At 46.0% G+C, this 287573-nt stretch overlaps 5 protein-coding genes across 15 annotated transcripts; 2 read left to right on the top strand and 3 right to left on the bottom strand.

Moving 5' to 3' along the window:
• Positions 1–619: 619 nt before the first annotated feature.
• On the bottom strand, positions 620–12917 carry LOC123378392 (gamma-crystallin B-like). Its single transcript, XM_045032102.1, has 3 exons — positions 12781–12917; positions 2909–3148; positions 620–982 (listed from the first exon to the last, which is right to left on the bottom strand). Exons 1-3 carry the CDS (start codon positions 12784–12786, stop codon positions 707–709), a joined length of 522 nt encoding a protein of 173 aa, XP_044888037.1. The 5' UTR covers positions 12787–12917; the 3' UTR covers positions 620–706.
• A 3118-nt stretch (positions 12918–16035) lies between these two features.
• Positions 16036–56795, bottom strand: LOC123378389 (gamma-crystallin C-like). Of its 6 annotated transcripts, XM_045032093.1 has the most exons (11): positions 56752–56795; positions 54866–55062; positions 53380–53489; positions 46180–46261; positions 42186–42268; positions 41958–42045; positions 41126–41203; positions 30889–30976; positions 30114–30229; positions 17119–17358; positions 16036–16311 (listed from the first exon to the last, which is right to left on the bottom strand). In XM_045032093.1, exons 3-11 carry the CDS (start codon positions 53418–53420, stop codon positions 16036–16038), a joined length of 1092 nt encoding a protein of 363 aa, XP_044888028.1. In that variant the 5' UTR covers positions 53421–53489; positions 54866–55062; positions 56752–56795. The 6 variants fall into 6 exon arrangements, with proteins under 6 accessions (XP_044888028.1, XP_044888030.1, XP_044888029.1 ...); XM_045032095.1 differs by lacking the exon at positions 41126–41203; XM_045032094.1 differs by lacking the exon at positions 56752–56795 and having other exon boundaries at positions 54866–55137.
• Positions 56796–59284: 2489 nt separating this feature from the next.
• On the top strand, positions 59285–76785 carry LOC123378388 (shugoshin 2-like). Its single transcript, XM_045032092.1, has 10 exons — positions 59285–59383; positions 62579–62673; positions 63309–63462; positions 64174–64349; positions 65538–65615; positions 67191–67300; positions 68183–68442; positions 69922–71910; positions 74682–74808; positions 76418–76785. Exons 3-10 carry the CDS (start codon positions 63321–63323, stop codon positions 76554–76556), a joined length of 3021 nt encoding a protein of 1006 aa, XP_044888027.1. The 5' UTR covers positions 59285–59383; positions 62579–62673; positions 63309–63320; the 3' UTR covers positions 76557–76785.
• Positions 76786–87197: 10412 nt separating this feature from the next.
• IDH1 (isocitrate dehydrogenase (NADP(+)) 1) lies at positions 87198–114212 on the bottom strand. 2 transcript variants are annotated; one of them, XM_045033118.1, is made up of 9 exons: positions 114087–114212; positions 104398–104525; positions 102174–102465; positions 99747–99852; positions 96652–96829; positions 96084–96235; positions 91951–92091; positions 90788–90950; positions 87198–88151 (listed from the first exon to the last, which is right to left on the bottom strand). In XM_045033118.1, the coding sequence occupies exons 2-9, from the start codon at positions 104517–104519 to the stop codon at positions 88058–88060; spliced, it is 1248 nt and encodes a 415-aa protein (XP_044889053.1). In that variant the 5' UTR covers positions 104520–104525; positions 114087–114212; the 3' UTR covers positions 87198–88057. The 2 variants fall into 2 exon arrangements, with proteins under 2 accessions (XP_044889053.1, XP_044889054.1); XM_045033119.1 differs by lacking the exon at positions 114087–114212 and adding an exon at positions 107956–108079.
• PIKFYVE (phosphoinositide kinase, FYVE-type zinc finger containing) lies at positions 112381–209841 on the top strand. 5 transcript variants are annotated; one of them, XM_045033113.1, is made up of 42 exons: positions 112381–112476; positions 116265–116446; positions 118112–118282; positions 124060–124178; positions 127061–127232; positions 128115–128322; positions 130894–130983; positions 140499–140637; positions 143764–143921; positions 145054–145165; positions 147059–147206; positions 147693–147860; positions 154719–154781; positions 157680–157809; positions 160288–160468; positions 162016–162090; positions 163246–163353; positions 167745–167885; positions 168263–168389; positions 170069–171255; positions 172660–172760; positions 176000–176071; positions 179306–179477; positions 180854–181032; positions 181617–181730; positions 185990–186098; positions 186211–186365; positions 187429–187519; positions 188876–188936; positions 191253–191408; positions 192660–192780; positions 193282–193377; positions 193807–193890; positions 195303–195394; positions 196311–196475; positions 197630–197689; positions 198208–198384; positions 198940–199043; positions 199339–199467; positions 200876–201137; positions 204765–204839; positions 205750–209841. In XM_045033113.1, the coding sequence occupies exons 2-42, from the start codon at positions 116275–116277 to the stop codon at positions 205863–205865; spliced, it is 6360 nt and encodes a 2119-aa protein (XP_044889048.1). In that variant the 5' UTR covers positions 112381–112476; positions 116265–116274; the 3' UTR covers positions 205866–209841. The 5 variants fall into 5 exon arrangements, with proteins under 5 accessions (XP_044889048.1, XP_044889047.1, XP_044889050.1 ...); XM_045033112.1 differs by having other exon boundaries at positions 112435–112543; XM_045033115.1 differs by lacking the exons at positions 198940–199043; positions 199339–199467; positions 200876–201137; positions 204765–204839; positions 205750–209841 and having other exon boundaries at positions 112435–112543; positions 195303–195399; positions 198208–198343.
• The last annotated feature ends 77732 nt before the right edge of the window (positions 209842–287573 follow it).

Consider the following 287573-nt stretch of genomic DNA (forward strand, 5'->3'; position numbering starts at 1 on the left):
GGAGATGGGGCCCTGGATCCAGGCCTGTGGTGCCTATGGCTAGTTAATCCTGCTCTGCCCTGGATCGGTGCCTAGGTAACTCTGGCCGAGGCATAGTCCCTGGCTCGGGAGAGAGTGTGACAGGCGCTGCCTCTCGGTTGGGAGGGGGATGTGGCTGATTCCTGCCATCACCTGGGTGCCCAGCTCTGCCTGCTCCATGCCTGGTGGCTGAGGGGGCTCTGGCTGCTGCTCCCTGGTGATGCTCCCAGTGCCATCTGGCGAGAAGTGAGGGCGGGAGATCAGCCCAGAGCCACTCTAGTCCTAGCTCCAAATCTCTGGCCAAGGGTGGGCTGGAGGATTATTATCTAAAGTACAAATCTGCAGTTATCGTCCTCTCTATGGGCCAAGTCCTGGATGTTTCGGTTTCTTGCTCAGCCTCCTGCACTGCATTCTCGGTAAGGTGCCCCTGTACTCCCTTGTGCGTCTGCCTAGGCCGGAGCCCTGTGTTTGGCGTTGGGCACTTTGTGTTGGAAGTAGCTATGCAATGCTGGGGGAGGGCAGGGAAAGATGAGGGGCAGCTTTTGGTTCAGAAGATGATACCGTAGCCCAAGAACACAGGACAAGCCTCAACATTCCCCTTAGTACACTTACAACAGCACGCTGAGAGCACAATGGTTGCTAAAGCATTTTATTCATTGAGACCCTTCCAGGCAAAAGGCGTCTTGATTCAGTAGAGATCAGTGGCACGTCTCAAAGAGCCGACTCTGCCACTCATAGCGCCCCACTCGCTGAATCTCCTGTACTCCCCTGGCCTCAGCAGGTACTGGTGGCCTCTGTAATTCGGCAATTCGTAAAAGATCCAGTGCCCCTCCAGCACAGAACAAGAGAGCATCTCAGGGGAACGTAGCTGGTCCATGACTTGCGGAGAGTCCTCGGTTAACTCTACCATGTTGCCTCTGTGATCCTCCTTCTCATAGATCTTTATCCTGTAGGTGCCCCTGTGCTGTGACAGAAAATGAGACAGGGTAATAGAGTGACCTCAGCAGGCTGGCTGCCTGTGATCCTGGGCCCTGAGTCAGCCCTGTGCATTGCTCCAGTGGTGCAAAAGATGCTTACAGCTGCCTCTGCTCCCCACAGGAGGAGAATCCTTGAATGCTGCAAAGGCAGCACATCCACCCATTTGAGTCGGAGCTATACCAGCCGTGACTCCCACCCTTGGTGCAGGGAGCATGTCTGGGGTGGGGAAGAGGGAGCCCAACCAGACACAAGAGGGGACAGGGCTGCAGTGTACAACGCTGGCCAGTCCTCAGCCAGCACAGTGCTCCCATTGGCCTGGGGTTCTCAATCTTTCTTCTTCTGAGGCCCTGTGACGGGCCGTGCATGCCCTGCACTGGTACTGCAAGGGTGAACTCTACCCTTTGGGCCGAGGAGGCCATGCACCCTCGGCCCTGCTGGGCATGCTCCAGCTGGAGACCAGGTATAAAAGGGAGCAGCCCAGCTCATTCGGGGCTGACTGCCGAGGAGGGAGGACACCCGCTGCAGTCTCACGTCCGGCAAGTGCTAAGGCCCCAGAAGGCAGAAGCCGGAGACGCCGAGACCCAGGCAAATGCCCAAGGTCCTGAAGACGCCCAAGGAGCAATGGAGCTGCTGAGAGATGCACAGACTGAGGAGCCTACGGACTTCGGAGATTCCAGGATGACTCCACCAGGGACAGGGTAGAAAGTAGTTCACGGGGACTAGGCATTGTACTGACTGGTGTCAGTGTGTTTTGGGTGGATTCCCCGCTGACTCAGTGGCCAGCACACTTGCCACTTTTAGGGCTCTGAGCTGGGACCTGGTGGAGCAGGGAGGGCACGGACTCAGTCTCCTGAGCGGCCGCCAGACCAAACAGCCCTACTGAAGACGGCCATTTTACTGACTCTGGCTATTGGGCCATACAGCCCTGCTGAACAGGGCAGCCCTGCTGACTCAGGCCACAAGGACCCCCAGCCCTGAGAGAGGGAAGCCATATTGACTTTTATCCATAGGCCAAGCTATCCCAAGCCAAGGGATGATCGTATAGATTAAGCTGCAGGGCTATAATTACTCTCACCCCATCCCAGGAAGGGACGGGGTGTGCTTGCCCCACAAGAGGCCCCCCTAACATGCTGTGTAAACTCCACGGCCCCCTGTGCCACAATGACTGTTTTTCTGCGTATAAAAACCAGGGCTGGCATTAGAGGGGAGCAAGCAGGGCAAGTATCCGGGGCCCCAGACCACAGGGGCCCTGCAAAACTAAGTTGCTCTGGCTTCAGCTTCAGGCACAGGTGGTGGGGCCTGGACCGGCAGGGCTTTCGCTTTCTGCCCTGGGCCCCAGTGAGTCTAATGCTGGCCCTGCTTGGAGGACTCCCTGAAAGTTGCTCAGACGTCTAGTTGAGAACTGCTGCCATAGGCTACGCTACGTTCTGCTGGGGGGCGTTTCAGGCTTCAGAAGCCCCAGAATCAAGGAAGCAGAAAAGTGACTTTGTTCTAAAGAGTCAAAGGAAATATTGTGCCCCGTTCTCCCCTCATGTTGGTGTAACTCTCTGGGCCTCAGGGAGTTACTCCTTATTTTACACCAGTGTGAGGGGAGTGAGCCCAGTGTATCTCCAAATCCCCAGAAGTTACGGAAACATTTTCTCTTCTTAAATCAGAGTATGTTCTTGGTCACTGTCCATAGTCCTAACCACAGGACAGCTGCACCCATGCCCAGAACAGGCAGTAGTGGTTGAAACTTTCTTATCCTATCCCTGTAAAGTCCCCCCAGCTATCCTGGAGGGACGATGACTAGGAGGAAGAAAACAGTTCTTGTTTTCAGTCCTCAGTAGCTCAGCTGAAAATGATCAGGCAAGTGCCTTATGACGGTGGCTTGGGCAACGATGCCATTTTTTAAAAGCAAAATCAAACTCACAGGTGGGATCATCCGGCAGGACTTAATGGAGGTGCTGAAACCCTCAGACTGCATGTCAGGATAATCCCCCCGTTTCAGAAAGAACTGCTGTCCCTGGAAGTTGGGACGTTCATAGAGCATGAAGCAGCCACTTTCCACGCGGGCGGAGTTACAGCGGCTGAGCTGACTTTGAAAATCCGGCCGGTCACTGCTGCACTCAACGGAGCGGCCCTGGAAGTTTCTGTCCTCAAAAAGGGTGATCTAGTGCGAGAAACAAACAGCAGAGTTTTCAGTAACATCCTATACAGTGTTACTGCGTCCTGGCATTCCAATTTCTCTCCATCCAGCACGCTAAGCCTGAAGTGTCTGGGCCTTACATTTTACTGACTCTGGTGATAAATTGATATAGTCCTGTGACTTCAGTGGAATTGATCCTCATTTACCCAAGTGTAAGCGAAAGCAGAATTGGGCTCTGAGAGATTAATATACAGGGATTAATAGAGGCCATAGGTCCCCTGGCTCTGCATTCTTGATTCTCCTCTTCTACTGGTATAGGCCAAGAGTAACTCTTTTGACATCAACAGACTAACTCTGTTGTAAATTAGAGGAGAATCAGGTCCCTGGCTTCAGACTGACATACCAGACAATCCAGTCCAGACGGGTTTCTCTTACCTTTCCCATTGTAGCTGGATTCAGGCTGCAAGCCATAGCACTCCGGCTGGGCAACTGCCTTTTTATACCTCACAACGCGTGCACACGTTAACAAAAGTCTTTTCTCTGTTCATAGAGCCAGCTCATGACTCTGGGGGATCATTCAACTCTTTGTACTAGTGTCCATAGGTTTTGTGTAGTGGGGAACTGGTTTTATTCCTATTGTTACTAGTGACCAATTCCAGGTCCTAGATCTGTCAGCTCAGCCATTTTTACATTGAAGACAACGCAGTTCAGGAAAAGGGAGAAACTTCTGGCCGAGTGACAGAGGGGACTGGATGTTGATGCCATCACAATCCTTTTCTATAGAGTCTTTGCAGTTGCATTTTTACTAGTGAATGCAGAAGTGGTACAATAAAGACAGAAGAGGGTTCAAATGCCAAAATACAAAGTAGGGAGATAAAACAGAAATGTGTATGTCAAAAAAAATGTCAGAAGGGCTTAGGCACTCATCACGCATGTTTTACCCATTCAGTAGCTCTGGGTTCAGCAGGAGTCTGGAACGTGCTCCTGAGAGACCAGCATGAGATAAGCAGCTATTCAGTAGGTGAGCAGCATCCATCTCCACCCGCAGCCACACAGGGCTGTTCTGAGTCCTCACATGTGGTCATTGTATGGTACCAATGTATATTTCTCTCTCCACTATCTTTTTCTGTTTTTTCCCCCCACTCTGTTTAATCCATCTTTCTATCTCCATGCTGGGAATTTCCTCCCTATGCCTGTAGAATGTACTGGGCAGCTACTCTCTACCCCTGGATTATATAACTTTGGCTGCTTAGATATTCAAAAGCTCTTTACTGCACAGGAAAATTTTCAATGTCTCATTTATTCACTAAGCGACTTTATATTTTAACAATGATGGCTCTGAGAACTAAATGTGTGTCCTGAAATATAAAGGGTTTCAGTGACCCTATTTAAAGCAAAAATATATTCAGTGCTTAAAGAGAATGCTGCTGGTGCCATGCTCCCGGAGACACGTCTGACAAACTTGAAGTTTGTAAATTGAATAGAGATGGGGGTGGGGCCTCTCAGTTTCTAGTTGCTTTAAATTCTTAAGTGAGGGGTATTACTTTACTAATACCTCCCAAGACTAAGAAGTATACAGAGGGGTCAAGTGGAGCCAACCCTAAGCACAGACCGTACTGCTTTACCTTTAGAAAAGGCTTGCAGGGAGCCTGATCCTGGATGATGACTTTAGATCCCACTTGGTGCTCAGTCAGGTCTCCTTTGGTATCAAACCATGCCCTGGTCTTTTACACTTTCCTGTCCTTTCTTGCCACCACCACCACACTCCTCTGTAGCTGGAGAATCTCTATCTGCAAGTCCTGTTCCCAGGCTTCTGACAGGGCTTCTGTAGCCAGATAAACTGGAACCAGGTTAATTATATCCTTCCACACTTTCACTGGTCTTCCCATCAGGCCTCATTGGGGTAAAAGTAGGGTTGCCAGGAGTGTGGTTTTTGACAGGAATATCTGGTCGAAAAGGGACTCTGGCAGCTCCAGTGAGCACCACTGACTGGCCCGGTAAAAGTCTGGTCGGTGGCACAACAGGGCTAAGAGAGGCTCTCTGCCTGCCCTGGTTCTGTGCTCTCCCGGAAGCGGCCGGCATATCCCTGCGGACTCTAGGCACAGGTGCAATCAGGGAAGCTCCACACAGGAACCACAGCCAATGCGAACTGTGGAGGTGGCACCTGCGGGCACAGGTAGCGTGTACTGTGCAGAGCCACTTGGCTGCACCTCTGCCTAGGGGCTGGACGTGCCGGTCACTTCAGGGAGCAGCGCAGAGCCAGGGAGGCAGGAAGCCTGCCTTAGCCCCGCTGCACCGCTGACCGGGAGCCATCTGACGTAAGCACCACCTGACAAAGCCGGTACCCTGAACCCTCTCCTGCATGCCAACCCCATGCCCCAGGTTGGAACTCCCTCCCAGCCCCTGCACCCCTGCCCCAGGTCAGAACCCGCTCCCACAGCCCAGCCCTGAGCCCCCTCCTGCACCCAAACTCCCTCCCGCACCCCAACCTCCTGCCCCAGCCCCGACCACCCTCCCAGAGACCACACCCCCTCCCATACCCCAACCCCCTGCCCCAGCCCTGAGCCCGTTCTCGCAATCCAAACCCCTTCACCCCAGCCCGGAGCTTCCTCCTTCACCCCAAACCCTTCATCCCCAGACCCACCCCAGAGCCTGCACCCCCAACCGGAGCCTTCACCCCCTTCTGCACCCCAACCCCCTGCCCCAGCCCGGAGCCCCCTCCCTCACCCTGAACCCCTCATTTCTGGCCCTACCTTGGAGCCCAAACCCACAGCTGGAGCCTTCACCCTCTCTGACACTCCAGCCCCCTGCCCCAGCCCAGTGAAAGTGAATGAGGGTAGGGGAGAGTGAGCAACTGAAGGAGGGGGGCTGGAATGAGTGGGGGTGGGGCCTCAGAGAAGCAGTGGAGCATGGGCGTGGCCTCAGGGTGGGGGATGGGGCAAGGGTGTTGGGTTCTATGCAATTAGAAATTTGGCAACCCTAAGTAAAAGCCTGTGGATTTGCATCCCTAGCTCTCATGCTAGTGCCATCGGTAACACTTCATCCCAATTGCTGCCTTTTGTAGTGCCACTTTTTTTTTTTCTTTCTAAACTTGGATTTGATGGTCCTGATTATTCAGTCAATCTGTCCTGCTGCTGCCTGGGTGACAGGGAAAGGGAACCTTTTGTTCTTCTTCGAGTGATTGCTCATATCCATTCCATGTAGGTGTGTGCACGCCGCGTGCACGTTCGTCGGAAGACTTTTACCCTAGCAACTCAGTGGGTCGGTTGGGTGCCACCATGGTGCCGGATATATACACCAGCCGATCCACCCACTCCTCAGTTCCTTCTTACCGCCCGCGTCGGTCGTTGGAACAGTGGAGCGTGGCTTAGCTGTTCCACTTCCCTAGCTACTCGTAGTTTCTCTCGTTAAGTATCGTATATAGTTCAGATTTTTATAGTTGTAGTTAACCTTATTTGTTTTTAGTATAGTATAGTGTATTTATTTCACAGGGGTTCAGGGTTTATCCCCTTCCCCTCACCCGGTGCCGGGTCCGATGCCCGGTCCACAGGGTTTTATAACGCTCGGCCGGCCACAAGCCGATGCCGACAAGAGATCCTCTCCTAAGTGCCTCGAGGAATCTCACCTCACAGATAAGTGCCGCATTTGTGAGGCCTTTAATCCGAGAACAAAGGGGAGCGGGACTTTCGTCTCAACAGCTCCTGAGGGAGGCAGCTTTTGCTCCTCCGCTCTCGGCACCGAGCGCTGGTTAGTCTTCAAGAAGCGCTCCCTTGGCACCGGATCGCCAGTACCGCCAAGGCCTCCCGGCACCACCCGTCGTTGGCACTGTCGTCCGCTCAGCACGCATCTCTCTCCTGCAGGATGAAGAGGCTCAGGACTCCTGCTGCGTCCGAGCCGCCTGCTCCACAGCCCGAGCGCTATGTTAAGTCGGATCGCCCGGCACCGATGTCTGCCGCGGCGCCGACAATATCCACACCGCTAACTCTGGCCATGCAAGAGCTGTCGAGTCCGGTGCTGGAAGGCTCCCCGGTACGAACTGTGGTCGAGCCTGTTATTAAGCTGCGTTGGAGCCGCCTGCTCCGCAGCCGAGCGCTCTACTAAGTCGCACTGCCCGGCACCTATACCTGCTGCGGCACCGACAGTATCGGCACCGTCCACTCCGGCCATGCAAGAGCCGTCGAGTCCGGTACCAACACGCTCCCCGGTACGAGCCGCGGTTGAGCTCGCTCTTCAGCTGCGTCAGAGACGCCTGCTCCGCAGCCGAGCGCTATACTAAGTCGGTCTGCCCGGTTCTGATACCTGCCGCGGCACCGTCAATATCGGCACCATTGACTCCGGCCACGCAAGAGCCGTTGAGTCCAGCGCCTGAACGCTCCCCGGTGCGAGCCGTGGTTGAGCTCACTATTCCCTCCACGCCGGAAACATTTCCACAGCGAGGGAGTTGATGGCAATGACAGAGCCTGCGCTGCTTCAACCCCCGGCACTGCCGGTGCGGGTTATATTGTCTATCGGCGAGCCTGTCTTGCTCAGGCCACCCTGCATCGGCACCACAGAGCAGCACCGTTCACGATCGCGGTCCCGCAGATGTTCTTGGTCCTGTTGCCAAGCCAGGTGCCGGCACCGCTCACGGTCCTGGCACCGTTCCCCATATCGGTACCAGTCATACCCGCGGCACCGATCAGCGTCCCGTTCCCCGACCTGGTACACTCGGTGCCGATCCAGCTCCTGGCACCGCTCCAGGCACTGGACTCCCGTAGCCACTCCAGGCGTCGAGCCTCGACATCTCGGTCAGCCTCCCGGCACCGCTCCGGTTGCAGGTCCCATTCTCGCTCCCGGTACCGGTAGGCCTCACGGTACCGATCCCCGGTGCCGCGTCGAGCGCCATGAGCTGGAGAGGGAGACTCTGCCCAGGGCGTTAACTTCTCCATGGCCATCCATTCGGATGTGCACACCAGAGTCTTCCGGGTGCCCCAGGCCAGGACCCTGACCCCCATCAGTGGCTGCCCTGTACATCTTGGGCGTGCCATCAGGCCAAAGGCCTACCTGTGATCCCATCGCGCTCTGTTCCGTCAGAGCACTGGGTGCCAGAGGCGACAGTTAGCGTCCCCCTCCGACCGGTACGGAGGAAGTCCGGTTCTGCCACCGGATTCCCACATTCCACCGGATCAGGAGGTCGTCCAGGAGCGTGAGCCCACGCAGGACCCACTGGTCCCCGGCCTTTCTTCTTCCTCCTCCCCAGATGAGGCGGTGGCAAAAACATCCGCCTCGGGCCCTCCTCCAATCGACTTGAGGGCCCATCAGGACTTCCTGAGTCAGGTGGCACTCAATATGAACCTCCAAGTGGAGGAAGTCTCGGAGATAGAGGATCCGGTAATAGACATTCTGTTGGCTGACGCCCCCACTAGAGTGGCCCCTTCCATTCATTCAGATGATCCAGGCCAATGCTGATACCATTTGACAGTCTCCAGCCTCTATCCTGCCCACAGCCAGGGGAGTCGAACGCAAGTACATGGTACCCTCTAGGGGGTACGAGTACCTATATGTACATCCTCCCCCTTGCTCCCTTGTCGTCCAGTCCGTCAATGAGAGGGAACGCCATGGCCAGCAGGCACCAGCCCCTAGATCCAAGGAGGCTAGGCGAATGGTCTTACTGGGCCGTAAGATGTACTCGGCGGGGGCCCTGCAACTTCGCGTAGGGCCGAAAGTGGCGAGAGCTTCCCTCCAGACCTTGTTGGATGTAGCGGACTCCACAGCCACGACTCTGGCCTTGGGGGGTGCTACGAGGCGCATTTTATGGCTCCAGTTATTGAGCCTTTCCTCGCAGCTTCTGCACACTATACAGGACTCGTCCTTCAATGACAAAGGCCTGTTCTCAAAACTGACCCTAGGCTGCAAGGCCCAAAGGACAGCGAGGTCACTACGCACTCCCTCTTGGCATGTACATGCCGATGACTCACTGCTGACCTTTCCGCCAGCCTCACCGCCTTTACCCTGCGCCTAGACAACGACAGGGCTTTGCCAGCAGGCGACGCTGAGGCAGTCATGGGCGTTGGTCGGGACCCCTTTGGGACCCCTCTCACGAGCAATTCCTCTTGCAAGAGGTGCGGGCGCTCCTCACCATCGGAGCTATAGAGGAGGTTCCAAGGACGAAACGGACAAAAGGTTCTAGCCCCACTAGTTCCTGATCCCCAAGGTGAAGGGAGGTCTCAGACCTATCCTAGACCTGCGGGAGCTCAACAAGTTATGATATACCTGGAGTTCCGCATGGTATCCATGGGGACCGTCATCCCATCCTTGGATCCCGGAGACTGGTATGCCGCCCTCGATATGAAGGGCAGGTATTTTCACGTTGCCATTTATCCTCCGCACAGAAGGTACCTCCGGTTTGTAGCCAACCGTCATTTTCAGTTTACGGTCCTCCCGATCGGCCTCTATACAGCCCCCTGTGTATTCACAGTGTCTGGCTGTAGTCGCCGCCCTCTCCGCCGCTGTCGGATACATGTTCTCCGTATCTGGATGATTGGCTCATTCCAGGGGCCACTGGGGCCCAAGTTACCACTCGTGTGGGCGTCGATGAGGTCCTATTCCTGCGTTTAGGCCTGATGATCCATATAGCGAAATCCTCCCTGATTCCCACTCAGGGAATAGACTTAACTGAGGCCGCCCTGGACTTCAGTATCGCACAGCCTGCTTACCTACGCCTTGATTTCACGCGATGGTAACCATTGTACAAGGTCTATGGACCTTCCCGGCAACTTTGGGTTGAACTTGCCTAGGTTTTCTGGGCCACATGGCTGTCTGCACGTGCATAACCGAACATGCCAGGCTTCGCCTCCGTACACTTTAATCGTGACTCACCTCAGTGTACCACCCGGCCAGAGACAGCATGGTCATGGTCGCCTCGATCCCCCCGAGCATCCTAGGCTCCCTCAACTGGGGGTCGACGCCCTCCCTGATGTGTGTAGGGGTGCTGTTCCATCCACCTCACCCTCGGTGTCCCTCATGATGGACGCCCCCATCTCTTCGCTGGGGTGCTCACTTGGGTCAGTTTCCCACTCCAGACCTTTGGTTGGCTCAACAGCTGCCCTTGCACATCGATGTCCGGGAGTTGGGAGCAGTCTGCCTTGTGTACCAGGTGCTTCAGCAGCACCTACAAGGCTATTGTGTCTCGGTGTTCACAGACAACACAACGGACACTCGTTGCATAAACAAACACGGAGGAGCACGGTCCTCCTCTCTTTGCAGGGAGCGATCCAGCTCCGGGACTCCTGCACAGCTCAATCGCCGGACCTGGTAGCGTTCTTTCTCCTAGGGGTCCAGAACACTCTGGCGGATCGCCTCAGCAGATCCTTCCTGTCTCTCAAGTGGTTGATTCCTCCGGATGTTATCCATTACGTTTCAGGAACTTCGCTCTTGCGAGAACAGAACAAGAGAGAAGTTCTGCTCATGCCAAGGCCTCTCCCCGGGCTTGATCTTGGCTGTTTTTCTGATGCCGTGGATGAGCCGTCTGCCGTCCGCTTTCTCACCGCTCCCGCTGGTTCGCAAGGTCCTGCTAACATTCCGCAGGGACAGAGTGCATCTGATCATGATCGCTTCAGCGTGGCCCAGGCAGCACTGGTACACCATGTTGCTAGACCGGTCGGTAGCCAACCGATTCCCCTGCCTCTTTGCCCAGACCTCATAACGCTGGATCATGGCAAACTTTACCACCTAGACCTGCAATCCCTGCACATCTCCGCATGCCTGCTGTGGGCCTAAACCGATCCGAGTTACGTTGTTCTGCCTCGGTTCTACAGGATTCTCCTGGGTGGTAGGGAGCCTTCCACTCGGTTAACGTATCTGCCCAACTGGCAGTCTTTCTCTTGCTGCTATGAAACACAAGGTTTCCCCCACAGAGGTTCCGATCCATTTCCTCTTGGATTGCCTATGATCTTTAAACAGCAGCGCCTGGCGCAGTTCATCATTAAGGGTGCACTTGGCAGCCGTCTCTCCCTCCCTCCCAAGGGAGAGTGGCCGCTTCATATTCTCACACTCTGTGGTTTCTAGGTTCCTCAAGGGCTTGGGGCATTTATGCCCCCAGGTTCGCCGCCCCACCAACTCCTGGGTCTTCAACCTGGTTATAAGCAGACTTATGCCTGCTCCATTCGAACCACTGACAACATGCTCGCTGAGATACCTGTCCTGAGGGACAGTTTTTTCCTTGTAACCTTTGCTTCGGCTGGTCAAGTCTCCGAGCTTCGGGCTCTCACAGTGGACCCACGGTGCACTATGTTGCGTAAGGACAAGGGGCGGTTGTGACCACGTCCGGCCTTCCTCCCTAAGGTGCTGTTGACCTTTCATATCATCCGGGATATCTTCCTTCCGGTCTTCTCTCCGAAGCCCCATTCATCACGACGGGAGCGCATTTGCCCTCCCTAGACGTCCGTAGGGCGCTCGCTTTTTATGTCGAGCGGACAAGCTTTTTTGTACGCCCCCAACTCTTCGTTGTATTGGCAGACCGGATGAAGGGCCTACCTGTCTCCTCCCAGAGCTTTCCATCTTGGGTGATGTCATGCATTTGCACCTCCTGTGACTTGGCCATGTTCCCTCGAGCCACCTTACTGCTCGTTTCACCAGGGCTCAGGCTTCTTCTGCTCCCTTTCCGACTCTCATACCCTTCCAGGGGCTATGTCGTGCTACTACCTGGTCCTCTATCCGGACCTTTGCCTCTTTGGTCTAACTGTCCAGAGATGATGCAGCCTTTGGCTCAGCAGTTTGCATTCTGCAATATCTCACTCCGACCCCACCGCCTACGTAAGGCTTGGGAATCACCTACATGGAATGGATATGAGCAATCACTCGAAGAAGAAAAGACGGTTACTCACTGTTGTAACTGTTGTTCTTCGAGATGTGTTGCTCATATCCATTCCAAACCCACCCTCCTTCCCCACTGTCGGAGTAGCCGGCAAGAAGGAACTGAGGAGTGGGTGGGTCGGCTGGTGTATATATCCGGCGCCATGGTGGCGCCACTCCAGGGGGCGCCCAGCCGACCCACTGAGTTGTTAGGGTAAAAGTCTTCCGACGATCGTGAACGCGGCACGCACACACCTACATGGAATGGATATGAGCAACACATCTCGAAGAACAACAGTTACAACGGTGAGTAACCCTCTTATCTACGTCCAGCCAGTGGACACTTCTTTGACAACTGACCCCACAAATCTGATCCCTTTGTCTGAGTCAATAACCTTAGCGTCCCCTGCCCCCCGCCCCCCATCGGCAGAACACATTGCCCGCCAATTGTTTCGCTCTCATTAGGGCAGTCACATATCTGAGAAAGCATTGAGAACAACTAGCACATACTTGTTACCCTTGGTGCTAAGGGCAGCTCCCCAGTACAGTAGATTTGCTCTCCTTTCCATGAACCTCTGGGGACCCATCTCAGAAGAGCTTTTTTACTTTCTTTGATAGCTGGATTGTGCCTGGCACAGATAAGGAGCAGCTACAGATCCCTTTCCCATTGTTGACAACCTGTCTTTGGCCTCTGCCTGTTTGGGGTGGGCCCATGCACCCATTATAGCAGATTTGCTTGCATATTTTGTGGTGCAACCCATAGTAAACCACTCTTTGATTTTACCACAGAGGAGTTCTCGCTTTATTTCTAAGTTTTGACCTACCTTCATGTTTTGGCTGGAGGCTTGTTCCAAAGGGGTTCTAACTTCACATCCTGTTGTTGAATGCTTTGCAGCCGCTCCACTTTTTGCCTGACTGCAATTGTTGCTGGCCTCAAGTGAAATCTGTTACAGGGATAGCTTTCCAAATGGTAACCCATGGCCAGGGTGGGCCTGTGTCTGCTGCATTATTGATTGCTAGGATAAATGTCTGGTGTTTGTTTGTTTTTTCCTGTTAACTAGGGACACTTTTTTGTGTGTGTGCCTTCATTTTAACCCTGTCCACTTTGTTAAACTGTTTGGCAAGATTATTTAGCATTTTCCACATAGTACTGAATTTGATTTCCCCATTATTGGTAACCTGATATTTGTTCTGTGCCCATTATGCCAGCATTTGCACACCTCCTCTGAATACATAATTCAAGTCCAGAACAATGGTAAGCTTAGAGTGAGTGAGATTCTTTTTATCAGTACACTGATAACTTCTGCTAATTTTGCATACACAGCTGAGTTACTTTTCTGGTTGTACTATAAAGTGTTTGATCATTTTGTTTTTTACTTTGATTGCTGCTAGCCTTTTCTGGTTTGTGTATATGGTGGCTACTGTTTTCTGTATACTTAATACTTTTTAGAAAGTATTCGCAGGCATGCATTTTTTTAAAGATTGGACGCCAGGTGCTAGAGGGACTGTTTTTACATTTAGGCAGAATTTCTGTGTGTCTGAGTTTCCCTACCAGCCAGTGGCATGTGGCATAGGCTTGTGGGAGACACCAACCGGACAGCCGGTCTGGAGAGACTTTGATACCCTGGAAGTGGGGACTATATGGTGACCTAGCCAAAGGGCCAAGCATGAAGGGGGAGCACCCTGAGTCATCAAGGCAGAAAGAAGGGTAAATGATGGAAGGGAGTGCCAGACCGGGTGAGTGCTGATCCCCAGATCAGCCACAAAGAGGTACCCCCAGTGCTGAGTGAACCCCATGACAGGCTGTTTAACACAAGCTCCAACACAGCACAGCACTTAAGCACGTATGTAATTTTGTTAATGGGACTCTTCTGGCGCTTCAGGTAAGCACAGGCTTAAGTGTTTTACTGGATCAGGGCCTCACGCTGTCCCCCAGAGGCCATGCCGATTGCTTCCAGAATGCTAGCAGGTTTTGGGCAGTCTGTCTAGAAATTTCTATTGAAATAGGGCAGGTCTACACTAAAAATTCTGCACAGTTCAGCTGTGCCTCTGTAGGGTTGTAATACAAGAGCTCCTACACCAACAGTAAAGTGTTCTCCCATCGGTGTAGTTACTCCACCTCCCTAAGAGGCAGTAGCTATGTCAAGAGGAGAAGCTCTCCTGCCAACATAACACTGTGTGCATGAGGGGTTAGGTGGGTATAATTGTGTTGCTCAGCAGTGAGGATTTTTCACACAAGTGCATGGGGCTGTTCAATCCTCTCAGAGCTATTGTTCCAGGCTGGCTGCAGACTTGGGCAGACATCTCTGCACTGGTTTCACCTGGGTCATATTTTCAGCTTTGCTTTACACGCCCCTGGACAGAAACCTCAGCTTTCGTTACACACTGGAAGTGCCAGTATAATCAGATAATTCCAGGAATGAGGGCCCTCGACCCAGGCCTGTAGTGCCTATGGCTAGTTAATTCAGCACTGCCCTGGATTGGTGCTCAGGTAACTGGCTGGAGACTTGGCCCCTGGCACATGGGAGGTCTGTGGGTGGCAGGTCAGGGTGACCAGATTTTATAGGGACCCGATTTTATAGGGACAGTCCCGATATTTGGGGCTTTTTCCTATACAGGCTCCTATTACCACCCCCCGTCCCGATTTTTCACACTTTCTATCTGGTCACCCTACTGGCAGGCACTGTCCCTCAGCTGAGAGAGAGATGTGGCTGATTCCTGCCATCACCTGGGTGCCCAGCTCTGTGGCTGGCGGGGCTCTGGTTGCTGCTCGCTGGTGATGCTCCCAGGGCCTTCTGGCCAGGGAGTGAAGGCTGGAGCTCAGCCCAGTGCCTTTCTAGTCCTAGCTCCAAAGCTCTTGCCAGAGGTGGGCTGGAGGATTATGATCTAAATTACGTATCTGTGGTTGTCGTCCTCTCTATGGGCCGAGTCCTGGATGTTTCAGTTTCTTGCTCGGCCCTCTGCACTGCATTCTGGGTGAGGCCTGCACAGCCCTGGAGGTGCTTCCGTACTGCCTAGGCCTGAGCTCTGTTTGGCGTTGGGCACTTTGTGCTGGAAGTAGCTATGCAATGCTGGTGGAGGGCAGGGAAAGATGAGGGGCAGCTTTTGGTTCAGAAGATGATGCTGTAACCCCTTTGGGGTTTAGAAAGCATGGCCCCTTTAAATCTTTTTCTGAGAGGGAGAGTGAGAAAAAAGGAGGGAAACTCCAGGGGGCTCTCTGGAGCTGGGAGGGATTGAGAGGCAGCAGCCCGCAGGCCCTGGCAAAGAAAGCAGCAGAGAACCTGCCAGAAGCCTGGGAAGGACAGGGCGGCCGATCGGGGACAGCCCAGGACAGGAGCCAGGAGGAGCACCGTGCCAGGGAGGAATCGCCCGAGAAGGACAGGCCAGAGCTGGACCCAGTATCACAGCTGCCCAGAGCTGCGTGGGGCTGTGAGTACTGGGGCTTGTGACTCTGCACTGGGAACAAGGAGGGAGGCTGCTAGCTAGTTAAGTGGGGAGGTGGTCACTCTGTGTGGCTTTGCAGAGAGCAGCAGAAGAGGGCACCAGAGGGGTTTGTTGGGAAAAGTTCACTGGCGCCGAAGACGACCAGGAACATCCAAGACTCACCACTGGACTGGAACTTTGCTCAGGCCTCCTGAACTCTGTGTGCAGACACGTTGCTCCGTGTCTGCCCTTCCAGACTGTGCTACCACTGGGCCCCTGGGGCCTTGGCTTGGATGCAGCCCTGTTTTACCTCCTCTATATTGTTTTTCTCCTCTCATCTCTCTGTAAATAAATACCTCCCTTTGTTATATCCATTGTACTTTTCCTGTGGGTGGGTGTGTTCACTCTGGGGGCTTTGGAACAGGTGCCCCTGGGATGGAGGGGATTTCTCCTGCTGCATTCCTACGCGCGCTGTCTCTTGGCCAGAGCTGCCTGCAGAGCAGACTCCATCTAGGCCACGAGGGCGCTAAAGTTACAATACCGTAGCCCAAGAACACAGGACAAGCCTTAGTACACTTACAACAGTACGCTGAGAGCACAATGGTTGCTAAAGCATTTTATTCATTGAGACCCTTCCAGGCAAAAGGCATTTTGATTCAGTAAAGATCAGTGGCACGTCGCAAAGAGCCAACTCTGCCACTCATAGCGCCCCATTCGCTGAATCTCCGGTACTGCCCTGGCCTCAGCAGGTATTGGCGGCCTCTGTAATTCGGCAATTCGTAAAGGATCCAGTACCCCTCCAGCACAGAACAAGAGAGCATCTCGGGGGAGCGAAGCTGGTCCATGACTTGCGGAGAGTCCTCAGTTAACTCCACCATGTTGCCTCTGTGATCCTCCTTCTCATAGATCTTTATCCTGTAGGTGCCCCTGTGCTGTGACAGAAAATGAGACAGGGTAATAGAGTGACCGCAGCAGGCTGGCTGCCTGTGATCCTGGGCCCTGAGTCAGCCCTGTGCACTGCTCCAGTGATGCAAAGGGTGCTTAAAGCTGCCTCTGCTCCCCAGAGGACGGGAATCCTTGAATGCTGCAAAGGCAGCACATCCACCCATTAGACTCAGACCTACACCAGCCATGACCCCCACCCTTGGTGCAGGGAGCATGTCTGGGGCGGGGAGGAGGGAGCCCATCCAGGTGCAAGAGGGTAAATGGGTACAACTCCGGCCAATCCTTAGCCAGCACAGTGCTCCCATAGCTACAGTAGGTTCAGACTGTTTCTGGCTTCAGTGACCTGAGGATCAAGGAAACAGAAAAGTTACTTTGTTCTAAAGAGTCACTGAAAATATTGGGCCCAATTCTCCCCTCACACTGGTGTAACTCTGTGGGCATCAGTGAGTTACTCCTTATTTTACACCAGTGTGAGGAGAGTGCGCTCAGTGTATCTATAAATTGCTAGAAATTACTGTCATTTTGAGCTAAGGAAGGAAAATGTATGTTGCCATTTACTGTCTATGGGCTTAACCACAGAATAGCAGCATGCCTTGAACAGGCAGTAGTGGTGAAAGGTGGCCTATCTTATCCCTGCAATGTCCCCCCAGCCATCCTGGAAGGATGACCACTAGGAGGAAGAAAGCAGTTCTCATTTTCAAGCCTTGGTAGCTAAGCTGAAAATGATCAAGCAAGTGCCTTATGACGGTGGCTTGGGCAACTTTGCCATTTTTTAAAAGCAAAATCGAACTCACAGACGGGATCATCCGGCAGGACTTAATGGAGGTGCTGAAACCCTCAGACTGCATGTCAGGATAATCCCCCCGTTTCAGAAAGAACTGCTGTCCCTGGAAGTTGGGACGTTCATAGAGCATGAAGCAGCCACTTTCCACGCGGACGGAGTTACAGCGGCTGAGCTGACTTTGAAAATCTGGCCGGTCGCTGCTGCACTCAACGGAGCGGCCCTGGAAGTTTCTATCCTCGAAAAGGGTGATCTAGTGCGAGAAACAAACGGCAAAGTTTTCAGTAACATCCTATACAGTGTGACTGTGTCCTGGTATTTCAATATCTCTCCATCCACCACGCTAAGCCTGAAGTGTCTGGGCCTTGCATTTTACTCATAGTGATGATAAATTGATATACTCCTGTGACTTCAGTGTAATTGATCCTCATTTACATGACTGTAAGTAAGAGCACAGTCAGGTTCTGTGTGTTTAATATACAGGGATTAATACAGGTGCTAATTCCCCTAGCTCTGCAGTCTTGAATTTCCTCTCCTACAGATATAGCTCAGGAGTAACTCCTTTAATATTAACAGACTAAAGGTTGGTCTACACTACTGTGGTAAATCCATCTAAGTTGCGCAAGTTCAGGTACGTGAATAACGTAACTGATTTTGACGAAGTTAGATCCACTTACCACAGTGGTTACACTGCGTTTTGTCTTCCCTTACGCTTCTCCGGGAAGTGGAGTACACAAATTGATGGGAGAGTGCTCTTCCATCGATTTAGCATGTCTTCAACAGACCTGCTAAATCGACAGTCACTGCATCAATTGCAGCCGTACCGATCTATCGGTAAGTGTAGACATGCCCTAAGGTTATGTCTACAGTATAGCTCATGTCAGCTGTGAATATTCCACACCCCTGAGTGACATAACTTACAAAGACATAAGTGTTTGTGTGCACAGCACTGTCCCACCAAGAGAGCTTATGCTGCTCATGGAGGTGGTTCGCTCGCCCATCGGCATGCAGCGTCTCTACCAGACGGACTGCGGTGGCGCAGCCATATTGGTACAGCTGCACTGCTGTACGTATAGACATACCCTAACTCTGGTGTAACTGAGAGAATCAGGTCCCTGGCATCAGACTTGCATACTGAACAATCCAATCCAGACAGGTTTCTCTTACCTTTCCCATCGTAGCTGGATTCAGGCTGCAAGCCATAGTATTCCAGCAGGGTAACTGCCTTTTTATACCTCACAACCAGTGCTAAGTGTGCACACGTTAACAAAAGTTTTTTCTCTGTTCATAGAGCCAACTCATGACTCTGGGGTCTCATTCACTCTTTGTACTAGTGTCCATAGGTTTTGTGTTGTGGGGAACAGGTTATATTCCAGTTGTTACCAAGTGACCAGTTCTGGACCCTGGATCTGTCAGCACAGTCATTTTTACATTGAAGACAACATAGTTTAGGAAAAGGGAGAAACTTCTGGCCGAGTGACAGAGGGGACTGGATGTTGATGCCATCACAATCCTTTTCTATAGAGTCTCTGCAGTTGCATTGTTATTAGTGAATGCAGAAGTGGTACAATAAAGATGGAAGAGGGTTCAAATGACAACATAGGGAGATAAAAACAGAAATGTGTATGTAAAAAAAAATGTCAAAAGGGCTTAGGTAGACATCACACATGTTTTAGCCATTCAATAGCTTTGGGGTCAGCAGTATGGAGTCTGGAATGTCCTCCTGAGAGACCAGCATGAGATGAGCAGCTGTTCAGTAGGTGTGCAGCATCCACCCCCACCCGCAGCCACACAGGGCTGTTCTGAGTCCCCAGGTGTGGTCATTTCCAGCACACCTCATCACTCCACATTTGAAATGGTTGAGCTTGTATTACAGATAGCGTGGTAGGCTGAAGTCTGGCAGTCTCCCATCAGGCTGAGTGATGAGTAAAAAATTTCTTAGAGAGTGAGTAGCTCATTCCCATTTTGCTCACTGGTGTGACAATGTCCACCATGGAGCTGGTCAGTAACCTCGTCCAAACTGATCATCTGCTGACGAGTCAGTGTCGAGGCACTTCCCATTTATCTTTGAAAAGTGGTACTAGTGGTTATCTTCTGGATTGTGTCAAGGAGTTTTTTACTGCAATATAATGCCTGGATGTTACGAAGCAGGATATTAGAGAGGATTCACAGACACTTAGAGTTCGTTGGTCTCATAGTCCCTGTTATTCTCATCATTCGATTCAATTGCACATCAACTAGCTTTGTCTGGGGAGAGTTTAACCATACAGGAGCACAGTATTCTCCAACTGAATAGCAGAGTGTCAGTGCCAAGCTGTGCATGTTTGTGAGTTAGCTCCTCAACTTGAGCCTGGCCTCTTAAATACGTTTGTATTTCTGCTGTTAATTTTCTGAGCTATTTTGGCGATATGGTCCTTTATAGGTAAGTGTGGAAGCTAAAGTGACTCCTAGATATACTGGCTTTTGGTCATGTGCCAGTTGTTCTCCATTCAAGATGTTGTATTCTCGTGAAGGGCAAACATGACAACATTGTCTTTGATGTAATGGGCTTAAGTCTCCACTTCTTACAGTCACCATTGATAGCTGCCATATCTTGGATCAGGTTGTCCTTAATCTTTTTGAAATTTCCGTCTCTTGAGGGTAGGCAGATGTTGTCTGCATACTTGAATGGCCTGGAGATTGTTGGAGACAGGTCATTTGAAAACATGTTAGAAAATAGATCCCTGAGGGAGCTAGTTCTTCTGGATCCTTCAGATGCTCAGTTTATTTCCTAGCAGTGCTTGGAACTGTCTGTTTTGAAGCCTCATTTCTGTAGCCATAACAATCCACCAAAGTAACATCTTTGACATCTTGACCAGCAAGCCAACGTGCCAGCCAATATCATGTGCTGTCATCAAGTCAGGAGAAACAGCCACTGTCTTTTCATTCTTTAGGAAACCATTTTCTATATAGGTGGCAAGAGCAAGAACTTTGGTCACAAGTATTCGTATTAAGTCAGAAAATGTCTTGGTCAGACAGTAGCTAGGTGGAAGGCAATAGTTCTTCCCTGATTTTGGTGTAGCTAGCACCCAAGCTTTCCGCCATATCTTAGGCATCTTGTTCTCTTGGATGACATTAAATACGAAAATTGACAGCCATTGCATGCTCTTCTTACCAAGATGGAATAGCATTTCTGGTGGAAATCTTGTCATGACCACATGCTTTTCCTGCTTTCATATAGCTCAGTGCTTGTTAGAATATAGGTATTCAGGCCTGCCTGTAAAGGCCTATACTTTAAGAACTTGGGTGTATTTTTATCACTTAACTAGTTACACGGGTAGAAAAACAAAGAATCAAAATCACAGTCCACCTGTGTATGGGCCTCCTCTCGCTAGGATAGTCTGAGGCCTTGTTCTTAAGCTCAGGCCTCTGGCTAAGCAGCAGGGGCAGCCATAAGCTTGAAAGCCAACAGTCACATCCTTACATGCCAAACCAGTCACACTGAAATAAGGTGGTATTGGGCTGTTAAGAAGACAATCCTGTCCTGGTAGTGCCCATCACCACCAGATAAAGAAACAGATCTTAAGATGGTTAAAAAAAATTTCGTTTGATAGCATCCTGTCTGGCAAGAAATCACTTATCAATGGTTGTGGCTGTGAAACCTTCATTTCTGTATTGTTTTATCTTTATGGCCCTGTGACTTTATTGACATGAACTGGGACCATATAGATCATTGTTGCAACCAAGGTCCTGTATCAGAGGGGTAGCCGTGTTAGTCTGGTTCTGGAGAAGCAGCAAAGAATCCTGTGGACCTTATAGACTAACAGACGTTTTGCAGCATGAGCTTTCGTGGGTGAATACCCACTTCTTTGGATGCAAGCAGTCACTGCTTGCATCCGAAGAAGTGGGTATTCACCCACGAAAGCTCATGCTGCAAAACGCCCAAGGTCCTGTAGTGGCACCAAATCTTGTATAAAGGGGGTCAAATAAGGTGTATAAAACAAGGTTATGCTTTGCTGGTTATGATTATGGTATCTGTATGAATGTATCATTTTTGTATTTAAAGTTATAAGCATTGGTTCTATACTGTCTATATTTCAAACTTCTGGGGAACACCCCAGACAATTTGGTGTCAGCACTGCCTAGCCTGCCTGATGGCCCATTAAGGACCATCAGCTATACAACCGACCCATTGAGAGAAGGCAGAAACACCTTGTGACTCAGCAAGGCATGCAGGGACATGCCTATGGACAGAACGATAAGGTTTTTTCATGCCATGTGCTGGATAGCTTATCTTTGGAACACTTTAGTATTCATCTGTTTCCCATGCAGTAACTCTGCGGTCTGTACCAAGCTGCTGCTGCACCCTCTGTAACTCTCACTCAGCCTCCTCAACTCCTCCCCCCTCCTTCCTGTTTCCTTTCCTTTCAGACTCCCAACAGCCAGTGCTCCCAGTTCTAATAATTACAAGCACATCTCAACACCACACACTTCTGGGGTATATTTCCTCTGATAACCTCAGCAATCCCACTAGAATATGAAACGGGAGCCTGAAGATGCTAACTGAGGCCCTGATCCTGTAGTATGTTCCTCACTGGCAGACCACTATGGCTGTGCAGAGCCCCATTGACTTCAGCATGGAGAGCATTGCAGGATGGAGACCTTAGCTATAAAGAGGCTCAACACAGATGAAAAATGGGTGGGGAGGAAAGCAGGAAAATGAACTGCAACACATCTGGAACACAGATATAAAAGGAAAAGAGTCAGTGGGTGAAGGTCTGTGACCTTTGTTCAGCAGGAGATCAGATGAGATGACCAATTGTCCCTTCTGGCCTCAAAGACAATGAATTAAAACTATTTGTAAAAAATGTGCGTGTTAGCACAGTAGGGCAAAACTTTTCCTCTTCATCACATGCCATTTGACTTGCTCAGGGGCTGCATACAGCACAGTTTTATTTATCAGCAGCAGCAAGTTTTACCCAATGAAAACTAAAGACCATGGCAATACTTTGATAAACAGAGTGCTAGAATAATGCAGATAAATCACCCATTTGTTTAAGTTTCACCATAGTGCATGGTTCCTTTTTATCTCAGGTCAGTTCACAGAAAGCAGTCATGGTATACTAATCCACCCCAAGTAAAGCCCTCTCTGCATTGTTCTAGCTTTCACGTGACTAGGGACAGGCGATTGTGTGTGGTGTTGGTGTGTTTTTTTAATTGTAATGAATTCTTTCGAAGGGAATCTTTCTCTTTGCTTTGGCTTTCAAACGGTTAGCTCAATGCATTTCAATTTTTGGTTAATGATAGAAAAGTCCTTACATTGCTACTTTTGGGTAAAATCAGTCTTAAATATTGGAATAACAACATGGGCCTCTGTTCAGCACAACCCCTAAGCCTGTGCTTAACTTTAAGTAAGTGCTTAAGTCCATCTCTATTCAGCAGAGCATTTATGCACATCAGATGTTTAGCTGAATCCAGGCCATCAAGTTCAATATCTTGCTTCCACCAGTGATAAATACATGAGGCGAAATCCTGGCTCCTTTCAAGTTAATGGTAAAACTTCCGCTGACTTTAACTGGGACAAGATTTTACATCTGGTTCAAGAGAGAGCAAGGAAAAGCAAACAAAACACCAGTACGTCACTTCGTCTGTTGGGTCAGGTTTTTTCCACCTCCGGTTTGAAATATAGTGTAGTTTTTGCAGTTCTATACTCATCTTCAACTTGTCTCAGATTGGAGAGAGATGTGGTGTCAGTTTTTAAAATGTAGCATAGACAGGCAAAGATGATCACATAGCATGTGTAGTGCAGGGATGAAGGATGATTTTGTAGTTAAGGCATTGGACTGAGATTCAGGAGATCTGGATCCAGTTCCCAGGTCTGCCACCAACTTCCTGGGTGATCATGGGCAAGACATTTCATCCCTGTGGGAATGGAGACTGCAGGAGTGAGCGTCCCAGCCTGAGGGCTTGGCTACACTTGAAAGTTGCAGCGCTGGGAGTTACAGCACTGGTCGTGCAGCTGTGTAGGGACAGCGCTGGTGTGGCCAGCTAACAGCGCTGCAGTGTGGCCACACTTGCAGCATTTGCAGCGCTGTATTGAGAGGTGCATTGTGGGCAGCTATCCCACAGAGCACTTCGTCCCATTTTGGCGCTGTGGGTTGTGGGAAGGGGATGGAAGGGTGCGGGTCATTCCGCTTTCTGTCCCAACGCCCCGGTGTGCATCGCTTCACATCCCGGCAGTCACAGTTTTTCCGGCCACGTTTGGCGCCATTGTGAGTCTCTTGCTGCGTTTTACTCTCTGTCTGTGAATCGCGATTTCTGTGGGAAATGGAGCCCGAGCTGCTGAGGACTGTGCTGATGAGTGTCGCCAGCACAACACGTTTGGCAGTTGAGCTCTTCCTTCAGCTCCAAAGTGACAGTGAGGAGTCCGACGATATCATCGAGTCGCCTGCCGGGTGTGACACTACATTGCTTGTGGCATTCACGGAAATGCTCAGCACCGTTGAACGCCGCTTTTGGGCTCGGGAAACCAGCACTGAGTGGTGGGATCACATCGTCATGGAAGTCTGGGATGACGAGCAGTGGCTGCAGAACTTTCGCATGAGAAAAGCCACTTTCATGGGACTGTGTGCTGAGCTCGCCCCCACCCTGCGGCGCAAGGACACAAGATTGAGAGCTGCCCTGACGGTGGAAAAGCGGGTGGCTATTGCAATCTGGAAGCTGGCAATTCCAGACAGCTACCGATCGGTCGGGAACCAGTTTGGAGTGGGAAAGTTGACCGTTGGAATCGTGTTGATGCAAGTTTACAGGGCCATTAATCGCATCCTGCTAAGAAGAACTGTGACTCTGGGGAATGTGCAGGACATTGTGGATGGCTTTGCACAAATGGGTTTCCCTAACTGTGGAGGGGCGATAGATGGGACGCATATTCCTATTCTGGCACCCCCCTACCTAGCATCAGAGTACGTTAATCGGAAGGGGTATTTCTCTATGGTTCTCCAGGCGCTTGTGGCTCACCGTGGGCGTTTCATTGACATTTACACAGGCTGGCCTGGAAAGGTGCATGATGCACTCATCTTTCGGAACAGTGGCCTGTTCAGGAAGATGCAGGCAGGGACTTATTTCCCAGACAGGAAGATCACAGTAGAGGACGTCGAAATGCCCATTGTGATCCTTGGAGACCCCGCATACCCGTTACTGCCTTGGCTCATGAAACCCTATACAGGGAAGCTTGACAGGAGCAAGGACCGGTTCAGCTACAGGCTGAGCCGGTGCAGAATGACTGTGGAGTGTGCTTTTGGCCGTTTAAAAGCTCACTGGAGGTCTCTGTATGGGAAGCTAGACTTGGGGGAAAGCAGCATCCCCGCGGTTATATCCGCATGCTGTACCCTCCATAATATTTGTGAAGGGAAGGGTGAAACATTCAGTCAGGCATGGACCACCGAGGTTCAAGTCCTGGAGGCTGAATTTGCACAGCCAGAGAGCAGGGCTACTAGAGAGGCCCAGCACAGGGCTACAAGGATTAGGGATGCCTTGAGGGAAGAATTTGAGGCTGAAAGCCAACAGTAATGTTTGCTGCCTTGCATGGGAGTGAAGTGCAGTGGTTACACTGTTAGGATTCCATTATCCCTAAAATGATTTGCAGTGCCTGTTTCTTTACTGGGCTAAGGTATCTTTCACTATCTGCAATAATAAAGACTGTTTTCAAAGCAAAGAATTATTTTATTGAAAAGAAAAAAACTTCCTTGACAGACACACAGCATTTCAGGAACCTACAAGGGCAGGGGGGTGGGTTGGTGAACTGTACAGTCACAAGTTTGCATTTGTCCTGTCTGGAGTGCTGTGCAAGGACTGCTGCACTTCAGGGTGCATATACTGCATGGTGATGGGGGTTGAGTGCAGAGGGTAAGGGTCGTAGTTCTCAGGGCTGGTTGGTGAACGTACAGGTGTTGGAGGCAGCTGGTGGTGGTAAGAACCTGGATGCTGGGGAAGGGGGTTTGGAGCTGACGTTGGGGCAGAAGGGAAAAAGCTTTGGGACGGGGGGGGCGGGGGGGCAGCACGGTAGTGCTCTGCCTGCATGGCTACGAGTGACTGGATAGAGTCTGCTTGGCGCGCCAGGATGCCTAGCAGCTGGTTTGTGCTTTTCCTCTTGGCCACTGCGTTTCTCTGCCAATGTCTCTGGCGGATCCTGCTTTCACTTTCTCTCCAGTCCTGCAGGTTTTTACTCTCTCCAGCAGAGTGATCAATAACTGTTTTCAGCATGTCTTCCTTGGTTTTTCGCGGCTTCTTCCTCAGATTTTGTAGTCTTTGTGCAGTGGTGGAGCCAGGCAGTCCAGCAGTCAAGGTCGCTTTTTGAAAGGCAAAAATGGCAACAGTTAACAGGGTAGCATTGTTCATTATCTCATCCAGACAGTAATTCCCACACACTGAAGGAGTTTACAGTCTTCACTTTAGCATACTTTTCCCATACCAAATAAGAGCACACATAACCCAACAGGAGCCACGAAATGGTGAGTAAGGGGGACTGATTGCTTCAGGGCTGTGCAGGGGTTTCTGTGCGTTGGGGACAGCAAACAGATACAGGGGGGATCTGCACTAAACAGTCTCCCAACATTTTCCACAGGAGTTACTCCTGGAAGATATCTCGCTGCTGCGGGTCACCAGGGAAGAGCGGGAAGGTCTTCTACAGGGGAGAGGGATAGCTCAGTGGTTTGAGCATTGGCCTGCTAAACCCAGGGTTGTGAGTTCAATCCTCGAGGAGGCCACTTAGGGATCTGGGGCAAAAATTGGTCCTGCTAGTGAAGGCAGGGGGCTGGACTCGATGACCTTTCGAGGTCCCTTCCAGTTCTAGGAGATTGGTATATCTCCAATTATTACCTAATGCAGATTCTGCCCTGGCCCCTATGCAGCTTGCCTGTGTGCAGCAATGGTCCCCCCACCCCTCGCGGCACAGTGGCGTGGACGCATTAGCCTGACTGGGACAAGGACCACAGTGGCTCTCCCTATAAACCTGCGCAGGCACATTGCCCACGCTCTGGCTGAAACTTTTGAGGAGATTACTGCAGCCGATTACCGCGACGTGATAGACCACATCAATGGGCTATTCCACATCTAGGCATGCATGCATGCAGCCCTAACCCCCCCTCCTCTCCCGAAACATTTCCACCCTGAAAATAAAAGCCGCTTACTGGTAACCCGCTCCTCTGCTTGTCCTTCACCAAGTGCTGGCTGCTGCGATTGGCTACCTTCCTCCTGGCTTGAGAAGAGCTCCTGGCTGCATGCCTCCTGGGACTCTGGGGTGTCTTCCCCCATCCCAGTAGCTTCACTCGCGGTTTCCTCCCCCCCCGCTGTCTCCTCCTTCTCCTCCTCCTGCTGCTCCTGTTCCCCACCCTGCTCAGAAGTTTCCATCGTGGTCGTCGGATTGGCAGTGGGGTCACCCCCAAGTATCGTGTCCATCTCCCTGTAAAAACGGCAGGTCGTGGGGGCAGCGCCGGAAGGGTTAAGGTCTCTTTTACCTGTAAAGGGTTAACAAGCAGTACCTGAAAAACACCTGACCAGAGGACCAATCAAGGGACAGGATAATTTCAAATCTCTGTGGAGGGAAGGCTTTGTCTGTGTTCCTTGTTTGCTGTGTGTGCTCTCTTTGGATCTAAGAGAGGCCAGACATGTCTCCAAGTTCTCCTGGAGTATTTCCTACTATCCAGTATAGTGAGTATTAGAAAGGCGAATTAGTCTTATAATTTGATTTCTACATTTGCAATTGTGTGTTTGCTGGAGAAATTCTTTATTCCTGTTTGCTGTTACTTTGATTATGCTGAGGAGGAGGGAGGGGAAGTCTCTCCAGTTTTTATAAGTTAGACCCTGTATTTTTGCATCCTGGTAATACAGAGATAGTGTACTTTTTTCTTTCTTTAATAAAATCTTTTCTTTTTAGAACTTGATTGATTTCTTCCCTTGTTTGGATTTTCAGGGGAAGGGGAGGGGGGATAGGGAATCCCTCTTTGTTTGATTCAAGGAGTTTGAATCAAGGTATCTCTCTCCAGGACTAGGGAAGGGGAGGGGGAGGTGAGTCCCTCTTTGTGTTGAGTCAAGGATTTGACTCAGTGTGTAATCTCTCCGGAGCAGGCTGGAGAGAGGGAAGGGGGGGAGGGGAACTGGCTGTTTCTCTCTCTCTGGTGAGATTCAAGGGGTTTGAATCTGGGTTCTCCGGGGGAAGTTTTTGGGGGAACAGGCAGTGTGTCAGACACTTAGAAAACTGATTGGTGGTAGCGTATCAGATCTAAACTAGGATTTTAGTTTAGAGGAGTCCATGCAGGTCCCAATCTTGGAACCCAACAGCTCCAAGTGGGGGAGAAACCTATGACACCCCCAAGTATTGCGTCCATCTCCCTGTAAAAACGGCAGGTCGTGGGGGCAGCGCCGGAGCGGCGGTTTCCCTCGCGGGCTTTGTAATAGGCACTCCGCAGCTCCTTTACTTTAACCCTGCATTGCAGCGCGTCCCGCTCATGGCCCCTATCCAGCATGGACCTTGATACCTGCCCAAAGGTATCATAATTCCTACGGCTGGAGCGCAGCTGGGACTGCACAGCTTCCTCCCCCCAAACACTAATGAGGTCCAGCAACTCGCCATTGCTCCATGCTGGGGCTCGTTTGCCGCGTGGAGGCATGGTCACCTGGAAAGATTAACTGATTGCACTCCACACCTGGCTGCAGCAAACAGGAAGGGGATTTTTAAAATTCCCGGGGCATTTAAAGGGCGGGTCACCTGAGGCCAGAGCAGTAGAGTGCAAACTGATGAGCAGAGTGGCTGAACAGGAATTCTGGGATATCTCCTAATACCCTGGAGGCCAATTACAGCGCTGGTGTGTGTCCACACCTGATGAGCAGCGCTGGATCACCAGCGCTGCAATCGCTACACCCCAACCAGACCAGGTGTTCAGCCAGTGCTGCAGCCAGGGAGCTGCAGCGCTGGATGTGCCTTGCAGGTGTGGACGGTTACTAATTGCAGCGCTGGAAAGCCTCCACCAGTGCTGCAACTTTCAAGTGTAGCCAAGCCCTCTGTCAACAGACCTGGGCTGGCAGGGCTTGCACTAGTACTCTAAAAATAGCTTTGCAGACAGCCCTTTAAAGCCCACACACCTAAGCTTGAGAGCCTGAGTTGCAGCTATTTCAGGCACAAGCCCCACTAGTGTGAGTTTGCGGATCCTGCCTGGAAGGGTCACTCCTGGATGCAGTGTAGACATAGCCTACATGTTTAAAGCAAAACAAAGCAAGATGCGAGTTGTACCTGGTTTCATTCTGGAACTCTTGCAAAGCTGCCCTTGCAATCCATAAACAAAACACAATGCATTTGAACCAATGGGCAATACAAAAAAACCCATGTTGTTTCAAAGGTTTTATTTTCTTTTGCATACATAAAGTTAGTATACAATACCATGCCTGGGGAATGTATTAATACAACTGTACGACACATCAGCATAGCTAGGCACTTCAGAGACAATTGCCTGTACTGACGGATATCTTCTGGCTATTCTTAGTCATTTGTTTTTTACCCTATACCATTTTAATGTGCAAGATAAAATATAAAGAATAACTATATCACCTGTCCATAGTATCAGAAATGTCCCTTATCAATGAGAATTTCTACTCAGATTGGGCCTAACATAACTCATATTAAAGTTAATTGAAAACCTCTCCTTGCCTTCAATAGGAACTGGGTCAGGCCCCGTGGCCCTGATTGAGCAAGGCATCCTGATTCTGCAAAGCACTGAAGCCCCATTGACTTAATGGGACTTAAGCACTTGCTTTGCTGAACAGAGATGATCTTGTTAGTGTGCTAAAGGCCTTTGCTGAATCAGGGCCTACATCAGCATGGGAGTGAGCTATTAAAGATACAGAAAAGGGGATGGAGAAATGCTAGGCGACAATGTGAAAGCTGTGTTGAAAACTAGGGGTACAACTGCTAGCTTTAGCTCATTCCTTCAAGAAATCAAATGGCAACTAATATGGAAAGGAACAGTAACGCTAAAGATGAACATGAGGATAATGTGCTCCACCTTGAGGTAGGCAGCCTGTTTCCATAACAGAGCCAAGGGGGCTAAAAAAGCCTTTCAAATACAAAAGTAGCACACCCGCTTCACCAAAATCTAGGGGCTAACCTTCCCCCACTCTCAAAAATGAATTGCACACCGCTGTCTTGGGTAAGAGTCATGAGACTAGGGTGACCAGACTAGGGACAGTCCCGATATTTGAGGCTTTTTCTTATATAGAAGCCTATTACCTCCCACCCCCTGTCCCGATTTTTCACACTTGCTGTCTGGTCACCCTACATGAGCCCTGGCTTCTTGTTACATCTCTGCTTCCTTTCCACTCTTCGGTGCAAGGTCCTCTGGAAAGATTCCTTGCTTAAACTGTTTTCTAGCCCCCTGCAGGACACAAACAAACATTGAGCTGTTAAGCACACGTACAGTGTGGCACTGGGCCACTGGCAACAAGTTCACCAGCTTGTCTACCCAGCAGATACAAGGGAAGCAATAGAGCTGGGCAAATAGTGTAAACATAATAGAGGGCTCGATTCACCACTGCATTAGTCCAGTTTTACATGAATGGGAACCCACGGATTTCTTCAGGGAGGTAAGTGTTCAGATTTTTAAACAAACTATCTTTGACCAGTTTTGTGCCCTACAGATAATTCCAGTGAATGAGTTTTGCTGGCAGGAATATTTGCCAAAACAATGAATTTCCAGTGAATATTACAGAATTTTACTGGAAAGCAAATTTCAAATTCATAATCAGGGAAATATCGGCTTTTCGTTGACCTAAAGAAATCAAATACAATTAATGCTATATAGATCATTAATTTCCAGTGCTCCTGGAAATTGATTGAAACCGACTGCAAAATCTTCCATTCTGTAGCACTCCAGGAAAGGCTCTGTGAACTATGGATGGTCCAACAGGCACAATTTGATGTATGCCGGTATATCCTATTGCTGCCGAAATGGTTTGACCTGGTTTGTATTTTAGACTTACTTTGTTGTCTGGCTGTTTTGCTGTTGATGGAGATTCTGATCGCTTGCAGTCCTTATTTGTTCTTGTTGAATTGGTGGTGGCATGTTGATTTGCTGCTGCCTTTTGAAACTTGACACCTTGGCAAAGAGAATATCAACTCATAGTCATATAGTGCTTCCACCTTCCACCCGGAAGGATTCCCAGATGGCTTACCGATTTCCTACCTTGCATCAATACATGCTCAGAGGGAAGGTTGCCATTGTCAGGTTCTTTCCATCCCTAATGCCTTGGGGATGGTTCTCATTTTGGTACATTGTGAGTAGTCTGTTTTGTTTTGTGACTAATATTGGCCTGCACTATAACTACTGCGGAAGTCCAGAATCTAGTCCAAGGTCAAGACTGCTCATGTGTCTCTTCAAATGTGTTAAAGACAAACACTATCTGACCGTGCCGACGAAGCCATTATTACATCACTATCAAACCAGCAAGGAATGATCCATTTGGAATAATACTTTGCACTTACACTACCTGATCCAAAGACCCTTGACTTCAGTGGGAAGGCCTCTATGGATTTCAATGGGCTCTGGGTCAGGTTCATATAGCACTTTTCACCTGTACATCTCAAAACACTTTACAAAGGTGGGTAAGCATTATTATCCCCATGTCATGGGTGGGGAGACAGAAAGGTTAAATAGTTTGCCATAAACCAGTGGCAAGCTTGGAATTAAAATTCAGGATTCCGAACTCCCAGCCCCCTGCTTAAATCCCCGGGTAAGATGAGGCAAAACATGCTTACTCTGTTTCCAGGCATGTTCCGCAGCTTTCGGGGCTGTCAGCATGGCAAAAGGATGCAAAGAGAGGTTGAAAGGGTGAATCCGGTGACCCTGGAAGGACAATAACACTTAGAGGTTAATGAGAAATTGTACAATCGTTTGTCTATTTTATAGTCTTTACAGCCCTGAGTATGTTATTACGAATCACTGGTATTTTCCCTTGGATCATGTCCATTTTTCTGAAATGTTTACTTCTAACTTTTCCCATCCTCTTTTGCCCTCTCCCAGTGGCTTGGCAGTACTGATATCCTTTGTTAGATAACTCCTGTATCTTGTGGTTTAGGTGCTCTGTTCAGGGTCTGATTTTGTACCCATTACCGTGATATTTGGGAACCATCCAGCAAAGCAGGGTGGAAAGACTTGCATATAAACAAAAAAAGAGGCAGACAGAGGCTCTGACTATATTATTATCAAAGCAACTTTGCTACCACATCACCGGCAAGAATCTATCCCTGAGCTACACGCTACTCACTATTCAGAGACAGGTGTTGCTCCAAGCATCACAGCTAAATTCAGAGTGACAGGAGATGAGAGGAAAAACAGCATAACAGCTTCATCTGAAATCTCTCCTTGTCTCCACCAGAAGCAGATCAGGAGCACCAGCCATGGGAATACCAACCAAAGGGGCAGCACTATGGGAAATGACATGAGCAGGCACTTCGGGAAATCTGGCAAGAAAACCTGCTTTGAATGCTGCACTCTGCAGAGGCCCCACTTAGAAGGGAGGTACGGAGCTTCCCAGGCCGTAAAACAAACAGAACATCCCTGGATCAAGTGGAACCCTCATCATACAACTCCCAGATGGAATTTCCATCCCCCTATGTTGGAACAACAAGAACGAGGGAATTTGGTCAATGTCACCTTTTTTCTACAGATTACGTGGCTGTACCCAAACAGAGCAGTAACCCTATGCAGACACCAGATGGCAGTGCATATTAATAAGGCCAGGCATGAATGATTTGTTTTATAAGTGCACCAGAGACATTGCTAATTATATGGTTTATTATAATCTGATTACAATTCCACAGTAACTTTGGCAGTTGCTTTGGTAACACTTACTTTAGGCCACACCAAGTATGTTAGAGCTACCTGTAGACTACCGCAGTGTGCTGTTGGAACAGGCGGGAGCTTTGCTAATACTTTCAAAGTCATAAACTCAAATCTGCAAAGACTGATTTTGAAGAACAGGAGAAATTAGTAATGTAGGCCCGATTTTCTCCTATGCTGAGGTCTGCTTAGCAGGGCCAGCAGGGAGAAAGTTTTACCTCTGGTGCATCTATGCTGGCCCTGGCATACCAGCATAAACGAGAGCATCTCTGGGGCTGCTCTAATTTAGGCCAGCTGGCTGGGGGCCCTATGGGACTTTGTTCCAGCCATGAATATTTATAGCCCAGGCACACGCTGCCCTTCCCCCTCCGTCCTGGCACACCCCAACATGTCCCTTCCCTCTCACCCCCCCTGCCAGGGAGTAGAGACGAGCAGTTGGGGTAGGAGTCAGCTACCACTTGCTGCAAGCTGAGAGCTCTGCTGTGCCAAGGGAACTCTACTTGGGCTACAGCTCTGCTGCTACTCAACTCAATGTTAACATTCCCCTTGACTTCCCTTCAGTGGTGCAGGATGCAGCTCCTGGTGCTGGGATCCTATCAGAGACACAAGCTATACAGGGTTGGTTGACACATGGCTGGAAGATCTATAATCAGAACGGAAAAACCCTATCTTAGATAGCCCTTTTCACATATAGATCTCAGAGTGCTTCACGGAAACTGAGGCACTGACTTGCCCAGTGTCACCCAGTAGGCCTGTGCTGGCAATGCTTTTGGCGATTTGGCAAGTGGCATACTTTCCTTTTGAGTTAACATTAAATCCATGTATCAGCATGGTCCACTGTGCTCTCAGAAGTGCCGTCTCATAAAACTGAGGTCCCGGCCACTTGTGGCTATTAAAAATCACATACAGTGACCTTTGTGGCACTGGTCTAGCAAAGCACTTAAGTACACGCTTAAGGTTAAGCACATGAATAGTCGCACTGAAGTCAATGGGGAAACTCACATGTCTAATCTTGAACATGTGCTGAAGTGCTTTGCTTTACTAAACCACTAAGAATGGAGAATTACCTTAATATTCTAGCTTGGAAGTCAGGGCCTAAAACCAGTGATGTCCACTGAATGCTTGTTGTCTGTGCTGTACGTGCAGTAGCTCAATTACTGAGTTACTCAGTTACTAAGAGAACACATTCAGATCTATTTGGTGTCTATTGATATCAAGTCCTGCGCAGACAAAATAGATCAATTTTCTTTTTCTGTCCTTTAGCCCAGGGATTATCTTCAGCTGGTGCACAGAGAAAAAGTACAGGAGAAAGAGACAATTGGCTCCCTCTCGGGAACAAGACCCGCTCCCTGAAGGTCAATTACGCAAACACAGAAAGCTTTTGTATGTTGATACCAGTCTTACACAGGCGCTTTGTTGTTCACTTTAGCTGGTGAGGTCCCCTCTCAAGGAAACTGCTGACCACTGAGTTCTCTTTCTCTGAGTCCTTTATGCCAGATAAGAAAGGGAAGTTTATAAGATTGGTTTCTTAGACAGGAGATGGTCCAGTGGTTATAGTACTAGGCTGGAACTTGGGAGACCTAAATGTAAGTTCCTAGTATGCCAGTCTCTCTGTTCTTCATCTGTAAAATGGGCATAATGGCACTTCACTATCTTATACGGGTCTTGGCAGAGTAGATAAAGATAGGGAGCTGCTCAGGTACTATGGCCAGCTTCTAATTTTCCCCAGGGGTGCTCAACTCCCGCTCAGCCTCAGGACACGCCCCGTCTCCAACCCTTTCTCCAAGCCTCCACCCCTGCCCTGCCTCTTCCCTCCCTCGCTCCACCTCTACCACACCTCTTCCCCACCTCTTTATGCCCCCTTCCTCCTAGTGCCTCCTGCATGCTGCTGAACAGCTGTTCCGTGAGAGGCACTGGGACGGAGGGGAGGAGTTGATTGGCGGGGGCCACAGGCAGGAATGGGAGGAGGGAGGGAAGCTCAGCTGCCAATGGGTGCTAAGCACCCACTAATTTTTCTCCGTGGGTGCTCCAGCCCTTGAGCACCCATGGAGTTGGAGCCTATGACTATGGTAATAGAGGGGCACATAAGTACATTAGATCGAATCCTTTTTTAATTTTCCATGGCATTTTCAGCAGTGTTTTTAACCACTTGATTTTTGTTACCAAAACTTCAATTGAAGTCACTTTTGAAATTTTCCATTTACGATAACAGGCAATAAGAAAACAAGGTTTTAGGTAAACAGAAATTTTTAGATAAAAAGGTTAGTCAAAAATATCACCAAAAATTTCATGGAAAAATTGTATGCTGACGATTTTCCATAAACACATTTTTTTTAAAAGGCCATTTTTGGATGAAAAACACGTTGTGCCCAAAATGTTGATGATCTCTAGGCTCAGACACGTGAGTGCATGTGAGGAGAGTTCCACCAGGTAACGTGAGGACATTATCTTTCATGGGGAAAGGCTGAATAACTTAGGCCTTGTCTACACTAGGAAATTAGGGTGGTATAACTACATTGCCCAGAGGTGTGAAAAAGCCACAGCCCTCAGCAATGCAGTCAAACCGATCTGACCCCCAGTACAGACTGCGCAAGGTCGGTGGCAGGTCAATGGGCGACCTAGCTACCACCTCTCGGGGAGGTGAGACCTCATCTGGAATACTGGGTGCAATTCTGGTCTCCTATGTTTAAGAAAGATTAATTCAAACTGGAACAAGAGCGGAGAAGGGCTACTGGAATGATCAGAGGAATGGAAAACCTACCTTGTGAGACGAGACTCAAAGAGCTTGGCTTGTTTAGCCTAACCAAACAAAGGCTGAGGGTAGATATGGTTTCTCTCTATAAATATATCAGAGGGATAAATACCAGGGAGGGAGAGAAGTTATTTAAATTAAGTGCCAGTGTGGACACAAATGGATGTAAACTGGTCATCAACAAGTTTAGGCTTGGAATTAGATGAAGGTTTCTAACCATCAGAGGAGTGAAGTTTTGGAACAGACATTCCAGAGGGGGCAAAAAACCTAACTGGCTTCGAGTCTGAGTGTGATAAGTTTATGGAAGGGATGGTATGATGAGATTGCCAACATTGGCGTGTAGCTGATCTGTGACTGCTAGCAGCAAATATCTCCAAGGGCAAGTGATGGGACACTAGATGGGGTTACTACAGCAAATTCTTTCCCAGACATTTGGCTGGTGGATCTTGCCCACTTGCTCAGGGTCTTACTGATCAATACATTTGGGGTCAGGAAGGAATTTCCCACCGGGTCAGATTGGCTTGGGGCATGGGTCACTTGCAGGTTTAAATGAATGTAAATGGTGGTTTCTCTGTAACTTTAAGTCTTTAAATCATGATTTGAGGACTTCAGTAGCTCAGCCAGAGGTTAGGGGTCTACTAGGAGTGGGTGGCTGAGGTGCTGTGACCTACAATGTGCAGCAGATCAAACTAGATGATCATGATGCTCCCTTCTGGCCTTAAAGTCTATGAAATGGATTATCTCCTGTGACAGGAGAAGCCCTCCCATTGGCGTAGTAGGAAATATCTTCATGGAAGCGCAGTGGTGCAGCTGGTACAGCTGCAGTATTTTAAGTGTGGACAAACTTAGTGGAAATGCATTTACTTCTCCCTTCCCTTTTGTGAACAGCTTTAATTCCAAAGTGAAATTAAATGAAATGAGATGGGGAGACTCAGCTAAACTCCTGCCCCACGTGAGTCCATGCTACGAAAGCACGACATGCAATGGATTAAATTCTTCCCTGACATATGGCCCATGCAACTGCATGCAAGTCCAGCAGAATCTCTGGCACCAGAAGTCAACAGAGGATGTCAGTCGAGGCAGAATTTGGTCTACTGTGCTGTGCTGCTGAGGAGACTCAGGACACAGATGGTAATAGAAGTGAACTGTCTCTCACCTGTGGAGAGGGTGGTCCTCCCAAAGCTGGGGGTACTGTTGGGAAGCTTGTGTACAACTTCCCAGGTCTACGTGGCCTTTGTGTATCAAGAAGCCTCCATCTGCCTTGCTACCAACCCTTAAATTGAGTTTAGACTCTCCTGACTAGCTACCCGTTATTTCAAACCATTAAAAAAGGCCCCTGTTTGCACCCAGTAGTTTGCATGTCTAACCACGAGTGACATGCAGTAATCAGAATTGAGGGGTCAAAAACTTTGTCTCTCTGCAATTAGAGGCAAACTGAGAATCTGGATTGAGCCCAGTTTGGATTCGGAGTGTTTTACTATGAAACAAAATTAGTGGGTGTAGAATAATTTAACAATTAATGAGCTTCTGGAATGAGCCTATTTTACTACTGATGTTTGCTGACTGCAGCTGATTCATGAGCCTCTGGTGGAAATATAAAAAGCAGTTCATCAGTTGCTGAGTTTACGAAATGCATCATCATGAGTGGCAGGAGCCAGAAGAGACTGGTTCTCCTTAATGAATACATGTCTGGATATTCTGTGGACCGTAATGAAAACGCCTTATGTTCCTGACAAAGTCACAGTTTAGCTCTTGATTCTGGCCCTGATTAATTTCAGCAGAACTTCTCACATACTTAAAGTTAGGCACATGCTTAAGCCCCTTGCTAACTCAGGACCTCTGTCTCCAAATGCAGATCATTTTTGTCTGGGAGGCATGGGACATACCAGGCGCCCTCCTATGAGCTCAGCAGTGCCAAGATGCCTCTTCACTCTCACCTTAGCAACTGCAACTCCCTCCAGGTAATGTGGCTTGATGACATTTGAATCCCCAGTTACAGTCTGGAATTTTCTCCTGTTCAAGTCAATAGAAAAACAGATTTTAATGGAGCCGGATCAAGCCCTATGTATGGCCATGATACTTGATCAGGGGAAGGGGGAGATCTCAATGGCTCCATCAGGTCCTTACACGTGATCCCACAAGGAAGTTCTGCTGGTTTCACTTCAAGGGGGATGTTCACAGCGATGGGTATGATGCTGAGAGGTGCAAAGATGTAAATATCTGATTCCTAGATTCGGCTAAGATTTCTAGGACTGAGGAAGGATTTTTTTTGGTTAAAGCACAGGACTGAGCCTCAGAAGTTCTGGGTTCAACTGCTGGCTGTGCCACAGATTTCCTATACTGCCTTGGGATAGTCACTTAATCTCTCTTTGTGGCTGGTCAACCGTCTGCAAAACAAGGATGATGATGCTTCCATTCTCCTACTCTCTCGGTCACTCTATTTGGATTGTAAGGACTTAAGGGAAGGCACACTCTCTCGTTGTATGCACAGTGTCTCGCACAATGAAGGCTCCAGTTCAGCTCCATTCCCAGGTGGACCCTCTAGGCACTACAAACAACAAAATCACAGTCCCAGTCCTATCAGTTTGTTCAGTGTAACAGTTCATGCACAACTTGTATAGGACTTGTAAGTAACGGCACCCTCCAATGTGGTTCACTGCATTTCCTTGTCCTCTTTTTGGCATCACCGTAAAGAGAAAATCTACTGGATCTTTGATGGGGAAAGACCTTGGGAGGTCAGAGGATGGCACTCACACCTGCTTGGCCATCTCTTTGTGTCCCCTTCCAGTAGGAGGGTGTCTGGTCCTGCATTCCATGGAGTAGACACTGAACCTTCTCTGAACAAATGTCAGAGGAAGACGACAGCACCTACACAAGAATGAGACTCATTGACTGAGGTGCAAAGCGAGGCCTACCTTTCCCAGAGTTGGGTTCTTCAACCAGACCATTGATCCTATTCAGCTGGCTAAAAACAAAATACTGTCCATAAAGCCTTCAGTGACCAAGCATTCACTGCAGACCACATCTGGTGCAGCAAGTCTGTGCGTGCACTCCAAGTTTTAATTCAGTATGTGGCTTGATTGGCAACGCAGGGAATCTGAGTCCACAACTCAGGCATCCCTGTAACAGGATAAGGGTTAGATAAGTGATAACACTCCCAGTGGCCTTGTGTCTATTATTTATCTTGGTGTGGTTGTGTATTTCAGTGTGGAGCAAAGAAAATAATAGCATTTTGAAAATGTTTGATCATTTTAAAACACAGGTCCCCATACAGCCAAGCAACCAGGCCTAGAAATGCCAGTCTTCCATTGATCCTGCAAGTTATTAAGCAATCTGCGTCCAGTCCAGCACAGCACTTATCAAGTGTAACTTTAAGCATGTAGATGGTCTCATTGAAGCCAATGGGACTACACAGGTGCTTAAAGTCAAGCACGTGCTTCAGCACTTTGCTGTATCACAGCCAGGGAGCTCAGCATCTTGCAGAAGTATTTTGAACCTAGGTTTTTTTAATAGGTTTGGGTCTAGGACTTTCAGTGTCATTGGATCATACACTCTTAGGACTGGAAGGGACCTTGAGAGTTCATCTAGTCCAGTCCCCTGCACTCGTGGCAGGACTAAGTATTATCTAGACCAGACCTGACAGGTGTTTGTCTAACTTGCTCTTAAAAGTCTCCAATGATGGAGATTCCACACCCTCCCTAGGCAATTTGTTCCTGTGCTTAACCACCCTAACAGTTAGGACATTTTTCCTAATGTACAACCTAAACCCCCCTTGCTGCAAGTTAAGCCCCATTGCTTCTTGTCCTATCCTCAGAGGTTAAGAAGAACTATTTTTCTCCCTCCTCCTTGAAACAACCTTTTACATACTTGAAAACTGTTATCATGTCCCCTCTCAGTCTTCTCTTCTCCAAACTAAACAAACCCAGTTTTTTCAATCTTCCCTCATTGGTCATGTTTTCTAGACCTTTAATCATTTTTGTTGCTCTTCTCTGGACTTTCTTCAATTTCTCCACATCTTTCCTGAAATGTGGCACCCAGAACTGGACACAATATTCTAGTTGAGGCCTAATCAGTGTGGAGTAGAGCGGAAGAATTACTTCTTGTGTCTTGCTTACAACACTCCTGCTAATACATCCCACCATGATGTTTGCTTTTTTTGCAACAGTGTTGCACTGTTGACTCATATTTAGCTTGTGATCCTCCCAGATCCGTTTCTGCAGTAGTCCTTCCATGTGAAAACAGAAACTATAACTCATCTCAAAACTTGCATTTAACCTCCACATGCCAGCTAAATTCATCTACTTGACATGCTGCCTTACTAGTATATAAGGCAAAAACGATTCACGTAGGTCTGCAAAATCTGTAAGAGAGGGAAGTGGCCTGAAGATTGGTAGGAAGAGACAGGCCAAGGGGAAAGTTCAGTTTGCCTGGGGAGATAATATTACTGCAGAAAGCTGCCAGAATGCAGTTTTCAACAGAATTAACCTGCTATTGGCAAAAATCCACACATCAGCATAGGCAGATGTAAGCATTTCCATGGCTATTGTAGCATGCTGTACTAGAGCCATCTGGAAACGGGGGAGGAGGGAGCTGTGGGATCCCTCTCAGGCCTTGTTTACACCAGGAATTTGCCCCAATTCCAGCTATCAGAGTAACACACATCTAGACAGGGCAAACTGATGTAATGGTGGTGACCCCCTTTTTAGCTTACTTCTAACTGGAAACACCCTATAGATGTTGCCCTCATGGCTAGCAACTAATGGCTGAAATCAGAGGAAATAAAATAGCCACACTTGGGGATGTGGGGGAGACACAAACGTCCCGCTTCAGGGCTTAGCAAACTCGAATTATTGGAGATTAGGGTTAGATCTTCATGGGAGACAAATTGTCCTGCATCTGCATATTGTGGGGCTCCGGCACCTTCCTCTGAAGCATCTGGCAGTGGTCACTGTCAAAGACAGTCTTCCGAACTAGCTGCACCACAAATCTGATTTAGTGTTTCAATTCCTATGGAAATCCTCAGTGCAGATAAGGCAAAAAGTTTGCTGCACATGTCCAGCCGGCCGAAGTACAGAGTCTCATGTTTGGATTAGGGCAGCGTCCTGATTCCCACCCCCCGTACAGTAAATGCATTTAAAAAAAATTCTCTTCAGCAGGTGGGCGGGGAACTAGGAAGCAGGGGTGCTGCAACAATTTGTATAGTGCGGCTGCTGAGAGCTACTGAACCAAACTATAAACCCTGGATATAATAGAAACCACTTCAAGCCAGGGGATGCGGGAGCACCCCCAGCACCCGTAGTTCCAGCACCTATGCTAGGAAGCTTGTCTTGTTGTTATCATATACCTCTCGGGGTATCTGTGTGATATTACCCTGCCCGAATACGTAGATCAAAAGGGGCTGTTAAAGAAACCAGGCGGGAAAGGTACAACAAAGGCCTAGGTACATCCCCTCAAACATGAGCCAGGTTTCTAGCCCTGGAAAGGAGACTTCCCAGACCCCATCCTGGCAACAGCTGAGAATCTGCAGCTTGCCAACTGCTGTCGGCTGACACAGAGACTGACTGGGAGTCAGGGACCTGCTGTAAGTTGGTGCCCAAGAGAGCAGAGGAGCGCCAGGGTTACTAAGTCATCTCTGCCCGTGGGCTGAGGAGAAAGCCAAGCGGCAGTAAGACAGTATGCATGGATCTCTGTTTTAAATCCATTGCCATTGGAGAAGCTGCTTCTGCGTCACTGCAAACGGTCACTGTCCACAGATTCCCAGCGGGAAATTCTTGCTGGTGCCAAGCCCGCTGGGCCTGCTAGGTATCCCAGTTGGCAACCAGGGGCCTGTAAGCCAGAGAGCCAGTCAGAGTGGTTGGATGCCGGAGTCCCACCTCAAAGGGAAGTGGAGGCACAGGCCTGTCACTTGGAAGGGCTGTGCTCAGGGAACTGGAAGAGGATCTCAGAAAAGGCAGACTGCCCAGGGACCGAGACAAGGCGTTTGGAATGGAGCATGCTCAGAGTTTGGATGGCAGGAGTTTGGCCCAGATTAATTAAGGATGGGATGAAACTATCCAGAGAATCCAGCCCTAATATAACTCCAGCAAACAAAGTGGAAACCAACGAGTGGCAATTTAAAATAAAAGCCAGGCAGCCTACTCCACTCCATGGCTCTGGCCGGTATTTAACTGCTTATAATGGGCTGCAGAAAGCTTATCAGTGTGGTGCTGGGTCAGCTCTCCTCTGCTCATTTGTGTCAGAGTCCCCACTGGCCAGATAACCATAATTGCCTGCTGAGCAACTAAGTCCGCTCTGGTTATTCACACAGGAGAGCAGGTATAAACAACAGCTGCTGCAGCACAGACCCAGCTGATGCCAGCTTCAAACAATTAGAAAAAGACCTCTACAGTCTTGCCACTCACTTTGGCAGAGCGGTACCAGCGTGTTGCCGAGGGGCCCGTGCTGTAAATCCCAAAGACGTCTTCAATGGGGATGCTGTTCTGTGAAAGCAGGTCAGGAGAGGGGTTTAGTCCTTGGGGTGGGTATTTTTGGGTTTGAATTAATAAATATGTAGAATCCGGATGACACCCCGTCCTGTAGAGTCCTTACCAACTAGAAGGATTTTAACTTCCAGTGTTACCCTATGGGCTAGGTACCTGATATGCACGTCTAGTGTTGCCTCATGTAGCTGCTATGGCCCCATTGACATTTGCTCTTGCGACCTGCTGCCACAGAGAAGACATAGTGGAACACAGCAGGAATCTGACTAAAACACGGCATTGCATAAAGATCAGCAAAACTTGGGGCGAGAGCATTCTGCTACCAGGACTGATTCCATTGCTCCTTCATTAGATCTGTGGATCGCTGTGCATGCCATGGGATATACTGAAACATGGGCTTTGGGAGACCACTGCGTAGCTCTGACTTGATCATTGTGCTATAATTGTTCAGACTATTATTTTATCATCAGTTTCTTTGATATTCCTTATGTTAAACGCTGTTTGTGAGACAAGATATTCACCTCCCTGTTCTCCATCAGATTGCTACATGCTAACGGTGCCTAATCTTTACTGTGTTTAACCAAAGGTTACAACTCCCATCCCTTGATGAAAATTAGACAGTTTTGTAATATTTAAAAACATATGTACATTGCATGGCCTGGCCCCTTGCACAGTACACGGCACGTCTAGTATTTTGTTCATCTGGGAAGCTGCTGGAGAACAAAAGATCTTGCTATCATTATTGCTTCCTTACCATTAAGGTCCCGGCATAAAATGATAAAATCATGGCTTCTCTCTCAGTTCGGTTGGGATAGACGTATCGGCTGTGAAGTGGCAAATTCCTATCCAGGATAATTGGAGGGAATATAAGTAAAGAGGGTTAGCCTGAAAGATATTGGTCCTGATTCATGCCTGAGTTACTCCAGTTTTACACTGGTGTAAGTCCACTGCAGGATTGGGGCCTCCGTCTGTTCATACTCACCTTTTCCCTCCTGCCAAAGGACTTTGGGCTTCTGAATCATTCAGCCACAGTAAAGCAACATTGATGGCCAAGTCGTAATGAGCCTGAAAGCAGAATAGAAAGGCAGGATGGTGCAGGAGTAAGGGCACTAGCCTCGCACTTGGGTTCAGTTTCCTACTCTGCTACAGACTTCCTATGCGACTGTAGGAAAGTCACTTAGCGCCAGATTGTTAACACTATTTAGGAACCTAGTGGGCTTTTCAAAACCACCGAGGTGCCTAAAAGTCATTGATTTCAAAATGGGTGCTGGGCACGTCGGTGCTTTAGAAATCCCACTAGGCACCTTTTAAAACTCTGGCCTGCAGTCTCTGTGCCGTAGTTCTCCATCTGTACAATAGCACTGCCCTACCTCACCTGGGGTGTGGTGAGGATAAATACCTTAAAGGCTGAGAGGTGATCGCATACTACCATGATGGGGACTACATCCACCTAGATACCGTAGATAGACTAAAAAATGCTATTTTGTAACATGTGAAACATTGTGATCAGCTGCTGCAGGGGCTGCCTGAATAGGACACCCATCTTAGCCTGTTCTAGCACCTTATCATTTGCAGATCATGAATACAGCAAAAATTGCCTCCAGGCAGGCTGAGCCCTGTGCCCTACAGCTGAAGGCTACGTTCTGCGACTTACATTTTGATGGTCTCTGAACGGAGACATAAAACTAAACGTTGGTGCTCATTCTGGGGCTTTCTGCCAGACATAAGCACAGCCATAAAGCTCCATGGCAGAATAGGGCACCCCCAGAGCTGATCCTGGGGGAATACAATATGCTAGGATAATTTAAAGGGACGCCATCCGCTTGAAAATCTAAAAGGTGTGCACCTGCCATCAGTACAACACCCAGGGTGATTATAACTGAAAGGAGGGGGAAAAACTTCTCTCTTTGTTACCTTTATGCATTTGACAGCACTCTGGGCTAGATCGTGGATTTGCCATGGGCCTCAAGTAAGGTGCAGACCTGGGACTAGAGGAGCTCCACTTGAGTCCTGATTCTCCCTTGCTCCAAGAGAAAGAAAGCTGCACCAGCCCTTTGCCAGGCACAGCTTACGTCTGCCTCTGTGCTGGTTCATCTTCATTGGCTGGCGCCTTTGGGGAGGGTGAAGTCAAGGCTTCATCTACTACCTGCTCAAAAGCCCTTCCTTATCAACTTCACATATTTTCCCCTAGCTGTACAATAGATGCTGAACTTTGTCACAGTTGACTGGTCACAGTATCCTGGGACCATCTCATAGCACGTTTATAGGGCTATAAAGTGAATAATACTGGGCTTTGCCCACCGCTAACTTCTAGATTTTTTTCCTTTACAGCTAATGTTAGCAAGTGATCTCGTAAAAATTAACTTGATCTATAAGTGAAAAAAAACTCCAGGCGTGCAACTGACTTCAGGTGAGTGGATCCCTATGTAAGGGGACTGTTATCCCCTTACTAACATTCAGTGAGGGTGTTTTGGTTGCTAGCTCCCAGTACGAAAAGGGGAAGGGTCGATGGGAAATCAGGAGCCTGAGATTGACAGTCCCCAGGAACAATGGGGAGAGGTCAACGCTCCAGGTCAGCCTGATTGACAGGGCGGGCAGGCTAATCCGGGAGTCAGGAGGTCAGGGGGGTTCCGTCCTCTGTGTGAGCTGGAATTGCCTGGGTCAGACAGAGTGGGGCGAGAGGGCAGGGGCCCAAGCTGAGCTGCTGTGAGCGGAGCTGCAGCCCCAAAGCCAGAGCACAGCCCTGAGAGAGCAGACCTGCCCTGGGAGCAGAGCTGCAGCAACCAGAGCCAGAGGGGCCAGAGAAGCAGCCCAGGGAGCAGGTCAGTGCTGGGAGCAGAGTCATAGAAGCAGCCTGCAGCGCAGATCCTGTGCTGGGAGCAGAGCTGCAGCAACCAGAGCCAGAGGGGCCAGAGAAGCAGCCCAGGGAGCTGAAGGAAGAGCAGCAGCAGCAGCAGCCATGCTGAGGCAGAGTCAGGGGCGGCTCTAGGAATTTGGCCACCCCAAGCACACTGGTCCCGCGGCTCCGGGGGACCTCTTGCAGACGTGCCTGCGGAGAGTCTGCTGGTCCCGTGGCTCCGGTGGAGCAGAGGTCCACCGGAGCCGCAGGACCATCTGACCCTCCACAGGCATGCCTACGGGAGGTCCACCGGAGCCGCGGGACGAGCGGACCCTCCGCAGGCATGCCTGCGGGAGGTCCACCAGAGCCGCGGGACGAGCGGACCCTCCGCAGTCATGCCTGCGGGAGGTCCACCTGTCCCGTGGCTCCGGTGGACCTCCCGCAGGCATGACTGCGGAAGGTCCGCCGGAGCCGCCTGCCGGCAAAATGCCGCCCCAAGCACGCGCTTGGCGCGCTGGGGTCTGGAGCCAGCCCTGGGCAGAGTGGAGCTCCCAGCTGGGCTGGGGCTGGGGCTGGAGCAGTCCGGAGCTGGGTGCAGTGAGCAGCTGGGGAGAGCGAGGGGGACCCTGGGCAGTGGGCCCAGCACAGGGAGATGCCTCAGCCAAGAGGCTCTGCAGGCCAGACTTGGAGGGGGATCGTAACCCTGACAGGGCGGGGGCGACGCTGGGAAGAAGGCTCCTGCCACCTAGAGCCTGATAGTGTGTGGCAGCCGCCAGAGCAAGTGTCCAACTCACAGCATCCCTGCAGCACAGCCAGGGCCTGAGGAGGAGGCCTGGGACCTACAAGGAACTGCCCTGACATTCCAGGGACATTGTTTGTGATGTTTCCTGCCACAGAGTGGGGTGATGTGTTTCCTTTAACCTTTCCCATGTTTCCTTATTCCTTTTTAAACTAATTGTTAATTAAATAAACTGTATTGCTTTAAATCGTATGTAATGATCAGTGGGTCAGGAAAGCATCCAGTGCAGAGAGAGCACCCCGGAGTGGGGACACCCCAGTCCCTGACCTAGTTGACCACAGCAAGGTTGGGGGTCGAGCCCCCCAGGAATCCTGGGCCCAGCCTTGTTGGGGTTACAAGGACTCTGCCAGATAGGAGAGTGCAAGGGGAGTCCTCGAGGGCAGGGAGGCCTCTGGGTAAAGGAAGTGGGAGCGAGGACTCAGATCCTTCCGCTAGCCCATTTCACCGGGGTAGTGCAGAAGCCAGGAAAGTTCCCCACAATAGCGGGACCATTCCCCCGCTTATACCTGTAATCATGTAAAGTCATCATATCGCTAAAAACAAGTTTTCAGAGAAGTTTGTAAAATAATGGATATCTTCCATCCACAAGTGTAATAACAGGAAGAAATCCTGGCTCCAATGAAGTCAGTGGGAGTCTTGTACTTCACAAACATTACCTAACTAATCCTCACACGACAATCACCATGTGGTAGGTTTCATAACTTATATTTTTATCCCAGAAGGGATAATTATGAGCGTCTAGTTTGATCTCCTGAGCAGCACAGGGCTGTGGAATGTTACCCAGGAATTTCTGCATCAAGATCAAGTAGCAGATAAATGTTACTTCCATGTTATAGATGGGGAAACTGAGGCTAAATGGCTTGGCCTTGGCCAAAGAAGGCCTCATTAAGCCTGTTTAAGCTACTAAACTGACTGCTGTAAGCATGATTGTTTAATACAGTTGGTCCCCAAGGAACTACACCACATAGTTTGCTTCTGTCTGTTTGAATTAGATCCAATTGAGTTAATACCAGGTAAATCGGCTAATTTTAGCTCTCATAAGGCAAAAGAGCTGGAATAACATTTTCAAAAAGTGACTAAGTGACTCAGGAACTTAGGAGTCTAGGGTCATTGAAAGTCAGTGGGATTTAGGAACCTGTCTCTTTTGAAAAGGGGATTCAGATACTTTTGAAAATGTTATATGCAACTGATCTCTAGATAGTTTCCCTCTCTTCTAGATAAAACACATTTGCTTACGGATTAATAGCAAGTTATTTAACTGCATCAAACCAGGCACCCTTCAGTTCTTTCATTCAGGAATTAAGAATGCAAGATTAGAATAAGAAATGGTCTGGTTACCATATCATCGAGAAAGGTGGGCTGCTGTCTTCCTTTCGGGTCGAATTCATTTTCCCGAAGTCTGATGCCAACATAATCTCCCCTAAAAGCAAGAGAGCAGCTTTGAGTTACAGCCTGTGCTATGCAATCCACTGCATTGGCAACTCTCACAATCAGGGCTGTGTTTACTGTAGTTCAAAGCTTCACAATCTGCAAGGTTCAGCAGGTATCCCAGCTGCCGATGGCAGCCTCGTTCTGACGTGGAAAGCCTGTTATTCTTCTTCGAGTGATTGCTCCAATGCATTCCAGTTAGGTGTGCGCGCCGCGCGTGCACAGCATCTCGGAACTTTTTTCCCTAGCAACCCCGGCGGGCCGGCTGGGCGCCCCCTGGAGTGGCGCCGCTATTGCGCTAAATATATACCCCAGCCGGCCCGTCCGCTCCTCAGTTCCTTCTTACCGCCCGTGACGGCCAGTTGGAACTGTGGAGTGCTCTTCGTTCTCCACGATCCCTAGCGTTTGTATCTCTTGTATATAGTTAGTTTTTGTAGTTAGTTTAACAGTTTAGATAGTTGGTTAGTATAGATAAGGTGAAAAAGGGGGGTTTCCTCTTTTTACCTCACCCGGTGCGGGCTCATGCCCAAGGCACCGGGCTTTAAGCCCTGCGCGGCGTGCCAGAAGCCCATGCCCATCGGAGACCCGCACGACGCCTGTCTCCGTTGCCTGGGAGAAGGGCATAGAACGGACAAGTGTTCAATCTGCCTGACTTTTAAACCGCGGACCCGAAAGGAGCGGGACATCCGTCTAAAGCAGATTTTAATGGAAGCGTCGCTTCGACCACCGGCACTGTCTGCGCCGGCACCGCGAACTGCCTCGGTGCAGAGCGCACCGGCGGCACCGAGCCGCTCCACCTCCGCGGCGCCGCCAATACAGAAGGCGGCTAAGCAGTCGCGGCACCGCTCGCTTTCGCCGAAGAAGCAGCACAGGCAGTCGAAAGCAGTAGCGCAGGCCCGCTCTGAGGACTCTGCAAGAAAGGTTGCACAGTCGGCGGCACCTGCGGTGCCAGTGCACGGGCTGTGCACCGGACCCTTGACTCCGGCGCCGCAAGGCCCGTCGAGTCCGGCACCGCCACGCTCCCCGGTACCGTCCGCGGTTGAGCCCCGGCTACCATCAACGCCGGAGACATTCGCCTCTGCAAGAGACCTGATCCAGCTGATAGAGGCACCAGGCCTCCGGCCCCCGGCACCGCCGGTGCGGGCTGTCGTGTCGGCGGGGAAGCCGGCCAGGATGACCCGGCCACCGTCCCTGGACAGGCAGCATGGACGTCGCTCCCGGTCTCGTTCCCGGTCCCGCGGCAGGTCTCCATCCAGGCGCTCGCGATCTCGGCACCGCTCACCTTCGCGGTGCCGGTCGCCATCAAAACGCCGGTCGCAGTCCCGGTACCGCTCGTCATCGCGGTACCGGTCGTACTCCCGACGCCGCACGAGATCCAGGTCGCCATCGCGTCGGCGCCATCAGAGATCGCCGTCCCGGCACCGCTCCTGGCACCGTGATTCGCGCGCCCGTTCGTGGCACCGTCGATCTCAATCCCGGTCGAGCTCCCGGCACCGGTCGAGCTCCCGGCACCGATTGGGCTCCCGGCACCGGTCGAGCTCCCGGCACCGTGGCGGACGCTACTCCAGGTCCCCTACCCGGTACCGGCCGGAGCAACCTCGTGCTTCTCTGCCTCCCGGGGACGGACTGCCCCATTCGGCAGCGCACTCTGCGAGTGCTTCGGCACCGCCCTGGCCTTCTCGACCCGAGTCGGTCGCTTCGGGCACGCATGGCTACGGACTCCTGCCGCCCACCCCACGGGACAATCCTCAAGGGGCACAACCGTGGGGCTTTTGGGTGCCATGGGCCCAGTACGAGGCCCAGGGGGTGCCTTTTCCACCTAGGCCCCCCACGGCGGAGCGCAGAGCCCCAGAGGCGACGATTTCCAGACCGGCCCCTTCGCCACAGGCGGCGGATGCTGTGGCGTCGGAATCCCAGGACCAGACACAGCCCGCACCCTCAGGTGGGCAGGTGGTGAACCCCTCTGACGAACCGGTCGTCCAAGGGTTGTCCTCCTCGTCCTCGCCTGATGAGGCGGTGGCCGGTGCAACAACTAAGGAGCCTCCGCCAATTGACGTAAGAGCTCACCAGGACCTCCTTCGTCGTGTGGCGAAGGCGATGGCCTTGCCCATAGAGGAGGTGCACAAGGACGAGGACCCTATCACCAATGTGGTTGAGGCCGACACGCCGGTGAGGGTTGCACTTCCGTTTGTACGGACGGTGCAAAAGAACGCCACCACTATCTGGCAGACACCAGCATCCGTGCCCCCTACAGCCCGTGGGGTTGAGCGAAAGTACTCTGTCCCTCCCACGGGCTATGAATACTTGTACATGCATCCGACCCCGGACTCCCTGGTAGTCCAGTCGGTTAATGACAGGGAGCGGCACGGTCAACCGGCTTCCGCGCCCAAGTCAAAGGACGCGAAGCGTATGGACCTGCTGGGCCGAAAGGTCTATTCTGCAGGAGGCCTGCAAATGAGGATTGCCAACCAGATGGTCCTCCTCGCCAGGTACGTCTTTGACATCCTGACGTCCCTGGCGAAGTTCACCGAGCTCCTGCCGTCAGCCTCCAGACAGGAGTTCGCAGCCATGTTGGAGGAGGGACGAAGATCGTCCAGATCCTCTATTTCGGCCGCACTCAACGCTGCAGACTCGGGGGCGAGGACCTTGGCGTCCGGGGTCACGATGCGGCGTATCGCCTGGCTGCAGTCTTCCACCTTGCCGCCGGAGATCCAATACACGTTGCAGGACCTCCCCTTTGACACTAAAGGGCTGTTCTCTGAAAAGACGGATTCTAGGATCCAAACTTTAAAGGACGGCCGTATCGCAATACGCACGTTAGGCATGCATACACCGGCGACGCAGCGTAGGCCCTTCAGACCACAGCCCTCCCGACCGGCCTACCAGTCCCGGTATCGGCCCTACAACAGCCGACGTCCGGCCCAAAATCGCCGTCGACCGTCCGGCAACCGCCGCAACCAGGGCCAGGCCGCTTCAAAGGCCCCTCAGGGCGCCAAGCAGGCCTTTTGATGGGACGCTCGAGGACGGCCCATCACTCTCCCAACCGGATCCTTCCCCTCTGTTTCACAATCGCCTTTCCCATTTCTTTTCGGCGTGGTCCCGGTTAACGTCGGACAACTGGGTGCTCCAGACAGTCCAGTCGGGATACCGCCTGCAATTTGTTTCGCCCCCGCCTTCCCACCCACCCTCCCTGTCCCTCTTCAGGGACCCCTCTCACGAGCAATTCCTCCTACAGGAGGTCCAGACTCTGTTGAGCGTGGGTGCCATAGAGGCAGTGCCTCAGGACAGAAGGGGCAGGGGATTCTACTCCCGTTATTTTCTCATCCCCAAAGCGAAAGGCGGGCTACGTCCTATTCTGGACCTTCGAGAGCTGAACAAGTACCTGCTCAAGCCCAAGTTTCGCATGGTCACTCTGGGGACCATCATTCCCTCTCTGGATCCGGGAGACTGGTTTGCCGCCCTCGACATGAAGGACGCCTACTTCCATGTCGCGATCTATCCTCCGCATCGTCGTTACCTTCGGTTTGTGCTCAACGACACCCACTACCAGTTCACGGTGTTGCCGTTCGGACTGTCCACAGCCCCGAGGGTGTTTACCAAATGCATGGCGGTGGTCGCCGCAGCCCTCCGACGTCGTCAGATGCACGTTTATCCCTATCTCGACGACTGGCTGGTTCGAGGCCAGTCCCGGCAACTTGTGATGGGCAACGTGGCAGAGATCCTGTCTCTCTTTCAGCGGCTCGGTCTTCTCATCAACACAGAGAAGTCCACTTTGATTCCGACGCAGCGGGTGGAGTTCATCGGAGCGGTCCTCGACTCCACGACGGCCAGAGCCTGCCTCCCTCGCGCTCGGCACCACACGATGGTCTCCATCATCCGGGACCTCGTCGCCTTCCCAACCACGACGGTGCGCTCCTGCCTCCGCCTCCTGGGCCACATGGCTTCGTGCACGTATGTCACAGCATACGCGCGGCTCCACCTCCGCCCGTTCCAGTCTTGGCTCGCGTCGGTGTACCGCCCTCATCGAGACCCCATCGACATGGTGGTCACGGTCACCAGAACGACCCTCGAGTCCCTCCGCTGGTGGCTCGACCCGGACGTCGTGTGTGCGGGAGTCCCATTTCACCCTCCTCGGCCGTCCGCTACTTTGACCACGGACGCCTCAGCGCTCGGTTGGGGGGCCCACCTGGGCGATCTCCACACGCAGGGCCTGTGGTCGGTCCAGGAGCTCGCCCTGCACATCAACGTTCGCGAGCTACGCGCCATTCGCCTGGCCTGTCGCACCTTCTGCGCCCGCCTCCAAGGTCGTTGTGTGACAGTATTCACGGACAACACCACCGCGATGTTCTATGTGAACAAGCAAGGCGGAGCCCGCTCCTCCCCCCTCTGCAAGGAAGCGATGCTCCTGTGGGACTTCTGCGTGACCCACTCAATTCACCTGGAAGCATCCTTTCTTCCGGGAGTGCAGAACAACGCGCTGGCCGATCATCTCAGCAGGTCGTTCCTCTCCCACGAGTGGTCTCTCCGTCCAGATGTCGTCCAAACAATCTTCCGGAGGTGGGGGTTTCCCCAAGTAGACCTCTTCGCCTCCAAAGACAACAGGAAGTGCCACCGGTTTTGCTCATTCCAGGGTCGCTCGCCAGGCTCCCTGTCGGACGCCTTCCTTTGTCACTGGAGGGATCGCCTCCTCTACGCCTTCCCTCCCTTTCCGCTCGTCCACCGAGTGCTCCTGAAGCTTCGGAGAGACCGGGCCCACGTCATTCTGATCGCGCCGGCCTGGCCGAGGCAGCACTGGTACACCCTGCTGCTCGAGCTCTCCGTTCGGGAGCCCATCCCTCTTCCGTTGTGGCCGGACCTCATCACCCAGGATTTCGGCAGACTCCACCATCCGAACCTGCAGTCCCTCCATCTTACAGCTTGGTACCTGAGTGGCTGACCCACACGGAGAGGGACTGCTCTGCAGCGGTTCAACAGGTCCTGCTCGAGAGCAGAAAGCCTTCCACTCGCTCCACTTACCTGGCGAAGTGGAAGAGGTTTGCTCTCTGGTGTGATCACCGAGGTCTTAATCCCTTCCTGGTACCGGTCCCTACCATTCTGGACTACCTCTGGAACCTTAAGGAGCAAGGTCTAGCGGTCTCCTCCTTGAGAGTCCATCTGGCAGCGGTATCCGCCTTTCGTCCCTCCGTGGAAGGTCGGTCCATCTTCTCGAACCGGATGGTTTCCCGTTTCCTCAAGGGCTTGGACCGCTTGTACCCGCCGGTGCGGCGCCCTGCCCCGACCTGGGACTTGAACCTCGTTTTGACCAAGCTGATGGGTCCTCCGTTCGAGCCCTTGGCCACATGCTCCCTGCTCTACCTCTCGTGGAAAACGGCTTTCCTCGTGGCCATTACTTCAGCGAGGCGAGTTTCAGAGCTTCGCGCCCTAACGGCGAATCCGCCGTACACGGTCTTCCATACGGACAAGGTGCAGCTGCGCCCTCATCCGGCCTTTCTCCCGAAGGTGGTGTCAGCATTCCATCTCAGTCAGGAGATCTTCCTCCCGGTATTCTTCCCGAAGCCGCATGCCTCGCCTCGGGAACAGCAGCTACATACGCTCGACGTCCGTAGGGCGCTCGCCTTCTACATTGAGCGGACTAAGTCCTTCCGGCGTTCGCCCCAGCAGTTCGTCGCGGTGGCTGACCGCATGAAGGGAGATGCGATATCCGCCCAGCGGATTTCCTCCTGGGTCACTGCGTGTATCCGGACCTGCTACGAGCTGGCTCGTGTACCACCAGGCCGTGTCACTGCACACTCGACGAGGGCACACGCCTCATCTCTGGCCTTCCTGGCCAACGTCCCAATCCAGGACATCTGTCGAGCGGCCACCTGGTCTTCGGTGCACACCTTCGCCTCCCATTACGCGTTGGTGCAGCAGTCTCGAGACGACGCAGCCTTCGGCTCTGCAGTATTACACTCCGCCACGTCTCACTCCGACCCCACCACCTAGGTAAGGCTTGGGAATCACCTAACTGGAATGCATTGGAGCAATCACTCGAAGAAGAAAAGACGGTTACTCACCTGTAGTAACTGTTGTTCTTCGAGATGTGTTGCTCCAATCCATTCCAGACCCGCCCTCCTTCCCCACTGTCGGAGTAGCCGGCAAGAAGGAACTGAGGAGCGGACGGGCCGGCTGGGGTATATATTTAGCGCAATAGCGGCGCCACTCCAGGGGGCGCCCAGCCGGCCCGCCGGGGTTGCTAGGGAAAAAAGTTCCGAGATGCTGTGCACGCGCGGCGCGCACACCTAACTGGAATGGATTGGAGCAACACATCTCGAAGAACAACAGTTACTACAGGTGAGTAACCGTCTTTTTTTGCAATCTCAGCTTCCATCTCTGTACTCTGAGCTATGGACCTGGCTGTCTGCATCCCCCGAAGGCTTAGAAATAAAGGGAGAGGGCAGTGATAAGCAGAGTATTCAGACTGAGGGCCTGCTTAGGACAGGCTTCGCTGGCTCTTTGCTGGTGTTGCTGTTGCAATAAAAGCAACGAGCATACAGTAGGGATGTCACTGCACAACCACCAGCCTGAAAGGGCTGCTTCATTTGGGTTTCTGAAGCTGCAACCTGGACTCAGACTGGGGCGTACTCACTCAAACAAGGAGCCTCAGTGAAGTCAGGTGTGAGCCTCCTATTGAATATAATGGAAGTTGAATTACATCCCTGGAGAAGCTGTACGTGGAGAGGAACCCAGACTCTCTAGATCTAAGAGCAGGACCGTCTACTACGTCAGGTAAAGGATGTAGCCTGTTAGCTTAAAGGCAGTAATTCTAGTGCCCAGACCCTACCTGTTTGTGTGGTGCAGGCACTAGACAGGAACCATAACCCACATTGCCAGCATGAGTTCTCTATGTGCATAGCTCAGGGCAGTGGTAGGCTCTGAATCATGGAGGTTTACCTATCTAGTGCATATAAAAGGAGGACAGTGGGAGCTGGTGAGCATGCCCAGGGAAGGCTTCCCAGACTTTCCACAAGGGAAAGCCGGAGGACACATGTAAGGTATGTCGGACAGGACCTTTAGAACACAGTCATTGCTATAGTGCAGTATGGGAACTACCTGGCAGTCGGTACTTACAAGAGTTTTTCAATCTCTTTTTTTAGGCGTTTCCTTTCCATGGATGGGGGGGGGAGTGTTCTAGTTGGTGGGGAGGCTGCCGCAATCCAGACGGTGTACTAAGATCCAGCCTAAAGAGTAAAAGGAACAGAAAGACAGATCACTATGTGTCAATATCACAAGGACTGAACCAAAGCCATCGATGAATTAGCACAAACTCTTTCAATACCCCTGCAAAAACATGGGTGCCGCAGAAGTGGCAGAGGAGTAGTATGCCAGTGGGGATGTAACAGGAAAGGAAAGCAGACAAGACATTCTGGTAACACAAGTAAACAACAGCCGTAACAGTTCAGGGTATCCTTGGGCCAAGCCTTGAACGTGAGGGTGAGGAGTTTGACCATGATGTGAAATGTGGCAGGAAGCCAGTGCAGGGATTGGAGCAGGGAGGGGCGACATCTCTTTTAGGTAGGACACCTGTAAGCTTACGTGTTTCTAGAGCACCCATCACAGCAGCATCTACATAGTTAAGTAATTTAGATGTGTCTAGTATTGTCCTCCATACAGGGCATCAGAACAGATCCTGCTCACCAACTCCCACCTCCTAAGGCTTTTCCTGTTTCTCCATCCACCTAATGTGGGAGTATTAGTAGTCCCTGAGTGACAGGACTGGAAACGGGGGCAAAGGAGATGATTTTGGTTGAATGGGTTGGAAAGAGGACAGGCTGGACAGGAGAAGGCTACAGCAGGCCAGGGTGGGGATAACAAGGGTATGAGCCACAGTTATGGCAATGTTTTGTACATGATTAACAAGTCAAATTACCTGCATTACTTCCCCTCGACCATGGGTTTACAGAGTTCATGAAACCACAAACATTTAGGTTCAAACATGCAGTGAGAACGCTGTTTATATGTGTGTCTAATGTGCCCACCAACACTGTATGTAGGTGCCCTCTTTAATAGGCATCAAAAACGACAGCATTTATGTACAGCATTAGCACAATTGCTAAAAAAAATGCCAACACAGTTTCTTGCCATGAACCGATTAAAAGTAGCACAACGATTTCTGTAAATATTCTGGGCCAGATCCTCATCTGCTGTAAATCAGTGTCGTTTCATTAACTTCAATGAAGCCAAGAGGATTGAGATGATTTTTTCCATCTGAAGCGTGGCCCCAATGTTTATTAATGCAGCATGTAAGAACGTTGTGGCTTGGCCAGATTGCATACACCAAATAAATAAATGAACCCTTCCATTTAATTAAGGAGGGGGTTTCAAAGCAGTTCAGAGCATGTCAGATTAAGGAATCCAAGGCCTCCCTTTTGAAAGCTGCTCAAAAATCACACCGTATCTTTCTGTCATTTGAGAGTCTCTCAGAAAAAGGGAATCCACTGATAACTGTAAAGATGCTCAGAAACATAATTATCTAGTTAATAATCCTACCGACAGGACTGCATACCGTCTTTTTACGCACACACACATGCACGGTATATGAGAAATGGTCCATTACCTGCGTCAGACTCTCTGTCTTGTACAATGGTTATTAAAACGATCGGGCCTTTGGAACCGCTCTATTTCCTGGTAGTTTTATGATGGAATTCACTCTTGATGCTGTTGTTCCTCCTTTGCCTCTGCTGCAGCTGAAGGAATCTAGGCTGCTGCTTCGCACAAAGCTGAAGTTTTCTTCTGTTGCTTAGAAACAATGCTCTGAATGGGGAGAAATAAAAAAATAAGTGTGTGCCCTAAGGTGGGGCTCTGGGCCTGGCGTCTAAGTGATCCTTTTACATGTCCAGGCATTGGGTTTCACAGGGGAATGGCTGGCCTGAAACATTGACGACTGGCTGACAAGGGAGATCGAGTCCCTCACTCTGAGCTGTGATGAATCTAATTGCTGGTAAAAGTAGCTACCTGTATGAAGCAGATGTGGGGGATGGGGAGTACTAACTTACAAGAGGGAAATCCTGGCCCCTGGGAAGAAATGGCAACTGTCCCATTGACTTCAATGGAGCCAGGATTTCCCCTTCAGAGATTAAGGCTAATGTGACTAACTGAATCACCCACAATTTTAACCCAGTTGATACTTATACTCGTGGGATCAGGAAAAATTCAAAAAAGCAAACACACCCCAAACAACCAAGAAAATCCCATCATTGCCACCCACTAAAATCTGGCCATGATATAGCTCATAAAAGACCATGATCAACAGCAAATCATCAAACCAATTAGCTGGAAGGAAAGAAAGCTCAATCGGCTTATATTACAGTAGGTTTGCAGTTTGTGGACCACACCTTGCCATGGGGGAAAGGCTTGTTGTGCTCCAGGGACCCTGAGAGCTATGCCAGTGTGAGTTTTAACTCCTGATAGGGCCACGCAAATTGGACAGGTCAAAGGGTAGGGAGCAGATGAAAAGAAGGCTGGGGGGTGGAGCAATAGGCCAACAACCTATCCTTATAAAAGAGTTAAATTATAGACACACAAGGTAGCCATTCTGGCAAAACGCATGATAGAGAAGGATGGAGGAGCCTTGTTTGTGCCCTAGATTGGATTATAATGTTGCCTCCAATAGGCCCAAAGAAATCCAGTGTAAAAATCTCCATAATATCATCTGATTTACTGTTATTAGCGGCTGTCTAGTAAACACCCCATATATTATGTACAGAATTGGTACCGTATTTTCTCTTCTTCATTTTCTTTCACCTCTCCACTATCGTGCAATCTCTTGTTCCAAGTCCTGTAGCTTCATGACCATTGTTTTCTGGAAAGGGGCCTTTTCCAAAACAGGTTCCCATCAGGTTCTCTATTAACCTGATACTATAGGCTGTGTCTATGCTTGTAACGGAGCTGGGTTCAACATCTGGGGCCTCAATCTGTTTGACGTCAGTTTAACTCCATTGACTTCAGTGGAGTTGCTTTAAGGAAATCAAGCTCCCAAAGACACAGCCTGCCCACTGCATCTCCTTCATTTAAATATGGTTGGCTGCTTGTGGAAATGGGACTAGCCCTGATGCAAAATGCAGACTCTCATTCAAAGTGAGACTGAGCTGCATTGGGTGTGGGCCATAGTTTTACCCAGTTTACATCAGTGTTCCAAGATTCTCCTGTGATGTGCTTCCATATGAACTACCACTGATTGCATTAGGGCGTTGTGTTTGTCTAACTCTATGCAGTTACATCACCTCCCCTTGGTACAAGCCCATTGTTAATGAAGTCCCAGGAATCTGATTACATTTGCAATTCTTTGAGATCAGAAGGTGCAATAGAAAAGTACATTCAATTCTGTTTTCTACATTTGAGCCCTGGTCTACATGGGGGGGGAGGGGGGAGAATTGATCTAAGTTATACAACTTCAGCTACGTGAATAACGTAGCTGAAGTCAGTGTACTTAGATCAACTTACTGTGGTGTCTTCACTGCGGTGAGTCGACTGCTGACGCTCCCCCCGTCGACTCTGCCTGCGCCTCTCGTGATGCTGGAGTACAGGAGTTGATGGGAAAGGGCTCAGGGATCGATTTATGGTGTTTATACTAGACACGATAAATCGATCCCCGCTGGATCGATCGCTGCCCACCAATCCGGCGGGTAGTGTAGACATACCCATATTGACCTATACTGCCAGTGATTCAGCAGGGTGAGCAATGAAGCAATTGGTCACCTGTGGCCCATCATTTGTACACCGTGTAGCTACGAAATTGTTACCAAATCACAGAATTTCAGCCCTCACATGGAGCTTTATCAATCCATCCCTGAATGGAGTTGCAAAGGAGTTAACTCATTAAGCTTATTCACAATCCATGAGCCTTAGTGATCACAAGTTAATACATTCCTCAAAACTGCTATGCAAAAGTAACAACATGTATCTGCAGAGAGGGCTAGCTCAGTGGTTTGAGCATTGGTCTATTAAACCCAGTGTTGTGAGCTCAATCCTTGAGGGAGCCACTTAGGGATCTGGGGCAAAATCAGTACTTGGTCCTGCTAGTAAAGACAGGGGGCTGGACTTGATGACCTTTCAAGGTCCCTTCCAGTTCCAGGAGATCAGATATTTCCATTTGTTTATTAGGCAGGAGAGAGAGCTCAGTGGTTTGAGCATTGGCCTGCTAAACCCAGGGTTGTGAGTTCAAACCTTGAGCAGGGTCATTTGGGGAACTGGGGTAAAAATCTAGGGACTGGTCCTGCTTTGAGCAGGGGGTTGGACTAGATGACCTCCTGAGGTCCCTTCCAACCCTATGATTCTATGTATTATTTAGAGCTCAGGCAGAGAGCTGTCATTCAAATTCCCACAGTAGCATGAGGAAGATTCAGTCTGTCACTATCACCTACATTTCCCATTCTGATTCTGTCTGCATTGCAGTTTTAAATTGCTATTCCTTAAGGAAATGTGCATAACTTTTAACTGATTTTCTTTACTTCATTTTATGTGAAGCATTGGTTTCATATAATATTTGCTTGACAGTTGTACTGAAAACACCAATTGTTAGATGAGAGAATTTTGACTTGTTTAGAAAGTATTGATGTATTTGCCACCTGGGTCAAAATTTTAAATAAACTATTTCTAAAAAATGTTCTCTTAACATGTGGTCACATGTCATCCTTTCATCAGAAAGAGAGGAAACACACCATACTTGGATAGGTGTTGGATCCTGCAGTTTGGTCTATAGAAGTACCAAACCTAAATTTGGGGTCAAATTTGAGCTGAAAGAATTCCTTTAAAATAAGCCTCCAACTTTAGGAGGTTTTGTTATACTTCTATCATTCATTTTAATACTTTAAAAAATACATTGTTTTTTCTACACTTCATACAAAAATGTTCTATAGTATTGCCAACCTCAAGCCAGGTGGATTAAAAATTGATAATTTAAAAATTAATCATTAAAACGAATAAATTAATATTTTATTTAAATCAGATTTTTGATGTTATTTAAATTATATATTAAAAATAATGAGGATTAGAAACCTACTTAAAAATAAATAAAGCTGAGAGATCTCATATGATCAAATGACTCCAGGAGCTGGAGCTTTAAGAAAAAACAACAACCAGCACAAGACACTAAAGAAAATCTCATGAATTGACAACACTGGTTCTGACTCTTCCTGACACACACTTACAGTCTTCATTACCAGATATAGGGCCCAATTCTTCAACTGTTTCTATGCAGAATCCCCCACATGTGGTCTATATCATTTTGTTTTTAAATTCTCATCTGATGCTTATTATTTGGTTCCACTTTTTTATCTTTTGAAAGAACAGCTACCTATGCACTATTGTGTTACAAAACTTGATAAAAAAATAAACGGAAACCGCTCCTTTTAACCCAAAACACTTGCTGTTATTTTTGCAACACAGACACCGCAGTATTGTGCTCCTGCGTGAGAACAAATCGGATCAGAGACAAAAAAAAGTGAAGCTGTCAGGCCTGTAAGCCAGGAGAAATCCAGCAGGGAAGCTGACCGTGCAGCGAGTGAAACAGAAAATGTATTTTACAAAAGCCCTTCCGCGTTAATGGTGTAAAGGTGGGAGCTGAAACAAAGGCAACGCTTCTCTTTCACGCGGGCTTTTTAAGCGGATGGCCTCTCTCTAAAGAAACCTCATTCGCACAGCAAAAGGCTCGTGTGTTTGTCTGGGCTGGAGCTGCACCCGGGGAGCCCCCGCCCTGAAGGGGGGCGGCCGGGGCTGCCGCAGCTGTGGAACGATTGACACAGCGAGGTCACGTGAGCCAGTTCAAATCGCAACACGCCCGCGAAGCTCCTATCCGCGGCCGAGCCTGGGCGAGCCCCGGCCGATCCGAGCCGAGCCGATCGCGGCGCGGGATGCTGCTCGTGCCGCTCCGCCCAGGGACAGGCGCCTGTTAGGGCCGGCCCGGGCCGGGGGAGCTGTTTTACAGTTACCAAAATAAACCCATCCCGCTGCTTTTCCAGCTTCCCCTGGGCGGGACGCGCCGAGCCGAGCCGAGCCCCCCGCGGGTGCGAGCCCCCCGACTCTCCGCCGGGCCTGGGCTGAAGATGTAGCCGCGGCCGTGCACGCGATCGGTCGGGTAAGTGAGGGGTGTTGATTAGCGAGCCCCGGGCCGGCCGGGCTGCAGCCGGCGGAGACCTGGGGACCCCAAGAAACCCCTTCGCAGCCCCCCACCCCCTGCTGGCTCGGGCTCGGGGAGCGACTGAAACTCTGCAACAATCTCCGCTCGGGCTAGTTCCCCTGTCTCCGGGGTCTGCAGGGTTGCAAGGTAATAGGGTGACCAGAGAGCAAGTGCGAAAAATCAAGGGGGGGGGGGTAACAGGAGCCTATATAAGAAAAAGACCCCAAAATCGGGACTGTCCCCATAAAATCGGGACAGCTGGTCACCCTACAACCTAAAGAGGTTTCAGACTAGCAGCCGCGTTAGTCTGTATCCCCAGAGAGGAGGAGGCCTTGGGGCACCTTAGAGACTAACCCATTTATTTGAGCATTAGCTTTCGTGGACATCCGATGAAGTGGGTTTTAGCCCACGAAAGCTTATGCTGAGATAACTGGGTTAGTCTCTAAGGTGCCACAAGGACTCCTCGTTGTTTTAACGTAACGAGAGAGACACTATGTGAAGCAAAGAATTTGAAAGTCAGCAGCGCCTGCTGTGCAGGATTGGAGGGGGAGGGGGGAGTGTCTAAAACTCTGTGGTTTCAGCCCCCCCCCCATGCCCCTTTTGTAAATTGCAAACATCCAAAGCTGGGGGAGGGGTTAGTGCTGTGATTGGGGAGGGGCAGCTCCTGGCAGGTTAAAGGTTGGAGAGATCTTGATAGGATTGGAAGGGACCTCGAGAGGTCAGCTAGGCCAGTCCACTGCACTCAGGGCAGGACTGAATACTACCTAAGCTAGGAGAGGGCAAACTATGGCCCGCAGGCCAGATCGGGCCTGTCAGGGCTTTCAGTCTGGCCCACGGGGTTGCCAGCCCCGTGGGGCTAAGGCAGGCTCCCTGCCTGTCCTGGCCCCGCACTGCTCCCAGCAGCAGCTGGCACCACGGGAGGAGGAAGGGCAGAGGGCTCTGTGCGCTGCCCTCATCTGCAGATACTGCCCCCTGCAGATCCCATTGGCCGGGAACGAGGAGCCGCAGCCAATGGGAGCTTTGGGGTTGGTACCCACAGGTGAGGGCAGCGCATAACAGAGCCGCCTGTCCCACCCCCAGGAGCCACTGCCAGACATGCTGGCCACTTCCGGGAGTGGCTTGGGGCCAAGGCAGGCAGGGAGCCACCTCCGAGCTGCTGCCACCCTGGAGCCGCTGGAGGTAAGCGGTGCTGGGCTGGAGCCTGCACCCCAACCCCTCCAGCACCCCGCACCTGTACCCCCTGCCCTGAGCCCCCTCCCAGACTCTGCACCCCCTGCCCTGAGCCCCAAGCCCCCTGCTGCATTCTGCATCTCTCCTGTACCCCAACCCCTTGCCCTGAGCCCCTCCCACACCACAACCCCCTGCCCCAGCCCTACATTCATGGCCCTACATACAATTTCCCCACCCGGATGTGGTCCTTGGGCCAAAAAATTTGCTCACCCCGGATCTAGACCATCCCTGACCAGGTGTTTATCTAACCTGCTCTTAAAAATCTCCAGTGATGGAGATTCTACAACCTCTCTAGGCAATTTATTCCAGTGCTTAACCACGCTGACAGTCAGGAACCTCCCTTGCTGCAATTTTAGCCCCTTGCTTCTTGTCCTATCCTCAGAGGTTAAAAAGAACAAGTCTCCTCCTCCTCCTCCTCCCATGTACTTTAAAACTGTTACCATGTCCCCTCTCAGTCTTCTCTTTTCCAGACTAAACAAACCCAGTTTTTTTCAGTCTTCCCTCATAGGTCATGTTCTCAAGACCTTTAATCATTTTTGTTGCTCTTCTCTGGACTTTCTCCAATTTCTCCTCATCTTTCTTGAAATGTGGTGCCCAGAACTGGACACAATACTCCAGTTGAGGCCTAATCAGCGCAGAGTAGAGCAGAAGAATTACTTCTTGTGTCTTGCTTACAATGCTCCTGCTAATACATCCCAGAATGATGTTTGCTCTTTTTGCAACAGCGTTACACTGTTGACTTGACTCATAGTGGACCACAAGCTAAATAGGACCCCCAGATCCTTTTCCACAGTATGTTTTCCTAGGCAGTCATTTCCTGTTTTGTATAGATTCATAGGTCCTGATTATCTATCTATCTAGATAATCATCTAGCACTTACATAGATCAAGATCTCTAAAAAAATATGTATATTTTGGGGCTTCTAACTCCATTTTTGTGCCTCTGTCTTGGGCTCTCATTATGCTCCAGAATTAACTGCGGCAGGGTTAGCACAATTCAAGGACCCAGTTTAAACACAGACGCCAACTCTGGAAACCTCTCCATGTCGCCAGTCCCTAGCCCGGTCCCACTGACATCACAGCTGGTTGTAGGATCAGACTTGTAGTTTGCTCCCCTGCAGACTGTAAAGTGGAACTCAGTCTTAACCGAGTTTCCTGATGCAGCTGATTCTGACAGCAGAGATGAGTGGCTAGGCACCGATCCTGTGAGTAGATGTAAATGTGGGGACCGTGGTACCAGAACAGAACCCCACTGGGCTTGTGTGACCTGGGAAAATGAGTGGTCACTTTACCTTGAATGGTGCCTTACAATATGTGCTAACTACTTATGCTAAACAATCTGTCCACCTTGCATTTAGCTGTGACACTGGGAGTACGGTCTTGTCTACACGTACATTTTATAGCACTCTAACTTGCTGGCTCGGGGGTGTGAAAAATCACCCCCCTGAGCGCAGCATGTTTGAGCGCTTCAGAGCGCTAGTGTGGACAGGCTCAGAGTGCTGGGCGCTCGGAGCTATTCCCCTCGTGGAGGTGGATTACCGGGAGCGCTGGGAGAGCTCGCACGTGACCACACTCGCGCTTCAAAGCGCTGCCGCGGGAGCGCTCGCACAGCAGCGCTTTGAAGTTTCTAGTGTAGACGTAGCCTACACCTTTCCCAGACCTGAAGAAGAGCTCTGTGTAGCTGGAAAACTTGTCTCTTTCCCTAACAGAAATTGATCCAATAAAAGATATTACCTCACCCACCTTGTCTCTCTGGCATGAAATGTGTTAATTAACATATTTCAGAGCATCTCCCATTTTTCTAGCCCATTGGTTTAAATGGGACTCTGAGAGGGTCCTGAGGGGGGTTGCCTCTGGGATGGTTTGTTTGTTTGTTTATATATATATATATATAGTTTAGTGATAGCCAGTTTCTTCCATACAGTTCTGCCCTGGTGTTGGGCAGCTACTGGCTGAGCGACTGGAACGGCTCTGCTAGAAACCTCTGCAAGTTCCACTGGGAAAACTGAGTCCTGGCAGGTTAGTGCACTTTGTGGTGGTTTTCTGGGGAGAGGGATCCCCTGAACTCACATGGTGAATGGAAATAAGCATGATCCCTTTCAGTGCAATGGGAGGTACAAGGTGGCTCATTTACTGTAGGGCAGGCAGGGCAGGTTGGGGGCCCTGGCCCACCATCACCCCAACAAACTAGGTTTTGTAAACATTCCAGATCATCAAGATGAATGGGTGGAGGGAAACCTGGACTTTGCTGTTTGATGCTGGAGAAAGTGATTTGCAAGGCTGGGTTGATGGAGCCGGAGTGCATATTGAGGCTCTGTGCAACTGACTTCCCTGGAAACCCGTCTTTACAGGACAGGAAAACTCCAGCAAGATCCACACACAAAGACTGGATTTAGTATTACAGCTGCAGCGATTTTGGTGTCCATTCTCACTGTCTGGGAAAGGCAACATTAATTATAGGACATGGGGATGTGTAGGCTGTAGGGGAAAAGAGCTGATCTGGTGTGTTTGGCTCAGAAGTGTTTGCGTGGGAGGGGATAAAGATGGAGAAGCATTTCCCCTTTGGGGAGAGTTTCCCTACAACTGCAGCCTTTATTTTCTGAAAATATACAAGCAGTAGCTCACTTCGCTCTCTTGCTCTCTCTCTCTTTTAGGGCTCTTCAACCATGGCGTCTCAGGAGGCTGTGGATACATCTTTTTTCTCCCTAAGTGGTGTTAGAGAACGGATGAGGGAGAAGAAAAATGGTGCTTTAAAGACTGCAAAGCTGAATGCTTCCCTTGTATCAAAAATCAAAACAAAAATAATAAGTGAGTGTCTGTTGTTGTATTATGAAAGCACTTCGGGGCTCATATCAAGATCAGGGTCCCACTGTGCTAGGTGCTGTACATGCAAGTAGTAAGAGAGAGTCCTTGCCCCAAGAACTTAGTCTAAATCTGGAAGAAAGTATTACCCCCATTTTATAGTTGGGGAAACTGAGGCACATAGAGGCTAAGTGACTTGCTCAAGAACACTGAGGAAGTCTGTGGCGGAGCTGGGAATTGAACTCAGATGCCCCAGCTCCTAGTCCAGTGGCTTGACCACAATTGAAGAAGGCTAGGTTGGATTAAAAAAACCTGCCAGGTTTAGAGGGGATGTGAAGGCAACGGTTTTAAAAAAAAAAAAAAATTACAAATGGAATGAAGGGGAAGTTGATAGTAATGAATATAAATCGGAAGTTAGGAATTGCAGAAAAATGATAAGGGACTTCAAGGGACACAAAGAGAACTCAATACCCCTCAGAGTTAAGGACAATAAGGAGGAGGGTTTTTTTGTTTTGTTTTTTTAAATATATGAAGAACAAAAAGAATCTTAACAATGGTATTGGTCCGTTACTAGATGGAAATGGTAGAATTATTGGTAATAATGCAGACACATGCTGTGATTCATGCAGGCAGTGGGGCCTTGGCTGGTGTAGATTTATTCTGGTAGCAGGAATAGGAGAGATTTAATGTAATATCTTACTTTTATTTTGGCTGTAGACAACTCTTCTATAGTTAAGGTCTCCTTAAAACGCAATAATAAAGCTCTGGCACTGGCCCTCAGTGCTGAGAAGGCGACTAGCCAGAGGCTCGTCTTCGAGAAGATGTTACTGCAGAAAGAAGTGGAGCAATGTCACTTCCAGAATGCAACGCTTCGGCAAAGACTCTATTTTCTGGTACTGTGCTAACGCTTGAACTTTGTGGTTGTGGGGCAGTCACAATCAGTGCCACTACCTCTGTGGAGCCTAGCCAGGAAGAAAAAGAATGTAACTTAATTTTTGCCATCAAAACATTTCAGAATTTACTAACTTTTTTTTTTTTTAATCTTTTAAAAAAATCAATCCAAACATAGTATTGAACCTGGGTCCGGTTCTCCCTAGCAGCTGTGCAGGGGGACAGTTACAACTCGGTCCGCTTGTGACATAGACTAATCCTACCTATGTGTCTGGACTGAAATACAACCCTGAACAGAGCAGAGTGATGACCCGGTACAGGCACTTTAAGATGGGATTAGGTCACGTCTATACTGCAAGTGCAAACTGTGCTGATGGTGGTGTAACTGCGTCCTGGATATGGTGGTTTAATAGTTCAGGTGGCCCTTAGTTGTCCTCTGTAGTCCCAGTCGAGATGCTATCTCAAGGGAAGATACTAGGTTCCTGAGGGCTTGTCTATACAGGGAAATTGCCAGGGGATAATAATTCTGGTATAGCTGTGCTGGTCAGTTTCCCCATGTAGTCAGGACTGAGGGCTTGTTTCTATCAGACAAGACATGCAAATTGTCCAGGCGGCTAAGTTCTGCTCGGGGGCTTGCACCATGCCATCACCTGGGTATCCACGCCCCTTCCAGCAGTGCGGCATTTCCCAAATCTTCAGGGCAACCAAACCCATTCCCTCCCCCCACCTCTTCCATCCCACCATTTATTGTCAAAGGGCCTACCCATAATCTGAGCATTTTACTTAAATGATGATACTCCTCCCTCTCTTTTTCTCATATGCTCTGAGCAGTGAAATAGCTAAGTGTTGCTATTTAAACTATAATCTGTTGGCACCCTCTGAAATTACTGGGGCTGGTTGCCCCTCTCAGAGCTGTTGTTCCGGGCAGCCCAGGCTCCCTGCACACTCAGGCATGCTTTGCTGCGTCGGTTTGCAATTGGATCGCGTTTTATCACTTTTCATTGTAACCAAAGTAGCCTGAGACTTGTTACCGGTGTGTAATTCCTGAGAGCTTAGTGTCTCATAGGGTGCCCTTGTTCCCCTGTCGGGCTGAGCGGCGCTGCTTTCTGCTCCCAATATTAGCTTCTCTTCAGCTGTGTCTAGAGAAATTTTAAAATCCAGCCTTGTAAAACATGACTTTTCTGATGCAGAATAAAACCCTCAAGCAACTGGAAGCCTTTCTGAATGGTAACCTGCTGACGGCCATTAAGATGAGCAGACCTTCCGAGGTAGGTGGTGGGGCTCTGAGTACTTGTGTGTGTTTGGGAAGGAGTGAAATATCTGTGGCTCCTGTCCAAGGGCTGCGCCTCACGTCGTCGTCTGGAAATGCTACCTGCTTACTCCGCACAGGACCTTGATTTTAGCTATATGGTAATGGCAGTGACCAAATTAAAGGGCCAGGTTGCAGCCAGTAGCTTCTGTTGGCCTTGAGGTAGATTTTTTTTTTTCCCCTTCAGATGAATTAGCTCAGCTGAACTTGTTTAACTCTATTTGAAATTGCCAGTTAACACCACTGTGGGCCCAGCCCAATACCTCTAGCTCAATTTTAGCAGGATGAGTTACAGCGTGAAGGTCTCTGATGCCTGGTCTACACCTAAAAATTAGATTGACCTAGCTCCATTACTCAGGGCTGTGAAACATGTCATGACCTGTGTGATGTAGTTAGGTCAACCTAACCCCCCATTGTAGACCCAACTAGGTTGATGGATTAACTCCTTTCGCTGATGTAGGAGGTGTCTAGGCTACAACTGCAGCACCATAGTTATGCTGCTGTCGTGTAGACGTACCCTGAGCTAAGACCTCGTCTAAACGTACAAACTGGATCTCTACCGGCATAGTTAAAGTGCTCCAAGCTCCCCTAGCGTGGATGCACTTATAGCTGCGTAGCCTATTCCCATGCAAAAAGGGGAGTAAGCTATACTAGTGTAAGGTGCCTTTATACTGGTATAACTGTGTCTACACTAGGTTGTTGTAGTTTAACTATGTCAGCAAAATATCACCTCCCAAACGACATAGTTACACTGGTGCAAAATCTGTATGTAGAGCAAGCCCCTGTATATATCTAACACCTTTCCAGGTTTGGCACCCTGGGGGAAGGCTGGCCATACTCTACCCAGGCTCCAAGCTTTGCCAAGAATCCCAGAGGAGCTGGTTGTTTGCTAAAGAAATCTACCTCTTTACAGAAGGGACCATCTTTTGGTGTGTGTTTGCAGAGTGCCTAGCACAGTGGGGTCCTGCTTCATGACTGGGGCTCCAAGGCGCTATGGCAATACAAATAGTTAATAATCAACAGTGGCAGTATTTCCCATGTGGAAATTTGAAATGCCATCATTAGGTTTCAGAGTTGACACCCCACTGAGTTGAACAGGCAGGATTCACAGACCCCTTGGAGCTGCTACAGACTCAGTGAGATCATATTGCATCTCTTCATACTGCGAAGATAAACTTCCCAGTTATAAGGGCTGGAAACTTTCTCACCTGAGAGAGGCTAGTGCAGCCTCCCAGTACCGTCTCATTCCTGGCTTGTTCTGTTTTACTTTTGGAGGGGGCAATTTTGTATGAGGGTCTTTAAAACAATATGTATAATAGATATAGATAATCCCAGTATTACCATTTTCAATGTCAGAATGCTCAAAAGTATCTATGTATTATATAAAGTGCCAGTGTGTAATTTCCCACGGGTTGACATCCAAAAAAATCCCTTCCATAAAACCAAGATCAGAACTTGCGCCGCTCCTACACAGTACAGTGTGCTTGTTTATTACAGAAACCTTAACAGACCATGCCATTTTCCCACACTCTAGTACCGGTCAAGTTCTCTGCCGTTATCTGAGAGACAGAATAACACCATTGCTGAGGGCAGCTGGCCTGATGAGCTCACAGATGCACAACTTGGGGTCTCTCCACTTGCTAGGTAAGCCTGAAAATGTTTAAATGAGGCTAAGATCATGTGTGTAACTTTAAACATGTCAATTCAGTAGGACTGTCCATGTGCTTCACATTATATACGTTTCAGTGCTTTGCTTGATCAGGACTTAGGTTTGTAAAGCACCATGTGTCTTTGCAGTGCTGTATTATTAATCAATAATGCCTATTTCCTTGTGTGGTGCTTCTCATCAGTAGGTCTCAAAGCACTTTCACAATGGTCAGTATCACCCCCATTTTACAGATGGGGAAACTGAGGCACAGAGTGAGTAAGTGACTTGCCCATGGTCACCCTGCAGGCCAGTGGCAGAGCTGAGACTAGAGTCCAGGTCTCCTGAGTCCCAGTGTAGTGCTGTCTCCACTAACTCCTACTGCCTCTCTGTGCTTAAGAGTAAATGCTTAGCTGTAACCCACGCATGAGTGTTTTGGGAAATGCCATTGCAAATGTGATCTGTTCTTAAAACAGCACATCTGAAAATCTGTTTCTTTCTTGTCGTGTCCCAAGTTCAGGTCCTGGTATAACCCCAGCACACTATCATTCGAACCTCTGTCCTGGATGGCCCTGCTTCCATCTCCCTTCAGATTTTGTTTCCTCCCACAGAGGCTGTGCCCCAAGAGACACATGCTTTCCCACCTATGTGGAATGACCGCTCAGCAGGGATCAAATCTGGCCACGCTGGCACACGATCCTCTTTGCTTCAGCACTGTAACCATTCAGGAAAGCGCTTCGGCACATCCTTTCCGTGACGGACATGCTGAAGTGCCGTCCCAAGTCGGGGTGGATTTTGGTGCTGTCCTGAAGCAAGGCCTGGAGATGCGTGATCTGCTCCGTTACCGCTTTTCCTTTTGATCACCTCTCTTTGCGCTGCAGAATGACAGCGATGCCAATGAGGGTCCCGGTGTGCGAAGTAGATGACGGGGAGAGACGCCAAGGCGGTAGCTCCACGGGCGTGCAGACGTTCCCGCTAGGGCTCCAGACATCCGTTCCAGAGCAGCCGGGTAAAAGCACAGCCACCACCTCATCCCGGCTCGTTGAGGAGCCGTTAGCAAGCCGGGAGAAAAACGGGCAGCGGTCGAGCGAAGGTGGTGAACCGGAACCTGCCTTTCTTGACTCTCATCTGATTTTTGGAGGTAAATTCCATCTTTGTCTGTTCTCCTAGGACAACTGTTGGAGTGCTTCAGTGCAGTACAGGCTGAACAGATGTGCATTTAACTCGTCCGCTTGGACGCTGTGGCTGTATTGGTGTCGTGGGAATACTAGTGGTAGTGCTGGAACAAAGCTGGGGCTGCCTAGGACACCGTGGTTGTTGCTGTGCTACAAACCAGGAACACCCCTGAACATCATGGCTACGGTAGAGACTGAGCTCTCCTAGGACTTTCAGTAGCAATTGCTACAGTGTGGAAGTGCTTAGGGAGAGGATTATGGGCCCATACTTTGGGATCCGACCATTTTGTGCCAAAGACTCCCACGACACACAGATAAGCCTTTCTGATTCTGGTTCACGTACATTCCAGCCAGTTTATGACCATACAAACCATGAGAACTTTGCCCGACGCTGAAGAATTGAATCTCTGTCGTCAATGTTGTTCATGGTTTTGTCTTACTGATGTGTTATTTTCGAATGCTTCTGATTGGGTCACGTGCGCTTTGTTGCCATTCAAGGGTCTAGTTCTACCCTAGGCTGGACCAACTTTGTACGGCGGTGACACACAAAGGGTACGGCTGCCCGGCAGTCGAGAGGCACAGCTACGCGTGTCCATCTCACACGGTGGTAGCTTTGCTCGAACTAGCACGCTCAAAATAGCAGTGGTGCCACAGCGGCATGGGTAGTGGCCCGGGTTAGTTCCCTGACTACATACCCAGGGCCCCGGGCGGGATTGTACTTGGGTGGGCAGCGTGTCAGGTCTGCCTACACGTGCTGCAGTGGCATCATTTAGGGGGGAGGGCTAGCTCAGTGGTTTGAGCATTGGCCTGCTAAACCCGGGGTTGTGAGTTCAATCCCTGAGGGGGCCATTTAGGGATTTGGGGATTGGTCCTGCTTTGAGCAGGGGGTTGGACTAGATGATCTCTTGAGGTCCCTTCCAACCCTAATAATCTATGATTCTATGATCTCCTGAGTGCAGTGTAGACATACCCTTAGTTAACGTGTGTAGCAATATTTTCCAGCAACTGACTTTCGCCCGATGGCTGAATTGCCTTGGATAACGAATCCTGTGTCTCCCCGGCCCCACCCTGTATGTGTGAACAGCGCCTAGCACAGTTGGGGGCCTGGTCCATGCGCTACCACAATACAAATAATAACATTTTTGAACCTCCCCAAATACCCGGCGTGTTGGGGTCTGGGATCGTGCTTTGGGCCATGCTCCTGTTTTGAGGAGAGCTAAATAAGCATCTTTGCAGCACAGACAATTTGTTGAGTCTCAGAAAAGCACAACCGTGTCTTATGGAAGAGATGCCACTGTCTGTCCTGTGGGGTCCATGGTAATGTGAGAGTCACAGATATGAGTCGATGAGATTTTCTGGTGCTGCAGAAGGTGATTTGCTGTCTGCCATGTTGACTTTAGGATGATATGTAGATTTATATATATCTATATTTTTTTTCATTGTAGAATCCTCATCATGTACCGCACAAAGTTCTAAAAGTTTCCCAGTATCTACTCTGGCTAATAATCTTTCTCTGCCTCAATGTGAGAAGATTACAAGACCATGTAGTGATAGTGTGGTCCACCTGCATGGACACGTAACTGAAAGGAAGAAACGTGTCACCGTCTTTATGACGAGCACCCCATCTTCTGCCATGGACGTACACCTAGATATCAGCTCAAACCGTGCCTCGAAATGGAGCGTTGGTGAGGACAGCTGTGCCAGTAAAACAAGCATGCCGGTCAAATTGAACTCTCTCAATCTCTTGGATTTGCCTTCGGAGCCCGATAGCCATCCTAAACCAGAATCCCCAGATAAAGGGATTCCCCGTGACCTGCTGCAGCCTGAAGAGACTCTGTGCGATGCTGAAGTGGATCATAACTTCAGCCGAGTCGCTGAGTTTATTACATTGGAAGCCAAAAGTCAAAGTAATGGCCAAGCCAAAGCTGATGAAACTACAGTTGTCAAAAAGGTCCGCAAGGGCAAAAAGAAAAGAGATGCACTTAAACTTCAGCCTAAAAGTAGTTCGGACGTACTCCGTGAAGAAGAGAGCCCCCCGAGTTCTACAAAGGTATCCAAGACGGAAGGCTTGAGCGGGAGCAAATCAGAAGCGCACAAGCCCGCGTGGCAGACTCCCGGGGATGCTGTGGAAGAGGTGCCGTTACAGACGAGCAGCGGCTGTGCTGCGGGACAGAGTGATAAAGCCAAGGATTGCAGAAGAACGCATGTGTTGAATGTAGGGCAGTTGAAGAAGGTGGAAAAAAAGGTCTTGTTACCACAAGAAATAAATCGAGAGTCTTTTGCTGAGAGACTGAGTAGTATGGAGAGCCAGTTCCGAAGTCCACACTCTGCCTCGTTAAGTCATAAAGCTCCATTAGGCCCTGGTGCTCCTCAAAGTCCCCCGTGCTTGGAAAAACAGGGCTCCAGCATACTAGCTTTGCAGCAGGATTTGCTGGGTGCGAACGTGAAATGTGCAAAACCAAAAGCACCCAGGAAGACCATTAGAATGAGCAAAGCAGATGACTGCAGTGAGGAAAATGTGCAAAGCGGTACCAAAATGCCAGAGGCCAAAGCAGGCAAAGCTGAATGCCAGGCTAAAAAAGGGCAGAAGAGCAAGAGAAAAATGAGCAAAGAGGGCAACTGCAACCCTCAGAGAAGTGAAGCAGAGACTTCTGGTCCACATGTAGACGTGCAAAGTGTGGATAAAAACACCGATAAGGATTCATCAAGTAATACCAAACCTAGCCGGAAAACGTACATTGTGTCTCTTCCCGATCTTATGGGGAGCTCAATTCCTGTCCTGCCAGGTTTAAAGGGGGGTGACATCGCCTGCTCTGAGCGTGTTCTTGAGAGCAAAACAAACAAGATCCAAAAGGCTCAGAGAACCTCAGCTGTTCAGAGCAATAAAAAACAGAGTAGCAGCTCCATAGAGGTGCTGGACAGAGTCGCCAAGGGTATGAATGCTGATTCCAGATCTAAGACTAGGAGAGAAACCTATGTTGTTGACCCTCCAGAGGCTCACAATGAAGGCAGAGAGAGTTTTGCTTCTGAGACTAGAGGCGTAGCAGATTCTGCCTTCAGTCAGGCTGATCCAGTGGAACAGAATTTTCTGCCTGTTACCGTTTTCAAAACGGAGCCAGATTCCTACCTGGAGGCACTGATCAGTGAGCCAGGCGGGACGAATTCCATGATGGGAAATCCAGGCCATATTGATTTCTCCTCTTCAGCCTGTTCTGAAGCTTTGGCCTTCAACCTCTGCAGCAAAAGTCTGCCACGCTTGGAGCCCCCGACTGCTGCAGACCACAGAATTGCAGACAAATCCTCCGCTCTGCCGAAGAGCTCTGCGATCGTTAAAGAAAACGACACCGAGCAAACGTCGGGAGGCAGTTGTGGGCGGAAGAAAGCAAAGGCCAGTTCAAAAGACCCTTGCCAAAGCGCAGCCTCGCCAGGAACTGGTAAGTGGCGGGGTAGAGGTCGAGGAAAGGGATTACTGTGAATGATTAGCATATTGCCTGTGTAAGGGAAAGGTGGAAGTGATTATACTGTAGTACAATAAATGCTCTGATCATTACTATTTCAAACACAGGTTATGTATGAATCTTGGGCATTTCTGCTGCCTTCTGCCATCTGAATGCCAATTGCAGAAAAATAAAAGTTCTACTGAGTTGGGGCCTGATTCAGAGCCTGTTGAATTCCTTGTGAGGCTTTCCATTCAGCAGGTTGTGAATCCGGCCATTAGCCCTTCGGAGACATTACCTGCGCCTCGATTTGGCTTCAGTGACTTGGGATTTCATTTATATTTTTGCAAGACTCTCTGGATGCTGTTTTGGTTGCGGGCAGGGAAAGGCTGAGGACCACTGCTACGGGGATTTGTTCCTTGTGCCTCTTCATCTAGACTGTCTGGCAAGATGTTGATCACTTGAGCAGCTTTTAGGTGGAGAACAATATGAACGAGCCCTGATCAGTGCCTGCATTGTCTTTGCAAAGAGCTCGATAGAACTGGCCGGGAGATGGGCTCTGGCATGCTTTAAAGCTGAGTGGGAGTGTTGCTGTTGCCTAAAGATGGTTTCACTGCAGGATTAACACGAATTACTCAAGTTCGCCTCATTTGAGTGAGAGCGGCCGCACTGGCCAGTAACATCTGAGCCCACCCCTGCACTGTGCTTGCTCCTGTGTGGCGCTGACTTGTAGCGACACGTTCCGTGGTTTGCAGACTGCAGGAAACCGAGCCGCTCAAGGAATTCTTTCCCAGTGAATTGTTGGAAAACTTGTCTGTGCTTTCTGGGCACGAGAGGGAGGAATGTGGGATGGCTGCCGAGAACCAGCACCTTCTGAGTCGTGCTAGCCTGTGTCCACACTGCAGAAGTGGTTGGGTTAGCAGCTGATGGGCTGCACTCACTGGAGCGTTAGCCTGTGCCCCCTCGTGGGCCGGCCCGCTCGAGTTAAAAGCACCAGCTCACTTGAGTTCAGGGGGTTTGTTTGTGGAGGGGACTCAAGTTAGGGGCATCCTTTGAGTTATAACTTGAGTTGGTTTTGCAGTGAAGACAAGACCCGAGAGAGAGACTAGAGCTGGGATGTTTGAAGAGAACTCAGCATTGACTCCTGTTGAAGTCAGTCACAGTGGAGTTAAACCAGTGCTGAGCACTTTTAAAACTCCCCCTCAATTGGGCTGAGATGTGAGCCCCTTCAACCTAATGGGCCCTCAGAAAAAAACCACATTTTATCCAGACTGTGGCTTCATCCATAATGCTGGCCCTTTGCAGAGCAATCTGTGCTCGTGGGAACTCCACTTGTTCTCCTTGCTTTGTTGGGAAAGCAGCAGAACGCCAGCTTTGCTGGAGAGAGATTTAAACATTTCTCCAACCTGGGGGAAAATGCTCCAACAACTTACTGCACCTGCTTCCTCTTCTGACCCTAGTAGGGTTCTCCATGCTCTGGGTCGGTGGAACTATCAGGAGTTAATGGAAGCAAAGAACAAAGTCGCAGTAATATGGGGTCTTTGTAGATTCTTCCAGAGTTAACCCAAGGGTTTAGCATTTCTGTGCCTCTCATAGTCGGTCTGATAGCTCATGTGCCCCTGTGAACACACACAGGATGGATCTAGCTGCTTAGACTCACGGGGACACTCTGAGGCCTTTAAGGCAAATACTGCACTGAGGGTGATTAAATGTTGCAACAGAGTTTTTATTCCCATGTCTCGTGCATTAAAATGAGAGGCATAATTTTGTATAGAAATACACACAAACACCAAGCCAGAGGCTGCCGACACGCTTACTTGATAAGGGATCCTGCATCTCCAGTCATCTGGTTCGTTCTGAAATGTGCCCGTTCCCCTCACCCAGACAATGTGAACTCCACATGTGGAGTTCAATTTTAGCTCCCCATCAGCTTTCTCCCAGTCTCTTGCATTAGAGGGCGTAAGGCATCTGAAGAAAGGCAAAGTTTAATAGGCCCAGTAGTTTAATTATGGCTAATGGGGCCACATGCAGCCCTCATTCCACTTGTATAAGCTCCCACTGATGATCTGAGCAGGGCTGGGGAAGATGTGCACATAGATAGGAGTCAGTTAGGGGAGAGGTTCTGTTACTACTGGTTACTCTGCAAAAAGTTGTGGAGTTTGTTTGTTCCTGTAGCATTTCAAAATCAGGCTGGTTTGAAAAGCAGAGTGGACTTTGCAAGGGTGTTTACTTGTAACTGGAGGTCTGGAAGTAGCTGATTTTCCCCCTCCCATCCCCCAGGCTTGCTAATTTCCCTTGGGAAGGTTTTCAGTAGATGCTGCAGTTACATCCGGGTTCCATAGTTAGCTCTGCAATTCTCCCAGCTACTCCCTTAGCTCTCACCCCCCTGCTGTGTCTTTTAGACAGTCCCTGCCCCCGGGAATGTACTGTCAAGAACTTTTTGTACGTACAGTACGGCCCCGCTGCTCACTGGGGCTTGTTGGCCCTACTGCAATGAAAAATTACAATATTACAAAATAAAAAAAACTGGCTTTTGAACAATAATCCCGGTTTTGGACCAAAGGGGGTGGAGAAACCTCCCAACCAGTCTCCTGTGTTTGGGGGTGAAGGGAAAAATGTGCCCGATGCAACTTTCAGAGAACTCTGGCTGGACATTACTCATTCTCTTCTCCGCTCGCCGGTGATGTCTCAGGGTGGATTTAAATGGGCTTTGTCAGGGAGCCGGCAATATTTGGAATAAATGCTTTCAAACGTCCCTGTCTTTACAGAGAACAAAGCCCTGCAAGATCTGACCAATGCCAGCTTTCGGTCATCCATCCGTTCAGAAGAGTCTTCGGCACGGCCAACCCGACGGAGGCTGGACCCGGCTTGCTATGCAGAACCGAAACTCAATAGGTCGGTATTGCTAACCCCCCAGCGCCTCCCCCGCACACCTGTGTTCTTGTTGAAATGGCCTTTTGCTGTGTGCCGGCCTCCCCTACTGCTTGGCGTGCTCTCCCCAGTCAGGTGGACTACCCTTCCCTACCTTCATCCAAATCCTCCTAAAACAGCCTTTTGCCCACAAGACGTGAGGGAGGAACCAACAGAGCAAAACCCCCTGGCTCCATAAAATGTGTGTCTGCCTAGATGGACCCTTACACCTGTTCTTGGCTCTCTGAAGTCAGTGGGAACTCGCTGAGTTGAGAGTCTACCTGCGTGATCCCTTTTCAGGATCGGGCCCTTCCTGAGCAATTGTCTGTTCCGTATCGGTTTGTGGCATCCACTTGTATCATGTTGAATTTAGGCCACAATCCTGCCTTGGGATCAGTTAGCACAGATGCCTGCGTGGAGTCCTGTAGACTTACTGTCCAAGAGTTGATGTCTAGCACAACCCTTTGCTAGCTTTATTACTCACCATTATTTTTTAATTGCTGAAATTTAAATCGCATCCCTATACAAACCCATCCCTGTAAGTAAGAAATCTCTAAAGTGTAATATTAAGTAGGTGGAGGGATAGTAGAAAATACAATTCCGTTTCCTAGCTATACAAGGAGTAGGAACAGAAAGCAACATTTGTACTTCATTGTCTTCTGAGACATCTGAAGCCATTTTGTATATTAAAGATATTACAGCAAGGGCCATTGATTCAGTCAAGTTCCCATGACGGGTGCCTTGTTTTTTCAGTAAGCAGAATATCTGAGTACTTGCAAAACAGTGGCTGATTTCTCTAAAGATGCTCTAAACACTCAGTGCATCAATCTCTCCAGCCTAGGGGCATTTTCTCATTGCGAGGGTCTCTCTGTTTTGCATCTCACCAGCTATCTTCAGGCCTCGTCTGCACTTGAAAGCTGTACTGCTTTAACAATACCGGTACAGCCATAGACTTACCGCAGGAAGCGTGGGGCTTGAAACCCGGTGACCGAGCCAGGCCCTAGCACCGGGGAAGCAGACAACCCTGCAAATGAAGCACCAAGGCATCTAATACTATCTAAGAACTAAACCAACTCAAACTAACCTAACTACTAAAATTACAGCAACTAATTACACTAAAGACTGCTCAGGTGGTTTTTAATCCAATGAGGGGGCTCCAGGAAACATCACAGGTGGTAATAAGGAACTGAAGGGGAGCGGGGTCGGCAGGGCCCTTTATACTGGCGCTATAAGCACGCGGCACCAGAGGGCTGGAGCAGACCCAACAGATACCACTAAGGGGAAAAATTCCAGCAACTGTGCTCAGGGCATGCACATGTCTGTGTTGGAATGGACATTTGCAAGCACTGGAAGAAGACCCTTCCCTACTGTGAACACGTTTTATAGAACCTTTATACTAGTATGTCTGTCTTCCTTTTGGAGGAGGAATAAGGTTACATCAGTAAGGTGACTTATACTGGTATAACTGTTACGGTAAAAAAATAGTTATATGGGTAAAACTTGCAGGTTTAGAACAGGCGTAAGTTTGACTAGCACTTTAATTATTTGTATTATGATAGTTGGTTAATAATAGTTAACCCTTTTTATTCTGCAGCAAATTGAGGCGTGGTGACCCCTTTACAAACACACAGTTCCTGCATTCCCCTGTCTATAAAACCAAAAGGAAGAAAATGACAAAAGAAAAGGAAAACTCCAAGAGGGTCAAACAGGAAGAAAAATGTCTTCATGAATGACCCACTGCAACATACATAAATGGTCTGTATTCAAAATGATGAGTAAATATTTTTATTTTTCTGTAGCTAAAAATCATCAAATACAACCCAGCGTCAGGCCCCGAATCAGTTTGTCTTGTACTTTTGCTGGGCAGTTTGAACTCGCTAGAGAACTTGGAAGGGAGTTTGCACAATGTATTTATTTTATTTGTATAGTGGAATGCTAAATAAAGTCCGACCATTTTACCTTCTAAAATTCACATTCCTGGTCTCATTCTGATAGGTGGGGCCAGATGAGACCGTGCCTTACGGCCCCTTTGCACCAGCGAGGCTACACCTGGGTCTTCCAATGCTCTGCTACCCACTGGAGCCATTCCAGGGCGGGGATGGGGCAAGGAGGAAGGTGACGGGACCTGGGGAGATGTGGACAGGCTGTTCGGATGCCCCTGCGATTACACATCCCGGTAGGGGCTGTAGTTCGTGATGGGAGTAAGTTCTAGTTAGATGGTCCATGAGCACTGGGCCAGATTTGGTCCAGCTCCACAGCTCGTCAGTCTTGCTTTCTGGCATGGCTTCTCCACTGGGAAGGTTTCCTGTGTATTCAGAATCCAGTGTTTTGTCATAAAATCACAGAAATGTAGGGCTGTAAGGGACCTCGAGAGGTCATCAAATCCAGCCCACTGGAAGGACCCCCTTGGAAGGAGTTCTGCCCTTGTGCAACAATAAGTAAAAGAACAATCTGGGTAAACCACTGCAGAATCCCTGAAAGGCGATGAGTTCCCATTGACTTCCATGGGAGTTGGATCAGGCCTTACATACATCCACTGTTGCTGTATGTCTGACATATATGGGGATTTTTTTAACCATAGAGATGATATAAGCCCTGCTGCTTTAGTCTTCCCACCAGTTTTGTCCTAAGACTTGTTTACTCCCGTTTGGTGTGCCAAAATGGTGTAGTTTTTCTGTGTAGTTTTTGTGCCCGTAGTCTCCACTCTGCAAAACCATCAAACCCTTCCTTGTCCTTGAGTCCTCCTTGGGTAAGTCAATGCTCTGCTGCTTTATTGACTCAAACGCTAGCTGGGAACCTCTCCCTGTCTTTAAGAATGGGGTGTTAAGAGCAGAGGACTTTGTTAACGCTAACATTAAACAAGGTGGGTCTGAGTTAACTGCTTACAAAAAAACCACACCGAAAACCAAAGGCCACCAGCTGTTTTTAGCAAGTAAGCAGAGTGAACTGGGCCTGATTCGCCTCTTTGTTACACGGTTCCTTATCACACTGAGGTCAGTGGAGTTACTCCAGTGCAAACATGGGCCCAGTTCCTGCCTCTCTGACCCCAATATGTGTAACTGCGACCAACCAACTTTGTACTTGTTAGTCTTCCATTTCCAGCCTCCACTGGTTGCTCTATAACGGACAGTCCCAAACAACATTCCAGAAGGGAAGAAATAGCTTCAATATAAAGAAAAATAAGTGCCTCGATGTCATTGCAACACTCACTACAGTCCCTGTGCAGCTCAAGGGCTACGGGCCGAGTAGGATGTCAGCTTCTAGAAAAGCCAGTTTGCAGCTCTCCAGCAAAACTACCTCCCAGGTCGAGGTCATGTGATTCCCTAAAACCTTAGAGCAGATCTGGGCAAAATACAGGCCAAGAACAAAACAAAAAAATTCTGCCCAAAGTAAATGACTGACCACGTGCTTCTCTGAAATCAACCCCCTGGCTGTTAAAATCACTGCATGTGGGGGGATGAATTTAAATAGCATGGCTTTATATTTTAAAAATAGCAACTTTTCTTCTGTCTTTGGAAGGCACACTGTAAGAGGCACTAATCTCTAGTGTCATTCTCTTCCTTCTCATAGTATTCTGTGCTACTAAAGCATCTTTCCAAACGTATTGCTCTGATTACTGCCCATTGCCTATCACTGGCTGTGGTTGCGGCATGCACACTTGGAAAGCAATCACAGATTTTGGACAATACTGCCTTGAGTGAGTCATTCAGACTCACCACACGGTTTCAATTTGCCCAGTAGACAATATAAAGTGTGATGGCCCTTGAGTTTCCTAGTTTCTCAGGGCGTGTCTTCACTGCAGAGTTAACCTGAGCTCTGTCTCAGGTGTTGTCTACACACACAAATCTCTGACTTGAGTGTGGTTGGTGGTGGTGCTTTCAACCTGGGCTAGCTGATCTGCCCTGGGCTACAGGCTTAAGCCAGAGTTTTGCCTACAGTTGGGTGCATAACCCACACATATTGCAGTGAGACCCCAGGTTCAACCATTCCAATATGGTTCAACCACTCCAGTGCCTTCCCATAATTCCCCCCGTGTGCCCAGAAGGACAGACAAGTTCTCCCATAATTCACTGGGCAGGAATCCTACAGCAGCTCAGTTTCCTGCGGTGCTAAGAATCATGGGTTGTCCCCCAGAAGTCCTAGCAGCACACAGGGAATTGCAGCACCGGTGAGCATGCAGTAACTCAGGTAGGGCTTTGCAATGTGCCTGCTAACCCGGCTACCTCTGCAGCGAAGCCAGACCCTCAGTGGTAATGGCCCCTGGGCTAGTCTGCTGGGCTTTGGGGAACCAGTGCTGCAGGGTTTGACCTTCCTGGCTTCCGGGAGCCCCAGCAGGGGTTTCGGTACCTTGGGCTGGGTTTTCAGAAGAGCTGAGCACCACCAAATCTGATGGAGGACAGAGGAGAGCTGTGAGTGCTTGGCCTGCTCTGCTACGGGCCCACCCCTCACCTTATGTGGGCCACCTTCTCCCATCACCAGCATTCTGTGGAGAGTGGCAGGGGTCACTGCTTCTCCCCTGCATGAATGGCTGCAGGGGCTCCCAGTGCTTACCACTGCGGCCAAGATATAGCTGGGGGAGTGGCTGGGCTTTCTACACAGAGCCCCCTTGCTTGGATGGTGGTGGTGAGGGGCCTTACAGCGGTACGGTTTGATGTTAACACCCTGTTCTTCTTCGAGTGATTGCTCCTATGCATTCCAGTTAGGTGTGCGCGCTGCGCGTGCACGGCTCTTCGGAACATTTTTACCCTAGCAACACTCGGTGGGTCGGCTGGGCGCCCCCTGGAGTGGCGCCGCTATGGCGCAGGATATATACCCCTGCCGACCCATCCGCTCCTCAGTTCCTTCTTCCCGCCCGTGACGGCCAGTTGGAACAGTGGAGCGCAGCTTAACTGACCTCCACTTCCCTAGCTACTCGTAGTTTCTCTCGTTCTGTTTACAGTTGTAGTTAACTTTATTTTGTTTGTAGAATAGTATTTATTTTACAGGGGTTCGGGGTTTATCCCCTTCCCCTCACCCGGTACCGGGTCCGATGCCCGGTCCACAGGGTTGTGTAATGCTCGGCCGGCCATAAGCCGCTGCCGACAAGAGATCCTCTCTTAAGTGCCTCGAGGAATCTCACTACACAGATAAGTGCCGCTTTTGTGAGGCCTTTCATCTGAGAACAAAGGGGAGCGGGACTTTCCCCTCAAGCAGCTCCTGAGGGAGGCAGCTCTTGCTCCTCCGCTCTCGGTGCCAAGCGCTGGTTAATCTTCAAGGAGCGCTCCCTCGGCACCGACCGTCGCCGACGTCCCTGCTCCGCAGCTGAGCGCGATGCTCAGTCGGATCGCCCGGCACCGATGTCTGCCACGGCACCGACAATATCCGCACCATTAACTCCGGCCAGGCAAGAGCTGTCGAGTCCGGTGCTGGAAAGCTCCCCGGTACGAACCGTGGTCGAGCTCGCTACGAAGCTGCGTCCGAGCCGCCTGCTCCGCAGCCGAGCGCGATGCTCAGTCGGCTCGCCCGGCACCGATGTCTGCCGCGGCCCCGACAATATCCGCACCATTAACTCCGGCCAGGCAAGAGCCGTCGAGTCCGGTGCTGGAAAGCTCCCCGGTACGGACCGTGGTCGAGCTCGCTCTGAAGCTGCGTCCGAGCCGCCTGCTCCGCAGCCGAGCGTTATGCTCAGTCGGATCGCCCGGCACCGACGTCTGCCGCGGCACCGACGATATCCGCACCATCAACTCTGGCCAGGTAAGGACCGTCGAGTCCGGTGCTGGCTAGCTCCCCGGTACGGACCGCGGTCGAGCTCACTCTGAAGCTGCATCCGAGCTGCCTGCTCCGCAGCCGAGCGCGATGCTCAGTCGGATTGCCCGGCACCGATGTCTGCCGCGGCACCGGCACTATCCGCACCATTAACTCCGGCCAGGCAAGAGCCGTCGAGTCCGGTGCCAGTAAGCTCCCCGGTACTAACCATGGTCGGGCTCGCTAGGAAGCTGCGTCCGAGCCGCCTGCTCCGCAGCCGAGCGCTATGCTCAGTCGGATCGCCCGGCACCGATGTCTGCTGTGCACCGACGATATCCGCACCATCAACTCCGGCCAGGTAAGGACCGTCGAGTCCGGTGCTGGCAAGCTCCCCGGTACGGACCGTGGTCGAGCTCGCTCTGAAGCTGCGTCCGAGCTGCCTGCTCCGCAGCCGAGCGCGATGCTCAGTCGGACCACCCGACACCGATGTCTGCCGCAGCACCGACAATACCCGCACCATTAACTCCGGCCAGACAAAGCCGTCGAGTCCGGTGCGGGAACGCTCCCCGGTACGGCCCGTGGTCGAGCTCGCTATGAAGTGGCGTCTGTGGTGCGAGCTGTGGTCGAGCTCACTATTCCCTCCACGCCGGAAACATTTCCACAGCGAGGGAGTTGCTGGCGAGGGCAGAGCCTGCACTGCCTCAACCCCCGGCACCGCCGGTGCGGGTTACATAGTCAATCGGCAAGCCTGCCTTGATCAGTCCACCCTCCGTCGGCACCGCAGAGCGGCACCGTTTACGATCACGGTCCCGCAGATGTTCTCGGTCCCGCCGATCGAGGTCCCGACGCTGCTCTCAGTCTCGGCACCGTTCTCCAGGTCGGTACCAGTAGTACTCGCGGCACCGGTCAGCGTCCCGCAGCACCGATCCATCCCGGTACCGATCCCGGGCGCAGCGTCGAGTGATGTCAGTTACAGACGCAGACTCTACCATGGGCTTTTCAGCTCCTCCAGGGCCATCCAGACACGCATCAGTGTCGTTCCGTGTGGACGCTTCCTATGCGTAGGACTCTGTTTTCCGATGGGCCCTCCAGAGTCTTCCAGGAGACCTATCAGTGGTCATTCTGGACGCCTTGGGTGTCCTACCACGCCAGCGGCGTACCAGTGATCCCATCTCGCTCCGCTCCGTCGGAGCTCTGGGTGCCAGAGGTGACAATTAGCTGTCCCCCTCCGACCGGTATGGAGCAAGCCCCGGTTCATCCACCGGGCTCCCCGATCCCGCCGGATCAGGAGGTCGTCCAGGAGCGCGAGCCCACACAGGACCCGCTTCTCCCTGGCCTTTCTTCTTCCTCCTCCCCGGATAGGGGGGGCAGGAACATACTCCTCGGGCCCTCCTCTAATCCAAACGCACCAGCCCCTATATCTAAGGAGGCTAGGCGTATGGTCTTACTGGGCCGTAAGATATACTCGGCGGGGGCCCTGCAACTTCGTGTGGCAGACTGGCAAGCCCTGCTTAGCCACTACTATGGGTGGCAGCCAAATTTACAGAGGCGGTTCTTCAGAATTCCCGCTCTGGCCTCGGGGGTGGCCACAAGATGGCTCCAGTTATCGAGCCTTCCCTCGCAGCTGCGGCACACTGTACAGGACTTGCCCTTCAATGACAAAGGCCTGTTCCCTGGAAACACTGGCCCTAAGCGGCAAAGCGGCAGCAGGGTCGCTTTGAGCTCTCTCTCTGTCGGCATACACACGCCGGTAATTCAGAACCGACATTGCCGTCCCCAGCGTATCCGCTCTTTCCCTGCGCCTTGCCAAAGTCAGTACTTTGCCAGCGGGCGTGGCTTACGCGGTCGTGGGCGTCAATCCGGACCCCAAAGGTACAGGAGGTACCTAAGGACGAAACCTATCCCCTAGGCGAAGGGAGGTCTCAGACCTATCCTAGACCTGCGGGACCGTGACAAGTCACGATGCAGATAAGTTCCGCACGGTACCCAGGGGGGACGTCAATCCCATCCTTGGATCCCGGAAACTGGTACGCCGCCTCCATATGCAGGGCGCATGTTTCACATCACTATTTCTTCTCCACACAGAAGGTGCCCTCGTTTGGGGCCTACCGTCGTTTCCAGTATACGGCCCTCCCGGTTGGCCTCTATACAGCCCAAGTGTATGCAAAGTGCATGGCTGTAGTCGCCGCGTCCCTTCGCCACCGTCGGATACACGTTCTCCGTATCTAGACGATTGGCTCATTCAAGGGACCACCAGGCCCAAGTTACCAGTGGGCATCGACACGGACCTATTCCCGTGTCTAGGCCTGATGATCAATGGAAAAATCCACTCTCATTCCCACACAGGGAATAGAATTCATTGGGGCCGCCCTGGCCTCCAGTCTCTCCAGAGCCTGCTTACCTCAGCCTCGGTTTCAGGCGAGGGTAACGATTGTACAAGGCCTACGGTCCTTCCCGACAACTTTGGCTCGCACTTGCCTAGGTTTCCTGAGTCACACGGCTGTCTGCACGTTTGTAACCGAACATGCCAGGCTTCGCCTCCGTCCACTTCAATTGTGGCTCACCTGGGTGTACCACCCGGGCAGAGATACCATACTCGTGGTCGTCTCGTTCCCCCCGAGCATCCTAGGCTCCCTCGACCGGGAGTCAGCGCCCTCCCTGGTGTATCCATGGAGGCTGTTCCATTCACCCCTCGGGGTCCCTCCGGACAGACACCCCATCTCTCGGCTGGGTGCTCCCCTGGCTCGGCTTCGCACTCACGGCCTTCGGTTGGCGCGAGAGATGGCCTTACACATCAATGTCCGAGAGCTGAGACCGGTCTGCCTTGTGTACCAGGCGTCTCAGCTGGCGGATCGCCTCAGCAGATCCTTCCTGTCTCGCAAGTGGTCGTTTCCTCCAGACATTATCCATTCCATTTTCCGGACGTGGAGCTTTTCCCGCATAGCCTCCTCGCTCTCGCGAGAACGAAGAGAGAAAGAAGTTCTCCTCGTTCCAAGGCCTCTCCCCAGGCTCGGTCTTGGGGGGGTTTCCCTGAGGCCGTGGATCAGCCATCTGCTGTACGCCTTTACACTGTTCCCGCTGGTTCACAGGGTCCTGCTAAAACTCCGCAGGGACAGAGCGCACCTGATCGTGATCGCTTGTCGGTAGCCAACCCTCTTTGCCCAGACCCTCCGGGGTGGTAGAAAATCTTCCACTCGGTTAATGTATCTGGCCAAGTGGACGCGTTTCTCCTGCTGCTTCGAAACACGCAATGTTTCTCCCGCCGAGGTCCCGATCCATTCCATCAGGTTCCTCAGGGCTTGGAGCGTTTATACCCCCCAAGTGGGGCCCCGCCATAAACCTGGGTCCTCAACCTGGTTCTAACCAGTCTATGCCTGCCCTATTTGAGCCAATCTCAGCATGCTCATTGATATACCTGTCCTGAGAGACGGTTTTCCTGTAGCCTTTCAAACGGCCAGACGAGTCTCCGAGATTCAGGCTCTCACAATAGGCCCACAGTATAATGTGTTCCTCTAGGACAAGGGCAGTTCTTACCACGTCCGCCCTGCCTCCCTAAGGAGGTGTCGGCCTTTTATATCTACCAGGATGTCTTCCTTCAGGTCTTCTTTCCGAAGCCACTCTCATTGCAAGGAGAACAACAATTGCACTCCTTCGACGTCTGTAGGGCGTCCGCAATCTATATCTGGCGGACAGAGCCCTCTCGTAATGCCCCCAAACCGTTGTCGTACCGGCATACCGGACGAAGGGCTTACCTGTCTCCTCCTAGAGGATTTCATATTCAATGACGTTGTGCATCCGCACCTCCTGGATTTTTGGCCCATGTTCCATGGAGCCATCTTACTGCACATTCCACCAGGGCTCAGGCTTCTCTGCTGCCTTCCTGGCTCACATACCCTTTCAGGGGATGTGTCGTGCAACTCCCTGGTCCTCGATCCACACTTTTGACTCATTGGTCCAAGAGTCCATAGCTGATGCAGCCTTTGGCTTAGCAGTTTGCATTCTGCAACATCTAACTCCGACCCCACCGCCTACGTAAGGCTTGGGAATCACCTAACTGGAATGCATAGGAGCAATCACTCAAAGAAGAAAAGACGGTTACTCACCTGTAGTAACTGTTGTTCTTAGAGATGTGTTGCTCCTATCCATTCCAGACCTGCCCTCCTTCCCCACTGTCAGAGTAGCCGGCAAGAAGGAACTGAGGAGCGGATGGGTCGGCAGGGGTATATATCCTGCGCCATAGTGGCGCCACTCCAGGGGGCGCCCAGCCGACCCACCGAGTGTTGCTAGGGTAAAAATGTTCCGAAGAGCCGTGCACGCACGGCGCGCACACCTAACTGGAATGGATAGGAGCAACACATCTCGAAGAACAACAGTTACTACAGGTGAGTAACCGTCTTTTGTGATGCCTGGGGCAGTTCACCCCTCTCAGCTGTTGTCTCAGGCTGGCTGCAGACTCAGGCAGTTATTACTGCATCAGTCACATTCAGGCCACGTTTTTAAGGCTTTTATCATAACCAAATGGGATATTTTTTTAAATGAAAGCTAAGATTCTGTGCTCATCACATGACTCCAGGAGCTGGGGCCCTAGGCCTGGGCATTGTAGTGCCTAGACATTAACACTACCTGGACTCTATAAAGTGTATTTGATTTCTTGTCCTCCTCTTATTGTGAGTTGCTTGTCACTGCACGGTGGAGCTGCTAGGAGCGTTCCTAGTATTGGTGTTTGTCTAGGTAGGCTGTTGAACTCAATCTTTGTGTGACCCTCCCACTTGCGGCAGGGGGCTGCTAATGTATCACTCAGTCATGAACCAGATGGCGCGACGATTCCGATTTCAACATTTTCCTGTGTTTCTCTTGCAATGGCTTTAGCGTGGATATAGTGAGCAGCCCCGCAAGAACGGTTACACAGGTTGAAATGAACCCAGCTCTCTAATGCACTTTGGGAATAGGCCATGGACTCCTATAACAGGCCCTAGATACATGTAACTAGCAGCTCAGAGAGCCATGTTTCAAATGAGTGGCGCTCCATAACGTCAATGCTGCTCCCTAGATTAACCTGGACTATGCTACTAGCTGGTCAAATTTGGGATTGAGTATCCCCCTGCCTGTATTAAGTTAATTCACTTTCTTAACCAGCTCTTTGAGCATCTGTTTGGTTGGCTTCTGAGCCTGTTAGGTCGGTCAGTAGGGTTTACACTGACGTAACTAAAGTCATATTCTGGTCCCTGCTCGTTTTATAGTTGCCATTATGTACCGTCTTTGGGTACAAAGTCTGTTTTACTATTCTTGTTTACATCTAACTGCTGAAGACGTCAGAGAAACAGGCCGTATCGCAGATATCATTTCAGCCTACAAGGACAGGCATTAGCGGTTGCTAATTAGCGGTCTCCTACTCCTACAAAAATGCAAGTTTTGTGTTCTAGAGAAAACTTGGGGTTTGCAGACCAGATTTGAATCTCCTTTTCCAAACCTACTGTGCCCACCCTCTACATGTCTGCCACTCAGATCCCTTCAAGTCTTCTGCAATCCTCACAATTCATAATCCCTCAGAATGAAGCCAGCAAGATGTGCACATGCCTAAAACGAATGACTTCATGATCTCATTGCTATAATTCTCCATCTCATCTGCTTCCTGTTGATTGCTATTACTTCTCATAAGTCCCACCTAATATTAGAGGGTAAAATACCACCTGCTTGTTTGTTCTGTAAGAAGCCTACCGCTTTTCTGCACTGTACAAAGGGTCAGCCACGCAAACCTGGGAGCTTTATGCCTATGTGGCCACATGGAAATCTGTACTTTTGGGGTCTCTACTCCAACCCCTCACCTTACCTCTCAACTTCCACAGCCATGGCCAGAGAATCCAGAGGTTTTGGGTGGTGGGAGGGGAATACAAGGTAATCTACTCCATTCCCCAGCCAGTGCAGGATTTTTCCATATTGCATATCTTCAAGTGTAGTGTCCAGTAGGGGTTAAATGTGGAATGGGTGGGGTTTCCAGCACATTCCATGGCAAATGATTCCACAGACGAACAGATCTCATTGGCAGGCAATTTAACTATCTTCCCTTGCTCCACTAACCTCTCTGGAGCCTCCCACTGTAACTGGGAGATTACCAGTCAAGGCCGCAGAGCCTCAAAGAGGTGGGCGGTAGCAAGCAGCAGTCAGGCTGGGGGCCCTGCAGGTGTGATGAAATTGTGTGTTTGTCTGTAACTAGGTCATAGGCAGAGAAGGAGCTGGGGAGGGCTTCAGCCGTATTATATTGTGCAGAGCCATGCAAAGCCTTGTAAACTCTGGTATGCACTAGCTGGAGCTACATGATATTCACCCATTACTAGATGTGACAGTTAATCGATGTCACTGCTGTCGTTTTTCCTTACAATAAGGAAATATGCAATTTTTACATCTACTGCCGACAAGTTCAACTTGTCATAGGCAAAAACATGAAATAACTTACTGGCAAACAGTAGTTTGTAAATAAGAATTAAGTTATTTTACATCTTAAGTAGGATATCGTTACAACGTTAGCCTTTGCTTAATGAAATCTGTCGCAGCATTAACTGGGTTGATACGTTGTGGAGAGATGCAGTTAAACAGATTTACTGTGGACAGTTCTGGTTTTTTCCCCCTCACACACATGAGAGGAGACAAGAGGATGTTAGTTCTGGTTTTATTTTAGTCCAAACTAAAATATCCTTCAAGGAAAACAAACCATGGCTGGAATAGTGTTTCACAACAGACTGTAATGCTGAACATTGAAGTGTCACAACGATATAAGAGACTGAATAAGAAGCATTCAGCTGCCTGAAGAAAGCAGCTTGAGTAATGGCACCTTTATGAAATCCATGGGCACGGGTAGGAGGTAACAATTCCCATACAGTAAGAAGGGAGTATAATGAAATACAGAGCCTCCCCTCCCCTCAGCCCCACTACATCACGGGTTTAGTAGCCATTTACCCTAGGGAACTGAACCAAGCTTCCAGCATTCATTAAGTGTTCAAGTAACGCCCCCATCACCAGGCTACTGCGCTCTGGTTGCCATTATCAGGGAAGTTGGTTTAATGCATTCATAGGACAGACGATTGAAAAGCTGGAGGTTACTGTGCTGCTGGCACAGTCAGTGGATGATGCTGGAGAGGAGAGGACTGTTCCAGTTTCTACGTCTGTTGTACAGTAGGTTACCACTGGTTTAGCCACTCATGTATCATCCTCTGGTTTTGAAGTGAGGCAGAAGGGGGGGGGGGAAGAGGCAGTAGTGAGGGATAAATCAAGAAGGAGGGAAGCCCTGGCCTGCTTTGAATGTTGTCAGGTGTCCTAGCACATTCAGATGGCTGGCAAAATAGACCCCACACCCCAGCAGTTAATGAGTTAAAACAGGTTTTTAAACAGGTTCGTTTTAAAAAAAGGTGCCTGTGTCAATTCTCCCAGTACTGGGACATGTTACACACCGCAGTGTCAGCCAGTCACCAGACAGAGGCGGGCTTCTCTGCAGAGCGCTTCCTGATGTCTGACCTTACAGTTTGGGCTGCGAGGTTAGTTTCAGGCTCAAGGTTTCAGCAAGCTTCTCCATGAACTCAAAGGTGTTCAAGTAATCAGACCGCTTCACGCTGCAGAGGGGAAAACACACCAAACAACCATCTTACGGCACTGATGCTGCCACGTGTAAAGGGCAAAACGCTCTTCAGGCTTTGAGTTATAATGCTACTGAAGAAGAGCATAAAACACTGATTGATTTATAGTGTGACGGTTACTTCTGTGCAAGGAGCCTTACAACAGGACTGTAGGGGAGTGTGACAGAGTGCTAGGCAACACCACCGATTGCATTCTGGGGGTATAGGCCCCCCCTCAGCCTCAGGGGAGGAGCTACTGAGCCCAGGGCTCAAGCAAGTTTGGGGGACCACAAATGAAAAACAGGGACAGGAGTGAGGCTATAGGGCCAAAATCTTGGATCCAGAAGGGGACACCAAGCAGAGAACCCCAGACAGCACCCACTACTCCTTGAAGGTGTCTAGGGAGCCAGTGGACAGAGCCCAGAGGAACTCTGCCCGGACGCGTGATCAAAGTGAGGAATGGAAACAGGCCCCACAATGCAGAGCACCTTCCCATCCAGCATCCGCCTCCTGGTTTTCTAGATGGTCACCTTGCTCAGTGCTAGGAGGTCTCTTGACTTCGTGGGGCGAGGATAGGGCTTGCATAAATCAGGAGATGAGGGGAAAAGGGCAGCCAGAACCTAAGGAGAAGGTTCTGGAGGAGTAGGAAAAGGGGCTGCAACCTGGCACGCTGCATGTAGATGTGCACCAGCTTCTCCCCGATGCTGCAAAAGGGACAGGTGTCAGGGAGGGAGGTGAACCGCGCCAGGTACACGGCCGTGCTCATGGCTCCATGAAGGAGCTGCCAGCTGATCTCCCCGGTCTGCTGTGGGACCAAAGTGGAATACAGGCTGGCCCACCAGGGTTCCTCACCCTCCACAGGTGGTAAAAGGTCTTGCCACTTGGTGTCAGGGCAGGACATGAGGGTGAAGCAATGGAATGGGTGGAGCATGAGCGGGTATAGCTGTTCTCTAGGCACGGTTCGGAAACTAACCAATTGCAAGTCGCACAGCTGGCTCACGTTACGGAGGGGAGAGGACTGGGGGTTTGCGGGGCAGGGGCCTGATAATAAGGGCCAGGGGTGGGTGGGGAGCACCCTCCTGGACAGACTGTGGCTGCAGCTCATTCAGGATTCATATAAAACAAACCCCTGTTTGTTTTATATGAGACAAACCATGCTTCAACAGTCTCTAAAACAGCTTAATGTCTCATTAGGAGAGTGTAAAACCCTCATCAGCACCGTTCAGCCGAAAGGGTCAGCTATGCAGGCAGCAGCCCTGAAATGAGGCCAGTGCAGGAGTGGAGCAGACATGTACTATGCTGGGTGCACAGTAAGGGAAGGGGGAAATGTTTGGACAAAAAAGAGCAGGGCAAACCCCTCCTCCTATGAAAAGTGCCAGGGATCTTCTAGCTCCCCAGAGCAGACAAGCCATCACTCAAGGTCTCATCTAGAAGACTTTCATATTGTATCTACCTCAGAAAGGACCGAGTTGCCCTCTTCCAGATTTGAACCTGCAGCTCCTGTTTACATAGGCCCTACCTAGTGCTTAGACTGTTAAGACAACCTCAGCCTAGGATTAACAGCAGCACTGCTTTCCCTTTTACCTGTTTTGTTGTGGCTACTGGTCTTAGGCTTTCTGGCGCTCCCCACTCACTGATTTATGACAGGAACATGTATATTAGTTGCTCTGCCAGTAACACGACATGCCCTTCCCGCCTACAGGCAATTCTCACCCGTCCTTGGAAAAGTTGCAAGACTGGCCCTGATTTGCATCAGGCATGTGGAGGCTTGGGCCAGATATTACAGTTGATAGGGAAAGTGTAAATACGGTGGCCTGCCCAAGAGATTGTAGAGTCAGTCTTGAACTATACAATGCACGATTCTCTTCAATCCCTTGTTAACAGGATCAACTCACATTGAGCGGAATGGCTTAGTTCTGTACTAGAATGTTAAGACAGGAGGACATGATGAGGGATCTGATTGGCCTTTCTTTATTTGCCTCACTTTGTAACTGTGTTTGCAGCTCAAATGGTATGCAAGACCATCCCGGCACCCTTAACAGAAGATCTAGTCATCATGGAGGGGCATGTGAAGGAGAGAATGGTCAGAATTCTGTAGCTTAATTTTCTGTAGGTTTTAGGAGGTGTTGAAACCAAGCCTTCATACGAGTGCCGTTCACACTTGTATTTAATAAAAGCAAGTGTCACTGTAAGACAGTCGTCCCACGGCAACCCTCTCCCAGTCTGTTGTGGTCAACCTGGGGTCTTACACCATTTGGCCAGACAGGAAGGATTGAGCTACTTCGATTGTAAGCTCTTGGGGCAAGGAATGTCTCTTCACCATACGCAAATCACTTCACCACTCTGACCGTCAGTTTCTCGGTCTGTAAAACAGGACTAACGATGTTGACCTCCTTGGTGTCGTGCTTTGAGATCTATGTAAGAGCCGGCTACTCTGATTATTCTGTGCTTGTGCAGCGCCTGGCATAAAGGGTCCTGGTCCCTGATAGGGGTGCCTAGCTGTTACAGTAATACAAATAATAATCAACAGTGGTTTTAAACCTACCCCCCACCAGCCTGCCATGCACTACTGGTCACTACAGCCTTTAACAGCAATGCCCTGTTTAAGGGCAGTGAACACACCGCATACTTACTTAGGTAAACCTTTAATGCAAGCAGCTAAGTCCTTTGTCATGAAGCCAGCCTCTATAGTCTCTACACAGACCTCTTCCAAGGCGGTGGCAAAGTTCTTGAGGTCGGCGTTGTTATCCAGTTTACCTCTGTGAGCCAGTCCCCTAGTCCAGGCAAAAATGGAGGCTAAGGAGAAAGAGAGTGTAACTGTACTGCTGAAACAATAAGATGAGGCTGCACTGTCACAACAAACAAATAAGTAAGAAATCCCCCAAGTAAGAAATGGAACAACTGATGAAGGTCAGTGAGAAAAGCTGAACTTTCAGTGAAAATCTGGAGTGCGAACGGGAGTGACTTCACGTCACTGTCTCTTCTTTGGTTTTTAAAGCAGCCCGTGTGCTATTCCTTATCTTTTTTTAAGCTCCAGTATCTCTTTTGCTCCTCTCTGTGGCACATGATGGAGAGGAACAGAGGCCAATACGAAGAGCTACATGCAATTAAAACATCCAAAGTTCTGAAATACTCTACAAGCTGGAATCTGATTACTTCCCCGTAACACGTTGCACGGAGAACGAGTGTAAGTGCAGATGATGTTTTATCATGATTTTATAGGGCTTGTTGATACACACACGTAGTGCGCGGCCCGCTGGGCAGTGAATCTATCCTGCACGAGCCTGCCACGCGCTAAGTGCCCATGGGGACCCTGCTGCCCCATACTAAAAGTTCCTAGTGTGCTTTACATCTACACAGGAGGAGAATAAAGCACACGAGGGAACTCTTTAGTGCATCGCACCAGGGTCCACGTGTGCAGGGTAGATTTACACCCCGGCTTGTGGTGAACTATAGACAATCCTATACTCTGCTCACTTGTGCTTATCAGCTGCGTAAACCTATTTTATGTGAAAGTGAAACAACCCAGTGGGGCCATTACTATACCATTAACGCAGGGATGTCAGAACATCTCATAGGTTAATTGTGTATACAATTCATTGCTCCCATCCGGTCAGTTCCAAGCTGCTTGTACTGTACACGGCAGAAGTACCAAAGAAGATGCACAAATTATCATGCAATTAGCATGTGTGGCATTCTGTGATGCAGGAATTTGCAGAAACAACAATGCGGGTGTTCTCAGTCTTAACTCCTTCTTACATGTTGCAATCAGTCAGAGAAGCACGAGGCATCTTACCAATGGGATTAGTGGAAGTTTCTTGACCCTTCTGATGCAGGCGATAGTGACGCGTAACTGTGCCATGAGCAGCTTCTGCTTCCACTGTCTTGCCATCTGGGCAGATCAGGACGCTGGTCATCATCCCCAGAGAACCATACCCTGCAGGTTATAATCAAATGGGTCAAGTCTTCCTCTGAAAACCCCGACTCCGCTAAAGCTACACCACTCTGCCAAGCCACAAGGGAAGCCAAACAAACGTAGAATTCCTGCATAACAGCCACACATTAAACACTAAAACACCCACTCGTTCAGTTCTGACTTAGGAAGCTGCTCTCGTGTCTGAATCATAGAAGTTATTCACCAAGGCCACTAGAAAACTGCAGACATTTTGCCCCACTTCAAGCAAATTCATATTCACCATAGCCAGCCACTTTTTTTTTTTCTGTCAATGAGCTCATAGTCTGCAAGCACCAGGGTCACCCAGAGGATTCAGGGGGCCTGGGGTCTTCAGTGGTGGGAGGCCCCCGCTTCGGCGGCGGGGGGGGGGGTCCTTCCGCTCCAGGATCCGCCGCCGAAGTGCCCCGAAGACCCATGGCGGGGGCCCCCCACCGTCGAATTACCGCCGAAGACCCGGCACTTCGGCGGCAGGTCCCGCCTCGGCGGTAATTCGGAAGCGGGGTGGGGGTGGGGGTGTCCTTCTGCCCTGGAGCGGAAGGACCCCCTGCTGCCGAAGACCCGGAGCGGAAGAAGCTCCGGGGGCCCCGGCCCCGGGAGAGTTTTCTGGGCCCCCCAGAGCGAGTGAAGGACCCCGCTCCAGGGGCCCCAAAAAACTCTTGTGGGGGCCCGTGGGGCCCGGGGCAAATTGCCCTACTTGCCCCCCCTCTGGGTGGCCCTGGCGAGCACCTCTCCTCTCCCATTGACCCCCAAAGCTCTGAAATAAGAGTCACTCAAAACTGCAAGGCAGCATGGGAAGGGGATGGGAGCGGCAAGGCTGTTTAGGAATCGGATTTTGCATTTGATTTCACACTCGTTGGTCCCAACAAGAGAAGAAATTCAGTTCTCCAGAGACAGAGATTCATATTTCTCCTAGGGGGGAAAAAGCAATGGGCCTAGGAAAAGCTTGCTGCAGTGGGAGGAATGCAAGATTTCCTTAGGGGGGTGCGTGCACAGACAGGAGGGGAGGCACTGAGACTTGGCTGAGGGAGGTGTCGGGAGCCAGGTCCAGGCGGGTTCCTACCTGCTCCCAGGCCCGTTCCAGTCGCTCTGAGTCCCGCTCCCTGGCCCAATCCTGGGCTCTGCTGCGGCTGCTCCAGCTCCGGTGGCTCCTGCTCTCATCTCCCCCCGCCCCAGTGTGGGCGAGTTTACCTGGGGGCAGAGCCCCCACAATATTTCCATTGTGGTGGCACTTCTCCTGCCCCCTTCCCAGTTCCACTGCCCTGCTTCTGATCTGTCCGTGTATTTTGCTGTCAATCCTCATTCCTAAGGTGACCGTACGGCCCGTTTTGCCCGGGACAGTCTCTTTTTAAGCCATGGCCCAGCTGTGATGACTTTTTTTTTTTGGCAAAAATGGGCATTTGTCCTGTTTGCTCTTGCCAATGGATCATCAGCTGGCAGGAGCAAACGGGACAATTGCCCATTTTTGCCCAAAAAGTGGGGTGTGCACCCCTAGTGGGGCGCAGAGGAACATGTGGGGGGGAGGGGAAACGGGGTTTGCGCAAGCAGTGATGCCAGCTGGGCGGGGGCAGGGGCAGGGGCAGGGGCAGGCAGGATCTGGGCGAGCAGCGACGCCAGCCGCGTGGGGGGGAAGGTGAGGAATGACGCCAGCCCCACATGGGGAGCAGGCTGGGCGTGGACGAGAGGCAGGGCTCAGGCCAGCACCTTGGGTCAGCCCCGTGTGCGGTGTAGAAGGGGGGCAGGCACGGGCCAGCCCCATGTGCGGGGTTGGGAGCAGGGCTCAGGCACGTGGCTTGGGGCAGCCCCAGGTGGTGTCTCGTTTTCCCTTTGGGAAATATGGTCACCCTACTCATTCCCCACATTTACCCTGTCACGTTCCTCTCCGTTCCTGCGGGAAGGTTCCGTCAGATAAAGGGCTTTGGGAGCGGGAGGAGAAACTTGCTCCTGGACGGAGATTTACATTTCTGCTCTACGCCACACCTGGTCATGTGGGGTGGTCCGGGCCAGGTCCTCCACTGGTGTGAAGTGACATGCTCCAGGAACGTCAGTGCGCTACACGTGTGCACACCAGCTAAGGGCCTGGCTCACTCTGTCTAACACAGTCAGACTTTGATTTACATGCCATCTCCTTGGGAGGATCTCAAACCATGTCAGAAGCACAGACGAGTTCTGCCTTGCAACCTCTGCGTGGCAGGCGAGTATTGTTCTCCTCCCCAGTTCAGAGAGGAGCAGGCCCAGATAGACTGAAGGGCTTGCCTAATGTCACATGGACCCAGTGGCATTGATAGAACTAGTGTAATGACTTCTTGTCCTCTGCCTTAGCCATATGCATGCCTGGATTAATGCACAGGCAAATCGAGCACATGCCTAGGACCCAAATTTGTAGGGGCAGGGGGTTAAAATTGTAGGCCAGTGTCATCCTTCTCCAATGCCTTGCACCACCAAGGGGGCACCAACCACCCTTCACCCAGGCACCACAACCCTAATCCTGGCCTGGCCTGGAGGGGAGACCCCAGGGGCGGAGGAGAATGCGAGCCCACCCTGCACTCACCCTGCAGCAGTGGTTCCTGTCCCCCAGGTCTAGGCCTGGCTCCCCCCTCCAGACATTGCACGTTGCGACCTGGTGCCTGGGGTTGCAGCACGTCACGTTTGGCCCAGCCACCTCCCTCCGCCCCGGTTATGGCAGAGAGGTGACCGGGCCGAACCTGAGTGGTGCTGTAACCTCATGCACCAGGTCACAATGCCCGGAGCAGGGCCCAGCCCCACGGGACAGGAACTGCCACTGTGGGGTGAGTGTGGGCGGGCGCTCTCCAATCCCCTCCCCCTCTCCAGAGCCAAGGGTGACCAGATAGCAAATTGAAAAATTGGGACGGGGCGGGGGTAATAGGCTCCTATATAAGACAAAACCCCAAATATTGGGACACCTGGTCACCTTACCAGAGCCTCCCCTCTGCACTGGGCCAGGAGAAATGTATGTTTACTTAGGATCCAGTGATGGGCTAATCCAGCCCCGACCACACGGCCATTCTTCCTTCCCCTACATTCTGCAGCACTTAGGGTCCCGACCTGCAAGGTCTCAGTGCTTGGAACTCCCATACTTGAACAGGTGTTCCAGGAAGCTTACAACTTATGGGATCAGGCTCTTACACTGGGTTTGAGTGCTCCATCCCACAGAAAGAGCCACAGGGGAGAGCCTGAGGGAATGGAAAACAAACACACACAAACAAAACCACAAAACCTGTTTTCCTGGTGCCATCCCCTCTGGCGGGAGGAGCTTGTGGGGATGTAAAACTGGGAGCTCATGTCACCTTCTCACCTTCCAGGTCTCTGAGATCTGGGTCACTGGAAGCTTCTTGGGGCAAGGAACAAGAATCCCTCTAAGTTTTGTGTGAGGCAAAATTTGCTGATGATGCTAAAGAAAGAACACTACTCAACTCATGTTCTTCCTGCGAGTGCCACACACATGCCAACAGGCCACATCTTTGAGTAGGATTCTTACCAAGAGCTATGAATTTTATTCATATCAATATCTATCTGGCTCTTGGCATTTGGGTTACATTTTTGTGTCATTACAATTTCTTTTTTGCTCACTGGGCATTGAGCCAATTTGCTGAGGTGACCTTTCCATGCTCAGCTTTCGCTACTGCGCCCTGGGTTAAGTCATGCAGGCATTTTGGTGACCAAATCCCAGCTACTGGTGCAAGCACTTTGGGTTTAGAGCCATTAGTAGTTGTGGCATTGGAATAGCCATCACACAAAGAAGTCTAAATAGAAGATGGATGCACTCTGCCAACTGAGAGTCACTTTTTAAAGCTAAGTTTGTATCTCATACTTCGTTTTCTTGAGTCTGTGAACTGCAAACAGTTTGGAGATAAAGCAGTGGCTCTAGGATAAGCATATGCATGGGTGTGAGGCTGGTGGCCTGACTGTTACCGAGGCGTAGCCCAGCGACATGCTGAAACAGGAACAGGACATACCTTGTGCCACAGAGTCAGACTGCACATCACCGTCATAGTTCTTACAGGCCCAGATAAAGCCACCTTCAGATTTCAGGGCTTGAGCCACCATGTCATCGATGAGTCTATGCTCATACCAGATCTTCTGGGCTTCGAACTGGGGCCTGTATTCTCTGAAAGACAAGAAAACCACCAGGTAGCTTCTGGCAATTACAATTCTGGTCAGTGCAACATGCAGGTGAAAGGCTGAAATCCTTAACTTGCATGAGGAAATGGGAGAGGAAAGGGCCTGTGGGCTCAGATGAAGATGTTTATGGGCCTTGAACAGCACCTGAAAGGACAGGATGTATATAACACATCAGTACATGCCTGTGGAGATGGACACCAAAGCCTTGATTCAGGAGAGCCCTTAATTACATGCTTGAGTGACCCATCCTAGCTTCAATGGGAGCGGGGGATGCCGGGCACTTTACAGAGTTGGGCTCTGAATTGACGGTGGGGGTTCACAAAGAATAAAAGAACCATCTTTCTACTACAGAAAAAATGCTCTGGAAGAGAAAAACTGGAAGTAACAATCTGTACTAGTTACTTTTCATAGATCTCCTGAAAGATGTCTTTAAAGCGTCCATCGTATCTCTTCAGAATGGTGTTCTTGGTGCTCATGTACAGGGGCCAGCCTTTAGATAATGCCATCTGGAAAGAACTGTGTGCAAAATCCCTGATGGAGTGGTCAAGGTTATACATTCCCATAGCTACACCACCACAGCCTATCAGGAAAGGGAGAAAAGAGAACAGTAAATAAGAATTAGCTACAACACTGGCTAAAACCCCCACCTCATTTCTAACAGCACGCTACAGAATTCCCAGCCAGCAGGCTGGAATCCTCCTTGGCAGTCTGTCTTTCCTGATGCAGTTCTAGAGACTGAAGTATAACAGGAGGGAATTCAGTTACAAACAATAGGACTCTTCCTCCCACATGTGCATTGTTTGTCTAATTCTCTCAGTGCTGTGAGGCATGGAGCTAGGCATGGTTCCTGGTGGATCTTTAAGCTTAAGTGACTTTTTACATGGCTGTAGGCCAGATGTAGTTTCCTTCAGCGACTCCTAACTACAGTCCAGATCACCACTACTCCATAGAAAGAAAGAAAAAAAAAAACATGGAAAAGGGTTCTGGGGAGGAAATTGCTGTGGGAGATCCTACTTCTTTGAAGTGGTGGTTTAACCATTGACAGTGTGGACAAAAGCTGTGGGGACCAGCTCCATACTACATGGGTCCCGGGAATCCACAGTCATCTGTGGAGGCCCTGCATCTCTTCACTGGCTTGGACCTCACTGCAGCCTCTCCTGGCTCCCTGAGAGAACAGGTTCATTGTCAGCAGGGAATGCTCTCCTGTTCCTAGAACCCCCATAAGGGCTATAGAGAAGAGACAACACAGCCTTGGACAGTGTTCTGACTAGGTTGTGCACAGCCTGTATATGTCTGAGGGGAAAGGCAGGAAAACTGTGCGTGTCCTCCATTCCAGAGTCTGTAATCCCTTCCTCAGTACAGACCCTGGGAGGAGGAAGGAGAGACCTGCTTGTGGACCAGCAGGGTGGGACAAGCTAGCATTCTAAGAGAGACATTAACGTTCCCTAACTTCCTATTTAGTCTAAAGTACATACATTAAAACGGTGTGTGGCATATAGAAGTGGAATCACCCTTTGCAGCAGAAACAACTCTATCACAGAGAACTCTGGTGATTTTATTGAGAACAACAGGAGCTATGGATTTAAAAATGAGTACAGAGCCAGTCAGCCAAGGAAATACAATTCCCCCGAACCCTCCTGTCATCTCTTCTGGTCTGAATAACAGCAGGGTAGGCTTCACAGCAGCATGCATACCCCCTTCTTTGAGTTGTGAGATTTACTAGAGGCTGCTATATCTGCCATGAGTTTGATCAAAACTAGACCCGTTGGAATGGTCTTCCTACTGTTGACAATTACTAAAATGAAAAGATTGAGGTTCCTGGGCTTGACTGTGCTTCCACTTAAATCAATGGCAAAATTCCACAGACTTCAATAAGGCAGTTCCCATTGGCCGATCTCTATGAGAGTCTTCTCGTTGACTTCAATAAGAGTTGGTTGGGGCCGTTAGTGAGAAACCTGAAATGGGCTCATTCTTATCCAAATGCCTTAGACCAAGGGTAGGCAACCTATGGCACACGAGCTGATTTTCAGTGGCGCTCACACTGCCCAGGTCCTGGCCACAGGTCCGGGGGGCTCTGCATTTTAATTTAATTTTAAATGAAGTTTCTTAAACATTTTAAAAACCTTATTTACTTTACATACAACAATAGTTTAGTTATATATTATAGACTTATAGAAAGAGACTTTCTAAAAATGTTAAAATGTATTACTGGCACGCGAAACCTTAAACTGGAGTGAATAAATGAAGACTCGGCACACCACTTCTGAAAGGTTGCCGACCCCTGCCTTAGACCTTCACTATCATTTTCAAAGCCAAGTCACCACTGGCTTAAATGGGAGGTTTGCCTGGGTCTGCAGAATCTGGCCTACTTTGAAATGTCTCACTGGCCAAAGTATTTTTCAGTAAGTTTTTTTATTACGACATCCCTCATTTGAAAACCCAAAACATACTTTTGGAAGGAGTGCCTCGTAAGATAACGTAACCACTGCCTATGTGTATTCCTGGTAATGATGGAAATAGTTGAGTCTTATTTCAGAGGAACCTGGTGGTGGTTGGGGAAATAGCCAGACCTTTTCATGACTGAAGCAGGTTTGTTTGTTTGTCAAAAAAGCAAAGTTGTTTTAAGATGTTATCTTAAAAGTATTAAACCAAGTTTCATAAAAGCCGAATCCAAGTATGTTGGAATAGGATCCAAGAATACAAATCACCAGTCTCCATTAGTCATAGCATGCAAATTGGCACCCAGCCTGCCATGCTTAGTGATGTACAGGGCAGAATAAGATTGACTACAAGATCCTCCAAAGAACTTTTAGGGTTAGGGGTCTCGTAGCTACCAAGTTTTGTACAGCTGCAAGTGTAACATTTTCCTGAAAATAATTTAAAGAAGATAATTTGCACATTTGTACATAATTCATATAACTGTAAACGTCAGGTTCAACACAAGTGCATGGCGTAGTGCTGGTGAAAGGCATTTGATTCACTGCCTTGGTGAACCAAGTGCTTTGTTCATCTAGAGTGCAGCAGCGGGGCCGGGAACCCACTCACTACCCTGCCAGCATGGCTCAGCCCTGATCTGGAGGAGGGGATTTCCCCTAGTAGTAACAGAGGTAGTTCATTCTCCAAGCAGTTTTTGGCTTTTTGACAGAATCTGCCGATTAGCCCAAAGCATGGTGGGGAGTTTGCGACGTGAGAATTTCTCTCTGTGTTATCAGCGAAGAGCAGTGCATGACATAGCTACCAATGGCGCAAGTGTCACACAAGATGCATGAGAAGTGGTAAGTCTGGTGTGCGTGTTTTTTATTTTGTTTCTTTGCTTTATGATTTCCAACACAATTGAATTAACTTTCAGCGCTGGAAAGTTCTCCTTCCCTCCCACACAAATGAAATGGGCCTCTACAAGTATAGATGCTGTACCACGCAGTGAATCTAACACACCCATCAACCTGAATCATGCCAAATACCAGTGACAATCTCAGCTTTTGTGACACCATACATACCTTCAAAGTTATGGATCAGATAGGTCACGGGTTTACCGCCATCTTTCGGTGTATAAGTCATCTCTACTTTTCCAGGCCCAGGAACAACGAAATCCGTTGCTCTGTACTGTACAAAAGAGAGAAGAGTTAAGTTTAGTAGTTTCATCCAATACACAGCTAAACTGCACGAGCAATAGTCATGTTTGGTCAAATAGCAATTCTCATTCATAGGAAAAATGTGGAAATAGATGCACTAAAAGAGCTGAAAAATGCAGAAATTTACATTTTCCAGATGTAGATGACATTTTAAAGTGGCAGGTCTCTAAAAATATTGTTTAATATTCAGTGGGGGAAGGGAAAGGGATATTCTGGGAAATTCTATTGATTCCATTTCATAATTGGGTTAACGCAACTATGCACCAAACTACAGTATCTTGACAATGGCTGTGAATTATGCTACTAGTGTCTAACCTTTCACTTCTGAGCCCTGAATTCCAAACAGGCCTAACTACAGTAACAACCATTCTCAAGCATTTGTGAATGGGTGAAAGCTGCCCACGCAGGCAACACACACTCTAAAAAAACCACACAACTGTAAAACTTAGTTACAAAAAATGTGTATCATCATCTTCCAAATTGTCCTGGGTAAATGTAATTAGGTTCTTTTTAGGCTACTTTCCATTACAGCCTTCGAGCCTTCTCACCATTTCCTTGCTGACATCAGTAACGTTCTTCCCAAGCTCTACAGTTTGCTGGTTTTCCTTTCTCTCTTCCCATCTATTATTCCTTTCACTTTAATCTCTTGCTCTGGCAAGTTTCCACTTCTTTTGCTTTATCAGCACACTGTCTAGCCTACTGTAATTTCCACTGCCTACTTAATTATTCAGTGCTCTTGATTTATTTCTTAAAGACATAAGACTAATTATTCTTTTTTGTGAGGTATGGGCTCGGCCATTTCTTCTTGCTCCTAGGAATTAGATACTCAGCTGTGGCCTACCATTTTAGGTGAGCATATGACTTACCTAGCTCTTCTAGAACACTGCTCATCCATAGACTTCAAAGCACTTTACAAAGGTCTGTATCATTATTCCCATTTTACAAATGGGGAAACCGAGGCACCAAGCTGCTATGACTTGCTCAACATCACACAGCAGGTGAGTGGCAGGGCTGGGAACAGAGCCCAGGTCTGACTTCCAGTCCAGGACCCTTCCCACGGGACCACACTGCCTTCCACACCATTTCGTTTCACTTGAATAGCTTCAGACCAAAACTCATTCCTCCCTCAACCGTTTCTGCACCAAGAGTGGAATCTGTGCGGACAATCACTAGAAGGACAAATGCTTTTTCACTAAGCTTTCAAACTGGTATTTAAATCAGGTGTTCAAATGACATGATTTATTTGTAAGACCAAACAAACAATAAAATGTCAAGTGTTCATTAACACAGGACAAGTAAACGACATGGCAAGAACCCAGTATGTTGCCAAAAAACACCCACCAGCTCCTCATCAGCTCACTTGCATAAACTGTTTGGCCCAATTATGCATCGTGAACAGGAGTAGGGCAGGCAATGAGACTCCTCTTCCTCAACAAAATGTTTTTCTTCCTCCCTCTAAAGGTCTCATTAAAGTGAGCTTTCCTGGGGGGTGGAGGGGTGTTCTGCTGCCAGAATGGGTCTTCCAGTTAAACAGACTGACATCTTTCAGAACACTAGAGGACACTCTCAGCTTCATATTATACCAGCTCTCTCAGTATTAGCTATCATTAAAGAATAGGAATGTTCCTCATTATGATGTGGCCTGAGGTTTCCAAGGTACCATTGGCCAGTCTCCCCAGCACAACCTATCAGGTAACCAAGCAAGTGGGTTTTGTTGGTTTTGGGTTGTTTTTTTGAGTGAAATGAGTATCTGGCTCTGCAAAAGCTGCCCATGGTGGAAACAGGGAGAATCGAGAAGTAATTTGGATGTTGGGCTACCTGGAAGTACGTCAGACAATTCAACAACACTGGGACAAGAGGAAGGAAAAAATGTAGGGGTAGAGTCTGTCTTATACAGTCACCGCTGCAAGGGGGTGGGAGGAGGGCCTTGGGAGCAGTTGCTGGAGGCATTCCGTCTCTAGACTGCTATGGCAGTGAGCTTGCTTTCGGGGCAGTTGGAAATTAGAAACAGTGCATAGGCCTCTGTATATTATTAGTAGAACTGTGATAGCTCCAGTCATCGACCAGCACCATGGTAAGTGCTGTACAAACACAGAATGCTAATAAGCACGGAGCATGATGAGTGCATCTCCACCCCCTCGTGGATCTCTGCAAAAGCAGCTAAACTATGGCCTTTAAGAGATATCACATGCGCGTTGGGTGCATGCTGTTTTGTTCCCTGGAAGAAGACTGTTCACCTAAATCAAGTACAGGTAAAAAGAAACAGAGAATGACCCTAAAATAGTAACTCACTTGGTCCCCATAAGCGTGACGGCCAATCATGATGGGTTTCACCCATCCAGATACCAGCCGGGGGATGTTTTTGCAGATAATGGCCTCCCTGAAGACTGTGCCACCCAGAATATTTCGAATTGTCCCATTCGGAGACTTCCACATTTGCTTCAGCTTGAACTCCTCCACTCTCTTCTCATCCGGAGTGATAGTAGCACACTTGATGCCGACACTGTACTTCCTTATCGCTTCTGCTGCTTCTACCGTCACCCTGTCATCGGTCGCATCACGATTTTCCATGCCCAAGTCATAGCTATAAATAATCAATCATCAAAGTCACCTGACGGATCAATCTAAGATGCTTATGGTCCTACATGATATAAATGGACAACACACGCACAGTCCTAGAATTCTGTCATTACTGGTATCTACATCGAGCCAACCTGCACTCCACCAGGAGTCAAAACAAGGGAAGGTAGATGGTCTTAACACCAGTATCTTCCCTCAAGATTTCTGCAGGTGAGGCTGCAGGGGTGACTTTAGTTTATGATTGAGACTGTGTAGGAGCCCTGCCAAGAGCATCTGCTGCAAGGGTACACAGATGCGTGCATCCCCAGCTGCCTTGGCCACGTCCCATTCTCCGCTAGTACCCACCTGCTTTGTGAGTATCTAATCAACCTGTCACCCTGGCAGCTCAAGTGAAGTTGTGGCTGTTTTGCATTATTTCAGCCTTCCCCGCTGGACTTTTCACTATGGGGCTTTCTGCCTGCGTGCAAATCAGCATAAACCCTGAGTGAATTAGACCCTTCTACTGCAAGCTTCTTGGGGCTGGGACTGTGGCTTTCTTTGTGTAATACATAACACTAAGCACACCAACAGGTCCCCACGAACAAGAATACCAGTGATGATGGAGTCAGCACACTGTTATGCTTTAAAATGACATCTGAACATATTTCTTGGCAAACAGTGGAGGGGAAAACATTTACGATACTTATTACTGTTTTTATGAACAATTGTGCTCTGCATATTTGTCCTTGAAGTATAATCAGTTATGTGTAAAACAGGGCACGAGTGTATCCATTGTCAGTCTCCTTCCCCACTTTTTAAGAATGGACTCTCCTCCAGACAGTGTGTGTGCAATAAGCTGCTAGGTTCCTGTAAGTTCCTCTTGGCACTACCGAGCAGTAAATCTTGGGCGAGTAGGAGATGGAGTCTCCAGAACAAAAGCAAACTGCTTTGGAAGTAGGGAAAAGGTCAGACTCGGTGAGTTTGACTAATGATTGACACCACTGAAGATTTTGTCATACAACTGGGAAATTAAAAAGCATTAACACTGCAGCTGCCACTGTAGTTCTGACCTACTACTTTGAGGATAGGAAGGGAAGGAATAGCTCTTTATTTTCCTAAAATAAGTCTTGTAGGCAGTGTCATCACATTCCAATAGGTGTGATTTTTCCCCCTCCCTGTTTTCTTAAAAACTTGCTCCTAATATGTTATTCTGGAGGTGAGCGAAGGTGGATGGATGCAGTTTATGAAACTGTGAGAAGTGCAAACAGTCACAGACTAATCCAAACAGGGCTTAATCCTGTTCCATCCCCTGCAACAGCCCCTTTGTACAACTCCGGCAGCCTAAATGGGTAAAAAAGCCCTGTAGGAAATTCCCCCCATGTTGGCATAAGGCCAATTGGAGCCCAGCACCATCATTCAGTAAAGCTGTCAGTGTAGGGATGTGCTGGGGGCAGGGGGTTAAGGAGAAATGGCTGAATTCCAGCTAGTTTAGGTTGCATAAAACATACAGGCAACTATGCATGCTGCTCTAACACAGCAGACCTAGAGCAGCCCAGAATTAAGGAGGTCCAAAGGTGGTAACTGAACATCTGGGCTCTGACTCCTGCCCAGTCCCTTCTAAGAGACAGCACAGGTTAATCCACTTACTACTGAGCATACACCTCTTACCTTTGTGAGTGCACGGAGACTGTTGAAAGGCTTTGCAGGAATGAGGTCATAGCAAAGACATTTTGGCAAACAGGTTTTTCACCACAAACGAGTGGCTTTAAGTAGATGACTGAGCCCTTCCTGGTGGTCTTCAGAACAAATCATTTTGCAAACTAAGCAGAGGAGCACTGAGTGCTGGAGGGTAGATGTCTGTGGGAGGCCAGTTCTCTGACACGGTATAAACCCCCACATATGCAAAAATATAAACCAATGCTCAACAGTAAATCAGCCACGTATAATATATGGTTACCTGTGCAGGTCCAGGTCCACATATGGAAATATCAGCTTTTCTTTAATCAGTTCCCAAATCACCCGAGTCATTTCATCTCCTTGCATCTCCACAACAGACCCTCCATGGATTTTTTTGGACATCTTGAACTAAATAAGATGTAAAAACAAACTAAACTCTCTCTATATTAAGCAATGCACATTTTTGTAACAGAAAACAGAAAAAAAAAGTCCCAATCCTACAAACACTAATCCTTTAGCAGTGTTGCCAACTCTCATTTTATTGTGAATCTCCTGAAATTTGGTGCTTTTCTCAAAGCCCCAGCTTCTGGATGCTTCTGATTAGGTGAGAATCTCAACTTTCATGTACATTTCTATCCCTCGTGATTGTGGAGAGAAGGTTGAAAAATGTGCCCCAAGTGCCTCCCAAAGGCTCAAAATCCAGAAGGGAAATAAAGAGAGTCCCACATTTATTAGTTAAAAAACCCTCATGGTTTCTAAGCCAATCTCGTGATTTTTGAGGGACCAGACTCACGAATTCTGAATGCTTAAGGTTGGTGATACATATTCATCTCAGTAGAGATCGGCTCATCACTGCTCTTTTTTTCCCCTTTAGGAGTAAAATGTCACATTGGTACAGAAATGCCGAGGCTATACAAATACAACTCTTTACTTGGACATCTTGTTTTTGGGGTTAAAGTAAATACTGGAACGCATCAGCTTTCTGAAAACAGAGTACTCCTACAGTATTGGAGTCAAGGGTCATTAAAAATATTTTCCACCAAGACTGTACATGGCTCCTATTTACATTTTGATCCTTGTCAACAGAAAGTACTATTCAAACACTTTATGCTCTACTTTCAAATGGCTACAATCGCCTGGTGACTACTTCTGCTTACACAAGAGCTATGACTTGGCAATTTTGTCTCAAATGCAACCTAGTTCACATATGCAGTTCTCATTAGTTATTTTAAGTTCTCAACTTAGATACAGGAAACTCCTGTTTAAGGCCCCAATCCTATAAACACTTATACCTATGCACAACTTCATGTACATGAGTCGTTTCACTGGATTCAATGGGAGGACTCACATGATGACAGTTATGCACAGGCATAAGTGTTTGCAGATTTGGGGCCTTAATGTGTAAATACTGAGCCTCACTGACAGTAAAAATTCTTTGCATTAGTAATTCTTATTCAGCATTCATGTATCCAGTCCATTTTTAGACTTTAAGTGAAAGTTATGGAATAATTAATATAAATATTTCATAATTTATACAGCAGCTTTCATTTGAGGATCTCGGAGCCATTTACAAACATTTCTTAAGTTTCACAAGAAGCTTTGAGGTAGGAAAGGGGTCACATGCCTGTTTTACAGATGGGGAAATCAAGGCAGAGAGGGTAAGTGAGTTGCCCAAGGTCATACAGAGTCCCGGGCAGAGCTGGGAGCAGAACAGAAAACTCTTGATTCAGTCTTGTGCTCCAACGGCTAGACCATGCTTCATTGTTTTACTTCCTCTAAAAACTCACCTTCCAAAGTGGCAATAATTTGCAGCCTTATGCTGCTAATAATCCCATCTGGACACATCACTTTGAATAATAACCAATCTGAAACATTTTAAAGGTAATTTTTTTTATTATATCCAAAGATAGTGTCCTTGCCAATATTAGATGTGGTTGCCTAGTGCTTATTACAAGCCACTATATAAATGTGCATTCACAAAACTTTGGCTGAACTCATAGTAGGCTCAGCTCACACATAGAAATACTCCAGGCCTAATTTTCAAACACGTTTTTTCAGTGAGGAGGAGGGAGAAGGGTCTTGTGGTTAGGGCACAGGATTACTGGTTAAAAGATTCTGTGTTCTGTTTCTGGCTCTGGGTGACTTTAGCAATTCATTTAGGCCAACACTTTCAAGAAAGGCCATTGATTTTGGGGTGTTTTAAAAGTTTGAGAGTCAAGAATAAGGCAACCAAAAGTGATCATTTTTGAATGTTTGCCTCCTAACCACTCTGGCCTTTGTCATCAGTAGAAACAAAAATTAAAAGATGCATTTAAATATTTTCCCTAGTATGGCTCTGGCCTATGAGCCTCAGTTTCCCCACCTATAAAACAGAGATGATAAAACATTTAGACACACAGATGCCTAAATGCTGATTTGAGCATCTACAGGTGGTATTTGGCCATCCTATTAAGGAGCTCACCTCTGATAGTCAGTTACTTCAGTGATCTATCCTTTCAGGTTTTCCACATTCTTGCCACAGAACACAGACTTTAAAACAACATCCTCTCCCCTTTCATATCTTCAGCCCACATACCTAGCCAAAGAAGCCTGCATTGGACTTTCCCAACTCTCTCTCATTAGGAGAGACTCATTGCGTAGTGTAGTTGCTTTTTACATTATTGCAAGTTACACAGTTCAAATCACATCCACATTAGAGGTGTGCAACAGTGCAGCTATGCCAGGGGCTGGAATCGCAGTGCTGGCAAGGTCTGAGCTTAGAATTTGGTTTTGGGCCTTGTGTGCCTGGGAAAATTTTACCTGTTATAGCAGTATGACTATGCTATTATAACCCTCTACACAGACTATTTTATTGTGGAAGAAGACTGGCTTTTTGTTGGTTTAGCTTAAACCCCTTCTAGAGTGATATAACTAACCTCCCCTGCAAAAAAAAAAAAAGCCACTCCCACAAGAAATGTCCACAGGAGAGGTTATTCTGGTATAACTATACTGGCTGAAATTCACAGTTTAGGTTATACAAAGAAACAAAAGCATCTTCACTCAGACTAGGTCTGTGCTAATGTAAAAGTGATCTAAGCTAAACAATAGAGTCTCATTGTGAAGCTCTGGTTGTCATGAAGCAGCAGTAATTTGATATTAATTTGCAATCTATGAATGGTCACTTCCTATTTTCCAAAGATTTACAAATCATACTCTTGACAGCAACTCCAAACGAAGTATTTTTAAAGGTGCATCTTTTGAAAAACCAAAACCACTTTAAACTTCCCAGGGGGAGAATGAACTCACGCAGGGACAGCCTTGGCACGCCCCTGCACCCTCACCCACCCAGGAGAGACTGTCAGACCTCTGAAAAGGGTATGAAGCTGCAAAACAAATCTAGGTCCAGGCCGCCTGTAAGAGCCAGCCGGCCGGCCGGCGCTGCTGCAGGTGGGCCGCTCTGGAGGGGTCACGCCCGCTTTGGGGAAAGGCGGATCGTGATTTTCAGCCTGGGTGGGGGGCGGTTTGATTCACACCTGCGGCGCTTGCCGGGGTGTAAAGTACGGAGGTGAGATAACAACCCCGGGTGCTCCGGGGCCAAAGGGGACCGGGCCAGCGGATCCAAGGGAAAAGGTCTCTCGGCTTAAGGTTGCGGGGGGGGCTGCCTGTCCCCCCCCCCCATCAGCGATCAGGCCCCGTTTCTAGAGAGGAGACTGACCCCTTCTTCCCCACATCGGCCCGGCCCGCGGAGCCTCGGCGCCCCCCGGGCAGACGGGGCCGCTGTCACTGACCGCCCCGAGCCCGGGCGGCGCCGCTGCTCGGCTGGCCGGAGCGGGGAGGGGAGGGGCGGCGCCCCGCTTACCTCGGGCTGTCAGCGCCGGCTCCGCACCCGGCCTGCGCCTGCTCCTGCTCCCGCTGCCGCGGCGCCTCTGCTCGCAGCCGGCCGGGCTCCCCCTGCCGGCCCCGGGCCCAACCGCCCGGCTCCGCCTCCGCCGCCGCGCAGCCAATGGGGGCGGCCCACGCGGGCGGGGCGGGGCGGCGAGGTGTGTCCTGCCCTGGGGGATAGAGGCGGGGGGAGGCAGCAGCCAAGCAGGGGGGCTGGGGCTGGGGGCAGGGAAAATGGTGCCCAGGGTGAAGTTGGAGTTTGGTGGGCCCCCCCCCCGGCCCCTGTGGGGTCCCCACCCTCCTGCGCCCCTGCTCCTGCCCTTCCCTCCTGTGACTGAGCTGGCTGCTGGGAGAGCTGGTTTTGCTGCTCCCTCCCCCGGCAACGCTGCCCCTCGGGGTCGGGGAGCAACCTCCGGGCTCCCTGCAGCCAGGTCCCTTTCCTAGGCTGAGCAGATGTTCCGATTTTATAGGGACAGCCCTGATTTTGGGGTCTTTTTCTTATATCGGCTCCTGTTACCTCCCACCCACTGTCCCGATTTTTCACACTTGCTCTCTCCTCTGCTTTCCCCACCTGGGCTGCATGAGGGGAAGGCAGAGAGCAGCAACGCCTGATGCTGGACTCACAGCACAGCCCCGATGGGGAAAGTGACCTGGATGCACAGAGCACTGGGTGTTGCTCCTCGCTTCCTCCCTTACTGCCCCCTGGGGGGGGGGGAGCAGTATCTGTGTTGCATCACCATTGCCCCCCACCCTTCCACTGCTGGGAGGAAGCAGGGAGAAATCTGGGTGCTCCCCACCCACAATACAGCACTCCCCTGCCAGCCGGGAGCAGTTTCTGACTCCGCATGGGTAGTGTGCACCTCTGCACTGCCACACAGCACCCCCTTGACTATGATGCCCCTGGACGGTCTCCCTGGTGGCCCACCCCTAAGACCAGCCCTGGGGAGGCAGCAGGGGGGAGGAGGAAGGAGAAGGGAAAGGGGTAGAGGAGAGGTTGGAGCAAGAGGAAGGCGGAGGCAGCGGTGGGAAGAAGGGAGGCCAAGGCAGGCAGATGCTCCCACATAGGTAATACATTTACTCAGGTGAGACTGAGGCTCAGCCAGGGGTTTGCAAGCCCCTCAACCCCCCCATATCAGACCGTAGCCCTGTGGGCCTGTGTCAGGCTGTAGGACAGGGGGAGGCAATTATTTTTTGACAAGGTCCAAATTTCTTGGTCAAGGTATAGTCAAGGTCCAGACTCCAGAGAAAAGAAAACAAATCATAATGATAAGTAAATAAAAAGATGTTGGGGTTCATTGAAAAACATCTGGCAGTCTGGATTTGGCCCATGGTCTGCCTACTGACTATCCCTGCTGTAGGGGATATCAGACACCAACATCAGTTTTCAGCTTCTAGCCCTGCCTTTCACGGCTCTGCCCACCACCCAGCTTTCATTCCTTCCTATCCCTCCTCTCACTCACTTTTCTCTGCTGGGGCCTCCTGTTAACCTGCTCCCTTTGGGCCAGAATCATCTCTGTACAGATCTTGGCACAGGGGTTGAGAGGAGGTGAATTGTCTCCCCCATGTCTTGGGGCTTCTGGGGGTTGGCCCAGTTCCTGGTGCAGGTTAGGATAGCCCTGAGGGCTGCCCTAACTCATGCCACCACCCTCTTGGGCTTTGCATTAGCTGGGGAATTACTGGCCTGTAGGAATGCCTTGGCTGTGCCAACTCCCACCCCGGTTTGCCCAAAAACAGACCCTATGGCAATAGCTCTTTCAAGAAGAGAGGCAGAGTCAGTGTGAATCTGCCAGGGAGGTCTCTGTGCCAGGGGCATTCCCCAGAAAGGCACTGGTGTAATGTGGCCACAGGGCACTGTTGAATGGGCATTTCCCAACCTTATTCTACTTGCATCTTTGGACTGTCCTCTACAATTGAAACAGTCTTTTGCTTGTGCACCAAACAGAGAATTAGTGTTGGTAAACTCCTTTGAGAATGTCAGACAAAAGATGCTATAGTGCAAGATATTAAGAAAATAATATTTGATAAAAAAATTATACTTTTCCTCCCAAAAAGTAAAGCCCTGCACCTGCACACATGATCTATTGAGTTCAAAGAGACTTCTGGTGCTTAAAGTTAAGTGCAGTAGCAGTCTCCTTTGGTTGAAGGAACATACACACAATTGGTCAATTCAGTCCTCAGTTTAAGAGTATTCGTGGATTCCTCTTTCATGCTGACTTCTCACATGAGTGTCTCTTTCTATCATCTCTGGTCGGCTAGGAGGTTCCATCCCATGCTGGAGAATGATGATCTGGTCTCACTCTTTCACACATTCATCATTTCGCAGTTGGATTACAGCAATGCAGCGTACCTGAGCATGAAGCCTCAGCACATAGGAAACTCCAGCTGGTACAGAATGTTTGCAGCAAGTCTCCTCAGCCATACAGGCTACCGTGAACACATAGGCCCTGTCCTCCACTCTCTATACTGGCTTCCCATAGAATATTGAGAATCCAGTTCAAGGTTTTGGTGTTTATTTTCAAGATACTCGTGGCCTGGGCCCAGGATATCTAAAAAGACTGCCTAAAGCTCCAGGACAAAGACCGTGATTGAGGACTTCACTCCTCTGGCACAGGGGAATGCTCTACAAAAACAGTAATGCTTGTTTGTGCAGGAGACAGAGTTTTCTCTGCAGGGTGGCTTGAGGCTGTGGAATGAACTCCCTCAGGAACCTCACAAACCGCACCACTCCTCACTGCAAGGTACATTTCTTTGACCTTCTCTAACATAAATGTATACTAAAAATACCCCAACCAAACAAAAACCACAACTACTATACCACTAACGAAAATACCTTACAGAGACAACTACCTGTACAAAATTCTCCCCCGGGGGCATGGAGGAAAGAATAAATATGTGACAGATGTTAGTCACGTCATTTAAAGGAAAAGCGCTACAACTGGAAGGTGCTCAAATGCTACAGTGGTCATTACAGTATAAGAACCTCTATAGAATAGAAGAGAAAAAGTGCTTGCAGGAAAAGGATCTTAATTTGCAAGAATTTAAACAAACACCATTGCCCTCCACGTCCCCAAAAAGAAAAAAGAAAGCATTCCAGTGCTGTTCAGCTTATGGTGTTTACACATTCTGTTGGCTTTGTCATTGGAGCTTATATGTCTGAAGAGAACTAATTCCTCTTGTTTAATTTAGGGGTTGTGGGTCTTGCACAGTGTATAGTCATTTACACCTGTCTAAAGTAGATGGGGGCGAATTGAGATTTGGTTGCATTTTGGCACCCACTGTGTATAGGTGTTAATAACTATGCAAGACAGCAGACTGTCAGGTCCTGCATATGCTAGTAGTGGGATTTTGAAACAATGTCCAACTGTGCTCTCATTGGAAACCATCGGAGTGTCAATGTTGAATTTAATGAGAGCGGAGTCATGCCAAGGCTAAGCACCTTTTGAAAATCCCATCCTCTGACTATGCTTGAAATATTAATCAAACATTTCATTGACATTTTGACTAGAAAAGGATGAATTCTTTGCAAAAATTTCATGGTTCTCCTTCCCCTCTCAGTTTTCAAACCAGGTGTAAAAGTGAATGGGGTTTTGGAGCATAGATGGAATCTAAATTGCAAGGATTTGAAAACCCCCTGCTCAATCCTCCCCCTGCCCCACATGCTAGGTTACTACACTTTGCTAAGAGTTTGTAAAGGTGTGTGGGTGTTTGCTTAATAAAATCTGCCTGGTGAAGTTCACAATACATTTAGAGAGCTGTAGACATGGACCCATGCATGGACCCTTATGTTTTGAATCCTATATAAAAGCTGTGTCAATCGTGTCAGCGCTGGTGTAAGAGGAAACACTGCAGGCTGGAGGGTGCAGCTCGATCACTCTTAACCTGCCACGGCCCAAATGCAAGATGTCACAAAGACCCAAAAGGAGGCACCCCCAAAGTATACTCGTGCAGGAAAACTAAAATGCAGTGGGGTTCATTGCTCTATGTGACCAGCCCTCTGCCCACCTCTGCTCCATTATGCTTCCGCCTGGTGCCAATGATGTGCAGCAACCCAGGTGCGGGTGGGGGGACGGGACCCTATGAAAGTGCGTGCAAGAACAAGGCAGGTATAGCTGGGGCCCAGGGCCGCCCAGAGGGCAAGTGGGGCAATTTGCCCCAGGCCCTGCAGGGCCCCCACAAGATATAGTACTCTCTAGTATTGCAACATTTTTTTATTGAAGGGGCCCCCAAAATTGTTTTGCCCCGGGCCCCCTGAATCCTCTGGGCTGCCCTGCTGGGGCCAGCCCTAGCGAAGGACTTTCGCCAGCCTCCGGCTCTGAGGTTGCCAGCGGGGCGGAACCCGGGTGGATTGCTCTGCGGCTCGATTGCTGCGGTCTCCGCGCTCGTCGCCCTCGGCTGTCGATTGGTTTGGGCTCGGGAGGCCGGTTGCTAGGAGGGGCGGCGCGAGAGACGGGAAGCGGACGGAGGGTTCATGGTGAAGGCTCAAGAGGCGCCCCGGCCGGTAGGAGAGGTGCTCCCCCCGCGGCGGCGGCCTGAGGTAGCGGGGCGGGGGCGGCAGCAGGGAGAAGGTACGGGGTAGCGGGGGGGGCGCCCAGGGAGCGCTGGCGCCCGGGTCCGGGCGGGGGGGGGCAGGGAGCGCCGGCGCCCGGGTCCGGGGGGGGGCGGCGCCGGGGGGGCAGGCCCCGGGTCCGGGGAGGGTCGGGGCAGGGGGTGCTGGCTCCGGGTCCGGGGGGGGCGGGGCAGGGAGCGCTGGCTCCGGGTCCGGGGGGGGGCGGGGCAGGGAGCGCTGGCTCCGGGTCCGGGGGGGGGCGGGGCAGGGGGGGCTGGCTGGTGCTGGCCCCGGGTCCGGGGGGGGCGGGGCAGGGAGCGCTGGCTCCGGGTCCGGGGGGGGCGGGGCAGGTGGTGCTGGCTGGTGCTGGCCCCGGGTCCGGGGGGGGGGCGGGGCAGGGAGCGCTGGCCCCGGGTCCGGGGGGGGGCGGGGCAGGGGGTGCTGGCTGGTGCTGGCCCCGGGTCCGGGGGGGGAGCGGGGCAGGGAGCGCTGGCCCCGGGTCTGGCTGGTGCTGGCTGGTGCTGGCCCCGGGTCTGGCTGGTGCTGTCGTGTCTTACGTCCTGTCCGCACTGCAAGCGCCTCCCCTGTGATCAAAGACTCGATGGCGCCTTAGTGGCCCGTAATCTCCCTCCCCCCCCCGGGCGCTAGGGGAATCTGGGAGGCTTTTAAAGCTACGGGACCTCCCCCCCTCCCACGCGCGCGCGCGCGCACTGCTCAAATCCTGTGCAAGGACACGTCGTGCAGGGACCCTGCTGGCATTGTGAGGGAAGATGGGCAGAGAGGCGGGTTCTGTTACCTCTGGAGTCCGAGTACCTCCCCGGATCCCCCCCACCCCCATAAGGATGGACATGAGTATTTTTGGACTATTTTGTGTCCTTGTATTAAGCTTGAGGGTGAAGGGGACCCCTCTGCTTACAAGAAAACTCTGAGGCGGAGACCAGGTCTGTGTAGCTCCTAAGTTTGTCTCTTTCACCAATAAAAGTTAGAATCATAGAATCTCAGGGTTGGAAGGGGCCTCAGGAGGTCACCTAGTCCAACCCCCTGCTCAAAGCAGGACCAAACCCAACTAAATCATCCCATTTGTCAAGCTGGGCCTTAAAAACCTCTAAGGAAGGAGATTCCACCACCTCCCTAGGTAACCCATTCCAGTGCTTCACCACCCTCTTAGTGAATTTGTTTTTCTTAATATCCAACCTAGACCTCCCCCACTGCAACTTGAGCCCATTACTCCTTGTTCTGTTATCTGCCATCACTGAGAACAGTCTAGATCCATCCTCTTTGGAACCCCCTTTCAGGTAGTTGAAAGCAGCTATCGACCCCGCCACCCCCCATTCTTCTCTTCTCCAGACTAAATAATCCCAGTTCCTTCAGCCTCTCCTCATAAATTGGGCCAATGAAAGATATTGCCTTACTCCCACCTTGTCTCTCAAAAAACATGCCTTTTATACAAACTGTATCTCACAATGCTGTCTAAAACCAAGTGATACAAATACTGCAGTGACTCCTGGCAGCAGGAGCTGAATTATGTGCCATATAAAACAGGGAAAGGGGAAAATGTTTACCTTCCTGTGACAAGGTTGTGATGGCAACTGATAGACTTCCAGGATATTCAAAGGTGATATTCTATAACTAATCTTGAAGTGTTTGATGCAGTTTTAAGACTATTAAAATTAAGATTACTTTGCCTTTAAACCTGGAATACATTTAATGGATTACAAGTAATACCACAATAGCAAGAAAGCAATTGGTTAAGTGCATGTATTGACCTGTTACATCATAATGTCTCTGAGCTGTTATAACCAATCATTTGGTATTGTGTCTGATCTGTATCATAGACAGTCACAATAGTTACATGTTCATGCATTTTAAAAATGCAGGAAGATATAGGTAAGTCAGCTACTGCACTGCCTTAACACTGCATTTATTATAGATGAGGCATATGGACAAAATTTGACCATAGCTAAAGTCACTTTAGATTATCTTCCTGGTTCCACAGGGAGAGGCGTGATCTATTTTTCTTTCTAGTCTGTTGATTGGTATCATGCGCCTCTTGGCTGTTTAATTTCTGCACCAAGTACAAGCGAGCAACTATTTCCATCTGTTTCTTGAGGGTGTGGGGGGAGCAGAGAAGAATGTCTGATGACCTAGGAGAAGTGGAGTATTGTGCAGGAAGGGTGAATACATTTGCTTACCAGTCACTTATGAAATGAAATAGAAGAGCTTTATCATCACTTAACTTAACAGCAAATATCCTTTTTCTTCCCCCAGCCCTTTTGATTAGTCACAGAATCCAACCATTGTTCTTATGGAGTAAAATATTTCCCCTGACAGATTTTGTATTGCCTAGTTTTGAAGATAAATGATGTGGGTTCACTTACCTTGCCTAATTAAAACAGCCAGGTGATGAGACAAGGCTGACTTTTTTTTTTTTTTAAAGGCCTCTGATGGCCTTGTTCTGATAGCATTACAAAACTCTGCGTTTGTCTTGTATTGAAGTATAAAGAAGGAGAGAGAAGTGTGTATGTTTGAGATGAGGGAAGGGTTACTCCACTATAGAGGTAGCAGTTGTTGAGCTGGCTAACCCTCCAGATATACTTTTGATAGAAACCATCACATGAAGAGCTTAAATAAGTGATTATTAATGGAGGAATTATTACCTGGCCACTATCTAATTTGCTGTGGCATGCAGTACCAGAGAGAAACGGGTTGAAATAGCCACTAAAAGTCATCCTCTTGAAAATGCTGTTTACATTTGGAGAGACTGGCCCAGATCCTTCACAGGTATTTAGGCACCTAACTCCAGTTGACTTTAATGGAAGTCTAAAGGAGCCTAGATACTTTTGAGGACATGGGCCTCTGTGCCTGTATTGTGGCAGAGTTCCATGAGGCTTCTGTGATGCAAAACTACTAGAACAGTAGATGGGGTGTTACAGGCTAGGACTGAGGTATCTCAGACATACCTAACGACATTGGCAATTCTCTTGTAAAACTAGGAAATGATTACCCGTTCTCCTCAAAAGAGAGGAGAGAAGACAATCCTAGAATAGCAAAAGAAATCTAAGGGGGAAACCAAGCTTGGGGATCCCCCCACTTCCTGCAATAAGGGCTAATCTTACCACACAAACTAGCAAGAAAAAGCAAACCAAGAACTTGCTTGATTTCCTTGCAGATACCTTTGCATATGTATGTTCTCTTTTTATTTGTCAGCTCTGTCTGGAAAATAAGGAAGTTCTGAAAGAGTGCATATGATCTCATGAACCACAGCTTTGGCCACTGCTCTAACTAGTTACACTCCGATGAACATCAGTCTTTACACTGCCTTTTTCCCTGCACAGCAAGATATCTTACTCATTGAACAGTAACTGGATTTTCCAGTTCTGCTTTTATTTAGCATTAGAAATTCTATCTCCTTAGAGTTCTAAGCCGCCCATGAAACAATTTCTGTTTCCTTATTGGTGCCTGACCTGTGTAGTTCTTAAATTCAACTGTTACTTCTAGTTCTCCCTCCTAAGAATATGAAGTCAAAACACAGTCTCTCTGCAAAGATTCATAACTTCCTCTTGACAGGTAAAAAAGCCATTCTCTGTGGACCAAGAACCAAGATGTGTAATCAGAACAGTGCAGAGCCCGCTTTTGGTATCCAGTTTCACAGGTCTTCCAGCTGACTGGATGTTGCTTTTGCTTTATCACATTCAGGTTTGTAAAGCGTGTGTATATAATACACTGAAATTCTTTTCCAGGACACATGAGATGGCCACAGATGACAGACAATCTCCAACACTGGACTCTGTCAGTGATCTGCCCCGCTCTCCTAGCAGTCCCTCTCATCTCACTCATTTCAAACCATTGACTCCTGATCAAGATGAGCCTCCTTTTAAATCTGCCTACAGCTCCTTTGTAAATCTCTTTCGTTTTGGCAAAGGTAAACACACGTTATGAAGCAATAGCTATTAATTGTGCCTAAATGTCCTACCTGCATGTTAATGCATAACTAGTATTTCAAACTATAATACTTCATGAGATGAGGGCATGGTTTCAGACTGCCAGCCAGCTAAATGAATGATTAGGAAGGCTCCTAGGAGAGTTTTACTTTCTTTAGTAGAATATACGAGCTGGATTCACTCTCTGGCAAGGTGGTAGAACCTTGGTCATAGGATTAAGTCTACCAGGAGTGGAAAATGTAGAAATGTGCGTTGCTTGCAACCTCTGATCTACCTAGATTGAGAGCTGGCAGCAGCCAGAAATGGGTGGGGACTAACCAGTGGGGAGATGCATTCATAAGCCTCCTTCAGTAGGGCTTTTATGGAGCCCTAGTCGGAATGTAAAGATCACCCCCCCATAAGAAATTCCCAGAGATGGAAGCAGCCTACCACTGCCTACCCTCATCAGTGAGATGAGCATTTCTGGTGCAAATTCTACCTCTGGCCCTGCTTTTCTCTACTCTCCATCCCCAGTGAATCTGGCACGTCTGTGGTTTCTAAATGGTGAAGTTTCAATAACGCACATAGGGGAACTGCTTCTTGAAGTGCATTTCTAAAGGCTAATGCGATCCTGCGATGCAGAAACGGAATCTCAGATAGGAGTAGGGAGGTTATTTTACCTCTCTATTCGGCACTAGTGTGGCCGCTGCTGGAATATTGTGTCAAGTTCTGGTATTTACTGTTCAAGAAGGATGTTAATAAATTGCAGAACGTTCAGAGGAGAGCCATAAGAATGAGTAAAGGATTAGAAAAATACGTCTTAGAGTGATAGACTTAAGGAGCTCAATCTATTTAGCTTACCAAAGAGAAGAGTAAGGGGTGCTTGATTGCGGTCTATAAATACTTAAATGGGGAGCAAATATGTAATAATAGACTCTTCAGTCTAGTAGAGGGAGGTCTAACTTGATCCAATGGTTGGATGTTGAAGCTAAGTGGGTTTTTTTGGGGTAAAAACAAGCTTGTACAAAACTTTGGGCCAAACTTGACATGCCAGTGTGAACTTTAACACTAAATTGAGCAGGTTTAATTTGAGTTGTTTAAGATAAATATGGCCAGGATCACAAAATGTTTAAAGGGTGGAAATTCTGCTGAAATAAATAAGACACAATGTGAGTATGTTACTCAAAGCAGCAAGATCAGCTTAGCCATACTCAAGCTTCTGTTTGAAGAAGGTGACTTATTACTAAGAGGCTCTATTCATATTGTTAAATATGTTGCCACTGTACTCGGAAAAACTGGTGTTCAAATCAACCCAAAAGATCTATCTTCCAAAAGACAGGCTGGTAGCAAGAACAATTCTTACGTGATTATTATGTGGAAGAATTACACTTGTTATAATTTGTCTTTGCAATTCTTTCTTCATGAAGAGAATACTTGGGAAATGAGAAAGTGTAGAACCCGGCTTGGTTCCTGCCCCGAAGAGCTTCCTAGTTCTGTGTGTGTACAGTGGGAGCCTTGGTCCCTGTCGTGTCCCTTAGGCACGACCATATTACAAATAATAATCCAAATGAAATCTCTCTAAAGCTTCTTTAGCTTTAAACTTGCTTGTGGTGCTAGGTTTCTACTTCCCTTTTGAAGTGTTGGTTTCTTGCTGTTCTTAAACTTAGATGACGGTAGACTTGCATCTCCTGCAGAGAGTGGCCAGGGCGAGCAGCATGCACTGAGTGGGACTTGGTCCAGTCCTCAGCATACCTCCAGGGCACAGTCTCTGAGGTCCCCGGTTCCGTACAAAAAGCAGCTTACTGGGGAGTTACAACGCAGAGCTTCTGCAACTTTAGGTAACACGTGCCTAATTTTAATATTGTTTGCTGTATTTTACATGGGTGCTGGCTAATCCTGGGAGGGGGAGGTACTACTCTCACCTTTCAGGTGGGGAAACGAAGGTAAAGAGTGTTTCAGTGACTTTCCCAAGGCAAGAACAGGGATTAAAACTTGGGAAATCCCTGGCTCTGTTTGCCAATTAGACTTTACATAACCTTCTGTTTAAGCTGCAACTTCTCCTCATGAGCATGTCTGCTCTTCTCTCAAGACACCGTAGTAACTTGACCAGCACATCTTTTTATAATCACTCTTGACAAAATGTTATCTTTATCTTGCTCAAGTAAGGCTAGCAGAAACTCCTAGGTCAAAAATGTTAAGTTGTCTCTATGTAGCCTGGATTGCATTTTTGGATAAAAGTTTAAGTGCCTAATTATTCTGCTGAAATCTAAGAATACAGAACTGACACCTCAAAATGAATTGTAGGGCTCAGTCCTAACAAGACAAAACATGGACCCTCTGGTTTCAGACTACCTGTAACATTCACTTGTTGCATTTTTGAGCAGGAGATGCAACGGGCACTTGCAGAAAATGCTTTAAGTGCCTGATTTAGTGATGCTACTCATACGCCGTACTGAATCGCTTCTAGCCAGCTATCTGGAATGAGTTTAACACTACTGGAATCTGCCATTGTGTAACTGCCGAGCCAGTACCTTGATGGCAGCCCTCCAAAGAACAGAGGTGCTGCAGCAAGCGGTGTTGGTGATTCATAGACTCTAAGGTCAGAAGGGACCATTATGATCATCTAGTCTGACCTCCGGCACAACGCAGGCCACAGAATCTTACCCACCCACTCCTGTAACAAACCCCTAACCTATGTCCGAGTTATTGAAGTCCTCAAATTGTGATTTGAAGACCTCAAGCTACAGAGAATCCTCCAGCAAGTGACCCGTGCCCCATGTTGCAGAGGAAGGCGAAAAACCTCCAGGGCCTCTGCCAATCTGCCCTGGAGGAAAATTCCTTCCCGACCCCAAATATGGCGATCAGTTAAATCCTGAGCATGTGGGCAAGACTCACCAGCCAGCACCCAAGAAAGAATTCTCTGTAGTAACTCAGATCCCACCCCATCTAACATCCCTTCACAGACCACTGGGCAAACTTACCTGCTGATAATCAAAGATTAATTGCCAAAATTAGGCTATCCCATCAGACCATCCCCTCCATAAACTTATCAAGCTTAGTCTTAAAGCCAGATATGTCTTTTGTCATGATGTGGCATTGGCAATCCTTCTGGTTCCTACTAAAGTAACGCCTCAGCATGGAGCTAAAGTACTGTACTGTCAGGAATGCTGTCTCACATGGGACATTGAACCAGGTCTTGACAGCTTGCGGCTATTAAGATTCCCTGGCACTCTCCAGAAGAGTAGAGTTGTCTAATTCTAGCAAAATTCCAATGTTGGTAGCCACCATTTTAAATAGCTTAGTCCTTCATGATGTTCCAGTTGGAAATATTCATTGTCATTCTCTTTGCTTTGTAGTAGTATTGCCTGTGCTATTAAACTGCTCTTATGTTTTGGGGTAGATGGACTAATTGCTGTTTTTTAGACAACTTTAGATACTCTCAGGCATCCAACCTATCCAATAGGCTAAAGTGTGTGTGTGTGTGTAAGGAGGAGGAGGAAACCTTGGGTTTTGGCTTCTGCTGGAAGTAAGCTGCCACAAAATAGATTCTTAGTCTCATTGAGGTTGACTTACGACAGTACTGCATTACTCCAGTTTAATTCCAGGTAATTCAATGGACTTACACTGGAACAAGCCTAGAGTAACAGAGATGTGAATCAGGCCCATTAAATCTAAGTGCGAATCTGAACAAGCACTTTCTGCATGGCAAGCTGGGATGTAAATTTGCCTTGCACTAGCCTGTGGCGCACTAGCTGCGTGTGTGTGGACACTGCTGATGTGCTCTAAAAGTTCCCTGAGGTGCACTTGTAATGTAATAAATGTACTAATTGGAGATATACCAATCTCCTAGAACTGGAAGGGACCTTGAAAGGTCATTGAGTCCAGCCCCCTGCCTTCACTAGCAGGACCAATTTTTGCCCCAGATCCCTAAGTGGCCCCCTCAAGGATTGAACTCACAACCCTGGGTTTAGCAGGCCAATGCTCAAACCACTGAGCTCTTATCAGCAGGGTCCACACAGTTAGTGTGCGGCATGCTGTAGTCTTACACTTACCGCAGGACAAGCTAGTATGTCTGCACAGATAGGCTGAACTTCACACTTCTTCCCAGTGACTTGCTGGTTGCCTCTAGAAAGAAGTACATATTCAAATTTTGTTTATAATGCCATTGTATATTCCAATAAATGGCCTGATATCTTGTTGCATATCTCACAAGTCTGGTAAAATGTGGCTACAGTGACAAAACATTAATTATGCAATAAGGGTGTAAATGATCAGGAGTTTCTCTTTGAAAGGATATTGTCAAGTCTCTCCTGCTTTCTCATATTCTTCTTAAAAAAAAAACCAACTCTTTAAGTCTCTTCCCCCTCCTCAGGATCAATTTCTTCCTTTACCACGTGTTCTTTCTGCCTTTCTTAAGGTGCCGACACTAACAGGTTTAAGGTTGTCTTGTAGTCAGGTTTACACCTGTCTCTGGAACTTATGGCAGGGTTCCTAAAACACTGAGTACACTCTCCCCTTCTTTTGTTTACAAATGTAAGTAAAGTTCTTGGGCAGATGTACAAAGATATTTAGGTGAATAAAAGATGCTGACAGGTGCCTGGTGGGATTTACAAAATCACGTAAATTGCCAAATTTTCATTAGTGTCAATGGGAATTAGGTGCCTAACTTGCTTATATGCTCTTCAAATCCAACAAGACAGCTTTTGGCATCTTTAGCCCCCTAAATGCTTCTGTGAATCTGGCCCTTCACCTTTAGGCGTTATAATCATCTTTACATTACAACAGGTATTAGTATGAAGTAGCCTATTTTAATCCCTTCACAGACAATTAAAGCCTGACGTAAATAAGCAGGTAAACTGAGGTGCAAAGAGGCGAAATGACTTCCGAAGCCCTTATTGAACTGATGGAAGAGGTAGAAATAGAACTTGAGTCCCGTTTGAACCCTCTCTCTATGCAATTGATACTCACATAAGTTTGGGGATAGGATTGCTTAGCTAACTACTGTTTTAAATTCAGAGAAGGAGCAGAAATGACTGTCTTAAAAACTTTTTAGCAACAAAATGGTAAGTTGAAAGCAAAGCTCACGCTTGGAATCTGGACTGTTTTCTACTTCGAGTTGTAATTAATATTTGGGGGCAAATTTAGCTTTAATATTACTATACATTTTTACTTAACTGCTATTACATAAATGGAATTGAGAAGAGACAGTTGGATGCCAGGCTTTCTGAAGATACGTTTGCTGGGCGTAGCACAAAAGGATCACCTGTGAGATTCTGGGCCTGATTCTTCCTGTCCTTCATGTAACCATTGCACAAATGTAAATGATTGCACAAGATGAGGGGCAGGAGGAAGGGAAGGGGCATTAGTATCGCTCATATAGAAGCAATGGACTCAAACTGCTTTTGCTGGAGTTAGAATATACATCCGTGTGCCAAGTTCCATGGTCCAGATTGCACCAAGGCAGCATGACTCAGCTAATGTCATGAGTCTACTATCCACTTTGTGTAGATCTTCATAAGCTGTCCAGTTGATGAAGCAACATTTAATATTAATAGCATTTCTAGCTTGTTACTCAAACATGCTCAGTAATGCTATTCGTGTTAGATGGCTGTAACAGAGCAAGCAGGTAATGGGGAGTGGTAAGGGCATGAACATGGAAGGAACTGACTGAAAACCATAGAAGAGAGACTAGAAAAGAGACTGCATCCAACAATCATGTTGTGCACGATGCACTCAGTTCTGTAAAGCCAGTCACAGGAGAGACTCATGCAGGGGAAGTGAGCATTGACTGATATTAAAATTGGGTCAATGTCTCTTAAATTACTTAACACTGTGTTTCCACTATTGGTGGTACACACACTTGCATGAGCCTGGTATGTGTCCCCATTTATCCTTTTGACCTGTTAGCTTTTAAATCTAACTTTTACTCTAACTAGTACATAGTTAGCTATGTAGATAGAAATTTTCACTAACCTTCTTGTCCTGTCTTGCAACACGCTTACCTAATTTAAACATTCTTATTTCCTGAAGCCATTTGTTTAAAAAGAGCTTTGACTGGTACTTGCAGACCAAATGGTATGATAGGTTAGTTCACGTGGAAGTTTTTTGATACTTACATTATCTCTGCTATCAGAGGTAAACACTTATGTCACTAGAAAACATGCCCATCTGGAAGTTGAAGCATTTACTTTCCAGGCTGTCCTGCTGAATACTGGGAATACTCTGCTGGAGACAGGGAAGAGATCTTAAGATTTAAAGTAGTAAAGATATTTATGCTCATTTGAAATCCTACATTCACTTAAATCTTGTTAAAATATCAGACTCCAATACTATTGACATACTCCAAAATGACACTCAGTTTGGCCTTTAAATTCCAGGTGGTTAAAGGTATAATAAGATCTAAACACTTGGAATCTTTTTCTAAAAACATTTTGTTCTTGTGGCAGGTCTGTAGTGGCTTTGTGGACAAATGTCTAAATGTTTTCTTGCATCTGGGCTGATTAAACACATTTTCTAGGAATGAGGCCATTCAGTAGATTCCCCCTAGTAGATATTTTTAGTTAACTATGGTGCTTTAAAGACAAAATTTCTTCTATCACATCCCCAAAAGTCAGAACCTAATTGTTACTGCACAGCAACAGTTAACTAACACGCTCTTGCCAGTGCTTTCAGCGTTCCTGCTGACATCAGTGATATATAAAGCAGTAAACAAAAAGCAGCCATGTCTATTTTCTCTGTACCAGAGGGAACAAAATAAAATGCTTGTCAGATGGAGAGCGAGGAAGCTGGTAAGAAACCTTTACGCTGTTTTGAAAAGCAAACAGACAGTGTAGAGAAGTAACTCTCTCTTTCAAAACTTTTCTATGGAATATTAGGCAGGAAAAAAATGCATTATGTAATACCAAGGTGAATCATGTTGTAAAGGTTTTGAAGAGACTGACTCTTTATTTTATGCCAGTGATTTAATTTCATGTTTGTAACCAATTAGTAGGTGAAACTAATTGCAGCAAACAGAAAAATGTTGTGGAAAAGTGGCTTAAACTTAACTATAAACATGGCTATTATAAGCTGGCCAAGTGAAACCAGTGGGTGCACTTTTTTGTATCCTTAATGAATCTGATGGTTTCAATGGAGACTCTCAGCTGTGTCCTGGGATTTGCATGAATAGTTACTGCTGTTTGGAATAGTCTTGAATTAAGTCTTTATGTACAGTACAGGACTGAATTCAAGTTCTCTGCTGCAATCTGGTGATTATTAGTGCTTTTAATGAGACTTCCATTGTGTAAGAATTTGCTTTTCTCTTTTTAGAAAATACTGGATGAGAACTACCACTTGTTTTGAGCAGTGATGCCTATTTAAGTTCTTAGATTCTATGGTATTATACTAGAGGGACCAGATAGGTGGCTACAGAAAAATTCAAGCTACTTTGAATGCAGATTACTACTGACTATCTGACAAAAGGCAGCTCTTTTTAAAAAAAAGTAATGATGCAAATTCTAACTTCCTAAACTACATACCCGGTGAACTCTTCTTTTTCCAACGGCATGTTGCCTTATATGACACACACATTTCTATAGTGCCTTTGATGGTGACGATAAGTTTCTCTCCCCTTCAGACACACGAAGGAAAGTGGAACCTTCTCTCAGTGGCCATGATCCTCGGACAGCTGTTCAGCTTAGAAGTCTCAGCACGGTCTTAAAACGTCTCAAAGAAATCATGGAAGGGAAAAGCCAGGTACTACATCAAGGGTTTTAAGTGAGTTAGGTCAGTCAAAGCATATAGAAATTAAAATGTTAAAGGGTTGTGTTGCTGTGTTCCATATATTGCCAATGGAAAAGAGCAAAACCTTATGAAGTTCTCTTGGGGGTTTTACTAGTATTCAGTAGAACAGAGTATGAGTAAACTTGCTATATTTGAGTGGGGAATGGGGAGAAATTCAAACTGGTGAAGTCAACTTTTGATATAAATTGCTTGCCATTATTCGTATTTCCTATTGAATTACTTACTAGATTAGAGTTTCCAGAACTTGCAGAGCAGGATGACCTCATTCCTCCCTTACTATAATATTTCATGATGTTGCTCCCCAAGATCTAACCATGAGCACGTGAAATCTTGTAATTATAGCAATAGCAGCTAATTCTGAAGTTCTGGAAATCGAACTTTAGTTTCAAACGAAGTACAGCCTTTTAAATACAATCACAGCAAACGGAGTGTAACAGGCTGGGAATATTTGCCTGAAACACTCCAGCATATTAGCAGGTGTTGATCCTGCTGGGAAAAAGTTAAATGGGTTCTGCTGACTTAGCTCCACCTCCCTTCATATCCCAGTGGGGTTGGCTATCTGGAGAAAATCTGTTGTGAACAGAGCAGACCTAACATGAATAGCCAAGCCTGGGGACAAGGTATGAGCAGGCAGTTGTGTATCTTCATTAACAATAAAACTGAGAAGGGGTTGAAACTAGGTGGTTTTTAGCATGTAAGCTGTGTTAGGGTTGCAGCCAATCTGCTCTTTTGCTGACAAAAGATGTTCCATGTGATGATGATTAACTGGGGAAGTGCAGGCTGAAGTCCTTTGCTTCAAAGGACAATTGTGATACTTTGTTGTTTTTGTTTGTTTGTTTGTTTGTTTTTGTTTTTCCTCACCGCCATGCAGTAGTTACCTGATCAGCAAAGGTACAGGGATAAAACTGGGATGGGAATTTTCAAGGTCTTTGCAGAGACAGGAGCTCAGCAGATTTTGGCTGGCTAGAGGTTCTGTGGCAGGGTCTTGTCACAGAGACTTCGCAGTGGCTCTGTCAGCACCTTGAATGGAGAAGTTGTTGGATATACATTTTATCCCTCTGTTATCAGGAAAGAAGGCCTGCAGCTGGGTCTGAAGTTCCTGATGCTGACTTAGGAGTTCCTGATCAGCTCCGTAGCTCCTTTGAAGTCTGAAACAAAAATAAAAGGATCAGAGTAATTTCCTCTTGGGTAGACCAGTTTTCAAACCTCCTGAGGAATGCTTTTACCCTGTTATGAATGCTCTGGCCAGGGTGGAATGCACATGGACAGAAAAGTTGAGCTCTCTTTTTTAAAATGACCCAAATATATCAATTTGGTAGACGGAAGCATGCCTCCCAAGATGAATTACTGGAGACATCAGCAAGGAGAAGTTGATTATCATTTGGGGAGACCTGTGCTGTTCTTAATCAGAAGAGATGAACTGTTGCATTGGCACAAGAGTCTCTGCTTCAGTGAAGAAAAGGGTTTGGGCTCCCCTTCACTAACATGTTATTACAGAGTAGTACATAAAGTCAAGAATCCACTGTTGATAACTCCGCAGAGTTCAATGCCAGCAGCTTTAGAAGGACCTGATACAGCTTTTCAGGCATTTCCCAAACTCTGGGAAGATGAGGTCATCACGGTCAAGCTCTTGCTGCTATGACCCAATGAAGCCACAAGATGTTTTATGGATCCTTGTAGATCCTTGTGTGCAGGCTGCAATTACATGTAATCACCATGGCAACATCTGAACAAACTGCAATAGTATGCTCTCTGAATGTGGAGATCTTCAGCTGCTGTGTGAAATGACTCAAACATTCTCTTATTGCGGGTGCTGGTACAACTCTACTATAGAGCACATTGTCTTTGTCTGAAACACACATCAGACGCTAAAAGACCTTACACTAGAGCATGCAGCACCAGAGACACTGACTCAGTCAGCTGCTTTTTGGGCACCCTCTGCTGTGTTGCAAATATATTGCAAAGCAGTCTCATTTGACAAAGACACTTCAGTTTGGTAGCTGCTTCAGGTCCCTGAACATTCGGAAACAACGTGTTCTGTACAGGACATAAGTGTCTCTAGTGGTGTGTGATAGAGATCCTGCAGGCCAAAGGGCATTTGTGTTGACATTTCTAGGGTTGTTTGTTTTATTTTTAATTTTTAAATCAAATCTTGATGTTTAAATTCTTTCCCCCAAGGTCTCTTGGGGTAATATCAGTTGCTGATCGGAAATGATGCAATATTTAGCAGATTGCATGTATTGAGCAGCCACTTCAGAACATATTTGCTTCAGATGAGTCAGTGATAAAAGCATGCTGTATTAATAATTAATAATATTTCTGTATTAACTCGTTCTGGTTTGTCCTTGGAACAACTTGCCACTGTCATTTCACAAAAAAATCAGTTTTGCCAAATCGCCCTCAGCCAGAACTGAACTCTTGCAATGATCATTATACTCGGAGTCATTGTAATAGACAAACCAAAGTACTGTTTAATGTCCCCATATATTGTCTGTCTAACATGTAGTAGGGATGAGCAGGGGAAGGAAAATAATTTTTTCATGTGCTAGTTGAAGTCTTACCTACAGATTACAAGCTTTTGATTGTTGAAACGTTTTCTTAATGGACCAGCCAGATTGAGAATTTGATTAGGATAATTCAGTTTAGTTCGGTGGCTAAGAACTTGATCAATCATTTTATTTATGACCTTGTGACTCTTTACAGTGCTGCATCAAATCTATGCACTATTTTAATTTTATAAATATACCCAGCTTCACTTTTTTTCACTCACTGCTTGTGTAGCAGCCAGTAGCATAGAAATCTGTCTCATTTCTCTAATATGACTTTCTTTGTAGGATAGTGATTTAAAGCAGTACTGGATGCCAGACAGCCAGTGTAAAGAATGTTATGACTGTAGTGAGAAATTCACCACCTTCCGGCGCAGACACCACTGTCGGCTGTGTGGGCAGATCTTCTGTAGCCGATGCTGCAACCAGGAAATCCCTGGAAAATTTATGGGTTACACAGGTATACTCTTTTATTTGTTCCTGGTGCATTTATGTATTAAAAATTGATTGTTTTTCAGATATCTAATGCACTCAGAATACTGGTTGTTAAAGAATTAAGGGGTCCAGTTTTAACAATTAATCCTAAAAAGCCACTCTAACAAGGTAAAAGCAAATTAAAAACCCAGAATGCAATAATACGTTTATGTGCACACACCCATGTATAACAAAATATAAAGCAGTGGTTAAAATTTTCCAAAGTACCTCAGTGACTTGGGAGCCCAAATTGTTTTGATTTCCAATGAGCCTAGGGTTTATAAATCACTGAGGTGCTTTGGAAAACTTTACTAGATAAGAAAAGGGTGAATCATCTTAAAAGGATGAAGAAACAAAGAAAGATGGCCAGTATTTAACAGACATGTCAAACATGACACAGTATGTTCACAAATAAAACTTGATTTCTTAAAATGGCTGAGTATGCGTTCACTCAATGCCACAAATTCAGTTTACTTACAAAATTTTCAATATTAATCTCTAAACTCTGAAGTCTAGAAACAATTGAGATACAGCTTGTTCCCAACTGGTTTGTAATCCTTCACTTCCTACTACCACTCCATAATTTTGGTAGCATGTAAGCTTCTTTGGGGTGGTAGCCAGATCTACATGAAACAGATCTACATGCTTAACTTTTGAACTTGGAGAATTTCCTTGTGTGGTGGTGGTGGTGTGGTTTTTTTGTTTTGTTTTGTTTTTTGCTTTTCTTCAAATGAGCCCCAGAAACTCAAGTTAGTGCACAAGTCCTGAAACAGGGAACCCCTGCTTTGACAGATTTCATGAGACTCTCCCAAGCAGGGCACTTCTCCTGTACACTGGTTTACATTCCTCCTGCTTCCTTTTTCTGCAGGGGATCTCCGAGCTTGCACTTACTGCCGCAAAATAGCTTTAAGCTACGCACACTCCACAGACAGTAACTGCATTGGGGAAGACTTAAATGCGCTATCTGATTCTACCTGTTGTGTATCTGTACTGGAACCTGGGGAGCCACGCACACCTGTTGGGAGTAGAAAAGCTAGCCGAAATATCTTTTTGGAGGAGGATCTTACTTGGCAAAGGTATGAAATGGTTTCATATTAGTTTGGTTAGGGGTCAGAATCTCAGCCACGCTTCCAGATTGTCATCTGTTTTTAGGCGAAGAAGTTGGACCACTACAAGATATTACCTCACCTATGTAGGCTCAGGCTGTTAGTTTGCCTCTGATAATTTTAAGCTTATCTTCTGTAAAAGACCTGAACCCTGCGCTTGGTTCTAACTTTCTCCTTCAGTGGAGAGAAGAGATGTGGCCAGTAATTCAATCTTAGTGAGGCTGTTGGCATTTGGAATAATAAACCCTTTAAAACTAGACTGGAGCTGGAAGCTGGTAATGTGAATAGGAGCATTCACTGTAACAGTGTAGGCTTGCGGCTTCATAGAGATGGAAGGTATCTCTGTTTTTCTTCCTCCCCTGGTGAGTCAGGCTTCAGTTCAAAAAAGTGTTAGCTTGCTGACTGTCAGAATTAGGAATGGTAGACTCCAAAAATGCTCTCTGGGCCGATACTAATGAAATTAGCAGACAGTAACTGTCTGCAGAAAGAGTCAAACGCCTGCTATGAGGCTGCAGGGACAACTTGAGGGGTTCTTTTATCTCTGTCATAAGAGCCAAAGCTCTCCCTAGTGGTCTTAGATAGAAAATCACTAAGAGGAAAGGAGAGAAACAGTCTTGTCTTGTACAGCATTTAAGCCACAACATGATGTTTACTTTCACTGATCTTGACTAGTGTGAGAAGAACTTAAATATGTTCCAGGACTGCAGGGTCAGGATAAAACTGGAGTGTTCTTTTAATACAATCATGCTTGCTTTGTAACCAGAAGAGTACTATAAGTGGTAATGTGTAACTTTTCTCTAGAGGCAAGAGTTAGATTTTTTTTTCTACATATTCTAGTGGTTAATGCTCTACTGGCAATAAAAGAGAGCTCAAAATGGCTGTCTTCAGAGAATCCTGATTTCCACTTCAACTTCCCTTCAGTGTGTGCTAACAACTAGAATGAAAGTACTCTGTCTAAGCTGTCTTTAGGTCTAAATAAAGATCTAGTTTTAAAGAGATTCTGTCAAGATGAATGATTCTTTTGTCTTGGATCATTTCTTAAATGTTAAGACAGTCTATAAACTAATACTCGATGTAGGCAGTTTGCTAACCATCTCTAACCTTGTATCTGGGGACACTAACTAAATTCCTTTACTAAGTACATACAGTGTAGGCCTCAGCATTTTATTAAAAACAAACTAGTATTTTTAAAGTGTCTGATAGAAGTGCTGTCTAAGGAATCTGAACTGTAGAACAGCGAGTTCTGTGGCATGCTCACAAAGGCATCTGTTGCTTTTCAGGTGTATGAGAATGCTGCAAAATACTGTAAATCATGAGACCTTCTGATCTGCCTTTATAGCTTTTTTTCCACTCCCATGATGTCTTTAGCATGGGAGTATGACAGTTCCCAAGTAGAATAATAGTGTGTGGAAAGCATTTGCATCTTTATTCTTGGCAGTCTTAATACAGCCTTGGAGAAAAAGTTCTTCTGAATCTTGAAAGACTGGTATCTCTGGAGATGTCATAATTATCAGCGTTGTAGGGAAATTGGCTGAATGAGCATGGTGTAATGGTTTTTGGAAGAAGCTAGCTTGTTTTTGTTTCTCCCCCTCATCAGATTAGGCTTAAAATTCATTAGTAAGGGAGTACACGCTGAAAGTCTTAAGCAAACTTCTTAACAGTACTGCAGTAGAAACTTGGCAAACTAAACTCAGCTTTGCAATTAAAGCAGAACTTAATTCATGTTTGTAAGCCATGAGATACTTCATGCTAGGTGTAGGCTGCTTAAAGAGAATATTGAGAAGAAGCTGCAGCTCGGTCTTCCCAGGGTAACAAGAACTCAAGTCTGCTACTATTCTACTGAATTTGAGGAGAAATATGTCTTCTCTCCAAACTATATAAACTCTTTAGAGCAGTCAGAAAAACCTTTATGGGGCAGGGCTGCTGTATTTATTCAGAGCACCCAAGAGCATGCTAAGGTGCTGAATGGACAAAGACTCTGCCCTTGTGCTGAACAGCTGCTAATTGAAGTAGTAGGGCAAGATGGATAAAGGCGAGGAAAGGAGGACAAAGGTTCTACCGATAAGAGGGTTACTGAGGCTTGTGCATGTGTTATGGTGGTAGCTATGTTCTTTATCAGTAGCTCCGTGGATGGACTTTAGATATTTAAGGTAATTTAATTTCTTGGGGAGCAGGGGAATGTTGTGAAGGAGGAAGGGCAAGGAGTATCAGGCACTAGTACTACCAAGTGGGAGGGAGGTGAGTTAAAGAGAGGCAGGGTAGTGGGGGAGAGGATGAGGATGAAGAGTAGATGAGGATTTGGGCATTTTGAAAGACGCTGGCGGTGAAGTCTAAAATGAGAGCGCCATACCAGTCTTTTGTACAGCTGTCCTTGGGCTGATGTTATGAAGGATCTTTCCCCTGTGCTCTGGCTGCTCTTTAACTTATCAAGTGTGCAAATCATGTTATCCCAAATAGTGTTGGTTTTAACTGAGACTGTTTGTTTGTTTTTAGTGCTAATTTGTGATGGTGGTTGTCTTAACAGAGCTCTATTCTTTGCAGTCTGATTCACCCAGATTCTTCAACTACCACACTGTCAACACGCCTTGTGTCTGTACAGGAGGATCCAGGGAAGTCTCCTGCTCGAAATAGGTAAATTACCGTGTGTGTGTGAAGATCTCTCTTCCTAACCACAATACCATGCATCATGAATATGAAATAAATATGATTTGGTAAAATCTTCTCTTGATCAGTTCTGAACTTGTCTCCTGAGGTAATGAGAGGACCACTGTGCTATTAAAGGTACAGTCTGTTGGTTGAGATGTGAGGTAAAAATCCTGTTCACTTGTGGTCATTGAAGAACCCAGATGTCTTTGCTTTCAGTAATTATACAATGCCAAATGTATTTAAGTATTCTAATCATAGAATCTCAGGGTTGGAAGGGACCTCAGGAGGTCATCTAGTCCAACCCCCTGCTCAAAGCAGGACCAAACCCAACTAAATCATCCCAGCCAGGGCTTTGTCAAGCCTGACCTTAAAAACCTCTAAGGAAGGAGATTCCACTACCTCCCTAGGTAACCCATTCCAGTTCTTCACCACCCTACTAGTGAAAAAGTTTTTTCTAATATCCAGCCTAAACCTCTCCCTCTGCAACTTGAGACCATTACTCCTTGTTCTGTCATCTACCACTGAGAACAGTCTGGATCCATCCTCTTTGGAACCCCCTTTCAGATAGTTGAAAGCAGCTATCAAATCCCCCCTCATTCTTCTCTTCTGCAGGCTAAACAATCCCAGTTCCCTCAGCCTCTCCTCATAAGTCATGTGCTCCAGCCCCCTAATCATTTTTGTTGCCCTCCGCTGGACTCTCTCCAATTTATCCACATCCTTCTTGTAGTGTGGGGCCCAAAACTGGACACAGTACTCCAAATGAGGCCTCACCAGTGCTGAGTAGAGGGGAATGATCACATCCCTCGATCTGCTGGAAATGCCCCTACTTATACAACCCAAAATGCCATTAGCCTTCTTGGCAACAAGGCCACACTGTTGACTCATATTCAGCTTTTCGTCCACCGTAACCCCTAGGTCCTTTTCTGCAGAACTGCTGCCCAGCCATTCGGTCCCTAGTCTGTAGCAGTGCATGGGATTCTTCCGTCCTAAGTGCAGGACTCTGCACTTGTCCTTGTTGAACCTCATCATATTTCTTTTGGCCCAATCCTCTAATTTGTCTAGGTCCCTCTGTATCCTATCCCTACCCTCCAGCGTATCAACCACTCCTCCCAGTTTAGTGTCATCTGCAAACTTGCTAAGGGTGCAGTCCACACCATCCTCCAGATCGTTAATGAAGATATTGAATAAAACCGGCCCCAGCACCGACCCTTGGGGCACTCCACTTGATACCGGCTGCCAACTAGACATGGAACCATTGATCACTACCCGTTGAGCCCGACCATCTAGCCAGTTTTCTATCCACCTTACCGTCCATTCATCCAGCCCATACTTCTTTAACTTGCTGGCAAGAATACTGTGGGAGACTGTATCAAAAGCTTTGTTAAAGTCCAGAAATAGCACATCCACTGCTTTCCCCTCGTCCACAGAGCCGGTTATCTTGTCATAGAAGGCAATTAGGTTAGTCAGGCATGACTTGCCCTTGGTGAATCCATGCTGACTGTTCCTGATCACTTTCCCCTCCTTTAAGTGGTTCAGGATTGAGGACCTGTTCCATGATTTTTCCAGGGACTGAGGTGAGACTGACTGGCCTGTAGTTCCCTGGATCTTCCTTCTTCCCTTTTTTAAAGATGGGCACTACATTAGCTTTTTTCCAGTCATCCGGGACCTCCCCCGATCGCCATGATTTTTCAAAGATAATGGCCAATGGCTCTGCAATCTCATCAGCCAACTCCTTTAGCACCCTCGGATGCAGCGCATCCGGCCCCATGGACTTGTGCTCGTCCAGCTTTCCTAAATAGCCCTGAACTACTTCTTTCTCCACAGAGAGCTGGTCACCTCCTCCCCATACCATGCTGCAGAGTGCAGCTGCCTGGGAGCTGACCTTGCACAGCTAAACATGCTTCCTGCCCTGAGGAGCTTGCAGGCTACATGTGACTAAACAAGCAAGACTAATAATAGGGTTGGGGAGAAAAAGGACCAGGAATACAGTAAGATTGGACTGTTACTCTAGTTCAGTAGTGTGGCTGTTTTGATGGTACCACGAAAACTGGATTGGCTGTTCCATTGGAACAGAATGAAAAGAAAGCATGGAAGCAGGTTAGTGAGAGACCAGAAGAGAGGCTGGGGGAGGAGACTGTGGTTATGTCCTAAAGGCCATGATTGGGAAAAGGTGAGAGGAAATTGAAAGCTTTTGAGAGCAAGAGAAATGGTGTAAGTAGAAAGGTGGAAAAATTAGCACTTATATGGGGAGGTTGAGAGGGAACAGAAGGAAGAATTATGGTAACAAGGACAAGAGATGCTGTACTGAATTGATTGGTTCACTTCACCTGTGTCACTTGGCTGCTAAAACCAAGGCTATCAGTTCAGTTAATAGCATCTGGATGCATGCCCCTTTTATTAATTAGCACCTCTTGTAAGAGAAACCATGTTAGCCCATTTGTCCTGGCTGAATTCCATTTGGATCACTAACTTCTGCATTGAGTTCCCCTGGCAGATTCAATTGGAGAAATCTCTCCTGACCTCAACAGCTGTGTTCATTCTGTGTGTGCTTTTGGAACTCTGTAAGCAAATTCTGTTCAGGTTGTTTTTGAGTGAACTGAGCATAGACTATTCCCTGGATTTCAGTTTGCTTGTTTGAGATGTTGGCTCATGCAGCAAATCTGTAGGAATTTTTTTTTCTTACATCTGCTGCTGGCTGAACTGGTTCCTTTTCTCACTTCACTATTCCCACACCTAATCTTGTATAAGAGTAGTTAAACTTCCAGGTGCCAAAGTAGATTTTAATAAATGTAAAAAATAATCAGCTGCATTTTTTTTCTGAAGCTTTTGTCTAAATGAGCTTTCTGATGGGGAATCCCTTGCTAGAATTTAGTCATTTTTGATACTGTGAGTTTGTTTGGTGCTACATAATAACTGGTTCCTACCCCAAAGAGCTTCCAGCTGTAACTGCCAGATCTAGGACACAAACACAAGGAGAGAACATGATGGCTAGGAAAAGATAATGTGAGTCTTAATATTGTTAAAGAAGTTTCAGAGAGTTGGTATTGTCCTCTAGAAAGATCACTAGGTGTCACCAATGTACTCAGTATTACACAAATGCGGAGCATGGTCTCTATTAGGAGACACGGGCAGAACAAGTTAAGATAACGGAGGTGGGCAGGGGGAAATGGAGGGCCTGCCTGGTTTACAAGGAGATTATGTGGCTGCTTTAGTAGCTCATATCTCGGTAGTTCAGCTCTTCCTCTTTTGAGCTCCACTGAGACTTCAAAACAAAGGAACAGTGGAGGGAAGTGGGGTTGAGGAGCTAGATATAGGTTTCTCACCCTCCTTCCCTCTTTATCACCTTTAAGTGTGTTAGTACCAACAATCTATGAATGATTGGCAAACAGAGCAGGAAGTCCAGAATTAAAGCTCAATGCTGAATGACTGTAAAAACATGGAAAAGCTAGGGCCATGGAGCTACTCTCCTCTACTCCCAGTTCCCTGCTGGAGAAGGTGGCGCTGTTCCCAGAAGGCTCAGACTGGCTGGCTGCTTATGTGGAGTAGGAGTGTCCTGAGCAATGCCTGGCTGACCCAATTTGCAGCTGTTCAGTCTAACAGTTATTAGTAACTTTTTTTGGAATGGCTCTCTGACCTTAGTATCTGTCCTTAAATGTTCACTTAGGGAAATACAGAGTGATGATGCAAAGCCACCCTGTCTCTGAATCTTGAGAATTTTGGCAAAGTCAGTGTCCCAGCCAATGAGACTCTCTTGGTATCTGTAGCTTTGGGTCATGCAACAGAGGCTGAATGCTTTCTTTTGGCAGACTATGAATTCTTATAGTGCTTAGCTTTTAACGTGTTAAAAGCACTGTGTGGGCATCTCCAGCTAAACAAACAAACTTTGTCATCCCTTTAAGAAGGTTATTCTGTCACTGCTGCAGGAAGTAAAGGGATTAAAAATCACAGATGACAAAATTTGCAGTAAATATCCGGGAGATAAAGTGCAGCAAAACCAGTATTGGGATGGGTATTGGAGGGGACTCGCTCTTACTAGATCTCATTAGAACTCCAGTGTACAGCAAACTAAGTGGAATAGTTATGGAATTAATTTAAGTGTTGGGGAGGGCATGTTGTGGGAAGCTTTTGGGACTGATCTTGGATGGCTGGTTAACTGTTTTATGTGCACTAAAAGCCCTGTGAAGTTACAAGTCAGTACTGAACCTAAAATCTCGGAATAAATGTTACAGGCCACTTCTTATAATAGACACTTAAATCTTTGAGGACAATGGTTCATTCAGTGGGTTTGATAGCAAAAAAAACCCAACAAACTGCTCATCGTCTCCCCCCCCAAGTATATATATATTTTTTTCTGATCATACCAACTTGATCTCAGTCTTACACAAGACCTAGTCCTTTAATGGGAGGAATCGATGTGGAAGCGAAGAGTAAAATATTTTTAAAGTGACTTAACAAAAAATTGGTGTAACTGGGGAATACTGTTAGCAAGGGCTTTAGAACCACAATCAACTTGTTAGAGATACTATTCAAAGATCTAGAAAAGCCATTTCTACACTCTTACCTTTCCAAAGGTATCCTAGCGTATGAGGGTTGACAGTCATGATACTCTTGCCAAGGCTTTCAAAAATAAGGGCTAAATGGCAGGCACTTAGAGGCCTGATTATTTTTGTATTTCAGCTGTAACAAGCACCAGGCAGCTTCCATTGAGTAGGTATGCAGCTGTATTCTGTCCAGAGCGAGGCATGTTTCCTGGGCGGAAGTTGTATCCTAAATGCTTAAGTCTTAGTGCAATAGTTACGAAGAGCCAGTGCTTCCTCCCTGTGGCCCTTGCTTGCTTATTTGCCTTGTTTAATGTTTTGCTGTTTCTCACTCTGTTCTGATGGTAGTCCATTTTGTACTGGAGGGAGGAGGGGTCTGTTTGTGGCCCCCCCCCTTTGGCAGTTTTTTCTTTAGAGCCACTTCACATCAAAAATACCCATATTCTGCTCTCTCTGTCATTCTTACCATATCTCATCCACCTCAGTCGGGGATGAACCGAGACCCCAAAGCAGTGTACAGGCTTGAGATCTCCTCTGAGGGTCTGAAGAGGCAATCTCACTTTTTTTGTGTGTTCTGTAGATTCAAACTATTTTCTTCTAACAGTCAGAACTGATCAGAGTCTGGTATAAAATCCTTGTGTAGATATGCTCCCTCTAACCCCTAGGTATTTATGACTTTGCTTAGAATATCTCTAAACTTTCCAGAGTTCATTAGTCACTCAGTCATTTCCCTAAAAAATTATTAAATCATCTTTCAGAATACATGGCAGCAGGTCCCCAAAATGCCTGACACATGTTAATCAAATACATGTTCTCTCTGCAATGTACTGTGGCATTTTTAGTAGCAATGACAGCAAGTTAATAATCAATATGCGAGGCAAAGTAGTGCCATGCTCTGTTTTGAGGGGTATTAAGGCTGCCTTTTGCACTTACCTCCTAATTCTCTAGTGCATTGAACAGGCAAATATAGCTAATTGCCATAGCTGCTATTTGACTGCTAACTTGACTGAATTCCATTTCTAGCTCCTTTGGCATATGGATGACCATTCTAACTAGCTATTTGATATAGATTTATTTGCCAGTCGAGGTAAGTATAAAGTACTGAAAATAAGAGGGTCATACAAGAGACTATAAAGGATGTTCTTAGAGGACCCAAGTCTGCCACAGTTAGGATGCCCACAGATGGTCTTGTTAAAATCAATTGAATTACTCTATGTAGTGAAGTAAATAGGGATACTGAGGCAGAGAGGTGAAATGACTTGCTCAAGGTTACCCAACAGGCCAGTGGCAGAGCTGGGAACAGAACCCAGATCTCGAGTCCCAGTCCAGTGTGCTATGCACTAGGCTCCACTGCATCTATCATGTATTCAGAAAGAACAGCCAGAAATCTCTCCGTTCATCTTGCTACATGTACTTACAGATGCTTCAGCTAATACTTCAGAGAGCAGATGGTTCAGTGAGCTGTGGCAAATTGAGTAGTTATTTGTTGGGAGAGGATGAGTAGGGTACTGTTTACTCCAGCAGACTGGGAAGAAAAAGTTTTGTTTTGTTATTTGAAATACCTGGGAGGTACTTAAATACTACGCTTATAAGGAGGCCATGTATGTACCCAGTATCTGTCTTTGAAAGACTTTTATCGTGTATGTTTAATATCAGACTTATTGCAAATGCTGATCTTCAAGAAAACTATATATACAAGGTAAAACTGCTTTGTGAATGTGACTTTAAAAAAACCAAAACAACAAAAACCAAAACACTAGTAATAAAACACAGGTTAGGTATGTAGACTTTAAATGATAAAATTTAAGTTTATTTATAGGTGGTAGCCCATAATTGAATTTTAGCGCAAGAAATAGATCCCAGAAGGTAGAGAGAACTGCCACCTAAAATTGGTGCATGGACAGAAGAATCTCTGGGTATACCTGCACAGGATAAAAAACCTGCAGCTGACGCAGGCTCTGCCTGCGGGGCTGAAAAATTGCCAGATAGGGCGGAGGGTCCCAGGGCTCAGGCCCCACCAAAGCCCAAACATCTGCACAGCAGTTTTACGGCCCCCCAAGCCCGAGTCAGCTGATGCAAGCCAGTTGTGGCCATGCCATGGGGCTTTTATCTCCATGTAGATGTACCCTAAGTGACTTGAATCCTCATAAAATAAACACAAAATTGCAGTCTAAACCACCAGAGTTTGAGCTTCTTACACATTCTTGTTCCTCCTCCTGGAGGAACGAAGCTTTAACTAGAAAACCTACTTTGTTTGATCTGTCCTTTCTAGACCAGTTCAGGTAAATACAATCAGGCTTTGAATGTAATCAATGGTGACAAAGTTTTGATACTAATGTCCATTTAGCTAGCTGGTCATGTTTGTGTGGTTTTATATATATATATACCTAAATAAAACAATTATGCCTGCTACAGCTAGATGGCATAGTTAAACTAGTTCTTGTAAAACTAGCTCTTGTAAAACAATTGACTAGTACTGGAAAACATTTCTGATATATGTGAAGTTTTTAAAACTGCATAACTTTCTGTACTGAACTAAATTATCAATCTTGAAATGCTGTCAACTTGTTACTAGGAACATAACATCTGCAGTAGTTGAAGGCTATTAGCAATGACAGCCATAGTTGTATGTCAGAGGTACGTTGTGACACACTGCTTATATTGGCCAGGAAAATGCCATTAATTGTCCTTAAATGTCAATTGTTGAAATACCAACATGGCTTCTCTTGATCCTGACTCGCTCATTACCTAAATTGAGCCTATTAATGTAGACGTTTCCCCTTTATGTTTAAAACACTTCAACAGGCCAGTACTACTGATTGAAAGATTACTGCTTTTTCATTCTATTGCTTGGTTTTTTTTTTAAATATAACTTCAGTGTCCACTTTCTTACAGTTTCACGTTCCATTAACTTCTGTAGTCTGCATTCCCTAGCTATCTAATAGTTATAGAGTAAGGTCAGAAGGGACTGAGATCATCTATTCTGACCTCTGTCTCTCAGGTCACCAAGAGCACTGCATACCAAACCCAACAACTGAAATTAGACCAAGGTATTACAGCCTTCAGGAGACTAGACTATTGTGTGCCACCAGCAGAGAATAGGAGGCACTGCGATACACTAATACCAGAGGCCCCTGAAATGGCAGGGAATTGATTTAAATGAGATCATCCTGGTAAATGACTTGCACCCCATGCTGCAGAGAAGTTACTTCCAATCTAACTAGAGCAAAAATTCCTCCCCAGCCCCATATATGACAATTAGTTAGAGCCTGAGCATGTGAGCAAGAACCAGCCAGCCAAGCACCTGAGAGGAAGCTTGGCTCAGAGCACTGGCCCACCTTATCCAGTTTACTATCTCCAGCTGTGGTATCTCTGATGTTTCAGAAGGAGACCAAGAAACCCCAGAATACACTGGGGAGGGGGAAGGGAGATAATTCCTTCCTGACCTCTGCAGGTGACCTGAAGCATGAGAGTTTGAGGATATCTAACGTGAACCAGATGGGACCCCTCAGAGCTGTGAAGCCCTGCCCCACACTGTCAGAAGCATCCCTACAAGTACCACTTATAAAGTGGTCCAGCTCTCTTAAAATTAAGCTTGTTTCCAGCCTGAATTTGTTCACTATCTGTCCTATAATCCATAGCTTATTCCTGGAAAAAACTTAATGCACTAAAAGATGGCAATGCCTAAAAGAGAGGACAACTGCACAAGTTGCACAGTTCTTGCCCCTCCCAAAAAACAAACCAAAACCCTGCCAGGAACCTGTTTCAAATCACTTTTTTAAAACTAGCCTATGTTGGGTATTGTCCCCATAGAGAACTCTCATTTCAAAATGCATTACTGTGAGGTGGATAGGGAAGAGAAGATAAAATATACTCTGGGTTGCTCTAAGAGGCTTCCCAAAGCTGTGGGATGTTGGAGAAGAGGATCTATTATGTAGTTACAAAAAGCAAATGCATTGCCATTTTGTAAAAAGAACGAGGAGTCCTTGTGGCACCTTAGAGACTAACAAATTTATTTGGGCATAAGCTTTTGTGGGCTAAAACCCACTTCATCAGATGCATACAGTGGAAAGTACAGTAGGAAGATATATAGACACACACACAACATGAAGAAATGTGTTGCCATATCAACTCTAACGAGACTAATCAATTAAGGTGGGCTATTATCAGCGAGAGAGAGAGAACTTTTGTAGTGATAATCAGGATGGCCCATTTCAAACAGTTGACAAGAAGGTGTGAGTAACAGTAGGGGAAAAATTAGCATGAGGAAATAGTTTTTACTTTGTGTAATGACCCATCCACTCCCAGTCTTCATTCAAGCCTAATTTAATGGTGTCTAGTCTGCAAATTAATTCCAGTTCTGTAGTTTCTCGTTGAAGTCTGTTTTTGAAGTTTTTTGTTGAAGAATTGCGACTTTTAGATCTGTAATTGAGTGTCCAGGGAGCTTGACGTGTTCTGCGACTGGTTTTTTGAATGTTAGAATTCTAAACATCTGATTTGTGTCCATTTATTCCTTTGCGTACAGACTGTCCGGTTTGGCCAGTGCTATTCACTTGACCCAGTGTTTGGAAACAGTTGGGTCCAAGGTTGATTTCTCTTCCTCCGCCCCCCCCCCCATACCCCGTATCGTTATGGGGAGGAAAAAAACACTTGGCTCAAAGATTCCTTCTGCTGTGAAGCTGTTCGATATGAACTATTTTGCCTGGTAACTTATTTTATAATATAGAGATTCCATGGAATCTCTTTCAGCATAACATCATTGTAATGTTTCCAGTATTGCAGCCATCTTAATTTGGGAGAGGTGGGGAATGACCCTTTAAGTGCTGGTTTGGAAAGCTATTGTGTGCTAGCACATTGCTTAAAGATTCTTGAAGCATGTTGTAAGGTCACAGCCTGTTCTGATAAAGTTTTGTTTATGAGGGGTTTGCAGACTGTAAGCATTGTTTCTCTTTCTCTCTCCAGATCGGCCAGCATTACTAACCTGTCACTGGATCGCTCTGGTTCACCCATGGTGCCTGCATATGAGACATCCGTTAGTCCCCAGCCTAATCGCACGTATTTGAAAACAGAGACCAATGAGGATGAGCGCAAAATTCTTCTGGTACAAACTAGATTTTTGTCATCTTCCATTGTGATAGTGATGTGTTACGTGTGTCTGTCTTTCTAATGCTTTCCTTGCGGTACATCTTGTGGCTCTTTTTTTTCTTTTATGATCCTTTAGTTTTTTTTTTCCTATTGTAGAGACCACAGCTAATGTTAGAAGGTTTGAAATTTGTCCTTCTCCCCATCTGCTTTGCTTGCAGAGTTAATGTAACTTTTCTCATAGGAAGTAGCACTAATGTATTTATTCCAGAAAAGTAATCAACACCAGTAGCACAGCACTCTGGAGAAATCCTGTTATAAAACATTCTGTTATGTGTGCGTTGTGAGAAATACTACATAAAACTAAGAGACACTCCAGCCCCGGTTGACATACCTAACGTTAATAAAATAAAGTCAGTCAAAATGGAGGGAGGGGGGAGATGTTTCATTTAAAATTGTCCAAACTGCATAACTAGTGCTGAATCTTTCTGGATTTCTATTCCCATTCAAAGCCAACAAGGTCAAATCTTGTACTAGCCCTGTCTCCCTGTGGATTGCATATGTAAGGGCAGAATTTGATGTTTGGTGGTGGCTCACCTTTTTATTGTAGAGCTTCCACATTGAAGCAAGCTTGGTAATGAGACAATTTCTTCCTTTGAGGAAGGAGAATGCTGTAGCAGATATGCTCTGCAGAGGAGTGTTGGGGAGAGTAGAGGGACAGTGTCTCTGTCCCCTAGACTGAATAAGATCCTAAACATTACAAATACAGCTTGGGACAAAATAGTCTGTCTTCGCTTCACTTTAGATCTGATTTTTAGAATTGTTGTTTTTTATGCAATAATTTAGGATGTCATAATTGCTTATTGCAATACAGGAACTGTCCTGAGTCCTTGTCAGGTCATGATACTCTTATGTGGTGCATTGAGTTGACTGTACTATGATAAAAAGGTAATGGCCTTTGCTTGAGAAGGGGGAGTGTTTGTGACAAGGTCCAGGAGCACTAGAATTCTGAATGAAATCCGTGCACGCTTCCATAATCTACAAGCTAAAATCCTAGAGTTTAAAGTGTTAAACTGTTCTGCCACTTGATTTCAGTCTAAAACAGAAGGCAATATTAAGATGACTGAATTGCTACTGGATCAAATTTTATATACTCCCGCCATGGCAGGAGTGAAGTGCTTTGTAGCTGACGACCCAGAACATGCAGTGCACTGGAGAGGCTAGCATGGGGTGCATAGAACTGGAGTCAACCAATCAGTGGGACCAGTTTCCTGTAAGATGAAGCCAAGGAGGGACGGGGGGTAGAAATTGCTGGGGGTAGATATAGTAAACGTGCACACAAAACTGGGTTAAAATCATAGACTTTGGTTTTTTTGGAAGGGGGGGGGGGGAGATCCTAAAGAAACCGAACTTTCCTGGCAAACTTGTCATCTCAGCAAAAGGATGAGAGGAGAGGAGTGCTGATCAGATTTGATAAATCATTCAGTTACTTGAATTTTCAAAGGGGTGAGGAACTGGATTTCTTTATTGTGTATGAAGAGGCATGTGGTGGAGTCCTGGCTTTTTTTTTTTAGTTTGTTTTTGTGTGTGTGTGACACACACACACACACACACACACACACACACACACACACACACACACACACATATACACACACACAAAATATCAGGAACATTACATCTAGTCTTGTTCTTGAAAATATCAGTATGTCTTGTGAGCATTTTTTAGCCCTTTGTTTGAAGGGTTTTTAACATAAAACCCTAAAAACAGTCCTAAACAGAGATTAAAAATAAAAACCCTTGAAGTCTAAATGAAAATCACTTCCTCTCTGTTTTCTTGATAATTAATGTCATAATTCTACTGGTTCTGTATGTTTACATTGTCTTCTGGGGGAAAAAAAACCCCTACACTTCTTTAGGCTAACTTTATGCATCACGTAGTAGCAACTAAAGAAACAATCCCAATTCTCCCCTCTCTTCCTCTTTGGGTTGGTTCAACATCTGCAGATCTTTTCTTGTGGTGCACGTCATTTCAAATGACTGGAACATCATCCGCAAAGATAAGCGCACTATCTGGGTGTGTTGGTGCCAAAGAGCTGTTCTGGCTGCAGAGACATAGCCAGGACCAATGTAAATGTTAGCTAGGCTACAGCCATGCTAGTGTCAGGAGGTTTTATGACCACATGATTCAAAGTTGTAGTGTAACTAGCCAGTACATCAGACCCTGTGATTCAGAGTTGTCTAGCACCAGAAATCTGTGGAGAGAACCTGAATCGTGGGGTGTGTGGAAATTCTGTTCATGGATGTTCTGGGCCGTTGGTTATGTTAACTGTAAAGTGAGGTCCTAGAGGTGTCTTACCATGCAGAAAACTAGCTTTGATTTCCCAGCCATGGCTACTCTTATGGAGGTGGAAGTACTGGGAAAGGAGTGTTTGCATCAAAATGGATGGAGGCCTGAACCTTAAAGATTCAGAATGGGGTAGAGAAGATTGGAGGTAGGGATGAGGTGGTGTGATTGGCCTCTCAATTGTCCAACAGACAATAAGTGGAGATGGTGGAGAGGCATTCGTTCATAGAAATGGGATGGTAGAAGTTACTTGAACAAAATGGCAACATAGAAAGCATCATTCTGAAAGGGATCTCCTTAACTAGTTGACCAAAGAGAGCTCTGAAACAGGCTTGAGTGCAGCATTCAGGTCAACAGCATAGAATGCTCAAAGAGCATTTATTGCTTTACCTGAAAAAAGCATCAGTGTTCCTTGGTGTTCTACATAGCCCCCAGTTCCAGGGGGCTGGAAGAGGGAGTTCAGCATGGTAGATTTAGTGCTAGGAAAGCACTTGCATGACTTACAGTCAAACAATGCAAAAGCTCACTGTGTATGTATAAAACATTACTTTAAAAATTCTTCCCTTGCTTCTTTCTGAACTGATCTTTGGTATTAGTCTGTGGCTGCTGCCTCATTCTCAGTTTATAGGATCATTTGCTGTAAAAGAAAGGACTTAAATAGCAGCTGTTATGCATTTGCTTCTAGAGAAGCAGTGTATAACACTTTCGATTTTACTCTCATTACTGGATATAGGAGCCAATTTAAAGGCTTGAGCTAGTCTTTTAAAAACACTTTGTAACTGACTCTCTCTCACACAGGACTCTGTCCAGTTGAAGGATTTGTGGAAGAAAATTTGCCATCACAATAGTGGGATGGAATTTCAGGACCACCGCTATTGGCTGCGGACACATCCCAACTGCATTGTGGGAAAGGAACTAGTCAACTGGCTCATCAGAAATGGGCACATTACCACAAGGTATTCTTGATATTTAAAAATGCTTAAATTAAACCCATCTTCCATTGCACTCAATTGTAGGTGTTGGTTGGTGTGTGTATCAGTGGATGGAGAGGAGAAAGAGGAAATGAGACTCTAATCTCCTCCTTTCCTCTGAACAAGGTAAAGAATGTCTTTAACTCATTTGCCAATTCTGACAGCACATAACCTAATGAAGGGGTAAGTAGAATCAGAAGCTAGGGCAGACGACTAGCCCAAGGGAATGGAGTTTCCCAGTGAGAGGGAAAGGTAGTTGGGGTGTGGGGAGGGGGCAGAATGGGAGTAGCAGACTGACGTGGGCAGAGGGGATAGTGAGAGAATGGTAATCACTAAAACTGGCACTACACTATAGTTAAGAATGTCACTGTTCTTGGAACACTGTGCTTTGTTTGTTTCATAAGTGCTGATCAGCTCATTCTTAAAGGGTTCCTAATGTTGGTTGAATTAAGCCATGCCTTTTGGGTAGATGCCTTAGTGATAGTCTCCGCTTTTAAGTAATGTAACCTCCGTAAACAAAAGATCAGATCAGCTGTGCTGCATGGATATTGCAGTTGTGTTTCTTAGCTGCACGAACACAGCCTTGCTGCTATAGCTGGCTGGCCTGGGGGTGGGGTTCAGGACCCCCCTAACTATATTTGTAGGCTTTGCATGTTCCCAGGAACTAGGGATAACTGGGTCTGCAATGTGACAGCTTACCATCCCCGTATAGCACTATACATTTGCCTTGCAGTGCTGAGGGCTTGTAAAGGATTATCTCCGTCTTGCTGAGTTAAGAGGGGCAGGAATCAAAATGATTCAAGCCTGCACAGCATGGGCCTGAGTCTTCAGCGGTGCTGAGTACCTACAGCAAGGAGTTAGGGGTGATCAGCAGCTCCAAAAAGTCAACAGCCAAACATGTAGGGAACGCTTGCATTCCTGGCTCTAGTCATGTATTCAATCCACTGCCTCACCAAATTGTCTCTAAGTACCTTTTCTCGAAGAAATAGTGAAAAATAAAGGAGAGCTAAATTACATGGTGTCTAGTCAAGCTTTTTTGGGTAAAAGTCTGTACTGTAAACCATACACACTTATAACCAGACTCTTAATACTCGCCTGTCTTGTATTCTGCCCTTAGAGCTCAAGCCATCGCAATAGGACAAGCACTGGTAGATGGACGCTGGCTGGATTGTGTCAGTCACCATGATCAAATTTTTAGAGATGAATATGCTCTGTACAGACCACTACAGGTACAGAAACCTCTTTTCTAGCTGCCATTGGAATGGCGACTCAGTTGTGGCTGGGGAGCTGTTGTCAATCTCTCCTTCCTCTGTACGCTCTGCTAGCTCCTAGGTTTCAAGAGATCTAGGCCTAGCTTGAGTCTTGCCTCACGTTCTCTGTACTCTTGGTGCTGTCCCTATGCCGGGTGGGTCTGTCCTGTTTTGTGAGTGTGTGGAAATATTCTTAATCTCATTAATCCACTAATGTAAACTAATTGAGTTAAGGTCATAGAGAAAACTAGGTCAGGCAAGGAAACTGTGATGCTTCCTCTGCGAGGAGAAAGGGTGGCCACACCTATATTAAGTTAAAAAGGAGGAGGGATTCTGAAATCTCTGACTGCATCAACAAAAGTCTAAAATCACAATGGTAAGCACATTCCAGTGTGGCTTCTGAATAGCATAGCCAGTATTCCGAACAGCTGTCACACTCTAGGAGTAGATATCACTTGTGATAAAGTGTGTAGCTTTACCCGGAATGGGCCATTGTCTCTTTGAACAATGACATCTTTGACAAGGTCTTCATAAAGACTTAAAAAATACAGCATCATTCCAACTCTTAGACAATGTTTTGGGAAATGAATTACTTAATTCCTGGTCAAAAGAAGTTGATGGGTTTAGGAAGAGATTGAATTCCCTAATTCACTTATTGTTGCCAGTAAAGTATCTGGAGACTTTGCATAAAGGGTTTCGCCACCCTGATTATATAAATGGTCTCTTTATTCTGAGCCTAAATTGCAGTGTGGAGAAAGAGAAAGTCAGGGCCCCAGAAAAGGAGAGGTTTGTCAGTGACTGAAGATGCTGTCTGGGCTCTGGCATGGTCCTGCTTGAGATATGCTGAGGGGTAAGATCTGCCAATACCATTAGTTATTGTCTTAATTAATGCAATGACGTCTAACATTCAAGAAATAGAAAGTTTTAAGTTATAGTTGGTTGTATATAGTGTGAAATTCATGATTAACTCATGATTTACTGGTCATGCTCTTGTATGATCTCTGATCCTGTAGTGTGTAAAGTCAGTAGGAAGTCGCATCTGACTCATATCTTGTCTATTTTTGTATAAATTGGGAGTAACTCCATTGAATTCAGTGGAGTTAAAGTGATGTCAGTGAATTTGTATTGCAGCAATTGCATTAGTTTCACAGGAGGGAATTCTATCTAGAACTGCAATTCCTTTGGTGAAAAAAAAATATGCCATCTGGTGGGGGTAGATTGGAGTTGCTGTGGGCTCTCTGGGATTCCCTGCTATCAGATCCCAAGGCTTTGCTTCACAATAGTTTCTCTCTTGATTTAGAGGGTCGAACCTGGCTTTCGCTGAATCGGTTTTTGACTGACTCTATTAGCTCCCCATCACTTGATAATTTTCAGTCACAGAATTGCTCAAGGGGCTAAAAGTGCATGCCCGTCTCCCAGATCAGCATGGTCAGCTTATGGGGGCAAAGGATAGACTTTGGCAAACCCCTGTGCTCTAGTCCTAGCACTCAAATCTGTGCAGGCTCTTAACGTGTTGTGTGGGGCAAATAGAAAACTTGCAAGTCTTTCATTTGCCTTACTCAAACATGATTGACTTGTGAGTGTGGGGTGAGATGCATGGGGGAAGAAGCAAAGACTGATGGCAGAGTAAAGAGGTACTCGCTTCCTGTCCTAAACAGTTGCTGCCTCCCCTCAAGTGGTGGGTGGTTGAGGGATAAGTTGATCCCACTGTATGCATACATTTACTTTTGTGAAGTGCTTCAGGCTGCAAGACACAATAGAAATGTAAGCTGTTGCTGTTTTGATCAGTGCATAATAGTGCCTTTCTAAAGCAGCTTAACATCCCAGTAGGGCTGAAGAATAAATTTACTTTCTCTTTTCCTGATCTCCCAGAGCACAGAGTTCTCAGAAACCCCCTCTCCAGACAGTGATTCGGTGAACTCCGTGGAGGGGCACTCCGAGCCATCCTGGTTCAAAGACATCAAGTTTGATGACAGTGACACGGAACAGATTGCTGACGAAGGGGAGGATAACTTGGCCAGTGAGTTTCAACTGACTCTTCCATCTTCACATGACAAATTAGCATAACTCTTTGTGTGTGCGTGTAATGGAAGTGAATGTCCTGCTTTGCTGGTAGTAGCTGTAAGGTTCCAAGTAAACTAAAACCTCACTAGTCCTCCTGTTTCTTGTGGTAGATACAGTATTTTCTAATCAGTTTGCAAGACTTGATGTTTCTAAATTAGTATAAACTCTCTGGATTACAGTAGCAGACAGGCTAGATTGGGATATCAAGACAGACACTGTCCTAATGTTCACTTGGGTTTTAAAATATATCTATAGAACTTCTATCCAACACTTAATCTTATCTTGAAGTGTACATATTTAAGACCTGAAAATACTGTTTCCCTTTAGTATTGTACACTGGGCTTTATGTATTAAAGACAATTTTTCTCCTCTCCAATACTCTCATGATACCCATTTGAACCCCTTTCCTCCCTGTATCTTCCCCCTTACCCAACATTAAAAGACTCCGCCAGCCCTAGCAAGCGCACATCAGTCAGCAGCTTCCAGTCCGCAATGGACAGTGACTCAGCCGCTTCCATCAACCTGAACGTGGAGCTGGACAACGTGAACTTCCATATCAAGAAGCACTCCAAGTACCCACATGTGCCCCCTCACCCTGCCGACCAAAAAGGTATGAGGTAGTCACCAGCTGGAGTTGCACATGATGGAGAGCGGTGCCCTGACACTGATGTGTTTAGACACTACTACCTGTAGCTGTCTTGTTGATGGGTGTGTATATGTAAGAGATCTTTTTAGTTAGCCCGCTGCATACTTCCTCCTGACACTATTACCTTTGTCAGGGTGCTCAGAATAAACCAACTATGCCACCTTCTCTGAAGAGTGTGCAACTTCTTGTGTGGTTTTTCTCTTTGCAGTCGGAGGATACAATGATTCCTCCTCTCTCCTTTCACAGCATGGCAGTTCCAGGCATATTGTCTTGTTCAGCTAACTGGGATAACATCCTAAGTGTGTGTTCCAAGAAGATTCCCATCTATCCAATTTAAGATCTGATTATTTTAAACAACAACAACAAAAACAGTGGCAATCTCTTTTTTTTAAATTCTCCATTAGTGATGAATTTAAATTCTCCACCTCTTTTCATCAGTTTACCACTGTTGGACCAATTATCCTTTTATAAAATGCATTGATTAACAAATCTAATCGTCAAGTTGCTGAGTAACTTTTAAATCTCTTCTATAAATGAATGCTAAATTGGAATGTGAAAAGGCAAGTGAAATCTATTTGAAAATATCCCTTATTCTCCCATTCTGTTATAGTATATTGTGAACCAGACTATGGCGGACTGAAACAAAAACTGGCCCACTGTTTTTGTTTGAAAATAATGGTGGTGCTCCTTTAAATGCTGGGGTGACTCTTTATTTCTGTTTTCCCTTCCCTTACCTGCAGCTTCAACCGCTTTGCAGATTCCTATCCTTAGTTTCTTCGAATGGGCATTTAAAAGTCTTTGATTATGGAGTCTGTCCACAGTTCTTGTAAGGTTCACTAGCAGAGTAGAGCATCTTTAATTGGGATGTTCCTAATGAGTGCATCCCTCAGTTGTCAGGGTAAATACAACAGAAAAGTTTCTGTTGGGGTGAATTAGGACAGAAGAGCTTGAGTTGGACAGAGAATACTGGAAGCTTCAGCCTAAAATGAGTTTGAGGGGGCAACTGTTAGCAACCAAAAAATGAAAAAGCCCCTTTAGCAGTGGGAAGGGTGAAAAATAGTGTGTGTTAATCTTAAATTCCAGTATCTACGACCGGCACTGCCAGTACCTGCTAAAGCCTGTCCAGAAGGAAAGGAAAATGTGTATTGTAAAAATGAAAGTGCAGAAGGCGCTTTCAAAAGCTGAGTGCCTTATATTAGATAATAGCTTAGTTTTGCCGGATGTTATGACCCCACCTTCTTCCCCTCAAAAGATTATCAGCCACGTCCGTTGACTTCACTGACCATTATGGGCACAGCTTACTATCTGGTTCCTAATTTAAGGCATTTAAGCTTGAAAATGTTGTCCACTGTACCTTCTTCAGTGTATTCAAGCTAGATATTTGAGAGCAAGTGCACACAACTGGAATCAAAGATAAGCCATCTAATTCACGGTATACAGTACCTGGAGCAGTCAGGAATAAACCTAAAAGGAAAGAGTGTTCCCACCGCAGAGCTCTGAGATCTTGGAAATTGCTGATGCAGATGTTTCTCATCTCTCCTTTCCTTGCTTTCCACTTCTGAAAAAAAAAGTGTGCACAGAACAGTGTGGGCTAGATTATCTTCAATTCTCTGGAAGCTGTATCTTTATGTTCCTGTCATGCTGATGAATATCACATTTGTCATTATCTACCCATTATAAACTGATAGGAAAATGTGATCCTGGGTGGTCTGTGGGATTTTTATTTCCATTGGTATTATTTTTTTTGCATAGTCCTAAATTTTGTGTGTGTTAGACTCATAGACTTTAAGGTCAGAAGGGCCCTTCATGTCATCTAGTCTGACCTATTGCATGTTGTAGGTCACAGAACCTCACCCACTCACTCCTATATAATATAATAGGTATATCTCCTAGAACTGGAAGAGACTCGAAAGGTCATCGAGTCCAGCCCTCTGCCTTCACTAGCAGGACCAAGTACTGATTTTTGCCCCAGCTCCCTAAGTGGCCCCCTCAAGGATTGAACTCACAACCCTGGGTTTAGCAGGCCAATGCTCAAACCACTGAGCTATTCCTCCCTCCCCACATCACATAATAGGCCCATAACCTCTGGCTGAGTTACTGAAGTCCTCAAGTCATGGTTTAAAGACTTTGTTACAGAGAATCCACACTTATGACTAATGTAAACCTGCAAGGGACCCATGCCCCATGCTGCAGAGGAAGGCAAAAAAAAATGTCAGGGTCTCTTCCAATCTGAGAGAACTTTACTGTGGAAGTAGATTCTGCTGTGTTGTAGCCTCAGCATGTTACTCTTCAATAGAGTTGTGAAGTTTGACCAAAGCAGATAAGCCAGGCACGCTAGTTGGGGAGGAAGGAGGGAGGGAGCCCAAGAACAACATCCAGGATTACGGAATTATTAAAGACATCACTTGCCAAATCAGCCGTTTATCTGCTTTCCAAGGACAGGAATTAGTGGGTTGATAGAAATCTGCAATGGGTTGTGGGCAGAGTTAGCATTACCGCTGGAATGAAATCTGTAGGGGGAATCTAAACTGGGAGGAGCTGGGACACTTGCGGAATTAGAAAAGGTGGGCTGGAAACAACAAAATGAGACTCAAAGTGGAAGTTAATATACCTGGGGGGGAAATAATTCAAAAGATCCTTTTATTAAGAGGGAGAAACCTGGAATTCAGTAAATCTGAACGAAACTCACTATTGTAAGTCTATATGGCTGTGCAAGTCTGTATGGCTATGGTTGAGTCTCATTTATACCTGTGAGTCCCCTCCTAAGTGCAAGGAAGCAGGCTGCAGTTTGGCTTAAAGGACGGTAAGCCTGGTTACAGGCAGTACAAAAGAAATCAGTGTAGTTTTGGGCTGTTTTAGGCAAGCATTGCATGATGAAGGGGAATTTAATGGCGCTCCTCTGTGTCTGGAACTTGTGTAACCAAATCTGGAATTTTCCATTAATTTCTGGTGTAAGTAAATTTATATCCAGGCAATTTTATACCAATATAAAAGTGAGAGTAATTTCACTAAGATGGTGGAATTATCACGAGGTTGATCAGAATCAGGCTCCGTGCGTACAGCATTGTTTAACTAGGAGTAGATAGCCTACAACATTTGAAGCCAGTAATTGTGTGACTCTATCTACACACTTATAGTTCCTGTCCTGTAGTGTGAGAACCTCTAGGGGAGGCTGTGGGATAAAGTGGAAAGGGAAACACTTAAATGTTTTAGACAAGAAACCCTTCCTGACACTCACGCGAGACTGTGAAAGTCTCAAAGGGGACTGGAGAATGGAGTGTTGGTCCTATTGTTCCAGGCTTCTAAAACTAGGCTGGTCAAGACATGAGAAACGGTACTGTATTTTCAGGGGAATTAAATGGATGATCTCTAAAACATGAATGATGACAAAAGGAAAGTGCTAAAATAGAAGAGGTCAAATGTGTGTACTGCCACCTCATGTTTATAGCTCACTTGTAAGTAAATCTTGCTTGGTGGCTGTTCTGCCAAAATAATCTTCCTAAGGAATTAATGAGCTAATTTGGAAATTTTCTGAAGTATCCCCGCACAGACAAATCTTTAACAGCTAATAGATGCTGGATGCAGTCTACTGTGACATTGCCTTATGAAAATGATGGGAATTAGTCTGGCTTTGTTTTAGTCAGGATCTTCTGTTATCTTGCATGGTAGTGAGTGTGTTCCTTACTGTGAGAAAATTTGCAGAACTGGTGGTGACACACCCTCCTACACCAGGAAGTAATTTGGCGGTTTGTTCACACAATCTACCTCCCCTTTCCCCATGATTGTGACTTATAAAGTAGGGACAAAGCATCAGTTCGAAGTAGTATGTAATCAATTCTGCAATATAAAGTTACTTATGACTGGTGGAAATTGCAGGGTGTATACTGCAGAGGACAGCTGTAGAGCAATAGTCTATAATGTACTAGAAACCACCTGGTATTCTAATTGTTGCAGTGCCCAGTATAGGGACTTGTCTTTGTGAGGGTATTAAAGACTCAGTAATATCAGACACTTCCATGAAACTAAATTCCAGTACGATAACCTTGGAGTCAAATTTCATTCACTTCTAGGGTGTGCAGCCCAAATGCTGCAGCAGGTTGTTAATTTATAAGGCAGAAAGTGAAACTGATGATGATCAAGTTCATTTTTGTTTATGTTCGCTTCTTGTGTTCACCGAATGAAATACCCGCTCAATGGTTAAAAATGAACTAGTGTTACAACAGGCAAACTTTTTTTACATTGTTTAAAATGGGGGGTATTTTGAGACTTCACCTTGTAGATGCTATGTCAGTTTTTGACATTTCTCTCTTCAGATTCTCTTCAATACAGAGCAGTTTTCACATTTGTGTAGTTAGACGTAAAAGGGATACAATTGCAGTGGAACAGGGGAAAGGAGGGTTGTCAGTCCATAATAAAAAGGTGTCTTGTGGCTTTTTTCTGTTTTTAACCAAAGCTTTTGTAGAACTATTCGAAGTCTAATGTCCCCAGGTGTCTTGGTCAGGGTATGGTGAGTGAGGGCAAACCCAGGCTTGCCTGTCTGGGGGCCCATCACCACCAAAGGAAAATGGCATATATTCAGTTTGCTAATGCAGGATGATTTTAAGACATTTTAAATTGCTATTAGTGATCTATAGTGATTACAGTAGCAATGAAGAAAAGCTGTCTCTCTCCTCCTGATCTCACTTCATCCTTCCTAATGGCCATGGCTGTTGTGATTGGTTTTAACTCTTTCCACCCCTTTTCAAGTGTGAATTACTGAAGTTGTTGAATAGTTTCTTAGGTTGAAAACCACTGGTCTAGAGTAATAATAATAATGGGGGAGGGAGGGTATTTACAACACTAGCAGCTAGGAAACTACCAGACAAAAATGCAACTTACGTTGACCATGTCCCTCTTTAATGTTTTACTTGTGTTGTCATTCATGAGGGCATAGTTCTGAGATTTCTGCTGCTTTATCAGTTGTCTTATTTAGCTCTGTACTTTTCTCTGCCTTGGAAGTGTGCACTCATCACAGTCCTCCCAGAGCAAAACACTTCTTGTCTTGAAGTGTTAAGATTTTTTTGCGGAGGAGGGAAGTGTGGTGGTCATGTTGGGGGTGCTTATGTGGGACTTAGGGTCATTGGGTGCTACTTTTCCCCTCTAAACAGCATTGCTGGTTTTTGGTTTTGTGAAAGCTGGATATAGTTACTAACTTGACATGTGATGGTTACAACTGGTCGATAAATATTTCCTGGAAAACTTTTATTTTTATTTTTATATATTTATTTATTTTGGCAAACAAGTTGACAAGTAATTACAAATACGGTATCTATCTTGTATTACACAACACGCATGCATGTATTATACACCAAGGGTGACCAAACTTGCTGACCCACAGAGCCACATATGACAATCTTCAGATGTTTGAGAGCTGGTGCGACCCGGAGCCCCGAGGACACCCCCGCCCTGCTGCCAGAGGTGACGTGTGAGGGGAGGCACATGGGGTCACATGCCCGCCCCTCCCCTTCCATTTTTGCTAGGGTTTGCTGGCCTCACTCAGTCATGTGTTGCCGGGCCTTCTCCCTGCACAGCAGCTGCTGGACCCAGCAAACTGGGAGCTGCAGCTGTGAGCAGAGGCAGCAGCAAACAACTGGGAGCAGCAGGGAGAGCTGCTGCTTTTGCTGCTGCCTCTCCACGCCCTGCTAAGGCAGCCACCATCCCTGCAGCTTCCAGCTGTTTGCTGTTGCCCGCCCATGCGGTGCTAACATCTGGGACCTGCAAGGAGGGGCCACAGAGGGTAAGAGGGGAGTGTGCCAGGAGGGTAATAATTCAAGCTACTGAGGGGGTGGGGGGGAGCTGAACCTTTAAATTGTGCTCCCCCACTTTCAGCAGGCACCAGTCACCTGTGGCAGAAGCCTCTAGCCCCACCATCCCGCTACAGGGCAGAAGCCCCAAGCTCCTTATCCCCCAGTTTGGGAGGCGGAGAATGGGGGTGGAGGTTCCGCGAGCCACACTTTAACTGTAAAAAAGCCATCTGCTGCTCACGAGCCACAGTTTGGTCACCCCTGTTATATTTATATATACACACACCCGCCACTTCATAATATGCATGTACCTGTATGTGAACTGATAAATGTCTTTATACATACTGTGTGCTGCGCACACATTTTTGACTATCCCCTTTTCTTCTCTCCATTTTGACCATAATCCATTTTAAGTATGGCATAAATGTCCCCCCTCTAGCTCTTAAGGAAAGCATGTTGCATGTGTCTTTCTTTGATGGAGAAGAGTCATGGAACCAGGTGGCTCTTTCCCTCCTATGAGAGAGCTAGTTGTTCATAAAGGGCCTGTTAGCTGCAGCTGAGAACAAAGTTAAGGTTATACATGGGGGCGGGAACACCTTCGGTTTTAGTGTGCCTTAAAAAAAATTAAGAGCCCTACTTCCTCATTGTGTTTGGGTACCTCCACAGTCTCTCTCAAGTAAAGACTTAATACATTCCAGGTGTAGCTGTAGAGGGGAAACTAGCCACATGTAACTTGGGAAGGGAGATTCCCCCCCCCCCAACACTTTTTTATTTTGTATAATCTCCCTGTTAGGTTGGTTGCTGAACAATTTTAAGCAGTATTGTGCTGTCATTTTGGAGCCTTGACAGAACAAGCATGAGAGGATATTCTTGTCTTGACCGCTCATCAGGTTGTTGCTACAGCAATGACTAGATGTTGAAATGAGTAATATTTTTCTCTTATGGTGTGGGTGTGTACATAATATAATTATACTGGCATGCCAGCATAACCTGTCATTTTTCTGTCTCCTCCCATCTCCATCTGCTCTCTCCTTTTCAGAGTACTTGAATCCTGACAACGGAGGGCAACAGATGATCTCAATAAGTGACGCTTTCATCAAGGGTAAGATGAATGGAAATGCTTTTTTCTAGTGAGTGGGTAATGTAGTTATGAAAGCTTCTATTGATGTTAGAGCTGGGCTAAACATTGGCTTGTTAAAGTAATTCTAAGGGCACTTAGCGAGAAACCCTTGTGTAACTTTCTCCTCTTACTTGGTTCACTTTCAGATTGAACTCAGGCTTGTCAAATTCTTTGTATTTAAATGCCCTTGAAAAGAAGCTTCCTTCATTACACATTAACTGGCCGTGTTTAGCATTTTATTAGCACTTATCCATCTGTAAAACGTTCCTGCATATGAGATTAGTTTTTTTTTTTTTTCTGGGCTCCATCAGGTGTTTAACTCTCCTACCTGCTTATTTCCTGTACATTTGTGTGTGTGCCTAACGCGTCTGTGCCACCGATATCTCAAAACTAATCTCTGAGGTCATTGTAGCACAACTTCTCTTGTCACTTCTGTTGAAAGGCAAGTCTTATTGGACACAGTTGTAAGTTTGAGACCCTTTTAGATGGGATGCTTTTGCCTGGGCTCTATGATTAGGAAGCAGGCTATATATTTCTGGGTATTAAGGCATGCAATTTATTGACAAATATTCAGTCTCAGGTGCAAAGCATCTGAAAGAGGAAAATACCTTTTTATTTTTTCCACAGGCATTGTTCTTAGTCACGTACTCATATAGCGTTTGTTGTTGTTGTTCCTATGCAGACTACTTAAAATATGCTAATCATGGCCTGTAACTGTATTGAGTTGTTGTCGAAAAGATGACCATTCCCCTTACAGCATAAACTGTGGAGATTTAAATTTGAATGCAGAACGTGCACTAGTGGCACAAATTTAAATATTAATTTTATAGTCAGCATATTGACGACAGTGAAGCTTCTAATATTGCTCTTTGATACAGTAGTGCCAGGGGGCAATCAAATTTAATCACTAAAATGACAACAAAATTTACTTTGGGCAGGGGGAAAGCTGCATAAAGAAAATCATAGCGGCTTTGGAAGATTAGGACAATTAGTGCAACACACAGGGCTTGCCTGTGCTTAAACTACACTGTTAACTATACCAGTATATTTAAAGCGGCACTCCTTCTCCCTCCCCCCATGTGGATGCAGTTATAGTTTATTTTGCTTCCCAAAACATGCTATCGATCTAACGACATCTACATTAAAGCTTATACTGCTATAACTATACTGTTAAAAAGAATTGCACCCCCAGCTGAGTGACACCGGCATTGTACACTTGAGTTACACTGTTTTTTCCAGTGAGACCAGGCCTCAGTGGAATGACCCATTTTACTTATATTTTATCAAATAAAAAAACTGAAGGACAAGTTAAGATTTTTGGCATTTCATTTTGGGGGAAACTCATTAAAATATTAAAAGTTAAAGGCTAGCTATTAGTTACAACCTGAAGAAATAAAAGGACAGATTTAAAAAACAAAACTACAACTCCTAAGAATTACTACTGCTTTGGAATTGTATTGTTCGAAGGGAAAAATAAGAATCCCACACAAAGGCAAAAGCAAAATGGACTGAAAAGTTAGCAAGCTCAAGCTGAATTGTCAGCTGTTCCCTTCATGTATTTTAAAGAGATCTTTAAAAACCATGGCTCTTATCATATGTACCAAAATAGCTTGTTGTTGTTTTTGGTCTTATACAAGGTAACCAACCTAGTAGATTGTGCCTCATATGGCTAATATTTTTATTACATACAGTTCTATGACTCTGGGCCTGACTGACCTCTGTTACTCCAGTTCAGTGGAGTCTTACTCTTATAAAACTGGAATAACCGTGGTGAATCTGGCCCTCTGATTAGACTACTAGCTAAACTGTGAGACTTTGGTCTCTGAACTAACACTACTCAATAGAACTTATTGTGACTTCCGTTGACAAAGATTGGACTGCTCTAAGAGTACTCACTCAGTTATGTTGGGAAAGCAAGGTATAATATTATGACCAACAATCCTATTCAGTAGGATTTTTATCTCAAGTGAATGGCCCTAGCTTTGGTGGGTTAAATCTCCACTGTCTTAAGATCTTGTATTTTTATTGTGCAATTGCCTACTCAATTTCTAAGAGTCTGGGTTAGCCAAGAGATGCATTTCCATTGGCCTTGAGTGGATACATTTATATTATATTTATATTAAAACAAACATTAAAATAAGTTGAATGTGTTCGTATGTGCATGACCTTTTTGCTAACTCCACTACCTGAGTGGAATAACTAGATGCTGTTTTAGTGCTACTTTTGGATATAAGGCTTCCAAAACAATAGCTTTTTGCCAATGAAACCATACAAAATTAGACTGTTCTAATTTTAAAAGGTCTTAAGTATAAGGTTATGTATCTGGGGATTCAGATTACTACCTATTTTAGGTAACATGAGGATATAGTTGGCCATACATATACTTCTACCTCGATATAACACTGTCCTCGGGAGCCAAAAAATCTTACCGCGTTTTAGGTGAAACCGTGTTATATCGAACTTGCTTTGATCCACCGGAGTGTGCCCCCCCCCCCCCCCCCCCCCCCCCCCGGAGCGCTGCTTTATTGCGTTATATTGGGTTGAGGTAGAGGTGTAGTTAATTTGCTGCCTTAAGATTGAACTGCTTATGAGCAGGTTAGAGAGAAGAAAAGCAAATTATCTGGCATGAGGCTGTGTAGCCTGAAGTGTGTGTAATAGCATGCTTACTCTGCTATGGTGATGACACTGCAAATACCTAAATTACTGTCAGTGACTAACACTGTTGTTTCCAGCACAACTTTAACATTTTAAGAGCCTCTCACAGCGCAGGCCTGAACTAGTCTTGGTGAAGTCTCTTCTTTCAGCTTTTTAAAAAGAAAAAGCGTAAGCATTCAGCTTTGACTTTGTATAAACAAGCTTTTCTCGGCTGTTCTTCTTTAGAGTCACTGTTCAATCGGAGGGTGGAGGAGAAATCCAAAGAACTGTTTTTCACACCTTTAGGCTGGCACCACAGCAATCTGGATCTGCTAAGGGAAGAGAATGGGGAGAAACAAGCTATGGAGAGGCTTCTGTAAGTAGAGCATAAAAGAGAATTGATGTGGATGTCTTGGATAAATTTTCAAAAGCTTTGTCCCTTTCACGTTCGGTGGGACTTAGACTCCTTAAGCATTTTTGGAAATGTTACCTCTAATTCAAATCCTTTCTGTAATAAGATCAGTATGCTAGAGAAGCAAGAAAGGAATTCATGATTGGTAAAAATTCTCCCCTTCCAAAAAACAGTTGTTCTGGGACTTTCTCTTTCGCAATTTCCCCAACGTCTTCTCACCTTCGCCTTCTTTGTTCTGTTGTCCCCTGTGTTGGCTCTCTAAAATCATAGCCTGAGACAGAGTAAGTGTGTTATTGTGTGAAATGCCACATAAATGTGTGGAGCTATAGAAGTGTCCTTTAACAGCTTAGTGAGGGCTGGTCTACACTAACGCTGCAAGTCGATCTAAGTTACGCTACTTCAGTTATGTAACTGAAGTCAATGTAACTTAAGTCAACTTAGCACGATATAGACACTGCTGTATGTTGATGGGAGATGCTGTCCCGTCAATATAGCTTCCGCCTCTTGGGGAGATGGAGTACAGACATGGACTTAGTGTATCTTCACCAGACCTGCTAAATCGACACCGCTGCATTGATCGCAGCAGTGCTGAATTAGCTGGTAGTGTAGACATGTTTTGAGATTTCATTTTCATACATGTGGCCTCCATGACTGCTGTTGTCACTGTTTTATGGTCTGGGATAAGGGATGCCTTCTTCTGAGCGTTTGGCAATTGGCTGTAGCCATGGATTGGTGATCCCACAGTTTTGAAACAATTTTTTGTGCTCATGTGTCTGAGTTAATGTAATTAAACGTTACAAACATGCCAATCATTTTCATGTCTGCTAATAATTTTGTGTCCATTGTAAAAGTCAAAGGAAAAAGTAGCACAGTTGCTGTTAAAATTACAGACGCTTAAACCATCCATATTTGAACTCATGTCCTTGAATATAAAGCAAAATTCTTCCCAATATGACATACACATGGCGCTGTTAATATATGCTGCTTGGCATGATACTCTGGGACTACTCCACCAAAAATATTTGGCATGCCTTAAATAGCATGATATAAGCACATAGAAATAATCTTGAAATGGAGCTGCCTGTCTGAACTCTATTGATAGTATGCAATATTGCCACACAGCATCCGAGAGATGTTGCTTATTGCCCACCTGTGAACAGTGTGCTCTGAAACCTGAGTTGCAGCAAAATGCACTTTGCTGCTTGTCATAGGTCTTCTCCCCCACTTGGAGCTGTTGGGTTCCAAGATGGGGACCTGCATGGACTCCTCTAACTAAAATTCTAGTTTAGATCTGGTTTTCGCTGCCACCAGTTACGTTTAAAGTGGATAACACACTGCCTGTCCCCCAAGCTTCCCCTGGGGAACCCAGATTCAAACCCCTTGAATCTCACCAGAGAGAGAGAGAAACAGCCAGTTCTCTTCCCCCCCTTCCCTCTCTCCAGCCTGCTCTGGAGAGATTACACACCGAGTCAAATCCTTGACTCAACACAAAGAGGGACTCACCTCCCCCTCCCCTCCCTAGTCCTGGAGAGAGATACCTTGATTCAAACTCCTTGAATCAAACAAAGAGGGATTCCCTATCCCCCCCTTCTCTTGAAAATGCAAACAAGAGAAGAATCAATCAAGTTCTAAAAAGAAAAGATTTTATTAAAGAAAGAAAAAAGTACACTTTCTCTGTATTACCAGGATGCAAAAATACACAGAGTCTAATCTATAAACCTGGAGAGGCTCTCCACCCCCCCTCCTTTCTTAGAATAATCAAAGTAACAGCAAACAGAAATAAAGATATTTCTCCAGCAAACACACAATTGCAAATGTAGAAATCAAATTATAAGACTAATTCGCCTTTCTAATATTCACTATACTGGATAGTAGGAAATACTCCAGGAGAACTTGGAGACATGTCTGGCCTCTCTTAGATCCAAAGAGAGCACACAGAGCAAACAAGGAACACAGACAAAGCCTTCCCTCCACGGAGATTTGAAATTATCCTGTCCCTTGATTGGTCCTCTGGTCAGGTGTTTCTCAGGTACTGCTTGTTAACCCTTTACAGGTAAAAGAGACCTTAACTATCTGTTTATGACACTGCTAGAGCAATAAAATTAATAACTTACTGTCAAACAAAAACTGAACTTTGTCTTTTCAAGGGAGACTTGATCTAGATACTTAGTGCACTTATTTGATTTATTTTTTATTTAAGAAATTAGGTCCTAGTAGGGGAAAATCAAGATATTTTTTGTTTCTCTATGCTACCTGTTGCCTCTTACTATAGAGCAGAAAAAATAAACAAGATGATGACCCGGAACACTCCTGACTGATGTTTCTTCAAATTGCTTATTGCATTTTAAACACTATGAAGTAAAAAACCTCCAGGTCACACTGCTTCAGATGAAGCAACGTGTATTCCCCTCCTCTCCCTTAATCACTCTGATTCCTCTGCAGCTCAGCTAATCATAACCACATGATGGCACTGCTTCAGCAGCTACTCAACAATGAGTCATTGTCATTATCCTGGAGGGATATCATTGTGCCAGTGGTCTGCCAGGTAGTTCAGACTGTCCGACCTGATGTCAAGAACAGAGACGATGATATGGATATCCGCCAGTTTGTCCACATTAAAAAAGTGAGTTCTGGTGACTGGGAGTGGGAGAATGATGACAGGAAATTTGTTTGAAATAAAGATGATGTGGCTCTTGATGGGGCAGGTGTCAGGATTAAAAACTACAAATTCATTAGCATGAGTAACCAGTGTGTCCTATGTTGCAGAGAAGACGGTTGCTATTTTGGGGAAGGATATGTACATGACTCTTACCTCCTATGCTGCAAAGCACTTAGAGGCACTTGAGTCAATCTCTTCCTTTCAGGCTGCAGAGGATGGCGTGGGATGAAGTCACAGTAACAACTCACTCTCTTCCTGCCTTTTTTTAAAACCTTGCATGTCTAACTAGAGATGTTTGGTAGTTGTCAGCCTGCTGCATAGTGTACTGGAGGCAAACTCTTCCCTGTAACTGCCTATTATGCAAGAGTTAACCCCTCCACACCAAGCCCAGCAACTGGCCTCTATGAGGTAGCTTAATCCTCTTGGAGTTATGCAAAATGCACCGATGACTACAGAAGTTGCAACAAATGTAGGGCCATGATCACGGATCAGAAAGGCCATCTGGAGACTGGGACCTGACATGACACTGCTATGAATAAAGATACCAGGCACAAGCCTGTTCCTCCTTACAGAAATTACTTTCAATAGTTTCAGGCAGCCATGTAGGATTAGAGGTGAGTCTTGTACACTTTTTGCAGACAGCCCCATGAAATTTTTTCCTGACCATATTTGTTGCTACCTCCTCTCCTAGAACTCAGGTTGAATTTTAGTAGATGAGCAGCTCCTCAGAACCTAATGCTGTGCCATAGATGACCTAGAAAGAGATTTCTGCAATAATGTGATCTCTGAAATATGCCTCTAGGCAACCTAAATTTGATTCAGAGAGCCTGCATGGCATCTATTGGTTTTTGCCTACATTTCACTGTGGTTACTGGGACTCTGACCCCTTGGCAGACTTCTTCTAAATGCTCTAAGATACATAGAGCTGCCATTTCCAGGCTCTTTTTTTATCTCCACTGAGAGTATGCTTTTAAAGAGGTCTTGACATGGAATAGTGGGAGCCGTAGTACAGCAGAACCTCAGAGTTATGAACACCTCGGGAATGGAGGTTGTTCATATCTCTGAACAAAGTGTTTTGGTGGTTTTAAAAGTTTACAGCTGAACATTGACTTAATAGAACTTTGAAACTTGACTCTGCAGAAGAAAAACGCTGCTTTCCCTTTATATTTTTGTTAGTAGTTTATGTTTAACACAGTACTGTACTGTATTTGCATTTGTGTTTTGGGGGTTTTGGTCTCTGCTGCTGCCTGATTGCATACTTCTGGGTCCCAAAGTGGCGTGTGGTTGACTGGTCAGTTTGTAACTCTCGTGTTCTTAACTCCAAGGTTCTACTGTATCTGTAATGGCACATAAAATAGAAATGAGCAAATTAAAATTTTAGAAAAATCTATGCATGCTGTAAAATACAATTTTTTCATTAAGTACCTTACATAGTATGCTCTTCAATGAATTTAAAGAGAGATTAAGTGAATGTTAAACCAGAAAGCCTTTAAATCTTGCTATCTTGTTAGATCCCAGGTGGAAAGAAATTTGACTCTGTGGTGGTGAATGGCTTTGTTTGCACCAAGAACGTTGCACACAAAAAGGTAAGGACGGTGTCGTAAATAAAATAGCCTGCAGTCTTTTAGTATGGCATTGGGCATTGCATTTAAAAAGAGAAACTTCTCCATCTTGGTAGTGCACACTGAGAGCAAACGTACTGCACCATCATCTTTGATCTATGAAATCTTTTTCCTAAGGGGTTTGTGGAGTGGGCTTTACTCAAGGCTGTTGAACAGTTGATTACTTGTAGATTTTTTTTGTGTGCGCACGTATATTGCATTTCCATTCAAAGGGGTTCCTTTGTAGTCCAGGGAGTCTGAGTTTTGAGAGCACGGACTAAACTTTCCTCAAAACTGAAGAATAGAACACTTTCTAGAAATGTTTAAGATTTACTGGGGAAGATCCATTTATGGTTGCACTTTTTTTTTAATGGCATGTAGTAAATGAGTCTGTAAAATAACGCCAGTGATCAGGATGGAGAGAATCTGATTGATTGACCTAGTACGCTCTGGTGGCTTAGGAAGTCTTGGGCTACGTCTATACTACCCGCCCGGGTCGGTGGGTAGCGTTCGACTTCTCGGAGTTCGATATATCGCGTCTCATCTAGACGCGATATATCGAACTCCGAACGCGCTCCCGTCGACTCCGGAACTCCACCACTGCGAACGGCAGTGGCGGAGTCGACGGAAGAGCCGCGGACTTCGATCCCGCGGCGTCTGGACGGGTGAGTAGTTCAAACTAAGGGAGTTCGAGTTCAGCTACGCTATTCACGTAGCTGAACGTGCGTACCTTAGTTCGAACCCCCCCCTAGTGTAGACCAGGCCTTGGATCATTAAAATTCCATCAGTTGTGCAGGAAAGGGGTTTGTACCAGGAACTCGTTTGTTGACATTCTCTTTACAGAGCAGTAATTGTCCTGCAGGACAGATGAAACTGTATCTTGCTTTCTCTAATACGAGATTGGCACAGCATAAAGTTTATTTGATTGGAGCCACTACCCAATTGACATGGTTTAGTGATAAATCTTTGCAGAGATCCTCTGAATGATATGCTGCAGAATTTCATCTTTGTAACTATGTCACCTTTGGGTAACTGTATGAGGGAGCTTCAAAAAACTTCCTCATGAAAAAAGTCTTGGGTCTAATCTCACCTTGATGTCTGTTCCCTTTTGTTTTAACTACCTACCCTGCCTTTCTCTAGATGAACACCTATATAAAAAATCCCAAAATTCTTCTGCTGAAGTGTTCCATCGAGTACCTCTACCGAGAAGAAACAAAATTCACCTGCATAGACCCCATTGTTCTTCAGGTTAGAACATCTTCCTTCTGTTTTTAGTTTAAATTTTCTATATTGTCTTTTTATGATCTAATGACTTAGCCATATATGTATAACTTCAGTTCCAGCCACCAGGGGGCTTGGGTGGAGTGGAAGGAAGAGAATTTGTGATGAGGGATAACTCATAGCTGCTTTGGGCTTGGGACTTCAGGAAAAAGTTGTATACTGGCCTCAACAGAGACATGCGAGTCCTGATGACATTGGGGGAGTAGCATGGATCCAGAGGAATTCATGGCCTTTTTCAATAACATGAGCTTTTAAGAAGCGGGTTTGTATAGTGTTTGCCTAAGAATCAGGGATCTTGCTGTTCAAAATGGCAGAACTGCTGACTGAGACAAATGGTACGTCCAGACTACCCGCCATATCGGTGGGTAGCAATCGATTCTTCGGGGATCGATTATATCGTGTCTCATCTAGACGCGATATATCGATTCCCCGAACACGCTCCCGTTGACTCAGGAACTCCACCGCACCGAGCGGCGGTAGTGGAGTTGACACGGGGAGCCGCGAACGTCGATCCCGCGCCATGAGGACCCAAGGTAAATAGATCTAAGATACTTCAACTTCAGCTACACTATTCACGTAGCTGAAGTTGCGTATCTTAGATCGATTACCCCCCCACCCCCCCAGTGTAGATCAGCCCTCAGGAATGGATGAACATTGGGTCGAGATATACTTCTGTATTTGTGTTAATCTGTTGGGAACTGATAATGTTTGGTCTAATAATGGAGAAAATTACAAATATTACTTTTAGAGCTGTGTGCTGTTCTCACCACTGATGGGAGGTTTCAGGGGGTTTAATGCCTAAATTAGTAGAGCTGCTTTTTGTCCAGACACGAAGTATAAATATCTCTCTGAAGGGAGCAGTCTTAATAAGAGTGTTTATGTACAATGACCTTTTTGAAAGCCCTTACATTGAGCGCTTCATTGATTGACAGTCTGCTGGCACAATTGAAACTCTGAAAGGGTTGGTGCTTAACCCAGGAGCATAGAAATGAAAACATTAGCAATACAATTCAACGTTGTTCGATGAAATAGCTTTTTCAGCAAAAAAGGATAGGAGTCAATCCTTGTGTCAACAGAAAAGGTAGAGCTTGTAACTTCTTCTTCTGAATATTGTTCACTGACGCTTTTTTTCAAAGCTGTCCTTGAAATAAAGCTGACTATATCCCTTTATCTCCTTTAACTATGGGGGGGAAGGAAGGGGAGAACTGAAACAATGTTTCATGGAGGCTAGGTCAATGATTTCTGCTTTTCTAATCCTTGCTGCAGTAATGGGAACGGTGGTGGTGAGAGGAGTTTGCAGAACATCTAGCTGGATCTGAGTAAACTCAAGCTAGAGGGTAAAGCACTGCTTCTGGCAGGCGGAAGTTGCGACAAATAGCACAAACTGTCCTGCAGTGGAGGATTCTTCCAAAAACTGCATATTTCACAGTCAGAAGATAATTTAACTTCAATACTAAAGTTAAATCTTATGAAACATGCAATTTGCCACAAAGTTGTTCACATACTGTGTGTGGGGCAGTAACACTCTCTCCATCATGCTGAACCCCAAAATCTGAAATTGTTGAAGATGCCAAAAAAATGCTGATGGGTGCTGGGAAGTGGTGGTTTTGAAACTTCACTCTGCTAATTAAAGATAAATCCATGCATCTGGTATGGTTTTAATCTTGATCTCGTATGCTTAAAATTATCTCAACCTTTTCTATTAATAGAAAAATCCACACTGAAACTCAGCAGGATATGTATTTGAGGCAGTGTTGTTTGAGATTCTTCATACTTGTAAATATCCATCCAGTAACTTCCTGGCCAGCTGAACAGAGCATCCAGAACAATTTCTTAGTACTGGAATTTTGTGTAACCTATAGTAACTCAAAGGCCTAATTGGAATAGGATCCATACCCTAATATTGCTTTGAAACGTGAGATGCTGGCGATGTCTTGTACTGCCTTTTGATCACGTATGGTAACTTTTAAATGAAGTGCGTAAACTGATAATTTGCAGATAAAATCTTTATCACCTACCAAATCCTCTTATTTGTCTGTCAGCAGATTTTTTTTCCAAAAAATCTCAATGAAAGTATTGAGATATGAAATCTTTATACACATGCATAATCCTGCTTATTTCTCAAGGTATATGGAAGCTGGAGGATTAAATTTTCTTTAAACAAAATCCTCTTATGTTGCCACTAACCAGTTAAAATTATCCTTAACTAAATCCACCTTGCATTTGACTCTGAGCATTTGAAATTTCTGTATACTAACAGGCCACCTTTTTAATGTCATGTAGGCTCATTATAAATTGAATAAGTGCCATTTTGAAGGATGGGCATATTTAGTAAATCCAGTTTAGAACCAAGTGCACACTAAACAGGGTTACTGACCTACTATTATATTGTCAAAACCCTGGGTGTTTTGGGAGGATGCTAATTGCCCAGGTGGGCCTCGATATCTCAGCCATGTACCCACACTCAGAGTGCAAGGTTAGGCCTTCATCATTCAGAAATTCCTATGCTCATCAGGTTAAATCGAGTTAACAACAAAGACTGAGGAAGTGCAAGTTGTGGTGACCTTTTTGAGGGGGTTGTAGTCCCCCCCCCAGGCTTTGGAGCAGGGGCTTGAAATTTTGCAGGGTGTTGCCCTTATATCAGGGACTTGACTTTGCCAACTCTGTGAAAATCTGGCCAAGTTTTAAGTAGATCTGTGCAGGAGCTGGATTTTTCATCTTAGGGTAGAGTTTTGCAAAATCAAAATTTCTTTTGTTGAAGAATGGTCCAGAAACAGCTTCAAAATTTCACATGACCCAAAACTCCAAATAAGTTGGAACTTTTTGTTCCAGTTTCAACTTTAAATATAAAATTGAAATGGAAAATCAAAATGTTATGTTCCAAAAAGCTCAAAATGGAATGTTTCAGCCTTATCTAAATGCTTTCTTTCAACTTTTGTCTAAGGTTGTGTGTTTTCATCTAATGTTTTTGTTGTGGACAAACTGGCATTTTCCAACAGGTGTTTTGTTGGAAAATTCATAATTAGAGCTGATTGGAAGCCTTTGGAAAAATTGCAGTTAGCACATGCTCTGAGACTTGTTAGACTGTAGCTGGTAAAATCCTTGACGATTCTGTTTGAGCCAGGCAAGCTTTCAGCCAAAGTCTGAGCAGGACTTTCCCTTCAGCTGCAAGCTGCCTTGGATGATGCCAGGTCCGGGCACCACACACATCGGCTGCGTAGGGCATCAAAATGGCTAGGGACGGCCCTGGCTGTGAGTGCTTAGCTCTTCTGCAGATCAGACCCCAGGGTCTCAGTTTAAGTGCCCAGAAAATGAGGAGAACACAGCTAATGACCAGTTGTGAAAAATGTGGGATAAATGACTTGATTAGCATCTGGCAGGAGTTCTGTTTCACAAAGCCACAAGGATAGAATCTAGTTCTCCAGAGCAGCATTCAATTGTCTTACCCATGACTGTCCTTTTTCTTACTGCAATTCTCCTGCTTCATTTACTACCTGCTTTCTGATTTCTGCAACAGATTGGGCCAGAATCCTACAGACAAACGTATTCTTCATACTGTATACTAACTGAGGGAGGGGTTCTGAAGAAACAGTAATATGTGATCATGCAGTTAAAGATTGAATCCTAATGCATATGCACAAGGGAGCTGAATAACGTTGCCTATGCAACCTTAGTTTTTGCTCCCTTAATGGTGTGTGTGTGTGTGGAATTGTCTATATGGGGACACCCTGGAAAGCTTAATCTGAGTTAATGAAAGATGAATCCACTTGAAATTTGCACCTTTCATTAACTCAGAATGATTTTCCAGAGTGTCCTAGGGAAACAAATCCATACAATAAAGCTACATAGAAGTATCCATTATGTTTTAGCATAGTAATGCAAAAAAATAAATTGAGTAACTTACTAAAATCTCAGAGTTCCATTGTTTTTAATCTACTGAATGCACCTCAACACAACATATAAAAACATCTTAATATGCAGTTCTTATTGATAAGGGGTTGTCTTCCTGTTTTAATATCAAACTAATTAAATTAAGACTCTATTTTAAGGGACACAGTAAAATTCACACTTAACATTGAGAGGGAGAATGGGAAATGTATATGTACTCTATGCATTTGACTACACTTTCTGGTTAGTCAGTTTCTCCTGTGTGCATTGGCCTTTCACAGTAACAAGAGAGAGAAACTAATTATATATGAAGAGAATTGTAAAATCACTTGCATAGGCATGATGACTCAAGGGCCGCTTTAGTGCCTGAAATGATGCAACATTTTGAAAGTAACTAGATGTGTGACTGCTTCACTTTTTAAAAGAAATTAGATCTGCAGTAGCTGTCGTACTTTTCTCTTGGTATCTAGGAAAGGGAGTTCTTGAAGAACTATGTGCAGCGGATAGTGGATGTCAGGCCTACCCTGGTTCTGGTTGAGAAGACTGTGTCCCGAATTGCCCAAGACATGCTGCTGGAACATGGCATCACTCTGGTCATCAATGTCAAGCCGGTGAGTGCTTGGTCCCAAACACAGTAACAGCATATGATACTTGCAGAGTGTCATGTTGCTGTAATAAATCATGTCTGGTATGGTCATGTTAAACAGGCTAAAATGGAGTTTAGTTAACTAATTATTTTATATTTCTTTGGAATAATTTCTCAAATATGAATTTTTAAACAATGAAATTAGTGTTACCCCAGTGATGCAAACCAAGAGACTTCAAAGTTAAGGCTGATATTTTTTCCTTAATTCGCTCTAGGAAAACACTATAATAAGCTAATGCCTTAGGCTTATCTAAGGATGAAGTAGCAGATACAGCTTGGAACATATATTTTTAACTTATGACAGTATTGTGCCCTATTCTATTGTGTTATGCATGTTTACAGCAAGTATTAGACCGAATAAGTCGGATGACTCAGGGAGACTTGGTGATGTCAATGGATCAGTTGTTGACCAAACCACACTTGGGAACCTGTCATAAATTTTACATGCAAGTGTTCCAGTTACCTAATGGTGAGTAGAACCTGGGTGTCCTAGCTCATTTGCCCAAAATAGAGTTGGCGAGTGGATTATTAATTTACTAATACTACTACGTTAAGCAGCATGTCTTGACTGCCAAGTAACTGGAATGAATGAAGAAAGGTTGACAGGGCTGTTAAGCATAGTTTTGCTATAATAATCTTGATGTTTTATACCCCCCAACAAAGAGTGCAAATAATTCTGTATCTAATGCAGAGGTGGGCAAACTACGGCCTGCAGGCCACATCTGGCCCGCGGGACTGTCCTGCCCGGCCCCTGAGCTCCTGGCCCGGGAGGCTAGCCCCCAGTCCCTCCCCCGCTGTTCTCCTTCCCCCGCAGCCTCAGCTCACTGTGCCGCCAGCGCAATGCTCTGGGTGGCGGGGCTGCGAGTTCTTGCTAGGCAGCGCAGCTGCAGAGCCGTGACCTGACCCCGTGCTCTGTGCTGCATGGTGGTTGGCTCCAGCCGGGCAGCATGGCTTTCTGTCCTGGTGCTCTGGGCGGCGCGGCTGTAATGCCGCCAGCCACTGGCGCTCCAGGCAGCGCGGTAAGAGGGCAGGAAGCAGGGGTGGGTGGTTGGATAGAGGGCAGGGGAGTTTGGGGGTGTGGATAGAGGTCGGGGCAGTCAGAGTGGGGATCGGGAGGTTGAATGGGGTCCGGGGGAGCAGTCAGAAAGTAGAGGGGGGGGATTGGATGGGGTGGCATGGGCACAGCCTCCCCTAACCGGCCCTTCATACAATTTCGGAAACCTGATGTGGCCCTCAGGCCAAAAAGTTTGCCCGCCCCGATCTAATGTCTTTGCAAAAAATATGAAGAAATGATCTATATTATGCTCCTCTCCATATACAACACATGAAACGAGCATCTAACAAGGGGACAAAAAACCCTCATTTGGTCGGGAGCCTAGGGGAAGAAATTGCAGGTATAATATTTTTAACGTTTTAATTACAGAAACAAAAGGCCAGTGCAGCAAGGAAGGCAGCATAAATGAATACCTTATGATAGATAGATTTAAAGTTTAGCCCAATGGGTTATGTAACAATGAGATAGCTGCCTCCTGGCTGTAATAACCTGCATTTCACCCTAATAGCCCCCCCCCCCACACCTCAAATTCTTTTAGCTAGAAAGAAACCAAGTCAAGGCATTTGCTTTCAAAGTCTGTAGGCTTTAGAACATCATGAGTTAAACAGTGTAATAGGTAGTGGAATCCCCATCATTGGAGATTTTTAACAGGCTAGACAAATACATAGACCATCCCTGACAAGTGTATTCAATCTTGCCTCAGCATGGGTGGGATGGACTAGGTGACCTTTGAGGTCTATTCCAGCCCTACACTTCTATGGCTTAGCTTAATCTTGGTATATTGGGACATTATGCTGCTTGTTTGTTTTGTTCTGTCCTGACTGGATTCAAAACGTAGAGCAACTTGACTGGCAAAGTGAGGGACAGCGGAGGTTAAAGAAACCTAAAAATATACAACTTGAGCCACACCCTTGGTTTGGACTGGGCACGAGTTCCTGCAGCGGTGTTGCAATAACTGGTTGTGTCTCTAGTTCCAACTCTTGCATCATAATTAGCGTTCCTTTTTTTCCATAGGAAAACATTTCAGTTCTGCTGCTTACTTGTGAAATGTGAGAACCGCTTGACCCTCACTGTTTTCCTCCTAACTTTCCTAGATCAAACCAAAACCTTAATGTTTTTTGAAGGGTGCCCCCCACACTTGGGCTGCACCATCAAGCTGCGTGGAGCTGCGGACTATGAACTGACCCGAGTGAAGGAGATCCTGATCTTTATGGTCTGTGTGGCTTATCATTCCCAGCTGGAAATTTCTTTCCTTATGGACGAGTTTGCCATGCCCCCATCTCTGACTAAAAACTCCTTCCACACACTGATTGAAAGCCAAGGAGATGGAAATGGGCACCAAGACCTCTTTAATGGTGAGGAGTTTAGCACAGTGGGCAGAGATGTTGAGCTCTCTTCTGAAAAAGTGCCCATGGTCTCTGAGTCTGTCTCTTCCGATGAAGCCAGCACACTAGAACAAAGAACTTTGTTTGAAGAAGAGGATCAAGATGATGATGATGTCCTGCGAGAGGGTTCCTCTTTAAGGCACCAAGAGCTTCTCAGAATGGAATATTCACTGCCAGTGTCAAGCAATATTACAACACCAGTACCAGAATCACGGCTACCCTTCCATAATACGGACCAACACCCAGGCACTCTATACAGTCAGCATCTGGAGACTCTGCAGCAGGCAGGTGACCTGCAGGATTCCAAAAGCCAGATGAGAGTCTTTAGAGACCCTCTGCAGGATGACATTGGTTTGTATGTCATGGAGGAGGTGACTTCCTCCGAGGATCGCCTCAAGGCCTACTCCTCAGCATTTAAGCAGGAGCTGAAAGATGTTATTCTCTGTATCTCACCTGTGATCACATTCCATGAACCTTTTCTTCTAACAGAAATGGGCATGAGGTGCCCTGCCCGGGATTACTTCCCAGAGCAGGTCTATTTGTCTCCTTTCCTCAACAAAGAGTATAAGGAGCTGGAGAGCAGAAGGAAGAAACAGCTGTTAAGGGATCTCTCTGGACTGCAAGGGATAAATGGAAGTATCCAGGCAAAGGCCATCCAGGTTTTGCCCACCCATGAGCTAGTTAACACTAGAATTGCAGAACATCTGAGTGATAGCCAAAGCTTGGCCAGAATGCTGGCAGATTACCGGGCGAGAGGAGGAAGGATACAACAGAAAAATGCAGATCCCTTTGCCCAGTGTAAAGATGCATCTGGTGTTCCTGGAGGAAAAGCTGGAGGCAGAAATGAAGAGGATGAGAGAGGATTGGTTCGGGGTGAATCTGTATGGTCTCATAAGGTAAGAATCTAGGTTTTTACCTCCTGTTTTTGTTTAGTGGTGAGAGAGAGAGAACATACTTCTGAATATCATATTTAGGAACAGGCCAGGCATAACAAAAGTTCATATTGGACTGCAATGCTCTGTCAGCTTGGATATCAGCTTGTTTAATCACCACATTGTGGTCCCTGATTGTGAGATGCTGACCTGAGGGATTGTGGGTGGAGGGGGCTTGCAAGGCACTTGCTCTCTGAACCACCAGGAAGAGCAAGAAACTTGGTACATCTCATTACCAGCTCAGTTTTACATGCTGGGAGTGAATGTGTTTGCATCCACAATCGGGGGTGAATTGTGGGATGGGGAAGAGAACAATCTCCCATCTGTTTAAAAGCTGTTTTTTCTCTCTTTGTACAGAGTAATGCTAATGTTGATATTGTCTCCTAATTGGTTTGGTAGCTAAAGGTCATGAATGGTGTCCAGTTAGAATAAAGGACAGTGTTGGGAGGATGTAACTGCAAAGTATTTTTAAAAAATCTCTTAATATTCTAAATATCTGATCCAGATTAGTTGGAAAAGTAGATTTTTCCAACTAATCTTTTAATGAAAATGTAATTAGAGCCTTTCTCTTAATTATACTGCCTTTGAAATATCACAATTATTTGTGTGCAGAAACACTTGTGAAGAAGCAACTTTTTTCATAAACAGGTATCTGTTTTCACAAGTGGATAAATCTTTCTGGTTTGCTATGAAAATTGCTAACATCTGCCTGCGGGGAATCTTGCAGCTCTTCTTGGGATGTGATGCTTTTTTGCATTAGAAGCTGTGGTTACTGGCAGAAATGGCTGAGCTTCATTTAGAGCAAACAAGTGAATACCTGCCAGTCCAGCTCCCCAGCACAAAAATATCTTCACTGGTTGACTTTTTTGTGGGGGGTTATATTATATTGAAGTTTTAGCAGCAGAATAGTAAACCTGTGTGGGGGGTGGGTGAGGGGAAATCTACCTTGTGTATTCTGAATAATTGAGATCCTGTGTATTAGAAAAACTGTTCTTGCAAGGAGGTAAGCAGCAAATGTCAAGATTCAGGCTCAAGATTTCTTGATCCAAAGGATTAAAATGCATAACACTTGTGGATTAAAGACCCTTCAAACTGTCACAAACTGTTTAAAAGTCCACTTGGGCTTCCTGTTTCTTAAACTTTTGTATCTAATTGGTTGTGCTGTAATCCAAAAAAGTCTGTCTTGCGTAAGTCTACCTAGAGCTCTAGGTAGAAACTTAATCTCCTGATAAAAGTAAATCCAACAAATGGGACGAACACAGAATCTCTCACTGAATAAAATTCCATTCTATGCAGCTTTTAAAGTGTAAACTATTTTGTATTGGTGGAAATATGTGGTTGTAACTGGCTAATGGGTTGTCTTGTCAGGTGGACTGTCTGAGCCCAGTAAACCATCAGAGGCTGTGTGTTCTTTTCAGTAGCTCCTCTGCCCAGTCCAGCAATGCTCCAAGTGCCTGTGTTAGCCCATGGTATGAAATGAATTTCTTCTTCTTCTTCTTCTTCTCTATGGCTCTCTTAAAATACAAAGTTGAAGTACTAATATCTCTCTTTATATGAATGCAAGGTCAGTGCTAATTCCTCTGTACAGCTTCACTAAGGACGCCTGGGAAGGCAGCTTTGCCCTTTTTAGGGTTGCTTGTCACAACATCAAGCTGTGTATGACTAGATGGATTTGAGTAATGTCACTTGCCTTTTGTAATGCTTAAGGCAGGAATGAGGAGGGGGGGAAAAAAAAAGCCCAACCTGTAATTCAGTGCTCTAACTAATCACTGCTTTTGTATGTGAGCCTGATGAAATTCATCCTAGAGTACTTAAGTAACTAGCTGAAGCGGTCTTGAAAGTGTTAGCCGTTATCTTCGAGAGCTCGTAGAGGATGGATGGAGGTCCCAGAAGACTAGAGAAGAGCAAACATAGTACCTATCTTTAAAGGGGGAACAGACCCAGGGAATTATAGACAAGTCAGTCTAACTTTAATACCAGGAAAGATAGTGGAACAAATGAATAAACAATTAGCTTGTAAGCACTGAGGGAATAGCGTTATAAGGAATAGCTAGCATGGATTAGTCAAAACCAAATCCTTCCAAAGCAACCTGAAGTCCTTCTTTGATAGGGTTACTGACTGATGGATTGGGGGGAAGCAGAAGGCATGATTTACCTTTATTTTTAGTAAGGCTTTTGTCACAGCCCTACGTAACATTCTCATAAGCAAACTGGGGAAACGTGGTCCAGATGAAATTACTATAAAGTGGGTACACAACTGGCTGAAAGACCGAACTCAAAGTAGTTGTCAGTGGTTCACTGTCAAACTGGGAGTATGTTTTTAGTGGGGTCCCATAGGCATCAACCCTGTATCTGATAGTAGTCAATATTTTTATTAATGACTTGGACAGTGGTGTGGGGAGTATGTTTATAAAATTTGCAGATGACACCAACCTGGGAGGAGTTGCAGGTGCTTTGGAGGACAGGATTAGAATTTAAAATGAACTTGACAAATTGGAGAATTAGTCTGAAATCGGCAAGATAAAATTCAATAAACCCAAGTACAAAGTACTACACTTAGGAAGGAAATATCCAAAGCCCAACTACAAAATGGGAAGCAACTGGCTAGGCGGTAGTACTGCTGAAAAGTATCTGAGAGGTTATAGTAGATCACAAATTGAATACTAGTGAACATTGTGGTGCTGTTGCAAACAAGGGTAATATTCTGGTGTGTATTAACAGGAGTGTCATACACTGGTGAGGCCTCCGCTGGAGTACCGTGTCCAGTTCAGGGTGCCACACTTTGGGAAAGATATAGACAAATTGGAAAGAGTCCAAAGGAGAGCAATGAAAATGTGAAAAGGTTTAGAAAACCTGACCGATGAGGAAAGGTTAAAAAACCGGGGCATGTGTAGCCTTGAGAAAAGAAGACCGAGGGAGGACCTGATAAGTCTTCAAATATGTTTAAAGGCTGTTTTTAGAAAGGGGACAGTGATCAGTTCTCCATGTCCTCCTGAAGGTAGGACAAGAAGTAATGGGTTTAATCTGCAGCAAGGGAGATTGAGGTTAGAGATTAGGAAAAACTTCCTAACTAGCAGGGTAGTTAAGCTCTGGAATAGACTTCCAAGGGAGGTTCTGGAATCCCCATCATTGGAGTTAAGAACAGGTTTGACAAATACCTATCAGGAATGGTCTGGGTTTACTTTGTCCTGCCTCAGCAGAGGGAGCTGGACTTAATGACCTCTCAAGGTCCCTTCCAGCCCTACATTTCTGTGGTTCTGTATAGTAGATTTTAATGTAGTGATTGTGTGGGGAGTGAAATCTGTGGAATCTCTGTTGGGCAGGTTGGAACTTGTAAATTCAGAAGAATTTTTTTCTTTTCTAGTAGTAGGGCTCCAGAATGGGGTGTCGAAAATCCACTACAATCTAAATATTAACACAGCTTTACTCACCTAGTGAGGGCAGGAATTTCTTTGTAGCAAGTAGCATTTCATGTTTAAATATCTGCAGAGCTAGCTGTGAGGCTGCAGGTTACTGGCAGACTTTTAATACTAATCCTTAGCTGTTCACTGTGGGTAGGGCTTGTCCCCAAACAGCCAGTGCAGTTGGAGGGAGACAATGGAAGTAAGGGTGGCACGGCATGGTATTACCACCCTTACTTCTGCACTGCTGCTGGCAGAGTGCCACCTCCAGAGCTGGGCGCCCAGCCAGCAGCTGCCACTCTCCAGCCACTCAGTTCTGAAGGCAGCGCAGAAATAAGTGTGGCAATACCACGACTTCCCTGCAACTCCCTTTTTGATCAGGACCCCCAATTTGAGAAACGCTGGCTTCCCCTGTGAAATCCTTATAGTATAGGACAGGGGTCGGCAACCTTTGGCATCTGCCCGTCGGGATAAAGCCACTGGCAGGCCGGGCCAGTTTGTTTATCTGGAGCGTCTGCAGGTATGGAGCCCCGCAGCTCCCACTGGCCGTGGTTCACCGTCCCTGACCAATGGGAGCTGCGGGAAGTGGCAAGGGCCGAGGGACATGCTAGCCACTGCTTCCCACAGCTCCCATTGGCCGGGAACAGCATATCGCAACCAGTGGGAGCTGCAGGGCTCCGTGCTTGCGGATGCTCCAGTTAAACAAACCTGCCTGCCAGCGGCTGTACCCTGATAGGCCGGGTGCCAAAGGTTGCCGACCCCTGGTATAGGGTAAAAGCACATACAAGACCAGATTTCACTGGGTGGGGGAGAGGGGGAGACCAGATTTCACTGTCCGTGACATGTTTTTCATGGCCGTGAATTTGGTAGGGCCCTACGTGTGTTAAAGCAACAAATAAAGCAGCAACATTGATTCTAGACAAAACTTCCAAATTTTGGTGCCTAAAATGAGTTATCCAAATCAGTATTTAGGCACCTAAAGTGGCTCTTCTTTTTTCCAAAGTTGCAGAGCACCTGAAGTGCCCATTAAAATCATTTAGAGGGGATCAGCTGGGATGCTGTGTTCAGCACCTCTGAAAATCATGCCCTATTAGGTGTTCAAATATTGATTAAAATTACTAACTTCAGATACCCAAGTTTGGAAGTTCTTCGCCATGAACTTTAAAGGCACACTTGTGTGGCGATTGCTGAGATAAATGTACTTACTCATGAGCATTCCCATGTTGTAGTCATTCCTGTAATTTACACCTCTCAAACCAATACAAGATCCTTCCCTCTTAAATTCTTTTGTTCTTCCTCTACATCAGGATTGTGACGATGGAGTTTTATGGGAAGAACGACCTCACTCTAGGAGTGTTTTTAGAGCGGTATTGTTTCAGGTAAGAACTTTTACACTAGAATATCACCCGTGCTTTTAAGAAAGTCTTCAGTAGCCTCATCAGACTGAGATGTGCTTTTCTTACACATATACATGAAGTATTGTATAGTTTATAGAGAATTGTTCGCATGATGCGCTTAAAATATCCTGTGAAAATCTTTGGCAAAACATTCTTTAGAGCAGGGGTCCCCAACGTGGTGCCCGCCACTGGGGTCCAGATTGGGATCTCTAGGTAGTGCTTTACTGCAAATAACTGTCTGCTAAAAAGCAGTTAATTGTGTTGGTCGTAATCCTCTAATTTTACAACAGTTGCTATGGAACTTCAGGTGAGACCAGCAGCAGGAGCAAATTCCGAAGGACTAGTGATCCAGTTTCATATAATACTTGGAAAAATCTACTGCCTAAATATTATCAGAATGTCTTATGCTGATATCTTAAAAAAATAGCTTTAGAGAGTCTGATGCAAACTTTTAGAACATACTGACTTTTGGTAAACAGGCTGTGCTGGTGGTCAAACCAATACCTCAGCTATATTAAGTAGCTTAATGCTTTAAGAACATAAGAATGTCCATACTGGGTCAGTCCAAAGGTCCATCAAGCCCAATATCCTGTCTTCCTTCCAGAGGAAATGAACTGAACAGGTAATTATCAAGTGATCCATCCCCTGTTGCCCATTCCCAGCTTCTGGCAAACAGAAGCTGGGGACACCATCCCTGCCCATCCTGCCTAACAGCCTTTGATGGACCTATCCTCCATGAGTTTTTCTAGGTCTTTTTTGAACCCTGTTAGTCTTGGCCTTCACAACATCCTCTGGCAAGGAGTTCTACAGGTTGTGTGAAAAAATCTGCCAGCTATTTCATTTGGTGTCCTCTAGTTCTTGTGGTGTTAGGAGTAAATAATGCTTCCTTATTGACTTTCTCCATACCAGTCATGTTTTTATAGATCTCCATCATATCCCGCCTTTAGTCATCTCTTTTCCAAGCTGAAAATTCCCAGTTTTATTAATCTCTCCTCATACAGAAGCCATTCCGTACCCATAATCATTTTTTTGTTGCCTTTTTTCTGAACCTTTTCCAAATCCAATATATTTTTTTGAGATGGGGCGACCACATCTTCATGCAGAGATGTTGGCTTACCATGGATTTATATAGAGGCAATATTTTCTGTCTTATTATCTATCCCTTAATGATTCCCAACATTCTGTTTTGGTTTTTTGACTGCCGCACATTGAATGGATGTTTTCAGAGAACTATCCACAATGACTCCAAGATCTTTCTTGAGTGGTAACAGCTAATTTAGACCCCGTAGTTTTATATGTATAGGTGGGATTATGTTTTCCAATGTGCATTACTTTGCATTTATCAACATTGAATTTCATCTGCCATTTTGTTGCCCAGTCACCCAGTTTTGAGAGATCCTTTTGTAGCTCTTCACAGTCTGCCTGAGACTTAGCTATCTTGAGTAGTTTTGTATCATCTGCAAATTTTGCCACCTCACTGTTTACCCCTTTTTCCAGATCATTTAAGAATATGTTGAATAGGACTGGTCCCAATACAGACTTTTGGGGGACACCACTATTTATGTCTCTCCATTCTGAAAACTGACCATTTATTCCTACCCTTTGTATTCTGTCTTTTAACCAGGATCCATGAGACAACCTTCCCTCTTATCCCATGAGTGCTTACTTTGCTTAAGAGCCTTTGGTGAGAGACCTTGTCAAAGGCTTTCTGAAAATCTAAATACAATCTATCCACTGGATCCCCCAGTCCACATGCTTGTTGACCCCCACAAAGAATTCTAGTAGATTGGTGAGGCATGGTTTCCCTTTAGAAAAACCATGTTGATTATTCCCCAACAAATTATGTTCATCTATGTGTAATTAGGAATATCTGATACTACACGAAGTCTATATGTAGTTTTAGTAGGTCATAATACATCATATACAATGTTTATCATTATAGGCAGGACTTGTTCTGTTTTGTTTGCATAAGGGAATCTGTTAAGAAGCTATATTTAAGGAATTTTCTACTTCATTTTGTCCCCTGTATGAATCTGTTTTATATAGGCACCGTAAAGAATGCAGTTTACTTTACTGTTGACACTAGCTGCATTAGAAAGATGCATACGAGTAACTAAGAAGCTTATCATTCTATTAAATAAAATGAACAGAAGACAGAATGTTAAGCAGAAGGAAGGATTGTAGTAGGTAGTGCTGGGATTTGATAAAGGAATATGCAGTCAACTTCTCTGAACTTCATAAGTTGCTTTTTATAATTAAACTTGGGCTACTAAGTCACTTAGGTGTGTTTGGAAACTTTAGTCCTAGAGCCTTTCCTCTCTAGGTTACTGGCCTGATGCTCTCCTGATTTGAGAACAGGTGTTTATCAGATAGCAAACATTTTGTAGCATATGTGAAGCTGGGTGGTAGGCCCGCTGCCGTTTCTAGACAACAGGGACCATAGTCCCTCAATGCAGTGACAGCTCTTCAGGGTAGACATAGCCTTGAAGTTGAGGAGCTGCACAGCCACTGCCTAGGGTGTACCTACTCTGTGGGTAACTAAGTAATCAGTCTCTGGTGCTGTCAGCCTTGTATGTGTGTCAAATGCCAAATTTAAATCTTTAAAAAAAAATCTAGATCAAATGTTGACGTGTGTTCACTTTTTTTAAATTGTAAGTGCTATACTCACTACTCTTGAAACAGTGATTGGTGCAGGGTAACAGGTGTTCCCCATTCAGAGGGGAAAGCTGATGCTAGCAATGGATAAACATCAGTGTGAAAATCCTGAGTGCAAGTTTAACCCTTGGAAGGCTCTCTGCTAACCAGTGTGGCCAACGTTTTCAGAAACTGGGAGCATAGACATAGGTTCCTAAACCTATATTCAAACACCTTCACTGGTTTCTTTTCCCCACATGGGAGCTCAGCACTTTTGAAAATATTGTTCCTCATTTGAGTGCCTAAATATAGACTTGGGAGCTTAACTTGAAGCACTAGTTGTTTTTGTTTGTTTGTTTGTTTTTAATCTTGGTCTGCAGCAACAGATCTCACTGTAAATAAACTTAAAATATTTAAGATAACTTAGAAATGGGTTGGAAACTTGGTCGTTCTGTATGTCTTGGAAGGTGAATTTACTGCAGTGTGATGAGGTATGCTAGGGCCACTGACAGTCGCTTTCAAGATCGTCACATGTAACACACACGTCCTCACAACGCAATGTCCCCACTTCTTTTCTTTAAGGCCTTCCTACCAATGCCCCAGCATGTTTTGTGAAACACCGATGGTGCACCATGTTCGTCGCTTTGTCCACGGGCAAGGCTGTGTGCAGATCATACTGAAGGAGCTCGACTCCCCAGTCCCTGGATACCAGCACACAATCCTTACCTACTCCTGGTGTAGATTGTGCAAACAGGTAAAGATTAAGAGGAATATTCTGATGCTATGGTAGCAGAATCCCAGGTGTGATAGGTCTTCACGCAGAGGGCAGTGCCTTTCAGAAAGAGCAGTATTTTCTCAGAAGCCGCAGCTGAAGTAATACTAGCAGCTTCTGATCTGTATAGGTGCTTCCAGATGCAACTAAGACTAACCCTACACAACCCACTGATGCAGTTGGGTGTGGTGCTGCCAGTATATTGTACTACAGGGGAAATGTCTTCTCCTGCTTGACAAAGACTATCACATATTTTTTTGAAAGGATAAATAGCTTTTGGATAATGGTGCTGACAACTGGACCAAATTAATTTCAGACACCAGCAGGTGAGCGCTCCATTGATTTAAATGGAGTCGTTCCCACATGTGCCCGTAGAGGTTGTGGCCCCCTAGCCACAACACAACTTGTTGAATGTTGAGGTGAGGGGAGACAAAACTCCACTCACCTAATGTACTGGTCCATTAATTGACCTAAAACCATCTCCTCTGCAATGTACTCTTGCTATTATCCACTATACATAGTATATGTCTGTATCAAGTCCAACCGCACCTGCTGTACTCTGTTGCAAAACTATCTACAGATTTTCTTTGTTGAGCACTTAAATACTAGATGAGAGAACTGCAATATTAAATGAATTTTATTTCCTTTTTAAAAATCAGAAATAATTAGTAAAATAACATATAGGGCATGTGCCTTTTCTTGTAACTTTATGCTGTCTATACTGGTTTATACCCTGATGATGGATTTAAAAGAATTGGAGGAAATCAGTGTGATAGCTGAAGGCAGATGAAAATCACGCATGCAGAATATATCCCATATATAAAACATACTTGCTTGTTAACACTCCTAATGCTCTGTTTCTAAATAGAAATATGTTCAACGCCAGTAGAAATATTGACCATAAAAATAACACACCTAAAATTGCAAGCAGTATTACCAATATAGAAGCTAAAGTATTGGAGTACTCAATGGAATCTTCACAGCTCAGGCACTCGATAGATGTTTTAAGGCACGGCAGTGCAGTGAAATCGGTGTTGCTGACTAAGCATTGATACGAGTGATGCCACTACACAAGGAAATCACTTTACAAATATAAGCAGACATGTTGTTATGGTGGGAAACATCTGCTTTCTGGGGCAAGTATTCTTATATTGATTTAATAACTAAAATCTCTCCTGATCAGCACTTCTTGCCATAAAAACTGACTCTCACACACACTTCACATTCCTAGAAACACTTTTTGAATTGCTTGAATACCACATCACTGCTTGGACTTGGCTAGTTTTACTTAAAATGTACTCATTGCTTCTCCCTGAATCATTGGTCCATTTCAATTAAAATCTCTTTTCAAATTTCAGGTCACACCAGTTGTCCCACTTTCCAATGATTCTTGGTCCATGTCATTTGCAAAATACCTTGAATTGAGATTCTACGGGCACCAGTACACGCGAAGAGCCAATGCAGAGCCTTGCGGTCACTCCATGCACCATGACTATCACCAGTATTTCTCATATAATCAGATGGTGGCATCTTTCAGGTAAGGTTTCGCTTCCAGATTCCACCCCAACGCTGACTGCATGGCCACCTAAAGTGCTTGGGTCAAGCTGAATGAGCAACCCTAATACTCCTGTCCTCCTAATTAATTAATCTTGAGCATGTCAAAAAGGAAAAGGGACGGTGTTCTGTACTATAGTTTGTGCCTCTGTTCTAGAAGAACAGCATGTCTAGAAACTGGCACGATCTAATCACGCTGTTCTGTGCAGTGCTGGGAGAGGGGGGGTTGGCAGTAGTTCTAGGAATAAGGGACTCAACATGATGGAACCAGCAGTCCATAGGCAGGCTGCATCGGGGGAAAATGATCAGTCCTGTGTTACCAAACTTCGCCCTGCTGGTTTATAGCATGGTTTGTGTACTCATTTTACATAGTAGCTAAACGGCACGTGATAGTGTCCTGGAAGGCTGAGGTATTTCAGGCACCGCCAGGTACCTCCAGGGCTCTTTCTGATACTCTGTGCTCCAATTGAAGGAGAATCACCAACAGCAAAAGGGTGGGAGAGATGCAATGGAGCAGGGTGGTATTTGTTTTCATTTTCACACAAGGTTGTTTTTTATTGCTCTTAGCTATTCTCCAATCCGGCTGCTGGAGGTATGTGTGCCACACCCCAAAATCTACATCAAACGTCAAGCTCCGTTAAAGGTTACTATTCTGCAGGATCTGAAGGATTTCTCTCAAAAGTATGTCCTTGTTTTGTTTTTCTTCACCTATTTTGGCTGCCTCTTCTTATTTATGACTTAAACCTTAATTACTAGAGGAAATGAAGCCATTCTTGCTGAAGAAACTAGAGAAAACATCTGTTAAATACATTTGCAGTAGCTTAAAATATAAGAACTTGTAGCAAAACAATTGAAATGCTTAAGAGGAAGGAAATAAGGTTCCTATACCAACCTTAACTCCGACCCTCTCCACCTGTTGTCTAAGGGCATGTCTACACAGCAGCTGGGAAGTGCGGTTCCCAGCTTGGGTAGACATACATGTGCTAGCTATGCTCGAGCTAGCACAGTAAAAGTATCAGGGTGGCCCCAGTGGCATGGGTCATGACTCAGGCTAGCTGCCGGAGTACAATCTGGTTCGACCCCTGTGTACATACTTGGCCAGCTAGTCCAAGCCACTGTCCATGCAGCTGCTCCCACACAGCTATTTTTACTGCGCTAGCTCAAGCAGAGCTTGTACATCTACCCAAACTGCGCATTGTACCTCCCAGCTGCTGTGTAGGTGTACCCTGAAGACTCTTTCCTCCTCCCTCTATGCCTGGTGTAATTATACTTTCTAATGTGGCTGGACTAAAGAGTTTTGGTCCTATGTCTTTAATTGTCCTGATTTCGGTGTAGCTATCTCAAGTGGCCAAACGTGTTCTTACAGAACTTTCCTAAATAATCATTGGAAAGGAATCATTGTCAGAAGGCTGATCCTGTAAGCATGCTGTTACAATAAAAATCCTCAGCCTATAAGCTGCCACTCTCTAATACTCAAAACATGGGTAGGAGACGCTGTACTTGGAAGCTTAATTTGAAAAGACACAAGTGACCAAAATAAAAAGTATCCAGGTTCTTCGGTGCGTTGTTTTGAACTGTCTCGCCTTCTGATGCTCTCAACTTGTGATTTCAATTTATAAAATATTAAAAGGAAAATATAGTTTCCTGAGCAGACCCAGTTTTACTGAATTTGGTTTGATAATCACACACTTTTCATTGCCACCTAGTGTTTATTTTTAGCTAAATCTAACCGGGCAGCCGGAGATTGAATGTAATTTGATTTGTTGCCTCAGACTGCAGAAGAAACTGCTTTTAGATTGTTTGGAGAGGTGGAAAAGATGGATGGGAGAACTGGCAACTTATCACAATCTTCTGACTACTGCTCCTAATGCAGGGTTCCCATACTGCTGATCTCTTTTTAGTATCTATTTGCTACTTGTCCTAATTCCAACAGGTTATTCTGTTCAGTACTGAAATATTCGAGAAACGGTGAGAAGAGATGCTCTTTTCTATTTAGCTCTGGTTTTCTACATTGTAATTCAGAGCCATAGGTTATCTTTAAACCAGGAAGGTACAACAATGCTCAGTTTGCATTGTCATTCTTAGTAGACAAAGGAGGTAAATGTGTTCTAGCTGTTTGTTACCTTAACCCTGCTTTCTTCACAATGGAATACTGTGCCATGAATGAGACCTGGTTTACACCGGAGGAGGGAAATCGATCTGAAGCCTGGTCTACACTACGCGTTTAAACCGGTTTGAGGAGTGTAAAACCGATTTAACGCCACACCCGTCCACACTAAGAGGCCCTTTATATCGATATAAAGGGCTCTTTAAACCGGTTTCTGTACTCCTCCCTAACGAGAGGAGTAGCACTAGTATCGGTATTACCATATCGGATTAGGGTTAGTGTGGCCGCAAATCGACGGTATTGGCCTCCGGGCGGTATGCCACAGTGCACCACTGACCGGTCTGGACAGCAATCTGAACTCGGATGCAGTGGCCAGGTAGACAGGAAAAGCCCCGCGAACTTTTGAATATTTCCTGTTTGCCCAGTGTGGAGCTCCGATCAGCATGGGTGGCGATGCAGTCCGAAATCAAAATAAAAAAAGAGCTCCAGCATGGACCATGCGGATGTGATCACAGTAAGGGCAGGCAAATCTGTTCTATCAGCGCTCCGTTACAGAAGACGAAATTCAAAATCATTTTTAAAAAATCTCCAGACAGACGCCATAGCAGGGACTCAGCGCACTGCTGCGTGACAAGTGTAACGGAAAGCCAAAGAATCAAATGGACGCTCATGGACTGGAGGACTCAAGCTATCCCACAGTTCCTGCAGTCTCCGAAAAGCATTTGCATTCTTGGCTGAGCTCTAAATGCTTCTAGGGTCAAACACAGCGTCCGCGGTGGTTAGGGCATAGCTCGGCAATTTACGCACCCCCCCCCCCCCCAGAAGTGAAAGGGAAAACAATCCTCTCTTGACTCTTTTACATGTCACCCTATCTTTACTGAATGCTGCAGATAGACACGATGCTGCAACACTCAACACCAACATCCTTGCCCCCCCCCCCCCCCCGCCATGGGCGGCTGATGGTGCAATATGGCTGATATCCATCATCATCATCATCATCATTAGCCTATTGGCACATGGGGCAGTGCAAAAGGACTGGTAACCATGCTGACTAGCATCAGTAAGGTCAATCAAGGGTGCCTGCTCCTGATTTTTCCTGGTAGATGGTGCAGTATGACTGGTAACCGTCTTCATCATAGCAACAGAGGGCTGAGCTCTGTCAGCCCCCACCCTTCATGTGTAAAGAAAAGATTCAATTGCCCCTGGACTAGCAGCGGGATGCTGGGCTCCTCTCCTCCACACTGCTTAATGTCCTGTCTGGACTATCATAGCAGCTGGAGGCTGCCTGCCACTCATTTCTCACTAACAAGTCACTGTGTCTTATTCCTGCATTCTTTATTACTTCATCACACAAGTGGGGGGACAATGCTACGGTAGCCCAGGAAGGCTGGGGGAAGAACGGAATGAGCAGGTGGGGTTGTTGCAGGAGCACCCCCTGTGAATAGCATACAGCTCATAATTTCTGCAGGATCTGACACAGAGCAGCTGTGCTCTCTGGTTCTATGATACAGTGGTTCTCTAGTGCACTTGCCCATATTCTAGGCAGGACTGATTCTATTTTTAGATACCAAAAAGAAGGTATTGACTTAGGGAGTCATTCCCAATTTTGGCTTTTGCACCCCTGGCTGATCTCAGCCAGGGGCACTTATGACAGCAGCAAATGGTGCAGTGCAAAAGGACTGGTAACCATGCTGACTAGCATCAGTAAGGTCAATCAAGGGTGCCTGCTCCTGATTTTTCCTGGTAGATGGTACAGTATGGCTGGTAACCATCTCTGCTGTCATGCAAAAGCAAAAGCATGCTGCTGTGTAGCGCTGCTGAATCGCCTCTGTCAGTGGCATCTAGTACACATACGGTGACAGTCCCAAAAGGCAAAACAGGCTCCATGATTGCCATGCTATGGCATCTGCCAGGGCAATCCAGGGAAAAAAGGCACGAAATGCTTGTCTGCCGTTGCTTTCCCAGAGGAAGGAGTGACTGATGACATTTACCCAGAACCACCTGCGACAATGATTTTTGCCCCATCAGGCACTGGGATCTCAACCCGGAAATTCCAAGGGGTTGGGGAGGCTGCGGGAACTATGGGATAGCTACGGAATAGCTACCCACAGTGCAACGCTCCAGAAATCGACGCTAGCCTCGGACCGTGGACGCACACCACCGATTTAATGTGTTTAGTGTGGCCGCGCGCACTCGATTTTATACAATCTGTTTTGCTAAACCGGTTTATGTAATTTCGGAATAATCCCGTAGTGTAGACGTACCCTAAGTTAAGCAACTTCAGCTACATGAATAACATAGCTGAAGTCAACGTACTTAGATCGACTTACTGTGGTTTCTTCTCTGCGGTGAGTTGACTGCTGCTCCCCTGTCAACTCTGCCTGTGCACCTCTCACAGCGCTGGAGTGCAGGAGTTGATGGGAGAGCACTCGGGGATTGATTTATTGCATCTAGTCTAGACACAATAAATCGATCCCCACTGGATTGATTGCTGCCTGCTGATCCAGCGGGTAGTGTAGACATACCCTGAATGACTCTGTGTGCGCCTCAAAAGGGCGTGCCATAGTTTAGTAATCTGGGCAGAATAGCAAGCTTTCTTCATGATCTTTTGGAATCTACAGAATGCTCCTTTTAAGGGACCAATCTTGCATCTTGTTCATGAGAGTAGACTTACTCACTCAAGTTGTCCCACTGAAGTTTAATGGAACAAGCTGGGTGGGGATAGGTTGCAAAACTCTAGCATCAAATTTGAGTTTGTGTTCTACACTTTGGACCACATTTTTGGCTCTGAGACTCTGAATGGTGTCTGAAATGTTTTATCCTCTTACCACAGGGTATCACAAGTGTACCTTGCTGTTGATGATCGTCTCACTTCTTTGAAAACTGATACTTTCAGCAAAACAAGGGAAGAGAAGATGGAGGATCTTTTTGCACAAAAAGAGGTAACATGCTGCTTCTGCACCAGTGAAATGCAGGGTGAAAATAGAACACTGCTGTACCAGTGTAACACTGCTGGTGGCAGAGTACTGAAAAATCTAAATTTTTCTTTGGCAGATGGAAGAGGTAGAGTTCCGGAACTGGATTGAGAAGATCCAAGCAAGGATGCTTTCACCTTCATTGGACACCTCTCAGCAGTTGCAGTCAGTCTTTGAGTCTCTGATAGCTAAAAAACAGAGCCTCTGTGAGATGCTGCAGGCCTGGAATAACAGGTAAGAGAAATGCTAGCAACCTAGGTAGGAGATCCTGCTGCACTTTCTCCCTATCAAGTTTGTTGCTACCACGGCATAGCAAGATATTGCAATATTTTGCTAATGACTAGTCATATTTACACATGAGTGTTTGAAGGCGAAAATTTAATAAGTGGAGTTATATTTATACAGATCCACTTGTAAATGGCCAGACTTCAGTGTGTGGCATTATAGATTGTCTATTTCAAGCCCTGTTGTAGAAATTGCACAGACTTACTGGAGAATCACAATTTGTATGGGAAACAGGGCACAACTGAAATAAAGGCATAAATGAGGAGGTAACCCATATAAGGCAATTGATCCTCTGCACAACACTTTGAAGTAATCTCACATCTGAGCAAATTTGAAGAGAAACATTTTAAACACAGGCAACTTATCATTTATCTATTCCACTTGCAATTGTTTAAACTATCTCACGTGGTCCATGTGTGACTTTGAAAACTGTTCTGACTTCAACACTATGGCTCCTACTGTGAGGTGCGAGGAAAAGAATTATCTGTTCATACCTAATTGCAACCTTTTTTTTAGTCACACAGAACATTTTATTAAGTACCAGATGTAACCAGAAAATATTATGAAGACACACATTTGACTAAACCTCAGCATGGACAATCTTTAGAGATTGTCTGAGGGCTTGTCTGCACTACCGCTTAAGTTAATGTAACTTGCATTGCTCAGTGGTGTGAAAAAGCCACCCCCTAAGCGATGCAAATTACATCAACTTAAGTGCTATTCACACCAGCACTAAGTCGGCAGCAGATGCACTCCCACCAACATAGCTTCCGCCTCTCATGGAGACGGGGAAACTATGCTAACGGGAGAGTGCTCTCCCGTCGGCACAGCACATCTTCTTCACCAGACGCGCTACAGCACCGCAGCTGCATCAGTGCAGCTGCACTGATGGAGCGCGGTAGTGTAGACTAGCCCAGATGCAATTGTTCTAATTGAATATACTATTTATTTCTATTACCATAGTGCCTAGGCATCTAGTTGTGGACCAAGGATAATTCTGCTTCTCTTTTAGATTACAGGATCTCTTCCAGCAGGAGAAAGGTAGAAAACGCCCCTCAGTACCACCGAGCCCTGGAAGACTGAGACAAGGTGAAGAAAACAAGGTAATCTCATTCTGTTACATTGAAACCGCCATTCTGGTTAGAACCAAACTGATCTAAAATAGCTTCTCCCATCTTTCAAAAATTTTAAAATAACTTTCCTACTTCAGACGATGTTGTACCATGAAACTACATGTTATCTGACATTCTGTACAGTTACAGTGAAGAAAATTTTAACTTTTAAAAATACAAAAGCTTACAGTTGTTTTTCAGTGCTTGTAAGCTATCAATATGATGTCAATCTAAAAATGAAGACTGATGTTGAGGGTGTTATTTCCATTTTGGAAGACCTTTTATGCACTGGCTTTTGTATCACAATATAATTGGTGATTTAGTTCAGAGGAGGTAGTTTAACGGTTTGCCTTCCTATTAAGTTTTATGGTTCTCTCTCATTTTACTTGAGAAGAAAAAAAAACGCATGAAATATAACGAAAGTAAAGCAAACATTGTAAAAATGTAGGAAGTATTGGGTAAAATTCTGATGTAAAGGGACCCAGTGGAGATAGGGAAAGCGTTGAAAGGAATTATTGTATCCCAAAGGGTTATAGGTTGTATCTGGTGATAAACTCACTAGCATAAAATAAACCTAGTGTCCATGTACAAGAAGGAACTAAAGCTAAAAGGAGTTGCAGCATAATCCAGGTTTCAGATGGAAAAGAGGAAAGTGTAATTATCAAGAGGTGGGAAATGGGAGTATTGTAGAGCTGAAATTTAAGTGTGTTTAAAATATGTTAAATACTAGAACTGTAAAACATTGCAAGTGTAACTTTGATAGATATTTCGTTAAAATTGCAATCTCATAACTTTATAGCATTCTACATGATATCTGTCCTTTCTGTGGCCAAAGCTAGCTAACCTTTGAATGAACTCCTTTTTTAGTTTGAAAATGCATTTGATTTTTTTAAACTACACTGTAAAACTTAATAGCACAGGTATTGAGCATATTTCCTTAGGTATAAATCTGAAAATGTCACTTATGGGAGATAGTAATTAATAAACTCTAAGAACTCGTGGCACAGGGCTCTAACTTGAGAGATAATGAAGAGAATGGTCGGCCATGATGGCAGTAACCTAAATCCTACTGTCTCTTTTAGAGTGCAGCTCTTACTTTTTACAGACACGAGCAGACTTACAGAATCGTATCTTAAGACTTGCATGTGCTGCTACACATCAAGCATATATGATGGCGCTGCAGAAGCTGAAAATGCTAGGAGTGGATGGGGGGGAGGGAGGCTCTGCTTTTGTAAATGTGATGCTGCTTCATTTTGTATTTGCCCCATCATAGGGGATATAGCTGAAAAGAGAATGGAACTACTGGCTGCTTCCTCAGTAATGTGTATTCGGTTCATCTTTTCACAGATCAGTGCAATGGACGCCTCTCCCCGCAACGCTTCTCCAGCCCTACAGAATGGAGAAAAAGGTCTGTTTAGATAATGTGTTCTAGTAAGGACATGATAGAATTGCTCACCTCATCCCCATCTCAACCGAAATAATTAAAGCTGCTAATGCATCGGTGTAGGTCTGTTCTCAGACTTTCCATTTTGAGACCATTACACTACTATGTGATACAGATGCATATCTTTTTTTCCTGTTGTCAATTACAGTTCCATGTAAATATCCCTAACAAAGGAGGAGAGAATGGAAAGGCAGCATATATCTGGCATAGAATCAGAATTCTTTTCACATCCACATGTTATGGTACAAGTTTTCCTGGAAGAATTAATGGTCTTTAAGGTTTTTAGCTTAAAACTCCCAAAGGTGCAACATGTCACTGAGCTCTGGAAGTTTGAAACAATGGGCTTGTCTAAATGAACACTGGGGTGTAAATCTACCCCGCACTAGTCTGCCATGTGGACTGTGGTGCTGCACTAAAAGTTCTCTAGAGTGCAGTGACCTACTTCTATTTCAAATTGGGGTGATCAATAGATAAGGATGCTGTTTGGCACAAACCACTCACCCAGCATGACTATTACCACAAAACCGTTTTAAGAATCTGCCAAGAGATATTTTGGTCGTATATCTGGTACCAATCTGGGTTAGCCCTGCCTTGCTGAAGTTCAAAGCTATAGCTCAGTTGTGCAGTTGGTTAGTGTGTACTGCAAGACTGAACAGTATTCATGCATGATGGAACTATTGTCGTAATTGAATTCTGCCATACAGGAAGGATTATAGCATAAATTGGATTGAAGTACTATAAAGCTTATTAGTGTAAAAATTGCCTTTGTAACTGTCCTCATTGTGTTTGCACGTAATTGTTACACTCTAATTTTAAGAGATTTAAGCCATTAGCCTCAAGGTTGCAAAGAACCATCAAACTGTGAAATCAACGTAAACTCATGCAGTGATCATTAAGTCTTGGAAACCATAGCTCTAAAAGAACTGCCCTGTCTTTTTCAATGTGTTATTAACGCTAAACCCTAATGAGGCTATTTTAAATGTAATCTTAATTATTTTGCTGATTACTTTATTTATCCCTAACTATTAACAGTACATTAGGTTAGAATGTAGCATGGACTGCTGGAAAACAGCTAGTCCCTGTCAGAGCTTGGTTTTAATCTGCCTCTCCTAAATATTGTCATGTCTGAGGGGAAGAAGCTGCATCTCATTCCCATTGCGAAAAACATTAGTCATCTCCTGGTTCAGATTTTTATACTAAACTGCATATTACATTTTCATTTCAAAACACACTATTTTCCCATGGAGTCTTTTGAGTGGTTGTTCAAGGCAAGTTACATATTATCTCAGTAATATGGGAGAGCCAATGTTTTCAGGTTTCTTTCAAAAGTTACAGGAACTCCATCAAGAGGAGTAGGTTGAGAGCTCTAGATTTTGATGTTATAAAATCTAATGAATTGAAATGTTTCTTAAAAATTCATGGGCGGGTGTTCCTCTACGGTATCTGCAACCCAAACATCGTGGGTGAGAAATGCACAGTGACATGGGCTAACCTATTGTCAGAGGTGAATGGAATGCGGTAAATGAATCTGCTGCATGAATGATGAAAAAAAACTGGATTTCTTATGTTCTCAATTGTAATATAGGGATGTATTAGTAACAATATTATAGAAGTTTAAAGTGATGATCAAGTTAAAGTTTCCAAAAGCTCTCACTAGAATCACTCTGAATAAAACTTTCAAAAGTTTTTTGAAAGTGACTTGGATGCTTAGGCACCCTATTTACTTTCAATAAATCCCATTAGGAGACTAAGCAGCTGGAGTGTCTGAGGCCTGGTCTAAACTAGAATATTAGGTTAGCATAACTACATTGCTCTCCCACACCCCCGAGTGGTATAATTAAGCCAACCTAAGTCCCTCTGTAGACAGCACTAAATTGACAGCAGAAGTCTTCTGTTGACCTAGCTACTGTCTCCTGTTGGTGTAGCTAATCCACCTCCCCTAGAGTCCCTCTGGTTGGCCTAAGCAGCGTCTGCACTGATGTGCTGCAGCGGCGTGCAAGTGTAGACAAGCCCCAAGTCACTTTCAGAACTGGGACTTAAGCGCTTTTGGAAACTTTCCTACTACCCCACCTAGCATTTGTGCTCACTCTCATTATGCACTGCTCCTCCACTTTCCAAGTGAAGGGTCTGTTATATTACATGCCATGTATGTGAGGAAAAATGGTTACCCAAGTGACTGTCAGTTTTTAGTGGAGGGTCCGGGATGGAAGCAGATATTAGTTTTGGTTGGTAATCTCAAATGCTTTCCTGTGTCCTTGTTCTTTTTTGTATGTTCAACAGATGACCGTTTCTTGACAACCTTGTCAAGTCAGAGCTCCACCAGCTCCACCCACCTTCAGCTTCCTACCCCACCTGAAATTGTGTCAGAGCAGCTGACAGGGGGGCCTTCCTTTGCCAGTTCACTCTCTGAACCAGACACCACCAGTAGCTCAGAAGGTACAATTCAATGACTCTTATCTCCCTCTCCCTTTGGTTGTGTGAGACGCCACATAGTGGCTAGCATATGAAACTACTGGTTACTAGATTAATGTGACTGCCTCGCTAAATGATGGATGGTGCTGAGAACCAAACAGTTCACCCGGCTGACTGGTGAGCTTTAGACACTCAAAGTGGACTAAATATTTTGAAGTGTGCTTGAGTATTGCAACAGGCTTCAATGGTGGGAACCAAAATAGTGTAAACTTATAGTAATGGTGTCCTGTATCATGTAACCTGTGATCCAGGGCATCTCATCAACCTTCTTCAAATGTTTGAATGGTACCTAACTGTGTCTCAAAAATACATGTGCTCCTCTCAAGATATGCTTGTTGCTAAAGGTTCTGCTGCAGCTGCAAAAGAGCTATTGGTTTGTTACTGCATTCTAATGAAGAATGGCCATGAACCACTCTCCTTCATTGGTATCCTCCTTTCTCCCTATGCTTTCTTCTCCATATCACTGACCCTTCCCTCTTTGAATGAAGAATAAATTCATGTTCTTCAACACTTAGTTTTGGCCAGAAAGGAATCATTGTAAGAGAAAGGCACTCTCCTTTCTCCTGGGACTGAATATCCTGGAGAACTCTTATCCAAGGTCAAGATCTGATCTTTGACTTATTTCAGGCACGCATATCTGTCACAAGGGCGCAGTGCTACAAGGCCATCCAGCTGATGTAGCTGAACCAATATTGCTGCATTGCGAGCTGCCATCCACCAAACAGCTTCTCTGAGCGAATCTTGATCCAGGGAGATTTTAATAGGTTGGCTACGAAAAAGGGCAGAGTTACAGTGCAGATTTTCACAAGCTGTACTATAATCAGCTGCATGAGACTGTTCATATATTCAGCAGCATGGCTTAGGGGATAGGACCTTTGGATTGAAATTTAGGCAATCTGGGTTCTATTAATGGCCCTGCCACAGGCTCACTGTAACTTGAGGCAAGTCAGTGTTGGGCCAGTTTTTTACATTTGGGCACTTAATGGCAGTCTACCTTTTAAGAATTTGGCCCTTAACCTCACAGCCTCAGTTTGTATAATGACAATGATACTTAGTTTACATGTGAATTTCTTTGAGATCCTCCAGTGAAATGTATGATAGAACAAGGAATTTTTTATTTCCCAAGATTACTGCCCATGTGGAAATTCAAGTAAAGTTTGATTGTTCTGGTGTTTGCTTCATGACCCACAATTAATAGTCATACCCTCATTCTAGATGTATTTGATGGACACTTGTTGGGATCTACAGACAGCCAGGTGAAGGAGAAGTCTACTATGAAAGCTATTTTGGCAAATTTGTTGCCTGGAAACAGCTATAATGCCATTCCATTCCCCTTGTAAGTAATATATGGTGCTACCAATGGGCATGAAAATTGTGTTGTGTGTCAAATACCAAACTGATGTCCTGGCTTAGCTACAGAAACTGAAATCCGTGCAACTGTTCTTGCTGAACAGAGAAACTAATAGTCATAACTTGGCTTTCCCTGCACGTAAACATCACTGGATTAATAGTGTGTTCATAACATCCAATAGTATATAACTTGCTTGAAGCGAACCCTGTTTTCTCCAACATGTTAATCTTTCTACTCTTCACCACCATCTGTGGTACATAATGGGATTTTAAATTACTCATGCCTGTGGCTAATGTGCCATCTACAAATATTTGTGATGGGAGAAGCCAATACTTTACAAGTCCATATGAGGCGTCCAAGTCACAGAATCACTTGTCTGGGGTGTATTTGGTGAAATCTGAACTTCACCAAAAACTCCACCTGTTGCTTCATCACTTCCCTGGAGCTGCTATCGTTTAAGGATAATCTTTTCTGATTTTTATACAGTGACCCAGATAAGCACTACCTAATGTATGAACATGAACGGGTACCCATTGCAGTCTGTGAAAAGGAACCAAGCTCCATCATAGCTTTTGCGCTCAGGTATTTAAATTGATTCACTCTTCTTTGGGTTTATCCCAAATGTCTAAGAAATCTTCAGTGGCCTTTCTGTTCAAGGAACATGTGAAAACCCCTTGCAGCCGCTACTTCTATAAATATGAGACTTTCTTCTAGCCCCATATGAGAGCTCCATGCGAAATTGAAGTGACAGCCCTTGTACATGGGAAAATTAGACTGTCTGCAGCTTTCTGAAAAATCCTTTTAGATAAAATAACTAGTGTTCAGAGCTAGTTGTTACAAGACAGAGTAAAATAGTCTCTCAAGGACCTTCTGTGGGGTTTGTTTTTTAGCTACAAGGTGGGCATCCTATCTCTAGGGGTTTGTTCTCCTCCTTGCTGCTACCTCTGAATTAAAGCAAATGGGTCGGTATTGTAGGAATTGTAACGTACACTGTTAATCTTTCCCTTTCAGTTGCAAGGAATACAGAAACGGCTTAGATGAGTTATCCAAAGCATCTCTGAAGAGCAGTTCTGAAGAAGGGCTTCCACCAAACAGGTGACAGACTGGCTCATAACAGGCTTGGCAATGTTCTAGAGCAGGGGTGGCAAACCGCGGGCCACATCTGGCCCGCCAGCCGTTTTAATCCAGCCCTCACACTCCTGCTGCGGAGCAGGGTCGGGGGCTTGCTCTGCTCCGGTGCTCCAGCCAGGGAGCAGGGTTGGTGGCCACTCCGCGCAGCTCCTGGAAGCTGTGGCCTGTCCCCCCTATGGCTCCTATGCATAGGGGTAGCCTGGGGGCTCTGCTTTGCACGACCAATGGGAGTTGTAGGGGCGACACCTGTGGACAGGGCAGCGCACCGCAGAGCCATTTGGCAGTGTCTCCATTTAGGAGCTGTGTGGGATGGGGGTGGCATTTCGCTGCTGCCGGGAGCCACTTGAGGTAAGCGCTGTCTGGCGCCTGCACCCCTGAGCCACCCCCTGCATCCCAGCCCTGATCCCCCCCCCCCGTCCTCTGAACCCCTCGGTCCCAGTCCAGAGCACCCTCCTGCACCCCAAACCCCTCATCCCCAGCCCCACCACAGAGCCTGCACCCCCAGCTGGAGCCCTCATCCCCCCCCCCCAACCTCCTGCCCCAGCCCTGATCCCCTTCCTGCCCTCCAAACCCCTCATCCCCAGCCACACCCCGGAGCCTGCACCCTCAGCTAGAGCTCTCATCCCCCTCCTATACCCCAACCCCAATTCCGTGATCATTCATGGCCCGCTATACAATTTCCATACCCAGATGTGGCCTTCGGGCCAAAAAGTTTGCCTACCCTGCTCTAGAGAGAGCTGAGTGTGGTCCTGGTTTGGGGGGAGGGGGAGCCAAAATCATAGCTGGGGGCCCCTCAATGTGCTCTTATGGAACTGCCAAGTACTTCAGTTTTCTGACAGCACCCAGTGTCCAGACGGTGTCGTCCCCAGTTTCAATAACAGCTGTCGCGTAACAGTAATTGAGGTCCCATCTGACTGTGGGCCCTTGTGCTGTAGCCTCCTAACCAGCTTGTCCTCTGAGTTACATACACACTAGGGTGCGGCGAGTGGGCTGCTCCCAATCCTGCAGCTGTGCTGTTTGGCACAGTCTGTTATTGAAGAGGCCCATAGTCCTGTTTACTCAGCTTGGTGACTTAGAGAAGCAGTTTCTGCACTCTGGCAAGTGGGCCTTCCCCACTGAGATACGGGTGGGTGATCTCTTTCCTGGACAGTGGAGGGAGAGGCGTCATTTTGGAAGGAAGCCTGGAAGTCCACGAGGGGTTGAATGTCTCCCCACAATATGACTCTTTAAATCTGTATGGGGAAGAGGATGTAACTTTAACTTTCATTCATTTAAAATGTGGGATAATCTAGTGCCCGGGTGAACAATTAGTTTATTTGGCTCACATGGAAAACTTAGTATGGTTATAAATAATTCAGAATGTCTTTCCCTTTCAGTATGTCGGACAACAAACCAAAGAGCAGCAGCCCAGTCCAATTGCCTGAGACTAACGTGGGGCAGGCAAACCGCACAGCCGAAGCAGAACAGCGTAAGGTTGTTTTAGAGAAGTCGTATCCACATCACAGGCCTGCTTTGATTTTAATTACTGAGATCAAATAAGCTTAAGTGTAGGTTTGGATGGAAACTAAGTTAAAGGGAAAATACAAACTTGGAAACCAAATCCGATTTGTTCTAAGTTGGGCATAGTAAATTCAGTTTTTGAACTGCTGATATTGGCTTGAAAATCAGTCTGTTATCTGCTCTCTATTTTAAACCAGGTCTCTCACTGGTGTTTTTCTCCTGGTTCTCTTCTCTTCTAGTAACAGGTGACCTCAGTTCTTTTTTTATGTAGCAGACTTAAGTATTCTTCTGTGGGCTTTTGTGCCCCATATAGAACTCCAGTTGTGTTCCCAGTATTGTCTTATGATTTTAGTTATTTTTTTTAACAATACTGGTTAAAAATATTTTGAAATCTGGGGAGGAGGGGAAGTTGTAAAATGCCATGAGTACTTATCAGTAGAAAAGTTTCCCAGATGCCAATGATTCTTACAGTCAGGAAAGTTCCTGGTTTTGTTTTGTTTTGTTTAAGAGGTGTATCAAATTGTGAGCATGGGAACGTTGCCTGTGTGTTAGGCTTTCTTCAGCTTGTCTCTCTCTGCCCCCCCCTCCTTTTTTTAAAGTATTGGCACTTTAGCACTCCAGTGTAACAATTAAGCAGTCAGCTCAGTTTGATGTGTGCAGTTTCTCCAATGACTTCTGAAGTATTAAGGAGTAGCATTCTGTAACACTAGGTCAACTAACCTTTTGCTTTTAAATTGATTGGAGGGTGGGAAATAGGTTACTGTTGAATGGGCTTTTCCCCTCCTGCTGGAAAAGTCACTTGAGAAGATTTCTGTGGCCACTTCTGGGTTGTAGTGACTATAGAAACAATGGTGTCCACTCTTTCCTTTGCTCACTCACTTTAGCAAAAAAGGTTTCCGGAGTTCTATCCTTCTTCCGTGGCACAGGAGGAAAGAGCCCTGATCTGTCTGCCCAGAAGAAAGAGACCTTACGTGGTGCAGATAGTGCCTACTACCAGGTTGGACAGATGGGCAAGGAGGGTCCAGAGAGCCAAGGAGCAGAGACTCAAGGTATGCTCTCTCATCAGTTGCATCTTTCAGCTAGGACTGGTGCATCTCCCAAGATCTAGTCTATTTAAACAAAGAAACAAAAAAAACCCAAACCCATTCCAGCTGGAATTTTCAAAGAAATGTAAGCATTAAGTGCCCAAATCTCATTGAAATTCAGTGGGCTCCTCTTGAAAATCCCAGCTTCCCTCTTTACTAGACAAGGGACCTTTTTTAAGGCTCCAGGCCTATAGTATCAAGAACAATACATCTTTGGTTTCAGGGTCTTCCAAATTCCTTCAAGTTGGGCAGGTGTAGCGTGAACCAGCGGGCTTCAGTTCATGAGTAGTAGAAAACAGAAGGAAAGGGATGGGGGAAACTGCATTCACATAGGCTAGAAAGCTTAGTGCTGTCATCATGCTTCTCTAGTATGAGTGGTAGTGGCACTCGAAACTCTCTCACACAGAGCTGTTATATTGGGAAGCTTGGCCTGGAGAGATTAGAGCAGTGGTCCCCAACCTTTTTCGTCTGGCGGGCACCAGACAACGAGCCACGGAGGACTGTGGCAGCAGACGAGCATCTGCTACTTGTCGGCAGCATTTCGGCGGATGCTCGTCTGCCAGCCAGTATGCGGGCGCACTTAGATGCTCCGGTGGGCGCCATAGCGCCCATGGGCACCACATTGGGGACCCCTGGATTAGAGTAAGACAATTGCTCCGCATGCTGTTTTTAAGAAATTAGTTATATGAATCTTTCACTTCATGGTTATCTGTCAGCAAATTTAATGAACAATGCGTTTTCTTTATCTACCTAAAGTATGTTTTGAGGACTCTTCCAGTGACCATCGTTTTTTATAGCACACTGAGTCTGAATCTTATTTCTAACTTTGTAATTTGAAGCCCAATTTGACCTTGAATAGTGGAAATGAGGCTAATTCGGTTAGTGAAATAAATGATTTGTGTGTGATTGTGACTTTTTAACTGTTCATGCAGCATCTAATCATCTTCTCAAGGGGTGCTTTAGAACTACTGCTGCTAATAAAAATAAACATTTTGGCAAACCCCAAAGATCTTCCTTGAATGTGAATTCTATTCAGTGCTAAGCATACCTTGTTATAAAACTTGGCTCCTGATGCTAAACATACATGCCTGACTTAATGTTCACCTTGCCTTTTTCAGATGAAGCAGATGGAGGGGATGCACAAAAGAAGCAGCTAGCAAATCCCCATGTGGAACTTCGTGAGTAGGAAATAATTTGGGGCTCTTAATTGAGAATCACATGGTGGCATACTGCCCTCTTCTCAAAATACAACACTACCTCCCTAATAAAACGAACTGTCAACTCATCAACACCACATCTTGGGCAGGAAAATGTCAGGTTGCAGTGCAATGGCATTCTTCCTGACAAGTCCAAGTGTTATTTACAAAAACAGCCCTACAAAGTCTAAATTACCATCGCATCTTGTTTTGAAGCGCTATCCATTGACATGTAACATGGGCTGATTTTGTGTCGGTATTAAAATAAAAACAAAACTCACCCTTTTCTTTTTTTAATTACTGCTTGGCCAGCTTTCTACACTCTCTTAAAGTATAGGAATGGATAAGAGAGTAACTGTAACTTAAAAAAACTTTTGTAGTGAGGGCAAGGGATCTTAAAAGCTCCTGAAAAATATTATTGACTGGCCATCTCTCTTGGGAAAACAAGCCTTGCATCATCTAATTAATGAAGGACCTTCTCCCTCCACGTCTCTCTGCAGAGTTTTCAGATGCTAATGCCAAATTCTATTGCCGGATTTATTATGCTGGGGAGTTCCATAAGATGCGTGATGTGATACTCGGGAGCCGTGAGGAGGACTTCATCCGCTCCCTGTCTCACTCTCTGCCCTGGCAGGCCCGTGGAGGCAAATCAGGAGCTGCGTTCTATGTGACGGAAGGTAAAACTGGCTTATTTATTTCTTCCCCTTTCGTAGCGAAAATCTTCTTAACCGTTTCTTGTGGGAGGGGTGTCTTCTGTACCTTCAGTGCAGCACTTGGGGGGTTGGAGAACTAAACTAAAAACCCCAAAGCACAACTGGAGGACAGGCTTTCATAAAGCACACACTGAAAATGCCAACAGTACCCACGCTTCAGCAGTGCTGAAAATAGCTGGCCAAGGAGGTTAAGTATAAAACTCCTACTTTCTCATGGATTCAGGGGATGCCAGTTTTTAATATAATTGAATGATTACAGTTTTCTTTCAATCTTTCTGGCTTTCACGGCTAAGGCAAATCAGACTTTTTTTTTAATTCCTTCAAATGAGCCAACACCTAGAACTGTAAAGCCTATGGGCACAACTTTCTGCTGCTAAGGTTTAAAGAGAAATTTACAGTTTATAAGGTACACAGTTGAAGTTAGATTCTTGAAGGGTTTGGTGGGGTGTGTCTATACTTACAATAAATGTTGTTTTCTTACATCTGGATTTACATAGCCTTTCTCTAATGTTGAAACAGATGACAGATTCATTTTGAAGCAGATGCCCCGTCTGGAGGTCCAGTCCTTCCTTGACTTTGCCCCACACTACTTCACTTACATCACTAATGCTGTTCAGCAGAAGGTAGGAGCTTGTATAGCCTGGTTTTTGGAACTTGGCTTTTTATTTAAATAGTTAATTGTTTTCAGGCCAGTGGTATTAAAATGAGGGAGGCTAACAGATATGAAAGGTATAATGGGGAGTTGGGTATATATTGGCAGTGCGATAGAAAGGATGTGTTTTTAAATAAAATGCAGAAATTTTGCCAGGACTTAAAAATCAAATGTATTGGGATGAAAAATGAAAGTTCTGGTGCACAGAAAAGTAATGCTTACTACCATAACCTATTGGAATGTTATCACTCTGTTCTCTTGATTAGAAACCAACGGCACTGGCCAAAATACTTGGAGTGTATCGGATTGGATACAAGAACTCTCAGAACAACACTGAGAAAAAGCTGGATCTGCTTGTCATGGAAAACCTTTTCTATGGCAGAAAAATGGCTCAGGTGAGGACTAACTATGCGATGCATCGTTCTCTTCCACAGTGCTTCTTCTGACACAGAGAGCTGCAACAGGGCTGCCACTGATACTAATGGGGCATCTTCACCCTAAAGATGTTGACTCAGGCCTTGTCTACACTTATTGCGGGGGTTGATGCATGGCGATCGATGCATCAGCGGTCGATTTAGCGGGTCTAATGAAGACCCGCTAAATCGACCACAGATCTCTCTCCCATCAACTCCTGTACTTCCGCTAAACAAGGAGCGCAAGGGGAGTCGACGGGAGAGCGTCTCCAGTCAACATTGCATAGCGTGGACCCCACGGTAAGTAGATCTTAGTACGTCGACTTCAGCTACGTTATTCACATAGCTGAAGTTGTGTAACTTAGATCAATCTCCCGCTGTAATGTAGACAAGGCATAAAAGTGCCATCTTCAAATGGCTTCTATTGCTATAGTTAAGATTGCAACCTTTTTTCCGTTAGATGTCCTTTATTTGTCCTTGCATCTCTGGCTATCCACGGTGGCTTGCCCTGAACTGCAAGGTTTACACTGAAGACTCAGAATTTTTTTGAATGTTAGAAGAAAATTAGCCAAAATCACACACAACTTAAAATCTGACTGTCTTTTTGGATCAAACAAGGCTTATTGCTGACCGTCTATCCTTTCCAGGTGGTTAAATCTTGACCCTATGCCTAAACTACTATTTGAAGAAATGTGGTGATGGTTTAAGCATATTATAGTGCCTGCTGTATCTAATTCTAATGGTTGTAATGTATATGTGATCTGCTTGTCCTGTGGTGGCTTGTTGCCTCAGAGACATCATATATTTGAGCTTAACTTCTTGCTAGACTGGAGCACAGCTGTTTGGTAGCTGAAGGTGCCAGGTTTTTAGGCCAGATCAACAGGTTTGTATGGCCTACCTCGTACTGTGTTTGCAGCAACCACAACTGGCTACAGTTCTACAATTAATACTCTTACCTTCCCAGCCACACCATGGCCTGTTTCATGTAAGAGTCACCCTCTCCTGAATGTCTTCTCCTTATGACTGACCTGTGGGGTTCCCAGTAAGCAGAATGTAAACACCAAAAAAGTGGCAGCATCCGCTTTCTTTTATATTCAGCAGTTTTAGGGAAAAAAATCACATCAGGTCACATTTAAACGCCAAATCATAATACAATAAAAACTGTAAGCAGTGTACTGACATCTTCTTTAAGGTCCATTGATTAGTTACCACTCAATCCCATATATACAACTTGGGAGTAATTGATTTAAGGGTGAGATATTTGACATTTCATGCTCTCCTAGTAAAACAATTTGTAGTCTTTGATACACTGGTCTCTCTAACAGAGTGGAAAGTGGGTAAAACAGATTTTCTTCCAATGAAACAAAGTGCTCTTGTCCTCCCCTGCCAGGTGTTTGACCTGAAGGGCTCCCTGCGGAACAGAAATGTGAAAACAGACACTGGGAAGGAAAGCTGCGATGTTGTCCTGCTCGATGAAAATCTGTTGAAGATGGTACGGGACAACCCTCTGTATATCCGCTCCCACTGCAAGGCTGTGCTGAGGGCTTCCATCCACAGCGATTCCCACTTTCTTTCCAGCCACCTCATCATTGACTATTCTCTGCTGGTTGGCCGTGATGATACCAGCAATGAGCTGGTGGTTGGGATCATTGGTATGTAATCTTTGCTTTTGCTCTTTCAAGTACTTAACTTTAACTTCATGGACTTTGCGTCTCTTATCACCACAGTACCATATCTGTGGTTATTCGTGACTTCTGCATCTTCCTTTGAATTGTGTTGGGGGCGGGGCGGTTCACAATGAACCTTTCTGAAGCCTCCCTTGGAGTCAGAGCCATATCTGTGGCTAATATATTTGAAGAATTATGTGGATGAATGACCCCATTCAAACATTCACTGGATCCACCGAACTCAACAAAGGCACATGTCATGAGCACTTGCCTTTCACCTTGCTGAAGTAAGATCACACTGACTGTGAAAGCTTAAGGATTTCTCACTCCTTTCTTTCTGGCCTGCCTGTTGGCTCGTAACCCTAGCTGTCCAAATGCTAATATGCGTGCTGAGTACGTTTTACAGTCATTTAAAGGAAAGTCAAGTTGGTGTATAATTTTGCATGCCTTGGCGTCCATGTTAAAATAGAGAGTGGATTATTTATGCCACCTTACATACTTCTCCTCACTGCCTTTCCTGTCCAAGCTGAATGGCAATTTAAGTCAACTTGCAATAAACTTACAGAGAGGGGCCTAGAAAAAATTCGTAGATTTGATTTAATTTTTTGTTTAAGACTAGAAGGGACCTTATGGTCATCTAGGCTGACTTCCTGCATTGTACAGGCTGAAGAATTTCACTTGCTCGTTCCTGTATCACACCTAATAACTTCCGGTTGAACTAGAACACTCCTTAGACAGCCAATCTTGAATAAAAGGTTTGGCTGGTGAATCCACCGCATTCCGTATTTGAAACCCCTTGGGGAAAATCAGTTTTCAAAATAAAGATGCCAACTCATCCCAAAGGATGTTTCCAAACTGAGGTCTCTTAAGATGGGAGTTAAGGAATACTCTGTGCTCCCTATTGAGCTCTCAGAATGGCTTTCAGCATTTAATAGTTGAAAGAACTGAAGCCAAAATTTCACGCCGTTAAAAGCAGCAGCCCCAAATGTTCCATGTACAGTAAATGTAAATCAGTACTTCCATTAAGTGGAGTTTGTTTTGATTCTGCACAATTAACTAGACTGGCCATAACTAAATGTCATGGAGGGAGCAATCTCTTGCGTTGGCCTGGGAAGGATTTAGATGGCCTAGTTGGTCTCCATAACTGATTCCCAGGAATTTCTTACTTTCAAAAAGTTTGTTTTGTTTCCAACTAAAGTTGGAAATTGCACAAACCTATGTGTCTTTTGGGAGAGCAAGGGGGAAAAAAACTCTACCAATACTGGGATGTTTCCTAATTTATATAATGAAAACAGCGTGAAATTGTAGCTCTTCCTCTAAACTAAAAGCACTGATGATGAATATTTCACTATACCTCTACGCCGATATAACGCAACCCGATGTAACACGAATTTGGATATAACGCGGTAAAGCAGCACTCTGAGGGGTGGGGCTGATTGACCGTGTTATATCCAGCTCTCGCAGAAGCTGGAGCCCGGGCCTCTTCAAATCACCACTGAAGCCCTGCTGCTGCTACCCCGGGGCTCTGGCAGTGGGGCTTGGGCAGTGCTTTAAAGGGCTCGGAGCTCTGGCTGCTGCGGGGAGCCCCGGGCCCTTTAAATCACCATCGGAGCCCTGCCACCACTACCCCGATATAACGCGGTTTCACCTATAACATGGTAAGTTTTTTTTGCTCCTGAGGCCCGCGTTGTATCAAGGTAGAGGTGTATTTTGCATTTTCATTCCCACAGTTGCTTAAGCAGTGTCAGCCAACTTTCAAAGTAGTGAATCTCTTCATATGAGCTAGCTCTGTACCAAGAGCACTGTAAGCAAACTTAGTGGAAAAATGGGCACTTCATCTATTTCTCTTGTCTGCTAACGGCGGGATCTGTTGTTTTCCTACAATAACCACTACCTGCATTTGTTAGTTGTTCGGGTAGCATTTTACATCAGATTAGGTGTTCCTGCATATACCCTGAAACAGATGGTGATAGTACATAATTGTAGGCATTATGGAAAGCTTATTTGCCTCTGCTGAATGATGAATAAACATATCAGAGCAGTAAGCATATGGATCTCTGACTACATGTCACGCTGTTTGTCCATCACTTCCGCTGGTACCTGTCACACTAAGGTGACTTTGAATACATTCAAATTCAAGATCTACAGAACTAACTCTGGTCCTAAAACAATCTAAAGCTTTGCATCATTTATTCTTTTGCTTACCAATGTCCATTTATACACACTGCTCTTAACTTTTCAAGTGAGAATTGGTTGTAGTTCATCTATAATTTACACATACGCACACGCTCTCTAAAACTTATTTATTTATTTTCTGGAAATCACATCTGTTTTTAACCGGAATCCCTTAGGGAAGCATGCCTTGAGTATTGCTGGATTGAGTTGAGAAGAGAAAAATAATTCCGTATTCCCTGAAGAACCGATGGAAATAGTTTTTTTTTATTCCTCTTGCGTTCTACTCTTTGTGCTTACAAAGATGCCACTTTTATCCAAAAACAGGCTGCATCAGTGTTCCCACTTTGTTCTGTTTCGATGCGTTAAATACAAGGAGGCGAATTCATACCTGAGGTCATTGCCATTTGAATAGCTACACAAAGGGCTGATGCTAGGACCATCATTGTTTGCATTTTGTTAAGTAAATTCTCTTCTGCCACACTGCTTGTGCATAGCTCACCACAGAGTGTGGGCTATTGAAGGGGTTTCAGTAAATATTGGAAAATATCTGATGTGCAGTGATGGAAAATCTGTAATCAGCAGGTCTCCGTGAAAGCAACAACATTCCCTTAAAAATAACTCTTTCCGTAAATAATAATAAGCCTTGAATATAAGGCTGGGCAACTGCAAAGAGTAAGTGCTAGGATGAAGACTAATTGATGTTGCTTACAGGGACTCTGTACAACATGTGGGAGAGTAATAAGAGAAGCAGGATCATCTAATGAAGAATTTTTTTTTTAAACTATGTTTTTCTCATAAGCCTGAGAAGCTGTATTGACTTGAGTTCACGTGCCAAGGAGAAAGGTTTAGAAGCAACTCTGGGACTTTCCTGCCCAAGCCATGTTGTCCTCCTTTCCTTTTGTTCAGGGTCACCTCTGGCATTCCCAGCCCTTCTTTCCATAAAGGAAAGTTGGGAGGTGCTCTGAAAGCCGCACCGGATGCTGTTTGTGGGCAAAAGAGACTTTAATAAAGGGTAATAATACTAGCTTAAAATGAATGAGTTGCTAGATCTTAAGCCATCACTGGGCACCCTTGATCATCAACCACCTTATGAACTGTAGGACCAATGTGGGGCAGCTCCTTGCACATGTAGGGTTGGGGTCAGCTGGATGAAGGAAAGTTCATAACTAGGTGCTTGGAGCTCTCACTAATGTGAGTGAAAGCAAAGCATATCTGAGCAATATCTTTCTGCACATAGTGAATAGCTGGTGTGTTCTCATTGCTACTGAGCTATTTCCCCTGCCAGTGCGAGACCGCTGGCTAAGAATGTGAAATTGTTACGTTGGCAGCAAATGATCACAACTTTCTTTGCCATATGCCAGGAATGTACTTCTAATTACCCAGAAATATCTATTTGGAATATGAACTTCATAACACGTCTTTCTCTATTTGTAACAGATTACATTCGCACCTTTACCTGGGACAAAAAGCTTGAAATGGTGGTGAAGTCAACAGGCATCCTGGGAGGACAAGGTGAGTCCAAGACACACCCAATATTATTTCTGATAATCCACTCTATTGGCACTGCTGTTGAGATTTCAGGCAATACTGTATTCTCTCTCCTTCCCCCCCCCCCACCGCTCTCTTTTTCTCGTACAAATTTATTGTTGCAACTCTTTCCTCTTCTCCCTCATTCCCAAGGCTGTGCACAATGTAAGAGTCTTTTGGTCTCATAATGTATCTGCATGGGTAGTAGTGTTAATTGGCCTATTACTTTTTGTAGGGCAGGGTCACCTACATATCTCATTGCTCTCCTGTCTTAGAGTAACGCTATCTCCATATTGTTGGGTTATTTGCAGGGGTAATTAATCTTTTAAAGCAGATTCAGACATGCCCATTTCTTGGTTTTGGGGAATGAAATCTCTTCTGTGAAAACTCCCCGCACCCCATGTGCTCACACCGTGATTCCTCTCTTCCGCCTGTGACCCTTCCTCCAGGATAGCACAGCCACACTGCCTTCCCAAACCATGCTGAAGTGGCTCACGCTACTCACGGTGATGTCAAAGTTCCCCACAGCACAAGCTGTGCCAGTTGTGGGGAGCTCAAAGGGGAAATGCTTACAAATGAGCTGTCAGCAGCTCAAGAGGAAGAATTGTCTTGTGGCTGAGGTACTTGACTGGGATCCTGGAGTCTGTGTTCAGTTCTCAGCTCTGCCCTGCCTGGTGTTGGACAAGTCACTTCACTTCTGTCTCCGAGCCCATCTGTAAAATGGAGCTACTACTTCCTTTGTCTTGTTTGCTGAGAGACCCTCACAGTGTGTGTGTGTGTGTAGCACTCCGTGCTATCGAGCCCCGAGGCACTAGTGTAATACAAACCTGATTTTTCCTGTGTGAACTCTGGTCCATCTCAAACTGTGGCATTATTGTCTCTTTTTAAACACTAGGTAAAATGCCAACTGTGGTCTCTCCAGAACTGTACCGGACCAGGTTTTGTGAAGCAATGGACAAGTATTTCCTGATGGTGCCGGATCATTGGACAGGGCTGGGTCTGAATTGCTGAGCTAAAGCACACGTTGTGGTGGGCAGGGAAGCACAGTGAAAGAAAACATTTCCTGATAGAAGAGGACACACATACCCTGGACTTTACGTTGCCATTCCAGCTCCCTGCAGTAGGCAAAAGGATTGCAAACCTGCGTCTGCACAGGCCATGTGCATCTGAAATGTAAAATCTGCCTCTTACCTGCACTTCAGTTTCTGACATGAGAGGATTACAGATAAGGCTGGCAGATGCAAGCTATGGTAGGGATCAGAGTTGGAACATATTACTCAAGAAGATTGAGAATGGGGTGATTTATTAGCTCAGCCACAGGAAAGCGGACAGCATCCAATACAGATTTTTGTACCCTGTCCCACATATCAGAGCACTGAAACCTGGTGCTGGCCAGTTTATGATGGATCACTTTGCAGAGAAGTAGGTGAGCTCTGCAAGTATTACACAACTTGTACAGTGGCTAACGTGAGTGTGAATCTGTAGAGCGGATGTGTGTGATTTGCATCAGCGTCTAGTGTGATAGTGCAAGGGACATAGGAAGCTTTGAAATAAGCACCCCGGTCATGGAAAATCTAAGTCAATTCATATCCACAACATTCATTACTGCTGCAGTGGTCTGAAGCAGACCTTGTAAGAATCAGAGTGAATAACTTGTCCAGTTATGCACTGTACAAGTTCTGTTCTTACAGGCTTCTGTAAACAATATTTGTGTGTGTTTTAGCCAGCTATGACCATTACACTGTCCTTTTATTTGTACTGAACTTTTATGCAGCTAAGTTCATTGCAGTAAAGTGCAATCTGCCCTGCCTGTCATAACTTAGTTTTCAGCAGCCTCACACACAAATGGAGCTGTCGAACACTGCAAAAACTGAAAATAGGAATGTAAACCAGACATTCCCAAAGCCCCAGAAGCAAACTAATTAAACTGCAGATCCCTCTTATCGCTTTCAAGAGGGACTTCTGTGCAAGAAGCACTGTCTTGTCTTGCATTATGAATCATGCTGCTTTAATGGTAGCTTCTTTTTTAATGATACTAACGTCCTTTGAAGATAAATTCCAATCATTTCATTCCCACAAAACTTTGACTATCACATTCCTTCAAAGTAAAAAGTCTTGCAGCGCAATATTTTTCTTAAGATTCCGCATCCGGACCTGAGTGACATTTCATACATATAAACCAGATTGAAAACCCTTCTAAACAATATTTGCTTCTGCAACATTGAAATGAATGTTCAGTTTTGTTGGTGCTCTGTGTGGAAACGGAATTAGTAGGTCTTTTTGGTATGATGTGCGGGGACCTGTGGATCGCCACAACTTGACAATAAGCACTTCTTTTCATTTTTATTCATTTTACTTGTTTTTTGTAGATGTGCCAAGAGTTTACTTATTTTTAGCTTCAATACAATAAAGGCCAGTAAAAATGAGGGTATTGTATGTATGTTAGAGGCAAGTTCCATTGTCCTTGGCACTTAGGCAACAGCTAAAATTAAACATGGCGTCTGAGACGGCACAAGTATTCAGGGCCATTATCTGCTATAATGGGCTGTCACTAATACTAGCTTCACTGCAGTAACTGAGTCTTAACTATGCATTTCCCTCTACCCTGCATTTCTCTTTATAGGGTAATGGTAATTCATATACCCAAGCATAGGGGTTACAGAGGGTGGATAGGGCAGTTAAAAAATTTCAGCAGTGGTGACCTGATCCAGGTTGGTCGTATAAAAATGCAGCTTGGTGCTGAGCTGCTGTGAAGTGACGCTGCTGTAGCGTTCGTGTCCTGTCAAGAAAAAACTCCATTCGATTCTTGCATTTGGTTGACTCTACTGTAGAAAGAGGAAGGAGAGGAGTCTAACGGGTTTAAGCTGGAGAAGTCCCATTCCCTTTGTACAGCGTGATTGTTCATGATTCTGGCTCCGCTAGTCATCAGAACCTTTGCAGTTGCAGTGCACTCCAAGGATGGCTGAAGGTGGCACTGCTGCATGTCTCCCTACAGCAGAATCCCATAAATCCAGCGAGTCAAGCACTGATGCCTGAGGTGCAGCTGTTGCATTATTTATGCAATTTCTTACCTCTAATGTTCTAACTTACCTCAGAATCATGCTTACCTGAATATATCTGGTTTTCACTGGGGTTGTGCTTTTTGCCCAGTTTGACCATTAAGTTGGCTTTGTACAAGGTCAAGTGATTTACCCGGTATCATGGAATTACTGCTTTTAACTAAGAATGCAACTCAACCATGTTTTCATCCCGATTGTATGTAGGTTTTTCTAGCTCTAGGAGGAAGCAACACTACACATCTTCCCCAAAAGAAAGAGCCCATAACATTGACTTATATGGCTGCCCCAGGTTGATATTACAAGTTTGCACAAGTTTTCACCTTTTATTTCACTCTTCTCCAGCTTACCCGGAAAAGCTAATTTATACACTCTTCTCTAACCCACACTGACAGCTTAATTGACACACTGTCAAGTGGATTTTCTCAGTTATGTGGTAGGAGTAACAGACCAAATCTGAACATGGGTAACATTCAGGTTTCTGCTCTCTACTATAGTCATTACACTCTGCAACATCCTCATTTTAATACAAAGAATAGTTACTCTGTAGAGTGATGTATGGTCTTTTCCCTATGCTGCTACTTAAGCTGATGGTTATTAGTAACTCTGCTAACCATGGTTCTGATGTAACATAGTCAGTACTCCCCATCATTGGGATCCACAGACTGAGACCTTCAGCACTGCATGAAGAGAGACAGATGTAGAACTGTCTTTTTGAGTGTGTACTTCAGCCAGCTGATTTGCAATAGTACTACTTGAAACCTGAAAATGTCCCTTGAATTCAGGGCCAGATCCTCTGCAGGTACAAACTGGCATAGTTCTTCTGAGGTCAATGGAATTATGCCAATTGACATCAGCTCAGGATCTCTCCTGTGACGTTGGTGGTAGCACTCAGGCAGTAAATTACTTGTCCTGGTCTGACTGAGGCTGATAACAAACAGTGCTGGCCTTGGAAAATAAAGGGGCACCGATATTCACTGTGATCTTGAAGGTTTTGCAGATTTGAAGTACTTGATGATCTTATTCAACTGGGGCAAAGTTCAAGAGGCAACACCTACTGAAAGGCGCTGCAGCACATAGCTATATATTGTGCAACAGAAAGGAAGTGTCAGCGACAGTAATGGAATTGGCAGCTCCTTACGGGTGTTCTCCATTAGGATAAGAACTATCCTAGCATTTCACCTGCTACAAAACTGAGTCCCTCCAAAAGAAAGCAACAAGCAGTATTTTTGCGCACAAAAGACAGTGTTTCACATCTGAAAACTCCTGTCAGGGCTAAAATGAGGCTGGTGAGATGCTGGTGTCTGACTATCGCAGAGCTAGATCACGATCCCTGAAGTATTAATACGGGGGACTATAACTCGCAGTATTATGGCTCTGGTTAGTGCAATGTTTTCTCTTAATTTTGTAACACGGGTGTATGTACATAGAGTAAATAATCAACCACAATTGCAATCATGAAGCAGCACTTTCTCAGATGCTGCATTAACTGTTGTATAAATCTAGGAGTTCAGGCAAATGTGTTAATCTTGTCTAATTCAAGAAGTGACAACTCATTTTTGTGTTACAGTATCTGTATAGCACAACTTCTTTTAATTGCTTGGGGCTGGATTCTGCCACCCTTATTCACACGGTGTCACCTTGCTATATAAGTAGCCCTATATGAGACCAAAGGAGCTGCGTGCATAGTAAGATGCTCCTCAGTGTGTCTAAAAGCATAGCAGAATGAGACCCTTAGTTACCAGAGATGAGATGACCCACATGCAGAAGCACTCAATGTACCATAATATGTATATATTTCTATTGTACCTTGGTTCCAGCTGTGTTTTATATGATTCTGACATGTTAAACTATTTAAAAGTAACTGCCTTGACTACTTGGAAAACTGAACTGTATGTAGATAGCAGTCCCAATAAAGTAATTAAAATATACTTACTACTCTTTACATTCTTTACATGCGTTTGACAAGAATCTCATCAAATTATAGCCAATAAACCTTGCGTGACTACAGGGGCACTGGCATAATTTAGGCAAGATGGCTGAAAATCTTTTTTCCCCACCCCTCCTAGCCAATAATTGGGTTAGTCCCTAATCTCAGGGTATGTCTGCACTGCAGTTGGGAGGTGTAAAGGCAACATGGGGGTCCGCCCAGGACCCTAGGTACCTACTTGAGTGACTGCCACACATGTTATCCAGGCTTCCCTGCTCTTGAACTCGATTTGATCCAATGCTAGATCAAAACTAGCTGGGGTCTGTCTACACGTGCTGTAATCACACCTCCCAGCTGCAGTGTTGACATACCTTAAGAAGTAAAAAGTTTTCATGGTCCCTCTTGGTGAAAGGGGAGGAAAATGATGACAGCAGGCTGCTTGCTCAATGAGTTTTAATTTTGAGTGAGCACAGTAGTTTAACATCTAAATTAGAGCAAGGTTGTATGTGGCCCTTTTGCATGTGATCACTCACTCAAGCACTCCCATGGGAGTGAATGGGCTTGATAAGCTGGCCTTAATGTGCTACCATATTGGACACCAGGTTTAAGAACGAACTAGACTCCCCTGATTTTGGACAGGTGATGCTGTCAGTAGGCAGAATCCACCTCAGGAGAGGGAGCGTTGTATGCTGTCATGACACTCTGAGTTGGCAAAAGTCATCTCTTGATATCATGGCTAGTATTATGCAGGACTGTATCAGTCTAAGTACTTTGAATCCTCTCTGGAGATTCTTGCCCTTGCCAGGAGATGGACTTGGTGGATTGAGGGGGCCTCACCACCACAAGGGAGCCTATGGTAGCTGTAGTATTGCAGGTGGGATGCGAAAAGGATAAATGATGTAGGAAGGAACCAGTGAATAACAGTCCTTTCATAGCAACTCAGTCTCTGTATCGAAAATAAAATAGCAGCTCACCTTAGTAAAACGTGTGGGTGGGAATGATTGAAACATGCTTAGATTTGGGTCACCAGAGCGCACTCACTGGAGCTATTGTCTCCATATTTGCATTTTTACATAGCATAGAAGGGAGTCCTTTAAACACCGTAGCCTGATGGGGTCAACAGATCTCTCCTACTTTGAAGTGAATGCACATATCTTACCCGCCCGCGTAGAAGTTTTGCTTTTAGTGCATGTGCTGTGCAGGGTGATGCATCCGTTTCCCATCCTGCTTTAAGATCGTTACTCCTATGGAGGGAGCTGTCATCTTTAAAGACTTGGTGAGCAAATGCATGGAATAATCCCTTACCTGGCTTTGAGGCCTCAGGGCTGCTCTGACTGATGTGGTTGGTATTTTCCAGAGCTCCTTGACATAGGATCTCAGGCCTGATGCCCTGGGTGATTTCTAAGAGGAAATAACACACACTTCCAGCCTCCTGTTTAAGGACTGATTTCTCCACATCACATCTCCTAATTGATGACTCGTCACGTCATGCAGCACTTTGTTTGTGACCGCCTCTCTTCCAACAGGAGGGCTGAAATCTGGTCCATGTGCAGGATACAGACCATCCAGGTCCTAGCTCCTTAACACCCTCTTCATTTCAGATTGGGCTCTTGAGGGGAAACCCTCAATACAGCTACCTATTAGGAATGCCGTGTGTCTGAACAACCTTCATCTATTTAACCGGGTCAAGAGATTTACTTTTCAATAATCTGACTTTAGAGGACTAGCCATAGGGATCCCTTTAATCTCTTCCAAAACCAGTAACACTGACTAGAGACATGCTTCCTTCTCCTTGGTCCCAAACAAATGATGTAACTAAGAGCTTTGCCCCAACAGTTTAAAGATGCCTGAGATACTGGCACTGCAGTTGGAAAGAATCAGTGCTACTCTGGCCAGCAAGTGTCCAGTGGTTCTGGTTCATTTTTTCCTTTTATGGACATATGTGAAGTATTTTTTCATTGACGTTTTGTCATGCGCTTTGCTTTCATTTTGTTTTGAAAAGTTGTTGCATCTGAAGGCGTCTGGTTTTGGGGAAAACATTCAATTTGCTTAGAAGTCTGTCTGACCTCCATAAGAATGAAGGGCTAGAGTTAATTGACAGAATGGCTGGAGGTTTTAAGTGACTTGAACAATTTTGTTTCATTTTTTGGGATTTTTCTATTAAAATTCTGTTTCAAAGTCCATCAAAAACCTTTTATTTTTGTGCTTTACTAAGGGGTTCCTTCTTATTCCAAAAGCTTGTTACCTTTTTGTGTATGGACTCTAATGTATTCCTCTACCAGGCACCCTGGTGAGATTATACACTGTGGAGTGGTTACATTTACCTTTTGGAGGGCTCTATTCTCAGCTGGTTACTTAGGGCATTTAGATACTTATTAGCCCTGCACATTAGAACTGCAGAGAATAACCGGCTGCTGAAATAGAAAAGCTTAATAGTGGGCATTTAATGGTCCCCTTTTATCCAGAAATATCTCAAAGTGCTTCACAGATTGTACGCAATCACTTCTACCTCAGCCTCTGGGAGTGGCAGCACAGCAGTCATGCCACAGTAGCGAAACTGGATAGTGAACTAGTTTGTAGTGGAAACGCAGAATTGAAGATCACGGGGGGAGCTTAGGTACATGAACGCTTTGGTCGGGGACCCTGGGGAAACATTCCCTGTTCTCCCCAGGAAGGACCATGTACATTTTCATAACCCTGCCTCAGCACGGTGGGCTGGGCTAGATGACCTTGAGGGGTCCTTTCCAGCCCTATGTTTCTATGATAACCACCAAAGAGCCAGGTCCTCAGCCTGTTCTGGCATCACCAGGAAGGCTGGAGGCAAAGATGGCTTGATGCTCCCAAGTGAAAAGTGGAGCCACTAACCTCTCCTGTCAGACCTGGGAGCTGAAGAAGCAAAGGGCAAGTAAGTGTGTGTGTGCGCGCAACACGACAACCTCCATCCCCAATTGTGGTCTGACAAAACAGTAGAGTCTAAGGATATGTCTACAGTGCAATGTAAGCCCAGGATTAGTAGAACTCAAGTTAGCAGTCTGTGGGTTTAACCTACGGCTTGAGCATCTACAATCATTAGCCCAGGTTAGGAATTGTTGAACCTGGGGCTGTGGTGTCTACGCTGCACCAAGTGACTGAGTCCAGCCATGCATATCCCAGACTTTCTAGCGCCCTTCTCCCCAAATGTGGCCACTCCAGCCCTTTTGTTCATGGTGCAGTGTGGGAAAACTTGATTGTGCAGAGGACAAAGGAAGATGGCATGTGGGATACTTTTGGCAGACTCCCAGAGCATGAGTTTAGTGGGACTGTGGCTACACTGGGATGGGGAAAGCTGGGGTGGGGTGGGATGAGAAGCATCTAAGTTTGTAAGGGCATTGAAAGTGTTAAGATCAGCTTAGAATGTATGTTGCTTTTATTTCATTGGCCCAAATCCGACTTGTTATGCTTTCGGGTGACGAGATGTCCTGATTTTATAGAGACAGCCCCGATTTTTGTGTCTTTTTTTTTTTCTTGTATACGATCCTATTACACCCCCCCGCACACACACACACCTCCATCCTGATTTTTCACACTTGCTGTCTGGTCACCCTATTTGACTTGTAATCACTTAAAATCTATCTTTCATAGTTAATAAATGTTTGTTTATTCTACCCGAAGCAGTGTGTTTGGATTGAAGTGTGTGATAGAGACTCCCCTTGGGATAACAAGCCTGGTACATATCAGTTTCTTTGTTAAATTGACACACTCATATAAGCTTGCAGCATCCAGCAGGCATAACTGGACACTGCAAGATAGAGGTTCCTAGGGTTGTGTCTGGGACCGGAGGTGCTGGCTAGTGCCATTTGGTTGCACAATCCAAGGAGCAGCTTACATGCCAGCGGCTGTGCGTGAGTAGCCCAGGAGTGGGGGGTCTCACAGCAGAACAGGGTAAGGCTGGCTCCCAGAGTCAAGGATTGGAGTGACCTAGCAGATCACTGATCCAGATTGAACGTGTCAGTGCCGCAGCGAGTAGGGTATATGTACGGCTTGTTACTCCAAGTGAAGTTCACACTTTAAGCACTGCTATTTGTGATTTCAAGTGAGTCTTAAGTGCAGTGGCTAAGGAGGTCACAGTTTTGTTATTTTCTGTTTGCTTATTTCGGGAAAGGGAAGTAGGAACAGAAAAGCAGGAAAATGAGTGAAAGCAGTGAAGTGATTGTGAAGTTGGAGCTTTTAGGCTGCAAGTTGCAGAAAAGGAGAGGGAGCACCAGAGATTATTGCAACTGAAAGAACTAGAGAGAAACAAAAAAAGAGAGAGAGTGAAAACACCAACTGGACTTGCTAGAGAAGCAGAACCAGAACCCCCTGACCCCAATGACTCCTCTCACTCCAAAAATCCACAAGTGGGAGCACTTATGTCCTGCATACAGTGAGGACGATGATATTGCTGAATATCTCACTACCTTTGACAGGCTGTTTGTAATACACGAAATCCCTGATAAGAGAGTTCCTACCCTGATTGCAAAATTAACTGGGAAAGCACAAAATGTATTCAATGGAATGCCTGTTGAAGATGCTTTAGATTACTGTTTTACGACGTTTTCAGATTACCCCTGAAACATACAGAGTTAAATTTCGGAGTGTTAAGCGGGATATTGGTGTGAGTAATGAGGCGTATGTAAACAAAATGAAAGAGTTGATGGGGAAAATGGCTGAGGGGTAAAGAGGTGGCAAGTTTTGAGGGAATGTTGGATCTTGTGGCTCAAGAGCATTTCCTAAGCATACGTAAGGCTGATGTAAAGCAGTGTCTATGGGACAAAGATGTAAAGGCTGTGGATGAGATGGCCGTTTTAGCTGATGCCTTTGAACAGAATTAGGTGTCTATTGAGGGCAGGCCACAAAAAGAGGGGTTTAAAACTGATGGGAAGGGAGGATCCCATTTTGCCCCTGGGAAGAGAGAAGGGGATTGGGAACCTACAGATTCTCTCACCCAAAAACATTCCTCTAACCCTCATCCCAAATCTCCTGTAAAAGGAGAAGAGCTCAAAAGGTGTTACCAGTGTAATTCCACCGATCACCTGAGGAATAAATGCTCTGTGCTAGGAGGAAGCAGGCAAACAGCTCATGTTAGTTCTGCTGTCCTCACCACAGAAACCCACCCAAGCAATTGAAACCTATCGTATTGGTTCTGTGAGGTTAGCCTCTGCTAACCTCACAGAACCAGATAGGAAGCATGTCAAAGACTCTCCTTGGGATAACAAGCCTGCTACATATCAGTTTCTTTGTTAAATTGATGAACTCATATAAGCTTGCAGCATCCAGCGGGCATAACTGGACACTGCAAGACTGAGATTCCTAAGCTTGTGCCTGGGACCGGAGATAATGGCTAGTGTCATTCGGTTGCACAATCCAAGGAGCAGTTTACATGCCAGAGGCTGTGCGTGAACAGCCGGAGGGGATTCTCACAGCAGAGCAGAGTAAGACTGGCTCCCAGAGTCAAGGATAGGAGTGCCCTAGCAGATCACCTGTCCACATAGCACCAGAGGGGCCAGGCCAAGCCCATTGACAATTTGCAAGGCCGTAAATAAGGGTGTGCCCACTTTTTGTTTGGTATCTAACATTCATGTTGACTGGGAGTCTGACTTTTTTCTACTGAGGAGCTGATACCTCACTTCTTCCTTCATGTTTTTAATTTGAGAGAATGCAAATCTACCACAGTTTGTTTGTACTTCTGTAGGGCAGAAAATTACAGCCATATGGTAAATCAAAACTGGTGTTGGAAAAGTGACATTACTACTATTCTGCCTGTATGGAAGACTGATATTTTTTTACTTTGTTCCAGAGGCAGAAGGTGGGTGTTGCAGACAATAAGAGCTAGTAGTTAAGCTTTCGTGGCAACTACAGAGGTGTTTCATTTGCAGTCCGCTTTGCAGGCAAGTTGGTGAAGAACACAGGGCAGCAGTGACCTCAGCATGGAGAAGTCGTTATTCTTTGTGCACATTCAGCAGCTCTGCAGAGGATTTCATTTCACCTAAGACAGGTGTGAACAGTATGTTTGTATGCAGTGTAGCTTGTGGCTCTAAATGAAACCATAGATCTGGGCATCTTTACAGGCGTTCTGCAAATATCCTTCTATTCAATTTCCCTGCTCCCTCCCGTTTCCTTCTACGATCTCTGATGTACTTTGTTCCAATTTAAAATACTATGTGAAAGAAGAAAAAATTAGTTTTTATTCCAGGAGATGGGGCTATAATCCTGTATTCATTAGCACACAGGGTAGGACATCAGTTCACTAAAGGAATAAACCTTTAAATTCTTAGTAGGAATTTCCTTAAATTCTGTTAATTAGATTAGTAAAAAAACAGAAGGATTAAAGATTAGTGACTTCTGTTTAATCTAGTATATAATAATCCCCATCTCCTTCTTCCTTAGGCCAAGAATGACTAATATGGCTGAAATTTAGTTCCTAGTTTTTGGGGGGGGGGGGTTGTTTTGTTTTGTTTTTTTTAAAGTAAAGCAGTAAAATTTCTCCTTTTAAACAGTTCCCTAATTTGCTTTTTTAACTTTGGCCCTGATCCTGGAAAATTTTACAACACACACTTGACTTTAAACAGCAAAGTAGTCCAAGGATTGGGACATCTATTTGGTTTTTTGTTCTTGATGATGGAGTGCAACATGCTGACCCAAGAAGGAAGCAGTACTGTACTTTGTGATCAGCCCAGCAATTTTACTGTCACTTCTTCAAGGGCACTGGTTTAGCACAATCATATCAAAAAACTGCTGCTGTGACATTGCAGTCTACATGATTTTAAAAAAAATTGATGAGTGAATATAATGCAACTGGAATATGCTTCATGCAAAAGGTCTCTTGTAAGGTATCGTTACAAAGCTTATAATCTACTGAGTGTGATCATCCTATTTGTATAAATGTACCACTCTGTATCTGAAACTAGAAATATGAAATATAACTCTGAGGCCTATTGTAATTATGCAAAGTGTGGGCCATTAATGGTGGTTTGGAATCTTGATGACTCCCATTAACCAGGACCATTGTCTGCAGATGGGTGTGTTTTACCTGTAAGTCTTCCTGTATACGCAGTGACATGTGATCACGTCACCTGGACTGGAATCCATCTTTAACCTGGTGTCTTTCCATTGAGAAGGAGGGGGTGGGAACCCAGAGAGAGACAAAGGATTCCCGCCTTATGCAAAAGATATATAAAGGGATGGAACAGAACGAAGAGGGGAGAGGAGCCATCATGAAGAATCCCCTAGCTACCACCTGAGCTAGACCAAGAGCTGGACCAGGGGAAAGAATTGTGCCCAGGCCTGGAAGGGGTCCAGCCTGAGGAAAAAACTTTCTGAAGCATCTCTGAGGGTGAGATTATCTGTATCTAGTTTGATTAGACATAGATTTGCGCATTTTATTTTATTTTGCTTGGTGACTTACTTTGTTCTTCTTCGAGTGATTGCTCCTATGCATTCCATTGTAGGTGTGCGCGCCGTGCGTGCACGGCTCTCCGGAACATTTTTACCCTAGCAACTCCGGCGGGCCGGCTGGCGCCCCCTGGAGTGGCGCTGCTATGGCGCCCATTATATACCTCAGCCGGCCCGTCCGCTCCTCAGTTCCTTCTTCCCGCCCGTGACGGCAGTTGGAACAGTGGAGTGCTCCCTTACCTCCACAACCCTAGTGTTCTCTCCATAGTTCTAGTGTATATAGTGTTAGTAATTAGTTAAGTTCTTGTTATAGTTGTCTATATATAGTGTATAGAGTTAGTAGTTAGGGAATTAGAGGGCTTACCCCTCTTCTTCCGCCCCGGTGCGGGCGTATGCCCGGAGCACTGGGATTCAAGCCCTGCGCGGCTTGCCAGCGGCCCATGCCGGTCAGCGACCCGCACGACTCCTGCCTCCGCTGCCTCGGAGAGTCGCATAGACCAGATAAGTGCCCGATTTGTGTGGCCTTTAAGCCTCGTATGAGGAAAGAGCGGGACTCCCGGCTAAAACAGTTACTGATGGAGTCTGCGCTCCAACCTCCGGCGCCGGCTCCATCGGCGCCGAAGCCTACCTCGACGAGCAGCGCACCGGCAGCACCGAGCCGCTCCGGTACCGAGCCGGCACCGAAGACCCGGCGCCGCTCCCTCTCCCCGGGGAGGAAGCACAAGGTGCCGAAGACGGCCACTGCAAAACAGCAGCGGAAGCCGTTAGCCCAGCCGCCTCCGACGAAAACGGTGCAGGCTGAGGCAGTGCACGCAAAGTGCACCGGGCCGTTGACTCCGGCGCCGCAAGGCCCGTCGAGTCCGGCACCGCCCAGCTCCCCGGTGCCCACCGAGGAGGAGCTGAGGATCCCGTCGACGCCTGAGGCGTTCGCGACGGCGAGGGAGCTAATCGACCTGACGTCGGCTCCGTCCTATCAGCCGCCGGCACCAACGGTGCGGACACTTAAGTCCCTCGGCAAGCCTGCGATGATTCGTCCTCCATCCCCGGGCGACCGAGGCGACCGCGGCTCCAGGATCCGGACTCGATCCCGGTCCCTCTCGCGGAGACGGTCACCGCCGCACCGCTCCCCATCCCGCCGGCGATCGACATCGCGACGCCTCTCAGCGTCTCGGCACCGGTCGCAGTCCCGGCACTGCTCCCCATCGCGGGGCCGGTCGTACTCCCGGCGGCGCTCCAGGTCCCGGTCGAGAAGTCACCGGCACCGCAGCAGGTCCGCGTCCAGGCACCGCGGACATCATCGGGCTCCCGTGGAGACGAAGCCCCCGTCAGAGTGGCGCTCCGTTTATCCGCACCATCCAAAAGAACAATACCACCATTTGGCAGTCGCCTTCCTCCGTCACCCCCACGGCGCGCGGCGTGGAAAGGAAGTATTCGGTCCCGCCCAAGGGGTACGAATATCTGTACATACACCCACCCCAGACTCTTTGGTGGTCCAGTCAGTCAATGACCGCGAGCGTCACGGTCAACCGGCTGCTGCGCCGAAGTCCAAGGAGGCCCGGCGCATGGACTTATTAGGGCGTAAGATTTATTCGGCGGGAGGTCTCCAACTCCGCATCGCTAACCAGATGGCCCTATTGTCCAGATATGCATTTAATATCTTGGGGTGCCTCGCAAAATTCAAGGAGCTGACCCCTCAGGACTCCCGCCCCGAATTCTCGGCGCTGCTGGAAGAGGGCAAGTTAACCTCCAGAACCCTGATTAAAGCGGCCGTGGACGCGGCAGACTCAGGGGCTAGAACGGTGGCATCCGGAGTGACGATGCGCCGCATTGCGTGGTTGCAGTCTTCCACCCTCCCGCCTGAGGTCCAGTACACCCTCCAGGACCTCCCGTTTGACATGCAGGGTCCGTTTTCTGAAAAAACGGACGCCAGAATTCAGACCCTAAAGGACGGGAGGGTCGCAATACGGACGCTGGCCACGCACACGCCGGCCATGCAGAGGCGTTCGTTCCGTCAGCAGCCCTACCGACCCTTCAACCAGGCCAGGACTCGGCCATTTAACAATCGCCGCACGGCCCCCTTCCGCCGTAGACCGTCGTGGGGGGCGGCGCAACCAGGCTCAGGGCTCGTCCAAGGCTCCGCAAGCTCAAAAGCCGGCCTTTTGATGGGACGCCCGAGGACGGCCCACCACTCTCCCCCCAGGATCCATCCCTTTTGTTTTCGAATCGCCTTGCCCGCTTCCTTCCGGCGTGGTCGGCTATAACATCGGACAGCTGGGTCCTCAGCACCGTCCAGCACGGCTACCGCCTACTGTTTATTTCGCCCCCTCCCTCCCACCCACCTTCCCCGTCCCTCTTCAGGGACCCCTCTCACGAGCAACTCCTCTTACAGGAGGTCCAGTCTCTGTTGAGCGTGGGTGCCATCGAGGAGGTGCCTCCCTGCAGGCGGGGCAGGGGATTCTACTCCAGATATATCCTCATCCCCAAGGCGAAAGGAGGTCTTCGTCCCATCTTAGACCTCCGGGAGTTGAACAAGTACCTCTGCAAGCTCAAGTTTCAGATGGTAACCTTGGGGTCCATTATCCCTTCCTTGGATCCGGGAGACTGGTTTGCCGCCCTCGACATGAAGGATGCTTACTTTCATGTGGCAATTTACCCCCCCCCCACAGACGCTACCTGCGCTTCATGGTCAACGAGGCCCACTACCAATTTGCGGTGTTACCCTTCGGCCTCTCCACTGCCCCGAGGGTATTCACCAAGTGCATGGCGGTCGTGGCCGCAGCTCTCCGTCGTCGCGGAATCCACGTGTACCCATATCTCGACGACTGGCTGATTCGTGGTCGCTCTCAAGAGTTGGTGGCAGCTCAGGTGTCCGAGATACTGCACCTGTTCCGGTCTCTCGGCCTCCTCGTCAACGCCGAGAAGTCCCAATTAGTTCCGGCACAGCGCCTGGAGTTCATAGGAGCGGTCCTCGACTCCAACCTCGCCAGAGCCTGCCTCCCTCGTCCTCGACACGAGACGATGGTCTCGCTCATCCGGGCCCTGCAGGCCTTCCCTTCCACGACGGTGCGGTCCTGCCTCCGCCTGCTGGGTCACATGGCGGTGTGCACTTTTGTGACCGCGAACGCGAGGCTGAGGCTTCGTCCGTTCCAGATGTGGCTGACATCAGTGTACCGCCCCCACCGCGACCCTATAGATATGGTGGTCACGGTCTCGGACCCCACTCTCCAGACGCTCACCTGGTGGCTGGATCCGGAGGTGGTCTGCGCAGGGGTTCCGTTCCGCCCCCCTCGCCCGTCGGCCACCCTGACCACAGACGCTTCGGCGCTCGGATGGGGGGCTCACATGGGAGACCTGCACACCCAGGGTCTCTGGTCGGCCCAGGAACTCTCCCTCCACATCAACGTACGGGAGTTGAGAGCGATCCGCTTGGCTTGTCTCGCCTTTCTAGCACACCCCTGGGACCGCTGCGTAGCGGTATACACGGACAACACGGCGGCCATGTTCTATCTGAACAAGCAGGGCGGGGCCCGATCCTCCCCGCTGTGCAAGGAGGCGATGCTCCTATGGGACCTCTGCGTGACCCACTCGATTCGTCTCGAAGCCTTCTTTCTACCAGGAGTGCAGAACACGCTGGCCGACCGTCTGAGCAGGTCCTTCGCCTCCCACGAGTGGTCCCTTCGCCCAGATGTGGCTCACACCATCTTCCGGAGGTGGGGATTTCCCCAAATAGACCTGTTTGCCTCCAGGACCAACAGGAAGTGCCACAGGTTCTGTTCGTACCAGGGTCGGGCTCCGGACTCCATCTCCGATGCGTTCCTCATGCCCTGGACGGGTCCCCTCCTATACACGTTCCCCCCGTTCCCGCTGGTCCACCGAGTACTACTCAAGCTACGGAGGGACAAGGCCCGCGTCATACTCGTCGCTCCGGCCTGGCCGAGGCAGCACTGGTATACCCTGCTCCTCGAGCTCTCGATTCGGGATCCCATTCCCCTGCCGTTATGGCCGGACCTCATCTCTCAGGACCTCGGCAGGCTTTGTCACCCGAACCTGCAGTCGCTGCATCTTACAGCCTGGTTCCTGAGTGGTTGACCGACGCAGAGAGGGGTTGTTCGACGGCGGTGCAGCAAGTTCTGCTTGAAAGCAGGAAACCCTCGACACGCTCTACCTACCTCGCGAAGTGGAAACGCTTTGCGCTTTGGTGCGATCAGCGAGGTCTTAACCTGTTCTCGACCCCTATCCAGACGGTCCTCGATTACCTCTGGTACCTGAAAGGCCAAGGTCTTGCGATCTCGTCCCTGAAGGTGCACCTGGCAGCACTGTTGGCCTTTCGGCCCGCTATAGATGGTCGCTCCGTCTTTTCCAACCCAATGGTTGCCCGCTTCCTCAAGGGGTTAGACCGTCTCTACCCTCAGGTGCGTCCGCCTGCTCCGACTTGGGATCTGAACCTGGTTCTCACCCAGCTGATGCGGTCACCCTTCGAGCCCCTGGCCACGTGCTCTCTGCTCCATCTCACCTGGAAGACGGCCTTCCTCGTGGCAATCACATCCGCCAGACGAGTCTCCGAACTCTGCGCCCTGACAGCAGGTCCCCCATATACCGTCTTCCACGGGGACAAAGTGCAGCTTCGACCACATCCGGCCTTCCTTCCCAAGGTGGTGTCGACCTTCCATCTTAATCAGGAGATCTTCCTCCTGGTTTTCTTTCCAAAGCCGCACGCCTCACCTCGTGAACAGCAGCTCCACACCCTGGACGTCCGTAGGGCCCTCGCCTTTTACATCGACCGGACAAAGTCCTTCCGGCGTTCCTCCCAGTTCTTTCTGGCAATTGGTGAGCGCATGAAAGGCGAGCCAGTTTCCTCACAACGGATTTCATCCTGGGTGACGTCCTGCATACGAGCGTGCTACGAGCTTGCTCGCGTCCCCCCGTGCCGACTCACTGCACACTCGACCAGGGCGCACGCCTCGTCGGCCGCCTTCCTGGCCCATGTTCCCATCCAGGACATCTGCAGAGCGGCCACCTGGTCTTCGGTCCACACCTTCGCCTCCCACTACGCGTTGGTGCAGCAGTCTCGAGACGACGCAGCCTTCGGCTCTGCGGTATTACACTCCGCCACGTCTCATTCCGACCCCACCGCCTAGGTAAGGCTTGGGAATCACCTACATTGGAATGCATAGGAGCAATCACTCGAAGAAGAAAAGACGGTTACTCACCTGTAGTAACTGGTGTTCTTCGAGATGTGTTGCTCCTATCCATTCCAGACCCGCCCTCCTTCCCCACTGTCGGAATAGCCGGCAAGAAGGAACTGAGGAGCGGACGGGCCGGCTGAGGTATATAATGGGCGCCATAGCGGCGCCACTCCAGGGGGCGCCAGCTGGCCCGCCGGAGTTGCTAGGGTAAAAATGTTCCGGAGAGCCGTGCACGCGCGGCGCGCACACCTACAATGGAATGGATAGGAGCAACACATCTCGAAGAACACCAGTTACTACAGGTGAGTAACTGTCTTTTCTGTCTGTTACTACTTGGAACCACTTAGATCCGACTTTCTGTATTTAATAAAATCACCTTTTACTTATTAATTAACTCAGAGTATGTATTAATACCTGGGGGAGCAAACAACCATGCATATCTCTCTATCAGTGTTATAGAGGGCGAACAATTTATGAGTTTACCCTGCATAAGCTTTATACAGGGTAAAACTGATTTATTTGGGTTTAGACCCCATTGGGAATTGGGCATCTGAGTGTTAAAGACAAGCACACTTCTGTTATCTGCTTTCAGGTAAACCTGCAGCTCTGGGGCAAGTAATTCAGACCCTGGGTCTGTGTTGGGGCAGACGGGAGTGTCTGGCTCAGCAAGACAGGGTGCTGGAGTCCCGAGCTGGCAGGGAAAGCAGGGGCAGTAGTAGTCTTGGCACATCAGGTGGCAGCTCCCAGGGGGTTTCGGTGATCCAACCCATCAGAGCTGCGTAATCAGAACCGCAATTGCATACATTTGTATGCAGGTGGCTAATTGACCAGTGGTTGTGCTGTAGAGTAGGCAGGACATTGAGGACTCCTGTTGATTTAATACAGAAGTCATCAAGATTAGAAGCAAAAGATCAAGCAAACTGCCTTGTCAATAATCAGGACAACTGGTTATTTTGGACAATGCCCTAAAATTAAGAGGATTCTACTATATTAGTGAAAAAGAAAGTAGCCCCCAAAGCATTCAGGTTGTAGCACACAATCTATATGATAAAAATGTTTGCCAAAGTCACGTTGGTGTCCTTTTAGATTGTAGCCTTTGCACCAGGATCAAATCTACCAGATCTTTAGACCAGCTTTGCCATGAAATGCCTGGCAAAATAGTTGGGATAAGCTGGGCCCTAGCCCGCAGCTTGATGTATGCAATTCCAAAAGAAATGAGAAGCTAAAGAAATTGCAGATCAGAAGAAAAGCCCTTTGCATTTGTGATAAATGGGGATGGGCGTAGCACCCTTTTGTGGACACCCAGTTAGCTATAGAATCCCTCTTGGTAGCTGTTCTCTGCTTGCTTTACCTGTAAAGGGTTTAAAAGTCTCACTGCATGCGCAGGTACAAGGAAGTGAGTGGGCACCTGACCAAAAGAGCCAATGGGAGGGCTGGAACTTTTTTAAATTGGGGAAAAAATTCCCTTTGTCTGTGTGTTGTGGTTCTCCGGGGAAGAGGGGAACAGGGTAGCAGTTATACTGTGAGAAGCTGAAGGCCAGGTATGAAAATCAGAATCATACCTAGAATTGCTTATTTGGATCCCAGATATATAAGTAGATCAGAAAATGTGTAGGAAGACGTGATTAGGTTTATTTTGTTTATTTCTTATGGCTTGTGGGTTCCTCTGTGCTAACTCCAGATGCTTTTGTTGCTTGTAATCTTTAAGCAGAACCCTCAGAAAACTATTTTGGGTGCTTAATTTTTGGAATTGCTCTTTTAAAAATCTAGCAATAGTCTGAGTTTTCAGATGTATTTTCTTTGTTTTTAATAAATTTTACTGTTTTTAAGAACAGGATTTGGGTTTTTGTGTCTTAAGAGGTTTGTGCACATGTTTTGTAGTTAGCTGGTGGCAACAGCTGATTTCTTTGTTTTCCTTTCTCAGCTCTTCCCGGGGGTGGAGAAGGGCTTGAGGGTACCCACAGGAAGGAATTCCCAAGTGTGCCTTCCTCAGTTCCAAGGGGTTTTGCACTTGGGTGGTGGCAGCATCTACCCATCCTAGGTCAGAGAGAAGCTGTGACCTTGGGAGTTTAATACCAGCCTGGAGTGGCCAGTGTTAATGTTTAGAATCAGGAATGGGAGGGGGTTACGTCTTCTCCAGGAACTAACATTTTGGACTTTGTAACCAATCTGCAAAACACCCTCAAGGACACTCTAGCCCTTGCTCAAAAAACCCCTAGAGGATGCTCCACAAGAGCAAAAGGCCTGGTATGATAAACATGCCAGAGAGCGTTTCCTTCAAAGTAGGGGACCAAGTCATGGTCCTGAAGGTGCTTCAGGCTAATAAGATGGAAGCATCGTGGGAAGGGCCATTTATGGTCCAAGAGCGCCTGGGAGCTGTTAATTACCACATAGTGTTCCCAGACCCTACCCTAAAACCTAAAGTATGCCGTGTTAATTCTCTAAAGCCCTTTTATTCCAGAAAAATCAAAGTTCTCCAGTTTACAGCCCAGGAGAGAGACTACGCTGAGTGGCCTGAAGAAGTCTACTATGAAGGAAAAAGCAACGGTGGCATAGAAGAGGTGAACCTTTCCATCACCCTTGGGCCTAAGCAGCGACAGCAAATCGATGAGCTGTGCACCAGCTTCACAGCAATGTTTTCAGCCACCCCGGGACAGACAGAACAGACATACCACTCCATTGACACAGGTAATGTTCGCCCAATTAGAGCCCAACCCTACCGGATGGCTCCTCAAGCCAAAACTGCAGTAGAAAGGGAGATCAAGGAAATGTTACAGATGGATGTAATCCACCCCTCTGAGAGTGCATGGGCCTCTCCAGGGGTTCTGGTTCCCAAACCAGATTGGGAAATCTGCTTTTGTGTGGACTCCTGTAAGCTAAATGCTGTAACTCGCCCAGAGAGCTATCCAATGCCATGCACAGATGAGCTATTGGATAAACTGGGACGTACCCAGTTCATCTCTGCCTTAGACTTAACGAAGGGGTACTGGCAAGTGTTGCTAGATGACCCAGCCAAGGAGAGGTCAGCCTTCATCACCGATGTAGGGTTGTATGAATTTAATGTGCTCCCTTTTTGACTGTGAAATGCACCCGCCACCTTCCAGAGACTGGTAGATAACCTTCTAGCTGGATTTGGGGAATCTGCAGTAGCCTACCTTGACGATGTGGCTATATTCTCAGATTCATGGGCAGAATACCTGGCACACCTCCAAGCTGTCTTCCAAGCATAAGGGAGGCAGGATTAACCATTAAGGCCAAGAAGTGTCAAATAGGCCTAACCAGGTAACGTACCTTGGACACCAGGTGGGTCAAGGAACTATCAACCCCCTACAGGCTAAAGTAAATGCTCCAAAATTGGCCTGTCCCTAAATCAAAGAAGCAGTTCCAATCCTTCTTGGGCTTGGCCGGGTATTACAGATAATTTGTACCACACTACAGCCAAATTGCCACCTCATCAGGGGTAAAGTAAAATACAGCTCTTACCGGTACGGGTCCCACTCTGCCCCTGCCCAGAAGGGGCGGGGCCTCAGATTGAAGGGGTGGGGCCAGAGTGGAAGTAAGTTACATTTCTTACCGGTAAAGTCCAAACACAAGCAACCCACCTCTCCTACATACTTCATGGATCCCTCCCATTGCATAACTTACATATAGAAAATAAAGCTACTATTACTACTATCAGTACTGTCTGTAATAAAACTTTACTATTGGAATAAGCCTGAAAAACTGAAAACTCACTGTCACATTTTATTCCTTGTCCTCCCTCCTCATTCTCCAGCCAGGCTGCCCGACACGGCTAGGCTCCACATTCCCCCGACCCCCGCACTCAGCAGGGGCTGCAGGGGCTCCCCTCTAGCTCGTAGCAGGGAGCAGGGGGACAGGCTGAGGGAGAAGCCTCCCCAGGTAGCCTGCTGCCTGCATATCAGCAGTGGTGTGACTGACCACTTGCATAAGGCCTGGCTGTAGCCACTGTGGTCAGTTGCTCACTTTTACAAGCTCTTTGGCCTGGAACCAGCCTGGGACTCGGAGTGTCCCTTCTTGTGTGCCAGTCTCTTTGCTGGCCCAGTTTACTCCCCTCTATCTGCCTGCTCCGGTGCATAGGCTGACACACCTGAGAAACAGTGGCAAGGCTCCATCCACTCAAGTTTTTTTCCCACGGTGTCTAGGGGGCAACCAAGAATGGTTCCCCAGTGTGCTAGGGGCTGTACAAAGTGTTTACAATGTAAATAGCCCAGACTGAGACATGGTGGGGGAAGGGGTGTAACACACAGGCCAAGTGAACAATGTGATGGCGGGAAACATCATGTTCATTCCGTGATTTTCTGGGGGGGGAGGAGGGTTGTGATTTAAATCCTTTCCAAACGTCCATGTTTGGGGGAGTCAGGAGTTACTCCAGGCATGAATCTGGTGCTGCTGAAGCTGTTCATGGTAGTGGCAGTGCTACCCTCACCCACCTGCATGGCCGGGAGCGCACGTGCCCAGCTCGGGCTGCTCCCCGCCTGCCTGGGCTCAGGCAATGCAAGTAGGTGCAGGAGGGCTCACAATTTAAAAAATATCTATAGTTGTTGTAGACGCTATCTTCTAACTTCCAACTTCTCACTAAAGTTGGTCAGCCAGTACATTAGGCCTAGTACTAATAAATGTTGTGAAATTATGCTAACTGTATTAAACTCTCCCCACAATTCTGTTCATCCACGTCAAGTCACCCGGCATTAGCTGAAGTCAGCTTTGCCTTACGCAGAGGGGAAAACTGTCAGGATCAGGCCACGTGGGTGCTTTGCCATAGCAACAGGCAGGGATTTACTCTCACAGGCCAGTACTGGAACATCCCAAAGGAAAAGGACTATATATGTGACTGTGCTACCATAGTACGACCATTAGGTGATACCTTCACACCCTGTGGTACCAGGAATGCAGGTATTCAGAAGAAAGAGATAAAGGGAACTCCATGGTAGGTCTAGTTTCAGATGACACAAACTGTACCTTTTTTACTTGTAAACAGGATAGGTAGAAGGATAGTTTTAGGAGTGTAATTTTAGGAACACACCTTCTACATAAGGTGAATGTTAACAACACTGCATGTGATGGCTTCCCAGAGACCGGTATCGTATTGAACCTTTCCCCTGTACTATATGATCATTGGCTTCTAACAATAAATCCAACTCCTATTGGTTTTTGGTCTCTTGAATATATTTCATAACAAACCAAAGTATGGTCAAGCAACTGACTATACTATTTGTCAACAAACTGGTGGGCCTAGCCAGGCGGCATCTAGCCAGATCAGAAGTCAAGCCGTGTGGGAGCACGACCTAACTGCTTGGAGGGGATAATGTTCAGAAAGAAATGGGATGCTGGTGCTCATTAATCCCACGTATTCTCGGGTAACAGGCCAGGGCAGGCCTTTAAGTGCAGTGAAACGCTTTTTTAAAATAACCAGTTCAATACAAAGTGTGTGATGAAGCACTCTAGGCAAAATGCCAATACTTCAGGAATTTCTGGGTGAAAAGCCACATTTTAGATATCTATATAAAGTGCTTTTAACAGCTAAACACCAGACACAGAATAACAAGAGAGGAAAAGAGGGCACTTTCTCGGCAAATGCAGAACAGGGGCTTTAAAAGCCATGACAAATGAAACAGAGAAACAGGAGACCTTAAAAACCTGTGGTGTACAATTTGTAGATGGTCACAGTGGTCTGACACTCAGGCTTGATATTTTAAATAATTTTGACCCTTGGGGTCACATATATAACTTGGTTAAACTGGAAGTGGAGGGAAAAAATTAAAAAAGGAAAAGATAAGGAGCCAAACAGTCCGTGCGATGCATTGCCTCACTCGTTTAGCATTGAACAAAAAACCCAACAGAATTTATGTAGAACAAGATCAACATAAAGAAAATAAAACAGCAAATGAACGATATAAGCAACTCTTGCTTACAGTTCACAAGAAATTAAGGGAAGACTAGGAGATTATCAGATGAGACGCAGTCAGCAAAAGGGAGGAAAATTAGGCTGGCAAAAAATCTTAAAAACGTGGATGGAGTGGCCCAGAAACATTAACTACAGTAAGGAAGGGTGCTCCTGTAATCCATTTAGAATGCAGACATAAGCAACTGGCACTTGAGGAACAAATACATTATTTTGTGGAAACAGGTGGTATAGAATCATAGAATCTCAGGGTTGGAAGGTCCCTCAGTGCCCACTCTCCTCCCTGGGGGGCAGGATCAGACCTAGAAGTCCTAGCTCCCAGCCTACCTGCTCTACGCGCAGACCCCCACTTTCCTCTGAGAGCTAATACTGTAACCTTCTTTTCTCTAACATTTGTACATACAATCAAGTTTCCTTTTTGTCCTTTCGCCATCCAACCCACCTTCTTTCCTTTTTCTCTTGTATTCCTCACTTAGTTCAGTTTGCTAAACTCGCTGCTGCTTGCCTGTACTTTGAAATGCCCTCTCAGAGTTAATGAACCCCCCTTGTCTCACATCTGCCCTCTACCCCCATTGCTTCTTTCTCACTTCTGCCCTCCTGTAGCGGGGTGAACCCTGCTCCAGCCCTGAAGGAGTTTAAAAGTGGCCTGGCAGGGCTTGAGAAGACAGCCTTTAGCCTGGGCTGATTGGGGAAGTAGCTGCAGGTGAGGCCACGCCCCAAACTGAGCCACAGGCCTTATAAAAAGGCCAGGGAAGCCAGACAGTCTCTCTCTGCTTGTAGAGAGAGATGGGCCTGGCTGCAGGGAGCTAGACCAAGTACCTGAGGGAAGCAGGGCTGGGGAAAAGGCTGAGGAGCTAGGGAAGCTCCAGCCTAGAAAGCCCCAGGCTGCGGCCTAGCAGTGGGCCAAAGGTACTGTGGGTTGCAGAGGGCAGCCCAGGGGTAGGACAAAGCAGCAGGTCCAAACCCTCCTTACCTGTGATGAGTAGGCTGAGACTGCAGTCTGCCCCAGGGTGTGGGGCTAGACAATGACTGACAGTAGCCACATACTGAGGCAAGGTGGGGCTAGAGAGTGGGGGTTCCCCAAGGAGGGGAGACCCAGTGAGAAAGGGGTTACTGCTAGGGGGCAGCACCCCATGTGAAAGGGCACCGGGTCCAGGGAGGGACACGGGGGCCTGAAGACAGGTGGATCACCAGCCTGCAGAGGGTGCTCCAGTGCTGGAACAGAGCTAATTCCCGGAGTCACCAGCAGGAGGCGCCGCGGGGGTGAGTCCGACCCCTTACACCTCCCTTCATTTAAAAAATGAGACGTTATAGTTATTACAGAGAGAGTCGCAGGAAGAGACGGAGCAACTGAAAAACCTGAAGAAATCATCAAAATGCTTCAGGTAAAAAACTTCAAATAGTCCCACTAAGATTAATGATTTTAACTCTTTAGGAATGCAACAGCTAAAGAAACTCCTAACTATAATGAAGATATGGTTGCCAAGCAACAAAAATGTGAGCTCTGCTTTGAATCCTATATTTGAAAATGGGTTTTATTTATTTCTATATAGTAATATTCTTAAAGTAAAAGTAATTTAAGGCAATGTAAACTGCCTTAAGTTAATTAAACTAATACAACAAAGTGGGCAAATAACAATAGGAATTTTTATCCATTTGTATTAAAAGTTTTAAATAAAAGGTAACAAATAACCTGCCTAATTAAATGTTTGGGGTTTTTTGTTTTGTTTTGTTTTTTTCTTAATAACTTTAAGCTCTTAATGCCTTGTCTTGTATAGTTATAAATACAATTTTTGCAGTGCACTTGTCCTTGTTGAAGCTCATCAGATTTCTTTTGGCCCAATCCTCCAATTTATCTAGGTCATTCTGAACCCTATCCCTACTGTTGCTGGCTCAAAGAGCCCGAGGCGGAGCAACAGCAGGTTCGTTGCCCGGTGTGCGTCGCACTAATTATCACACCAGGGTGGAGAAGCAAAACCAGGTTTATTTGAGCCTAAATATGGTGCCAGGGAGAAAAGCATTCTCAAATCCTGCACACCCGCGCGCAGGCGGGGTCCCAGCATTTATACCCCACTTGTTTGTGTAAGCCTTTTGTTCGGTTTTCCCCCTCACCCCTCCCTTCCCAGCAGCAGCTACATTAGGCATTACATTTCAGTGTGTTAGAAAAGGTTCTCATCCACAAGCTTATCTTTGGCCTTGACAGAACAAATGCATACAGATTTTCCTTCCCCCTCTCCCCCTCCTCCCCGCCGCTTCTGCTGTTTCAAACTCCTACATTTGCAAGCTGAGATTGCTGACAGTTACACATTTTGCTTGCAGTCTGTTAGCATCTTAGGCTGGTTAAAGTTCACAGCATGGAAGACCTCTGGTTTACTCAGGCCTGCAGTCACAACTTTGGTTTACTCAGGTCTAGTGGCACCAACAATTCCCCCCTTTGAGAATACTCAACAAACTTTTGGCGAGTTTTCTCAAACTTTAAAAACAAAAACAATGAAGCTTTACAGATATATGTACAACTGCTCTTTTGAGCTTAGTCACCCCCAACCCAGGAATGAATGCATGGACAAAAGAGTGGAATGTTCATTTAACAACTAAGGGATTGGGGCACTGACTATAAATCAGGTAGGTATACCAAGTGGTTTAATTTCCCAGATGTCTCGGTGAATAATTCAGTCCCATATGCATGCTCCCCATGGACCCAGCAGGATTCGGTATGTGGGAGCCCACACCCACCCTAACCGGTCCATATGCTTGGAAGGAGCACTCTGAATGTCCCCACTTCCATCCAGAAAGTGTCCAAGTATGTCTCCATGACCACAGATCAGATGGTACTCCTGACGCATCTGTAAGGGCAGTGGGTCAAGTCTATTCTAGATCCCACTGCAATACCTTCCCAGCCTCAGTGATATTCAATACCATCTCTGTCAGTAACTTCTGGGTCATAGAACTAAGGGCTGAAGTGACATGTAACTCACCAACTCCAGCCTGTACTTAAGATAGCTGAGTTTCAAGAATAAGGCTAGTAGCCTTTTCTAGTTGGCCCAATTCCTTATCATGTTCTTGTCTTTTAAGATATTGGCCCTCCCCCACAGGGATCTGCTCAATTCTCTTTCTCTCCAGAGGAAATAACCCAGGCCCTCTGTTGTGCTAATCTAATGGCAGCCCCTTGTGAGCAATCTGGGTATGTAGAAGTGATTTGAAAACTGGATAAGGGCAATGTCATTTAAAATCCAATTAGGGAGGGCAATACATACTGAAGGATTTATCCAAAACACAGGGCACAGCCTGTAGATTAAACCCCAAAATCCAATTAATACCACGTTCCCAATCATGGGTCCCATAAATTTCTTCCTTGCCAGTGTACAATTCTTTGTTTCTTCACCAGGGTCAGTTCTCAATGTCCTTTTAGTCAGGAATTCCTGGACTTTGGCAATGTCAGTGGAGTGAGTGTTTCTTCTTCTTTCCCAAAACAATTGTGGTTTAGCATCCTACAGGGGAGAGGTTGCCAGCACATATCACCCTGTAATGGCTGTGCTTTTTCTAGAAAAGTCTAAAGGCACAGTTGGTCTGTCAGTGGACAAGGGAGAGGTTGCCAGTACGTCACCTTGTCCTTTTTCCCTGCTGTCCAGAAGCACAGTAGAACTAGAAGAAAGAATAGGCTAATCATCAATAGGAAAATTCTTCTGATGTGGAGGGGTCTTTTTGCAGTGAGAATCCTGGGTCCAAGCAGTCAGTCTTTGGCACTTCACAGCAGCGTTGGTAGACAGCAGGACTTGGAAAGGGCCTTTCCAGCGTGGAGCCAAGGCAGTCTTTCGTTGATGGATCTTTATGTAGACCCAGTCTTCTGGTTCCAAGGAGCGGTAGGGCTGCTAGGATCTTTGGGTTGTTTCTTCTTTACCTGTGAGAAAAAAACCTAACACATTGCATTAGTGTCTTTGCAGATTTTACAAATTTTATAGTTGCATGGGCAAATTTAAGTCCCCCCTTTTTCTGGTTTTTAGCCAAGTAATGGTTCTTATACTTATTAGTGCCAAAGGAAGGGCATCTGGCCACTTTAAGTTTGTCTCAGCACAAATCTTGGCCAGTTTATTTTTAGCATGTTAACTATTCTTTTTCCTTTTCCCATTTTTTTTCTTTAACCTATAAAGGAAACTTTTACTTATACACTTTTTGTTAACAATAAACACATACACAGTACATTAGTCTTATTTAACATATGCCACATATACCCTTTCACTAAAATAACCTTATTACAGAGCTTTAGAACAACAAGCCAGGACAAGCACACCCACTTTGATGAGTTCACTTAATATAACCTTTAGTCCAATAGCTTTCCACCATCCCAGCCCTCTGGCTAGAAGTCTGAGGTAGCCAGAAGGATCCCATGTACAATATGGGGAGTGGGTTAACTTTCCATGTCCTTGCTTTTAAAGACTGTTAGTATGCAAATTTTAATAACCATTCTAAATTAAAAGATTTGGCTAATAAAGTTTCTTTCTCTTACTTAAGAAAATGTATTAGACTTTAGTATATCACATTTTTCTGATATATCCAAACACTTTGTATTCTAAGTAGAACAAAACAAGTATCTGTATTTCAATTTAACACTGCCACTTGATTTTAAATTAGACCATCCCATAAAAATATTAAACACAACAATTTTGGCCACGAGACAAACACCACAAGACAGAACATAGAACACAAAACATAATTGTTACTCTGTCAGTAAATGCATGATATGTTGAATGCTGTTCAGCTGGCATTAGTTTTCTTTGATTATCTGAAAGACAAAACAAAAGTCTACCCCTTCTGGGCAGTCAATCATTACTTAAAATATACAACTACTCTTGTTAATTCAGGAGAATTACCCCATATTTTCTTTGCCTGAATTTATTTACAAACATTTCAAAGACACCAAAAACTTTTCTCTTTAGCATTTTTACAAAGTTCAACTGCTGTTCCCTCCAGCAACTAAAGAGTTAACTTTTCACTTTCCCTTAAAAATCACTTGCTCTTCCCCTTAAATCACTTGCTTTTTCCTTCAGCAGCCACTTACCAATTCAAATCACCATTCCAAATATCCTTTTGAGTATTTGAAATTTCCATGCTTATACTCACTTACTCCTTCTCACTACACCCTTAAAAGTTTCCAACCTGTTTTCCCATCTCTCTGTTGCCTGCTCACCTGGGCCCGATCCTGCTTTTCTCGCTGAACCGTTCCTATCCTGGACACAAAGTTATTCCACTACCAGTTTAGCTAGGAGGGTGGGCTTTACAACTAGCCCCCACCCTTCTGGTCTTTTCCCTAAAACATTTTACTCCCAAAACTACTCGAGTCCTCCCTAGTAAGGCTTGCCACCTGGCAAAAATACATGGCCATTGGGTAAAGGCCATTTACTTAACACACAATCCAAACTCCTTTGGGGGTCTACCCAGAGACCCACCCATTTGTCTGCTGACACTTAAACAGAAAAGACAATTACACAGAGAGCAGAGAAAATTACAGTCTAAGCCAGATTTTTCCTACTTCTATTACATTGTCCGGTACAGGGGGGGGGGCAGGACAGAAAGATCTCAATACAACCTCAGAGCTTCATCGCACACATGGCTTCCACCCTGAGGAATTACGAACGAGAAGTTTAGTTCCGCCCACACACCTAACGCCCAAATGAACAGAGCAGAAAAACAACAGTAACCGGTTAAACAGAATAGAACCAGAACCAGATAGTGCACCAAAACTAGATAGTGTTTCCTTATTCTATTAGGGCTCACCTTTAACCATACAATCCTTATCATATAACACCAACAATGCCAAACAAAGCAAACATAAAATAACAAGGGTAAAACAGATAGATGGTGTAAATTCTGCAGGGCTCCCCAATTCTCTATTGCTCACCAAACTGTGACAAATTTCTGTTACCAATTATTCCTCATGTCAGGTGATCAAACTGACACTGCATATAATCAAATTTTAAAGCTTCATTAAAAATAATAAAACAACAATGGAGAGTATTGGGAACACTCCCACACCACTCAGGAAAAATATGAATGCCCCAAGCCTTAAGCCACTTTAATACTTACACATATCCAGACTGGCCATGTCTGTGTATAATGTTCAGAGAAGGGAAATAGGTGGACGGGAGATTATCCTGTATACAGCTTGTCCAGAATTTCCAACATGCTTCCACTCTTGGGATGGCTGTTCTTTTACACCCTGGACTCTCCTGCGGCGTCTCTTTCGGAGATTCCAGTTCAGGTCAGCTGCCCTATGGCTTCGGGGTTGCAAAAACTGTTGGATCTCACTGAACCGTTAAGCTTTGCAAATGCAATCTCAGTTTTGTAACTTGTACTGTCTTTGGTTTGCCTGTCTCTATTTTTCACAACCAGCTGGGGCTGAAAACAGTTTTACTTAGCATAGTCTGTGTGCTGGTTCTTGACCTTGAACATAAAGCAGCTCTCTCTTTATCTCTGGGGTTAGCCGAGTTTCAAATTAACCCGTTCCTAGACAAATTGCTCACATTGTGTCAGAGGCTTTTCTTTGTGATTAAAAGCTCCTCTGAGATATATGATCTTATCTAGATTGAAGATACCTTCTAATGGGCACTGTTTAGATGGATTTTCACACATGTGAAGATTCCAATTCTCTAAATACCTGCAGGTTTTAGGACCATAATGTACGTACATGTACTATGCTGGGGTACCCTTAGGGGGTGAGGTAGAATTTTTAGACTGTCCCTTACCCATTTTCCACTTACACACACAGAGAGGGTACCCTGTCCGCGCTAGCGGCTCATAAACTAAGAATCTCTCCCTACAGAACACTCACACAGGAGAGATTAACGAGGATGACTGACTCTTCTACATCTCCTTTCAGCAAAGAGCGTCGGCTAGTCTCTGGGAGACACAGCGCCGCATACTCTGATTGCATCCAATGAGATGATCAGACTGTCAGTAGCCCACACAGAAAGGAAGGGGGGGAGGGAAGATGGGTTCACACATTCCTAGACCCAGGCAGCTTCCTCACCGGACGATGCCAGGCTGAGTCAGCCCACCGTGGGTCGGATCTCCTAAAGATCCACTAGTTACTGGGCTTGCGTTAGACTACTCCTGATCATTAGCAATCGCTTCACAGGGTAATCTGGGCGTCTTCCAGTAACGAACACTCACACGGGTATACACACACACACACACACACATCAAGGCCATTGTTTCCTATTACCACGATGCATTTTATCTTGCTGCACAGTCAATAAGTTCAGATGGCATGAGCCCAGCAGAGACAGACATTCCCACGGACAGTTCTCCTCCCAGTGCAGCTCTGGGGCATATGATGAGGGATTTTTACAAGAGCTCTACATACAAACAGCTTCAGAAGCTACCCATTCGCTGACAAAACAGAAGTAATTGAAGGATCATGTTGTAATTAAGTGATCCTTCTGGTGGCCACCTTTCCTGGCTCTCTAACTGATACTGAGGCCAGTCTACTGTATAAAATCTTTTCAGTTTACTTTTAGTCATTGGATCCAAACCAAATACCTTCCAATTTGCTAGAATGCATTCTAGGGGCGTACACCTTGCCCTACTAACCTTACCCTGTCCTTGCCCCATACCATGGGCTTGCCCTTGACCCACTCTAGGACGCTCTCTCGTCTAGTGGGAATTACAACGGCTGGGCGTCCCCAGCCTCAGGCAAAAGTCCACACCACTGGACTGTTCCTACCTTATCCACAGGACCGGTTCCTCACCGTCGCACACAGCTGCTTCTCCACTATCTGAGTGCGTTGCACCGTTGTGTCCTCCAAGGTCAGCCTGACGCGTCTCTGCCGAGGCCCCCGGTAAAGGCACCGGTGCGCGCTGGGCATTGGCTGTGACCATCGTCCACCGGCCATTGGAGGAGTCCGGGCAAGGCACAATTTTGCCTCGAGCCCACCCAGGGACGCCAAAACTGTTGCTGGCTCAAAGAGCCCGAGGCGGAGCAACAGCAGGTTCGTTGCCCAGTGTGCGTCGCACTAATTATCACACCAGGGTGGAGAAGCAAAACCAGGTTTATTTGAGCCCAAATATGGTGCCAGGGAGAAAAGCATTCTCAAATCCTGCACACCCGCGCGCAGGCGGGGTCCCAGCATTTATACCCCACTTGTTTGTGTAAGCCTTTTGTTCGGTTTTCCTCCTCACCCCTCCCTTCCCAGCAGCAGCTACATTAGGCATTACATTTCAGCGTGTTAGAAAAGGTTCTCATCCACAAGCTTATCTTTGGCCTTGACAGAACAAATGCATACAGATTTTCCTTCCCCCTCTCCCCCTCCTCCCCGCCGCTTCTGCTGTTTCAAACTCCTACATTTGCAAGCTGAGATTGCTGACAGTTACACATTTTGCTTGCAGTCTGTTAGCATCTTAGGCTGGTTAAAGTTCACAGCATGGAAGACCTCTGGTTTACTCAGGCCTGCAGTCACAACTTTGGTTTACTCAGGTCTAGTGGCACCAACACTACCCTCCAGTGTATCTACCTCTCCTCCCAGGTTAGTGTCATCCACAAACTTGCTGAGGGTGCAATTCATCCCATCATCCAGATTATTAATGAAGTTAAACAAAACCGGCCCCAGGACCAACCTCTGGGGGACTCCACTTGATACAGGCTGCCACCTAGACATCAAGCTGTTGATCGCTACCTGTTGATCCTGATGATCTAGCCAGCTTTCTATCCACCTTAAAGTCCATTCATCCATCCATACTACTTTAACTTGCTGGCAAGAATACAGACAGTTTCAAAAGTTTTGCTGACAGTTAATAATATGCTGTTCAAAGCAGAGAAGGTTTGCAGTCTGGGAGCAATATTTTAAAATACTGATCATATGGGAGAGAAAATGCAGACTATTTCCTTATTTTATTTTGTTGTGTGTTTTCTTTCTGACATTGATGCACATCATAGATGCATAGATTCTAAGGCCAGAAAGCACCATTATGATCATCTAGTTCAGGGGTCGGCAACCTTTCAAAAGTGGTGTGCCGAGTCTTCATTTATGCACTCTAATTTAAGGTTTCGCGTGCTGGTAATACATTTTAACATTTTTAGAAGGTCTCTTCCCATAAGTCTATAATATATAACTAAACTATTGTTGTATGTAAAGTAAATAAGGTTTTTAAAATGTTTAAGAAGCTTCACTTAAAATTAAATTAAAATGCAGAGCTCCCCTGGACCGGTGACCAGGAACCGGGCAGTGTGAGTGCCACTGAAAATCAGTTCGCCTGCTGCCTTCGGCACAGGTTGCCTGCCCCTGATCTAGTTCAACCTGCATAGCACAAGACAGAAAATTTCCTCCAATAGTAGATGTATCATACAGAGTCTTCATTTCAGTGTAATCTAGTCCCGTCCTTTTGGCTGAATAAGTAGCTGATCTTTATCCATATGACCAGTAGGGAACATATTACAGCATGTAGCTGAAATTCTGCTCAATACTAAGTCACTGAAGGCATTGGCATCGTGCAGGAGTCACTGAAGGGAGAATTTGACAGGCATATGTCAATAACGACATCTGAATAACACCACTTTTAGTTGTGGCCAGCCTGTTGTCACAAGGGTCTTTGTTCTATCCTCCTCCACAGTGATGTCGTCCTGTGTTATTGAAACTCAGACTCTTTCCAGCCAGTTGACTGAATTATCCAGCACAGAATGAAGGTTGGGATTTGTTCTTAATCCAAAGGATTTAATTACTGAGGTTCTGATCATGTTGGAGTCAGACTCTGATTTAATTAGGTGGAAGGCACGCTGTGTATAACTTGGGGGCTTGGCATGGCTGGTGAGTCAGCATTTGGGCTATTAACAATGAAACGGCATCACTCAATATGTCATTTGCAAGGTAATTTCCGCTAGACTATCAGAAGGCTCTCGGGTTTCATCTCTGACCCAGATACAGGCAAGCAAGAGTACAACTATTTAATAAAGATTGCCATGAGAAGGCATGTGGCGAGACAACATTAAGGTGGTGAGTCTGCACTATTGACCTAAGCAGGGCCCAGTCGCATAGAGAGGCAGCAGGGGCTAGTACTTGGCAGACCTGGATTCCATCTTTGTTTGGCCACTTCCTTGCTGGGTGATCTTCTGTAAATCCCTTTCTCTCTCAATGCCTGTTTCCCCTCCCAGTGTTGACATGTGGGGCCGAGTGGCGTGCCTACCAATGTAACACCGATATATATTGCAGGTATATACCATCCAAGTGATTTTGTGTTTGTGTGTGTTCTGACTAAAATGGAAAGCTCAGGGAATGAATCAAAAGCAGCATGCATTAGCTACAGTAACTTTTTTTTGTAAATACTTATGTCCCACAAAACACCATTTATCTCTGGAAGCTTTTCTGGAATAATCTCTTGCAAGTTGTTTTTGATGAGTCAAACCAAGTGTTGTTTATCATTTGTTACCTAGAATAGACTCTATTAGACTGTTCCACTAAACAAATTACATTTATATTCCTACCAGTGATTACAAAGGTCTAAATCAGAAGCTTTTAAGAGGTGTGTTTGCTGTTCTAATCACTTACTGATCTCCTGTAGGGAAAAGGAAAATAGACCCTTGATTTGTGGCGGGGTCCTTACAAATAATCAGACTACAGCTGATGACGCAGACAATGTAGGGGATGAGGTGGTTCTCCATTAAACCAGAGAAGGTTGTTGTTTGTGACACATTCAGCATTGCCGATTGAGTGATCAAGGTTTAACCGCCATTTCAAGCACTAGCTAGAGCTGGATGGGAAATAATTTCCCCGTCCTATGAAAAGTTTTGAGATTTCAAATATCTTCCCATAGAATCAGGATGAAAAGTTGATATCTCCAATTCCTGTGAACCAACTTTTTTTTTTTAAATGGTCTGTTTGGGTCAACATTTCATTTATATTGATTATTTCAAAACACTTTTTTTTTACTATAATTAGCATAAATTTGGAGAGAGTCATTTTGAACCGGAAACACGGAATTTATGGTTTCAAAAATGTCAAAAGAAAATATTTAGCTAATTTGGGAAACTTTTTCAACATTGTTTTGAGCCAAGAAACTTGTCAAACCCAACTCTTCCCTGGGAAAAGTTTTGGTTTTGATGAAATGGCATTTTCTGACGGAAAAAACATTTTTGCTGAAAAATTCCTGAGCAGCTCTAACTCTATCCGCAAAGGGAGGAGACGCAGTGTGATCCAGCAGCCAGGATGTTGGACTGGGTACTCAGGGAGAGTGGTTCTGCTCCTGGCTTTCCCATTAAGCTCCTTGTTTACACCATGATTTAATGTGGCCAGGGGCGCAGAACAAATCACTTCAGAAGTTGTGTTTGCAGTATTACCTTACTTGTTCAAACCCTCAGTTGTGTGATACTAGTAAATTCCATTAGGATTTCTCTTCCTTCATAGGATAATAGTATAAATATGATGCTTTCAGCAGTATGTTTTAGATGCTTCTGTGTTTTTTAAGTTACTTAGTGACTGATAAAGGTCATTAAGCAAGACTTTTCTCAGAAAAATGCTCTGGTATTTGCATTTTTGTTCTTTAGCTGAAATAGACAAGAGAATGGTTCCTGCTGCCAGAACAGAGTGAATGCTAAAGATGAGATGAAACCAAAGCTAAATGAAAGGCAGGCGGTTGTGGATTGACTCTCTGGGGAAAAAAAAAGTTGCAATTATTTTATATTAAGGGAAATAATGGGTATAATTGGAGATAAGTATCTCCTAGAACTGGAAGGGACCTTGAAAGGTCATTTAGTCCAGCCCCCTGCCTTCACTAGCAGGACCAAGTACTGATTTTTGCCCCAGATCCCTAAGTGGCCCCTTCAAGGATTGAACTCACAACCCTGGGTTTAGCAGGCAAACCACAGAGCTATCCCTCCCCTCAAGACACATGGCAATAATTCTGCCAAAGTTTAATGTCACTAGTACCCCAAAATGGAGATGTGATTTCATTATTGCTAAATTGTTTTTCTAATGGATCTGAGGGGAGTTTTTAAATCCTGAAAGTATTGAGCAAGTTATAGTGTTGGGAATTTCACTGGCAAGGAAGGAGGAGGCGTGATTGTTATTATTTATTGAGCATGAATGTATTGAGTATGGATTTACACCTATGCAACAGATATCAGAACTTGGCTCAAGGTCCTTGCACCGTGGAGATGACATCCAGCATTTAAGGTGACCTCCGATCATTTTCACCTCCAGTTTCTATGGCTGGGATCAAGTATTATCTCTTTAGATACCAGGTCCAGTGCTTGCATCTCACAAGAGTGTTGCCGTATTAAAAGACTCTCCAACCTGCTTTTGAAAACCGTTAATAATGGAGATTCATTTATTGCCCCAAGAGTTCAATGAGACGCGACGGATTTGGTTTGGAGGGGTTCATAGAATCATAGAATCTCAGGGTTGGAAGGGACCTCAGGAGGTCATCTAGTCCAACCCCCTGCTCAAAGCAGGACCAAACCCAACTAAATCATCCCAGCCAAGGCTTTGTCAAGCCTGACCTTAAAAACCTCTAAGGAAGGAGATTCCACCACCTCCCTAGGTAACCCATTCCAGTTCTTCACCACCCTACTAGTGAAAAAGTTTTTCCTAATGTCCAACCTAAACCTCCCCCTCTGCAACTTGAGACCATTACTCCTTGTTCTGTCATCTTCTACCACTGAGAACAGTCTATATCCATCCTCTTTGGAACCCCCTTTCAGGTAGTTGAAAGCAGCTATCAAATCCCCGCTCATTCTTCTCTTCTGCAGACTAAACAATCCCAGTTCCCTCAGCCTCTCCTCATAAGTCATGTGCTCCAGCCCCCTAATCATTTTTGTTGCCCTCCGCTGGACTCTCTCCAATTTATCCACATCCTTCTTGTAGTGTGGGGCCCAAAACTGGACACAGTACTTCAAATGAGGCCTCACCAGTGCTGAGTAGCGGGGAATGATCATATCCCTCGATCTGCTGGAAATGCCCCTACTTATACAACCCAAAATGCCATTAGCCTTCTTGGCAACAAGGGCACACTGTTGACTCATATTCAGCTTTTCGTCCACCGTAACCCCTAGGTCCTTTTCTGCAGAACTGCTGCCCAGCCATTCGGTCCCTAGTCTGTAGCAGTGCATGGGATTCTTCCGTCCTAAGTGCAGGACTCTGCACTTGTCCTTGTTGAACCTCATCATATTTCTTTTGGCCCAATCCTCTAATTTGTCTAGGTCCCTCTGTATCCTATCCCTACCCTCCAGCGTATCAACCACTCCTCCCAGTTTAGTGTCATCTGCAAACTTGCTAAGGGTGCAGTCCACACCATCCTCCAGATCGTTAATGAAGATATTGAACAAAACTGACCCCAGCACCGACCCTTGGGGCACTCCACTTGATACCGGCTGCCAACTAGACATGGAACCATTGATCACTACCCGTTGAGCCCGACCATCTAGCCAGTTTTCTATCCACCTTACCATCCATTCATCCAGCCCATACTTCTTTAACTTGCTGGCAAGAATACTGTGGGAGACTGTATCAAAAGCTTTGCTAAAGTCCAGAAATAGCACATCCACTGCTTTCCCCTCATCCACAGAGCCGGTTATCTCATCATAGAAGGCAATTAGGTTAGTCAGGCATGACTTGCCCTTGGTGAATCCATGCTGACTGTTCCTGATCACTTTCCCCTCCTTTAAGTGGTTCAGGATTGATTCCTTGAGGACCTGTTCCATGATTTTTCCAGGGACTGAGGTGAGACTGACTGGCCTGTAGTTCCCTGGATCTTCCTTCTTCCCTTTTTTAAAGATGGGCACTACATTAGCTTTTTTCCAGTCGTCCGGGACCTCCCCCGATTGCCATGATTTTTCAAAGATAATGGCCAATGGCTCTGCAATCTCATTGGCCAACTCCTTTAGCACCCTCGGATGCAGCGCATCTGGCCCCATGGACTTGTGCTCATCCAGCTTTCCTAAATAGTCCTGAACTACTTCTTTCTCCACAGAGAGCTGGTCACCTCCTCCCCACACCGTGCTGCAGAGTGCAGCTGTCTGGGAGCTGACCTTGTCTGTGAAGACAGAGGCAAAAAAAGCATTGAGTACACTAGCTTTCTCCACATCCTCCGTCACTAGGTTCCCTCCCTCATTCAGCAAGGGGCCCACACTTTCCTTGACTTTCTTCCTGTTGCTAACATACCTAAAGAAACCCTTCTTGTTACTCCTAACATCTCCAGCTAGCTGCAACTCCAAGTGTGATTTGGCCTTCCTAATTTCACACCTGCATGCCTGAGCAATACTTTTATACTCCTCCCTGGTTATTTGTCCAGTCTTCCACTTCTTGTAAGCTGTTTTTTTATGTTTAAGACAAGCAAGGATTTCACTGTTAAGCCAAGCTGGTTGCCTGCCATATTTACTTTTCTTCTTACACATCGGGATGGTTTGTTCCTGCAACCTCAATAAGGTTTCTTTAAAATACAGCCAGTGTGACTCTTCTGTTTCAGTTCACATAGGTTTTGTAACCTCATGATCCACATTTGAACTTGTTGATTCACTTAGGCTCGCATAGATTTGTATCCCCTGATTTCACCCCATGATTCAAGTTGGAATAAATCCTAAATTTTACAAGCAAAGCAAACTAGATTGCTGAGTTTTGTCTGGTTTCCTGCAGAAAAAGTACCTAGGTTGGCTGGGAACTGTCTCCCATGAATTGGTCGAAGTTTCATTTTTGTAGCAAAACCTGAAACAAGGAGAGAGATGTTTCCCGGTTTGTTGTCCGAGGATAATACAGCTCTGTTGCCCCCAGTGCAGTTCTTAATTGTCAGGTCACCTTTGCTGTTAAGACATTTTCCTAATGTCTAATCCTAATTTCTTCCATTTTAAATTATAGGCCACCAATCTAAATTTTACTATTCTTGGTTAGTATGATTAAAACTTTTCTCGCAGTTCTGTGGTCAGCTGGCAGAATACTGTCTAAATATCTAAATACTCTAGTATTATTCTGGATATCTTGCTTTAACAATTACTCCTCATTTGCACTGAACCAGTAGTTGTTGAATCCATTTAATCTCGAATCCAAGATACTTCAACATTTCTGTGTTCCCTGCAGCAAGGAAAAGTTTCTCCTTCCTCCAGCCTTTGCCCTCACCAATTCATCTTTGAAAGACCAGGAGGAAGGAAGGAAAATACACACATTTTGTAGTTGAAGTGAAATAAAGAGGTTTTAGTAGCCATGAAGAGGCTTTAAAGATATAGAGGGAAAAATGTAATAAGGCCTTGAAAATAATATGCTGAAAAGTTAGAAGCAATGTGGCATCTAGCAAAATAAGTTTTGGGAAGATACTGTGCTTGGAATATGGCTTAACTGGGAGAACTGGACCTGAAAGGTAACTCACGAACCATTGAAAATGTGCGAGTTGCGTAAAGTCAGTTGTTCTCATGGGAAATTTTAAAAAATAATTGTTGTTTAGAAATTTCTCACCATTTTTTTCAGCTTTTCATTGAAAAATCAAAAAGTAAAATAATTTTGGCTTGCCGCAAAACAAAAGAAGTTTTCACAAATCAAATGTGAAACATTTTTACTCAAGTTCAAATTGAAAACAAAAATATTTACCCCCAAAACAAAATATATTCCTGAAAAATGTGTTTCTATTTCTTTTTTTGCTAGGAAATCACAACATTCTGAAAAAAAAATTTATGGTTTGAAAAAACATTTTGCACATAAAATAAAATTCAGCCAGCTCTACTACTTTGCTCAAAGTAACAGAATTACTGCATTCAAATGAAACCATTAGCAAGACTCGAGTTAGGCATAAAGTAGTTACATAATCCAAAACTGATTAGGATGTTGGAATAAATACTCCTATTTTTTTGCCATGGGCCATTTCATGCCCAATTTTGCTCCAATCCTCCGAATCTACAACACCTCCAAGGAGCTGGGAAGCCTCCAGACCCCCTTTGAAACAGTAGCAATGTCGACTAGTTGGGAAGAATGCCACCTACTGAAGTTCCACTAACATTTGCTGCTGGCAGCCACCTTTCTTTTCCTGGGATGATCTCCTATCGAAGCACTCATGGGTGCCCACTCCGTGGGTGCTCTGGGGCTGGACCACCCATGGGGAAAAATTGTGGGTGCTCAACACCCACTGGCAGCCAAGCTCCCGCCCCAGCTCTTCTCACCTCCGCCTCTGCCTCCTTACCTGCGTGTGCCACGTCCCCACTTCTCCTCCCAGCACTTGCTGCCACCAAACAGCTGTTTCACGGCATAACAAGCTGTGGGAGGGAGGGGGAGAAGCAGGAACGTGGTGCGCTCAGGTGTGGAGGCAGGGAAGAGGCTGGGTGGGGATTTGGAGAAGGAGTCCAGTAGGGGCAGGAGGGGGCAGAGTTGGGGCGGGGACTTTGGGGAAGGGGTTGGAATGGGGGTGGGGGTGGGAGTGGAGTCGAGGTGGGGCCAGGGGTGAAGGGGGGTTGAGCACCCACTGGCACCAGGAGAATTTGGGGCCTATGGAAGCACTTGTGTGGCCTTTGAAATCTTGTAGGATTGGAATGCACATTTATACTTGATCTACAAATTCTATAGCCAGCAACACAGAAACCAGGCTTTTCAGTCTGCAGTTCTACTTGTGTTTTGTGCTCTCTCCGCAGTTAAAATCTTTTGACTACTTTGCCTCTTGATTTTGCTTTCACTCCTGTTCCCTTTATTTGTCAGGGTGGGAAGTGCAGGCATAGAAACTGTCAATCGTGGCCAGGCCAAATATTTCCATTGTTTATTGCTGCCACAAACTTGCCTTTGGATCTGCCTCTGCAGCTCAGCCTTCTGCAGGATCGGGGAAATAAGCCACACCCAACCTACTGGATTGCATCTTCTCACCACATAGCTGCAGATAGAGGCCTTGATAAAAACACTTCAATTAGACTGGGGCTTAATACTGACAAAGCATGCTTCTCTAATGGCCTGATCTATGGAGGGTTAAGTAGTTAGCATTCATATAGCGAGGCTTGGAAGAATTAGATTTTTATTGGTAAACACTGATTTCACTATACACACACAAACCGACGAAAAAATATTTGCATTGATGCTAATCAACATTTACAGAGCGGCAAAGGAAGGAAAATGCTGCTGCTTGGGAACTTATTAGTTTGATTTAAGGAGATTTATTTTGTCAACATCGCAAGCCAAAATATACCATTTGTGTTTTAGCCGTTATAAAGCTTTAACTTTTTGAATCTCAGTGCTGTTGAAATAATTGTTTGAGCTCCCTGTTGGCTGCCTGCGAAAATTTCCCGCAACTGTGAAAATATAAATGGAAAAAAATGCCTAAAACCCATCATTTTGTGTAACGGTGAAAACTGATGGCTTCTCGAGGTCCCTTTCAGCCCCATGTCATCGCTCACAGAAACCATACGTGGTGTCACTGTTTGGCCGATCAGTCTATTGTGGCTATACTGTCCTATTTTCCATTCATGGCTTATGAACTGCACAGTCCCTAGATGTGTGTGTGTAATATGGGAGATCATTAGGCAAACTTCGTTTTTGGAGAGTTTGTATCGTGCTTATTCTGGCTGTTTGGAGGCATTTGATATATTTTGCCTGGACACAGCTGAAGCAGCAAATAGTAGCACATGACTTTTGAGTCTCTGTGGAGTTGATTGAATATCACTAGTTTCTCATTCATAGTGGTTATATTTCTTACCCAGTCAGTAGAGTTCTCATTTTAACACTGTTACTCGTACTAGGCCTGTCGGCAGGGGATCTAGGTGTTCGCTGGCTGAATCCAAACATCCAGCAAAACAGTTTAGTTTCAAACCAAACTGAATTTTTTGGCCTTTTTGTGCCAAAATGAATAACTGAAAAAAAAATTCCCCTTAAGGTTTGATTTGACCTGAAACAAAGTTTTTTTTTTTCATTTTGATATATTTTTGGGTGGTTTTTACTTTTTTTTAATTGAACGGGTCTAGCTCAATTTCTAAACAAATGAAAAATTGCAACATTTCATTTAGAAAATATCAGAACAAACCATTTAGACTTCGATTCCCCCCCCCCATTTTAATTCAGTGGAAATGATTCACCAAATACAATCCAGATTTGCGAATAGTTTGTTGCCCTGAAACTGCAGTTCTTGACACATTTCCTATTTGACTGAACAATGTTGCCCAGCTGTAACTATGACCCTCTGTCTTCAGCAGGAGGAGAGGGACCTGAGCCATTTCTGCTCAGCCTCATCTATCCGTGCAAACTTTTGGAGGCAGGACAGCAGCATTTCATGCTCAATGGCATCCTATCCTCAGAGAGACCCAGAAGAATCATTATGGACAAGTCCATAGGCAAGAGGAGGTCATCTGTCTAGTGCTGTCTCTGTACCGTGGCCTGAACTCTGACTGAGAGCAATCTAGGATATCGGCAGTTGACTGGTGAAGAGATAATGGAGTTTTGCTTCCCTTAGTCCTTTCTTAATAAAATACAGATAAAGCAACTCTCATTGTTCTTCTTAAATACCCCCCCCCCACAAAACTCTCCTCTGCCATAATTGCCTACAAAAAACTTGACAGTTAGTCAGCAGTGACCAATGTTATGGTGCCAGCCAATGTTGTCTCGTTGTTTTCTTGTGCTCTGCGTGTCTGTTGTATCCACCTGCTGTCTCTTCTCTAGTATTTAAATAGTACCTGCCCCCAGGAGCTAACAATCTTTTTGTTCTGTGTTGGTCAGGGCCGGCTCTAGCCACCAGCACAGCAAGCAGGTGCTTGGGGAAGCCAGCAGAAAGGGGCAGCACATCCGGTTCTTCAGTGGCAATTCGGCGGCGGGTCCCTCAGTCTCGGAGAGAAGAACCTGCCGCCAAAGGATGAAGCAGCGGTGGTAGAACTCCCATCGAAGTGCCGCCAATCGTGGCTTTTTTTCCCCCCCTGCTTGGGGTGGCAAAAACGCTGGAGCCGTCCCTGGTGTTGGTACAGTGCCTACTGCAATGAAGGCCTGATCTGTGAATGGAGCTAGGTAAAATTTTGTGGAAGAATTTTTTTTTTTTCCCCCACTGAAAAGATTTGGGTTGACCAAACTATTTTGTGAACTCATGCTGAATTTGCCAAATTGTTTTGGTCAAATCAGAAAGTTAGTTTAGTTTTTACTTTTTTTTGCTTTTACATTCAAATATTACCTCAAAAAAATTTACAAAAAATTGAAAAGGTAAAAAAAAAAAAATCCTCACAAATGAAACGACATATTTTGTTTTGAATGAATGTTTTGTTCAACCCGAATGATTATTTAAAATTATTTGGCTTCATTGAAAAAATTGGGAAAAAAATCATGTTGAATTGATGCAAAGCAATTATTGAAAAATATTTTGGGTTGGGCCACTGAACTGAACAATAGGTTATTCCCATAGCTGTAGCCCGGAGGTGCTACTTAATTACAAAAATAAATACTCATTATTACTGTGGGACTGTGGGGAAAATACCATAACGCTGGAAAAGCATTTCACTTATTAAATAGTGACCCAGGGAGTGCACAGAATACACACTAATGATCAAAATCTCCATTCTAACCATGTTGCATTCTCCCACTTAATTTTTACCTCATTTTAATCAGAGTTCTGAACCGAGCTCAAAGCTACATGCAAACCAATCTCCAGAGCAGACCTAGCGTAGTAGCAGAATAATGAGGCTACGCTAGACTACTTTTCTTCCTCTCTTTGTTTATAGGTCAAAACATACTTTTCAGCTGCAGCAAGATCTTTCAAGCTTTCATCCATCAGTAATAGCCATTCTAAGCTCTTTTTTACTTTGTTATTCTGGCTTTTCATTATTGCAGTGTAAAGTATATATCGGTCTGCTGGATGCTACTCCACTGATGGTTGTGCTGTGCTTTGATTAGGCAGCCCTGCCACTCCCAGATTTGCCAAAAAGCCTCATCTGAAAGAGAAGTTTGATTTCATTTCCCCCACAGTAACACCAATAAATACCAAGCTTACTTGTGCAGAAACCTGGTGCTGTCTATGGAACCACAGGGGGAGACTTCCTGTCCTGGGGTCAGTCCTGATCTACCCCTTCACCTCTGTGTAGAATTTGAACCATTTAATCCTTCTGTGTGTGTGGGGGGGGGAACCACGCTGCTGGGGGGTCATCAACGCTCCCTGGGCATGGCAGAGGGATTGTCCTTCAGGGGCTCAGGCAAGGGGGATTTTTGCCAGGTGTTGGGTGGAGGCATAGCCAGGATGGGTCCAGTGGCCCCAAACCGTACAGTGTAGGGTTTATAGTGATTTGCCCATGGGATGCAGTCAGGGCAATAGAGTTACTGTATGGGTTGTCTGTGATGAGAAGGGGAGGATTCCATCCTTCTAGATGCACGTAGGCAATTTGCAGGTCATCTTTAATACCAGCTCTTATCTGGCTCTCATTGATGTGAGTGGGAGTAGAACCAGACCTGAAAGGTGAGCAAGTGGCCAATGATCATTAGCCTGCATGGGGTATAAGCACAGGCTGGGTGGAAGCTGGGAGTTGATCAGGACCACTAGAGTGACAAAGACACGCCCCGTGCCTCCCCCACCCCGAAATCCCCCTAATTCATGCTAAGGAGAAGAGATCTAGAAGGGCCCTCCCTACCAGTCCCATATCAATGGTGGGTGCTGGCCCATGCTATGTTAAAAAAAATGTCCCTTGGCAATGTATTTTTTCCATATGCTGTGGGCACCTGGCTAGACATGGGGCAAAAAAGTTGGGCTAGAGGTAGTTGGGTAGGTACAATCTGTGCTGGTCAGGACGCGGAGCGAATCATGGACTGACACCTCCTTGTGGTGCGAAGGAGGCGGGTCAGCATGCTCTGCTGTGTCCTTGTGTGGGTTGGTTACTCTAGAAGGACTGAGCAATACATGAACTCTAGAGGGAGTTTCGGCTTTCCCCGCAGAAACAAGAAGGCTGATGATGATAAGTTATAAAAGTTAAATATTCTAAGCGAGGGAGAAAACTTCAGATGGATGGACTGGAAAGTAAATAAAAATGATGCCAAGTGTCTGACAGTAAATGAAGCAGATTGTAACTATTCTCGCTTACTTCTCCATGACACTATGGATTCAGATTGGAAACTGTCGTGTCCCCACAGTCTGATGTGAAATCCAATACCGATTTGACACAACCAGGTCAAATCCTTCACTTTCTACATTTGTAAATGTCAGGCCGTGTCCTATTGCAAAGTTCCATTTTGTGCTGTTAAACAACCCACGTGAAAAGTAATTTATTATTCAATTAATGTCAGCCTCTGCAATATGACTGAGGGGCTGGGTTTTCTTGGCAATGGCATGTCATGGGCCTTGATCCCTGGAAAGACTATTCCAGTTCTATTCAAAATATATCAAGTGTTGACTGATCTATTGATTGTGTATTAATTATATTGGTCAATTAGAAATCCCAGTTAAGACTCTGTGGGCTGGCAGAGTCCTGCCTTGTGATCAGACCCAGAAATATTAGTTTTATTACGATGATGAGGACGCCAATGTGTATGAAAAAGACAGATATATAAAAAAGAAAGCTAGTCTAAAACAAGCTTCTGAACATCCATATGCTCACACCATCCCTTGCAGACCAACCCAAAGTCATAATCATCATCACCACCACCAGTGTTCATCATCATCCTGGCATCTCCCTAGGCACGCAGGACAGGATACTGCTTCTATAATGTGTTACGTTAATGCTCACTATGCCTAACGCAAGAGCTGAATTACGCCAGGTGGGCCCAATTGGTTAATTAGGCTGCAAATAGAGGAGTCATGTGCTTACCTATCTTGCTGAATGTAGTAGTGCAAATGTCTAATATAGTAGATCACATGGGGTTCATTGCAGTCTGCTGTTCGATATTATGGTTGCTTAATATCCTTATGCAATGTAATAACGAGTATAATTAAATGACAGTAATCTTATCTGAAGAATGTGTATTTCATCATAATACAACAAAAATGTCTCATTCTTGGAAGATATGTCAGAGAATGATGGAATTCTGGGCAACTGTGCCTATCTGCAAAACAAACAACTTTTTTTTGGACCGAACAGAAGATCTGGGCTCACACCCATGGACGTGTAGATTGCTACCTACAAAGCAAACTAACAAAACATGAAAGACAAGTCTAGAGGCACATGCCTCTCTAGATCATTTTTGGTATTTGGATGACTTGGAGAGGGGAAATGAGGTTAAATATCAAGGAAAAACTCCTTGACAGTCAGCTCTAGTAGACTGTTGAATTCTCTCTTCTGGAGGAAAAAAGTCCCCAACCAACCAATAGAACAAAATTGATTCTACCTTTTTCTCCCCGCAAACAAATGGGAGCATAATAGAACATTGTGACTTGCTCACTTTTCCCAGGGCTCCTTCGAAAAAGTGCACGGCTTCCTATAAGGAGGAGTAGGATTGACCAGTAGGAGACTGCCAGGAGTCATTGGCGGTCTAGTTGAATGTATGCCTCTAGTATTCCAGCGCAACCCATATATGTTTTGGGAGATGTGCCATTTGGTCTTAGCAATTGAATTACAGTGTTGAGTGCATGTGTCAAATCTCTGTTCTCTTCATTACGCCACTGCTCTGTTAGGTTGAATATATCCAAGCACTTGCATTTCCAACAGATACATCAATGAAAATGCCATTCCAGAACTGCCACACAGAGGTTATGAGCACAGCCGGTTTGTTGCATAAAGTGCCAACAGACAGAGTTCAGAAAATCAGCTTTTGTACAAGTCTAGTGACTGTAAACATATCATACTTTGCTCACTGACCACCAGTGTTCTAGATCATACTTCCTAATGATTCAAGCCTTCATGCCCATGTTTTTACTCTTTGGGGATATGTCTCTGAGGATACTATCTGGGCCTTGCACCGGTAACCCTCAGAAAGTACAATACAGTAACTCCTCGCTTAACATTGTAGTTATGTTCCTGAAAAATGTGACTTTAAGAGAAACGATGTTTAGCGAATCCAATTTCCCCATAAGAATTAACGTAAATGAGGGGGTTAGGTTCCAGGGAAAGTTTTGTCTGTCTGTCTCTGTGTGTACACACACACACACCCACACAGAGAGAGAGAGAGAGAGTATGTTTTAAACAAACAATTTAATACCAGTACACAGCAATGATGATTGTGAAGCTTGGTTGAGGTGGAGGAGTCAGAGGGTGGGATATTTCCAGGGAATGCCTTACTGCTAAATGATGAACTAGCAATTGGCTGAGCTCTGAAGGGTTAACTCTCACACTTTACTGTACAAGGCAGCAGGAAAGGAGGGAGGGCAAACAGAGACACACACTGTGTGTGTGTGTGTGTGTGTGTGTGTGTGAGAGAGAGGTGCATTTCCCCTTTAAGTGTGAAGAGTGGGGTCAGAAGTACACTGCCTTGTTAATTAGATCAGCAAGCTGAGACCGGACTGCTGCTGCCTGAAAGCTCCCTCTGTTGTGTGTCCCCTGCTCTATGGAAGATGGGGTAAGCAGGGTGGAGGAGCAGGGGGGGAGGGAGACACCCTGACATTAGCCCCCCCCTCTTCCTCCTCCCTACACAGCAAGCAGGAGTCTTGGGGAGCAGCTCCAAGGCAGTGGGGGAAGGGACAGCTGCAGTTGGTAGCCTGGTGGGCAGCTTCTGCACAGGGAACTTAGGGAGAGCTGATGCGGGGCTGTCAGTCCACCCTGGTTCCAACCACCCACTAGGTGGCTCCACCGGGCTGCTCTTTCTGCAAGCAGTGGACAAAGCAGTTGGCTGCCAAACGACGTTAGAAGGGAGCATTGCACAACTTTAAATGAGCACATTCCCTAATTGATCAGCAACATAACAACGAAACACCGTTAACTGGGACGATTTTAAGTGAGGAGTTACTGTATTGAGATTACTGGTTGTGTTGGTAAACTGGCATTACTAGATTTCCACCTGTATTACTAAATTGCCCTGATCAATCCCAGGCTTGATGGTGGAAGGCATAATGGTGGCATAAAGGCACTTTATCTCTCTGTATCAAGTCTTGTCCTGAACCCAGCTTGGCTGGCATTGAAGACTGATCTCTAAAAATGGAGGGCTTGCAGGGGCGGACCCAGGGAATCAGATCTTTCCCTTTCATGAAACTGAGAGTAAGGATAAAATGTGCGTAAAAAAAATATTAGAGTCCCCAGTGCTTCAGTGTTTTGCCAGCACACAGGCTTCCAGGCACTATCACCCCCTTGCCATTGCTGATGTCGTCTCCACAGGAGAGTTGGTCTCTCAAATTGCTGTCATCTTCACACCGAGGACGACTGCATTGTCGCTCACAAGACCCATGTTGTTGTTTTTAATATAACTAGTCAGGAAGAGAATTTTGCCTTTTGCTTCAGGAGCTGCTCTAGAACAGTGGTTTTCAAACTGCAGGTCGCAACCCAGTACTGGGTCGTGGAATGTCAGGCACTGGGTCATGGCGGCTCTGGTCAGCACCGCCAACTGCGCCATTAAAAGTCCCGTCGCCGGTGCTGCCTGCCTAAGGCAGGCTAGTCCCTACCTATCCTGGCTCCGCGCTGTGCCCCGGAAGCAGCCAGCAGCAGGTCCGGCTCCTACGCGGGGGAAACCACAAGGCTCCGTGCACTGCCTCCGCCCCAAGCACTGGCTCTGCACTCCCATTGGCCCCTGGTGGGGAGGGAAGATATGGGGCCAATTTTTCTGCTGATGTAAACTTTTGCAGCTCCATGGAACAATCACTCCCCCCACCCAACACATCATGCTGTGCAGAATATAATTTGGAATTGGAATCGTGATTTTTCAAGATATAAAAGCTATGTTTCTGCAGATATATTTTTTTCTTTAATTTCAAGCCACAATTAACTTGGCTTTTCTTCATTCTGATAAATCTGTACTCTTGGCATTACGCTACCTACTTGAGTCACATGGAGATTATATTTTTATTATAGTATCACTCAGGTGTATAAAGCGTTATCATTTTTGCTGCTGGCAAAAACAGTCATTTTCCTGACTTTCCCCCTCTCTGATTCTGTTTATTTTAGTAAACCTTGTATTTTCTTTCCTTTCATTAATGTAGAGCTATTTTAATATAAAATGCATGGGACTCGACAGTAACATGGGATTTTGTCTTAAATTACCTACATTTCTCTAGACACCTCCAATTTACAACAGTATTCAACAGCAGTGGCCCAAAACACTCCAGTAATATTAACTGTAAATTCTGGGGCCAGATTTTCAAGAGTTCTGCTTCCAATAGCTCCTATTTAGGCATGTAAATAAGTTTAAAAAATGCAGCCCCCTTTGTTATCAGAGGAAGCTGCTGAAACTGGTTCTCAGTCAGAACTGCGGGGTGCTGACCGCTTTACAAAACCCACCCAACCACTTTAGAATATCCAGCGACTTCATTCAAGTGCCTTAAGAGGAGCTGATCTCTTTGGAAAATCTGGCCTCAGGTTTGGGTATTGAGCATTTCCATCATGTCGGAGAATATTAGTGCAATATGTTAATATACATAGAATTGGGCTTTTTTTTTTTTTTACAAATAGTTTATTCACCAAAAATACACACTTTTGGGTCAACTGAAAATATTTGCAAATTGTGGTCAAATCTGGCAAATAGATTTGGCCCCCTCCCCCACCAAAAAAAGATTTGCTTTGTAAAAAGTCAAAACATTTCATTTTAAATTAATGTGACACTTAGAAATTTAGCTAGATTTATTATATAAAAAAAAGTTTAACGTGCCCCCCCACATACTTCAAAATGAAACACTCCCCACGCCCCCCCCAAGATTTCTGTGTTGGGTCATCCTGAAATACATCTTTTTGTCTAGTTTTTTTTTGTTTAGTCGCTGAATGAAAAAAAAACATTGTTTGCTTGGCTCTAATTATAAGGGCAACTAAGTGCCATGCTGTCCCCGAATGTGTGTGACCCATTAAAATAACTAGGAATAGCACATGGGTTTCTAAGTCTAGAATTTGGCCCTATGACGTCCCTGGTCCTGGTCCTTGTTTGTGCAAAACTTACCTGGACTAAAATATGGCTTTTGTTTTTGTGAAGACAAAGCATTTGGCCAGATGTGTTTTAAGAAGAGGTTCAATTATCCTCCAAATAGCTAATGTGTGAGAGAGAAAATTGTTTGTTCATCTAATAATTTCAACCCTTTATCCCCGGAGTGAGTAAAATTATAGTCTAACCTTCCCTTGTTTTTCTTAAGGGGACCTTTGCTTGGATTCATTTGCAATGTTATTGATTCTTATCCTGAAGCCAAGTAACAATAAACATCTTTGTTGCAGCTCACTAGTTCCGTTGAAAAGAAATGTATTTTCTTTGTATTTCAGTCGCCCTCCCCAGGCTGTCTTGGACCTTTTTATGCCTATAGATCTGCTTGTGTAAAGCTACATTAGTGCTGTTTGTGAGGCATCTTTTTATCAGGTTGGTGAGCCCAGGAGCAAACCAGCCAGACATATGAATGTTACAGAGACAGATCCTGGGGTTAGCGGAACGATAAAACAACTATTTACAGTATATGTTATTAAAGATAATGTTTGAAAGCCATTTCCCTCTGTGATCAATCAGCTCGCTCTCTCTTTTAAGAAAATAGAAATGCATAGATGATCATACACCCTTGCTGTAAGAGGGAGAATATACGTCCTTTAGAAAGAAAATCACACCATATTGACGTTAAATTTAAGTGTAGCCCTTTCAAGATGTCTGTCTGGCTGTCTTCCCCAATTTATTATGATGCCTGGAAAGAAGATGCCTTTAGAATTAGGTCAGATGTTAAAGGAAAAATATAGAAAAAAATACATTTTCCAAACTCTTGCATTTTGTTTTCATTTTCATCTTCAAAGCAAACCTTTTAATGTTTCTTTTGTGCCATAATTTATTCTCAGTAGGCTAGATTAAGAGGTGGTGCGTCTTTTTGTGTGTAAAAGATACATATTGGTAAATGGGTGTGAATCTAAGCCCACCTAGAGTGAGCATTACATTTGTGTACAGCACATATTGCAGGGAATAGGGTGAATTTGTACGAGTCGTGGCTTTGACTCCATAAAGACTAATGCACACGGTTAACTTTATGTCTTGTAAGTAGAGCTAGGTGGAACTTTTTTTGTCAAAATGTTGTCTCAATGAAAATGGCATTTTTCATTGAAACGGAATCATTTTAAAAATGTGCAAATGTTGAGGAAGGTGGGGAAGCTGGAAAGGACTTTTAAATGATTTCCCCCCCCCCATTTTAGAACAAAATTTTAGAATTCCCCTGAATTTTATTTTGGCTTTTCATTTTGATATTTTATTATTTCTGTCTCATTACATGTCAGTATTATGCACTATTATCAATTCAATGGCGGAATGACAGACTATATCAACTATTCAGTTGTGTCTGACTTGGGTGGTGGTTGTAAATCATTTGCGATCAACTGTAGGTGCAGAGGTAAAGCACTCAAACGTGTTTAATCAGTTAGACCACAGCCAACACTTAATATACAATACAAATAATAAACCGGTGCCAAAATAATTTATCATGACGTTGCGGGACTGCTTTCTAATGGCCAAAGCTAGGAAATTAAGGCTGAAACGCATTCTTGATTCCCTTCACCCTGCTCTGTCTGAGAACACTATAATGAAAGAAATTCACAAGGCAGAATTGCCTCCATTTTGTGGATACCCTGGAGTACTTCCTGTGGCGGCATTTCTCTTACCTTCTGAGTAATTGAAGTTCCTTCTGTGCTATTCTATACGTCCAGGGTTTGATTCTCTCTGACTTCTTATTGGAGATTGAGTTTCCTGCCTTTTTGCGTGACTTCATTCACACTAGCTATTGGCATTACTGTTTACAGCTATCCGCCTATACAGAAATATTACTGTATTAGGGCCTGATTTTTGCAAAGGGAGCCAAGGAGACAGGCACTTAGGCCCTCAGGGATCCCTTTGCAGCATGGAGATGTTAGGTGAAAAAGCGTGGTCTGTGGCCAATATGGGACTTGGAATGAGGTATCTGAGTTTAGGACCATAAAACGGCAATACTGGGTCAGACCAAAGGTCCATCTAGCCGAGTATCCTGTCTTCCAACAGTGGCCAATGCCAGGTGCCTCAGAAGGAATGAACAGAACAGGTAAATCATCAAGTGATCTGTCCCCTATTCCCAGCTTCTGGCAAACAGAGGCGGGGGATGCCATGCCTGCCCATCCTGCCTGATAGCCATTGATGGATCTATCCTCCATGAACTTATCTAGTTTTTTTTAACCCTGTTAGTCTTTGCCTTCACAACATCCTCTGGCAAAGAGTTCCACAGGTTGACTGTACGTTGTGTGAAGAAATACTTCCTTTGTTTTAAATCTGCTGCCTATTAATTTCATTTGGTGGCTCCTAGTTCTTGTGTTATGAGAAGGAGTAAATAACATTTCTTTATTTACTTTCTCCACACAAGTCATAGTTTCATAGACCTCTCATAGTCATAATTTCATAGACCTCTTTCTCATAGTCGTCTCTCTTCCAAGCTAAAAAGTCCTTGTCTTATTATTCTCTCCTCATACAGAAGCAGTTCTATACCCATAATAATGTTTTGTTGTCCTTTTCTGAACCTTTTCCAATTCCAATATATCTTTTTTGAAATGGGCCGCTTACATCTGTACACAGTATTCAAGATGTGGGCATACCATGGATTTATATAGAGGTAATATCCTATTTTCTGTCTTATTATCTATCCCTTTCTTAATGATTCCCAACATTATGTTCTCTTTTTTTTCGACTGCCGCTGCACATTGAGTGGATGTGTTCAGAGAACTATCCACAATGATTTCAAGATCTCTTTCTAATTTAGACCCCATCATTTCATATGTATAGTTGGGATTATGTTTTCCAAAGTGCATCACTTTGTGTTTATCAACATTGAATTTCATCTGCCATTTTGTTGCCCAGTCTCCCAGTTTTGAGAGATCCTTATGTAGCTCTTTGCAGTCTGCCTGGAACTTACCCCTTTTTCCAGATCATTTATGAATATGTTGAATAGGACTAGTCCCAGTACAAACCCCTGGGGGACACCAGCATTTACCTCTCTCCATTCTGAAAACTGACCACTTATTCCTACCCATTGTTTCCTATCTTTTAACTGGTTACCAATCCATAAGAGGACCTTCCCTCTTATCCCATGACAGTTTACTTTGCTTAAGAGCCTTTGGTGAGGGACCTTGTTAAAGGCTTTCTGAACATCTAAGTACACTAGATCCCCCTTGTCCACATGCTTGTTGACCCCCTCAAAGAATTCTAGTAGATTGGTGAGGCATGATTTCCCTTTGCAAAACCCATATTGACTCTTCTCCAACAAATTATGTTCATCTATGTGTCTGACAATTTTCTTCTTTACTGTAGTTTCAACCAGTTTGCCTGGTACTGAAGTCAGGTTTACTGGCCTGTAATTGCGGGGTTCACTTCTGGAGCCCTTTTTAAAAATTGGCGTCACATTAGCTATCCTCCAGTTGTTTGGTACAGAAGCTGATTTAAATGATAGGTTACAGATGACAGTTAGTAGTTCTGCAATTTCACATTTGAGTTCCTTCAGAACTCTTGGGTGAATACCATCTGGTCCTGGTGACATTACTTTTAGTTTATCAATTTGTTCCAAAACCTCCTTTAATGACACCTCAATCTGTGAAAGTTCCTCAGATTTGTCACCTAAAAAGAATGGCTCAGGTTTGGGACTCTCCCTCACATCCTCAGCCATGAAGACTGATGCAAGGAATTCATTTAGTTTCTCCGCAATGGCTTTATCATCCTTGAGTGCTCCATTAGCATCTCGGTCATCCAGTGACCACATTGGTTGTTTAGCAGGCTTCCTGCTTCTGATGTACTTTTTTTTGCTATTACTTTTTGAGTCTTTGGCTAGTTGTTTTTCAAATTCTTTTTTGGCCTTCATAATTATATTTTTACACTTCATTAGCCAGAATTTATGCTCCTTTCCGTTTTCGTCACTAGGATTTAACTTCCACTTTTTAAAGGATGCCTTTTTGGCTCTCACTGCTTCTTTTACTTTGTTGTTTAGCCACGGTTCTGTCTTGGCTCTGATTTTGGATCACTGGGTGAGCTTGATCGTGTCATTTATGCCAAAACGTTTAAGCTGGGTTGCCTAAATGTATGAACCCAGGCTTACATTTCCAAAAGTATCCACTGATTCTGAGTGCCTCAGTTTTGGGGTGCTCAAATGTCTGTCTTACTCTGGAAACTCAAGTTAGTGGGCACTTAAAAAATTGAGGCTCAGGTCCGTATTTAGTCAGCTCAGCAATGGCTCAGTTGGGCAAAGTGCTCAGCACTACGGCCTCGACCCAGCAAAGCAGTTGCTTACCAGTAAACATGTAATAAGTCCCATTGGCGTCAATGGCACTACAGGACAACCCCTATTTTATGAACTAATTGGGATTGAGGAGTTCATAAAGTCAAATGCTCATAACGCTGAACACTTTGTGGAAGCCAATTAATAATTAACAAGGATTTGAAGAGATCTTAATGAATGTTAGTTAGTTAGCATGAGTTAGGCTAGCTGTGACCCTAATGATGTGAGATTTGTAGAAACAAGATAATGTAAGACAGAGTGAACTGTGTGAAAAGTCATTACGACCTTGCAATGTGCAGTCGTGCTTTTTTCTAGTAGTGAGACAAATAAGATAGCAAAGAGGCTTATGTATAAACAAATGCAAATGTTTTCTTTTACTGTCTCCATTACTGTTAGCTATTGTCTGTAACAAAGGTATAAATGCTTGTAGTAATTGTTTACTAATTGAGAGAGACCTGTCCGGGACAAGGGGCAACCCTGTTTCCTAGGACACTCCCTCCCTCTATTGTAATTACTAGAGAAAGAATAAAGTATTTGATTTTGCTGCACCCAAACAGAAAGCGAGAACTGAGGTTTTTCTCCGACAACTTCATGATCGCACTAGATATGGAGCATTGCATCTCCGCCGCCTTGTCCTTCAAACCACCGCAAAGCGATTTCCAAAGCACTGACCCCATCGGACCCGGAAGGGATGTCGACTTCTTCATTCACCTCACTCTCATTATGTGATTTCTCACTCCCCCTCCCTTGGTGGTTTGTCTGACAGGCCATTTGCAAGGTGGGTGTTCAGAAAACCGAGGTCCTGCTTTACTCGTTTGCTTAGAGGTGAGTATATGAGTTAGTGCTTTGCTGGATTGGGATGCGGGGCCTCCACATCTTACAGGGTTTGAGTTCTGATTTTTTTGGGGAGGTGCTGAAGTTGAATAGATTCCATTGACTCCAATAGGAGCTGCGGGTGCTCAGAGCCTCTGAAAACAGGCCTCTTTTTTAGATGCTTCAATATGGATTTTAAGTGCCTCACTTCAGCCACCCATGGTTGAAAATGATGGCCCCCCCATGTGTAAAACAGTACCTCCACCTGTAAAACACCTGTAAAACAGCGCTAATGGTTCTGATCGACCTCATGGGGATGTTGGGAGGGTTAATTTATTAAAACACTGAGATCCTCTGCTGCAAAATATGCAAGAACTGAGGCGCATGATTGTTTTTCTACTTTAAAGGCCCCAGACACTCTACAAAACCTGCCATAATCCACAGTGGCCGGGGCCATCACTGCAGCAGCTGATTATGCACTAACTTTCCGTGGGACTTGACTCAAAAGTCACATGGGGATTTTTGAAAATCCCACATGGGCATCAGAAACACTGGGCCGTTTTGGCAGCATACGTGAACAATCGGAGAATCTCTTGTCCGTTTTACCGATTGGCTTCAGTGAAGAGAATAGCTCTGTGTTGCTGATTGTACTTACCAGATTCCCCTTGAGACCACCTTGTACTTGATCTGACTGAGACCATTTCTTGGCTCCTTGTACATCTCTGATAATTGACTCATTCCATCCCGTTACACTGTTTGGAATTGTATAATTTCTTCCCCTTTAATTGGGGTTGGAGGGAGCCAGATGTCCTCGAAGAATTGCTCTTATCCCCTAGTCCTTATAGACTGTTTTCTTCCTGGATTAAACCATTTCCCCTTGAGTCTTGTAGCTGTTGAGATGAAACTCCGACTGTACTGTCTTAAAGTTCCCCTTATTATATTTTTCCTCCTTGTCCGTCACTGAAGAGACTGCTTCCAACTGCAACTCTGTGAAGCAAAATGGAGCCAGTTCCTCATCTGATGTAAATCAGTATCACTCCACTGGAGAGGGGGCCATTGGGAACTACTTCCAATCTGTTTTCATGTCTGCTTTGTTATATGGTGATATAATGAGGAGGCAGCCCTGGCCCGCATGCATGGCAATGGATTGAGAGGCAAAGGAGTTAAGACGGATTTATGTCAGCAGAGGATCTGTCACACTGTATCCAGGAAATGTCTCTGAAAATATCTGTACGTCCAGGAACTAAATCTGTTCATAAAATCATTGAACCTAATAACTGGCGGTAATTCCAGGCTGTGCTCCTTTGTGGTAGCAGGGGATTCCCTTTTGTTACGTGAAGTTCTTTTCCCTTAAGGTACTATATACTGTATATAGCTATAGTATTGCTCAAATACACCGCAAACCACTTCACGTCATTGATACACTCAAAGCAGTGTCCTACATCGGTTACGGGCAGGGGCAAGGCGTATGACGGGTGCTAGTGGTAGGTTATGGTTACAGCAAGGTACTTAAGCACGTGCCTGACTTTAAACATGTGAACAATCCCGTCGACCTCAGTGGGAACTACTCAGGTGCTTGGAGTTTTGGCATGTACTGACGTTCCTTGCTGCATTGGCTCCAGATTTAATAGAGCAGGTACGAAGCAGGGGACGTTAACCGAGTGCCAGAGAATGGGAAACTGGAAGCAAAAGTCAGATTCTGCTTGGGTTACGCGTGCTGTATGTCCCGCCACCCCATCCTGACCCTCCCACCCTGAACTCCTTGGGTTACCTTCCGTTAAGCAGGATCCATAGTATCCTTGATGGAGTAGGTGCAGAGTATTGGCATGACCCAGCTATCCTCTTCCTCTAAAGGGATCCTCCAATTTGGAGATGGTTTTGTCCACAGGAAAATGAACTGGGGAACTGATTGGTTTTGTTGTCTGTGTAATGAATGGCTTTACTCATGCTAGCTTTCTAATCTTGCCTGCACAGGGCTAAACTTTCATTTAAATCAAACTTTCTGAAGATGTTAATTATAGCAGGGAGGGGACAATGTATGGTGCTTTCTGAGAGGCCTGCTGGAAAATGCATATCCTTTGGTTTTGATCCCTGAAACCAACTGAGCAGTAGTGATTCCCCGTCCACATGGGGGCAAAATGATTCCATCTTCCTCCTGCTTAGGGATATGCCTCTCGTGTTGTTTGTGATTTGTTGAAAATGTTCTGCTTCTTTCTAGCCCTTCCCTTGTTTCTTCCTAAGCAGCTATTGTGTGAAAATCCTTGAGACTTGCTGCTATTATTATTTTTTTTAACTAGGACATTTTACATTGTTATCTTTGAAGATCTGCCTCCTAGCCTGGCATGATGGAAGGACAAGGCACATTTCTACTACCTACCGCCAAGGGGGGGTCTTTTAGCACGAGAGAAATTATTTCACCAATGATTTTAAATTGGCTGCATTAAGAAAGGCATTACCCTTGAAAGGGTAGGTTAATGAAGTGTGATTTTTGAAATGACTTCTGCTTAGCTATATAGTAACCTGACTGCTCCTCGTGCTGGAAACTCCTGAAGATGTGCTACAGCACTGCAACATGAATCATAGAAATGCAGGACTGGAAGGGACCTTGATAGTTCATCTAGTCCAGTCCCACGCGCTGAGGCAGGATTAAGTATTATCTAGACCATCCCTGACAGCTATTTGTCTAACCTGCTCTTAAAAATCTCTGATGAGGGAGATTCCACAACCTCCCTAGCTCATTTGTTACACTGCTTAACTACCCTTAAAGTTAGGAAGTTTTTCCTAATGTCAAACCTAAATCTCCTTTGCTGCAGTTTTTACCCATTACTTCTTGTCCTGTCCTCAGTGGACAAGGAGAACAATTTATTACCCTTCTCTTTATAACAACCTTTTACATACTTGAAGACTCTTATCATGTCCCCTCTGGCTTCTCTTCTCCAGACTAAACAAACCCAGTCTTTTCTTGTAGGTTTTCTAGACTTTTAACCATTTTTGGAGAAAGTCCAGAGGAAAGCAACAATTTGTCCACATCTTTCCTGAAGTGCCATGCCCAGAACTGGACACAATACTCCAGTTGAGGCCTTATCAACTGCTGACTAGAGTAGGATAATTACTTCTAGTGTCATGCTTACAACACTCCTGCTAATATATCCCAGAATGATGTTCACTTTTTTGCAACCATATTACATTGTTGACTCGTATTTAGATTGTGATCCCCTCTGACACCCCGGATCCTCTTGTGCAGTCATTTCTCATTTTGTATTTGTGCAATTGATTATTCCTTCATAAATGGAGTACTTTGCATTTGTCCATTATTGAATTTCATCCTATTTATTTCAGACCATTTCTCCAGTTTGTCAAAAGCATTTTGAACTCTAATCTTCCCAAGTGCTTGCAATCTCTCCCATGAAGTGGATTTGCATGAGAAACTTGGGGTTGTCAGCAAAGGGGAAGACCTTTCAAAACATCTAGGCTTGAAACACCTAAACCAATATTTTGTTAAAGTCTTTGTATCCATCTGAGCTTTAATTTTATTAGGGATATTTTGTTGCTTTGAAATGTGAAAAAGGTTGAAATCCAGCCCCTAATGAAGTCAGTGGGAATTTTGCCATTTTTGACTTCAGTGAGGACTTCATTCAATGTATCCAATATGGATCCTGCTGAAAAAAAATATTTGACAAAGACTTGTTGGGGGCTTGGGCTAACATGTGGGGAGGCAAATGACTGCGGGGGAGAAGTGGGGAAAATGGGATCCCCCACCATATGCCTCATCTGCTTTGCTCCCCCCCATTTCCCACCCCCCCATGCCACACATCCCATTCACCCCCTTGGGGGCTAGGACCACAACTGTTTAAAATGGCAGCTTAGATTCTGCCACATCCATGCATCATTGAAAATATTTGTAGACAAATCCCAAAGCAAGGAACAGATTTGATAAATAAGGGGAAATAACTTTGATTGGCAAAGTGCTCCGTGTGTGTGTGTGTGTGTGTGTGTGTGTGGTGTTTGCGGGAACTTGGGCTCTTTTGAGCTAGATGGGCACCAAAAAAGACTCAACGGGACAAATTTAATAAAGGGTTTGTCTGTAATTATGTATGAGAGTTTTGCTTGAAAATAAGTCAGAATTTCAGAAATTACTGATGATGATGATGCGCTGCAAATGTAGGGAATATACAATGTATTCTTCATAGGAAGCAAAGAGGTTAAATGGAAGAACTGAACCTTAAATGTGGAGTCATGACTAGTGGCTCTCTACCCAGCACTAACACAGTGACTTTGTCTCCTTCTAGTGGCTAGACCATGAAGAGAGCTTTATGGCTAGAGACCCATGCTTTTAGATCCAGAGGCTTCCAAAATTTAGACTCGCAGGTCACCCATAGAGGCATCATTGCACCAATAATATAGTCATATGTAAATACAGAATCTCTAGAATGAATAGACATTTTTTTAGATTCATTAAATATCTGTTGTATAGTAGTGTTGTTGTCTCATCGATCTTCTTCCTTTAGCATATGCAACTGTGGTCTTCCATAAAAATAGTATTACTTCAGTTGCATATATTTCCATGAAAAATGCAATATTCTAAAATATAGAGGCACTAGATTTTATTGGCATAATTGCAGTGTATGCTAATACAGTACATTATTGACTGGATTTTCCACACACTTATTGCAAAGTGCTACCACTCTAGGGTGACCAGATAGAATACCAGTGTTGGAAGGGACCTCAGGAGGTCATCTAGTCCAATACCCTGCTCAAAGCAGGACCAATCCCCAGATAGATTTTTCTCCCAGATCCCTAAGTGGCCCCCCTCAAGGACTGAACTCACAACCCTGGGTTTAGCAGGCCAATGCTCAAACCACTGAGCTATCCCTTCCCCTAGATAGCAAGAACAGGAGGGCAGTAATGGGGGTGGTGGTGTAATAAGAGCCTATATAAGACAAAGCCCTAATATCTGGACTGTCCTAATAATATTGGGATGTCTGGTCACCCTATAGAACTCATTCAAGTGAATCACAGAAGTGTAGGACTGGAAGGGACCTCAAAAGGTAATTTAGTCCAGTCCCCTGCACTCAGGGCCGGACGATGTAATAATTAGACTATCCCTGACAGGTATTTGTCTAACCTGTTCTTAAAAACCTCAGGGTGACAGATTCCACAACGTCCCAGTGGTATATTCTGATTTGATAGCTTTTTACACCAACTTCTCACTCGCTTGTCACAGGCAAAAATGATGGCACGGGGTGTAAAGCAGTTGAGAAAATGGCTCTGTTTCTGTGGATGTGAGAAAGGTTGGTACCATTTGGTACTGAAGTTACAAAGAAAACACTACTAGATTTTTTTTTATTTTTTTTAAATTGTTTTTAAAGGTGGTAGATTTCCTCTGAGTGAAAATTCCTGACTTTAATCACTATGACGGAAGCTTTTGTTAGATTTTAGTCATTATTTTTCACTTAGAAAGTCTTGAAAATAAGCTGCCAAGTCAAAACACTCCATCAGCCCACTTGTCGAGGTCACAGGAGCTTGTTACAGAGGCATATAGGTCACAATAAAATGCAGCATCCCTAAGGGAAGAGAGAAATAGATCCATTACAGACAAAGAGCGAGCAACACCCACAGGCATGCATCTCTGTATTGAAAGCACACAAGTAAGTAACCCAACCAAAGGAACTGGAGGTCAATGCATTGTCACTCTCATACGCTGATAAAAATTCTTTCTTCTTGTATCAGATGCCTGACACCTGCAACCTGTGCCCAGTCTAGTACCTTGCTGCTATGGTAACAATAGCTACTCCAGGAAGCAAGACATCATCAGTTCCTGAATACATCCCAGCCAGCCCTAATCTCTGACTACTTTCAAGTTTTAAGATGAAAAGTTCCTTGACATCATCCCTTTCAAAACAATCTGGGACAAACACTGCTGAAGAAGCCATATAAACCCAAACTGCCAACAGCTACAAATGCAACGCCAGCAGCATCAACATTGTGTTTAAAAATACAACTCCGTGTATAATTTTTTTTCCTTTACGTTTGCAAGTATCTCGATGAGTGTAAAGTTAAGTAAGGACTTTATATCCCTTACTAAACCTAGGAGTGACGATAACAGAAACATCGTCATCCCGCTCTAGTTGGGATGTAATGCATTTTTCTGTTCCTTGGCGAGTCTGACAGGTCGGGGGGATTATTTTATGTTGAATCGAAAATGAATTTTTTAAGAACATTTTCAGTGAATCAAATTGCTGAAATGTTTTGCGTGAGCTGAAATGAAATACAGCTGTGTGTGTGTGTGTGTGTGTGTGTGTGTGTGTGTGTGTGTGTAAAATTAAAATAAAAGGCATATTTCAATCCCTTCCCTCCCCCACCCACCCCCCTTTTTCTTTTTTGGACTAGCCCCAGTATAAAGCCTCCCAAGTGACAGTGACTGGAACTCCCAAAGCTAAAGAATTTGGGAGGCTGCCTCGTCCCCCATTTCATCACGTGGAACACCCTGCCATGTGAGTGACACAGCCTGCTGGTGCTTTCAATGCTCCCTTCCTTTTCCATTTCTGGGAACTGCCGAGCTCCTCCAGAGGCTCCTGTGACCACTTTCAGTTGTTGGATGATTTTCTTCCTTACTTCTGAGTTAAAAATACACACACCATCAGTGTTTTGCTACTTTCTTCTGCCAGTTTAACGAGAGAATAATAGTGAGATATTAGAAGAAGAGGCTCCTGTCATCTTTCTGGCCATTGGGACATTGCTTTGCTGTTTGTTGGCTTTTCTTATTTCCCTCTGTGAGGCAGCAGCAAATGGGTTAAATCAACAACAGGCAAGAAATTCATATTTAAGGCAAAAACCCACCCTTAACTTGCTCTGTTTTGCAGAAACGCTAGTATTCTCATATTCTGCCAGGTGACCTTACCTGCAATCCATAGGGGGGAATTAAACAAAGGAAACTTTGGATTTTAACTCTGAATCCCCCAGTTTCTCTCATTGCAAAGCTGTTTGTATGAATATGAATTTCTCACACTGAGGGAGGCAGATATTTTCTGTTTACCAGGAGTTTTAAACCTTCACTTTGTAAATATCTTATAAAATGGCAAAGGAAACAGCATAAGATGTCAATTTTCATGGTGGCTTGATAGAGAAAGAATAATAAGAGTTCCAAAATTGTTACTGTTGCTGTCATATGCTCACCTGAACATTCATCTTGGGTCAGACCAACAATCCATCTAGCCCAGTATCCTGTCTCTGATGGTGGCCAGTGCCAGGTGCTTCACAGGGAATGAACAGAGCAGGGTAAGTTCGAGTAGTCCATCCCTTGTTTGTTGTCCAATCTCAGCTTCTGCCAGAGGGTTAGGGACTCCCAGAGCATGGGACTGCATTCCTGACCATCTTGGGTCTATCCTCCATGAATCTCTGTCATGTGTTCCATATATTAGGGAGGCTGCTCTGACTTAAAATGTGGTATTTGGAAACATGATATAAGCTGTAAGTCATTTATCTTTTTGTACTTCAATTTTTTTATTGTTTTTTTTCATAAAGAAACAATCACAGGAAAATGCTAGAGTGCAAGCCGGATGACATTGGGCTGCGGATTGTTTTTTGATATCTGTGGAGATAGAAACAAAAGTCTCACTCTAAGTATTGGAATGTGTTATCAACAGCGTTGTAACTAGAGCTGAGTGGGAAATGGATTTTCCATCCTAAACAAATTTGAGATTAAAAAAAGGGATGAAAATCCAAAATTGCTAAAAGAATGTTTGGAACAAAATACTGGAAGTTTCAGGGCAATCAAATATTTCATTTAGATTTGATCATTTTCTTTTTTTTTAAATATAAAATGAAGTACCTTTTCAAACAAACAAACAAAAAAATCAAAGCTTTCTCTTTCCAAAATGTCAGAATGGGACACTTCAACATTTTCTAATCAATTGTTTTAACAAGAATCATTGAAATCGATAGGATTTTGTGAAAAAAATAGTTTTTGGCAAAATGACACTTTCCAGTAGAAAACTGTTTAGATAAAAACAATTTTTTTTTACCAGCTGTCGTAAGTCATGTGAAAGTGGTAAGATTGCAGAAATTTCCCTCAATTTCTGGTTTCCAAACCTTTAAGGTTTTGGGTTGGTGGGGTCTGTCTTGATGCAATCTTATGTACCACCAAACAAAGGTTATTTATGTTTACTATATATTTAATTAAAATGAAAAGGATGAGATTCTTAACTGGTAAGCATTTTTGCACAGAACACATTATGCCCTAATCCTGCAAAGACTTGGGCACATTCTTAACTTTCAACGCTGAATCCTTCCATTGATTTCAAAGGGACTACTTCTATTTTATACATTTAAGTGAGTGTGTAAGGTGTCCCCCCCCCCGCCCCCCAGGAATCAGGCCTTAATTTGTATTTATAAAGAGTTATTTTACAGAGCAGATTTTCTTGAGTAAAATAATAGAGTATTTGCCCTCTACAAAGTGAAGAAATATGCCTGTTTGCTGATAGTCAATTAGTCATATTATAAATGCAATGCTGTATTCCCAGTTGATTACCAGAGGCGTTAATTACCAGTCTGAGAATTTCCTTCAGTCCAAATTTAGGCTGTTCCTAACAAATCACTCATTATCCCCTGGAAATGACTAGCTTTTCTGTGGCTGCTGCTATATTCAAGCAATGGCATCTTCAAAGCAGGAATTTCAGGAAAACAGTTTGTGCAGCTGTGATGTGAGATCTTAGGAGAGGGAACAATGCCAGTTTGATTCCCTCCTCCTCCCCCCACCCCCTATCTGAGCTGCTAAATTGACTAGATGAGGTGTTATCTCCTTTCTCTTAATTCATCCCCTTGGTCTTTCTCTCACCTCAGTTCTGGGCTAGGGAAACATAAAGACAGACACACTTACAGTAGCATTTTCAACCAGACCTACTGTTTTCAGACAGCAGAGAGAAAAGGAGCCAATTTTTCTAGAGGGAATGGGAACAGTTAGCAGAGATGCTCATTACGCGTTAAATGGACAGAGGAGATTGGCACAGGTGCCTTTCCAAAGGCTTGGCAATCAAGCCTCATTATTCAGACTTGTTAATAAAGGTTGGTGGGTAGCAACAATTAGAGAATTGGGGTTGTAAAACAGTCATTCTAAGCCCTGGGAGAAAAAAAAGGGCTATTTAATGCTGAAATGGAAGAGGAGAGGGGGTCTCAATATCCAAGTTTGCTCTTTTCTAGTATTTGCCATTTGCAAGTTGCGGCTGCTTTCGCCAGCTGTGCAGTCTGGATAATTGACAGCCAGAGAGTGCAGTGAAGTTGAGAGAAGACAAACCAGAAGCTATTAGAGCAGCTCTTAGGGGAAACATTTTCTCTTTCTTCGAGTGAAGCCTACAGTTGGCTTTGTTAGTCCATGAGCGAAGACATAAACAGTATGTGCAGAGCCCACTTTCAGCATGAATAAATAAGGGCTGGATCATCCCATCTGCTTTCAAGAGGGGAGACGCCACTTGGATGGGTCTGGTTGGGCCGTGTAGAAGGAGTGGAGAGTGCCTCCCTAACTCCATGGAAGCCTCTATAGTTTTGGGTACCAATGTTTCTTGTGGGCATGTGTCAAAGTCAGGCTGATGCTCACCCCAAGATCTGCCCCCCTTTTCCACTCAACAGAGGGCGAAGAACAAACCCCTATTCCCCAAATCAGAGAGGCATGCTATGAGAATCAGCTTGGAGATTGCAGCCCCCTAGGTGGAAGGAAACCTGCCTTAAATGTCCAGTTAAGCACCTAACTACCAGGGGTGCTGGAACAATTTGTATAGAGGGGATGCTGAGAGCTACTGAACTAAACTGTAACCCCTGGATATGTGGAAACTGCTTCAAGCCAGGGGATGCGTCATTACCCCTACTTCCAGTACCAAGATGCAAAGTTTGGCTGTCCTCTTGAGGACCCAGGAGATGAAAATTGGGGCCAGAGTGTTAACATGTGACATTGTTTGTGCCGCTGTGGGTTGGTGTCCTCAGCAGCTGTCCTCCACCACCTTTTCGGTGTCTCTTTCAGGTGCCACGTATCATGGTGCACATTAGTTAGCATTTAAGATGTGTGGAAAAGTCCCATATAAGTGCAAAGTGGTGTTTGTGCAAAGTGACTTGCATGTTAAAATTTCAAGCTTTGCTTCCTGGGCTGAGTGGTGCTCTTGAATGAAGTACAGTGCTAAGGTGTTTGCTTTGGTCACCTAATATAAGGTTTAGCATTTACAGTTCTCAGTGGCTGGAAAAATCACTCCGTCTGTACGTAAAAGGCTATATGGGACACTTGAGAGAACATCTTCTGTGACAGAGAGATAGCAACACTTTCCCAAATTCATCGTATTATATTTGATATTCACAGAATCTATCAAAAAAACAAAATTGTTTGAATAAATAAGGAATCAGCTCAGCAAGGAGACTGTCTTGTATTTTAAAGTAACAGCGCTCAGACAAGTGATAGGAGAAATGCCAGCTCAGTAGCACTTTAACAGCTTCCAGGCATAGGTGCTGGAACTAGGGCCGCTGGGGGTGGTGCAACACCCCCTGGCTTGAAGTGGTTTCCATTTTATCCAGGGTTTACAGTTTGGTTCAATGGCTCTCAGCACCCGCAGTATACAAATTGTTCCAGCAGCCCTGGTTCCAGGACACTGCAGCCTGAAATGACACAGCCTTGTAATCTCCACTGTCTCGAATGATGAGATTGTTGAGGTAATTGACTCAAAAGAACACACACCGCACACTGATTAGAACTCTGGCTACTTCAGCCAATTGAGGAAGGCAGCTGCAGCAATTGCATTGTCGTGCCTTAATGCAATGAAGTCGGTGTAAATTACCATCATTTAAATGCGAGTGAGTTTGATCTGGACATGTTGTACTGTGGCTTTCTCAAAAAGGACAAAGGAACAGAGCTAGCGGAGCCGTTATGCAGCATGTTGTCCTCCAGCAGAATAAATCCGAGTTGTGGACGGGGAGTAACGCCAGAGTGGGAATGTCCCTTTGATACGGCCATGAAACCTGCCACGATGCATTTCATGCAGAAGAATCTCAAAACACACCTCAGATGATGGGCTGGATTGTGACTGGTGAGCAGAAGGGCGCACAATGTACGAGAAACTTGCACCCTTGTGCTCCCTCCCCAGAGGCGAGCCACAGCGAGCGGCCTTGCTCTCCCTGACCACAAGGACAGCTTGTGGCTAGCACAGATAGTGGAATTAACCTCTTCAAAGATGATAGGGTTGGGCCCTGGGAGGACGGGGGCCAGAGTGTGTGTTGCTCACTCTCCTCCTGTGCTACTGGAAGCATTGTGCCTGATGCAGCTCCTGCTGGCAGGCTGCTGCACCCCTACCATAGGCAGTGACCAAAGAGCCCCAGTGTAATCTTTGAGCTGCACAGGTGGTACATCTATCTGTCCATTATAGTCCCCTCTGGGGTGAAATGTATCCATGATGGTTAACAAACAGGGTAGTGACCCAGCATAATGGCTTCAGGGCAGGAAATTCATCTCTCCACCTGACATTACAAGATGAATTTAGGATGTGCAGAATGTACTTAACTGCAATGTCTTAGCCAGATTCCACTTTGGGTAACTTAGCGGATTGGTCTCCTGGTTTGGAGTAGAATCACTCCAGGAGGGAATTTCAGAAAAAATTGGGGGTGGGGAAGGGTGAAAAGTTCGGTGACCATAAAAAACATTCTATGTGATTATTTTCTATCCTGCAAAGTCAGGGGGAGAAGGGGATGGAGGGAGGAAGTGGAGCATACTGACTTCTGGAAAGTCTGGGGGTTGGGCAAAGCAAGGTCTGGGGGGAGGCAACTGTCCCCACCTTGCTCCATAGTAAATGACAACCTTGAATCATGAAGCTATTCTGAAGCAGCCCTATTGAAACAACTCTTCATGGTTTAGTCTTTCTTCACTCTCTCTGATGACAAAGGGTCTCTTAAACTTTGCTGGTCAGGCCATATGGTGAATAATTCGTTTTTCCAGACAGTTGCAGAATCATTTAAACTCTCCCATGTAATTTTGACTATTCCCTGGTATCTGATGATTTACCTTAGTTATCTGACTGGAGGCAGAACGTGTGATAGGTCAGAAAAATCACTAAAATGAAGATCTCCCTTTTAATCTAAAAGGAGCATGATCTGATATTAGAAACTACAGTCTGCACAAAGCCCCCCATCTGCAAAGCAATTTCAGACTCAGTTGACGACTATTTCTGCAAACTCGGAATTTAGTCTGCAAATGATTTCTCATAATTTAGTGATCTACCATAATCTAACACACTGTCCCCATCTTCACTGAAGTCTGTGTATAATTGGAAATGCCAAGTATGGTATTTTAAACTTCCCCAAAGCCAGATTTCTCGGCCATACACATTTGATTGAAAAATCCCATAATATGTCTTCAATCAACTGCAGAAGCTGATGAGTGGGCATGAGAATGAGGACGATGGATGAGAACTGTCCAGGTCTGGTTCACGGCAGCCAGATTGCTGAAGAGAGAAGATCTATGGGTCTAGCTGTGCGTGTACTCCTTGGCCCCAGTGTTGTGGGCTGGCCAGGTTGTGCTCAATGACAGACCTGACGGGGAGGCGGGGGCAAATGTAGGTGTACGTCAATCTTGCTCTCCCTGATTGGTTCTGATGACAGCTGAGGACTAACACAACTTATTGTAACTGTCCAAAACCAGAGAAAAACAGCTGTGTTAGCCCTGGTTTCTATCGCACCCAAAGGACAGGATATAATAGAGTCACCACACTTTGGAGTTAAAGAAGCCATGTAAGAAGGTGGCCATAAACAAATGTCGTCATCTTCTAGTCTTAGTTCCATCTATGTGGGTCCAGCTCCTCGAGTCCGTCTCCATCCCAGTCTGTCTTGAAGGAATTCCTTGGAAACGCCACAGCTAATCCAATCCTTTTATATCCATCCATCTAATTTTGGGTCTTCCAATCCTTCTCTTAACCTCAACTTCTAAATTTAACACAGTTTCCTATACATTGTTCCCATCTTCTTTTCATGAGCCCATCTATCTAAGCCTGGATTCTCTCCGTGTGTCTATAATCGATACCGCTTTCACACTTCCCATAACTTGTTTGTTCCAAACGTGGTCCAGCTCCATGACTCCATGTCTCTTAACATTGTCATTTCCACTGTGTTCGAGATCCTGCTCTTGCCTCTTCCTCAGTGCCCAGCATTCAGAGTCGCACAAATGTACAGGCCTAGTTATTGTCTTGTAGATCTTTGCCTACCAAATGGAAAAGTTTCTCCTCTTGCAGATCACTCCCCTCGCTTCTCTCTGTGTAGTCCAGGCCTTTCCTCTTCTGTTTATAAGTTCGCTGTTGAGTTCACCATTATCCTGTGCTGTAGAACCCAGGTACTTGAACTTCTGTACCTTTGGTAGTGGCTGCCTCCCAGCTTAGTCTAGTTGTCTTCCTGCAAGCAAGGTATTAGTAATCTGCAGACCGTATGCTCTGTTTAATTTCTGCTGATTTTTCGTGCCATTTTTCTCCATCTCTCTAAATCTTCTTCTGCTTCATCTTTGCTCTTCCCCACAAGCTGCAAAAAGCAGGCATCAGCATGCCACTCTCTGGAGACTCTCTGTAGATGCATGGTTCACCAACATACACAAAAAGGGGCTTAGGGCTGAGCCCTGATATACTCCGTCTCTTATTAGAGACTGTTCAGTTTCTCCACATGGCCTTCTAACTGCGGTCACAGCACCCTCCTACACATCCTGGATGAGTCTGATATCATCTTCAGGCATCTGTTTCAGTCCCAGACACCGCCAGGTCACAATCAAATGCATTCTAGTGAAACGAGAAGGAGTCCTGTTAAAATCCATGTGTAGTGAGGCAGCCTGGCTCCCAGCAGCCCCAGAGAGGGACAAGCCCCTCCGGGTGCCAAAGTGGGCGGAGCCACTGGAACCTGCGCCCGCCCCCCAGAGGTCAAGGCGCAGGGCAGGAAGTATAAAAGCCCAACCCCAGGGCTCAGAAGCGGCCTGGCCACCGGAGAGGCCGGACGCTGATGCCCTAGCTCCCGCTGGGGAGACTCCTGCCGCCTGTGACCGACCCGAGGACTGGCCATACCCGTTGAGGCCAGACGCCGACCAGACCCCGGAGAAGCCAGTAAGCCTACCGGTACGAAGGGACCCAGAGGAGCTGCCCAGCTTACCGCTCGCCAAGTACCCCGAGGAGCCCATGGTGCTTGATGCCGTGGAAGACGCTGATCAGATGCAGGTACTGGTAGAGGGGGAGGTTGGAAGTAGCCTGGGGGCAGCTGACCCTAGTCTGGCTGCAGCACGGCCAAAGCCGATGTCAGCGTGTTGCGGCCAGGATCCCCGCTGACACAGCAGCAGGTCGCCTGCCGCTGTCAGGGCCCCAGGCTGGGATGCAGAGGAGTGGGCGGGCCTGCGTCCCCCCTGCCACCCCACTCACGGGTGGCAGTCTCCCCCTCGCCCCGACACTCAGGACCAGGAGCCTGGGCTTTGCTCGTGAACTGTTTGTTCACTGCCCCGCCCTGACCCAGGGCCTGGGCTTGTTATTGAACTCTGTGCTCAGCTCCGGCCTGAGGGCCTGAGCCCTTGACTGTCTCCTGCCCCACCAGGCTAACGCCCAACTCCCAGACCTAAGAAGTGAGGCGGCCTGGCTTCCAGCCATCCCAGAGAGGGGCGACCCCAATCGAACACGTCTACACCATGCACATCAGCCACTATGACAGGAAGCACACAGCACCTGAATTAATCTGACTGCCACCTTATGGATACCCATCGAGGTAATTTCACAGCCAAGCTATAGAAATAAATCTAAAGGCAAGTTATCTTGGAGACCAGAGCTCATGCCATTGCCTACCTTAGAAAGATGGTTTGCTGGAACATTTTAATAAAACACTTAAAACTGTGTTAAGACAGCCTGTTGCTAATGAGGCATAAGAATGGGACAAATGGTATCTTTTTATTATTTAGTCTAAGGATCACCTTGTTTCCCATCTTTGGGTTGCCATTAAGTCACCAAAATGCAGTTTCTTGGAAGCCAGGACATTAATAAGGAAGCATGGAACATAATTCCACAGGCTTCCTGTAGATGGTTAACTTGTGTAATGAAAATACATTTAACAAGAGAATTAAAAAAACAGATTTTATTCATGTCATGCTTCAAAATAACTTTAAAAAACGGAAGGCAAAGTTTTAACTTAAATAAAATGAGGGGGGGGGAAGCAGTATTCTATAATAGTAACACCCCAAGAGATCAGGGCCCTATTGTGGTAGGTACTTGGCAGACACACAGCAAGTCAGAATCCCTGCTGTGGAAAGTTCACAATCTCAATCAACAAGACAGACAAATTATGGGAGGACAAACTGAGGCACAGAGCCCCAGGTCAGTAATAAAATGACTGACTCCCAGTCCAGTGCCTACCCCCTAAAACACACTGCCTCACCAATGGCCGTTCCACCTGTCCAAGGGAGTGCACGACTGGGCCCGATCTGGCACAAAGATGGAAAAGCCCGATCTGGCACAAATATGGAAAAGCCATTGAGAATCAGCAAAGTCCCCAGCCTGTGAGGTGCTGAGCAACTCACTCTCCTTCCAGACCTGCTCTAGCACACAAAGGACATTTAGAGGCACCCTAAATGGACTAATCTGATGTAAAATCACCTGACAGCCAAATCAAACCATCAAGCTGACGCTTGGGAAACAAATGTTGATTGGATGAATGTCTAGTTGCTGGTGTTTGCTGAGTGACAGTGTGGTGGAAGGAAATGCCTAGCTGTTATTAACATCAGTCTTGCTGGCAATGAGGGGGACATATCTATCTGCTCACTGTGCACAGATGTAAACAAATGCAGTGGGAGAGGGCCCAGGAACGCTGGCTTGAGGATGGAGCGGAGAATGCAGAGAAAAGAAATGAGTTTCTAAAATAACTCCAGTTTTCAGTTTTAGACACTTGATACCTGCATTTCATTCTGGACTTCGTATTTCCTGAACAGTCCTGTGGGATTTGCATCTATAAAATATTCTAACTGTATATAAAGGACAACTGCGAGTATAGATAAAATGTCAATAGGAGCTGAGCACCTTTGGGCCTTGAGAATCTCCCCATTGCTCACTTTGGCAGGGGCCTGACCCTAAGCACCGTCTGGGAGCTGGTCCCCAGCCTGAGTGCTTGGTATGGGACTCTGAACCCTGCTCTCCTTGTTCGGTGGGACGACGTGTGTTGTAAAGGCCGAGACTGCCGCTGCAAACACAGGCATCAGAAACGATCGCTCTGGAAAACTGACCAATGGACGAGCTGAGGGGCCCCAATATGGGGGTAGTGGCTTCTCGAAGAAAGCAGGAATTGACCCCTAGCCTGTCTCTGGTAGTGGCCTCTACTAGCTTCATCAGAGGAAAGTGAACCCCTCCAGCAGAAAGCGCAAAGTGTGCAGTGCTACGCCATGGGGGGAGGAATTCTCCTTAACTCCAGCTGGTATTCAGCTAAGGCCCTGAAGTGTGAGGCTTGATCCCTCTGATAGCATTGTCCTAGCTAGTGTCACTGAAAATGCCACTCTTATGCATATAACTGTCTAGTCCCTGCTTGAATTTTCCTAAGCTGTTGATTTCACTCCTGCAACCGCGAGATACCAGTTAATGACATGCTGGGTAAAACCGATGATCCATTTTATCTCCTGCAAATGTGTTCACTGCATGTGATCCCTTTGGCTTGTCTTATTGGGGGAGGTAAATTGCATTGCTGGAGAGCTTGTTCTAAACCATTTGTTATTATCGGCCCTCTTGTTTTTCCTCTTCAGCAAACCAAATAGTTCTGGTCTTCTAGTTAGAAATTTCCCACAGAGCTAATCGTTTTGAGTGAGTAATCACTGATGCTTTTCTATTATGATTATGATTATTATCCTAAGAACCTTTTCTTCTTTGATCACTGCAGGGCAGGCTCTGATCTCTTCATAAAGTTGACCAAAGATGTTTTTCTCGAAAGCTGCCAACTAATTTAGAATCCAGTTGACTGCATTAGTAGTTTACAGAAGCTCCCCGACTTACACAAGCGTTCCATTCTAGAACACCTTGCGTAACTCAAATTTTGCGTAAGTCGGAAACGTATCTCCGACCATTAGGCCAAAAAAAACCCCGCCCCCCATTTCTAGTTTACGGAACTTTTTCCATAAACTCGGATTTGCGTAACTTGAGGAGAGTCTGTATAATGTTCCTTCCAATGTATGGAATCTTATGCTTGAATTTCATCTGATGTAGTGTTAGTCAGTAACCCAGTTTTATACATGCCTTTCACAATCCTTCATACCTCCCCTTGTCTTCATAGAATCACAGAATATCAGGGTTGGAAGGGACCTCAGGAGGTCATCTAGTCCAATCCCCTGCTCAAAGCAAGACCAATCCCCAGAGAGATTTTTGCCGCAGATCCCTAAATGGCCCCTCAAGGATTGAGCTCACAAGCCTGGGTTTAGCAGGCCAATGCTCAAACTACTGAGCTATCCCCCTAGTCTTGACTAACCCAATCCCTACAGGATTCCACACCACTTCCCTGGGGAAACAATATTCCACTGGCTCACTTCCTTTCGCACTAATGGGATAATATCACACCATTAGAACGCACTCTGCAAGCAGCACTGTCATTTTCACGATACGTGGGAGGCAAATTGTGTTGTGGAACCCATTTTTTATTTTATTTTATTTTATTTGGTGCAAAAAAACTCACCGAAATCCATCAATAAACACTATTATTTATATCCTGAGACTGTAATAACAAGCCCAGTTCTTGGAGCTTAGTGGGCTAAAACATAGAACCCAATCCTGCAAAGTGCAAAGAGCTTTTGTGGTCATTAGGAGCAGAGGGTGCTCAGCAGTGCATGTGGCAGGAGGTGCTCAGCTCTTAGAGAGCTTCTCAGGGCCGCCGGGGGGAAGTGGGGCAATTTGCCCCAGGCCCTGCAGGGCCCCCCATGAGAATACAGGATTCTATAGTATTGCAACTTTTTTTATGGAAGAGGCCCCCGAAATTGCTTTGCCCCAGGCCCCCTGAATCCTCTGGGCGGGCCTGGAGCTTCTTGGAAATGAGATCCTACACCAGTGTAAGGCCATTGACTTCGAAGTGTTTCTTCCGCTTTACGCTGGAAAGCGTGAGATGGGGGGGGGGAACCTGTCCTTTTTGCCTTGAGTCTTACCCAAAATAGCAAGAGTGAAACAGTGACTCGCCATCTGACATCTCTGAGAACACATGATCAATGTCTTACAGACCATGGTCCACAATATACGAATACAAAATAAGAATAAAACAAATCAAAGCTTTTTCATGGTTTGGGGATTCTGAGCATGTTATAACAAGCCCAAAGGATCTACAGTCAAATGGTCTAGCACAGGGGTTCTCAGTCTTTTCCATATCAGGATCCCACCGCTAAACCTATCTCCCCCTCTGAGCTTACCAGAACCCTCCTCCCTCATTTGTAATATGGAACTGGACCCCCTGACACCTACTTGCAACTTCTCTGGGGGCCATGACCCACAGCTTGAAAACCCCTAGTCTATTACAATGTACTGTCAAACTATCACAATTTTACTTAAATCTAAGAAGGACACTTAGGATCTTCAGATGGCTTTGCTTGCATACAGACAACCCCTCAGAGACTATCCCATCCTCAGTTATGAATGGATAGGTGTCTGAAAACCAAATTGCCAATTGCAACTAGTTCATTCAATTGACACAGCAGTGATTCTGTGACGGAACTGACGGCTCGTGCAGAGGTGTAGAAGAGCTATTAGAATAAGACAGCAAAGTAATTCATTCCCCCTGCTTGAAAGTTGGTGACTAGTTCAGAGTATGGAACAGAGTGATTGTCAGATGACTACTATATTTTATACAGAGTAATTACCTAATGGAACATGAGTTCAGAAAGAACGGGAAAGACATCTTGAAGGTTCTGGTAGACAGTGGGAAATATGCAGCTGAAATAACCTCTATCGTGGAATATGCTGAGATAGATATTGCATCACAAGGAAAAGAGACGTTCTTACGTGTAAGCAGTGTTTGAAATTAAGAGGGGAACGTGTTTGAATTTACAGGGGGGGTGAGAACCGACAAGGGGTGAGACCTTGAAGGTGGGCTGTATGGCACCAGAGTAAAAATTAAAAAAATATTTCATGACCACTTTATTAGATTGAACTCATGTATTAAAATCATCACAAATTGAAGTTGACTACTCCAGCCTACTATGAAGCACGACATCTGCATCTTTCTTATTGTAATTTTGCACAACTCTGTTAATGAACTTCTTGAATGCAGTGCATTCATCTTTGGTGGCCTCTCGTGTGTCCGACACATCCAGTCTTTCATGATGTGTTCATGATCAGGCAGAAGGCGACAACTTTCAGAACACAAAATTCTATTCAGTGAGGCAAAAGAACACTCAGCTGTAGTTTTTATGACTGGGAGTAGCAAGAGATGAATTCCTACTTCTTTCATCCCAGGAAACATAAAAGATTACAAGACAAATGCAGTGCTCTGTGATATAACTCAAGCAGTTCTTTGGTTGTTGTAAACCCCTAGCACAACCAAGTAACCAGAAGCCCTTTTAATAATTGAGGGTGCTAAGGTGTGTGGGCAAATTACTTCCTTTATTAATCTTTTATTTATTGTGTCTCCTTTTAAGATACAGAATATGCAAACCTCAATGGAAATGTCACTCCAGAAACAACTAAGACTTTGTTATAATTATTTGATTTTTTTCCAAATGGGAGATTATTTATAATGCTTGTTGTTGTTCATAAAGTGATGCAATGTGGAATGAGCATGAGGATTCTACTCAGGATTCTATTCCTACTCCATTGCCAGTAGATATTGTTATGGGTTGGGTGTAACCCCCTCCCCCTTTCATTTAAGATAATGGTAAGCAGCAGTCAAGCTCCTTTATGGAACCAGAAAGCTGAAACAATAGTGGCCTCTATCCCAAACACAGGCACATGTCTCTGCCCAAAACAAAGGTATGTGTGAGGTACATGTCGGCGGAGGCTTTTGCTACTTACTGTTTGATGTTAAGTGTGTTTGTAGAAGAGAGGCAGACAGATGAGAGAGGGCAGAAAGGAAGCACTAGTCCGAGCCTGAACAAGGACTGGGAGCCTGGCGCTGAGAAAAGCCTAGAGACAGATTTTTTGGGCTGAGTGCTGGCTGAAAGGGGCTTGGAGCTGTGAGCAAAGAAACTGTTTCTTGCTGCTTGGTTGCTTCTGTTTCCATGGAAACAGGACTTGGTATATTTTTAGTAAATAAATGGGATTGCATCAGAGAAAAAACAGGTCCCACCATCCATTTCTCCTTCTAATGCAAACAACTGGCAACACATGGAATTTGGCTAATGACTCGGGTCAAAAAGGGGTAATGATATCACTGAAGCCAAGCGCTTAGCTTGTTTCAGAAAGGGTTGGACAGGAAAAGAATATCCAGAGCTATCAGGATTGAAAACACAACTCAAGAGCTTTGGAAGGGATATAAACTCTAACGTTCAGGGAACAATCAGCCTCTCACTAACGGGGGGCGAGGAAGGAACTTTCCCCGACAGCAGGTTTATACAATAACTACCTAGTGCAGGGTTTCTCATACCTCTCTCAAGAGGAGCAGGTGCTAACCACGGTTGGAGATAGGATTTGCTGCACTGCATCAGACCAGCAACCCTTCTAGTCCCATATCCTATGTCCTAGGAAGCTATGAAGTTGCTACAAGAGCTTGCTGGTGTGTGTCAGTATTGCTTTATTGGTTGAGAAACTCAAATGCCACATAATAAAAGGCAGAGCCATGTGGCTGCCTCCTGGTAGCAGAACTGATTCCTTGCTGGATTATTTATCTCTTTAACTACAGATTTGTTTACTGTTCTTTTCTTTCCCTCTCCCTCTGCAGGGATCTTGCAGAACTAGATGCTCCAACTTTTATGCCCTTCTTTTCCCCTGGTTTCAATAGTTCAGAGCCTAGAGGAACAAGAAGGAAGGGAAAAGCTTTGCCCTTTTATTTTTTATTTTTCCGTGCAATGTTTCCTGGCTATTTTTACACTGCAAAGGAAGGTTAACAGGGTATTTTTTGATCACTGGTGCTGCACATTTTGACATGTCCATAACTCATGGTTATCATGTCGTGCTGCTTGCCCTGTCCTGTCTGTCTGATTTGCCATTTTCCTCCGCTTTGAACCAGAAGTCCCCTAATTGTATATCTTCTTCAGTATCAGCTGTGGCATTTTGACACAGAGGACGGGTGATTTATAAGTCTCTTGGTTTCTGGGCACTTTGCAACACTGTTCTCAAATGGATTTGCGGAGAAACTAACAAACGATTTCTTGCAATTGCAATAGACCAATCTCGCCTGGTGAGAGACAAAACATTCTCTTGCATCTATGTAAGCATGTTGCCCTTGTACCTGCCAGTATTCTACCCCCCGTCTCAGCAGAGCAGATGGTTCTTTATCCATAAATCGGTTAAAATGAAGGGCAGGTATTTATTGGGGGTTGCCCTGTGGATTGCAGACATGTTCTAACCCTGGAGCCCAATTGCAGGTGCTGGTCTTTAACAATGTATTTCCTCACACAACAGGAATGAGATGGTGTGAAAAACGCAGCTTAGTCCCCTGAACCCAGATCCTCAAAGGCCCCAGAAAATGATAGAGATTTTGGTCCAGACCCTCAAGGACATTTAGCCTCCAACTTCCATGGAAGTTAGGAACCAAAAGACCTTTGGGAGCCTGGGCCTTTGTAAAAAGGGGCTCTGATCCTGCAAACCCTTCCTATTGCAGGTAGCACGTCCCTCTGGGAGCAGTTCCATTGTCTTCAAGCCTTGGTAGTAAGGGTTTTCAGGACTGGGTTGTATGTTCTAGATCAGGGGTGGGAAAACTACAGCCTGCAGGCCACATCCGGCCCATCAGACCTTTTGATCAGGCCCTCAGCTCCACACGGGGAGCGGGGTTGAGGTTTTTTCCTGCTCCAGTGCTCCAGCCAGGGAGTGTGGTTGGGGGCTTGCTCCGCTCCGTGTGGCTCCCAGGAAGCAGCCGGCATGGTCCTCCTCCAGCTCCTATGTAGTGTGTGGAGGCGTGGTCAGGCGGCTCTGCACGTTGCCCTGTCCGCAGGCGCCACTCCCACTCTCCTGGTTCCCGGCCAATGGGAGCTGCAGGGGCGGCACCTGTGGACGGGGCAGCACGCAGAGCCCCGTGGCCGTGTCTTGGAGCTGGAGTGGGGGACGTGCTTCCAGGATCTGCTTGCAGTAAGCACCGTCTGGAGCCTGCACCCCTGAGCCCCCCCTGCGCCCCAGTCCCCTGCCCCATCCCTGATCCCCCTCCTGCCCTCTGAACCCATTAGTCCCAGCCCAGAGCCCCCTCCTTCACCCCAAACCCCTCACCCCCAGCCCCACCCCAGAGCCCACACCCCCAGACAGAGCCATCACCCCCTCCTGCACCCCTACCCCCAATTTTGTGAGCATTCATGGCCCACCATACAATTTCCATACCCTGATGTGGCCAAAAAGTTTGCCCACCCCTGTTCTAGATACACTCCATCTGAGGTATGAAAAGTGTCTGTATTTATTACAGGGTCAGTCTGGCTCAACTAATTATATTGCTGACATGAAAAGGGACAATCTCCGCTACCTCCAGATCCCCTTTTTTTATTCAGAGCATGGCTATTCAAAATCTCACACTTGGTCCTTATTGAAAGTGGCAGACTGACCATTATGGGAACTGAAATATTGTATGCATTGGATAGGTACACATGAGCCGTGTCAGGGCAAGATCCCTCAGCACTACCCCATCCACGTATCTCCACCCTGCTGCTTTGGAGAAGCCACTTCTAAGGCCTGGTCCACGCTGGGGGGCAGTGTCGAGGTAAGATACGCAACTTCAGCTACGGGAATACCGTAGCTGAAGTCGAAGTATCTTATCCCGACTTACCTCCCGTCCTCACCGCTCGGGATCGACGTCTGCGGCTCCCCCGTCAACTCCGCTACTGCCACTCGCTCCAGTGGAGTTCCGGAGTCGACAGGAGCGCGTTCGGGGATCGATATATCGCGTCTAGATGAGACGCGATATATCGATCCCTGCAAAATCGATCGCTACCCGCCTATTCGGCGGGTAGTCTGGACGTACCCTAAGAGTGAAAGGATTCTATCCCCATTACTGATACACCCCCTTTCCCCCCACCCACCCATGCCAGTCATCAGTTCTGTTTCTAACAGGAGCTCTTCTGAAGATGGTGGCTATCTTTAGAATTTGCAAAAGGCTTTTTTGTGGAGCTGGAGTTTCTGCGAGCTAGGAAGAATGACAGAGATGTTCAGGAGACATCAGCAGTCACAACTGAGCTTGGGAGAACTTTCTTCCGCTCGACAGACCTCATTGTATTCCTGTGCCAAACAGTGAAAACAGAGCGGAGATGCACACGAGTTATGAAAGTAGCTGAAGCAGGTGTGAAAACATTACGTGTGCAGCTCTGGAACTAAAGAACTCTGTAGACTACTCCTCAAAAATTACCTTTCAAACACTTCCTTGCTGGTTGATATTTCTCGTAGGGTTAGAGTGAAGTATTCCCATGGTTAGGGCTAGCGGTCTCGAGGGAGGAGGCCTCTTACTTTAGGTTGTTTCAACCGACTGTACTTAATGAAGAAGATTTCAGTGTTTGTAGAGCCAGTACCTGAGCTATCACATCAGAAAGGTGCGGCTTGGGGAGGCCAGAGCAGATCTGATGCAGGGTCGAGATAATGGGTGTGTACACGGCAAATGAAGGTGTCATTGTAGCTAGGGTAGGCACTCTATGCTAGCTTTTATTTAGCTAGTGCAGGTGACAATACCAGTGAAGACATGGCAGCACAGGCGTCAGTGCAGGCTAGCAACCCATGTACAAGCCTGTAGGTACTCAGGTGGCCAGTCCACGCCCCCACATCTTCACTGTTTAGGGTGACCAGATGTCCCGATTTTATAGGGACAGTCCCGTTTTTTGGGTCTTTTTCTTATATAGGTTCCTATTACCCCCCCACCCCCTGTCCTGATTTTTCACACTTGCTGTCTGGTCACCCTATCACTGTTGCTATTACCTATACTAGCTAGGTTAAATCTAGCTTTGTTATGCCTACGTGTGCTACCACTACACCTTAATTTGTGGTGCCTGATCGGCCGTCTATTCTGCCATTGTTCCTTCTGTCTCCTTTCTCGTTCTTCTTTGTCTCTGTCGTGTGCTCTTGCTCTGCCTCAGATCATTTCCCCCAAAGTTGCTTGTTTTTCAATAGAGTGTTTTAAAACAATATAGCGTAGTAGTATAGTCAGTAAAAAGAAGCTGCTGTTTAACTTGGCTCTCAATGTAATTACCTTTAGGCAAATGCCTCTGGTGAGTATGATAGCCACTTAGTTGCATAATTCCTTCCAAAGCCACAATCCTTAATTATCCCTGCAATCATATTTTTTTTTCTCTGTGTAATTATTTGTTTGCATACTAGTCTAGTGGAAGCAGTGTTGACAATGAAATGTGTTGCCTGTCTGCACTCAGAACTACTAAGTAAACATTCCAGCAACTGTAAAGGCTAGAATTCAAACTCCATTATTTAAACAAAGTGAACAAGGCAGATGATCCTGGTTGGATGAACCTCTTCTCAGGTGCGAAGACCTTTTCCCCAATTTTCCTGCCCATTTTTAAGGATTTGATTAAAGCTGAGGCTAGGTGAATTACTTAGGAATACAAAAATAATTGCTCACTCTTCATAGATTTTTAAGGCCAGAAGGGACCATTATGATCATCTAGTCTGACCTCCTGCATAACACAGGCCAGAGAACCTCAGCCAGGAATTCCTGGATCAACTCCATAACTTCTGTCTCCACTATAGCATTTCCTTTAGAAAGAGACCCAACCTTGATTTAAAGGCTTCAAGCAATGGAGATTCCACCAGCCCCCAAGGTAGTATCCAGCATGGAATCTGTTTGTTCATATTTGCCATAAGGACCTTTTTAATGTATTTAGATTGCACAATGTTTATCCTGTGTACACTGCTAGCTATGCAAAAGAAGTGGAATGGCAAACAGGAGCAAGTAGCCCTAAGGAGCATATTCTCCTACCTTTCATGGGTTCGTATTGTTCATGATGGTTTAGAGGTTCTATCTTTGCTCCCTGGGATGGAGTACACACCTCACATTGGCACTCAAAGGGTTAATGGGAGCTATGGCGCCCACTTATGGTACCTGGCTGGAGAGAGGGCCAGGCCCACTCGAAGCTGAAGCCTGGCTGGGTGCAGAGAATAAAGGCGGGAAGCCCAGGTGAGAAGGAGGCTGTAGGTAGAAGAACTCTGCAGTCCCTCTGTGGTTGCTAGAGAGCGAAGGGAGGGCCGAGAGAGAGGCAGAAACACAGCACGCTCAGGGGAGGGCTAGGCCGAAGAAAGGCCCAGGTAGGAAGAAGTCAGGGAGGCAGCAAGGTGTCTATGGGAGCAGACCGTAGCGGCTTACCCCGGGATCCTGGGAGTGGGATGCAGAGGAAAGGGAGAGCCTGGATTTCCCCCTACCAGGGACCGAGCAGGGTGGTGTGAAAACACCCTGACCCAAAGGGGAGAAGGACTATAGAGTTCAGAGCCTGGCCTCCAGGGCGGCGTCACTCCGCACAAGAGCCGGAGGGTAACCCTGCAGCGCCTGGGAAGGGGTGCAGTGTCTGGAGGAGTGAGCCTGAGTAGCGGTGAAGAGTTATGTTTGCTTGATTTAGGTTTATTTGACTCCTTCTTTATCCCTGCAGGGGAGGGACTAAACATGACTCGGCTGGAGGGCTGAGTCATGAGAAGAGGCCGACCACCACAGAGGCCAAGCAGCTGTCAGCAGATGCTAGAGACAAGAGCTGCCATGTCCAGCCACAAGGGGGCATGCCGTTGCTGAGCCATCTCTTCCACCTACACATCCCCTAATGAACAATGGCTTAGATCCATTTTTGCAATACAAATAATGCTCCTTTATAAAGTACTCAGACCTCTCAAGTGCACCTCATGTTGAGGATCACCACTTATTTTAGTCCCCAGCTAACCTGTGTTCAATACAAAGCCACATTCCCCACACTTTTATTGTTGAAAACAATTGACATTGTATCCGAAATAAGGCCGAGGTTATAGAATTAAAGGGATGAATCCCACCGTGTATTAAATGTCCTGCAGGAACAATTTTTCGCATCCCTCATTTTAGGTCTTTGCCCCAGATCTGGGCCTTGGTAGGCTAGGAGGAATGAGTGTATTGCTCAGTTACAATGGCTATCAGGACAGAATTACATATTACAGTCCATCCACCCATGACTTCAGAGTTCATGCTATTACAACGCATGGCAAAGTGTAAGGAACTGGGTCCCTCTGGCTAAAATGTTGCCTATAAAATAACAATGAAAATCATGTTGTCAAGAAGACAAATCTGCCTTGGGACACACCATCAGGCCATTTTTGTTCTGTCCTGCTTTTGAACAAGGCTAAGTTTTAGTGCAAATAAAAGAAGCACTCACAAGAAGCAGAAACCCCAGGCACAGTGAGACTCAGCAAAAAATACAAGGAAAAATCTTCCCAAGTGATTTGAAGAGTCTGTATGCTGGAAGTTATTGGACTGTTAGTTGCAGTGCAGCTTCCAAACTTTGTGGTTCCAGATGCTTCAGCCTTAGAAATGAGCACTGTGAAGGACTGAAAATGAGGCAAAAGTGGAGGACACGCTTGAATGGCTATTACATATTCATGAGTAAAGCTGTCAAAATTCCATTCCACTTCACCCCCCATGTGTGTCTACAGAGGCAGAACAAATCACATGATAACGTTCAATGCCACGGGGAGGAAAACGTAGAACAAAGGAAGTCCTTCTTCCATCTGGAGCTTGCCTTGTCAGATCTTTTGAAGCAATGTGGTCTATTTTATCTAAGTATGGGGGAGGTTTGCCTTGTATGGGCCTGATCTAAAGCCCATTGAAGTCAGTGGAAACACGCTTATTAAGTGGGCTTCGGTTCAGGCCCTATGCTGACAAGGCAAATGTGATTGTTTATGGTACCGACACCATACTAGTGCCTTGCTGCCTCAGTGCAATTCTGTCTGATTTTCTCTATGCTGCTGACCCTTGTTCTCCAGTTTCTCTGTACACTGGACAGTTGAGTCCAAAGTCTTATACAGAGCTGTCTACAAAAAAGTACTTCAGAAACTATAATGCTGTATAATGACAACCATCTAAAAGTCAACATTTACCAAAGTTGCTGCGTTAATTTCCTCTCCTGAATGTAATATAATAACTTAAGAACATAAGAAAGGCAGTACCGGGTCAGACCAAAGGTCCATCTAGCCCAGTATCTGTCAACCGACAGTGGCCAATGCCAGGTGCCCCTGAGGGAGTGAACCTAACAGGCAATGATCAGGTGATCTCTCTCCTGCCATCCATCTCCAACCTCTGGCAAACAGAGGCTAGGGACACCATTCTTACCCATCCTGGCTAATAGCCATTTATGGACTTAGCCACCATGAATTTATCCAGTCCCCTTTTAAACATTGTTATAGTCCTAGCCTTCACAACCTCCTCAGGTAAGGAGTTCCACAAGTTGACTGTGCGCTGTGTGAAGAAGAACTTCCTTTTATTTGTTTTAAACCTGATGCCTATTAATTTCATTTGGTGACCCCTAGTTCTTGTATTATGGGAATAAGTAAATAACTTTTCCTTATCCACTTTCTTAACATCACTCATGATTTTATATACCTCTATCATGTCCCCCCTTAGTCTTCTCTTTTCCAAGCTGAAGAGTCCTAGCCTCTTTAATCTTTCCTCGTATGGGACCCTCTCTAAACCCCTAATCATTTTAGTTGCCCTTTTCTGAACCTTTTCTAGTGCTAGAATATCTTTTTTGAGGTGAGGAGACCACATCTGTACACAGTATTCGAGATGTGGGCGTACCATGGATTTATATAAGGGCAATAATATATTCTCAGTCTTATTCTCTATCCCCTTTTTAATGATTCCTAACATCCTGTTTGCTTTTTTGACCGCCTCTGCACACTGCGTGGACATCTTCAGAGAACTATCCACGATGACGCCAAGATCTTTTTCCTGACTCGTTGTAGCTAAATTAGCCCCCATCATGTTGTATGTATAGTTGGGGTTATTTTTTCCAATGTGCATTACTTTACATTTATCCACATTAAATTTCATTTGCCATTTTGTTGCCCAATCACTTAGTTTTGTGAGATCTTTTTGAAGTTCTTCACAATCTGCTTT

This window comes from Mauremys mutica, chromosome 10 (assembly GCF_020497125.1).
Source record: "Mauremys mutica isolate MM-2020 ecotype Southern chromosome 10, ASM2049712v1, whole genome shotgun sequence".
Taxonomy (NCBI): domain Eukaryota; kingdom Metazoa; phylum Chordata; order Testudines; family Geoemydidae; genus Mauremys; species Mauremys mutica.

What these genes read in the sequence shown, in the direction of transcription:
- LOC123378388 (XM_045032092.1), top strand. Translation starts at nt 63,321, where the DNA reads ATGGCGTCTCAGGAGGCTGTGGATACATCTTTTTTCTCCCTAAGTGGT. An exon ending in CTCTCATCTGATTTTTGGAG is followed by an intron (nt 68,443 to 69,921) that starts GTAAATTCCATC and finishes TTTTCATTGTAG; the next exon opens with AATCCTCATCATGTACCGCA. An exon ending in CGCAGCCTCGCCAGGAACTG is followed by an intron (nt 71,911 to 74,681) that starts GTAAGTGGCGGG and finishes CTGTCTTTACAG; the next exon opens with AGAACAAAGCCCTGCAAGAT.
- PIKFYVE (XM_045033113.1), top strand. Translation starts at nt 116,275, where the DNA reads ATGGCCACAGATGACAGACAATCTCCAACACTGGACTCTGTCAGTGAT. An exon ending in AAGTCTCCTGCTCGAAATAG is followed by an intron (nt 130,984 to 140,498) that starts GTAAATTACCGT and finishes TTCTCTCTCCAG; the next exon opens with ATCGGCCAGCATTACTAACC. An exon ending in GACAAGGTGAAGAAAACAAG is followed by an intron (nt 187,520 to 188,875) that starts GTAATCTCATTC and finishes ATCTTTTCACAG; the next exon opens with ATCAGTGCAATGGACGCCTC.
- LOC123378392 (XM_045032102.1), bottom strand. An exon ending in CCTGCCGGATGATCCCACCT is followed by an intron (nt 983 to 2,908) that starts GTGAGTTTGATT and finishes TTTCTGTCACAG; the next exon opens with CACAGGGGCACCTACAGGAT.
- LOC123378389 (XM_045032093.1), bottom strand. Translation starts at nt 53,420, where the DNA reads ATGGAAAGGAAACGCCTAAAAAAAGAGATTGAAAAACTCTT. An exon ending in CCTTTGGCAGGAGGGAAAAG is followed by an intron (nt 42,046 to 42,185) that starts GTGAGTATGAAC and finishes TATCCTGGATAG; the next exon opens with GAATTTGCCACTTCACAGCC. An exon ending in GGAACATGCCTGGAAACAGA is followed by an intron (nt 30,230 to 30,888) that starts GTAAGCATGTTT and finishes CTCTTTGCCAAG; the next exon opens with GTGTCAAGTTTCAAAAGGCA.
- IDH1 (XM_045033118.1), bottom strand. Translation starts at nt 104,519, where the DNA reads ATGTCCAAAAAAATCCATGGAGGGTCTGTTGTGGAGATGCAAGGAGAT. An exon ending in TCTGATCCATAACTTTGAAG is followed by an intron (nt 96,830 to 99,746) that starts GTATGTATGGTG and finishes CTTTCCTGATAG; the next exon opens with GCTGTGGTGGTGTAGCTATG. An exon ending in TTTCAGGAGATCTATGAAAA is followed by an intron (nt 96,236 to 96,651) that starts GTAACTAGTACA and finishes CTTGTCTTTCAG; the next exon opens with AGAATACAGGCCCCAGTTCG.